Genomic DNA, 288,358 nt, shown 5'->3' with positions numbered 1-288,358 from the left:
GTGGTAGTCTCAAGATAAGACCTGATTTTTTTTGTTGTTGTTGTTGTTGTTTTTTGTACATCCCACGTTTGATTACTTTTGAAATTGAATCTTTCAATATTTCATCCCAAGGTAGAAACATAAAGCAAATGGATAATAATTAGTGTATCCGCTGTTCATAATTTTTCAAGCAAGAGATAATATGATTTGATCTGATATAAGACCAAGTTTGTACATTTTTGGTCCAATAAGTAATTCCTCAACCTTATCCAAATTTAATAGAAGAAAATGACTAGTCATCCAATATTTTATATCTTTTACAAACTCTGTCAACTTGGAAATTTACTGATTTCATCTGGACGTGTATGTATATTGATAATAGCAAAGGGCCTAAAACAGACCCTTGCGGAACTCCATAATTTACTGACGTTAACTTGGATAATTCACCTTTTAAATAAACAACATGGTAACCATCAGATGATCTAAACCATCTTAATGTGAATAAAATCAGATAAATGTAATCGATCTAAGAGTATATTATGATCTGTAGTATTGAAAACAGCACTAAGATCAAGTAAAATTAGTATTGAGATGCAGCTTTGGTCAGAAGCTAGAAGTCATTTGTATTTTTAATGAGCATAGTTTCTGTGGTATGATGGGGCCTTAATTCTGACTGAAATTTTTTTATAAATATCTTAATAATTGAGAAGAAGCTTTTCTGCTACAGGTAACAACTCTTTCAGTAAATTAGTGGGTATTGGATCTAATAAACATGTTGTTGGTTTAGATGCAATGATACGTTTATTTAGCTCTTCCTGTCCTTTATAGTTGTAAAGCACTGCAATTGTTCTTGAGGGGCGATAATTGAAGCTGAATCATAAAACGTGCCAAAGGATGTACGTTTACAATTGTATTTCTGATGCTTTCGATTTTCTCAGTCATTACTACTAAACTGTGTTGCAATATTCAGTTCAGGTGACGTCTGTTTATTTGTTAATTTAGCCACTGTACTAAATAAAACCCTTGGATTGTTTTGATTATTTTCTATGAGTTTGCAGAGATCCTCGGCCCTGGCAGCTTTTAGAGCCTTTTTATAGTGGGACATACTGTCTTTTTTACACAATTCTAAAGACCTTGAAATGAGTTTGTTTCCATTTGGGCTCTAGGTTACCAGCTTCTCTATTGAGAGCGTGAGTAATACTGTTGTAGCATGGTGCTTTTCTCTCTATCCCTTTTTAATCTGATAGGTGCAACAGTTTCTAATGTACTAGAGAAGATAGTGCCCATTCTGCCAGTCATTTCATTAAGTTAATTTGTGTGTTTTCACTGAGCAGCTGAGACAGATCAGGCAGGTTTTTGTGAATCTATCTTTAGTGGTTGGGATAATTATTCTACCTGCAGTAATATGGAGCAATATGACAAATGTCAGAAGTATGCACGTTACATGGTAGTGATCAGTGACATCATCACTTTGCAGTACAAACCCGATTCCAAAAAAGTTGGGACACTGTACAAATTGTGAATAAAAAAAGGAATGCAATAATTTACAAATCTCATAAACTTATATTTTATTCACAATAGAATATAGATAACATATCAATGTTGAAAGTGAGACATTTTGAAATGTCATGCCAAATATTGGCTCATTTTGGATTTCATGAGAGCTACACATTCCAAAAAAGTTGGGACAGGTAGAGGACCAATTTGCAACTTATTAGGTCAATTGGCAACATGATTGGGTATAAAAAGAGCCTCTCAGAGTGAAACTTCCACATCACATGCTGTGGCGAAAAATAGTGGAGCAATATCAGAAAGGAGTTTCTCAGAGAAAAATTGCAAAGAGTTTGAAGTTATCATCATTTACAGTGCATAATATCATCCAAAGATTCAGAGAATCTGGAACAATCTCTGTGCGTAAAGGGTCAAGGCCGGAAAACCATACTGGATGCCCGTGATCTTCGGGCCCTTAGACGGCACTGCATCACATACAGGAATGCTACTGTAATGGAAATCACAACATGGACTCAGGAATACTTCCAGAAAACATTGTCGGTGAACACAATCCACCGTTCCATTCGCCGTTGCCGGCTAAAACTCTATCGGTCAAAAAAGAAGCCATCTCTAAACATGATCCAGAAGCGCAGGCATTTTCTCTGGGCCAAGGCTCATTTAAAATGGACTGTGGCAAAGTGGAAAACTGTTCTGTGGTCAGACAAATCAAAATTTGAAGTTCTTTTTGGAAAACTGGGACGCCATGTCATCCGGACTAAAGAGGACAAGGACAACCCAAGTTGTTATCAGCGTTCAGTTCAGAAGCCTGCATCTCTGATGGTATGGGGTTGCATGAGTGCGTGTGGCATGGGCAGCTTACACATCTGGAAAGGCACCATCAATGCTGAAAGGTATATACAAGCTCTAGAACAACATATGCTCCCATCCAGAAGTCATCTCTTTCAGGGAAGACCTTGCATTTTCCAACATGACAATGCCAGACCACATACTGCATCAATTACAACATCATGGCTGCGTAGAAGAAGGATCCGGGTACTGAAATGGCCAGCCTGCAGTCCAGATCTTTCACCCACAGAAAACATTTGGCGCATCAGAAAGAGGAAGATGCAAGAAGAAGACCTAAGACAGTTGAGCAACTAGAAGCCTGTATAAGACAAGAATGGGACAACATTCCTATTCCTAAACATGAACAACTTGTCTCCTCAGTCCCCAGACCTTTTGCAGACTGTTATAAAAAGAAGAGGGGATGCCACACAGTGGTAAACATGGCCTTGTCCCAACTTTTTTGAGATGTGTGTTATGACAGAGACACCGGAGGCAGAAATGAAAGCAATGTAACAGTTTATTGTAATGATCAGCAGTGAGACAGGTGGGTAGAATGATGAAGGTGAAGATCTTGAAGGTGAATGAGAGGTAATACTGTCCTTTTCTTTATGATGCAGATGGAACTGGAGGGAGACGCTGGAGCTGGCAGACGAACACACTCACACACAGGCAGGTAAGCACACGAGGAGATCCGAAGACGATGGAGACGAAGGAGACAATGGAGACAGGTAAGTATCACTTTGGAGTCCTTGAAGGTAAGCGTACAACTGGTTGTAACACAAACAAACCGGACGATGAGTGTGTGTGAGTGTGTGGTATTTAACTGTGTGCTGATGACTGCGGTGATGATGTGCAGGTGGCGGTGATTAGTAGACTGGTGATTGAGTGCGTGGATACGGGAGTGAGGTGGAACCTGACGTGTCTGTGACAGTACCCCCCCTCCCACGGCCCGCTCCAGAGGGCCGTGGACCCCGACGTCGTGGTGGTCGTCCTCGAGGTCGTGGGGCAGGTCTGTCTGGGTGGTTGGTGTGGAAGGTCTGTAACAGAGCTGGATCAAGGATATCATTCTTGGGAACCCATGAGCGTTCTTCGGGACCGTAGCCCTCCCAGTCCACCAGATACTCTAAAAGACCACCACGGCGCCGGGAGTCCAGAATCTCACGTACAACGTAGGCTGTTCCATCATCCAGAATGAGTGGAAGGGGGGGCTCGACGGCTGCCACGTCAGGTTCTGTGGGAGGAAGAACAGAAGGGTGGTGAGGCATTTAATAGTGAAACATGGAAAGTTGGGTGAATTCTCTTATATTGTGCTGGGAGTTGTAACCGGTAAGTGACAGGGTTGATCTGTTGGAGGATGGTGAACGGGCCAATGAAGCGGGGACTCAGCTTCTTGCAGGGCAGGCGCATCTTGATGTCTCTGGTGGACAGCCAGACCTTCTGCCCCGGTTGGTAGTTTGGAGCGTGGGAGCGCCGAAGGTCGGCTGTCGTCTTGCGCCTGCGCAGGGCTCTCTGCAGCTGGTGGTGAGCTGAGTCCCATACCCTCTCGCTCTCCCGGAACCAGTAGTCGACAGCAGGAACGTTGGAGGGTTCCCCGTCCCAGGGGAACAGTGGGGGCTGGAAGCCGAGCACGCATTGGAAAGGTGTTAATCCTGTTGTGGCTTGGCGGAGGGAGTTCTGGGCGTACTTGGCCCAGCCCAGGTACTGGTTCCAGGAGTCCTGGTGGCCGTGACAGAAGGTACGCAGGAAGCGGCCAATCTCCTGGATCTTCCGTTCCGTCTGCCCGTTCGACTGAGGATGGTATCCAGACGACAGACTGACGGTCACACCCAGGAGTGAGAAGAAAGCCTTCCATACCCGTGAGACGAATTGTGGTCCTCTGTCTGAGACTATGTCTTCGGGGATTCCGTAGTGGCGGAAGACATGGTTGAACATTAATTCTGCTGTGGCCATAGCTGTTGGTAGACCCTCCAGGGGAATTAGACGGCAGGCTTTAGAGAAGCGGTCTACGACGACCAGAATGCAGGTGTTACCATCAGACTCGGGGAGATCTGTGACAAAATCTACTCCCAGGTGTGACCAGGGTCTCTCAGGAACGGGCAGAGGATGGAGCTTGCCGGTGGGAAGATGGCGTGGGCTCTTGGAGATGGCGCACTCCCTGCAGCCCTGCACGTACCTCCTGACATCGTTGGCCATGTTTGGCCACCAGAAGCGCTGTTTGAGCAGCGAGAGGGTTTCATTGACCCCCGGGTGACCAGTGCCAAGTGAAGTGTGAACAGAGTGCAGAAGTGGAGTGCGTCGTGTCCTGGTGATGTAGCGCAAGCCCTGGGGACAACCCGGCGGAGTGCGTGGGGAGGCATTGGAGGAGGGTAAGGTCTCTTCTGACCATTCGATGGGGCTGACGAAAATGGATTCAGGTAGGATGGTTTCGGGTTCTTCATTCTTTTCCTCCGGGGCGTGGAGACGAGAGAGAGCATCGGCTTTCAGGTTTTTAGAGCCAGGTCGGTATGAGATGGTGAAATGGAATCTTGAGAAGAATAACGCCCATCGGGCTTGGCGAGGGCTGAGTCGTTTGGCGGCTTACAGATATTCGAGGTTCTTGTGGTCGGTGAGTACTTGGAAAGGGTGATTGGCCCCCTCCAACCAATGCCTCCATTCCTCAAGGGCGAGTTTTACAGCCAAGAGTTCACGGTCCCCGATGTCATAGTTCACCTCCGCCGGGTTGAGCTTGCGGGAGAAGAAGGCGCATGGATGGAGCCTACTTGGATTCCCCTGCTGCTGTGATAGGACCGCTCCCACTCCTGTGGTGGAGGCATCCACCTCCACGACGAATGGTAGGTCCGGGTTGGGGTGGACGAGGAGGGGAGCGGTGGTGAAGGCCTTCTTGAGCGTCTCGAAAGCTTCGGTGGCAGGTTGGGACCAGGACAGAGACTTGGGCTGCTTACGGAGGAGGTTGGTGAGTGGACTGACGATGGTACTGTAGTTCTTTATGAATCGACGGTAGAAATTGGAGAAACCAAGGAATCGTTGGAGTTCTTTTATGGTGCTTGGAGCTGGCCAGTTCTGGATGGCAGATACCTTCCCCTCGTCCATCCGGATGCCACTGTGATCAATCACATATCCCAGGAAGTGGACAGAGGGCTGGTGGAATGAGCACTTCTCTGCTTTCAGGAACAGATGGTATTGCCGTAAGCGTTGGAGGACCTCCGCAACGTGGTGGCGATGTTCGGCCAAGCTCCGGGAGTAAATCAGGATGTCATCGATATAGACCAACACAAACTTGTGGAGGAACTCCCGGAGCACCTCATGGATGAAATCCTGGAATACGGAGGGGGCGTTGACCAGGCCATACGGCATCACGAGGTATTCGTAGTGACCGGTGGGCGTGACGAAGGCGGTCTTCCACTCGTCCCCCTCGCGTATCCGGATGAGGTTGTACGCACTGCGGAGGTCCAACTTTGTGAACACAGTGGCACCGCGGAGATGCTCCAGGGCCGCTGGGACGAGGGGAAGTGGGTACCGGAATTTGACGGTGATTTTGTTCAGTGACCGGTAATCGATGCAGGGCCTCAAGCCTCCGTCCTTCTTGGTCACGAAGAAGAAGCTTGAAGCAGCAAGGGAAGTAGACGGGCGGATGTATCCTTGGTTAAGGGCCTCTTTGATGTATTCCTCCATGGCCTTCTCCTCCGGCACTGATAGGAGGTAGATGCGTCCCCTAGGCACTGGCTCACCCGGTAACAGATCAATTGCACAGTCCCATGGCCGGTGTGGAGGAAGCTTGGAGGCGCGTTGCGGGCAGAAGACGTCGCTGAAGGGGGCGTAATCGGGAGGTACGTCGATGGAGCGTTTTTCCACAGGGCTCTCGATGGAGGTAGCATTGATGGAGAGGTTCTTGGATGGAGGAGATCTTGGAACAGGAAGGTCTGGAAAACAGCTGGAGAAACAGTGGTCGCCCCACTTCAGGACTTCGCCCGTGCGCCAGGAGATGGTGGGATGATGGAGTTCCAGCCACGGGCGCCCTAGAACCACGTCAGCGGCGGACTCCTCCAGAACCAGCAGATGGATGAGTTCTTGATGGAAGATACCCACTTGTAATTGAAGGGGTCCAGCGACACGGCGAACCGTCTTACGGCTCAGGGGTTTGCCCGTGATGGAGTTGATTTGATAGTGAGTCGGAGACGGCAAGGTCTTGATCCCGAGGTGTCGACAGAGGGCGCCGGAGATGAAGTTTCCTGCTGACCCTGAATCGAGGAGTGCCACCACTGGAATGGAAACATCAGCAGCAGTAAGGTTTACAATGGTAGTGAGTGGTTTCATGTTCTGGATAGAGGGAATGATAGCACTCACCACGGGTTGAGGAGGACGGGTTGGGCATGCAGAGATGACATGCCCAGGTAATCCACAATACAAGCACAGATTCAGGGTCAGCCTTCTTTGTCTTTCTGTGGGTGACAAACGGGAGTTATCCACTTGCATAGGTTCGGTGGCTGTTTCTGGAGAGCTGACGGGTTCGGACCGACGGAGGAGAGTGCTGGCTAGTGGCTGGCCCTGGTGCTCACGGAGACACGACTGCATACGAGAACCCACTCGGATGGCGAGCTGGATGAAACGTTCGAGTCCTATGGAGTCCTCGTATGCAGCGAGATGCAGCTGCACGTTGGGCTCCAGACCTTGTCGGAAGGTGGTGATGAGGGCTTGTTCGTTCCATCCGCTGGTTGCGGCGAGCGTTCGGAACTGCAGGGCATAATCGTTAACAGTATTGTTACCTTGTTTTAAATTATACAATTTCTCACCAGTGGTAGAATCAGTCAGGGGTTTTCCGAAAACTTCCCTGAAGTGAGAAACGAAAGCAGCATAGGATCTGATAACTGGTCCTTTCTGAGTCCAGAGAGAATCCGCCCATTGGAGGGCCTTACCCTGCAGTTGAGAAATCACGAACGCTATTTTAGCCGTGTCGGTGGGATAGAAGTGCGGCTGCATCTCCAGGACCAACTCACACTGAAGGAGGAATCTGCTGCAGTCCTCCGCCGATCCTGAGAAGGGCGCCGGTTTGGCCATGGGACTGGCGGTGCACATAGGAGAAGCAGCGGTGATGGTGGATGCGGAAGCAGCCGCGGTGGTGGATACAGGTGACGGTGACGTGGTTGTGGAGTGAGTGCTCGTCGCAGTGCGTCCACGAGCTCTTGAAACGGGTCGTGATGGCTCATGCTGGTCGATAGTTGTTATGGTCCGGTCTTCTGTTATGACAGAGACACCGGAGGCAGAAATTAAAGCAATGTAACAGTTTATTGTAATGATCAGCAGTGAGACAGGTGGGTAGAATGATGAAGGTGAAGATCTTGAAGGTGAATGAGAGGTAATACTGTCCTTTTCTTTATGATGCAGATGGAACTGGAGGGAGACGCTGGAGCTGGCAGACGAACACACTCACACACAGGCAGGTAAGCACACGAGGAGATCCGAAGACGATGGAGACGAAGGAGACAATGGAGACAGGTAAGTATCACTTTGGAGTCCTTAAAGGTAAGCGTACAACTGGTTGTAACACAAACGAGACCGGACGATGAGTGTGTGTGAGTGTGTGGTATTTAACTGTGTGCTGATGACTGCGGTGATGATGTGCAGGTGGCGGTGATTAGTAGACTGGTGATTGAGTGCGTGGATACGGGAGTGAGGTGGAACCTGACGTGTCTGTGACAATGTGTTGATGCCATGAAATTTAAAATCAACGTATTTTTCCCTTAAAATGATAAATTTTCTCAGTTTAAACATTTGATATGTCATCTATGTTGTATTCTGAATAAAATATTGAAATTTGAAACTTCCACATCATTGCATTCTGTTTTTATTCACAATTTGTACAGTGTCCCAACTTTTTTGGAATCAGGTTTGTAGAATATCTATATCAGTAAGATCGGTTCCCTGTGATATAACTACATTTAGTGTATGATTAAAACTATGAGTTTACAAACATCAATTACAGAACATGGCCAATTTTTACATTTAATTATAATATACTATAAACTAACTTTAATCATGACATAAATTGTCACATTTAGTGCCTTTTATTTACAAATAGGTAAATGATGTTTCTCTCTCATGACCTCAGATAAGGATCACTGTTTTTGTTTAATGAACTGTGAACATGAACAGGTTTTACATCTCTTTGAATGAGTCAAAAGCAATCACGCATCTCTGAAACAGTCCATTTCTTCTTGTACAACATAGTTAATTTATCCTCCTGGTGTAGTAAAGTTGTTTTGTGTGACAAAGTATGAAGAAAAACAAGCTGTGGTGCAAGTTTCTTGATCCAGCCTCAGATGTAGGATTCACTTGTTGCTGTCAGCCAATACATATCGGTTACATGGGCTACTGTGATGGAACTGCACCATTTGTTTTGGCCATGTGGACTGTATTCTGTAATCTCTCCAAGCTGTCTGGGGTGGGGTTTGTGTGTTTTAGCTGGTGGCTGTTGTGTGTGTGTGTTGTGTGGGTGTGTGAAAAAATCTGCCACGGTCCAGCTGCTCATCGCTCGACCCAACTAGAGCCACCGCACGGCCGTCCTCTTGGCTGACTTGCCGGGAAGTGCTCCACGAATCAGATGTGGCTCTGGCCATGCACCCTGTTGTTTACAGGGCATTGAAATGTTATTTGTTACAATTCCAGGAGTGTTCTGTCCCGAGATAAATGAGCTTCTCAGGAAGCTCGTTAAACAAAGCTTGACCGCATTCAAAACACTGCTTCATCCACAACAGACGTTTGTTTGTCCCATTATTTTTACACAGTTGTGCCAAACTAGCTGGTAAGAATAGGCTTCTTTAAAGAGCAGCTGAGATATTTGTAGGCTGCAACAGTTTGCATGGCTTCATTTGTCTTCAGGTCATCTTCTTAATAATTTCAAATAAATGCCAAGTTTCTTAAAGTCTGCTATCATTATAACAATTGTATCATTGTAACATTATAACAATTACATACGTATATATATATATATATATATATATATATATATATATATATATATATATATATATATATATATATATATATATATAATTTTTTATAATTTTGTAATTTTATATAGTTAATTTTTTTATAAATGTATATACACACACACCGAACAGGCATAACATTATGACCACTGACAGGTGAAGTGAATAACACTGATTATTTCTTCATCACAGCACCTGTTAGTGGTTGGGATATATTAGGCAGCAAGTGAACATTTTGTCCTCAAAGTTGATGTGTTAGAAGGAGGAAAAATGGGCAAGTATAAGGATTTGAGCGAGTTTGACAAAGGCCAAATTGTGATGGCTAGAACATCTCCAAAACTGCAGCTCTTGTGGGGTGTTCCCGGTCTGCAGTGGTCAGTATCTATCAAAAGTGGTCCAAGGAAGGAACAGTGGTGAACCGGCGACAGGGTCATGGGCGGCCAAGGTTCAATGATGCACATGGAGAGTGAAGGCTGGCCTGTGTGGTCTGATCCAACAGACGAGCTACTGTAGCTCAAATTGCTCAAGAAGTTAATGCTGGTTCTGATAGAAAGGTGTCAGAATGCACAGTGCATCACAGTTTGTTGCGTATGGAGCTGCATAGCCGCAGACCAGTCAGCATGCCCATGCTGACCCCTGTACACCGCCGAAAGCACCAACAGTGGGCACGTGAGCATCAGAACTGGAACACGGAGCAATAGAAGAAGGTGGCCTGGTCTGATGAATCACATTTTCTTATACATTACGTGGATGGCCGGGTGCGTATGCGTTGTTTACCTGGGGAACATATGGCACCAGGATGCACTATGGGAAGAAGGCAAGCTGGCGGAGGCAGTGTGATGCTTTGGGCAATGTTCTGCTGGGAAACCTTGGTTCCTGCCATCCATGTGGATGTTAGTTTGACATGGTTTGAGGAGCACAACAACAAGTTTGATGTGTTGACTTGGCCTCCAAATTTTCCCAGATCTCAATCCAATCGAGAATCTGTGGGACATGCTGAACCAACAAGTCCTATCCATGGAGGCCCTACCTCTCAACTTATGAAATGAAATGAAAAAAAAAAAACTTTATTTCGAATATGTAAAAATAATAATGTAAAAAAACCCATGTAAAAATAATACAATAAAAGCTAATAAACAAAACAAAAACAAAACAATATTAACTTATACATGTCTGAAAAGGAGTAGGAAGAAGCATTAGTTTATTTAATCCTACCCCTTCTCCACACCTCATTAATAATCATCATATTATCATCATAATCCTATATTAATACATTATACAGGACTTAAAGGATCTGCTAACATCTTGGTGCCAGCTATCACAGCACACCTTCAGGGGTCTAGTAGAGTCCATGCCTTGACCGGTCAGGGCTGTTTTGGCAGCAAAAGGGGGGACCAATATTAGGGTTAAGGTTAGGGTTAATAACCAATATTAATAAGGTGGTTATAATGTTATGCCTGTGTGTGTGTGTGTGTGTGTGTGTATGTGTATGTGTGTGTGTGTGTGTGTGTGTGTGTATATACAGTGGGTACGGAAAGTATTCAGACCCCCTTAAATTTTTCACTCTTTGTTATATTGCAGCCATTTGCTAAAATCATTTAAGTTCATTTTTTTTTCCTCATTAATGTACACACAGCACCCCATATTGACAGAAAAACACAGAATTATTGACATTTTTGCAGAATTATTAAAAAAGAAAAACTGAAATATCACATGGTCCTAAGTATTCAGACCCTTTGCTGTGACACTCATATATTTAACTCAGGTGCTGTCCATTTCTTCTGATCATCCTTGAGATGGTTCTACACCTTCATTTGAGTCCAGCTGTGTTTGATTATACTGATTATATTGGACTTGATTAGGAAAGCCACACACCTGTCTATATAAGACCTTACAGCTCACAGTGCATGTCAGAGCAAATGAGAATCATGAGGTCAAAGGAACTGCCTGAAGAGCTCAGAGACAGAATTGTGGCAAGGCACAGATCTGGCCAAGGTTACAAAAAAAAATTCTGCTGCACTTAAGGTTCCTAAGAGCGCAGTGGCCTCCATAATAATTAAATGGTAGACGTTTGGGACGACCAGAACCCTTTCTAGAGCTGGCCGTCTGGCCAAACTGAGCTATCGGGGGAGAAGAGCCTTGGTGAGAGAGGTAAAGAAGAACCTGAAGGTTTACCTTCCAACAAAACAATGACCCTAAGCACACAGCTAAAATAATGAAGGAGTGGCTTCACAACAACTCCGTGACTGTTCTTGAATGGACCAGCCAGAGCCCTGACTTAAATCCAATTGAGCATCTCTGGAGAGACCTAAAAATGGCTGTCCACCAACGTTTACCATCCAACCTGACAGAACTGGAGAGGATCTGCAAGGAGGAATGGCAGAGGATCCCCAAATCCAGGAGTGAAAAACTTGTTGCATCTTTCCCAAAAAGACTCATGGCTGTATTAGATCAAAAGGGTGCTTCTACTAAATACTGAGCAAAGGGTCTGAATACTTAGGACCATGTGATATTTCAGTTTTCTTTTTTAATAAATCTGCAAAAATGTCAACAATTCTGTGTTTTTCTGTCAATATGGGGTGCTGTGTGTACATTAATGAGGAAAAAAATGAACTTAAATGATTTTAGCAAATGGCTGCAATATAACAAAGAGTGAAAAATTTAAGGGGGTCTGAATACTTTCTGTACCCACTGTATATATATATATATATATATATATATATATATATATATATATATATATATATATATATATATATATATATATATATATATATATATATATATATATATATATATATATATATATATATATATATATACACACACACACAGTGGGTACAGAAAGTATTCAGACCCCCTTAAATTTTTCACTTATATATATATATATTATTTTTATTATATTTCATTTTATTTTTTTTACTTAAAAAAGAGGGTGTATTGTAATAAATTGTAAAGAAAAAAATATCAAGTTTTATATATATATATATATATATAGAGAGAGAGAGAGAGAGAGAGAGAGAAAAAAATATATAGAAAAACCTTTAATACTACAAATTGTCTAATAATTTTCTTAAATGCCCCAATTTTCCAATGCTAATTACAACCGGAAGCTTCCCCCGACCTGTCTTGAGAGCAGTCCGTTACTGACGTAAATCTCATAAGTGCTCCTATCTTCAAATCAGAAGTTAGAGCAAAAAGAGGCAGGAAATATAGAAAAAGAAAAGCTTATACTGAATATTACTACAGCTGAGGTCATTAATGAGCATTGCTCATGCTGCCATGGCAACCATTAGCACAGTAATGTCACTAATAGCATTGGAGACAGAGCATGGGAGTGATGTGAAAATTATTGTCAGATTCAATTAGGATCCTTCCTAAGTACCCAGCAGGTCCTGTCCGTGGCCATCATTGGTTATACCCTTAATTAAGGGTGAAAAAAAATGTGTGAAAATGCTTCCAGAGTCAAAATACAGAACTCTATAACTTATTAGAAATTATATTCATTCAAGTATATTAACAATAACACAAGAAATGTCTAAAAGTTCCTGCTCAGTAATCTCAGCAACTAAAATATCTTGGGTTTATGTAGCATGTGAATGGTAAACATGTTGATATTATCTGGAACTCTCATACTGCTGTCTGCACAGGTGGCTGCTGTGGCAGCAAGTGAAACTATATATTTTTTTTATTGGATTGGGTGGTGGCATCAGATTGGTGATTCATGTGTGGTTAATGTGTTTGGACACTATGGAATGTGGGCGGCTGCAGGGCTGCCACATAAAAGCAGTCAACTAAAGAGTGGCATAGCTGTGGCCAGACGTTGAAGGTGCTGCCAGCTTGTGCCAGACCCTCACGCCACCCCATCCCACCCCAATCTTTGCAGACCAGTTTTTTTTTTTTTTTTTTAGTTTGTAGTTCCATGGTCTCTACAGTTTGTTGCATTTTTATGTTATATTAACAAAGCACCACTCTATCTCCCCATTCAACAAAGTCCTGCTTGTGGCATCATATCAGATTTTTGGCAAAAATGTACTTTTATGCAGTCTTTTTACAACAGGGTTTCTAACCTTTATGGTTAGAATATGTTCAAGCAAATTATCAAACCACCCTCAACGCTTTGTTAAAAAGGTTTTATGATTCATTTGCGCAGAATTCAAGGAATGTTGACTGTCTAATCTGACGAACAGCGAGCCCTTTGCATGGCTTGGATTCAAAACTGTGATAAGGGCTTGAGTTGAGGTCCTCACCTCGGCACAGTAATTAGCCGTGGCTTATTATGTGTTCTCGCTCCCTGTCCGAGAGGTCGGAAATGACTTATTTTATTCATTTGCAACCAATTTTCTTCTTCAGGCAAATTAATCGCATTGTTTGACCACCCCTGACATTTTGTTGCCTCATTTAATGAACCAAGACCTTAGACCTCAGAGGTTTTACTGAGGCCAGCTTGAAGAAGACTCATTTCTGTATTTGACTTACCATGAAAGTTAGTTCTTATGTAACTAAATAGTATATCAAATATGTCAGGCAATAATTAATTTGAAGACTATTTATTTTCTAAGTCCTGGTTCGGTCTGAACATTTATCACTCTCACAGTGTATCTACAGACATATATGAGTGAGCAAACATAAATAGCATTTAGGGGAACATTCTGTGTCCAGCACAACTTGTGCCAAAGCACGTCTTACGTGCTTCTCTTTGGAATCAGAATCTGGCCGTTTGCCACCATCTTCACAAAGGACATGCAGGAACCCAGAGGCATGAAGACCATGTCTGGGTGGAGTGCCTTTCCCCTAGGTTTCTATGGTCTGGGAACCAGTAAATCGTGGATGTTCCTCTGGGACTTACTGGTTTTCAGACTGGGTGCAGTCCTGTGGTTGTTAAGAAGGTAGTTGTTCTAGTTGTCTACTGTGAGAAGGATCTTAATGTTTTTGCACAAGATAATAAGATTGAGTTTGTGCATTTGTGGTAATTTGAGGACCTTTGTGTCTGCAAGTAGTTTCCTATAATGGTCCCTTTAATCGTGATTGACAAGATCTTTAAAAAAAAGTCTGTTACCCTCTCAGATAAGTATGTGTGTATGAAAACTGTAATTGAATCCTGCAACATATTGGGGATGTTGAAATTTGTTAATCCAAATTTTCAATCGCTTTATATGATGAACATATAACAACAGGTCAGAATTGAACTGATCAGGAAAAAATAAATATCATTTGCAATAATTATATTTTCACTTAAAATACTAAAAAGATTAATTTAATGCGTTATATCTGCTATGCTATGAACGAAGAAAAAATTTAAAAATAAATGGACTCAAACGTGATATTTTGTTATATGACGGGCGCTGTGTATGATGTCACAGAAATGAGACGAAATAATCACACGGAGAGCACGCGCTTCGCAGATCGCGGGTGTTATCAAAACAGATTAAAAGTGTGATGATTGATGATATTGAAGTGGATGATAGCTGATTGTGAGCCCTGTAGAATCCGATGCGGTTGATTAATTGTTGAAATCCCTCCGATTTGGTGAGTTTCAAAATAATATAATTTTCAATTCTCTGAAATGAAGTGTTAATGAGTTATGAGTTATATTCATGTTCAAAAGTGTTTTATGTGAGTTTATATGCATTTATTTGTCTAGTTGGTATGTTTAATGTATTGAAACTGTACGCATTGTGTTTCTGAAGAGATTAAAAATGCTTATTAGCAGAGTATTATCATGTATGTAAATGATTGGTTATGTATTGAGTGATAAGTGCTCAAATTCGAGTTACTGTATGCAAGATATGTTGCGTTTAAAAAACATATTAATTGTCTATGATGTTCATGGTGCTGTTTGTATGAACAGGTCAGGGTTTTTTTTTGTCAAAGTCTGGAATAAACCGTGATCCTCAGATGCAAAGCATCCAGCCTTCCAGTTTGAGAAGCCTAAAAGAGACGATAAGAAGAGAATTCACGATTCATCAAGTGATCTGTGCCTTATCTGCTCTCTCAAGTAGAACTCATTTCAGCCTTATTGGTATTTCTCATCAATTACCTCAACATTGCACAGTACTGATTGTTGCACTACTGAACGTTTACACCACAGACATTTGCACACACTATACTAAGAGACTTTATTGGATTCATCATTTGGATTCAGAGGACTATTTTCTTCGCAGACATACATATACACTTGTTCCATGGACTGAGAACTGTTCATCTACAGTGAATTACTTACAAGTTTTGAATTATTTTCATTTATATTTTTATTTTCCTTGATGTAATCTGTTTATTGAAAATTTAATTTAATCAATTTAATAAGAAACAAAGCTCCTAAAATAAGAGATTATAAAGCAACGTCAAATTTAAATCGATTTAAATGCAAATTGATATACAAAAAGGGACAATTTATAAACTAAAGTAACAAATTTAATACTAATATAAATATATATTATAACTAGATCAAGTAATTACGAAGGAGCTCAAAACCTACATTTCCTAAAGAAAAGAAGGAAAATAACAATTTTATTTGTGTTATACCATTTTATTGTTTCATTGTCATTTCATTTCATTGTTTACATTTCATATTTAGAGTCCAAAAGAACCCAGAGCCAAAGGGCAATTCAAGCAAAATGAAGCACACAAAGATACAATCTGCCAGAGAGAACCCTCTTATAGCTGACCACAAGCTGCATCACAGGCCCAGGCCAGGCTATTGTTTTAAATGTGGTGAGGATGGGCATGTTGCTTCAATTTGCGAAAATGATCCAAATCCATCCCTGGTAGCCGATAAGAGGAAGCAGTTGAAAGAGCGCCAAGCCTTGTGGGACATTCAGCATGGTCCAAGTGCCTCAGGAGCTTTAAACGCCAGCGTACAAGGGCTGTCAATTGTCAAAGTCTCAGGAAGTCAAACAATGTGAGCTATCTCAAGTCCTATAGAAAATGTCGTCCAGTTGGCCTACCCAAAGGATTAATTGGCACGAAGTGCACAGCTCAAGTGAACATTGAAGGAAACTCTTGACACATGGTCCCAAGTACCGACCATTTCCCAGTCTTTTTATGAGCAAAATCTGCCTGGATTAAGCATAACCTCCTTGGATAATCTGTTGGAGGTAGAAGCAGCCAATGGTCAATCAGTACCTTACCTGGGTTATGTTGAGGTGAAGGTCACATTTCCCAGAGATTTCCTTGGGTCTGATGTTGAAGTCTCAACCCTTGCTTTAGTAATTCCAGAAACTGGTGGTACTGCCCAGCCAAAGGAGCTTATAGGCACTAACACCTTGGATCTTGCATACGACAAACACCTTGAAGCCACCGGATCAGTCTGTCAAGCCATCCCATTCGGCTACAGAGTTGTGATTCAGACCATCAAACACAGACGCCAACAGAAAGAAAACATTAGCATAGGAATTGTTAGGCTGCCTGGTGTTGATCCTGCTGCTGTTCCTGCTGGTCAAAATGTTGTTCTTGAAGGAATGGTGAGTGTAAGAGGACAAGTGGCAGAGAAATGGGCTATGATGGAGCCTCCTTCATGTTCCCCTTTTCCTGGAGGGCTGCTAGTTGCCAGCTGTTTACTGAATCTACCTCAGCACCCATCACGGAAGGTTCCAGTGGTGTTAAAGAATGAAACCGAGCATGACATTATCATCCCTGGCAAGAGTTTGATTGCAGACATTCATGCTTTGCAGAAAGTGATGTCACACAACGTTGTGCAGTCTGATTGCTCAGTGTCAAGTGTTCATGCAAAATCTGCTGAAGACTTGTGTGACTGAAGACTGCTTTGACTTTGGTGATTCCTGTCTGCCAGAGGAGTGGAAGAGGAGAATCACTCAGAAAGTGTGCGCTATGCTCGAAGTCTTTGCGTTGCATGACATGGATGTTGGACAAACAGACAAAGTAAAACACAGCATCAAGTTACACGATGAAACCCCCTTCAAGCATAAAGCGAGACCGATCCATCCCAACGATCTTGAAGCTGTCCGCCGACATCTGGAGGAATTGCTTGAAACCGGTATCATTCGTGAGTCAGAATCCGCTTTCTCTTCCCCTATCATTGTAGAAAGGAAGAAGAACGGTGATATAAGGCTTTGCATTGATTACCGCAAGTTGAACATGCAGACCATCAAAGACGCATATGCCTTACCCAACTTGGAGGAAACCTTTTCAGCACTTCGAGGTTCAAAATGTTTCTCAGTGCTCGACCTCAAATCTGGGTATTACCAGATCGAACTAGAAGAGAAAGACAAACCCAAGACTGCCTTCGTATCCCCGGTTGGGCTTTTGGGAGTTTAATAGGATGCCTCAGGGCATCACTAATGCTCCCAGCACATTTCAAAGGCTGATGGAGAAATGCATGGGTGACATCAACTTTTCGGAAGCCCTAGTGTTCTTGGACGATTTAATTGTCCTCTCAGATACTCTAGAAGAGCATGAGAGATGTATTCTTCATGTTCTAGGATGCTTGAAAGACTATGAGCTAAAGCTTTAATTAGAAAAGTGCACGTTTTTCCAGAAGTCAGTGAAATATCTTGGTCACATTGTCTCAGAAAATGGTGTGGAGACGGATCCTCAAAAGATAGAAGCCATTAAGACCTGGCCAAGTCCGAGGAACCTGAAAGAGTTACATTCCTTTCTGGTTTCTCCGGTTATTACCGACGATTTATTAAAGACTATGCGAAACTGGTGAAGCCATTGAATGAGCTGACTGTGGGGTATCCTCTTCAGAGAAGTCGCAAGGTGCAAAGTCCCTACCTTGATCCCAAAGAGCCATTTGGAGGGCAATGGACAGTTGACTGCCAGCGAGCATTCAAAACACTCATCACAAAACTTACTGAAGCACCAGTATTAGGATTTTCAGACCCTGGGTTGCCATATGTGCTGCATACAGACGCGAGCACTACTGGACTGGGTGCAGCTCTCTATCAGGAGCAGGAGGGAGTGCTACGAGTAATCGCATATGCCAGTTGAGGGTTTTCAAAGAGCGAGGCCCGGTATGCTGCCCATAAGCTGGAATTCCTATCCCTGAAGTGGGCAGTTTCCGAAAAGTTTTGTGACTACCTTTATGGGAGTAAAACTCAGGAGAAAACTGGAAAAACTTTGTAAAACCCCTTGTGCATGCTTAGAACTGCACGAAGCACGAGACAACCGGTTTCACACCATATGAACTTATGTTTGGATGCTAACCAAGACTGCCGGTAGACTTAATTTTCAACACCACAGTGAACCGTGACAGTCCCAAGTTCCATTCACAATATGTGCAGTCATTAAAAACTTACCTTCAGGAGAGCTACAAGCTAGCCCAGAAGAATGCGGCCAAAACCGCAGAAAGAAACAAAGTCCATTTTGACCGCAGAGTGACCGAGTCGTCTCTTGAGAAAGGTGACCATGTGCTGGTCAGAAATTGAGGTTACATGGAAAACATAAACTGGCTGACAGGTGGGATCCTGTGGTGCACATTGTAGTGGGTCGTGCTGACGTATTACCTGTATATACAGTGAGACCTGAGAAACAAGAAAGTACCTTACGAACATTGCATGGAGATTTATTGCTACCTTGTGGGTTTTTGTCTTCACTTCCCGATGATGAGGTCGATATGATGAAACCTCAGAAAAAACGTGTAACCAGACAAAGCAGAGATGAGGACACTGATGAATGTCTAGACAACTACCAAAGTTCTGATGAGGATGATTATGCACCTCAAATCTCTGAAGTTCGAGCCATTACCTCAGAAAATTTCATCCGGGAGTACAGTGTCATAAGGAAGCCTACAGAGATTCCTCTTAACTCTGATCCTGCAAACCAAATCTCACCTAACTTAGCACCTGTCCCAAGTGATGATTCAGAGAATGCAGGAGATGTGTCAAGAGAGGATCCATCTGAACCTGAATACTGAATACCCGGTACTGAATACCCACCTGAAACGCAGTATTTACCTGAAGTTGAATCCTCATCCAGTCCTGCAGAGCCTGTAAAGGAAAACCTGAAAGAAAGAAAGAAAGCACTTACCTCAAGTAGAACAGCAGACACTTGATGTACCTGGTGAAAACCAAAGAAAACAGGACAATGAAATGCATATGATGCAAACTGATGAAACTATACCTGATGTTCAAGTGCTGAGAAGCAGACTGGAGTCAACTGAACCTGAGGATGAAACAGATCAAGATGAGAGTGAGGATGAAAGTCATCTAAGAAGGTCTAAAAGAGTGAAGCAGAAGTCAAAAAGACTAACTTATCCAGAATTGGGAAACCCAATGATATCCATCATTCAATCCTTGCTCCAGGGGTTGAACATCGCTTTTGTAGAGTCACTTGCAGAACAACCCAGATCAATTAGACACTCCAAACCCTAAAGTCTTAAGGCCTGTACACACAGGGAAGAATATTGCGCGATTATCACCGACGTTTAACGCCTCATGACTAAACAAAGGGCGCCAATGTGAGTGTGCACACCGAAGTGAAAAACGCCAGGCATAAAAGCATAATTTAAAAAAAAACAAAAAAAAGCCTCGGGTTCGTTTTTTTTGGTTTGACGCGCTGCGTTAAAAACTGGCAGACCAATGAGATTGGCGCTTTTGTTCACATGCATGGGGCAGCTGAAGTTACAGTAAAGCACAACTTGTGGCGCTCAAGCACAAAACGGTCTTGCTGAGCACACATTGATACCAAGATGACGAAGAGGAAGTAGACGAGGAAGACCCCTACAAACTATTCCTGCATCTCAAAACAGCTCCATAGCTTCCTAGGTCGTGTATCAGTATACCGTGTAAATGAATGTGGTTGACACCCTGATCAGTGCCCTGACTACTGAACTAGGGAGCTGATTGAGATGCCCGCTATGAGTGCTCTGCCAGTTCTTGGCATTATTGGTATTTTACATTCAAGAAATATAATTGAGAATGTCTATTTCATAAATATGTTTATCTGCACTAAGGTTCACTTGCACTACTGTCATTATGTGACTTATTTGCACAACCGTTTCTGACAACCATCTCTCATATGTCACATATATGCCATATATGATAGTTATCCGATCAGAGAAAACGCATGAAGTGACCAGGTGTAAACACAATGAAAGTCAGTGCAGCCGGTACGCACCGGGTCACAGTTTTGTTTTGTTTTTTTAACTTTTAGTGTACCGCCAGTTTTCCTTGTGTACCAGCACTTCCGACATGTTGTATGTACAGAAGCCCACCGTGCCCTCCCTTCTTCAGGAACGCGTTTTGAACCGAGCATCAGGAGTACCGCCACTTTTATTTTTCCACTTCAAGCACTGGTCAAATTGGTAGTTGCATCTGTCAATGGAGGGACAGAAATAGCTCAGATTTTATTAAAAATGGTGGCTTAAAAGTCTTCATTTGTGTTCTGAAGGTGAATGAAAGCCTTACGGGTTTGGGAAAACATGAGGGTGAGTAATTAATGACAGAATTTTCATTTTTATGGTTAATTAAACCTTTATCTTGTACTGAACCTGAAATATTCCTTTACAAGTTGGGTTAGGGGTTCAAGTTTTAAAAAAAATCTATATAGCAGTAAAATGTAACTTTATATGTTTAAAACAAAGAATTTTTTGGTTATATAAAGTATTTTTTTTAATACATTTTAGATGCTGTCAGTATATTTTATATGTTTGAGTAAATTTCCAAATGTACATGTAAATGTTACTTATGAGTACTAATGAGATCAGGCTGACTTGAGATGATATTCAGACACTGATTCTAGTGTACAGTATATTTAAGAGCATTGAAGGTGGTATGGCAAGGGTTCATTCGACTCATGTCAAAACAGCACATTATATGTAAGGGCTGGACCCCCAAATGGTGCATATCAAATGACCTCAATTACTCCAGACTGCCGTCCACAGCACACAACATGCTGCACTTTGCACGAAAGCATCTCATTTGAAGTGCACGCTTGCAAATTATTCCAGAGCCAAAACCAAAATTATATGAACTGCAACAAATCTACGGGTTTTGTGTGGATGGTAAATTCCTTCAATTCTTGTGGCCACTTCTGAAGGTTTAGTTTTTATAAAAAGCACTTGTGGCAGCTGAGCAGGACTGGTGCATTGTAATTGGCTGCATATAAAGAGAATGAAGTGATCTTCATCTTGTTGGTCACAAGAAATGTCCTGCAGACATCGAAGAGACTTTGTGTCATTGTTTAAACACTAAAGCAAGTAATTTCTTCCTTTGAACTTCTAAAACTTGTGGCCTATTTTACTGATGTATTGCAAAGAGCAGCCGTTCAGTTCCTCGTGTTCCTTATAAAAAACAATAGACATAAATCAAATACACATGGCAGCTACCGTACCAATGTTATAGACATATTACAGCTGTCTCTGTTGTCACTCATTTAGATGGACAGCAGGAGCTCATTAGACTTTAGCCGGGCTAATATTATTATGGATAAATCAAGAGGTCTACCTATACCTGTTATTATCCCATTATGCAACCTGACCCTGGCCTGCAGTCTTCAGAAACTTTTAGACCTCAACTGTTTGTTCTGGGACATATTTATAACTTCCCCCCTTGTGACTAATAGTATGTCCTATGCAGACAGCATATGTCAGTGAGAAGCTGAGAGATGCCAGGCCAAAAATGGCCGCTATCCTCCCCTTTCACTTTAACACTATTTACAGAGACAGTACACACGAGCCCCAAGCTTTAGCTGCTATATGGAAAGTGTTTCCAGAAGCCGGCTGCAATTTGCTCTGTTGCTGCCCAGTGGATCCGGCTCAGACCGCTCTCACCCAAATATGTCACACATACACACACACGCACACCTCTCACCCATCTCATACAAATGCTCATCTTTAAGGCTCAGTTCAAGACCTCCACTGAAACCGAGTGACATTCTGTCCAATAGCAGACACATTTTGCCTTCTTCAAAGGCAAATTAAGTTGAATCTCATTTTTGAGGTCCTAAACATGAAAACATTAAACTTTGCACACACATCAGAAGTGGTGAAAATTTAGCTACATCTGACGTGGGTTTCAGAATTAGGTGTGGCAAAATGCACCTACAAAATTTCTATTAAGCGCCCTTATGCGCTGTTTTACGGTACACACATGTAACAGCCCAATACCTACAAAAAAGTCCTGGTTGCAAAATCTGAAAACAAGCAGAAAGTGAGGTATATTAAATTTTCTCAGCAAAATGTTTGCAGTTTTTGCCATTTCCAGAATGTAACAAACTCCTCCTAGAGATTTTATCAGATACACATCATATTTGTTCAGTCTAATCTAAAGACCTTTGTGAAATTAAATTAGTTAAACTAATTGCGAAGATCTTGAGTTTTTGCTGACGGGCGTGTCCATGGCGGCCTGACAAAGTTTGATGTTTCACCATGAAAGAGGAAGCTGTTGTAACTCAGGCATACAGTGTCCAATCTGTCCAAAACTTCATATGTTTGATAAAAGTCCTGGTCTGAAGACATCTACTTGCCGATATTCAACTACTCATAGCGCCACCTGCTGATAATAGGAAATGGCATGCTTTACACTGTAATTCACTCCCAGAAACACATTTAAATATGCCATTAAGTACCAAACATGCGAGAAACACTTTAAATTATGCAACACTTGGCTGAGTGCTAATGTATGCGATTAACGCCACAAAACAGAAAGTTGTTGTAACTGCCCCAAACTTCACATTTTTGATAAAAGTCCTGGCCTGAAGACATCTTCATGGCAATATTCAGTTATAGTCAAAGCGCCACCTGCTGGCAGCAGGAAGTGTGGCACATTAAAATGACTTTGACATGTTAACCATTAAAAAAAAATACCTCGGGTCTTTAGTGACCCGGGACATCATTCACTACCCTCCTCCTCGTTCATTTTTTAAAGTTAGACATCAACCTTCTTGGTATTCCTCAAATTCATTATAAAGAATATAACAAGAAAAAAAATCACAAAATTATAAAAGAATGCATTTTTTTATTCATTTTTTGTAAAAAATTATATAGGGTCACTAACGACCCGAGGTGTGTATGAGTGTACGTATATTTTTTCTGCACAACAATAATTGAATCTTAGATGATGGAATAAGTGAAATTCACCTTTATTCCACAAGGTGGCAATGTCTGATACACAATGCTGAAGTGACGACTCATTTAGACAGAAAACGAAATAATAAGAAAAACATGAAATGGCTCAGCGATTTACTGCAGAGCAAGCACTGAACGCAATCAAATATGACTGTAACTGTTACTGGATGGATCTGGTGAAGCTGTTAGTGATCGGAATATTGGTTTTGAATATGTTGAAAATTATATAGTTTTGAGAATACGTTTGAGATCATGAATGGGCTCATATTTGTGACCTCAAACATAAAACTAGCCTATTATTTACTGAATTTACTAGGAAATGAGCTCTGACGAGGACAGTGGTGATGACATAAAACATCTGCTCAAACTGAGCCCTTTCAAGCTCCAAAAGGTAACAAAATATGATTTATTTTATTCTTCTGTAATTGTTACTCTAATATCAGAGGAGTTTTATATTATCGTGACAGGTAGAGATCCTTCTGTGTTAGATATAGATCCGGGTCGATAAAGACCCAAATATGTAAGAATGATTGGCGAAACAGCCATGCATTTAAGGGTTATATGTGTCACCCACTGTTCATTGTCTTCCTAAGGGCATTGGGTGGTGGTGGCCCCAGGTGCGAGGGCCCTTTCAATGCTTGCAGCTTTAATTTTAGTTTTATTTATAAACTTTTATAGGTTTTATTAACATTTAGGGCCCGAGCACTGGTGGCGCGAGGATCCTATTGTAATTGCTCAGTCAATATTCTTCTTCTCTGAAATGAATCACATTTTTGAGGGCCTAAACATGCTCAAACTCATGAAACTTTACACATGCGTCAGAAGTGGTGAAAATTTACATCAGATATGGGTTTCTGAATTAGGTGTGGCAAAATGGCTCGATAGCGCCACCTACAATATTTCAATTAAGTGCCTTTCACGCTACGTTTCACGTACAGGTATGAAATTCGGTAGACACATGTAACAGACAAATACCTACAAAATCTGTAAACCCAACAGAAAGTGAGATGTTTTGAATTTTCTCTGCAAAATGTTTGCAGTTTTTGCCATTTCCAGACTTTGTACTTTAACAAACTCCTCCTAGAGCTTTAATCAGAAAAACGTCATATTTGGTCAGTCTAATCTAAAGGCCTCGTCGACGTTAAATTGCAAAGATCTTGAGTTTTCGCTTAAGGGCATGTCCGTGGCGGCCTGAAAAATTCTGATGTTTCTCCATGAATGATGAAGCTGTTGTAACTCAGGCATAAAGCGTCCAATCTGCCCCAAACTTCACATGTGTGATAAGAGTCCTGGTTTGAAGACATCTATATGCCAATATTTAATTAGTCATAGTGGCACTGTAATTCACTCCCAGAAACACATTTGTATATGCCATGAAGTACCAAACATGCTAGAAACGCATTAAATCATGCAACACTTGGCTAAGTGCTAATGCCACGAAACAGGAAGTTGTTGTAACTCAGGCATACAATGTTCGATCTGCTCCAAACTTCACATGATTGATAATAGTCCTGACCTGAAGACATCTACTTGGCAATATTCAGTAATAGTCAAAGCGCCACCTGCTGACAGCAGGAACTGTGGTGCATCAAAACTACTTTGCCATATTTCTCCTCTATTTATCCGCTTAAATGAATATCGCCCACTGTTTTCCTAAGGCCACCAGGTGACGGCGAGCCCGGGTGCGAGTGCCTTTTCATTGCTGCTTGCAGCTTTAATTTGAATTGAATTTTAATTTTATATTTTTGGTTTTCAAACTGAATTTCGAATATTTTTTTTTTTTTTGTAGTTTTGTTAGTTATTATTTTTTATATTGTTATTGTTAGTTATTTTTATTTATTATTTATTTCCAGTTAGTCATTTTTGTTCTTCAGCTTTAACTTATTTCGGTTAGTTTCCAAAGCAACTTTTCTAATTTTCGTTTAGTTTAAGATTTTCATAAAATATCAACATTTTATTTAATTTCAGCTTTATTTTCTATTAATAACAGTAGTTTTGGTTTTAGTTAACGTTAAAGAATTAGTTTACTTTAAAATGAAAATTACCCCAAGATTTACTCACCCTCAAGGTATCCTAGGTGTATATGACTTTCGTCTTTCTGATGAACACAATCTGAGTTATGTAAATAAATATCCTGATGTGTCCAAGTTTTATAATGGCAGTGAACGAGACCAATGAGTATGAAGCTGAAGAAAGTGCATCAGCTGCATCCATCCATCATAAACATATTACACACGGCTCCGGGAGGTTAATAAAGGCCTTCTGAAGCGAAGTGATGTGTTTGTGTAATTAAAATATCCATATTTAACAAGTTATTCAAACTGCGAAGAAATTGTAATGCCTCTTGCAGTTCAAAATGCCTACGCCTATGCCTTCTGTATTCAACTTACGTGACGTTGGAAGTTGAATACAGAAGGTGGTCTGATGGAAGCTAGATATTTTACTTTATAACTTGTTAAATATGGATATTTTTCCTACACAAATGCATCGCTTCGCTTCAGAATGCCTTTGTTAACCCCCTGGAGCCATGTGGAGAACGTTTATGATGGATGGATTTACTTTCTTGAGCTTCTTATTCGTTGACCCCATTATAAAGCTTGGACGCATCAGGATATTTATTAACTTTATTAACTCAAATTGTGAAAGTCAAATACACCTAGGATGGCTTGAGGGTGAGTAAATCTTGGGGTAATTTTCATTTCATTTAATAACCCTGTGTGGTTGTCGTTAAAACAGAGACACAATGTAGCACCCTCTACAGTACAGTACAGAGCTTGACTGATGAATGATGAAGAATGTGTTGAAAAAGTGCAGTTGTGCTGAAGCCACAGGCTTGGTAACCTTGGTTTCACATGCTACTCACTGAAAATATTGTGCTATTTGGATCATTGCAGAGCATTACAGAGTGCTTAGGGTGTAATAATTTTAAATGTCCAAATCTTGGGATTTTATCTACATAACAAAGGAAACTGGTTACCACATTTGCTTCCATGGAAATGAGTGGATAAACACACTTTTAGAGGATGAAGAGATTGTCATCTCTTAACGCAGGTATACAGTATTTAGCTGTTTCAGAATATCAGTTCTGTATAGGTAAATGTATCTTTTCAGACCACGTGTAAAATAAAGTAGTTCTGCCAGATAACTGTTAGTCATTCTGCTCTGTGGCCGACAACGGCCCTGTCCTCATCCTGAATGTCAGCCTAACATACGGAATAGTCGTTCATTCCAAGATACTGTCTCGGAACACCAACGCTGGGCTTTCCCTGCAAGCTGTGCTCTTTTTCTCTGCCAGCAGAAGAAGTCAGAGACCTTTTCTCAACCCTGGTGAACCGGACATTGAGCAAAAACGAGCACTCTAGACCCAGACGGCAAAATAAAACTGAAGGACATTAAAAGTCCATTTCCACCACCGCAAATGATCTTAGTCTGAATCAAAAGAAGTAAAAGAGGTTGCCCGTTATCCAACTTTCAAGAGACAAAGAAAAAGACAATTAGAGCTGTCGTTGTGTCTTATGCTTAAGCTATCCTGAAATTGTAAATTGTACAGTAAATGTCCTATTCCATTAGCAGTACTTATAGTCACGAATGTTCATTTTAGAGGATATTTAAGTGTGCTGATTTTTCATTTGCGAGCTCCTTGCACGAAATGAAATTGGTAATTTATAAGAAAGCGAGGGGAAATGAGAATGGCTTTGTGTACACATCCCTCTGGCAAAGCATTCCATAAACTGAGGGGTAATCACAATAATTGTCTGGTGACAGAATATGCTGATTATATGATTATTTATGCATGTAATTGGCATTATTGTTATTTTTAGCTGGAAGTTAATTGCTAATGTAGATCCTGTAATTGGATCAGCATATTGCAACATTGCAATTCTATTAGCTCCTAATAACTGCCACAAAGTGGGAACACTTGGAGTGGGTGGAAGGTGTTTTTTTTTTTTTTTTTTTTTTCAGAGGCTAAGTATCTGCCTCTGTGGTAAAGAAGAAAAATGATAATACTTAAAAGAGTTTAATTAGAAAATATTACAAAAATGTTTTGCCAATGGAACCAGAGACTTTCTGTATGATATTCAAGAAATTATGTTTATTTCTTATGCACAAATATCCACATATTGTGTTGGACTACTTTTAACATGTATTATTACACAGAATTTAATATTAAATGTATTTGAAAGAAGCACTTAATGAGGCATTTTACTGTGCTTTCAATGTCAAGAAAGACAGCCTGCCATAATGTCACCATGAGAGCATGTTACATAAGTTTCTCAATGGTCAACACATTATCTCAAATGTGACAGCCATATTGTCTTGTTAACAGTGGAAGAGACAGAGAAAGTTGGTTGTATTACCTCAATCTTTCACAATCGGATCAGAGTGAGTAAAGGGACGGTGGCGTCTCGGTGAACTATGTCAAAAGATAAGAGCATAGACTGAGCTCTGTAATGTATCATTTGACAGAGGGAACCTTTGTTATCAAATGGAGGCATTGGAGCGCAAGTCTTTCTGTCACGCAGGGGACGGGTCCAGTCTCACCGCTGATATGAAAGGCTCATTACGAGGCTCTTATCGTGCTGGCATGAGGTTAATTGACAGGGTCTGCTAGTCGGCAGTGATTGTCTCCACCTTCTGCTGTGGGATATGTGTCTTTATCAGTCATCTGATCCTTGACTAGCAGACTGCAAGGAGAAAGGGACAGTCGAGAGTGTGTGGTCTTTCCTCAACTTGTATCTGTCTCTCACTATCCATCGCTCTTTCTTGCTATATTACTTCTGACAAGAGCTCTCCTGGGATACTGCCTGTCCAAAAGGCTTCAGAAAATACAAAAGAAGACCTGTGGACAAGAGTCTGTGGCAGATCTGCAGACTGCTGCTGAGCTGTTATATCATAGACAGTGACGTCCAAAAGTCTGAGACCATACTGAAAATCTAGATTTTTTGTAAAACCTGAAAATTAAGAACACTGTAAAAATTGACTGTGATTTTAACTGTAAAATATTGTAAAAACGCTACGGGGGGGAAAAAAATAAATAAATAAATAAAAAACTTGAGAAAAGGTTAACAGTAAGTTCCCGTACAATATACAGGGAAAAACTGTAAAAGATCTAACCGGACATTTACAGTAATTTTACAGTAAAATACTGTTAAATTTATAATTTTTAGAAGTAAAAAAAGCTAATCAAATTATAATTTACAGTGAAAAACTGTAAACTGACATTCCAACACTATCTCATGATATTTTACGAGGTGGCTAATTCGTACAAATTCGTATGACCTCACTCGTACGAATTCATATGATTTGTCTAAACCCCAGTGACGGGTAGGTTTAGGGGTGGGGTTAGGGGTAGGTCATTTGTGCGAATTCATACAAATTTGGCAACTCATAAAATACATACAATTTAGCAAAAAAAATCAATTTGTCATATGAAATTGTATGAATTAGCCACCTAGTAAAATACATAAGAACTACCGTGAGATGGGGTTGGGCATTCCCCGAATTCCCTGTGTGACTCTTCACATTTGAAAGTTTTTTGTTTAAATAATTAGTTTTTGTTATCAGTTACATTATGCACATTTGGATTTTATGTTATATCTTCTGTTGTTTAATGAATGTTTATTGCATTATTTTAGTGTCATGTCATGTTTTGTGTTTGTGTAAATGACTCTTCTGTATACTAGTATAATTCAGCTTGTGGAAAGGCTACTTCTGATGAACTTCTTCATGATTCTTCATGTGGCTTCCTCTTTTACCATCTGCATTATTATGATGGTTGTCAATATATGTTAAAGGCACAAAATCGATTTTAGTAGCAGTGTGCGACTGTGCGTTGTTGGATTTACCATTTTAAAGGTAAATTATATTACAAATGGTATGATATTAAAATTGTATTAAAAGTATTAAATTAGGAAAATCATCAATTATCCAAAACAGAAGTGTTTTCTTTCTTCTTCTTTTTCTTCTTCTTCTTTTTTTTAAAAGTATTTTTTGGTGCTTTTGCCTTTATTTATAGAGGACAGTATAGAGAGCAGACAGGAAGCAAAGCGAGGGTGGGGGGTGGAGGGGTGGTGATGAGATAGGAAAGTACCACAAGCCGGGACCATATTGTATGTTGAAGCCCACGAGGCTGCCGGCTTCGACAGAATAGAAGCATTTCCACTAGTGGTTTCAGACCCCACTGTACATAAAGCATGGAATGATACGTTAAAACATTTTTATATAACATTTTTAAATAATGCATACAAGTTATAGTACAGGTTAAAAAAGTAAGGAGATATCTGTGGTTGGTTGGTTGGTTGTGTGTTTGTTTTCTTTCAAGTGTGATTTTTCTCATGACAGGCATGGTATTGTTTCACTCTCAGTCAGAATCAGGGTGGAAGTCTGAGTAGATTTGTTTGAAAGTAATGCTGAGTGAGTTGGGTTTAAGTCTTCTTGTGTGTAGGTTTCCACTGACAGTGTGAGGACATGAAAAATGCTGTAATAACACCTTGTCATTGTGAACCTAATGATGCATGTCTGTCCCCAGTCTCCAGACTGGCAGGGTGACAGCCTCTCTCTCTTTCCTTCTCTCTCTCTTCTGTCTTACTTCCCCCACCCACCCCCATGTGTGCGCACACACATACACAATCAGACTCCATTTTGTGATCAAGAGAAATGACACAGCCATGACACGTTCTCTCATGATGACAAGTACCCCATTACAACACGGACACAGTTTCTCTGTTTCAAAACCTAGTGCTGCCTCTGTAGACAGCATTTAAAAACATCATAGTTGCTTTTGACATGAGGGTTGTTCCAACAGGTAGTCAATTAAATTTATTTTGCCTTCTACTGCCACCTTTTCAATGTCTTCGCCAAACAACAGACCAGAAGTCATTTATTTCCAGTGTATTAGAGCTGCATGTTGGTCTGATCATTTGCGTATGCGGAATTTTCAGATCCGATTTGAGTTTTATTTGCAGATTGACATTAGTGAAAAACAAAGTAAAAATCAACAATTGTTTTTTGTTTTTTTTTACTAAAACATTTTATTTAAAGGCTTATTATGAATAATTATGAACTAATGGTTATTTACATCGATTAGCCATAGTAAAAATACTGTTTTACTTTGATATGTTGGCGTCCATTTGTTTTATGTGGATATATTTATACATTTGTTATTCATTAATTTTAGCATGGTGAATAAATAAATAAAAATTTGAATAAATAAATAAATAAATAAATCCAAAATGGCAGGTGAGATGAATTGATGATTATAAGTAAATTAATATTTAATTTAATGCTGGAAAGTTTTGATACATTAGCCTCTTCCATCTAATTAAAAATGGGTTATATAGCTTAGCAACATAGTAATGTACAACTCAATTTTTTTAAACTCCTCTTCTACAAAGTTATAAATAAAGAATGCCCATCAAGTGGTTTTTTGCTTTATTATTCATTTTATGAAGTTGCTGTAAACTGGATCATTATATATTAGAATTGTACAATAGCATCAAATTTTTGTACATGCAACTTAGCTAGTTTCGTTTCGAAGTGGAACTTCAACACTGCATCTTGTTGTTGATGCTATAGGGAATGCCATCAGCATGACTGGTGTCTTAGTATATGTAAACAAAAGGTCTATGACGTCACACAAAAAGGGCCCAAGAATATAAAAGGGCACATAAGTTACGTATATGACATCAGCTTTTTTTGTCTTCAGGAGCTGTTTGTTTGCAAGAGCATGGTAAACAATGGAGAGCAGCGGCAAGAGTTTCAAACAGTGTGTTCCTCTGTGTAAAGCCCAAAGTATACATCGGCTGCACACCCAGCAACAGCGCATGCACAAGCAGGACAGAAGAGTCCACTAGGTGGCAATACGCACAGTACTGAGCACAATGTGCAGTCGTCGAAGAAGAGTGATTCAAAAACAAGACGAGTAAACTTAGAAGCATAACCTTCTCCATCGTTTTTGATTGCTGTTCTCTTGGTGTATCTTCTGAAGTATGTTGCAGTGGTGGATTCACTATTTTTCTTCTCTGATCCTGCCCAGCAAATGTCCCGTTGATGACATGATGCCTGGTAAGAGTATAGAAAAAATTGTACTGCGCATGTGTCGAACTCGGTGATTCGTGCGCATCCGTGGTCAAGTATACTTTGAAAGATGTGCAGACACGACTGCGCGCGAGATGCGTCTGGGCGCGGAAAGTTAAGTATGGCCAGGCCTTAAGGCATTATCTTACATCTGAGGACTGACATGAGCTCTGTGTTATCTGCCTCATAGCACACACGTTCAGCTCTTGAGCCTTCCATTTCTTCCTTATCTTCACACTGAGGTGGGAAAATCATGGAAGGACCCATACTCAGCCCACATTTTTCCCTTTCCAACATTTGAATCATTCGAATGTGGAGGGATTATGTGAGCAGGGCTATGTGAAGATGCTCCCTGTTGAAGAGATGCAAGCTAAGTAAACTTTACTTGTTAGGTATCCTAACTGGCTTGCCATCAAAGCTGTGCAAAGCTGTTGCTTTTGTGGGCTTCTTAGCAAGATCCAAGTAAAGGTAGAGGTAAAAGCCTCTTTTATTGGTGGATCGGCCGCGGAGGTATCGCGGCTTCTGGAACGTATCCGCGAACGGACCCGTATCGCCGTCCACTTTCGCTTAGTGACGGATCCGCAATGAAGGCGGGTCGCGGACCCGCTGTGGTTCCGCGCTTCATCCGCTCCGCATCCGCGATTAAAAACTTACCTCCGCGGCGGGTCCGTTTGGGACCCGCAAAATGATACAACCATTACAGTAAAGGCGCGTGCGCGTCCGCGGATCCGACATGGCTCCGCTCAGGATCCGCTAATTGACAGTAGAATTTACGGCGCGGCCCGGAGGTGGAGCTAATCCTCTGTGCAGCACTAAAACGAATGTGACAGTCACGCGGGTTTGGCGACTTGAATGCGGATCCGCCTAGGAGTCCCCTGCTGTGTGGGTAGAGAGTGCCCTTTACTTTGGTCAGGGTATGATATTGGGAATAAGGATTGTGTGTGTATCATAATGTATCTGTAATGCCACTCTTCCCAGTTATCATTGGAGATTTAAGTAGGGCTTAATCTCCCCTGTGATTCCATTAGGGTACAGAGTCTGTTTTGCGAGAGTCTCTTTGGGTACCGCAGTGTGTCCCATGGTCTCGTTACTTCACTCCCTTATGATTTTGTTGTGGTCGGGATATCTTCCCCTTTGGATGGTGGCGATACTAAGGTTGTAGCTATGGGCTTTTGGGCAGAGCAGTTGCTGTCCACTCCTCACCTGTCGCCTTTCTCAGTAACCTCAGCTTGGAGATACTGTGCTCCCTTTGGTAGACTACTCCCTGTGAGCCTCTCAGGCTTGGAGCCACTTAAGGTTATGCCCACTCTGTTTGTGCGCATTCACAGCCTAGTGAGGCAGGCATTTCTTCAGCATGATGCTAGGGTATTGTGTTCCCAATAGCGTCAACACCAAAGACACAGTTATGAAATTTCACTTAGAAAGGAATCGTCTTAGGTTGCGAATGCGAATGTTTGGGCGCTCCACGTGGGACTTCATAGGCTGCCACCTGCTATTGATTTTTGCCGTTTGTTAACATGTGCTCAGACACCGGCCACACTGATGGTGTTCCCTATAGCATCAGCACCAAGATGCACCGTCTTGTCCCCCTTCCCTAGGGAACCGAGTTGTATTCGCAACCTGAGACATTTTATTGTAACTGAAAAAAATAAAGAAATTCAGCAAATTTGCCATCAAATACAAGCGCTGCATCCATTATGTTCACTATGTTTTCTCTCTAACACGCCTCCAACTCAGGAAAGAGTTTGCCACTCATAATTACAACATTGTGGTGGTGTTCATGTGCATTCATCTCATAAAATAAAAATCTTGACTTGACTTGATTTGAACACACCATATGTAGAATGTTCCAAAACTGTCTTAGAAGGCAGCTGCCTATGTAAACAGTGGGCAGCGAGGTAGCTCAGTAGATTTTTTAGGGGGGGGGGGGGACCTACTGTAAGGATTGAGGTTGGTGAAGCTCCACTCAGACCCTGAGGGCTTGTTTAAACAGCAGGGGATGATAAAGCTCAAATGTGAGTCTGCATCAGAGCTTAGAGTTGCCCAGCCAAGGTACAAATTCCATTGAACATGTGATTTCTATTAATTAAATCATAATTGGGTTTTATATATTTATTTGCTTCAGACGTTTGGCAGAAGCGAGGAGCGAGATTAGACAGAGATTTACATGTAAAATGTAGGAGATTCATTAGGGTACCTTGGCAAAGATGAAATAATTTGACTGCCTGCAGGGCACACAGATGGCTCTGTATGTTTGCTAATTTGCTCCTCTTTCAAGGTCATTAGTTCTATTTGGTGAACTATCAAAAAGTTTATTTGAGGATGATAAGATTTATGTACGGCGTAAACAAGAACAGTGCCCTTGTTGTGACCGCAGTGCTGAATTCTATTGTTATATTCCTGGAACGTACAAGTTCAACGGCAGTGATGCTTGTTCTCATTATGTTAGGGATAAATTAAGAGCCAGAGATTTCGATTTATCTTGCCATACATATATATTCAGGTATTTGTGTGTGAGTACCTTTCTTTCATACTGTAAGTGGATAATAACCTCTAAGAGGTAATAAGAATACAATAAGAGATGTGTACCTGCTGAGGATAATTCAAACATTTCAAATAATCAATAATATAATCTACTTCCTCTTCCAAACCCACCCTCTCTCTCAATATTGCACTTCTCCCAGGTGGTCTTGCTATGAGTCTGAGGGTTTTTTTTTTTTTTTTTTTTTTTTGCTAAAATGAGGAAAGAAAGAAATTTGCCATTTTCCCCTCCCTCTTTAGAAAAGGGCTATTTGTTTTGCTAGGCAGGAAATGAGTTTTGACATAATGGATTTTCGCCATGCATTACATATACTGGGAAAGGGCCACTCTAAAATAAGGGCTCTGCGCTCTTTGTTTGCTTTAAGGCTCAACATTGAAGAACTCCTGAATGGGTTTGAAAATTTTGAATAGTGTTACATATGAAATTGTTCTTAATTATGTTGTAAAAACCTATAAATAATCTCATCGCTTTGATATAATGCATTATACTTTGTTGTGCAGCATGCAAGAAATATTTAATAACATCATTTTGGTTAGCTAATTTGTTCTTTAACCAGATTTTGGTATTGTGAGGCTTCTTCTTCCTCTTTTTTAAGTATAGTGTTATGGTTTTTTTTTTTGTGCTCTTTGAAGTTGAAAAGAGGCCATACAATTAATCAATTTCTCTGCCTCAAATCTGTTCTCTTAAAATAATGAGGAAAAAGGTTTTATCAATTTAAGTTGATTTTTACTTTGGCCGGTGTTCTCAGTGGAGGACAGGGTGTGAAGCAGTTTCCCCTTTACAGTAATTTATTCTCAATTTTTCCAACCCTTTATCTTCCTTCATTTGTTATGCTTTTGGAGTCATTTCATAGTGCCTGGATATGAGTTTCCTTTGGGAGAGATGATATGGTCAGGGAGATACCATCTGCCCATGGGGGAGGGGTGGACTAGTCATTTTACATTCTGTCTTCATGGTTTAGCTTTAATGACAGATTAAAATGATGGGCTATGCAGAATATGTAACAAAGCAGGATGGTGAGGAAAAGATGGCTTGTGCTAGTAAAGCACATTTAGGGTAACACTTTCTTTTATTCTTTTGAAAGTTCGTAGCCTGCAATATGACCCTCAAATAGTGTTAGAGCGTGAACAGAAAAACAAAATCTAGACATAAAAAATGCTCTTTTATCAAGAAGAGGCACTGAATCATCATTTCAAGCATAAAGGCTGGACTTAATTTAATCAACTTTATGTCCATGACATAGTTAAAGTTTTTAAAATCAGGGCATGATCAGAGAGTTCAATTGCTACGGCGGCATAAACAGTCTAGGACAATGCATTCTGCTTCAGATTTACTCAGCAATTGATTTTAAGAAGCTTTATATAGAGAATGTGCAAGTTTGGGGTTGAGAAACCTAGTTTGAATTTTCTTGTATTGAAAAATCTTCTCAACATCTAAATATGCCAATATTTGGACTGTTTGACAGTGAGACTTTTTTATATTATTCATTTATTGCAATTGTTAAAAATGAATGTTGTATTTTATTATCTTATTTTATTTTATTTTTCAATTCATTTCATTTTTAAATAAGTGGAACCACTAAACTGGCAATGACCTTCTGCTTCAATTGGATATACATTTTATTTATTTATTTTATTTGTATTTTTGTTATGTATTTATTTTTAATATTGCTATGACTAAGGCATCTTATTAGCATATGCCAAAACAATCTTTAATGGAGGAATCTGAAGGTTTGTATTGTCCAGGGATTAGATTTTCTTTTCCTTAAGAGCATTTTTTCAGCATCATTTAATAATTATATAGCTTTATTTTGATCTTGCCTCGTGTTAATTGGACATACTCTAAAATAGGTCAGTCTTATGTTTCACTGAAGGACTTTTTCTATGAATTTCCCGAGCGACATTCCATAGGTACGGTTACGTGACTGAGCGCCTCATTCCTCCCTCATTCACTCAGTGTTCGTTCCAGAATGCTTTCTCTGCATTTCTTCATGCTGTCCTCATTCGATCTTACCAGCATATAATAACTCTGCCAACGCTGAGGAAAGAAACATAATGCCATTCTTACAGTCATATTAAATCTGCCAGTACAGTAAGAAGGGAAAACAGAATAAAATGTCAGGGTTTATACCCTGATTGAGGATGTCGTACATGCAGCACCTTACACACAATTAGAAGACGTAAGCCAAAAGTAAAGACCATAACGACTTAAATACTCATCCTTTTTTGTCACAGTTATTGTCACACGTGCATTTTTTAGCTGAAAGAATGGTATGCGGTGTGGATACGACTGATTTTCCTCATAGACCACCCTAGTGCGATCACATCTTTGACAGCTGGCTCTATTAGAGGATTATGAACACGGCTGTGGGCGGCAGAAGACCATGCTGACAGACCTGTTAGTAACAAATGACTCCACAGACTATGAAAACACTTAAACAACCCATCTGAGTTCATATGGTCACTCAACCTGGAATGATGTACCGTACCGTAACAAAAAGCTAAAAATATGGTATTTCCATATACTTTTTATATGGTTAACCAATAAGAGCAAAGAATGGGTAGCAGGTGACTACTGACTATCAATCACGTTATAAAAGAGCCATGAGGAAGTTCAGTGTGAGAAGTGAGGTTATGTGGTCTATAGCCTGACCATAACAGTTTGGTTGCACAACGCCAATTTAAAGGTGTTTCGGGAACTGTACAGAACTTGTGACAGTATTGAGGTTTACGCTGCATGGTTGTGCTTGCGCAGCAGTTAGAGTGGTTTGTTCAGCATATTTTAATTTTGGACTTGAAATCAAGAAACCAATTTCAGAAGTCATCATTGTGGCATCAAGCAGGCAGGGTGAATACCAATCCAGTTTCAAAGCAGAACAAAAAACAGCTGTAGAAAAACAATATATATATATTTAAACTGCTTTCATAAAGCAAAACACTTTTTTTAACACTTAATCCTCTTTAAAATAACTGAACTTAGACATCTTTAAGATGACCAAAAATTAAACAGAGTGGTAAAGCAACCAGTTCTCTTTGCATTCACACTGTCCTCACTCAGATCTCATTTGGTCCACTTTAACTGTGACAAGATTTCAGTCCAGTCCAAATTTAATATTTTATTAAATATAATTTAATGTAACAATGTTGCAGTGTCCCTTAAAGGTCCTATGACATGCTACTTTTTGGATGCTTTTATACAGGCCTAAGTGGTCCCTAGTAATGTATCTGAAGTCTCTTTCCCTAAATTCAGCCTTGGTGCAGAATTTCAGCCACTACAAGCCAGTCCCACAATGAGCTTTTCTCAGGACGTGCCATTTTCTGGGTCTGTAGCTTTAAATGCTAATAAGGAGGAGAGAGGCGGGGCAAGGTGGAGGGTGGGTGTGGCCTTAACCAGCTTGCGGCTACGGTACCATGAGCTAATGTTGACAATGGATGTATCGCAATGGCTCGTAGACACGCAGTCATTCAAGCGTTTCAGTTTGACCCAGAATCTGATCCGGATGAAGAAGTTGCAACTTGCAACTCAGCGGCTACAGCAGGACATCTCCGAATGGTTAGTTTAAAACATTGTGTCAGGATACGGTACTTTAGTTGGTTTATGTATGCTGTTACAGTTATTATCATGTAGCTAATGTGCTAGCCTACATGGTTGGCTCTTCATGTTGCTCTGATTTGCTATCGTATATATATATATATATATTATATATATAATTATCAGCTATAGACACTAACCAGCGCAACTAAATTAGTCATCTGCCATTATTACAAATACCTTTTCGGATAGGTGCCGTTGTGGAAAATGTGCTACCATGCCAACATCATTTATCTGTTTACATATTTTATATTTCATAAATCTTAAAAGTTTTTACAATCTTTTTACAATTACATCAAGCTCTGGAATCTTGAAATGTGGATATCGCGTGCGCCAACAGCAGAATGGTTATCCGAACAACACAGAAATGTACAACACTCACGTTACAGTGTGTGTATTCACCACAGTATATGGTATTCACACACATACTTGATGCTGTTTACCTTTACATTAGCGACAGAAACTGGGCTGTATTGGCCCACGTTGAGGAAACAGTCGTCGGTGAAATGTGTGGCGCAGACATACAAAACTATGGGAAGTTGTATCGGCGTATTAACGTTACCAGAGAAAATAAAATTAGCCCACTGTTTCTTCATAGGCTCGGATGAAGGAAATAAAAAAAAAAAAATACTAAGGTGTTCATTTGTACATCCAAACACTGAGCAACTGCCATGCTTCGCTCGTTTACAAGCCACGATGTCTCTCGAGGAAAAAAAAAAATATTGTGCTCGAATCTCACTGTAGTAGCTCATTTTCTCATGGGCGGGCAAAGCAGAGAAAGGGGAGGTAACCTTTCCCCGTATGACGACATATGGGGAAGATTCCAGATTGGGTCGTCTGAGCTTTCATTTTCTCAAACGCGAAGCAAAACACCCAGTGCTCGGTTTACACCCATCGCCTTTTCTAGCCACTGGGGGACCATATGCAGGCTAGGGGAACTCATATTAATGTTAAAAAACCTCATAAAGTGAAATTTTCATGCCATGGGATCTTTAAAGGGATAGTTCACCCAAAAATGAAAATTAGCCCATTTACTCACCCTCAAGCCATCCTAGGTATACATGACTAGGTATATATCTTCTTCTATCTATCTCTGACGGACACAATCAGAGATATTTAAAAATATCCTTAGTCCTCCAAGGTTTAAAATGGTTGTGAATGGGGGGGCCGCGTTTTGAAATAAAAATAATGCATCCATCCATAAAAAACTAATCCATACGTAATCCATAATAAAGGCCTTCTAAAGCGAAGCGATGCGTTTTTGTAAAAAAAAAATCCATATTTAAAACTTCATGAATTCAAATAACTAGCTTCTGACCGACGACCGTACGCAGAATGCGCAAGTCCTCTTGCGGCAAATGAGTAATCTTCTGACGCGATGTATGACGCAGGATGTAGGAGTATTGTAAGCTTTGACTTATCTCGCGGTTCAAACAAATAGGGCTGTGCAACAAATTTAAGCTCCTCTTCTCTTATATCGAAATCCTCCGAATTTTCTCTTTAAAGGTGCCCTTGATTCAAAAATTGAATTTACCTTGGCATAGTTGAATAACAAGTGTTCAGTACATGGAAAAGACATACAGTGAGTCTCAAACTCCATTGTTTCCTCCTTCTTATATAAATCTCATTTGTTTAAAAGACCTCAGAAGAACAGGCGAATCTCAACATAACACAGACTGTAACAGTCAGGATGTACGCCCCAATATTTGCATATGCCAGCCCATGTTCCCAACATTATTAAAGGCATTAGACAAGGGCAGCCAGTATTAACGTCTGGATGTGCACAACCAAATCATCAGACTAGGTAAGCAAGCAATAACAACAGCGAAAAATGGCAGATGGAGCAATAATAACTGACATGATTCATGATAACATGATATTTTTAGTGATATTTGTAAACTGTCTTTCTACATGTTTCATTAGCATGTTGCTAATGTACTGTTAAATGTGGTTAAAGTTACCATCGTTTCTCACTGTATTCATGGAGACAAGAGCCGTCGCTATTTTCATTTTTAAACACTTGCAGTCTGTATAATTCATAAACACAACTTCATTCTCTATAAATCTCTCCAACAGTGTGTAATGTTAGCCGTTAGCCACAGAGCACTATCAAACTCGTTCATAACCAAATGTAAACATTCAAATAAACACTGTACTTACGCGATTAGACATGCTGCATGACGAACACTTTATAAAGATCCATTTTGAGGGTTATATTAGCTGTTTGAACTTTTTTTATGTTGTTTAAGGCAAGCGCGAGCTCCGTGGGCGGAGAGCACGAGCAATTAAAGGGCCAGCAGCCCTGAATCGGCTCATTTATAATGATGCCCCAAAATAGGCAGTTAAAAAAATTAATAAAAAAAAATCTATGGGGTATTTTGAGCTGAAACTTCACAGACACATTCAGGGGACACCTTATACTTATATTACATCTTTAAAAAATAATTTCTAGGGCACCTTTAAAAAATGATCATTGTAGACTTATAATCCGTGACCGGTGATTTGTTTTGCTCTATCCTCTGCGCCTCCGCTTTCGTTATTACGTTGTGCATCAGGTCAAAGGATACTCTTCCGTTGCAAATCAACTTGTGCATTCTGCACATTCGTCCACTGGAAGCTAGTTATTTGAATTTATAAAGTTTTAAATAGGGATATGTTTCTTACAAAAATACGTTGCTTCCCTTTAGAAGGCCTTTATTAAGCCACTGGAGTCGTATGGATTACTTTTTTTATGAATGGATGCATTATTTTTGACTTAAAAACGCTTTATCAGACTTATCAGTTTAAGTTGTTGTGGTTCATAAAATTGTAAGTGAACCACGTAAGTGAAAGGGGGCATTAAAGGCATCTGACTTCCTTCAAAAAGTGTGGAAACATCCTAAGACACACAGAGGAAAAACTCTATGTGCATGTGCATTTGTGTATGGAGGCTGTGCATCTGTGCATTTTTGTCTATATGTATGTGTGTGTGTAGTGACTCAGGAGTAGATAGATATCCAGGATGGCTTGTAATGGTTCAGATAGGCCACTCTCACCCACGGTGACAGGGAGATTGGACAGTTAGAAGACAGAGTGCAGGCAGAAAGACCCTTACACAGCCTTATTAGCCATGTAGAGTTATCTCCCAAGTGTCAATACAGAGAGCGCAGCAGAGAGATAGCAGGACAACAGGGAGGGGGCCGGGGGATCTTGACTAAGAGAAACAGGATGACCGAAAACTTAAAGGAAGAAAGCAGGTGATAGAAAAGAAGGAGCTTGCGACAGAAAGCATAGAGAAATGTTGGTATGGATGGAGAAAGGGGTTTGTAGACAATCTCTCTCTCTCTCTCTCTCTCTCTCTCTCTCTCTCTCTCTTTCTCACTCACACACACACACACACACACGTTTGTTTTTGTGAATTGTGGGGACATTCCATAGATGTAATGGTTTTTATACTGTACAAACCGTATTTTCTATCCCCCTACACTACCCCTACCCCTAAACCTACCTATCACAGGAAACTACACATTTTTACTTTCTCAAAAAAACAAAAAAAAAAAAAAAACTCATTCTGTATGATTTATAAGCCTTTTGAGGACATAGGGTAATGTCCTCATAAGTCACTCTCTCATTGTAATACCTATGTCATACCCATGTCATTATATACATTTGTGAACTGATATGTTACAAAAACGTGCACACACACACACACACAAATATGAAAGGAGCTGGAAGACAGTGGAAGAGAGAGGGATAAAGCCTCATACACTCACAAAAAGTGGTTTGCTGACAGAAAAAGGGACAAATTCTCTCTCTCTCTCTCAAACACACACACACACACACACAGGAGCTGACAGAGAGAGGTTGTGCTCCCCCACCATCCCAGCACCTGTCACACTTTGAGATAATCATCCATCATGGCCGGCCGTTGGCCTGTGTGGTCCTTTTTAATAGACACTATTGACACTAGTCGTCTCCTCTCCCACCCACAAGCTGTCACCAGACAGAAGTGATGTGTGTGCCTGAGAGAGAGGAAGGGAAGAACTCTGGATTTTGTTCCAGACATCACAAGCACTGGCAAAGGAACACATCTATCTATCTATCTATCTATCTATCTATCTATCTATCTATCTATCTATCTATCTATCTATCTATCTATCTATCTATCTATCTATCTATCTATCTATCTATCTATCTATCTATCTATCTATCTATCTATCTATCTATCTATCATTTTATATCAATCGTTCTATCGTTCTTTCATTTTTTCTGTCTATCATTCTATCGTTCTTTCTATCTATCGTTTTTACCGTAAATTGAACAGGGTATTTTTTTCTATCTATCTATCTATCTATCTATCTATCTATCTATCTATCTATCTATCTATCTATCTATCTATCTATCTATCTATCTATCTATCTATCTATCTATCGTTCTTTCATTTTTTCTGTCTATCATTCTATCGTTCTTTCTATCTATCGTTTTTACCGTAAATTGAACAGGGTATTTTTTTCTATCTATCATCTATCTATCTATCTATCTATCTATCTATCTATCTATCTATCTATCTATCTATCTATCTATCTATCTATCTATCTATCTATCTATCTATCTATCTATCTATCTATCTATCTATCTATCTATCTATCTATCTATCTATCTATCTATCTATCTATCTATCTATCTATCTATCTATCTATCTATCTATCTATCTATCTATCTATCTGTTTTTGATTTTAATAATAATAAATGGTTTACCAAATCATCATATTAGAATGATTTCTAAAGGATAATGTGACACTGAAGACTGGAGTAATTGCTGCTGAAAATTCAGTTTTGCCATCACAGGAATAAATTACATTTTACAATATATTAAAATATAAAATTTAATTTGTAATAATATTTCACAATGTTACTATATTTTTGATTAAATAAATGCAGTCTTGATGAGCATAGGAGACTTCTTTCAAAACCTTTTAAAAAATCTTACCAACCCCAAACTTTTGATCAGTACTGTATGCAGAATTTTGAAGTATTGTTAATTCATTCCTAATGCATTCACTAAAGTTAACAAATTGAACCCTATTGTAAAGTATTACAATTGGGCTACAGTTTTTTAATGGATAATGCACCAGTTTATTTGTGTGGCACATGTTATGAGGGCATTGACCCTGACATTGAGATGGCCCAGAAGGTGCAGACAGTGGGGAACACATGAAGCTATTTGAGAGGACTCTAAGTGCTCCATAAAGGACATTTGGCACACAAATAACTGGGTTTTTACATCCGGCCAAAGCTTGGTTATACTTATACTTTGAGCAAACTTTGGGTGATTCAGACTCACAGGTCTAAGAGCTTATGTAGCGTTAATGTGTTTGGCAAGCACTCTTCATTGACCTTCTCATTGGAGATGGGGAAGCCACTGAAACTGTAGCTTGACAAACCTCTTGAACTTCTTGAAGTGAAATTTCTAAAATGGTGTGTGGTATGAAGAGAAGAATTATTTTATCATTTTTGTTCTAAAGTTATAATTTTCAAGCATAAGTATTTATATTAAATACACTTCAATTTATTAGACATTTGGTTGTTTGATATTTAACATTTTATTAATGTAAAATTATTAATGATTTATTAATGATCAATCATTCAAACTATTTTTAATTTCAAGTTTAAATTAAACAGAAATCACAAAACCCTATTATAATCAGTCGCATTTGGCTTCATCAGCATTTCCCAGAGTAAATGTGATATATATTTCTCTAGCTTATTATATACACGTTCATTTTCACATTAAATAAAAATAAATTGACTAGTCATTTACTCATCGTCTTGTTGTTCCAAATCCTTATGACTTTATTCTGCCATAGATAGTTTTTGACAAAAAAAAGAGAAATCAGTGAGGTCCATTGTTGTTTGGACTTCTTTTATGTTCCACAGAAGAAAAAGTCATACAGATTTAGAATGACATGACATTACTTCTAGCTAGTTACTTACCTACACTGATGAAGACCATCAGACAGAGGCTTGAGGAAGGTTTACAGACTTGTTAACACTCATCCAGCTCTAACCTCAATTGTCCATCTCCACCGTGAGTAGGCCAGACACGCGAGCAGAAGCATTGGAGGCTAATGGAGGCTCACAGTGGCGCGGAAGGGAAATGAGGGTCTGGGGCTGGGCAAAGGGGCTGGTCCCAGGAGGCTCTGAAAGACTTTAATAGCGGAGCCAGGGAGATGCCTGCCTGCTGTGGTTTCTCGGTTGCCGATGATTTTAGTTTCAGGTGACGTGCATCATGCTCTATTAGCGGCCTCTTCCGACCACAGTTTTCTTTGGCATGTGAAAGGCGCGCTGGAGCTCCGCTCTGGACGCGTAGCTTTTCAACACACGTACACACACATACACACCCGAACACTTTACATAGATGCAGGTCTGCATCTCTGCAACCAAACACAGGAACGATAGACACACACGTACCTATGTGCACAAGCTCTCAGCTCCTCATATTTCCAGCTTCCCCTAAAACACACATATACACCGGACACATATATGCGCTTTTAGGAATGATTCTATCACTTCAAGTCAATCAAAGAATAAATTAGCTTTAAAGAGTTAGTTCACCCAAAAAAGAAAGTTATGTCATTTATTACTGACCCTCATGTCGTTCTACACCCATAAGACCTTCGTTTATTTTCGGAATACAAATTAAAGGTGCCCTAGAACCCTTTTTCACAAGAGGTAATATAAGTCTAAGGTGTCCCCTGAACGTGTCTGTGAAGTTTCAGCTCAAAATACTCCATAGATTTTGTATTATTCAATTTTTTAACTGCCTATTTTGGGGCATAATTAAAAATGCGCCGATTCAGCACGTGTCCCCTTTAAATGTTCAACTCTATAATACATCAAATAAACAAAGTTCACACAGCTAATATAACCCTCAAAATGGATCTTTACAAAGTGTTCGTCATGCAGCATAAAGTCTGTTGATTCGGCTGTGATGCTTCAGACGTTATTATTGGCTTGTCTAATGCATTGAACATGGGCTGGCATATGCAAAATTTTGGGGCGTACATATTAATGATCCCAACTGATCATGTGACTACAGTGGTTCAACCTTAATATTATAAAGTGATGAGAATGCTTTTTGTGTGCCAAAAATAACAAAATTATGACTTTATTCAACAATATCTAGTGATGGGCAATTTCAAAACACTGATTCATGAAGCTTCAAAGCTTTACGAATCTTTTGTTTTGAATCAGTGGTTCAGAGCGCATATCAAACCGCCAAAGTCACATGAACTTTTGAATTTTCAAAACACTTATGATGTATCGAAGCCTCGTTTACTGAAATCATGTGATTTTGGTGCTCTGAACCACTGATTTGAAACAAAAGATTTGTAAAGCTTCGAAGCTTCATGAAGCAGTGTTTTGAAATTGCCCATCACTAGATATTGTTAAATAAAGTTGCTATTTTGTTATCTTTGGCACACACAAATTATTCTCGTCGCTTTATATTATTAAGGTTGAACCACTGTAGTCACATGAACTGTTTTAAATATGTTTTTAGTAGCTTTCTGGGCATTGAAAAAGGGAGTGTTCTTGCTGACGATGGAGGCCTCATTGAGCTATCGGATTTTATCAAGAAATATCTTAATTTGTGTTCCGAAGATGAACGAAGGTCTTATGGGTGTAGAACGACATGAAGGTCAGTAATAAATGACATCATTTTCATTTTGGGGTGAACTAACCCTTTAAGTCTTCTTAAAGGATTAGTTCACTAAAAAATGAAAATTCTGTTATTATGTACTCACCCTCATGTCATTTCATACATGTGCTTTTTTATGTGCAACATAAAAGTTTAATTCTTTTAACAATAGTTTACACATCTCTTATCATACAAGGACAGTTTATAGCGACCAGAAAAAGGACAAAAAATCACTAGAAAATATGACCATGGAATATATTCCTTGCTCAAGGGCACCTCAGTTGTGGGTAATGAGAGTGGAAGGGGGGCGCTATTCACTCCCCCACCTACATTTCCTGCCAGTACTGACACTCGAACCCATGGCCTTCGGGTTGCAAGTCTGACTCTCTAACCATTAGGCCACAACTGCCCCCAACTAACAATAACCAATTGAACCCTATTGTCTTTATCTAAAGCACTGCATTCAAACTATACTTTTTATCCATTCATGCATTCCTTGGGAATCAAAACCATGACCTTGACATTGCTGATTGAACTACTCAAACGCACTCTATATGCAAAGTTTCGAGGAGGACAGGATCAGTGATCAATGACCTTAATTACAGCGGTACACAAGTTGCATGGACTATTATAGTGCTTTTTTGGAGCTTAACAGCTGTGGTCACCAGAAAGTGGTCATTTTATAACAAGAGTTTGTATTCCAGTAGCAGCATGGTTTTGGAACGACATGGGTGAGTAAAGAAGAAATCATTCTTTGAAATAAGCTATTTTGATTGTGATCAACATTAGATACCATCTCACTCTAAATCCATTTGAAATTGAAGAAATCGAAATGGAATTTCAAAGAACTTTAATCAAAGGCCGTATATGAGTTCTCTATATTCTTACTATTAAAACTTAAATAATATATCAATGTCTAATCTAATGAAAGTTATATCAAAGATCTTGAGATAAAAGCCAATCGCACATGCACAGGAATGACTTAAACTCTTGTCTTTGGCAGTGGTGCCAGATGAGGAATCAGGCACGAGTGTATTTACACCACACAGAGGTGTGTCCACACGTCCCGTAGCGCCTGTGTGAAGTGGTCGGATGTTGGTCCCTCATGCGGTCCTTGCAAGTCTTCCAAAATCCTGGGTGGCTATGAATTTCACTGTAGCTCTTTTTCCTCCCCTTCTTTCCTTCTTGAACCTAACTCTTTTTTTTTTTTCTTTTAGTCAAAATGAAGGAAATTTCCTGTCTGAGGCAATTCTTTGTTTGTTTCCTCGGATGAGGTGGGGAAAAAATAGTCTGAACGAGGAGGCAGAGCTCGCATGACACTGCCCAGCTAAACATTAGAGCCTAATGTGTCATCTGAACAGGCCCTGAATGGAAATTTACAGTGGAACATGTCAAAGTGGGCTTCCCTCATGTTTTATTAAGGTACAACTGTAGAATTAAATCCTGATTTTTCACCCCTCATTAACAGATTACAAAAGTGTGTTTGAATCCACCTTCTTACCCAGCTGTTATTTTAATGCTGTACAACACTGTCCTGATTATGCACCCATAAGGCCATTCCGTGCAGTATGTAAACACCCATAAGGATTCACACACACACACACACACACACCAAAGAACTGAATCCAGACACAAAACAGAGCTGTTTCTCTTATGAAACTGCTTTCATATTCTAATAAGAGCAGTCAGAACATCAAAGAGCCTTATGCAGATTAAGTCATTAATGTAGAGAACCTGTTAGTTGAGCTTGCGTGTGCGCAGTTACGCAGATCATCCGTGCGTCACGCTCCGTGAAGCAAAATGAGAGAAACTGCAGACAAATGAGCCCAGTGGAAAGTCTTTTTTTGCCTTTAAAGTGACTGGAATGGGTCGCACGAAGGGTGTCTGTTTACACTTGTCAAGTTTTGAACTTGAATATATTCTTACAGAGCGTGTCAGGGGCAATGAATGACACAGTTGTGACAATTCAAACCCACGGTCCGTAACTGAATGGCAGCGAGTGAATGAGTTGTTTGGTCAATACACCAACTCCTTAGCAACCATTTCTGTGGCTAAATGGAGGGAATTTTATGCTCTGGCCCCCACCCAATGCACACAAAGCCGACTACGACTTCATTGCGGCGAGTATAAAAATAATTTATTCTGGCTAAACCCTTTCGCCAAATCTTTTAATCACCGTAAAGGCCTTTCAGTATGTGTTATGTTGCAGATTCCTTCAGATGCCTATATGTGAAGTATTTATGATGTGTTCCTATGTGGTACATATAAGGCATTGATTTATTTTGCCAGGAAGAGGAGGATGCTGTAACACTGGTTTATGTCGTAGATGACCTGAAATTGTATTTGACACTCTCTGGTGATGCTTCAAGAGCTTATGAATCATTTGATGTAAATGTCTTTGGAAGTTATTTGCCGTGTAACTTGCGTGGAATTGAAATTTTGTGTCCTGTGATTCTCCGTCCAAACCTGTGTAATTTAGTTCATAAACAGTAGCTTCAGTCAAGTTTGAAACTTGAATCAGTTTGTATCCTTATGTCCAAGAGAGTCACTGCATTGAAAGGCAGCCCACCCTGTTGGTTTTGGCAGAACGGCATTTTTTTCTCTCTTCGAAATGCAGCGGTTCAAACCCCACTCTGAGCTTTGATGTGCAAGTGTTATAAGTCTGTTCAATTGTAATATATATCTCTGTCACAGCGTCTCATAAATTTCCAACTAAACGCCAGTTCTGTAAAATCAGAGAAATGTCACGCGTTCGCTATACACCCGGTTCACACATACGTATTTTTGACATTATCTTGTCTGTATGTGCAGAAAACACATTTTTCCGTCTTTATGAATAATGCAAAGGAATCGCATGCCGTCTCCGATATTTAAAGAAACGGTCAAAAACATCTCATCTCATTAAGTAACCCTGTTAACCTCCGGTTAGAGAGTCACGTGACTCACGCGGAATATGTTATTTACATTCACGGAGCGGGAAGATGTTTGCAGAGAAGGATAATTTGACAGTCCGATAAACCAGCAGACAGACAGATAAACAGTCTGCCTCGTCGCCACAGAGATCTCATTGTCAGTCTTACTGAAACCCTTGTTTCACACTCCATCCCGACAGCCACGGGGCAATATTTAAGCAGACAGTCAGAAGACGTCCAAATATTGAACAACATTTTCTCTTTATTTCTAACCCTCTGCTTTTTTTCTATTACTTCTGTAGCTGATTTTTTTTTTTTGGCTGAGACCACAAATCCCAAACAAACAGGACGGCCGAGGAGCGGGAGAATGGGCTGACTCATCAGAGAGAGTGAGAGTGAGAGAGATGGTGAAGAGCTCTCCATTCTCGCTGAACCAGAGCAAAGAGGGCCGACCGGTGCTCTGCATACAAGCTCATGGACCACCCAGGTTTCTCTACTATAAAGTAATATTGCTTTAGCCACCTCTACTGCTGCATTGGTTAGGCTAAAGGTATGAAGTTATTACAGGCGTCTAGAAAATATTATGCGATCTGAATACTCCTGACCACCACAACAGAGGGACGGCGGTTTGACAAGTATTAAAAACTGCTTAAACATATACAGTAAGACTAAAATAAATACATTATTTTTTAATATTATAGACCATTCACAGGTAGGTCAGGTTTCTACATTGTCCTTACATCTTATATAAAGACTTTTATTTTATATGTATTTGTATATTTTATTAAAGGCTAAAAATAAATTAAAAAGGGACAAGAAAGAACATTTGTGGTTAGGGTCTTGTTTTTGAAGTTTCCCTTTAATTTCATATCTGAAAGCTGTTGCCAATAATTTGATGATTATACATTTCCAGTGTTTGGTGTACAGTCTCCTCTCTGCAGTAATTGTCTGTCTGTTTTGGTAAGCACGAATGTCATTGCTATTCCTTTTTCTTTTCTTCTGGTGGCCTTTAGGGGAAAGGCTAATATCTTGTGTGTCAATTCACAGCATGAAAACTTTTAGATCTATATAAGGTTACTCATTTCAGAACTTATTTTCTAAGAGAAAGGGAGGGAAAAAATAAATACATTATTTATGAACATATTCCCAGTCCAATGGTTAATTGTTTATCTTTTCACAATTGCTTTGATGTAACCAGAAACGTAATCCATAAAAGAAAGAAGAAAGTTTCCCTGTTTTTTTTTTTTTTCTTGGTGTAATTGTTGCTGCATTTTCCACTCGTTTCCTTTTAATGATTTGTGACAAGAGGACATATAGGTTATTGTAAAAATGATTCCACTTTCTCTCTCTCTATTATGAAGGCGTGCATACGCCCCAAAGCCTCATCAGCTTTGATTAAGAACATCTCTTCAGCTGCCTACTCTCATTAAAGCTGCCATCCGCTACCACTGTTGTAAACTTATTATATCTCTAGCTCAACTGACCATGTCCAAAGAGTTTTATAATGAAAGAAATTAAACATTCCTGGGTTTGTTTTTGGACTTAAAACACTGCACACTCAGCCTTTTCATGCATAGCGGTGAAGACAAATTCACAGCAGAAGTCAAACATGGATAAAAAGGCTGAAACAACAAAATTATCTGGCAGTATTAACCTGAAAAGAAAAAAAAGAGAGAGAAAATTGTCACTTTGCAACCTACAAAATAAAACTATTTTTTGCTTGCCAGGTGCACAATATTAGGCATTCTGTACCAACTCTAGTAGTCTCTTAAGGAATATGGTGAGGTCTGTCTCGCCAGCGGAGCTGGCAGAGTGTGTCCAGTATATGGCCGCATATACACTGCTGTCTGTTTATGTCAGAATGAAAGATGGAGGATTTTTCTCAATGAGTCTTTTGTTCATGCTATGGCAGTAGTTACAGCAGACCTTACAGTATATGAGCCTCATTCGAATAATTCAAAATGCACTGCAAGAATATGCTAGCGGCATGAATTTTTGCGACAAATGCGACTGGAAATAGTAAGATTGATGTTTGGCAAGTCACATTGTAGTATGTCAGTTATCTGAAAATTATTTAATTATTTTAATAATGATGATTTTTTTTAAGGGGGGGGGGCATCTGTAGTGAAGTTTAACACTTTATACAAACTGTAAAACTAACAACAAATTGTATATCTTCACTGTACTGCACAATTAATTGTTAATGTATATTTTTGTATGTTACTGCTTGTTAAATTGCATTGTGTACTCTGTAGAGCTAATATCAGTAAAATATTTACAGTATCCACCACAATCTGTTACAGGTTTAAAACAATATAATATTTTTGCTGTTATTTTTACTTTTTAATATCTACGAAATGATAAAAAATTTAATTTAATGTCTTGTTAAATGTTTTACCTTTCATTCTAACATTTGCAGACAGTGAAAATTGATTGATTGGAAATGATCGGTTACATTAAATGATGTCTAATAAGCTGAATCTAATGCAGTGAACAAACACATTAAAAATAATGTCTGTGACATTGGTAACACTTTATTTTAGGGTCTTTTAACTAGTTGCTTATTAGCATGCATGTTACTAGAATACTGGCTGTTTATTAGTAATTATTAAGCACATATTAATGCCTTATTCTGCATGACCATATTCTACATTCTTAATCATACCCAATACCTAAACTTAACAACTAACTTACTAACTAACTATTAATAGCAGCAGTAAATTAGGAGTTTATTGAGAGAAAAGTCATAGTTAACAGTGAATGCATGTTCCCTATACAAAAGTGTTTGCGTGATATTTTACCTCCTTCAATTTAACTGTGAAATAATGATTACTAATCCTTTTTCCGCTGTAATATTTTTTCAAGGAATAGCTACTGCAATTGTGAATGCAAATTGACATCAGCATGCAGTTTCTACAGTAGAACATCATTGAAAAACACTGCTATATATACTATATCTATACCTATGCTCTTTAGTGCCTAAAAATTCATGTGACCTAGTTTGGTCTCCAGACAATTGAGAAATTGTTCAAAGGATAGAGAAATTACTATAAACTTTAGCAAAGCGTATGACAAAATTCCACTAGTTATGATTTCTTGCTTGGGCTGTATAAGCATGTCCTTTACCATCAAATCTCCCCAAACAGAGCTATTTTCTGGTCTATGGCACAATAAAAGCACAGCCCCAAAGAGTGAAGCATTGGCCCGATGGTACAAGCAGAGAAGGATGTGCTCCAATGTGCCAAACACTCAGTTTATCAAGCATAACCCTGTAGAAACACCTCAACATCTGTGCTCGTTTCTCTGCTCACTGCTCGCTCAGGTAGTTCCCGCTGGCCCCCCTCAGAGATGTGTGGAATATACTCTCTCTCTCTCTTCTGCTCTTCTTCCTGCTCACTGTTTGAGTCATCTTCTGTCTCTCTTTCTCCATGCTTTCATTGTGCGTCTGTGTTTTTTCTCCCTCTGATCTCGTCTCTCCTCTAGACATCAGTGTGGTAGACTACGGAGGGCTCTACGAGTGAGCTCTCTTTCTAAACCGTTGGCTCATTAAGCAGCATGTTTGTATAGGCAAACTTAGTATTTTTAGTGTGTTGTTTGTTTTACGTGCCCTCTGTTCTCACAGTGGAAGAGAGGATGCGGCTTTCCGCTACGTTACGCTAAAGCCGAGTTCTCTGCGCTTTTGCCACACTGCAGGGAGGAGAATTGCAAAACTTTTTCGCCTCTCATTACAGCTGTGTTTCAGAGCGTCTGGGAACGCTGCGCTGATGGCACGCCTTTGGTCGCTTCCAAAATTACCCCACAGCAGGTTCTGTGATGTGGTGTTTTCTTGTAAACAGGTTTGAGGATGGCTGTTCCATAGGCTTGGAAAAGTAGGTTTAGTGTAAAACTTTCACCGACGTCTGAGTTCTCAGCACACTCACCTCCAGGCGCTGCCTTCGAGCCAGCCGTGTTTGTGAAGGCCAAGGCGGGAGTCCTGGTGATCCGGAAGGTTCTCAGACTCAGCGAGCACTCTCAATACTGTAGTGGAACTTTGTGATTTAAAATTGTTATTAAAAACACAAATGCTTCAGAAACCTCATTCGTTCTGCGGTATCTTTGCAGATGTGTCACTTTGCAAAAGTAATGAAGGAATCTTTTGGTTGACAGCAATTCGATATATGATTACATATGATTTCAGTTTGATTTTTGCCAATTCAGTAATTTAATTCAATACACAATTAGATTTGATTAACAGCGATTTGGATTTTTAATCCATTTAAAATGCATTTATCCCATCATGGGATCTCTTTATGGATTTAATTTATTTTGTTTGTAATTAATTGTCCAGTTTAGTTAAGTTTTATTAATTAAACAGCTTGTAAGCCTGTAAAAAGTAATACACTCTATCTACTCAATAAAATTGTAGCAACCGATTACAAGCAATATTATTAATTAAATTCAACATAAAAGAATTGAGTTAGAATTGCTCAAATTAATTCCTTAAAAGTCAATCATTTAAAATGTGTAAAATTAGCAAACACTGTTACAAAAACCACAAACTGACATAAAAAGCAAAGTCAAACTGGCCAACTAAATGAAACACCGATCACCACTATGGTGACCAAACATTTTCAATAAAGTCAACAACAACATCTAAACCTCTGTTAATTCTTGTGTTTCTCTTTCCTTCAGTGATTCTGCTTGTTATCAGGTGTCTTCAATGTTGGCAATAAAAAATAAAGAGTCCTTATTCATCTTTGACGTCTGTTATTCAAATAATTTAGTTTAAATTTAACTTATATTTTATTCATTTTAAATGGTTGACATTTAAGGAATTAATTTGATTAAGTCTAACTCAATTCTATTTGTTGAATTTAATTAATAATATTGCTTGCAATCTGTTGCCAAAATGTAATGTAATATATATACCGTGTTACTTTTTTTACAGTGTACTTTATCAATAAACAATGATATAACCCATTAAACATGGAAAAATTATGCAATTATTTAAGACATTTCTTCTTATATATAAACTTTATATATATATATAATATATAGTCTTTTAAAAAGGCATCTGAAATAATAAACTAAGTGCAATGCAGTATTGCCAAAAATATAAATTTTTCAATACATATCGATACTGAAATGCTTCCAATACTCATTTTCCATAGAATAGATACACAATTTCATCTCCCCGACAGCGCGTTGACACACAAACCCGCCTCCCCTCACTCACTTGTTTCATTTGCTCCAGATGAATATTGTCGGTGTTACAGGGCTTGAATTTCGGCGTGGGATTGCGCATAACAGTCAACAGTCAAATACACACAAAATAATGTCAAAATGCTAGTCTTGGTGAGTATTCACAAAAACACAGTCTGTAATGTTTTAAGTGGATGTAAAAATGGCCAGTGAATGGCCAGTGAAAATGCTGAGTGGCTAGTAACTTTGGAAAACCACTAGCCACAGTGGCTGGTGAGCAAAAAAGTTAATGTCAAGCCCTGTATATATATTGTGTGTATTTCAGCTAGCACAGCATCATTTTATTTAGTTAATGGTTGATTAAGTAGAAAACCCATTTCTCTGAGAGAATCCTTTTCCTTTAGTCACAAAAGGCATGGAAAGAAATATTTAACAAGAAGCTCATTCTTGTATGTTGTCATAAGACCACATCCTCCCTCTTAGAGGACAACAGACTAAATAATGGCCCTAACCATTTACGGCAGTTTCCTTCACTTTGTGGCTCCGGCAAGTGGCCCGCTTGCTTAGTCCAAACAAGCTGAGGATGACGTCTACCCAACTAACAACATCCTCACCCTTTCATATGGTCACCTGACAAGCCAACCCAATGAACAGGCCCCCTGCTCTGGTCTGGTTTGTCCTTAGCCATCCATGGCATAAATATTTCACTTCAGACCCATTTTTTTTTTTTTGTAGCAGTGAGAGATTCCTCCCTGAAGAACATGATGGTGTCCTTTATCCAACAAACATCACAAATTATTGCAGTAATGACTGAAATGATCTTTGTGGCTATAAATGACTCAGCCTGGTTTACTTGGTTTCAAGTTATGTTGTTTATATGCAGCTTTTTTCCTTAAGTCTATTGTTCCAGAGCAAACATTTATACAAACCTTGCAATACAACTTGAATTTTGTAAACAGAAGTATCTCCTGAATGGAGAGACCCCTGCAAAAAAGTTTGCTGCAACCAATCGATACTCCATGGCTTCTCCTGTTGCCTGAAGAAACCACAAGTGCTCTTAGATATCCCAACCTCCCTCTCCAGTGAGCAGTTTTCTGTTTTCTTACAGTACTTTAGTTTACTTTAGTTGTGTGCTCCTGTTAAAGAAATCCCATCTAGGTTACCAGGTTGTTTTCGTGTTTTTTTTTTTTATATTGAGACCTTGAGGCTAAAATTTGGGTAGAGAATTCCTTACACTTCGATAGTTTTTCCTCGTAATTGTGACAGAAAGTAGGGGAGTGAATCTGTGTTGACATTGAATTTACTTTTTCTTTTTTTTTTTTTTTTTAACTTTTTATTCGATATTTAAAAATGACATGATTTGATTAAAGCAATCATGTTTCTATTTTGTCTTCATTGGCAGATTTTTTTTAATTGTTTTTTATCTTACTTAACAAGTAATAAAAACTGCTATGAAATAAGACAAAATGCACTTTTTTGTGGGTTTTTTTTTTTTTTTTTTTTAATCCATTGAGAAAGTTCTTGCAATATCAAGTACTTTGTTGAACTCTCTTTATGTCCAGTAAAACTATGGCACTTACTTGACTTTCTTCATATGGTTTAGTGGCATTGTTGCATTGATTAGTGGCATTGTTGCTTGAATTGTTCCACAGGGAGAGCTATTATTTGTTGCATTTACAGGTCTGATTTTTTGAATGTGAAGTTTTGACATCACCAGGTAGACTTGTGTGGGAGGACACCTGTAATTTGTATCAAGGTGGAGGCGATGGAGGAGAATGCAAGCGTTGTTGAGATACATAAGGAATATTAAATAGAGTAACACTGCCAGACTAGCACAGCGGGTTCTCAGGCCACAGTACTTTAACTTTCATTAGAGAGCAATTGGTCATGCTCACAGCGGGGATCGTCGCCCAACTACACGGTTGAGCATTGTCGGCAGTTCTAGAGCAAGTCAAGTTTTTGTTGATTTCTATTTTTCTTCCTTTCATATTCTTCATGTGCTCAGAATGGGATAAAAAAAAAAAAATAAAAAATAGATGGAGACCGTACACGGTTCTGGGAGATTTAAATGCTGCTTGGGCGCACTGCTGTGTCCTTGAATATGGCCAGTCACTGAGAGCCGTAGGCGGCTAGTAAAGAGAGGGGGTTGTGTGGAGAGTCCCAGCAGGCCGTTTGTCTGGACGGTGCTGTCTAACCCTCCCCTCCAGCTGGGCAGGGCTGAGAGAAGTAGAGCCCTCACTGACTGATTAGGTCTCATGTAAAGTACCACCTAGGGAGCCTATTAGAAACACCAAAGTCAATGACAACGCAGACAGATGACGCACCTGCACGGCCACTGAGCCTCTACTTTCCCTCTATCACTTTGCTATCCGCTGGTGTTCAGTATGGCAACCAATGTTCAATGCAACCAATGTAGTTGGCACATTGTGTTGTTGTCTTATGCAACGTTATGACAGGGTTGTGCACCATTCAGAATTGAATTTGGAATGCCATGTTATTTTCCAGTTTAGTTTCTCAATTTGATTCGAATTGAGGTAGCAAACAGAAATGCAATTTGAATTTGAACACAGTGCAGATTTAGGTTGGATGGATGGATGGATGGATGGATGGATGGATGGGGCAAGGCCAATTCAATTCAAATTCACACTGATGAAATGAAATGGAACCAATTCTTCAGTTCTGAATGTTGCATAAACCTGCATTACGAGGCCTCCTTATTCATCTCTTCTCTCTTCCTGTGCCGTCTACTGTATAGAACACTGTGACTCTGTTAATCAGGAAGCCGCTGAACAATGAACTTCTGCCCAGCCAGATCTGTAAGCAGTAAAAGACAACCCTTTGTTTCTAAAATAAGAACTGTTTGACATTTGAGAGGAGACACAGCCCGTTCCTATGAAGTTCGCCGGCATCGGAGCACAGACCGGAACCCTTTAAGCTATTTCCAGCCTCGGTGAATACCAGTTATTGTGAACGTGTAATTACAGGCCTAGACGCTGCACTTAATTCCCAAACAATATGGTGTACTTATACACAAGGACGTCAAATTATACTCAACCCACCATCTAAAAAATGCTGTCAGAGCGTGGATGCCAAAGCTACCATACAGTGGCCGCCAAACCCTTTGCCACCACCCTCTTCTGCTTTCTCATTATCCAAAGGCCCTGCTCCACGGCCCTAATGATGATGATGGAGAGGAGGCTGCCTCCAACTGACCACAATGCCTTTCACAGCTCAAACAATATCATGCCCATAAAATGGTGACTGAAATAGACAACACAACTTGTTTGTTTTAGGGAGAACATTCATTTCAGCAAAGTGTGGTTTTAGAAAATTGATTTTGAACCTATTGTAACAACCTTGTTTTTATCAGTCACAAAGTAATCAGAGCATTTTGAATGGTCATCCAGTTTTAGAAGCTCTCCAAAAGCAGCAACAACATGAGAGAATGTGATCCTGCTCGAGCTGCCCTTAAAAATAGGAGGACCATCGTAACACAGCAGAAAATTGTGCTATTTAAAAACAGAAGCTATGTTTTTGTAGCGAAAATGAATTGTCCCCTCATATAGCTAATGCCCTTTACTTACAAGGGGCTCTGGGGGCTCATTTTGAATATAGTAATGGAGGACAATGACAGTTTGTTCTGGATCCCTCCTCCTCTGAAATGTGAGTTAATGTGTTTGCTTTGCCTCCCTGATCATTTTAGCTCTTGCTCTGCTGTCAGAAGGACTGAATTGAGACTCCCTCAATTATTAGAGGAAATGACAAATAAGTACTTCCAGTAGACTAGAAGAAGTGAAATGCGAAGGGACACGCGTCAGAGGTTTCAGGAGAGGAAATAGGAGGGACATATTATGGTGTTGTACAAAGGATGGAGTGTTTCAAGCGTAGTGCGTAGCGCCCGGCTTTTTGCAAGGGAATTGAGAGGACTCTGGGTCTGTATTTTTTTCTTTTTTCTTTTTCCCTTGAGTTTTGTCTCTCTTTCTTGGACAAGCTGATGAAGTTCCTGAATTGCCAAATAGCCCAACAACAAACCCCTATAATTTCCCCTATGCCTCAAAAGAATCTCGTGTCCTTCAAAGGACGTCTGAAAGAGAGCCCTATTTGAAAGGCCTAGTGTTTATCCTCAAAGCCCATTTTGGTAAGAAAAGCCGGCCCTCTGCCCTTAATCGGTGGAAATGTTAGCAAGCGTTTGGGTTCAATGTACATTGTAGAGGGTAGCAGGCAGATGACAGTCGCCGTATTGCCAGCCCATTGGCTCGGGTCTCGTCTGTGCCACCAAGCTGGAGAGGCTGCCAGTCAGCATTAGGCCAAGGATTCCCTGAAGAGACAGCCATTTCACGCAACCAAGAAATTATGCCGTTTGAGAGCAGAATTTGATAATATGCTTATTTTCTCCGTACAGCCGCAGGGAGAGGGAGAGAGAAAAAGGGGAGTGGTGGAATTATATGCTACGTTAACTTTGGAGACATCTCTAAGGCGGCGAAAAACGTCGGAGAGCATTTTTCTTTTCTCAGACTGGCTGCTGTGATTTGAGAGAGAGTCACTGTGACTTAAACGTCTCTGGAGACTCATACACCCTAGTTCTTTCTGTCCTCTAGAAAATGTGCATGTGGTTTATCTTCTTTGAAGTGACAACTCAGCTCATTGATTGAAAGAATATGCTCATTTTACATCCTTGGAATTGTTGTATTCCAGCACAGGTTTGCTTTGAAGAGTAACAAAATTAGTTATATAATCAGAGAAAAAAAAAAACAGGTTTTCAGTTCATTTTGATTGAATAACAAAAAGAGTTATAAAGTAAAGAAAATGAAAGCACGCTAAAAATGAAACTTTTCCACTTTTTGTCAAAATTTGACCCCTTCGGGTAAATATTTACCATTTACTTCATGGCACTCACAATTACTTTTAGGATCAAGATCTAATTACGATTTCAATACATCCTTATTATTTTATCAGATTGAACAAAACAGTAAATTGTCACATGCTAAACTGGATGCCGGGGGAAAACAGATTTCTGATTGGTTCAGGGTTCAGCTAAGTGCACTAATAACATGCTGGTGGTCATACTGAAATGCTAAATGTAGAATCCAGCCTCTCTAGAAGTCAACACAAGATAGTAGCTGTCTCGCGCAGCTCTGGCATGCATACGACTAGCCGTAGCGGTACCATGTGACGTGTTCTTGCTTGAATACAGGTATTGAGTGCTGAATTCCAGTGGGTACTGAATTATACTGCACATTCAAGAGCAACAGGGGCTCTTCAAGGTAAACATTAGTGCCTGCCAAAAGAAGTCAAGCATTTTAATTTCATTTCTCTTCTGTAATTTTGCACTTTGTGCTTCGACATTGATGTCTTGATTGTAAAAGATATGCATTTTGTTGACATTACACTCACACCAGGTTAACTAGGTCAAACATGAGCTGTCAGAAAGTCTTTCTCAGAAAGTTCCCAGCTTGAAATAAAAACAGATTTCTCCCAAAAAAAAAAGTTAGCCCCCAAAACACTTGAAAGTACACAGAATTAGTCATCAGCAAGCAATCAAGCTTCATTTTCAAGCCATCAATCAGGATTAGATAGAAACGCCAAAGCTAATAATTACACTTTTCATTTTACCGTGGATGTATTAATTCATTACAACTGTGAAACGGTGAAATAAGCACAACTGAAATGTGCACTTCATCTTAACACTGAGGAAAACTAGCTTCAACACAGTCATCTGAGACACATTTGGACATAAACAAAAGATCAACACAAGGCTGTGGAGAAGACAAACACATGCTGGAAAAACAAACAAAACCACAGTGTGCTGTTGCCGGGCGGCTTTATCTCCATGTGTTCCTGTTTGTTTGTTCTGCTGAGCAGAGGGCTGTGGATAAAATGTCACGAAATGATAAGTGAAGAGCTCTTGATTGCACAATTCTGTCACTCTACGCATCACAATTCTCAGATGGCTGATGAAAATCATAATATGAGACATATGAGATTTTTGTTTAGGCTTTACCTGATCTGTTCATGTGCAAACAAGAACAGAAGCTAAAATGCTACTGGCCCTCCATCCATTTATTTTGATTAGATCTTACTGATGTCAAATATCCATGGCGGTGACAGTTTTACAATATCAGTGTCCCACAGGACATAATCAAAAAAACCATGAGGGACAGGATGGCTATTCTCTTGTCAGGCCATAATGGGGTCACCTGGGAAAACCTGTTGAGTTTGACGTGGTGAATAAATCCCAAAATGGCCAATGGCATGTTGAAAAAAACAAGATGGCCAAATACCCTATTATTTCATACACAATGGGCCAGATTTACTAAATGGGGCAAATTAGCGTGAGAGTGCAATTCCACAAATGCGCTGATGGGAGTGGCAAGTTTTGCACGTGATCTGCTGACGCACAAATTAAAGAACACAGACACAGTCAAATCATTTACATAATGACCAACACAATCTACCAAGAGTAGTGGAAATTAGCATTGGGTCGCAAATAAGCAGAGCTGATGCTCATCAGGTGCAGGTCGACACAGGCACAACTTGGATAACGTCTTCCTCTGGCATTCCAAAGAAATGAATATGAGTGGAAAATATGTTCTCCCTTCTACCACGCTTTCTGTTCTCTGCGGTGTCTCATCCTAGCAGCAACAATTGCAGCCATGCCGCAAAATGGGTTAAGACATGCTTTTTTGGGGTGTTAAATGATGGCGCAAATACCAGTAAATTGACTAGCGCAAACATTAGTAAATCGCATTGTGTGATTCATTTAAATACTCTCCTCCTATAAATGTTGTGTCTGAAAAGGAAACTCCTACAAATGCATATGCAATAAGGTCAGCCGCAAAAAAAAAAAAAAAACTCAGTCCATGCCTTTTAAGCACTAATTTTGCACTGTGTGTCTTTAGTAAATCCCCACAGTAGGTTTTTTTTTTTTTGTTTGTTTTTTTTTTAAACACCAAAAGAGTGTTTGTGCAAGCTGATAGTAAATCTAGCCCAATGTGTTTTTGGTTGTTTCAGTATATTAAAGCAATAATCCATGAGAGGTTGTTCATTACAGTCTTCAAAATTTCTCAGTTTTTGAAAAGTCAAGCAGTTTTGGAGCAAAATGAGGGTGAGTAAATGGTAAATATTTCATCTGTGGGTGAACTAACATGAAAAGTTTTGATTTCATTGACCTACATTTTAAAAAGGTGTAACAAACAAATTCTAATGGGAACTTTAATATAAGAACATTAGGTATATTTACTAATCACCTAATGTCATGATTGTTCAGCGATACAGGGAAATGGAAAAAGGATTAAAGTCTATCTCCCTCAGCGTGGGCTACAGACTTCATCAGGTGCAACAACTGATCAAGAAAACTCACGTATCAGCCAGCCACGGAGCACAGTCCAAATGCTTCAACATTAATCAAACATAATTGGTGCTTAAAGACTTAAATTATTTATTATTGTGAGATCTGACAGTGCTGCTCAGAAGCAAATTGGGATCATCTTCCATGACCACTAAGGATTTGGAGATTAAGCCAGAACTAAGTTTATTTCCTCCATACGGCTTTTATCCCTGCAAACGAACCGTTTAAACGGATCACCCGCGACAGATAACCACGTTACTGTAAACGAGAAATGAGGCTGTTCCTCTTAAGATCCTCTTCTCTTTCCCCCCCTTCACCCTGGTCTAATTGTGCCGTGGATCCCCGTGGGTTTAGATGTTTGACACTGCGAAATGCTCTTAAATCCTCCTCGCTTCTCTCTTCCTTGCGCTGCGCTCCCTATCTAGAGCCAAAAGGATGTATGTCGAATTCGTAAATTTATCACTTTGCAAAACGGTGCATTAAATGAGTACGGACACGCTCTGATTTGAAATGCTGACTTAAGAAAAGAAGTTCTGATGTTTCAAAATGAGTTTGGATCATGGCGCCAACCCTCCCCCCCTCGGGCCTCCCCTCACACATCTCCTCTGCCTCTCCTCGTCCTCTCTTTTGGTCTTCCGGCAGCAAATATCTGTAGTCTTTCTCTCTGGCTATATAGTCAATCTAAAAAGTCCACTGCTTTCACGGTCTCCGCCAGTCCTATACATGCAAACGACATCCTGTCTAATGATTAGTGTTTATATGCAGCTGGATAAACTGAAAATTAAGTAGATGAATTAATTAATCTGATGCTTTGATGTTATTCTGATGTAAAGAATCCATTATATTATGGCAGACTCAAATATGGCATTACAAGACACCAATGTTCACAGTTTTACTTTGTATTTAGATCACTAACGGAAGACATAATCCGTCTTAATCCATCAAAAACTGCTATGTTAACTAGTACAAAACATGGGGTGTTAGCTTTATTTTCAAAGTGTAATCCTCTTGGTCTTATTCCGTTGAGACAACATGAGCCCAGTGGCTTTTTGTAGAGTTCTTCTTCTGACCCTGCTGACACAAAGAAAAACCATGTAATTCCAATATTTTTTTTTTTATTCTACTTCAGTTTAAATTGTACATGGTTTTAAAGGCAGGGTAGGTAAGAAATTTTGTTCCAAATTTGTTTAAACTTTCTATATATATACATGCATAATTAAAATGTAAGAACTCTGGTAAAAAGAGTATAAAAATCGAGTGACTCTAGACCGTTTAATCTGTATTAAACACAGCTCATTATTTCCATCCGGGACGAAACATAGGATTGGCTTAGGCGGCTGTCACTCTCTCGCAACCATGGCAACCACCCTTTTGCCACACATGACCTGCCCACTTGCGCGCGCACGTTTGATTTGGGGAATCCAAGAGGCACGGATCCTAGGAATACCAAAACAATGGCAGAGAAACAGCAAGCTAAATTCACAGTATCGGCCTATGCAGTTAGTGAAGGCAAACCAGGCAAAAAAAGGAAGACAGTAACAGTACAAGAAAAGGCAATGAACAAAAAGTCTTTGGATAAACAAAGAAATAAAACGCGAGTTAATATCGGCGTGGCTTTCCAGCGATGGCGAGAACTGAGGGAACTCAAGGGGCTGAAAAGTGACTCCTTGATGGCTTTATTTCTGCTGGACAGGTAAATCTTTCTTTTTGTATTTTGATCATACATATTTTTTTGTTTATTTTTTCATGAAGCATGTGTCATTAGCACACGTAGCTGCGTAATATAGCTAACATAACATTACTTAGCGAGCCGTAGTAGAGACGATAAATAATGATAGCTATAGTGTTGAATTGTGCATAATTTTACCCTCTGTCTAAGTCTTTTACCATGTTCACCTGCAAGTTTACCTGCACGTTTTTTTCGCCTTTGTTTTGTTTTTATATTCTCTACCTATGTTTACTGATGTCTTTATCTTGTATCTGTGTGTGTCGTACACACTTTGTTGTATGTGTGTGTTATTATTTTGTGTCTGCAATGCAGTTGTGAGTTGATATTTGAGTGTATGTTACTCTGTTGATCTGTAGAACAACGTATATGTTATGAATCTTACACGAAATTCATCTTCATCACAGTGTAAATGATGGTAATGGAAAAACGTGTATCATGCAACCTGTTTTTAGCTTTGCCTTATAGATAACTAGCTCGTTAGCGAATCAAAAAATATATATTTTAAACTTTACCAATATCAATATGCTAGCTTGATAGTGAGTACTAAAATACATCTTGTTTGTTTATCTTCATAATTTTAAAGTTATTTTTATTACATGTGATTCTGACATGATGTCACTACATGCACTGTGCTCCTTCCTCTCCGCTCGTCTCAGGTAAATAATGCGTCTTCCAGCTCAGTGGTCGGAGTCACACGTTCATGCGTTTTGGGGGCGTGGCTTTGGAAGGAGCCCAGAAGGGAGGGGGTGGAGTGAATGGAAATAATGAGCTGTCTTTAAAACAGTCGTGAGAGGTCTACAGACACTCGATTTTTATACTTTCTTTTTCAGAGTACTTACATTTTAATTATGTATTGATATATAAATAAAGTTTAAACAAATTTTGAAAAAAAGTTTTTTATACATTTTTTTGCCTACCCTGCCTTTAAATTTACATGGTTTATGTGAACAGACCAACTTGCAAGATTGCAAAAACCTTTTTAAAATCCCGAATTCATCACTTTGGATTGAGTCTTGTAAAATTTGTACAGTTCTGTAACTTTTATTTATTTTTGGTCTCAAAAATGGATGTAGCAGTGGCGGTAACGTCACAGTTAACACACTGAGCCAGTTCTGCAAAACTCACATAAGGAAACCTATTTGCTTTCTTTGGCGATATGCGTACTTTCCCTCTGATCTGTTCTTTCTTGGATTGCAGATAAAGTTGCAGTATAAATCATGCTTTCTGAACCTCTCAAGTTCCAACCGAGTGAAAAGAAATCTGTATAAAGTGTGAGTGAACTTCTGCCATAGATTCAGCATCCTCAAGAGACATTCAGACAAGACTGTGAAAGGCTTTGATGACAACTAAGACCAAAAGCCCCTTTTTCCTGGGCAGATTTACACTGAGAACTTTCTCTTTCTCTAAATCTTCGGTCACCGCTGCATTCTTTTATCTCTCTGTTCCCTCCATTTGTTTGGACAGTATGTGAGACCTGCTACGGGGCCTAGTCTAGACCCCTAGCCTTGATTGCTTTGTGTGCAAGGTCATGTTGGACACATAATATAGCTTGTCTAGCAAGGTCAGAACCAATGGTCTGTATAATAATATAGTGTCTAATACACATCACAGTCCCATTAAATTCATACCCTAAACTAAAACACCACTGCATGGGACGTGTTGAAATGATGTTCTGAGATTCTGTGGCGGAGCCTCTCCTCTTTCCACAAGTAAACAAGCCATAATTAATTGTACAGTGTGTAAATTTAGCCCAGAGGCACGGAGGCCATCTAGACCCTCACCGCAAGGAAAGGTCTTGGCAAAAAGCCACACAATATTTTTAATTTGACCTTTTCCTGTAGGACCCAACAACTGGGTTCTCTGTGTAATGTCTATAAACCCAGACTTTTTTCTGTCATTTAACCTTATAATGATGTTGCAGTGTCACCAATGTGTTGATGATTCAATATAAAGCATGAGTAACACAACAAGACTTTGAATCATGTGATGGCCACGACAGTGACAAAAATGAGAATGATGTCATAGATAGCTCTCGCAATGTTTACAGTATGCGCTCTCAATATAGATGGTGTTAAAGGGTATTATGGGAGAGCTTTTCAATCTTCATGCCGAGACATGCATTCACCCACTTTCCCTTTGCATGTCTGATTTAGTAGCCATCAGTGTTGGGGTAACGCATTACAAGTAACGTAACGAGAGTTATGTAATCAGATTACTTTTTCAAGTAATGAGTAAAGCACATTACTTTTACATTTACAGCAAAATAAGTAACTTGTCCCCCCCATGTTAAGAGAAATCAGGAGTAAGGTGCAGAGGCATTGTTTGCGCTGTGTAAGCTTGATGGTTATTTTTGTAAAACGTCTTTGTGCACTGTGTAGGCATGATGTTCAGTTATTTCTAGATTAAATGTGATCATGCATTTACTCATCTCACTTGCACTAAAACAAATTCTATTAATTAACTATGTGTATTTACTGTACAGTTAGGTTAGGGTTAGGTTTAGGGTTAGTTACTTGTAATTATACATAATTTACTGATATTACTATTGTAAGTACATGAAGTAACATGTAACTACGTCACCTTAAAATAAAGTAAAAATAAAGTGTTACCAAAATGACTTTAGCATTTATTTATTTATTTATTAAAATTATTTTCTTTGTTGGCAATCCAGAAAAAGTAACACATCACTTTCCATAAAAAGTAACTAAGTCACACAATTAGTTACTATTTTGGGAGTATCGCAATATTGTAATACATTACTTTTAAAAGTAACTTTGCCCAACACTGATAGCTATGCATCAGTTAGAAAATATTTCTTGCAAAATTAACCAAATCATTCATGTTATAAGCAGTGGTGTTGAATGAATGCACATAGGAAAATAATATTTGTCATGTATACAAACATAAAAAGTTTTTTTTGATAACATGGATAATAAACATTATTTTTTGACAGAGAGATTAACTTATTATCTGTATTGTTATCAAAAATAACAACACAGATAATAGTCAAAATTCAAACATATAATTGCTGTTCTTCACAAATGGCTCATTGTGACTTTAAACACAATATGATGAAGTGTGTTGCATATATACAGTATATTATGCATTGCATACATGCAGTTTAAATAAACTCTTTGCTATGAACTTTCTTTTAGTTACATGTCCTATATATTTCAAATTTAGTGAAAAGTAGTGCACCCAGAGTTAAAGCAAGTGAGACCATGTCCTCAAAAACTTGATCAGGTCATCCGGCCTCAGTTCGGCCCTAAATCAGTACAAATGAACTGATTATTTAAGCGTAAAATGCAGTCTGTGCCAGGTGCGTGCTCTCAAAGGTGCTTTAGATGGAGCAAGTCAAGCCGTTAACATAAGGCCGAAGCGTGGATGTAGCAGCGGGGTCTTTGAACCCTCCAGGTGCAGCTGTATGTTGACTGATGGAAACAGGCTTCGGCCTGCGATCGCAACGCCTCGGATGCACCAAACAGGCTCCGGGAGGAAGAATCGTTACACTTTGACTTGTTTATCAAAGAATAAGTTACTGAACAATGCATTTTTTTCCAGGAGATAGCTGAGGTCGAGAGTTTGTGTTTCTGTGTGTCTGAGACACTCCAGTGGGGTCTTATTTGGCAGTGGGAGAACACAACTGCATCTTTTGTGAACATCCGCAGGCAAGATCGCACTGTGTTTTCCTCTGTGTGTAGCTGCAAAAACCCTCTTTCTTTGAGCAAAGAGTGTGTGTCAGTAGGTTTACACACATGTGCGAATCCCACTGGGCCTATAGTCTACGTCAAGCTCCATTTTATCCCCTGTTGTTTTGCTATTCAAAAGCTGCTGTCCTTGTCTCCATCTATGTGCCCACATACTCATTAAAAACAAATATGTCCTCATTAGTGGCAAGGCATAAGATTACACGTGTACACATCAGTCTGCCGAGCGCATTCGCGCAAACATAACAGCCCTCCTGTCACGGATCTCAAAGATGTTTTTCATTTTACCCGTTTTATGTCTCACACGGCAGCTTGATGAACACATTAGCACGTAGTTATAGAAACGCTATACCTCTCATCATTTTCACCTTATTTCCTTTAATATAAGTCACAGGAAATATAATCGGTGCAGGTTGTAGAACTCAAGTGGAACCGTGGAAATGGCAGCATAGCTAGAGGGTTCTGTCGGGTCAGCAGGGATGGGGAAGAGTGTAAGGCAAAGGAGGTGAATGAAAAACAGAAGTAAAGCGAGTCTCCTCAGCTTTTGCCCTCTCTTTACACTTTCCCTCCTCCAGATCTATCCGTACCCCGCAGCACACGCTACTCTTTCTGGGGGGGAATTGAAGAGAGCAAGGAGCAAGCGTTTCGTGCGCTCTGCACTTATTGCCTTGGGCCGTGATGTGATTTCCTCCTCAACCTCTGTGAAGCTTCCAGTGTCTCCTCCTGCAGATGTCCAGGAACATCTAAGCTAGAAGAAAAATAAGGTTTCCGAGGTCTTGTGTAGCATGGGATACGTTAGCGTCACATGAAGGTAAGCTCAACGCATAGATAAAAAGGAAGTGGTGGAAGAATCAGCAGTTGATTGGAGGGTCACCATGCTGTGCAAAGGACACAGGTTGAGATCAAGGCATGGGCTGTAATTAGTGAGGCGAAGCTCTGAATACGAGCCCCACTGTGCAGTGTGGGGAAGCAACATGTTAATTGCTACCTTTATCAATGCACAAAAATACAGCAGGAAGTGTTCACTCAAACCTTATGAACGCGCCGAGAAGGAAAAACTTTGACATGAAGACAATAATGGACAAACTGTGTTTTGGTGATACTGTTGTCAAGCTTTGAATGGATGGCAAGGGGGGATTAAACAATTGTCACAGGTCCAGATAAAATACTGTATCATGCATGTTGAGATGATTAATTAGCTCGTTTGATCTGAACTCTTAATGAACTCAGAAAAGGAACCCATGTTAACATTATGTGAATACTAAATTTGGGATCTGTTCAATCTGTAAATATTTCAGCAGTCTTATTGGGTTGGGTTAACATGAATGGTTTAAGCAAAACACACTCAGCATATGTAGATATTTGGGGTCATACAGATTATTAGAATGATTTCTGAAGGAAATTCATTGAAAGTCTTTGGGATGCGCTGGAGTAGACTTTACAGAGTGTTTGACTATTGCATTGTCAGTACAAGATCTTGACCAAAAATTGATGCACCTCTTAATGGAATTAACATCACAAAATTTATTTCCATAAAGAGGTGCATCAATTTTTGGTCAAGATCTTGTATTGACAAAGCAAGAGGTGAACACTCTGTAAAGTCTACTCCAGCACATCCCAAAGACTTTAAAGGGATAGTTCACCCAAAAATGAAAATTTGATGTTTATCTGCTTACCCCCAGGGCATCCAAGATGTAGGTGACTTTGTTTCTTCTGTAGAACACAAATTATGATTTTTAACTCCAACCGTTGCCATCTGTCAGTCAAATAATGCATTGAAATGGTAACACCATCTATAAGAGTCAAAAAAACATGCACAGACAAATCCAAATTAAACCCTTGCGGCTCGTGACGACACATTGATGTCCTAAGACACAAAACGATCGGTTTGCGCGAGAAACCGAACAGTATTTATGTAATTTTTTTACCTCTAAAACACCACTATGTCCAACTGCGTTCAGCATCCGGTTAGTGAGGTCAAAAAACGCGTTCTGATGACGGAAGTAATCTCGCGCTTTGCTTCAATGAGTGCGAGACATCACTTCTGTTGTCAGAGCGCGGTCAGACCTCACTAACCGGATGTGGAGGGCAGTTGGACATAGTGGTGTTTTAGAGGTAAAAAATTATATAAATACTGTTCGGTTTCTCTCACAAACTGATCGTTTCATGTCTTAGGACATCAATGTGTCGTCACAAGCCGCAGGGTTTAATTTGGATTTGTCTGTGCATGTTTTTTGACTCTTATATATTGTGTTGCCATTGACATGCATTATACGACTGACAGACGGCAACAGTTGGAGTTAAAAATCATCATTTGTGTTCTACTGAAGTCACCTACGTCTTGAATGCCCTGGGGGTAAGCAGATAAACATCAAATTTTCATTTCTGGGTGAACTATCCCTTTAAATGAAATTAAGGTTTGGACTCAGAGGTGCCAATTCATGTGTGAAAATTATTCTTCTTTCTCCCTCCCAACCATTCTTTAGCTACATATTCTATCAATTAGGGTTAAAAGAACTGTTCACAAACATATAACATGCTAGAAACATAATAATCACAGCGATAATGATCCAATCATAAGACTCTTAAGTATTTGCCTTTTTACATCCAAACAGCGACTTTTTTTTTTTTTTTTTTTCCAGCTGGCGAGTATAATAGGATTTTGTTGTTTACATTCCCTGAAAAGTATTATCAAATATCAGCTGACTCCCTTTTTTCATATATTATTAACTTCAGGCTTTAAGATATCCACTTGCTAGTGTTATCTGAAGACATCTGACTGTGTGACAAGCGTGACTGTGTCATCCTGATGTACTCATTTTGTCAGCTTTTCATTGCCATTTTAACAAAGGTCTCTCGTGGGCCTTTCTGACTTGAAATACTTGGCCATGGCCAATGGCATGCCTTCGAGCGACATACTACACTCACTCAACCTCAAGGCTGGTGAAACCCTCTGCAGAGATGTCAGTCATTGATCCCTCTAGCGTGGACATGGTCAGGGGACAGGAATATCATGTCTGGGCTGATTCTGACTTGTCCCTGGAGACTCTAGGCTGGTTGTTTTGTCTTGGGAAGTGGTGCTCACTGCTATGATGGAAGCCAGTTGGTTTGTTGACATGGTGGTATGGAATGTTACACCTTGTCACGTTGCTCCAGTAGAAGAAATGTCTTTCAGTGACTGTGTAAAGAGATGCCTCAGGATTTTCTTTGTCAAAGATACATCAGAGAAGGCTGTACAAAAGATGTTTTTAGAGCTCTCTAGAGAAAGAATTCCTAGGGTCTGTTCTGGTCGTTTCGCGCTATATAAAGACAGAGTAGAGCGAGCATGTAGCACTTGTCTAAACTGTTGCGATTTTCAATTCAGCAAACTTTCCAAACATGATAACAAGCTGGCAAAAACTGCAAACAGCCCACTTACCATTAGGTAATTGGAAAAAGAAAAAAAAAAGACTCGGTTTCCCTCTGTGCCACCCTTTCTCCCTTTTTTTGACATTTATCTTTAGTTAGAAAAGGCGAGCATGTAAATTGCCAGAGACAAGTGTTTGCAGGATTATCTTTACATACTCTGAGATTAGTGGAGGATGTTACGCCATGGTTGTCAGGAGAAATTAAAATTAATAAAACAAAGGGCTAATGAGAGTATGGTGGATATCTTACATACCTTCTGCACCTAGGTTATCTGGGTTTGAAGTCCTTTTAAATTTTGTTTTGCTCTATTTAAGAATTCAGCTGGCTTTGAACTGGCTTAGAGGGACAACATTTGAACAACTTCAAATAATAATATAATATAATATAATATAATATAATATAATATAATATAATATAATAAACCAGAATATGTAATCAAGCAGGCAATTTTTAATCACCATTTTGAACATATTGTAGATAAAACTGCTTAATTTCTCCTCCAAAAAAAAAACACACACAAAATTACTGATACTTATTGCAATTGATTGACTCAAATTAAAAAGAAAGAAAACTAAATTCCATTTAGTTTATCGAGTGCTAATACAATGTATGTTTTTAATAATAATAATACTTGTTTTTAAACAGTTCCTCAATTTAATTGCATGTATCATTAAAAGCAACACATTTACAGTTTAATTTTGGTCCTCTGTTTAATTTACAGTGGAGTCTTTTTATAAGTAGAGTAATTAATTTGAATCAATAACTGGCAAAGGAGTGCCTATTTGTACTAATGTCAGTTGTTTTATTATAATTGCAGTTTATCATGTGTAATGGTATTTAAATGATTAATGGACCTTTAACGGTTAGACAATATTTCAGTTATTTGCTATGTGCACTATTTTTTATAAGAACTATTATCTAATGCGCATTTTAAATACAATTCAGATAAATGTAAATTAAAAACAGTGAATTTCAGCTGCACAAGAGCATATACTAGATCGATTTGGAAACTCTTAAAATAACTCTTGTGACCAGAATATCTCTCTCTGAGTCTTGCAGGCACAGTGAGGAATCTGATGAGGAAGTGTTGCATTTTTGTTTGTGGGTCTGTTGCAAGTGCTGTTCTGGAAATCTCTGCGGCACCGAAATATATAAATATGTCATAATACAATAAAGGATTGTCTTTTTTTTTAGTCTAAAATAAATTATTATTAATATTATATATATTTTTTACATACAAAAATAACCTGTCAGCGCAAATTATTTTGTTTGTACGCACATGGCCTTCTCCTCATAACAACAGTAAATTGACTGATTTGATGAAAGGTGTCCATGAGCACGACAGACTCTGCCGTGCTTGATAGTGCTGCTGTTTATTATCAAGTGAGAAACACTTCATTATTGCGTCGTGCTGCTATGTGAGCCAACCATAATAAACAAGACAGGTTCTTCTGAATGATGCCATTAAATAATACTTTTTAACATGCATGCAGAGTTTTGAATGTGCATTTTTAATAAGAGCCTCAAGTTGTTTGTCATTTGCAAATTTGTCTGACAACCTGCCATTGTTTAATGAATCTCAAGAGCAGATTCCAAACAGGTGGTGTAAAACATACTACGCCACTAATATTTTAAACCCAAAAAGCCAGGGACTGAGATGAACATCAGTACGGATCTCGGCACTATTTATTACCCCATTATAAGTGTGCCCTGGAAGAGTGACGTTAAGTATAACACAAAGTGTTGGCTTAAAGGATGTCTAACAGATGGCTTACAAAACCCAGGATGTTTTTGAAGGGAAAGACCTCAGCTTACATTATTTAGCTGTCACATCTGCACATAGCAAATATCCTGGCAGGGATAAAATCAAATGAACAGAGTATAGTAGCAGGAAGGGAGAGGTATGGCATAAGGAAAAAAGACCCGGACAAATCTCTCTCTTGCTAAGTTAATACGGTGGTCAGCATTGCGCTTGCCAGAGTCAGACGATATGAACTTTGCATGCGTCGAGTTCATCCCTCGTTCCTTACCCATCAATGTAGCAGCTCATTTAAGCCTTCGTTAGACCCGCGGAGAAGCGACCTCAGCCGATGTCATCAGACTCGGGTTCATCTCGCATGGCCTGGCAGCCTATCGTGCGCAGAGCTGATGGCTTGGAACAGGTATTTGGGACGAAACCGAAAGCAGATGTTTCGCTTTAAGACCTCTCTTAGATGTCTAATGAATCCGAAAGTTAAGGCCCGTTGATCCAGAGCTGTTTGATTTGCCAGTGGAAATGGGGCATCACATTCATAACGAGCAGCATTACCTAATCACAGTAAGGCAGCGTGGGCTGTGGGGGAGTGTTGTGGACTGGGGGGAGTTGGGCTAGGAAATGAGTGCTTCTAATGCCTCCTGAATGTTGCAAATGAATCATAGGTACTGAGTACACGCTGCAGAGTCCAATTGATGTCTCATTTCCTTTATCCTACCGGGATGCGGAGAGCACTTCAACCTTGCAATCAGGGAGACCTCCGAGAAAATCACTGAGACCTACTCAGACCTTTGAACGGTCATGTAACTGCGTTATGCAAGATTTGTGATACTGTGATGGTAAATATGTTTGTTTGTTTGTATGTACTGGGAGTAGGATACATTTTGACTTGAAATACTAAATGTTTTCAAATGTACATCTACCTGTTCATGGTGTAACAGTTATGCTCAATTTTGGTTTGATTCAGTTCCAGTTTTGCCTGCTTTAGTTATCTATAGTTATCTTTCGTTAAATCAACTAAACTATTATTTTGGCCTTCATTTTCAACCTTCTTCATCTTCTGACCCATAAACATGATACATGGATGGAATCATATTTCAGTTTGCATTATTTATATGCCACAATTCATAATTTGTCTGGGAACCGGTGTCCTGGAGTCCAGTGTTGTTAACTAAAACTAAAGCTATTAATAATCGATTTCTGTTCATTTAAATGAAGCTGACTTAAAATATAACTATTAGATGAAGAATAAAAAATTAGAAATGTTGCCTTGCCAGTTGAGATACTAAAATTACTAAAGTTAAAACAAATAAATTCATTAAATTAACTAATTATCAAATAATTAAAGCTAAATAGAAATAAAATACTAATAAAATGACAAAGGCATGTAATAAAATTACAAAAACTATTAAAAAAAATGAAACTATAAAAATAAAATCAAATTAATAATAAATACTATAATAGTGTATAAATAATAATAAAATAATACTGCATCCGGAACAATAAGGCCATTTGTGCATTTATTGTTATTGCACACTTAATTGTACAGCCTTACATTGGGCTGTCTAAATGAGCAAATATAGCCTCATAAAATATGAGAAAAGAATATTTCCTAAAGTAATGCATTACAATATTGCGTTACTCCCTAAAAAAGTAACTAATTAACTTTTTATGGAAAGTAATGCATTACGTTACTTTTGTGTTACTTTTTCTCACCTGGGTTGGCCTTGCTTGTTGTACATGTTGAACAAAAAAGTTATATTTTTTGGAAAAGGTAAAGGCTCTTTCACACCAAAAATGGAATTAATAAGCCTCAGGTTGAAGGAAATGCAAATTCACACCTGTACAGTAGAGGGCCCTGCTCAGCTGTTCTGCCATTCTGGATTGCAGAAGAAGAAAATTCACCACTTTTACATGCTAAAGTCATTATTGCTTATTAATATGGTTGAATTGGAATATCAAAGGTCAGCAACAAAGACATTGGTTAAAAAAAGTGAGATTAAATGCATGAAGTTTATATGTATTATTTAACATTTCATTATTGCTGATTTGCATAATATTCTGAGATCTCATTTGACTGTTTTTATTTATTTTGAGGAATACTGAATCTGTTTTGTTTGTTTGTTTGTTTGTTTTTGTTTTTGTTTTGTTTTTTGCGCCAAGTGAGAAGTAAATGCATGCTCACATTTAGTCTAGAACTACAATAACCATCATGTTTACACAGCTCACACAATGCCTCTGCACCTTAATCCTGATTTCTCTCAACGTGGTGACAAGAGTCAATAAGTCAATGAATGAGAAAACAAAGTAACATATGTTAATTGATTGAAAATGTAACTCAAATATTTTGTTGTAAATTTAAAAGCAATGCATTACATCTTACTTGAATAAAGTAAGCTGATTACGATACTCAAGTTACTTGTAATGAGTTACCCCAACGCTGTTCCTAATATTCATAAATTTGAGAATAGGCACACCCTATTTCAACTTGATCTCCTCACTTTCTGGAAATTTCTATACTTGTCAATGTTTGCGCACAGTTTTAAGTATATAGCCTACTAGATGTTCACTCAGTCGCTGTTTGTAACTTTGTAAAGTTTATAAGAGTCAATAAACATGCACAGACGAATCCAAATTAAACCCTGCGGCTCGTGACGGCACATTGATGTCCTAAGACACGAAACGATCGGTTTGTGCGAGAAACCGAACAGTATTTATATCATTTTTTACCTCTAAAACACCACTATGTCCAACTGCATTCATCACTCGATTCGTGAGGTCTGATCGCGCTCTGACAACGACAGTGATGTCTAGCACTCAGTTGGACATAGTCCAGACCTTAAATTCATTGAAAGTCTTTGGGATGTGCTGGAGGAGACTTTACAGAGTGCTCACCTCTTGCATTGTCAATACAAGATCTTTACCAAAAATTGACGCACCTCTTGATGGAAATAACATCGCAGCATTTATTTCCATTGAGAGGTGCAGCATTTTTTGGTCAAGATCTTGTATTGACAATGCAAGAGTTGAGCACTCTGTAAAGTCTCCTCGAGCACATCCCAAAAACTTACACTGAGGTTAAGGTCAGAGCCAATTCATGTGTGAAAATGATTCTTCATGCTCCCTCCCAACAATTCTTTCACAATTTGAGCCTGATTAATGACATTGTCATACTGGAATATGGCCATGATTCCTACATGGTTGTTTAATAAATGAAAAGCTACACAGTCCGTCTTTTAGGGTGCGTTCACACTTGTAGTTCGGTTCGTTTGGTTCATTTGGTCCGGACCAAAGAAGAAAAAAAAAACATTTAGTCCTCAGATTGGTGTTCAGATTGGCAATTTTATCACTGAACCAGAAGATACTTATATAATCTATCACTCTTTGTTGTTCAAAGTGTGTCATGAACTTCACTCGAACCTGTTTGCCAAGCCTTTCAGGTCATTGTTCCATCATATTCTCAGAACAGTAGCCAACCCTCAAAACATGAGTTTGTAGCTATTTGTGCTCTTTTTAGTACTGAAGTGGTGGACACTTTAACCTAATAGACCTTAATGCTTATGGCTCTCAGAGGCAGTAATTGCACCCCATATCTGTCTGCCCTGACCTCTTTCACCACTGCTGTGCTTTGACAAGAGCGGCTCTTTCAGCTAAGCAAGTGGACTTATTGGCACCAGAATGGAGATGAAATGATGTCTTTTGCAGTGTTTTAATATTTTCCTTTCTTTTTAAAAAAATGTTCTATCTTGTGTAAACGATGTCTGGGAGAGGATTTTTAAAGTTAAAAAGATGATCAAACATGTCTTTAGAACATTTATTTTCAAACTTGAATTTAACAAATTGTGACAGTTTAGCTTTTTAATTTATTTTCTTGAGTCCAATGTCATTTTCGATTTGTCATTTTCTTAATCTAAAGAAAACACACTGTTTTGTTCCTCTATAGCCATGGCAACATGAGTGCACAACATACTATTTGAAAAAAAAAAAGAACTCTGTAATTTTAACACTCAAAGTTATAATAAACAGACACATAATCATTGTTATCATTCATCAGTTTAGGCAAGTTAAAGGGACGTGCCACATAGCCATGACCTTTGACATGTCTTACACCTCTGAGCTTTCATCCTGATGGCTTCATTTGTCACTCTGCACTACCACTAAAACAGCGTCACGCCAGCTATGGTGAGATTAGAAAATTACACAAATGGAAGGGTGGAAAGGTATAATTGAAAATGGCAAATGGTTGAATGGGGAAGACATTTAAAATGAGTGCTCTGTGCTGTTAGGCTGGCAGGATGTTGGGAAGCCTTGGAGGGGCATGCTAAAGAATCATTACACTTTGTGACAGGGCTCCAGGACAGCGCCCGTCGGAGAAAGCTGGCACGTCGCGCCCAGACAAACAAGAGTAGAGTTTAATCACGGAGATTACTGCAGTGCCGCTGCTGCCATGACAGGGACTAATTGAGGAAATACAAGACACCTTCTAATGAACATCTAATTAAAGCCACACAATGTTCCAAGAAGCATCTTGAGGAATGTACTAGGGAAAATAAGACATGACATGGTGCCTTCCAGAGCATAAGTGGTACTTAAGCTGCATTGTCTTTGTGGCTTGTTTCCCGAAAGCTTTCTTGTGTGGTACTTAAATACATTTGGAGGTTTGAGAAAGAGTGATGACTGTCAGCCAGCAGCACCTCCCATTTAAGTGCACACATTATTATAATGAGCATAGTAGCATTATAATAGCATTAGTGATCCAAAAAGTTTAGCCCAATTGTGTGTTTTTAGCTTTCTGGTAAAAAAAAAAAAAAAAAAAAGAAAAAGCCCATCTAATTTCACTATTCCATAATGAAATAACATACAGTATAATTTACTTGTTGATGAGTGTAATTTATAAGGGCAAAACTTATTATATATACATATATATACAGTTGCAAGAAAAAAAAAAGTGGAAAATGTGCAAAATTTTAACAAAATAAGAGAGATCATACAAAATGCATGCTATTTTTTTTTATTTAGTACTGTCCTGAGTAAGATATTTTACATAAAAGATGTTTAAATATTATCCATAAGACAAAAAAAATAGCTGAATTTATTAAAATGACCCAGTTCAAAAGTTTGTGAACCATTGATTCTTAATACTATGTGTCATTAACTGGATGATCTACAACTATTTTTTTGTTTTGTGATGGTTGTTCATGAGTCCCTTGTTTATTTAAAGTTAAACTGAGCTCTGTTCTTCAGAAAAAAAATCTCCAGGTCCCAAAAATTCTTCAGTTTTCCACCATCTTTTGCATATTTGAACCCTTTACAGCAGTGACTGAATGATTTTGAGATCCATCTTTTCACATGGAGGACAACTGAGGGACTCAAACACAACTATTAAAAAAGGTTCAAACATTCACCGATGCTTCAGAAGGAAACACGATGCATTAAGAGTCAGGGGGTGAAAACTTTTGAACAGGATGAAGAGGTCCAAATTTTTCTTATTTCGTTTGAATATATATATATTTTTTCATTTAGTACTGCCCTTCGGAAGCAACAGAAGATACTTGCATGTTTCCCGGAAGACAAATTAAATACAATTTACCTCGATCTTCAAATTCCAAATGTTTTCACCCCCCAATTATTAATGCATCATGTTTTTTTCTGGAGCATCAGTGAATGTTTTTAAAAGTTGTGTTTGAGTCCCTCAGTTGTCCTCAGTGTGAAAAGACGGATCTCAAAATCATTAAGTCACTGCTGTAAAGGGTTTAAATATGCAAAAAAAAAAATGCTGGAAAACTGATGAATCTGCAGGAGCTGGAGGATTTTTCTGAAGAACAGAGCTCAGTTTAACTGCTCAGGACAAACAAGGGACTCATGAACAACCATCACAAAACAAAAAAACAGTCGATGATCATCCAGGTAACCACACACAGTATTAAGAATCAATCATCACAAATGAGGTTATTTTAATAAATTCAACTTTTTTTTCTTTTTTTTTTTTTTTTTGTATTGTGGATTATATGTAAACATCCTTTATGTAAAATATCTTACTCAGGACAGTACTAAATAAAAAATAACATGCATTTTGTATTATCTCCCTTATTTTGTTAAAATTATTAACATTTTCACAGATTCTGCAAGTGGTTCACATACTTTTTCTTGCAACTGTATATATACATAATGACCTGACAGAGAACCACATGTTTTTTGCAAAAGAATGACCTGTGTTCGATGCTTAAATCCCCTGATTACTAAGCCGTCTCCTGAAGGACCTCCTGAGGATAGTGTCCTCGTGTTGGCCTCTTCTTTAACATTATTGTCTGACATGCATTCAATTTAACCAGGGTGCCAAGTTGGATGCCAAGAATGTGACCTTAAATGGTACCATAATTTGGACCACTGCTGGTCCCATTATATTTAGATTCGCAGAAGTCTTGGAGTTGCATCAGAAAATGACCCTTAGCAACCAAGGCATGTAACAACATTATTATCTGCATTCTAACAAGCCAGAGACTTTTTGGAGTGCCTTGTGACATTGCCATTCAATTCTGTCTTGTATAGGCGACATAACGAAGCCCACTCTGAGGACGTATGCCAAGGATGAGACACATTTTCGAGCTGTCACTTTGCTGGTCATTTCACCCTAATTGGGACATCACCGACCTGCTTTCCCTGAAAATATGTCATGGTTTGCCCTTGTAATTATGCTGTACCTGTCAAAGGCTGTAATATCACACCAAACAACTCAACTTTTGCTTATTTTACCAGCGTAAAGCACAATTTCTATGATATGTGACTTTAGAAATAGTGCTCGTAATATAACACAATTTTTCAACACCATTTAAATCCATGTCTTTGTTTTTTGTTTCTTTGCACCCGTTTAGTCCTTGGAATATCAATCTCAAAATTTAAGCAATGAAACACTTTCAGCAAATCTATTGGCAAGTTTAATCTGACTTTTCCATTTTAAAGCAAAAGTTGTTGCTCAAAATTGTGTAAGTTCCATTCATGGCCACACAAATGGACTCAAGTTGCTGAATACCACTAAATGTTGGCCTTTCCCTTTTTATTTTCCTGAAATGCTATCCAAGAAAGTTGGGGTTATTGGAATGTCTTTCATTTAGAAATATCACCAGAGAAGGCAAAAATCAATAATCTAATTCTATTTGATGGTAACGATACACTATATGTCATTTCCTTGCAATTTTTGTGTTTATGGATATTCTTTATTTTGCCTTTTTGATGTCTGGGATAACATTATAGCATGACAATCTTGTTTTTTGTTGTTGTATCATGTGTTAGATTCTAATTAGACTCATTCACTCACTTTTTCTTCCAAACATTTCTGATCCAAGTACATCTTTAATATGAAGAACGTTAACACCATTTAGGTTGTCTGAGAGTATTCATACATTTGGAGCCAACAACAGGGACCAAATTGGCAAATTACTTACCCAAACTTTAAAGAGATAGTTCACCCAAAAATGAAAATTTGATGTTTATCTGCTTAAGCACATACACACCTCACACACCGGTTGGACATAGTGGTGTATTAGAGGTAAAAAAAATGATAGAAATACTGTTTGGTTTCTCGCACAAACCGATCTTTTTGTGTCTTAGGACACCAGTGTGTCGTCACGAGCCACAGGGTTTAATTTAGAATTTTCTGTGCATGTTCTTTTACTCTCATAGATTTTGTTCCCATTGACATGCATTATTTGACTGACAGACGGCAACGGTTGGAGTTAAAAATCATCATTTGTGTTCTATTGAAGAAATAAAGTCACCTACATCTTGGATGCCCTGGGGGAAAGCAGATAAAAATCAAATTTTCATTTTTGGGTGAACTATCTCTTTAAATTATGCTAAGTATACTTACCATCACAAATTGCACCCAACATCGTATCCATTGGGGCTATTGTTTCGTCTACATGATTACAAGAACTAAATTTGTGCCAAAGAAGAGATCTGGACTTCATCTTTGTATAGGTTTTCCTTGGCTTTCACCCCAAACAATCTTCCACCAAGACTTAGTCAGAGACAGAGACATGGTAATAGAAACATCCCTCAGGTTAAAACCCATTTTTTACGGATGTTTTAAGTGGCAATCGTTAAAATTCAAAGCATGGACATTAATTGAAGAACTCTTAAAAAATCCAGCCCAATTTACCCACAGGAGCTTTAGCGAACAGCATTCACGTTATCAAACTGTTTGCCAATTTTACTCTTTACTTAGCTGCTAATATGTTTGACAAGTCCTTTAAATCAGTGATACTGAGAACGGCTGTTTGATTGGACTAGTTGCCACTTTAAAAAGGATGCCTGAGGCTGGTGATTGACTCACTCTAGATGGAATGAGAGAGCTTTGTGAGGGATGCTGCTCTGGAAGTGTCCGTTGGATTAAGAGCTATTATGGGAACATCTATTATGACACCTAAATCATCAGCTGCAAGGCGCAGCCAAATGCACCATGAAACGGACCCGAGAAGACCTCGCTCCTCACACTCCATCTGTGCTGCTTGTCACACGCTTTTCGGCAAGTGGAGACAGAGCTGCTAAGAAAGAGAAGGCTGGAGAGAAACAGAGGGATGTACATATGTAAGCGCTCAATCTGTATATATGGCGCCCAACGTGGGGCGCATGAAAGGGTCTCATTGATCTTCTCGCCTTGGGTGAGATGTGTTTGCTTCCACCAAACACACTTGGGGTCTTTCCATCACCCTTCTAAAAAAGTTGTTTACTCTTTGTTCTGTTTTGTCACGTTTAATTTTTTGTTATGAAAACTGACATGTTCTCCATTTGATATGAACAGTCTATGTCAAATCAAGTCATTATGGGAGCTGTCTTATTGAATTTAGTCATTAGAATAAATCCTGGCTTATGAAACAGATATACAGTACAGAGATAACTTGGAATAAAGGGCCGTGCAGGGTCTTGTCCCACTTGCTCTTACCTTGAGGTGAGTTCCTTCTATCTAATTAGAAGATAAAAGCTGCCACTTTCACAGCGCTCAGGGCATGCTCTGAGAAACTCGGAGAGTGAGTGAAGGAGACAGAGAATGAGTGGGGTTGAGTGCGCTCTCAGGTTGCCATGGACACCTTCCAGAGCGTTCAGGTTCGAGGTCTGTAAGCACTGAGGAGATTGAGATTGGCATTTTCAAATGAAGTGAAATGAAACCAACTAAATTTTCATGTGCTTTTTTTTAAATTAGATACTGAAAGTGTGTAGATTTTCTTTTTTTATTATGAGAAATAAATCAATCGATAAAACATACATTTTGGAGTAAAGTAAATAAAGAGATAAGCAATATATACAGCAATATATACAACAGAGTATACTTAAAACCAATCTAACTGATAATAAAGAACATTTTACATAATTGTTTCCCATGCATTTGTGATCATTTAAAAGATTTTTAATGTGCAGCTGGTAGAGAATTATAATTATCCAATTCTAATTATTAAGAGCAACACATCTGAGCACCATTTCGTTTCATGAACATTCAGAAGGATGCAGTTTGGTATGTTGTAGAATGGCATATTCTTCAAGTGAGCCAATATCCAACGGTTCTTTATATAAATGTAAGCCAGTGAGGTAAAATAGTTCTTGAATACTTTTCCATGCATCCAAAGCATTCTATTTTAAAACATACTCAGATAACCCATTGTTTCCCCTTAGTAGATTGGAGAGCTGTTCATGCAGCAGCAGGGTGGTTGTCATCATAGAGGGTCTCCATGCAAGCTAGTGGCTGTGTCTGTGGCAACCAGAGTGGTAATAGGGGAAAAAATAAGTTGAGGCACCAGCCATAATCCTGCGTTCAGAAGATCCAGATGGCTAACCTTTCAGTCAAAATATTGTTTTTGGAAAGAGGTGTGCAGACTCCTACCTCTCTCTCCCTCTCTCTGTCTAAAGCTCTCGCCTTCTCCAACCCCCCCAATCCCTCCTCCTTTCTTTCTCTGTACTTCATCAGATCTATTCAGGCTCAGAGTTCATCCGAACGTTCTAGAATGGAACATGAAATCATGTGATGTTCTTAGCGTGCTCACCTTGCACATGTGTTTGCATGCGTGTAAATGAATGGATGGATATGCGTGTTGAACGTGGGCTCCCCTCAGTCTCCTGGGCAGGACACACACAGAGCGACCTTGTGTTAAGGAGAGGGCTGACTCGAACCTGCCCACGCCACTCAGTACCGTTGATATAGAGACCACCGGTGGAATTTCCAACACAAAAACACAGTTGCTGAGAGTTAGCTGAGAAGTATGCAACATATGTTATGGCATATTTTGATTGGGATATTCAAAATAATGAAATGACCTAAAGATTTTAAATAATTAGTCTGGAGAGCACAGAGAAAATCCAGCTGGAAACAGTTAAATAAATTATAAATTAACATCATACTTATCTATTGCTTCAAAGAAAAATATACAAATTAAATATAAAATTAATTTAAATTTAAATAATAAAATTAATTAAAATTGTGTCATCACAATTTTTCTTTTTTGTTCAGAACACAAAAAAGAAGACTTTTTTGAATATTGTTGGTAAAAAAAAAAAAACCTGCTCTTTACAGAAAGAAAAGAAGAAAATAGAAAAAAAAAAAAAAAGTTCAAAATTTCTTCTTTTATCTTCCAGGGAAGATGAAGGGTCGTACAGTTTTGGACCATCATGAGGGTGAGTAAAAGATGACAGAAATTTCATTTTGGAGTAAACTATCCATTTATGTAAAGTAAGTATTTTATATTTTTATATAATTATTATTGTATTATAATTTTTAAATAAATACTTTTGTAATTTTATAATTTAAATAATTTTCTAAATTGATATTTAAATTTATTGAAATATTATTTTTTGTCATTTTTATTATAGTTTTTTTTAATATGCTGGTGCTGTTTTGTTGTTCTGAGGTACTTTCATTAGCTGTGCTGCTATAAAAACAAATCACAGGAACATAAATCTGTCAGTAGATTCATCAAGATAATTACTGTTAATGTGCTGTCAATGACTAAACTAAAATTATAATTGCTCTGAAGGCTTAAAGAAAACACTGCACACTGCCTCAGGAAAGATGCCGTTTTGGGCTTCCTGTTAGTCCTCTGTCACCTTTAAGATAACAGAACGCACGGTATAAAGTACAGACATACTTCCCACACTAAAATATACACATAAAAAAAAGTTGAACAAATCCTACTCTTATTCTCTGTCTGTTTCTCCCTCACACACACACTTGGGTCCAGTCAGCGTGCCTCATGGGGGGAGCCGGGCTGGCTCCTGTGGTTGATGGTTGGGGCGTCTCTGCTGCTGTGCATTGCCACACTGGTCCTCTTTCCTCTAGAGCCGCACAGACAGCCAGACTCCTGCATGCTGCTGCTGCTGTTGCTGCCGCTGGAACACACAGCTTGTGTCCAGCATTGAGCGCTCTAACAGCGCGTTCGTGCATGGCCAGAAAAGACAGAGACATTCCAGCTCGTTATACATTCCAATTAGTTTATTAAATAAAGGGAATAACTGGCTGTGAGTAATTTAGTGGAGAGAAGAGAGATAGCAAAGAAGGAGAAAGCAAGAAAGGTGTGCTGACTCTGAAATGCAGTTTTCCAGGTTGTGGATGCTGAATGAGGCTTGGTATTCTAACTAAGTTAAGATAAGTGGGGAGGGCCAATAATAAATGCAATTATATACAAATTATGTTTTTGAGTGCTCTGTACAGTAAGGGATAATTATTTTTCCCCCCTTAACAGTTTCCTTCTCCCTTGTGACTGACCTCGGCTACATCCTGTTGCCGTGTTTTTACAGTAAGCTAATTTTTTTGTGCCCCATTCCAATGAAATCCACATTATGCTATTGTAACATAAGATATGTATGATGAACTCATTCCTTCTTACCAAAAACCATTCCCATTAAAGGTCAGATATCCCCAGGATATTGTAAATAGGGTCAATACAAATGCGATGTCACCGAGAGAATGGAATTCCGTGAGCCCGAGGGAATACACTTTTGAAGCGGTAAATGCTTGTCTTCCCTGTACTTGCGCTATTCCAGGTTAAAATATCATTCATAATTGGATTGGTATAAATATGTCTTGAAAATCCACATTGTGTCACTGTCAGTATAATGTGTTATCGTGTGAATTTAAATCGTGCAGAAATAATGGCAATCCATGACAGGAATCACTGCTTTTATTCCACACTCTCAATGCTTTTAAAAGATAGGTTAGGACAGGATAGGAAAGGGTTAGGGTTATTAAACCCTAACGCTCAAAATGCTTAATTGGTTTGAGTAGGAAAAACATAAATTAAGCAATTTCAGTTCAATTCAATTAACTGTTATGAATTTTTAGAACTTTCTTTTTCTTTTGAGTTTGCAGCACTGACATATTTCAAGTAAACTGAACTGTTTCATTGTTTTGAGTTGTATGAACTCATTTCTTTTAATTTAGGCTAACTTAAGTTTAACTGAAACTGGGCTGGGAATTTTTTATTTATTTTTTATTATTATTTCCTAGCATGATTTGCCCAAGTAAATGCTAAAATTAAGTGTTATATAAAGTTTAATGATAAAGATTAATGGTAAGTGAGATTTAGTGATTAATGTTTTGTTATGCTAATTTAGAAGAGTTTCTGTTAATGTGGGTTTTTGGAGAGTTACCATCATGGTGACAAGTATCACATGCTGCTTGGTTTGAGAGCAAGTAAGTTACATGTTTTAAGTTGCTGTACTCATTCAGTAAGTGCTGTACCATGCTATTGTTAACATGTTAGAAAATTAGGAAGTTGGCATTTTCTGAATTAGTTTGTTATAGGTAGCAAAATATTTACGCTGAGATAACCTAATAATTTTAAAGGGTAAAAAATGAAAACAATGTCATTTATTACTCACCCTCATGTCATTCTACACCCGTCAGACCTTCGTTCATCTTTGGAACACAAATTAAGATATTGTTGATGAAATCCGATGGCTCAGTGAGGCCTCCATTGCTAGCAATGTTACTGCACCTCTCAAGATCCATACTAAAAACATATTTGAACCAGTTCATGTGAGTTCAGTGGTTCTGTCTTAATATTATAAAGTGACAAGAATACTTTTTGTGCACCAAAACAAAATAACGATTTTTCAACAATATCTATATGGGCCAAGTTCAAAACACTGCTTCAGATCTTTACGAATCGAATCAGTGGATCGGAGCGCCAAAGTCACGTGATTTCAGCAGTTTAGCCATTTGATAGGAGATCCGAATCACTAATTCGAAACAAAAGATTCATAAAGCTCAGAAGCTTCATGCAACAGTGTTTTGAAATCGGCCCATATAGATATTATTGAAAATTAGTTTAGTTAGGAAGAATTAGGAAGAATTAATTTTTTTGGCGCACAAAAAATATTTTATCACTTTATAATATTAAGTTAGAACCACTGTACTCACATGAACTGTTTTACATATGTGTTTAGAACCTTTATGGATCTTGAGAGGTGCAGTAACATTGCTGGCAATGGAGGCCTCTCTGAGCCATTGGATTTCATCAACAATATCTTAATTTGTGTTCCGAAGATGAACGATGGTCATGAGGGTGGGTAATTAATGACATTGTTTTAATTTTTGGGTGAACTAACCCTTTAAGTTAAATGTATAAATTAGTGTACTCAAATATTTCAAGTTAAGAACAATAAAAATGTATGAGTACAAAATAAAAATCTTACTTAAACTTTGAGTTTCTTAACTTAAAAAAATCTCATTCAACTTTTTTTGAGTTCTGACAACTTATTAGGGTTTACAGTGAAGTAAATAACTTGTTTGATTTGCAAGAACTCAAAATAAAAAAGTTAATTGGGGGGAGGGGGGGTGCTAATGTTATTTCATGCATTCTGACTTATTTACACTATAAAGTGTTGCATTCTCATGCTAAACATGGCCACATTTTCAAAACACGAGCTGGACGTTTGGCAGAGTATTTCTGTGCCAAAAACACTACTTCCAGCTTGGGATATGTTTCAGAGAGTTTTTTTCGAGTATGGCCCTTTATCGTGTAATGAAGGGCGGAATTCCTTGTATGGGCACTTCTTCCTGATAAGCATGCACACACATCACCCAGAGCAAGAGCAAGAACATGCCCGTCAATGCGCTTCGTTCGGCGTTACGGAAGCCGAGAGAGTTTTCAACAATGGCTGTGTCCTAATTCAGGGGCTGCACCCTTTGAAGGCTGCATACATCATCGAGGCAGTCTCATTTAAGAAAAATAACCGTTAGATTGCAAAGTAAGAAATTACAGTATTTTACACCTCACAATGAAAATCAGTCAATTTTATTACAGTTAATTTTCTTAAATAAGACCTACTTGATGATGTGCAGCCTTCAAATGCGATTTCCAGAGGACGCAGCCTCCGAAATGAGACGCATCTCCTGTCACCAAAGGAGTGTGTTTTTGGTTGTAAGGGAAAGATTACCTTTTTCAGCTTCCCAAAGAAGGGTAGGGTAGGGTAGGGTAGGGTAGGGTAGGGATGGGATGGGATGGGATGGGATGGGATGGGATGGGATAGATAGATAGATAGATAGATAGATAGATAGATAGATAGATAGATAGATAGATAGATAGATAGATAGATAGATAGATAGATAGATAGATAGATAGATAGATAGATAGATAGATAGATGTTCTTATGCAAGGCATGTCCCATGTTGTTTGATGTTCTTGATGACAGTTGTGACAGCAATTCCAGCAATGACAAAGGTCTGAATGTCACTGATATATCTCAAGCCTAAATTTACCCCTGAGCCTGGAGAGACAGGAACAGGTGGAGATCAGGCACTGCCAAATACTTGTGCCACAAATCTTATGGGCCACTTTTTCATGGGGGTGTGTGTTTAGGGAGCAAGTGTCTCATTTCTGTGTGTATGCATAACACCCTTTTCAGATCCAAGAGAGTTTGCGGGGCAACACAACCCACATTGGGGTTTATGTTTAAAGCCAGCTGGTCTGGCTTTATTAATGCAGGGCATTTCTTTTGTGTTCATTCTTTTTTTTTTTTTTTTAATTTAATTTAATTATTATTATTTTTTTTTTTGTAACTGTTTGATTAACCTAGCCCACAGCTGGAGCTGCAGGGTGTGACTTCCTGGGGAAGCACAAGATCGGCACCGGTGAGTTTTTCCTCTCCAAGCTCTTCCCTTCCTCCTTCCCCTCTTGTGATGAGCCGAAAAATTGTGTCTGTGGAAAAACCGAGAACTGCACAGTGGCCGGGCATAGTATGTTGTAGGGAGAGATTTTTCCATTTGTCCTTCTGTGAGGGGATTTCAGTTCAAACAGTGTGAGCTGTGAAGTTTGGGGGGTCTAAAACATCTAAGGTGAAACAAGTTGCTAATAATCCATTTAATAATTTGTTCTAATTTCCATAATTAATCTACAACTGAAATGATCACAGACACAAGGACTGTCTAATCCGAGATTATTTGGTGCTTTTATGTTGTTGTAATTCCTCAACGTCAGGCTAAATTATTACTCCTGTTCAGAGTAATTGAATCCAGCAACTATTTGCTTGGTTTGAAATGAAGCATGGGGGAAACCTCGTAGTCTCAGCACAGTGTTGATTCTTCTCACTTGTGAGTTAGCTGCCACAACAGAATCAATATCAATTTGTATCACTCTGGCCTTAGTACAAGTTTGACATTGCTAGTTTAAGTTTGAAATGACTAGGGAATTGGTGAGCTTACACTAGCAGAAGCAGTTTGAACAGTTTGACAAGTTTGCACCTGAGAACTCAGGGAATCTGTGGGTAGTGTTTAAAATTAAAGAAAACAGATAAATATTTCAGAATTCTGAGACATACAGAAAATGTGAAGAGAAATGTTATCACATACTGCACTGTATAATAAAGATGAATGCCTGTATTATTCTGAAAACAGTATGTTACAAAGACGAGAAGATGTGATGGAAGAATTTTTCTCTCAAAAATAATATTTTAAACTTATATACTTTATATTATATAAGAACTAAATTTACAGTTGAAGACAACAATATAAGCTTAGTTTTATCAAATCAACTTAATCCTTAGAATATATATATATATATATATATATATATATATATATATATATATATATATATATATATATATATATATATACATGTTCTTATATATATATGTGTGTGTGTGTGTGTGTGTGTGTGTGTGTGTGTGTAAATATACAAATAAATGTATATTGTAATTACAAATATTGTATTTTTTTCAACAATATATCCAGCAATATATAGTTTGTTTTGACATCAGCTTAGTCCTTTGAGGAAAAAAATATCCATGTGAAATTTAATATTTGTTTAATTTCTTTTTTTTTTCTTTATTTATATTAATTCTATATCTATATTTACTTAAAATATTTACAATATTTTTTAAGACTCAACAATATACGCTTAGTTTTGACATCAGCTTAGTCCTTTGAGAATAAAATCGGGATTCAATCTGCTTTCTCCTCTAGCGCAGTTTATTTGCATTCTGAGAACAATATTTCTGAGGCAGCATATTTTTAAGAAAGCATCCCTTACAAGCTTTCTGCCATCTAATCCCTCTCTTCCTGGGTGTTCAGGGTGTGACATTCCGCACCCCCCACCAACCCACCCCATGGAGACACAGGCAAGGCAGCTCTGACCCAGTTTACCAAAGCTCCCATGTTTGTCATTTGAAAAACTTTCTCGCTACCAAAATAAATAAATAAATAAAAATCTTTGATCTGAATTGTGGTTGGAAAAGAGCGTTGTTTTCTCGCAGCAAAGGTGGTGCACTTTGTAGAGGAGGCACCCTTTTCTTTTTGAACCCTTCTCTGTCTATTCGCCAGTGGCTATGTCAGGATTCGGTTTGTCTGCCTGTTTGTGTGTGTTTTCGCACACTAGTCCTCTTCTCTCAGCTCCCGCAGGCTCCCGTGTTATTTGCAAAATCTATAATAGCCTCAAATTAACCGGAAATTACGCAAATATGACAGTCAGCCTTGTTTGCTTTTGCTCGTATTTATCAGAACATCTAAAAGCATAAGTGATCCGAACTGGAGCCAGTCGCCGTTAAGGGTGCGACAAAGACGAACCTGTTTGTGCACCAACGCAGTCTACATTAACTACGAAACATATACGGTGTTGAGAAATGAACCCCCCACATTTATTTATATTAATCACAGTTGGCACGCAGGCGTCGGAGTATTACCATCCTTATGTTGCATATTGCAGATCCAGATGCCATGTTCTTAGGTTACATGCTTCCATACTACTGTCTGTTGGAGGAGTATTTCATATTTAAAACAAACGGTGACATATTAAACACATGGAAACAGTTTCATGGAGAATTATCTTTGTCCTACTATAATTGCTCGCAGTGACGGCTTACTTTTTATTTCTTCTCTTTCTTCTCTCTCTTTTTTATAATCTAATTCCAATATTTCACACTGGAGCTGTAGTCTAGGCCGTCTGACGTTGCTCCTTTCTTTATTCTCTTTCTCTCTTTTTGCTCATCTCACTCCTCTGCCCCTTGGAGAGGGTGGCATCGGCGCAGCGCTCCGCTCAGCTCCTCCGTGGGTCTTACATGTTGGATGGGGCCCGTCTGAATCTACAAAACACGAGTGCTTCACCGCCTTTTGATCTTAGGCTAATCTCTGTTGCCTGCCTCCAGTCTCATCTTGTTTGAATAAGAATGAGTCTGGGGTGCTATTGCAGGCACAAAGAGGTTTAGGCGGCATCCGTTCAGCAGAGCAATGCTGCGCGGGTACGTGTACACCCAGAATCACTCCTCAAGACTCAGCGCTCATATGCTTCTATATTCTCTAGTGTGAAGCTTCTGCGAGCGTGTGTGCGTGACTTGTTAAAAACCTCTGACGTATCATTTTGTCTGAGTAGTAAATTAGTGAATTTGCCTGCAAATACAATGAGAGTTTGAGATCCAACCATGATGTGACTTTTCTAATGTGTCTCACATTGATGAAATTTCTGTCATTATTGATTCACACTGATGTTCTTTAAAACCAGTGTGACTTTCTTTCTTCTGTGGAAGGAGAAACTTAACAGAATGCACAAGCTGTTCTTTTCCATACTATGAAAGTTAATGGTGAATATGACATTCCACCTCCACAAATTGACCTCCACAACTGCAACATTTTCAAAGCACGATATTCTGTGAATAATGACTCACATTCAGAAGTGTGGGGAAGTACATTTTTTTTTTTTTTTTTTTTAAACTTTATTTTGCAGTGTCCTTGTTGTATATGTTACATGTTGTTACTATGGTAATAACAGTAAATTATGAATAATTACATGCAACTAACCCTAAACCTAACCCTATAGTAAGTACATGTAGTTAATTCATAAATAAGTGTAATCAATTTCTTAGAGAAAGTAAACAGTACTTTTATATTGTAATAATATTTCACAATATTATTTATTTTCATCAAATAAATGGACCCTCGGTGAGCCCAAAAGACTTCTTTCAAAAACATTAAAAATTCTTATACCAACCCCAACATTTTAGAGTACATTTCTGTGTTCTGACGTGAAATAATGACAGAGATTTTATTTTTGGGTGAACTTGTCCTTGTAAACTTATGCCTTGTAAAATCTTGGTTTTGGTCATTTACATGTAAGGCTAATATAACAGCACAACTATTCCATTGTGGCGTAGACCTGAGATCCTGTCTATTCTGTAGTTTATGTGGCATAGAGAAGGGCTTCTGAGTTCATTTCTTAGGTCAAGAGGACAGTGGTCCTGTTTTTGCTTTTTCTACTACAGCCTGAGAAGAGAAAGCAAGAGAGTAAAAAAAAGAGAGAGGGTTTGATTTCTTTACCACCTGAAGTGTGCACGAGTGTAACTGGCCTGCAGTTTCAAAACTGCTGGAAAGAAAGAGAATAAATGAGAGAACAGCACACAGACAAAAACTGAAGGGATGAAAGAGTAAAAAGAACTGCATTTGATGTCTAATAAGAGTTTGGGACGAAAAATCACACACATCAGACACATTAGACATACTTATATATGTACGTAACCACCCCCTGCACGGATAATCACACTGTCTGGTACAGTATAGCAACAATTATATGACCAGTTTGGAATATACATAAGAAAATACAGGTAGAATTTCCATTGCCTGTCCATAATGCCCACCATCTGTTAGGACCCGACTTCTGCACAAGCTCAGGAAACACCGGTTGGCACTCTAAGTCTGGAGACAGAAAAATGTGATGTTGGCATCTTTTTTAGTGTCGCCGTTGTGGGGAAAAAAAGCATGCTGAAACAATGAAATAACTGTGCAAGTTTTGCAGAGGTTATGAGTGAATTAGTTTCCACCGTTCAAAGGAGGAAAAATCATTAGAGTATATGATTGTTATATAATATATAACATATAATAATAATTTATTTATTTTTCATTTTTAACTTCAGACAGACAAATGGAACTTTGAGCTAAAGGATGAAATATACAAAGATGTATATTAAATGTATATAAAAGTGTATACAAAGATGTAAGTGATACAGTCAACTGCATAATTTAGGAAGCAGCAGACTTCAAAAATGTAATTTCTAAAATAAATTGACTGACAATTTAAGGTGGTCTATATGGGACAGAGAGTAGGTGCCAGTGCTTTTACTGAGAGATTTGCATCCTCATATTTATTTATTTACTAAATGCTTACTAAATGTTACTGTGAGCCATGCTGCTTAACATATGCTTGTTTCTGCTTCCATTTAACTTACAGTTAAACAATTGTATTATGTAGTTGTGATGGAGAGGGTTTACTCTTTTGTGAGAAAGCCTTAGTGCGCCCCTGCTGGCCGAGGTATGTATTGCAGTTACACATTTCACTCACAAGGCAGAGAACTGTTTCAAGAAACTGCCCTTTAAGCTGTGCTTTTACATGTTTGGAGCTAAAGTAAACATAGTTTTCAACTTTTACTGTCATTTGACACTAACTCCTATTTAGGCCTCCATTAGCAAGTGGGACAGAGTACAGGTGTATTGACAGGGGAGATAAAGACTTCAGTAGAGTGCAGGGTAACTGGAACTGGGGTGGCTTTTTCCAGCACACAGCTTTAATACTGAAACCAGAGCAGCAGCATCCTGCACAAAGGCTTAACCGTGTTGTGCTGCTTGTGGTTCATTTATAATGAATCAAAGGTGTAGCGTTCACGCGCTGTTTGCCCAACAGAAGATGCAAATTACCAAATTTGTCCCCACACGAGTCAACACTTCACTACCGGTTTTCTTCCAACCACAATATGTGTTAGTGTGCTCTCAGGTGCTATTTAAATGCAATGAAGAGAGGGCTCAACCTGTGATGATTTCATCAGATATGCGCTTTCAGAAGTTAAATGTATACTTGGAAAGTTGAAGTTACACTTTTTTATATTACTTTGAGATTAATAGAAAGTTGCAGCGATATGTAAAATGGCTCGCCGTAGATAAAGGCTTTGAAGGGTCAGAAGAGCTAATGGAAGATGAGATCTCATCTTCCCTTGAGAACTATTGCTAAACTGTTTTTCTGTGATCAATCAGGCATTCGTTTGCTTAATATCCATTTAAAAAAAAAAAAAAAATGAAATTTCTATCATTAATTACTCACCCTCTTGTTGTCCCAAACATGTAAGACTGTCGTTTGTCTTCAGAACATAAATTAAGATATTTTTGATGAAATCCAAGGGTATCTGATCACATAGGCAGCAATGTCATTGCACCCTTTGAGGTCCAGAAAGGTATTAAAGACATCGTTAAAATAGCTCATGTGACTACAGTGGTTCAACCTTAAAGGTGCACTAGAATTAAATATTGAATTTACCTCGGCATAGTTGAATAACAAGAGTTCAGTACATGGAAAAGACATACACTGAGTTTCAAAATCCATTGTTTCCTCTTTCTTATATAAATCTCATTTGTTTAAAAGACCCCTGAAGAACAGGTGAATCTCAACATAACACCGACTGTTACATAACAGTCGGGATTATTAATATGTACGCCCCCAATATTTGCATATGCCAGCTCATGTTCAAGCATTAGACAAGGGCAGAACGTCTGGATCTGTGCACAGCTGAATCATCAGACTAGGTAAGCAAGCAAGAACAATAGCGAAAAATGGCAGATGGAACAATAATAACTGACATGATCCATGATAACATGATATTTTTAGTGATATTTGTAAATTGTCTTTCTAAATGTTTCGTTAGCATGTTGCTAATGTACTGTTAAATGTGGTTAAAGTTACCATCGTTTATTACTGTATTCACGGAGAAAAGAGCCGTCGCTATTTTCATTATTAAACATTGCAGTCTGTATAATTCATAAACACAACTTCATTCTTTATAAATCTCTCCAACAGTGTGTAACGTTAGCTTTAGCCACGGCGCACCATCAAACTCATTCAGAATCAAATATAAACATCCAAATAAATACAATACTTACGCGATTAGACATGCTGCATGACGAACACTTTGTAAAGATCCATTTTGAGGGTTATATTAGCTGTGTGAACTGTGTTTATGCTGTTCGAGGCAAGCGCGAGCTCCGGGGGCGGGGAAGCACGAGAATTAAAGAGGCCGCAGCCTATATATCAGTGCATAGTTAATGATGCCCCAAAACAGGCAGTTAAAAAAAAAAATATATGGGGTATTTTGAGCTGAAACTTCACAGACACATTCAGGGGACACTTGAGACTTATATTACATCTTTTAAAAAAACGTTCACGGTCACCTTTAATGTTATGAAGCGACGAGAATCCTTTTTGTGAAAAAAAGTATTCAAAAGAAAACAAAAATAACGCAGGCTCAGTATTGGTCGGCATTACTGACGTAGAACCTGGAAGCACTGTAACGTAAATAGTGTAGCAGAATAACGGGACAAGGTTAAGGTTGAACCACTGTAGTAACATGAACTATTTTAACAATGTCTTTAGTACCTTTCTGGACCTCAAAAGGTGCAATGACATTGCTGTCTATGTGTGGATCAGAGACCCTTGGATTTCATCAAAAATATCTTAATTTGTGTTCCGAAGATGAACAGAGGTCTTACGGGTTTGGAATGACATGAGGGTGAGTACTTAATGACAGAAATTTTCATTTTTGGGTGAACTAACCATTTAGGCTCTTTGGGATCCCAAACGTAAAATCATATCATGAGGGTTAAAAACAGAATACATTTAGACATAAATCCATACTGAACTGAGGCTGAAACAAAAGTGCCATTTCGTAGCCCTCTAAAACCAACTCTTTTCAAGACTCTTACATAATTTTGTGCTGCATAAATACCCCAGATAGTGAGTGTGTGTTTTCCTCTCCCTATCTGTCAGTGTGTCTATCTTTCTATCTAAAACTTCAAAGTTTAGGAGAGAAAACAGTGCAAGAGACAGGAAATGGGTGAAATTAAAGGTGGCAGAGAGAGAGAGAGGCAGAGGGAAGGAGTAAGATAAACTGAGGAAGGAGAAAAGAAGAATCCATGATCTGGCCAGACCAGGGAGACAGGCTCATCCCCGGTGCTCTCCTGTACTGTGAAAGCTCAGCTCTGGTGTTTGAGCACTTGACAGTGTTATCAGCACTGACAGCCAGATTGTGTTTTCACATGAGTGTGATCAGCAACAGATTACACACGGATACTCACGCACACACTCGTACACTAACAGCCTTGCTTGTTCCTGTTTGCCAAAGAAAATGTGTTGATGTTTATCGTGCTCTTAAAATAAAACGAAATAGAGGCCTTGTCCCTCTATCCTCCCCGAACGCTACTTATGTCTGACTGAAGATAATAAGACACACGTGGGTAACTACCGGGCTCCCGAAAAGAAAACAATGTAGGCGGGATTGTTGTCAGCCACTAACATTGTGTATTTATCTTCCATCTCCTTACATCTGCTCGTTACAAACATGAACAGATGAGGCCGAAACCTCAAAATTACCTTTCTCTGAAAAGCCTCTTGTATGTGTATACGAAATGACATAACAGCTACTGGACACTTTCCTTGTGGCTTTGAACTTACTGGAAATCGGATTGTTGATCCTGAGTGATGGCAAGCAGGTTCAGTTTGGACCGACAGTCTGGGATAGACAGCCAAGGAAAACAAGAGGGAGAATAATTCATGTGTGTATACACATGTATACAGTATGTGTCTGTCTGTTTGTAAATTAGGTCAGGAAATGTAACTTTGCAATGTTTTACGTTTCCATTGACATAAACCTCCCATTTGAGATATTACAGTAAAGTGCCTTTGGGGAATGTCTAACAGACAAATTTAGACATTTTAACAAACTCATTAGTCAGCTCTACTGCACAATGTTTAGTAGACTGAACTAATATAGTGAAAATCACCAATCCAAATAAAACCAAATATTAAAAATATCTAATGTTTATATATATATATATATATATATATATATATATATATATATATATATATATATATATTTCAATTCACATTTTTTTGTGTTGTTGTTGTTGTTGTTGTTGTTGTTTTTGTTTTAAAGGTTTAGTTCACATAAAATGAAAATTCTGTCATTAATTACTCACTATGTCGTTCCTCACCTGTAAGACGTTCATCTTCGGAACACAAATTAAGATATTTTTGATCAAATCCAATGGCTCAGTGAGGCCTGCACTGACCGCAAGACAATTAACACTTTCAGTGCCTAGAAAGCTACTAAAGACATATTTAAAACAGATCATGTGACTACAGTGGTTCAAGCTTAATGTTATGAAGCGACGAGAATACTTTTTTGTGCTCCAAAAAAACTAAATAACAACTTTATTCAACAATATCTAGTGAAGGGCAATTTCAAAACACTGCTTTATGAAGCTTTGAAGTTTTACGAATCTTTTTTTTTCGAATCAGTGGTTCGGAGCGTGTATCAAACTGCCAAAGTCACGCCCCCCAGTGGTGAACCATTGAAACACTTATGACGAAACAAATCCTCGTTTACTGAAATCACGTGATTTTGGCAGTTTGATACACGTTCCGAACCACTGATTCGAAGCTTCATGAAGCAGTGTTTTGAAATCGCCCATCACTAGATATTGTTGAATAAAGTTATTTTGTTTTTTTGTGCAAAAAAAGTATTCTCATCGCTTCATAACATTAAGGTTGAACCACTGTAGTCACATTAACTGTTTTAAATACGTCTTTAGTAGCTTTTTGGGCATTGAAAGTGTTAATTATCTTGCTGGCAATGCAGGCCTCACTGAATCAGATTTTATCAAAAATATCTTAATTTGTGTTCTGAAGATGAACGAAGGTCTGACGGGTGTAGAACAACATGAGGGTGAGTAATTAATGACAGAATTTAAAAATTATTTAAAATTATATATATATATATATATATATATATATATATATATATATATATATATATATATATATATATATATAATTTTAAATAATTATTAAATATTTAAATATAAATAGTTATTATTATTAATTAATTTGATATTTGATGTCATTTTCTAGTGAGACATTTTTAAAAGTAAAAAAAATCATCCATTAAACAACTTTCTGTATAAAGCTCCTCTTTGTAGAAGTTAAACTGTGCGAATAATAGCCCGAACTGGTCAGAGAGAGAGAAAAAAAAGAGAGAGCGAGAAAAAGAATGGCAGGAAATGACAGGAACAAAATGTAAATATTTACTTGCAAATGTGTAATAATAGCTATTCACTACATAACAGAAAAGTGATCTCTAAGGCAAATGAATATTTGTGGTGTTATTCCTTTGCAGATCTAAGTCAGCCAGGTCAACATCAATGATAAACGTTATAGTTGCTGTAGTTACTGTTGTTTCTGTTCCTCTTCCTGTTCTTTATCTAGTTTACCTACCACATGAATATGCAAGAGGCAACTCAATAACTGTGTTTATATATTTATTTATTCCTTTTGTAGTTCCCCCAGCCATGCAGTGTATCTTGAACACTGTGCCTAGATATAGCTATTAACACAGAAAGAATTTCTCTCTCCCTTTTTGTCTCTTCACCAGGTGCCAACTAAACAAACAAAACCGCACACTGAAACCTAAGAGGGTCTTCCTGCTAAAACTGTCTGCTGGAGCTGGAAGAACTGAAGAAATTGTGATCACGGTGGGTATAACATATACATTATTTTCAAATGGACATAACAGTTAATAAAAATGATATTGTGGCCTGATCTTGAGGCTAAAGATATTTTCATTGACTGATATATGTAGTATGAGGAACTATCCGTGTAAATATATGGTGAATCAGAGAATCTGATGAAACTTATCATGTGGTATCATATAGCTAGTGGAACCGAAGCCGTATTGATCCAGATATTGAAATTACCAATAAAAATGCAATTCAAGATTACAGTGTCTTGTGACCCAGAAGTGGGATCCCACGGAAGCTGATCCCACTGGGTCCAGTTACAGTCTGTCAGGCAGATTAGCAGGTGTTATTAATTCATTAACTGATTTCATGTTTTACCTCTACCTCTGGTTTGTCTGTCACTGACTCAAGTAGTGTTTAAAGTTAATTCTAAGGCAATCGTTTCATGGAAAAATGAAATATCAGCATGACGCAATTCAGATGACTGCTTTAAGATGGGGAACTGAAAAAAAACAGCAATATGATAGTTTCTTTTCTTTTGTCAATCGCTTAAACGTAAATTCGACCATTATTTGAACATCTGAACATTATTTGAACATATTTATTATCTGAACATTCACAGGATGGTCTTTGGCATGCATGGAGAGCTTTGGTGATAGTAACCAAGGTTTTGCCTCTCATCTTAAAGGGTTTGTTCACCCAAAAATGAAATTCTGTCATTAATTACTCACCCTTATGTTGTTCCAAACACATAAAATCTTTGTTCATCTTCGAAACACAAATTAAGCATTCTGACGTAGAACCTGTAAGCGTAGACCTAAACAGCGTAGGAGACTGACAGGGGAGAGGCGAATTTGTTGAATAAAGTTGTTATTTTTTGTTTTGTTTTTGCACACAAAAAATATTCTTGTCGCTTTTTAACATTAAGGTTGAACGACTAGTCACATGGACTATTTTAACAATGACTTTACTACTTTTCTTTACCTTGAATGATGGTAATTACGTCGCTTTCTATGGGGGATAAAAAAAAAAAACCTCTTGGATTTCATCAAAAATATCTTAATTTGTGATCTGAAGATGAACGATTGTCTCACGGGTTTGCAACGACATAAGTGTGAGTACTTACAGTAATGACAGAAATTTCATTTTTGGGTGAACTAGCCCTCTAATTCTCATCTTTTGATTCCTCTGTAGATGTGTTTAAATCCTTTCATGGTGGGACAGATCTGTCTGTGATTTGTTCATGTTTAGCATGTGTTAAAGTACTTATCTCCAGTGATAAGGAATTTCATTTAAATATATGGTGAGAAGATTGTCTTGCTGGGCTGTGAGAGGGCACTAATCTATGCAGGCTTAAGTCCTTTATGTTATTTTATAAATTCTTCAGATTGGGGTTCATTACAGCACTGCTTCATAGATGGTTTTCTAAAGATCTTGAGAATATAATGTTCTGACTGAGTTCTCCTACACAGGTTGCCACTTTTTTATTATATATATATATATATATATATATATATATATATATATATATATATATAGTTATATATATATGTATATATATATATATAGTTATATATATATATATATATATATATATATATGTATATATATATATATATAGTTATATATATATAAACTTTTCCATTTTAGTGGACTATAGAACTAGTTTCGGATCTAATTAAAACACTAACTGACACATGTTGGGTTTTCATGTTTGATGGGGACATTCTATAGATATAGGCCCTAATGATTTTTAAACTGTATATTCTATCTTTTAATATATATATATATATATATATATATATATATATATATATATATATATATATATATATATATATATAAGTATTTAAATACTTACACACAGTAACATAGGCTATAGTAAAATATTCAGTTCAGTAAAATTAATTAAACATCCTCTACTATCTGCTAAAATCTCACTGTATGTGTATAAGTGACATTAAAAGTCACAAAGCTAAAAGTACTATTGTGTCTGTGCACACTTTGATTATACACGGTGTGATTTCCCTTGATCAGGTAGGAGATAAAAACGCATTAGTGTTGCGCTTCTTTCATTAAAACACTGGAGTGATCTAAGCCCGTCCCCCTTCAAGAGTAAACCCGATTATTTGCCCTGCGTAGAGAGAGAGAGAGAGAGAGAGAGCGAGAGCGAGAGAGAAAGAGAGAGAGAGGCTGAGGCGCGGAGCTCAACATCATCAGTCGCAATAACGGCTTAATCATTCCTCACCGTGGACGACCGACACCAACTTCAGCATCTGAAACGCTTTATTAGACAGGAGAAAAGAAACACGCATTTAGAAAACGACACTTTTTCCCGGTGGTGCTGGTGATTTTTGCTGGATTTTAAGTGTGAAGCGGTAAAGTCCACCCGGCGGTTCAACACCTTCAGTCACACCGCAGGACAAACTTCACCGGACACACTTCAGACGCGCCATGAAGTAAGTGACACTGATACCCGACACCGGTGTGTGTTTGTTCGTTGATACATTGTGTGCCGTTGCTGTTTAGTAAACAACAATGCGACGAGTTAATATCTCCGTTATTTCGCTAGAACACAAGGGAGAGAGTTAAAGTAGCTTCGTTAAGAAAGTTGACATGACAACATGTTATTTCTCTGACTACTGACAGGAGAATCACTACTAGTGTTTCTTTATGTAGACTTTTTTATTATTATTTTAAACAGGCGCGTGCTTTTGTTTGGGTCTTCAACTCGCAGAATAAACCAGCACACTTTACAGAGGTCATGTATGTATTTACTGTTACTGCCGTTGTGAATATAGTCAAAGAGCTGTGCGGTGTTGTGTGAAGGTCCGAGGGTCATCAGACGATACACGCGGTGTTGAATTAACAGGCGTTCAAATATGATCAACTTTCATTCGTGTGACTCTCTTCATTCAGCTGTCTATTATTATATGCAGGTAGATAAAGCGCTACAGCCTAAACGTTGAATTAGACCAACTTGTACCAGCAAATCCACACACAAAAAAACTAAAATCTCACCAGAAGAAAAAAAGAAAAAAATCACAGCTTCTTGATTCTGAATAGCAACATTTGTAAGTCACTAAATACTACACCTAACTCAAGCTGAGAGACCATCCGTTTATTATATATCCAGAAGTCCATAATAAGTTTTTAGTTTAATGATCGAGGGTAAATTATTTGTTGTTGTCCTCAGTAGCCTAAGCTTAAACTTAAGAATATATTAGCTTAAAACAATTTATATACATAAAAAAAAATGTACATATATATACAGTTCTTTTTTATTTCAGTTTATTTCTGAGAGCAGTTAAGTTGAGGGTCAAGTGTCATTTCAAGCTACCATAATAAATTAGTGTGTGTGTGTGTCAAGGCAAAGAAGTGCGAATGTGTCTGCTGAGTTTTATATATTTGTGTATGTGTGTGAGCAACGTTTTTTTATATCAGTTTTTCAAGGGTTATTGTAAGAAGCTGTTATAATCTAATTACATTTTGAAGTAACAAATTAAACTGGTAGCTGCTAAAATATGGCAATCTGCATACTTTTACAAGTAAAGGTGAAGACAGTTACAGATGTAAATGAATGAATGTGATTGTTTAATTAACAGGAGAATTACTTTTTGTCACTTTTTTTTATTCTAACAGATTTTTTTTGTAGCCTTGCTGTGCTTAACCGTGAAATAATATAATGGGTTATGTCATAGTTTACAAAAAAAAAAAAAACAGTTTAATCAAAATTTTAGGTACTATTTCTCCATGCAAAAGGGCATGATGTATTGTATTTCTGTCACTTCTACCACAAGACTGTACTCTCGGACAGGCGAACACAATCAGTGAAGCTCCTGTATGTGTGTGTATGTACGTGTGTGTGTGTGAGTGTCTCACCTGTTGCTCTCCTGGGATTTAGTGTTTGCTTAATCTGCCCAAGAGGAAAATGAACACACTCGCATGTGGACTCATATGATTACACTCAGAGGGTCCTCTCATAGCCGTGCACATATACGCACAGACACGCACACGCAAACACGAGCGGTCCTCCTCAGACCTGTCGTCTCTAGGAAATCACCGGGGATTAGGCTTCTGTCGATTCACAAAACCAACAGTGACAACATGGCCTTACACTCTCAAAGAGGGATCAGCTCTCCACGTGTCACTCTGATTGGCTGAGGTACTTGAGCCGATTGTCAGGGGCATTTACAGGCACAGTTTGTGTGCCCCTCCGAAGCACAAATGTATTGTCTTTAGGTTTGTCCTGATAAACACAAGGAGAATGTGTTTATTTGCTGTCGTTCGGTAAATGACACTTTGAAGTAATATTTGAAGTAATAGTAATTCATCTAAATGTGTTTCAGTTTTCCCCCCAAAAATAAGTCATTATACATGTTTAAACTAAACATTTGCCACCATCTCCCAATAAGTTTCATGAGCTTAAAAAGAAAGACAGAGTCTTTATTTTCGTCGTAACTCTTCAGCAATAATAATAAAAAAGTAATATCAGCCCATTTTATTACACAGCAGTGTGTTAATTTTGAGTCAGTGAAGTCAAACATTTTCTCATTTCGTTTTTTCCATACTCTCTCAGCTTCATTTACTAGGCTAAAAATTAGTTTAATAAAGCAAATAAACCAGCTTCAGATAAGTCATTTTAACCCTCAAAGAAGTTATGATATTCGGCATTAGAAAGAAAGTACCGAGCACGTATGAGTCTGTCCTGGTTTTTGCATAATGAATTTAACTTTGCTTCTGTCTCTATTTTGTAATTAGCAGTGACGCTTGGCAACTTTCTTTCTCGCAGTAAAGTGGAAGGTGGTGTATGGAGTTGATTCACCAGAGTGCTGCTCAATCACAGAGGAATAGTCCTGCCTTTGATGTTTAATTATATTGTGAAAAGAATATTTCTGCATAAAATTGAATTTTTCAGCTGAACGTTCACTGTTCTAAAGATCTGCTGTGGGCTTACGTGGTATGTACCGAACACACGGTAATTATTATGTATGCTGAAGAAGTCTGCGTGTATGCGGCTGGAAATAGTTCTGAGCGTTGTGTATGTGTATGTGCATTTGCATGATTTGAGACAAACTATATTTTACTGTGTATTTGTACACGAGCAGATGATAGAAAGCTGTGAAGGATGGTAGAGGCTGCGATGACAGACAAGTCAGTATGCGTGCGTTCGCCGAATGAATGTGCGCAGCATATCTCGCTGTGAACATGAAAGAGGTGCTGTTTTTAAAAAAAAAAAAAAAAAAAAAAAAATCAGATGGGTAAAGGTGACTCCTGTTTCATATAAACTCCTTTTCAGATTTGGGTGGTCTAGCAAGGAACCTCTTCTGGCCTTCCTCCCCTTAAGCAGCGAAACGCTTCCACTTTTGGTCAGTATCTTAGGAAAATACAGCACATTTTATGCTAGATAAGAGTTCGCAGAACAGTAGAAACAGTTTAGGAAAGGGTTCATCCTTCATTTTATCTAGTCGTGCATATTTGATGCAATCCAGCATTTTATATACAGAGTGTTTTTGGCTGTTCCACTTCTATTAGAGTTGGCGATTTAAAATATGTAGTTTATCAGAGATTTCACACATTCTGATATAAAGTGGAAAACAAAAAATAAACAAACAAAAAAACAAACACATCCAATCAAGTTTTACTTGCAATTCAATTTATTTGCAATCCAGTAAAACTTTTCTTTAACCATCCCAATCTTTGTTTGCCGACTCCTTGCTTAAACGCTGGAGACGGAGAGTGCGTTACATGATAAAGCACAGTGGCACGGTGTGCGCGCCTCGCTTCACGGCAGAGGGACCCATGGCACACTGGTGGACGAGGGCCAAAAAAATGACGAAAATCTTCAAAAAAAATAAATAAATATATATATATATAAAAAATGGGAGACGAGTCGAGAGGTTAGGGGAGGGGAAAAAATGCTGAAATATTTTCCAGCAAATGTAATTTATCTTTGTCAGTGGGGCAGCATAGCCCAGTCATTCTGTAAGGCTCTCCGGTGAGAGGGGGGACAGAGGGGCCTCTATGCCCCAGCTTCACATAGCATTCATAACCCCGACGTCTCTGTCGCCGAAGCTGCCCGTAGCACAGCGCCGTGTGGCAAGGCGTATATTTTTAGCAATTTACTCGAAGGTCTTCTTGACACTTTCAAAGTGTCACGATCCTGTGATTTTCCTCATCATATACTGTTTGGTGTGTTATTTTTTTAGCTCGTTCAGTAGTAAACACGCATCTGACAACTGACAGACGTGATTCAGATACATAAAACGTTGGGAGGAAATAAGAGTTTCTTTTCATTAGTGTGAGGTTGAGGTGTTTCATTCAGCCGAGCTTGCAAAGACAGCCTCTCAGGCGCTCGCGAGAGCAGCTCTCACGAGCGGTGTCCTGCCAAGCTGCACACGTGTGTCTTTCTGCAGTCATCTGCGGCGTTCTCAACAGCGGCCTGTCAGCATCGGAGGCTGAAACTTCGGAAAAAGCGTGCCGTGCTGGACACTCGAGATTCGAGGGAGAGAAAGAAAAAGAAAAGTCGTGAAAACGGAAGGGGAGATGTGTCTGTGAGCCTGGCATTGTGACACTTAATGCCTTTATGTTTGTGGTGCCGTTTACACAGGGTCCTTCAGCAGGCTGTCATCTACCTCCAAAATAACCAATCAGACGAGCCAGTTTCAGCCATGGGCTGTCTGCTCTGTCTTAAGTCGGTTTTATTCCAAAATAAATGCTGGGTGCAATTAATTGACTGCGAAGAATAATATATTTGAATTATATATGTGTGTATATATATATATATATATATATATATATATATATATATATATATATATATATATATATATATATATATATATATATATATATATATATATATATATATATATATATATATATTAGTGCCATCTGAAATTTTCTTCTAAAATTAGCGTTTTTATTAGGCTCCTATGTTTAGGTTCAGTAATTTCACTTTAATGCCAATCAATATGTTTTTTTTCATTGCCATTAAAGTGAAATAACTGAACATAAACATACAAGCTTGATAAAAACGATCATTTTAGAATAAAATTTCAGATGTCACTTAAGGTTTTTGCAATGGACCTCTTCATATATATATATATATATATATATATATATATATATATATATATATATATACACACATATATAATACTAGGCAGACAAATTTTATATATTTTCATCATCTTTCTTTGTTTTATATCTAACAGTCTAGGAACTATCTCAGTTTTTTTCTTCATACTTATTTTTTTCCCCCTTTCTCTACAGTACACTGTTTACTTTGATGTATGACTTTTCTTCCAGTAGTTACTCCAAAGTACAGCCAATGATGTCATTAATTTTATTACAGATGCTCCATCTGGAAAAGAAGAGAATGAAAGAGAGAGATGGAGAGAAAAAGAGTGAGAGAGAAAGAAGGAAAGGAAATGTGCGGCACCGACTTGTATGCATAATTAATAAGTCCAGCACTTCATTTGAAACTTCAGGGTTTGCTGGCCAGTGCAGGACGGGACGTGGAGTGCTCAGTTTTGTATAGTGAAGTGTGGAGGTGGCTCCTTTCACCTGCAGCTGCTCTGTTACAGCCCCTCTGGAAAAACAAATAACCTTGTGCGTGCGTGCGTGTGTGTGTATGTGTGTGTGTGTGCCCGCGCTCAACCCTGACAATGGCGGGAGCTCCTGTGACATGAGACCATGTGATGCAGGCGTGTCATTAAACTGCTTGCTGGCCCGTAGCCCACACTTCCTAAATGCTGCTGTCCCGCCAGAAATAGCTCAGCCATGAGATTGACTTTTTTTTTTTTTTTTTTTTTTTTTGCCTGTGTTTGTCTGCCTGTGTGTGCATATGTGCGCCAGGGACTACGATTGTGAGCCTGCAGTATTGTTCAGGTTAAAATTGGTCACTGTCTTATTTTTGGATCAGAGCGGCTCATGGGTTATAAATAGACAAGGAAAGGAAGGGAGATACCTGCCGAGACTCTGGCGAGCTCTGTTGTCCCCCCACCGCCCAATGTTCACGTTGTATCCTCTCTATATCACGCTGTCCTTAAACAGACCCTGATATGTGGTGTTTTAACAGGGAACGTATTAGATGGAAAATAGTCATATGACTATACTTTGTGACAGAGCTTTTAGACTGGTTTTCATGGTTGGCAAAGAGAAGGTAGTGTGCAAAGAGAATAGAGGAAAGAAATTGTGCGTAGGCACGGAGTGTAATCCAATAGGGCGATGTCCACATCATGGAATATTTTTAGAAGTGAAGTGCTAATTTTATTCTTTCATTACAAACTTGAGCTGTTTGTGAACATTAAAGTATTTTCCCACCTCCAGTAGAAGTACCACATACAATGCAATGAAAATAGTTTCACTAAATAAATAGTTGGAAAAATAAAGGTTTGTAAAAATGTTTCATATGACTGTGCATCTAAATTGACTGTTTTTATAAGTGATTAATTCTTAAAAATATTATTTAATATGACTCAATCTGAGTACATTAGATTACACAAACAAATGTACTTTAAGGGTTAGATCAAGTATAAATAGTTCCTCAAGATAACATCCATTAAAGTAAATTATGCTTAAGATAAATTGCTTTTTACCAGTGTAATGTTTTACTTTCTGTCTGTGAAAAATTCAGTGAATGAAAATTTCAAGGAAAGTAGATCTAAGCTTAGTTTACATAATATTTCCTTTGCTTTCCTTTGAAATATCTAGAAAGTTCAAAAGTTTGTGTAAGAAATTTTTACTTATATTCAGCAATAATGCATTAAATTCATCAAAAGTGACATTTATAATGTTGCGTAAGATTTCTGGAGTAATGGCTGCTGAAAATTCAGCTCTGCCATCACCGGAACACATTACATTTTAAAATTTATTCAAATTGAAAATTAAATTGTAATTAAAATTGTAATTGTCACAATATTACTGTTTTTACTGTATTTTTGACTAAATAAACGCAGCACTGCTGAGTGTAAGAGAATCCTTTTAAAAACATTTAAAAATCTTATAGAGCCCAAACTTTTGAATTCTAGTATATTTGATTAAAACAAACCTAAGTGTGAACAGCTCTGCACTTAGCACATTACGACGTCCCCAGCCCTGTTGCTAACTGTTAAGATTGTGAATTAATGATGTGGCATGATTGAATTTGACTCGGCAAACATTCCTGCTAGCTCGCCCCAGTTTCCCGCTGGTGTCTCTCTAGAGGGGTTGTGTATTGGACCTCTGGACTCTACGTTAGCACCTGTAGACCGCAGAGAGGCCTGAACATAGGCCTGACACCTTGGATAGATTAGAACAACTTAGAGTTTGACAAGAGAGGCGTATTACTTGCGTCTGAATTATAAATGACAAAACTGATATACTCTAAAATATATACTCAACCAATTACACTCATTTTTTTACTGCAATTTTCTCTTTCAACAACATTGGATTGGTCCCACCAGAGTAGAGGACACACAATGGACATAATTTCATTATATTGACATGGTTGCTTTTATCCTCAGGTTATTGTTTCCCAGGTCAGATTAAAAGCGCTGTGCTCTGCAGGCCTGTTAACGTAGGAGGTGTAATCTTATTAGATTCATCATCATCTTTCGCGAGAAAGAGGAACTGCTCTCGTCAAGCTTCAGTGCGCAGGTGAAGAAACCTCATGTTAATAAAGCGGCAGTTAGCCTCTTTCCCTCTCTCCCCGAACGGGCATGTGCCGTTATATTAATGTGTTTATGACAATTTAATTGGATAAGCAGGCCGCTCGTAAAAAGTCTACAACAGTTTTCGCCAAGGAAAGCGCAGACCCTTTTTTTCCACGTTCTTCAAAATGCTGCTAGGCAGCCTGTCGATGACCCACTTCTAAGATGGTCGAGAAAACAAGGAAGAGCCGAGCACAATTTGTGGAGAATGACGGAGAGAGGGCAAAAAAAAAAAAAGGTTAATTTTGTTGGGAAGTCGATTTGAAATCCTTTTGCACTTTCCTTCCCTCTCTTCCTTATCCTGAACGCAGCCCACTTTTTTCTACAAGCTTCCCTCCAGCAGAATCGGAAAAGAGAGGGACTGGGAATGCTGGTGTGGATTAGCTTCCGATGCTTGGCTAGCCCCCTCGGTTAATTACATGTGTAATGAGTTGTTTATTTGGGATAATGCGCAGCAGGAACGTCTGCCTAACGCCGGAGCTGGGAGCAGACCCAGGGAGAGTCAAGGATAGGATAGGAGGATGGAGGAAAGAGGAGACAGGAGAAAGACAGTCCCCACTGTCGGCGCCAGAACGAGGAAAGGGAGGCTCGGTGGAGGAGGGGTGGGCATTCACATCCCATCTCAGGGTCAAACGGCCATAGGATTTTTCTCAGGGGTGGGGGGAAAAGAAACCTGCGAAAAAACATACAATGCTGAAAAAGAAAAACAACGTACGTGGAGTGGGGGGGGCGATGTGTGCCCAGCAGTGCAGAAGGGAGTGGAAAAGTCCATGGGTGCAAACGCAAAAGAGGGAGGGAGAGACAAGTTGTGCTATCATAAGCCGAGGGGGACAGCTGGGGTTATGTGAACGCTGCAGCTGGATCGGGAGCCGAGGGAGATCGCTTGGCCGATCCCTGTGCTGCCGAGTGGCTGGAGCCTTGAGAAAAAGCTTCCCTCCCTTCGCAACCTTCTGCAGACTGCACTTTCCCAAACCCCCCCTAAAAACAAGATGGTGTAGATAAGCCTCTGGAAAACACACACACACACACACACAGACCTGATTTATACAACACCGGCTGTAAGCACTTGCTTTCACTTGTTTTCTTTTCCGCTCTTATCGAGCCGAATCAAGAAGCGGTCATTATTTAGCTAGAGTGAGCGATTACCATCAGAATAACAGCAATTAGAAGAGTGATTATTTTTTATATAAATGCCTGAAAAAACAACACACGATATGCATCTCACCATTTTTTATTCTTCCTCTGAGCAGAGATTTTTCTTCTTCTTTTTTTATTTTTTTTATTTTATTTATTTGACTAGCATTTTTTTGCTCCTTCATCGAGGTGACTGAAAAGTGTGAAGCAGAAAAGTGAAGCTGTTTAATCCGGCGTGCAGCATCGGAAAACTTTCGCTGTCACTGTTTTCTGATCACATATAAAAAAACAGGCCCGTCACAGCTGCACGACACAAGAAACACACGGTAAAGGAAGCTATGCAAATGCGTGCAACACTGACACGCTACTGAACAACAAGGTAAAGCCTGAGAAAATAAATAAATAAATAGTGAAATACACGTGCACACATCACACGCTACACATGGATAGTCCTGTATGGAAGATTTGAAAGGAGAATAATAAAAAAAAAGGTACAAGTTGTGGAACAGTTTTTTCGTGCACACAGGGGAGAGACTGAGATTAATTGCAGTGATGCATGGCAGGACGTCTTGAATGTCACTATGAGGCGGAAACATGGAAAAAAATGAAATAATTACCCTTAAAAGGAAACTTTGCACTATATATATGTGTGTGTGTGAGTATATACATATATATCCTATACATAGAGACATATCTTATTGTCAACTAAAAATAGCTGACACAACAAAGTAGGAGGAGCTTGGCATGAAGGGTCACCTCTGAGTAATCCAGAAGCTTGCTACTAAGTCAGTCCATTCAGCATGTGTGTGCGTACCACCAGTAAAAGTCATGGAAATCTAATATTTACTCTCTTTTCCGCCGTTCTTTCTTCCTCCTCAAGGGTTAACCAGCAGCGCTTTATCTGATCGCACTAGTTCCACGCTCTAAACCTCCCGTCCATAATTGAGGTTTTTCTTTGAAAGTCTGGACCGTTTTGATTCACCGCAGCTGCGCTGACTCTTTAATCAAATGCTATCTTTTTCACTGCTTTGCCCCGTCTACCCTTCCCTCTCTCCCTCCCCTCCCCTCCCTCATCCCTTAACGCATCTTAATTGGTTGCTTTCTGTGACAAATTACGAGCGCGTGCTTTGATGAGGTCAGGCCGAGCCGGTACTGGAGTAACTTGTGCCAGCCCCTGGTGGTTCCCCTCACCACTACAAACGGGGGTTGGGGGGTATGCGTCGGCATGCTGAAACCGTAATGAGAGACTGGGCCCGGGGCTGCCTGGTTGCCCACTACAAGCTGTGAAGACACCAAAGGGGGGTGGGGGGGGTGGGGGGGTTGCAGGTATCTTAGCCGAAGATATGAGAAATTTCAGACATAAGTGTTTTTTTATTATATATTATATATTTAATTATATATAATAAAATATATCAATATGCTAAATATTTAAATGCATTTTTAGTTACAATGACACCATCATTTTTAAGTTATTGAATTATTTATGTACATATTTTTTTTTTATTTTTTTTTTATCAGCATAGATATTTAAATTTAAATATTTTTTATTTATTTATTTTTACATTTCTAGAGGTTATGCTTTTATTAGCATGCTTACAGTGTGCTATACTTTCATGGTTACACAATTTGCACAGTAAAACCTTCTTGGAAAAGTAATCTAAAATGAATTTCCTTTAAAACATCGTTGCTACAGATGGGCAACCTATGACGTTGAATCACATCTCGAGTGTTTTTTTTAACTTCCCATCATTAGTATTGTTTTTTTTGTTTTTTTTTAGATGACATGTCAAGTTAAAATTAACTCTACTTTTAAAAACATGTCTCAAAACCCTAGTGTGCATCAAGCTGTTTTTGAACACATCTTATGTAAAGCCCACTATGAAATATGTCTGGTTTGGTGCACCTGAAAACAACCTAATTAAACAAGCTTCCTTAAACGGACTAGTCGTTCATGCAGTCGTCCAACTAGTCAATTTAGTCCACATCCCTAGTCCGACATAAAAAGAAGTGAGGCCAAGAAATGGAGTGAGTCAAGAAGGAACCGTTAGAGAGGAGGAAAGAGAGATAGGCGTCACCCAGTCATATTGGCACTCATGTTTAGACAAACGCTAACTGCAACAATCACAGTTTAATGATCCACAATGTCAACAGCGCAGCAATTCTTCCAACAATCAAGCGGATCGGCTTGCGCTTAAACCAAACTGTGACATCACTTTGGAAAACCAAGGAGGGGGAGGGCAGAATAATGGCATAACATTTTGCAGCAGGAGATTTGAGATAGTGTCTGGGCTCACGTAATCTTCATCTCCTCTTCCGTGCTCTTTTCCTCCCGATCTGGGTTACTCGGTTTCCTCGCAGAGCTTTGGGACCGGTGAGAGAGAAAAATGGGGGGGGGGTAAAAAAAGAGTCAGGTCAACATTTTGAAGGACATCCTTGCTGAATGGGTTTCAGCTTCAAATGGTGTTCTCCCTGAAAGATGTGTTTTGTGATCAGTTTAGATGTCTTCAGGTCACCTCAAGGGGTGTCAGAAATGCCACATGTGATGTTATGGTAGGACGTGATTCATTTCTCTGGTCAGTGTAGGTATGGCGAGCAGTCATTTGGACATTTTGCTTTGTCAGTTTGAAACCGTGGCCCTGTGGTTCTCAGAGTTATATCATTTGCTTACGAGAGCAGGTCACAGATCAGTCAGAAGTATGTATTTGAATTGCTGAGTATCCAACCATAAAAGCCAATTCACACTGCACCGACAGACACCAAAAATCACTAGATTACAATATGTCACTTCTCAGTCAGTCTTTCCATAAAGACCTGACAAACATGTTCAATCAGCAAAAACAGGCGCTGACCAACTCTGACAAAACCTGTTGTCATTGGACAGCGTCTGTTGGTGCAGTCTGAATTGGCCTTAAATTTATGCTATAAAATGACATTTGAGATGATGCACTTGATGATTTTGCCATATCAAGTCTTAGCTTTTTTTTTTTGCTCGTTTTTGAGTACAGTGAAAATGAAAGTAGCATCTGGTCGCCTACTGTTTCACCATCATTACTGAAACATCACTCATAAAAAGAACTTTCGTGCAATCACTGGCGATTGATCGGAGAAGAGAGGTTGCTCAACTTCCCTTTTCCACCTTACCCCTTACTCCCCCTTCAACCAGCATCTTGTAAGGCCACTTCAAGAAGGAACCAAAAAATCCCATAAACAATCTTTAAATCAGTGCAGTGAGATTTTGTACATGAATTAAAAAAAAAAAAATCCAAAGAAAAGAAAGAGAGAGAGAGAGCGATGATAAAGTGGCAAAGGAAGTATCTTGGCCCTCGCTCTTGCTTGGTGAGCCACGTTAGCCTCTGGGCTTAATTGAAGCCAGGAGGGAGCGTTTAATAATTGCTGTCAGAAGATCAAATTTAATTCTCTTTTCACAGGACCGCTGTAGGGTAGAGTGAAACAAATTGTCATCGGAGATTTCCAAATGAACAAAGCTTTTAATTAGTCTGATTAGAATGCCGTGGTACAGAGGGAGAATAGGGGATGAAAAAAAGTGCAATGAAATAATCAGAGGATCATCCGAGCATGCTGTCTGGTGTTGCGGGGAGGTCACATGACTTTGTCTTCACTCCTAACTATCGCCCCCAACAAGATGGCTAACATTAAAAGACATTGCTGTTCTGTGCTCATAATATGTTTCGGTGAAGATGTCAGGCCCTGTCTGTTTGTAGTGACAAATTTAATTTTATTTAGTTTTCTGTGAAGTGTGGAGAATGAATAGTTTTGACTCCAGAAGAGTAGAGAGTAGTGGTTGCTGTGTCTGGGCTAGTTTCATAATGCGATAAACTATGTAACTCTTCACGGCTTCAGTATGCCTGTTCACACACAATTCAGTTTTGAACGAGAGTGACGCTGCTTTCTATAAATGATCTGACTCTTACATGACAGACTACAGCTAGTTAATACAATGTGAGACCCACTGTGCATTTGCGTTTTTTAAAAAATGTCATATCATTTGTAACTTTATGGTGTTGACAAGTCACCATGTTTGGAATTTACTTTAGTCACTGTTAGTATGGTTAAAGATATATTCATGATTAAAAGGGGCTTTACTTCAGTTGTTCATTCGTACAGACATTAATTATTCCACTTCTGTAAGATGTGAACAGAACAATTTGAGTCACAGCTGTTAGTAAATATGGTTGTTCATCTCGAACATTGTGTAAATGTAGTCTTAGAGTTTTACTGACACAGATTCATTTTTTTCCCCTTTGACATGCTAGCGTAGTTGGACATTATTTCAGTTCTCCTTTCTTTCTTTAACTCTGTTCCACTGTACTAAGAACTCACCCAGAAGTCTGAGAGATTCTTTGAGCTAATGTCTTCAGCATATTGACCGATGAAACCACCCAAAGCAACCCACGCAATCTCCGTTTTGTGCCCAGCGCAGGGCCATCGCCCTGTTCATGAAAAAAACCAAGCCACTGTCAGGGCTGTAATTTTTTGCCTATTTCTTTACTACAGCTGGCCACCCAGAACAGGACAGTGATCAGACACCATTCACTCAGTATGTGTCTGTCATCTGAGCAGCTGGTTTCAGCGTACCTCTTTCAGTTAGAGTTGACACAGTATGTTGTGCCATGCTTTCCTTGGGCCAGTAACCAATCGCTAATTGAAAGACAGCTCTCACCTTCCCCTGTTCTGGCTTTAGTGGGCCACACTTCCCTGTTTACTGACTTCATGAAGGATGCAACTGCTGTTAACACCCTTTCATTTTATTTTCCACTGTTGTGCTTGGTCACGTGCCGCCATATGAAAGACTACAACACTACCCCGCTTCTCATCAGACCTTGCACAGAATATCCATACTTTCCTGTTATAAAGAATTAAAAAAGCGATACGTCGAATTAGTACAAGACACATGCTGATAATGTACCAAAAAAGTTCTTCCACTTGGTTATTTTGGACATGTTTAAAAAAAACCTGAGTAAATTATTACTGCAATTTCTGTTAGTACGTCATACTGTAGGTCAAAGGTCATTGTCAACATAGTAGATGCATGACATACATCCATATGTACAGAATGTATTTCAATGGTAAAAGTGTTTCAATAAATACAGTATGTACTAATATATTACATATTCATATATGAATGTGGATGTTCGCTGTGTCCGAAATTGCTTACTAAGTAGGTACTACATTTGAATTTGAACTTACTTCGCAAACATTAAAAAAGTATGTTCTATATAGTATAAATGTGGGTAGTATGAATAAAATTTGGATGTACTACATTTACCATGTTGTTACTGTCACATGACCTACCAGCGTCAGTTGCGTCGCTTCACTGCCATTCGTGAATCCTCTCCTGTGGCCTCATGGGATAGTAAGGTATCCAGCGAATGTGCACTTCAGAATCTCGCCAGAAGTACTAGGTCATCCGGGGATTTTTTGCCTACTGTTTTTTCGAATACTATATCCACCTTTTTCCTGAGCAAATGATGAGTGCTGCCATGATGGATTCCAACTTCCGTTTGAATGCTGTTCCCGTTCCGGTTTCCATAAGGACCCATTGTTAAAATAAATTAAAGGTAAAAAGAGTGAATGAATTGAATTAAACGGAAACTTTTTTGAACATTACTAAAAAATAAAATGAGTGCAGGGTTAAGCTGTGCTGTGGTTGGCTACCACAACAACAGAAATAAACCGAAGAAATTCCTGGAAGCCCCAACAAATCTGAAAAGAATGTCCGTATACGGCTCCATATGCCTTGCATTTTATGCGAAAGACAAGCTTGGCTTGCAGCACTTAAGTTAAAATACTCTCCAAAAAAATGGTATATGTGCGTTTTTATCATTTTGAGAGCAAAACTTCACCCGATCAGGAGCTGTATGTAGGATATGAGCACTCATCTGTTTTCAATGTAGCTAACTTCGGGCAGCTTCATGTCATCTACGCACTTTTTAAACTTTGACGGGTCAGGAACTGACAAAAGATGGTCAAGTGATGGTACTATTGAGCCATGTGCTTTTTTTTAAACCATTTTTACAGGTTTAATGTTACATTTTCAGCTTGGAAAATATGCTAATTTGACTAGAAATACCAGAGGTGTTTGTTTTTGAGATTGAACATATTTACATGTTACTGGAAATTGATAAACTGTAGAGAGCTCAACAAATGACTTTAAGTAGAAAATGGTGATGGCGATTTAAGTCTGGTTTCAAACCAAATAATGCTGCATGCAGTGTAAACCCACAAACCTGACAAGAGCATGTCGTGTTTATGTCTTACATGATTCTATGCCAATATTTTTAGTTGTTTTGACAAAGAGAGGTGAACTTTGGGGAAGTCAGAGGGGCCAGCGTGTTATTTTAAGGTACATGTAGAACTATTTAAGTAATTAGCTGTTGATTCCTGTAGAGACAGAAGGAAGGTATTGCAGCAGAGTCCTGAAAGAGCGCCCTGTATCACATAAATAAATCCCTCCACCCAATGCCCTAATCTAGCAAAGCACCTGAAAAGACCTATTCACTAATCACTGCAAAAACAGAAAAGCAGTTCATCTATAATTTTACACTTTTACTAATAAAATCTAACATTTAAAAATCTCTCTCTTCATCTCTGCTCTTTTTCCTTTGGGTTGAAATGAGTTTATGAAGATTACTTGCAAAATTTTTATGAAGACTTGCTTAATTTCCTTGGTTTGGAAATTAAGAATGGCTGTGAAATCAGTTTAACCATCACAGAATGAGGTTGTTTTGTGTGATGAAATCTAATAATGTGGATGCAGTGATTTTTTGACCATATCCGCTGTGAGTATGTTTGTTAAGCCTTGTCATTAATGTTTTGGCCATCACTAAGTGCTTAAAAAGTACAAACCACAAGCCTTTTCTGTCTGGGGTTGCATCAGTGGAGGCCGTTTGTTTACAGTCAGCTGTGGCTCAAGCCCTCAACTCTTTTTCTCTCTATTCTTCTCTTCTTTTTTCTTCTTTTCTGGCCTGGAGAAGGAAGCGCAGGAGTTTTGGTTCCCATTTTGTGTACGCTGGAACAGTTTAGGAAAGGAAGCACCTTTACACCTTTGATTGTCTGTGGCTGCTGATGTCACATCCTTCCACCATTCTTTGTGTGTGTGTGCATGTATGTTTCCTGTCTCTATCCAATCATACAGTGGGGAGACTTGGGGGTGTATATGACCATGGAGGAACCCAGATAGACACTGATGCTCCCTTACAGTAATGAAACTGTGTGTCTTACAGTAGCTTTTAATGTGTTTTGATTGCATTCAAAATACAGTCGGTGGAAATTAGGGGGGATCCAAATCAGATGTGTTGCGTAACTGTAACTATTTTCTGCTCTAAATGTCCAAATATCAGTATCGATATGCTATTTGAACTGTCATAGTAAATGAAAGTGCAACATTTGATTTTTTTTTTCCTGATGATCCACAGAATAATTGATTGTTAAATTTTTATTTTGTATTTTTACATATTCAAACATGTATATTGGAATAACTGCCATACAGTTTTACAGTTACTTTAAATGATTGGTTTACTTTTTCATCACAAAAATATATATTTTTTTATTACATAAAGATTTATTTGTTTCTAAACAAAAAATTGCAACAAACTAGAAATTATGTAGCTGCATTTGAACTCATTTGGTCAGAAAACAATGTGCGGTGCAATAAGTGTAAAATTTTTAGCTCAGAAAAGTTTGTCCCTATTATCCCTGTCCACTTTAATTCAAATTTTAAAAATCCACATACACCGTTAAAATGTAGTACACATTTTTTTTTTTTTTTTTTTTTTACTGTGTATGTGGATTTTTAAACTGTATGCCAACCATTTTTTACCAGCACTCATTAAGATCTGTACTGCCAGGGTCCCTCCCACACTCATCCTGATCTCAGGTTCAGGTCACCCATCCTGTGTCTTTTCCACTGCCAAGATTTATGGGCACTCATCAGCTTTGTCCCTCAGGCAGACTCTGCCACACTTAAGAAGCACTGGCCATAATGACTTTATACAGACAATAGGCCGTTAACTCTCTCGCTATGGGCTCCCTGCCCCGTTTTAAGTGCAAACCAAACAGCCGCACCTAAATATGTACACGTAAATATGTGTGTAAAAGAAAAAAAACCTTGGGTGTATATAACAGTATTTATTTAGTTTCAATGATTGCAGCATGAAAAGTTCTTAAGATTAAGATGTGGTAAAAAGCGTCAAATCCAAGAAGGGTCAAAAGCATGTCTTTTGTAATCAAATTGTTCATAAGACATATTAAAAATTGTTGACCTCTTCAAGGAAACGGCAGTTTATTTTAAAAGAGTGAGGGTTTATTTAATGTATCATGCACCTCCTAAAAGGTTTACTTTCTGCCCATAATATGTTATTTCAAATCTTCACGACCACATTTCCCCACGAGGATAGAGGATACTGCCCTTTTTTCAAACACACACTAGTACCAAATGTCTTGCAGATGTGCTGCAAAGAAAAGAAAAGAAAAGAAAAGAAAAGAAAAGAAAAGAAAAGAAAAGAAAAGAAAAGAGGGAAAGTGGAAGCGAGACAGTTTACGAAGGGTGGCAACATAGTGCTGAGGTCGATTTCTCAAAAGAACAGCTCCTGTCTGATTGTAATAATAACATACAGATGACTTTAATGTGGTGGGAGTCAAGCAGCGTTGCTCTATAACCCCCCTGTACCTCGCAGATCTCAATAAAAACGAAACCTGCCAGAGTTGTATATCTCATCAAAACAAGTGTTTCATTATCACATACAATCTCTGTACTTTTTACACAAATATAATTCATGGTATTTGCATCTTAATCATTTTTCATTCTCAACACGAGACCCCTTAGAGAAATAAAAAATTGCTTTGTTTCTTTTTCCCCCTAACAAAATTATATCGCTGAGCACGGAGAAGTAGTCATATTCACTTTATTAGGACTCTGACAATACAATCGCGTGCAAAATATATATATTTTTTCTTTTCCAGTGGAACACTAGGGACCGAGCCGACCCAGAATTGTGCCTGTTTATGAACGTACTCATTGCCCTCATAGTTCCATTTCTTAAAAGGAGAGAGAGAGAGAGAGACTGAGAGAAAGAGAGAAAAACACACAGCACCTCATTACATCCCAGTGTCGGCACCCCCACCTCTCTCGCCTTTTCCCCCATGCTTTCTCCTCGTTCCCCCGCCACCCTTGTGCTCTGTGGCAGAGAAAGAGAGGCATGGTTAACAGATGGGAGGGTGGACGGCAGCCTCTCCTCCCTTTCCTCAAGAGAGACCTGCTCACATCTCTCTGGTTTTCCTTTGGTTTTCACCGTTCGCTCATATTTTCTCTTTGTGCTCTTGCTTTGAGCCCAATATATCAAATGCGAAAGGTTGTGGGTTAACTTGTCTTATCTTTCCCTCTCTGTCCTGTAGCATCCCTCTGTGACCCTTCAGCCCTTGGTGATGACCCCTTTTCCAGGCTTTCTTCTGCCTGTCACACTATGCCAAACCTGTCCTGAGGTTCTCTTTGGGGCGGGGGGGGGGATTGGGGATCTTTCTGGCCCTCTCTCTCTCTCACACCCTCCCCATATGCTTTGGCTGTGGATTAGTGAATTGGCTTAGCATGGCAGAGAAAGCCTGTTAGTAGTCCCTCTCCGCCTCACTCTTTCATGGCATAATTGCACATACTAAACTTTAAAACCCTTTCACATACATATTTGATCTTAAACACAAATAGTAATTTGTTCCTGTGCTTTCGGCAGGGGTCAGCCACACTTGTGCATCAAGAACGGATATATTTGATAAGATATTACGAGTGCTTGTGTGGCGGCGAAGGGACCTTATTTACATCTAAAGCGCCTCTGGCTACTGATCAACCACAGCTTGTCTGCACTGTAGTTCGGCTTTACTGGTGTAAATTGGATTGTGCTCATCTGTGGTAATCTGAAAGCAGACGAGTGTGAGCATGTGCACATGTGAAGGAGGGAATGACGGAGAGAGAGAAAGATGGGGAAGGTGGGGTGGCCAAGGTGTGCAGGGTGAATGAGAGATTGTGCTTAGGTCGACTCAGGTTGCCCCAGTGCTTACAGGGGAAGGGAAGGTGAGATAAAAAACGTTACCTAGTGCTTCAAATCACCGCATATATAGTGGCACCAAAAACTATTTGGACACTAAATTTACACTTGAAGGGTTAGTTCACCCAAAAATGAAAATAATGTCATTTCTTACTCACCCTCATGCCGTTCCACACCCGTAAGACCTTCGTTCATCTTCGGAACACAAATTAAGATATTTTTGTTGAAATCCGATGGCTCAGTGAGGCCTGCATAGCTAGCAATGACATTTCCTCTCTCAAGATCCATTAATGTACTAAAAACATATTTAAATCAGTTCATGTGAGTACAGTGGTTCAATATTAATATTATAAAGTGATGAGAATATTTTTTGTGCGGCAAAAAAACAAAATAGCAACTTATATAGTGATGACCGATTTCAAAACACTGCTTCAGAAAGCTTCGGAAGCATTATGAATCAGCGTATCGAATCATGATTCGGATCGCTTGTCAAACCGCCAAACTGCTGAAATCACGTGACTTTGGCGCTCTGAAACGCTGATTCGACACGCTGATTCATTATGCTCTGAAGCTTCCTGAAGCAGTGTTTTGAAATCGGCCATCGCTTTATAAGTCGTTATTTTGTTTTTTTGGCACACCAAAAATATTCTCATCGCTTTATAATATTAATATTGAACCACTGTACTCACATGAACTGATTTAAATAAGTTTTTAGTACATTAATGGATCTTGAGAGAGGAAATGTAATTGCTCCCTATGGAGGCCTCATGGAGCCTGCATAGGATTTCAACAAAAATATCTTAATTTGCATTCTGAAGATTAACAAAAGTCTTACGGGTGTGGAACGGCATGAGGGTGACTAATAAATAACAGAATTTTCATTTTTGGGTGAACTAACCCTTTAAAATTGAATGAAAATCTTTATATGATTTAGATAAAATATCAAACAAAATATAAAGTATGGGGGTCCCCCAGTAAAAATCATGTTCTGGGGGGTAAAATCCACATTTTTGGCAGGGTTCCTTTGGTAAAATTTGGATTCCAGGGGCTAAATATCATGTTATTTGGGGTCGCTTCAACCCGTGGACATGAAAAACAACCCGCTTGCCAAGTAAAAAAAAAAGTAGCCCAATTTGGCAACATTGGTCCAAAGCTATAAGTGAGGTCACTGCAAAAAAAATAAAATAAATAAATAATAAAAAAAAACTTCACAAAAACCTTTAAAAATATAAATAAATGAAAGAATGGATGTTTTAAAAAGTGAAGTTCTATCAAGGGTTATCATCATTTGTTTGATATTTTGTCAAATCTAATGCAATAAAATTCATTCTTTAATAATTTTTGGTCCCACTGTAAACAGGAATCAGTGCCCAGATGAAACTCATTAAAAGACGTTTAAAATTACGTAAGGCACGGCAGTTGAGGCTGTGGCGTGGATGAATCAGGGATTACGGACCTGTCGTTGTCAATGAGGAAGCTCCTCTTGGAGTCGCAGCCAAAGACCCTGTTTTGATTGAGTTAACTACTTAATCAGCTTTCAAATGCGAGCAGCGAAACTGCACTCGGTGACGCCAGGTTCTGCTGGCTGCACGGTGGGTAAATATTTACACAGGCGTCCAGTCATTATCACCAGCTTGTAGTCGAGTTGTTTTGCTCCTTGTTTTATGTCTTTTACAGTGGTCCTCTAAACAATCATCGGATTTCGCCACTTACACGTTAAGACGTGCTCGCTAACAGTCCGGCTAACAGCTCTTGGTGAAGTACAGAGCGCTGTTGTTTGTATGCTAATAGAGTGTAATCTTATTCACAGCTATTATTAGAGACAATGGAAAATACATTATATCAATACGAGCACAAGGTTGTATTAGTAGCAACGAAACTATGTATTTAACAACTCTATTTCAACAACACCGAAGGAATCCAACAATTCAACGTGGAATTTGGTAGATTAGCAGCATCCTATGAAATGAAGATGGATCTCAGCCAATGAAATTAGAGTTTGCTTGCGGTTTAACTTATATGACATGGAAAAGTCTCTCGAACACTTTCAAACCCCTACTCCACCCATAAACATTTGATTATTAATAAATGAGAGAAGCATGGCAACGCGCATAGAAGCGCAGCATATCCTTTAGGTGCATCTACATCAATGTTCCTTGCTCGCTCTGGCAGGTGAAATCTGGTTCAGAAAGAAGAAAAAGAGCCGGAGAATAAAGAGAAAGCAATGGAGGGCTTTTAACGTGACACCACTGACAGCTTTACTGCATTACAGCGAGCTTAAATAATGGGACGCTCATTTGCATAACGAGGGACGTTATCACCTCTACTGTCAGAATAAAACACAACAACACTTCTGCCGCTCCTCCCAGAGATGAATCGGGTTGGCCTACTTTACGGCACCAAAGAGGTGCGCACATGCACACAAACACCGGTGCGCGCACATGTGTGTTCTGTGATCGCGAGCTCTCTCACTGTGTGAATCTGAGCTGTGAGCACTTTATAGAAAGCCTGGGTTAGCTTCTCGGGTGAGGGCAGCCTTTCAAAAGGCTCAGCAGGAGGGCCCGATAAAGGCCCCGCACACCTCTTTCCCTGAGAGACGGAGAGCGGAGCAAAGCCGCGACGTGACAACAGGATCATATTCCAGAGCGGGTTTGATGAGGGTAAATCAGGATGGCCCAGGTTTCCATTCAGGTTCTTCTTCAGATCAGATCTTATGATATGTGGATAGTAAAGCCTCGCAGTTTGGGGCAACGTAGCTCAGCTACAGTTTTGTTGCGTTCACAAGAAATTTCAGCTAAAAGGGAAATACCAGTGTGTTCGTTCTGAATGTAGTGACAATTCTCTGCGATGTTACACCGGCGTTGTTTAGGAAAGTGCCGCTGTTTGTCGTTCAGGCGACAGTAAACGTTACACTGCAAATGATTAGAGCTGTTAAGTTAGTGGCACTTCCAAAACACTGTCAAATTCTCTGTGACTGTAGAGAGAGCATGACAGTGCTGTCTACCCTCATAGTCGCAGCCGAAGCGCGAGAATCTGATTTGCATGATATTGATGGCAGAAAACAGCGCTGCCTCGAAACGTCGACGGATTCTTTTGTCTTTATTTGCTGTCCCATGTGGCTCAGACTCTGCCTTTCCCTGTTTTTTAACGTTGCGGTTTTGCCATTTTTCATCTGACTTAATGCCTTTCTCTCTCTGCCTTTCGCAGGTACAGCTACTGGAATCTTTGAATTGAGCGGAGGAAGTCGAGAGAAGAAAGCCTGGTTTGAAGAAAACGCAAGCAAAAACAGAGGGACAAAAGAATAAAGTTCAGTGGTGAAAGAGAGAGACGAAAAGACGGGGACAATGGGGAGGAAAAAGATTCAGATCACACGGATTATGGATGAACGCAACAGACAGGTGAGTCACGCTGACCAGAAGGAGCCAAAAACTGCCTCTAGACAGCTTCCTTCACAGAAGTTTGACGGGTTATTTCAAACTAAAATAGACCAAGTAGGTGGTGTGCGCACGCTAATTGTCGGCATCCTCGCACGCTGCCACCTCTTGCGCATGGCAGTGGAATATTACTTTAGCAGGGGCAGGGTGGGTGGAGAACACAAACATGCAGAGATGGCAATGGTGGAATGATGCCACATGCTTCAGGGCTTTAGGTGGAGTCAACACAGAGGTAGAAGAAGGCCCTCGAGGGGCCTTCCTGCCTTTGCTAGTAGTTTTCCTCTTCAACTCGGCTCTCAGATCACTGAGATCTTGCTCCTCATGTGTAGCAATTGTAGTAATTGTAATTGTAATCCCTGTTGAAAAAAAAAAGAATCTTAAATTAGGTCTTAGCTGTTTTAAGCTGGACTAGTAAATCTCCCATTTTAGCCAAGCTAGTTTAGCTGATTTCCTAACCAGAAGACAAGTGGCTAAAACCCCTCTAAAACCAGCAAACCTGACTAAACCATCTTTGACTTTGACTTTTCCTCTGCATAGATGGCACTGAAATCATGAAATAACTGTATAAATTTGCCTTTTTTTTTGTTTCTCAGACAATTTCTAACTGAACATATTCTGTTAATGAAAAACGTTCTGTTTTGTATCTCCGTTTCTCTGGCCGTGAAACAGAATCAAGTCAGGAACACACAAAAACAGGCAGATATTATGCATAGCAGTTACTGTAGTTGTATTGATCGTATTGGTGCCAGTTACATAGATGCTTGTTTTACTGCAAGATCAATAAATGTTCTTTAGGCTTGACATTTACATTTGTCCCCTTATAGAAAAAAAAAAAAAAGCAGAAAAACCTGGAAAGCAGTTTGCAGTTTGACAGAAAGTAACCTTGACTAGTTTGAGGTTGTTGTCTTTGTCTTTTGTGTTGTAACTTGACTCTCTGAACAGTCAACCAGAGTCCTCACATCCTTTCACAGGATGACACTTTGTCACAGAAACAGACATTTGTAGTTCCTCAGTCTGGTCTGGAAAAAAAAAAAATGTGATTTTGGAAAAAGAACTTGGCTAACAGTTGATATGACAGAGTGAGACCATACTGCTGCAGTTAATGGCTGCTGTCTGGACCTTGGGTGGGTTGATCAATTATTGAAGATAGTGTGAGGGCCTGAGGAGAAGTGGAGGAGAAAGAGAGAGAAAAGCGGGTGAGGAAAGTAATGGGCGTGTCAGCCGGAGCAGACGGAGGGGGCACAGTGACATTAGTCATTCAGTACTTGTGGGTTGAGTAAGTTCTCCCCCTTGAGGAAACCAGAGGCTCACATTCATGTGGGCTTTCATGCCATACGCTGAAAGAATGAGTCAAGGTACTTCTCAAACCAGAAACTTCTCTGTTCTCTGTTTCTGTTTATTTTGAAAAACCAACAAGTTTAGATGTTAGCAAGGCATCATATTGAATTTGCTTCTGAGTTTAAAATAACAGAAATATGTATAGTTTGAATTTTAAAGGTTTGTGTTTATGAAAAATAAGTCTTATTGGGGAGTGTATGTGTGCTTTAAGAAGAGGTTCACCCAGAAATTCAATTATTTATTCACTTCTACTAATTTCAGTAGAACTTAACACACATTTCAGCCTCTTTCCCACACAAATCTATTGTATTAATTAAAAAAGGAAAAAAAAAAAAAAAAACCTTTACACAACCTTTCTGCTCTATTTTACTTTCAATGACACAGAGTTTCTAATCATAAGTTAAGATGAAAAGGAAAGGAGGAAAGAAACGGAGAGAAGAAGGAGGGGGGGCTGAGGTCAGGATGTTTTTGGCGAGGCTATCGGATTGCACAGAGAGCATCCTGTCTTGGTGTTATCGCTGTTCTCCTCTCCTTCTCTCTCTCTCTGGTTCTCTCACTCCCCCTTAACCAGACTTCAAGATCAGAGATTGATACAGGAAGGACACCTGATGAGAGTCAATGCCACAGATTTCCAGGCCTTGGGATAGAAAAGAAGAAAGGGATGACAAAGAAAAAAAACAATGACATTTATTTCCTTTTGACCAGTTTCCTTCAATATGGTTGAAATGAAGCTTTTTATACTAATTAAGTACTTTTGTTCTGTGAATGTTCAGATGCGTCACACTGTGTGGGATTGACCTCTTGCACACTACAAAAATAAACTTCTAAGTTGCATGATTGCAGTGTTGATGGATAATGAAGCAGAAAACATTTTAAATTTGTATAATTATTTGTAATGTATTACTTATTAAACACAGAAGCCCTAGAACATGACATTTATCCTTTTGCCAAAATCCGGCATACTTTTCTATGCTTAATGTCTAGTATGACCACATCGTTAGCCATATGTCAACAACTTTAATAAAAAGCAACGCCAAAAAATATACTGTGGCCTTCCAAAGTGATAAAAATAAGCTCATAAATTCTCTAGAGAGGTTTTGGTCAGAAGATGCTTTGCTGAAAACACGCATCATAAATTGTCGTGTATTTATAGAGTATAGGCCATGTTCGACAGCTGGCACAAGGGTTATCATTGACTCTCGTCCTCTTGCTGCCATTCATCTGGGGTTGTGGCAAACAACCAGCTTCATTGTATTACAAGAGAACCATGAAGACAGACATCACAAGACAAAAAGAATGGGGGACCTTTGACTTACAAAGGGTTTTTTGGTTTCTATTTTGCTTTTTCTCTACCCTCTAGCTCTTTATGTGTTGAAGACGTGGCTGGGGCTGAGCATATTTTCACTTCCTCTTTAGGAAATCTTTCCATACCAAAGCCAAATAAACAACAGACTGCTTCAATGGTGTTACCTTAAGCACGGCATTCTTGAGATGCTTGCTCTTTTTTTCATGCAAATGCTTCAAAATTCTGTAGTAGAGTTTCATCTTTATGTATATATATATATACATTTGTTCCTCTGGTGACAAAGCTGGATTTTCAGTGATCATTACTCCAGTTTTTAGTGTCACATGATTTTCTTCAGAAATCATTTTAATATGCTTTTTTTGTGAAAACAGTTGTGCAGCTTAAAGGAATAGTTCACCCAGAAATTAAATTTTTGTCATTAAATATTCCTTCTATACTAGTAGAACTGAACACACAGCCTTTATGCAGCTCTTTTGCATATAATGACAATTTATATCTGTCAAGCTCCAAAAAAAGACAAAAAGCACTAGAAAAGTACCATAAAAGAATTCTTTCATCTGAGAACCAGTGATATTTTATGTTGTTGGTCCCTAAAATTTGTGATTTGTATGGATAATTGTTTCCCCCAGATATAAAGTCGCAACTGTGAGTTATTATGTGAGAATTGTGAGTTTACAAAAAGTTTTTTTTTTTTCTTCTTCTCAGAATTGGACTATTTCTCACAATTCTGAGAAAAGAAATCAGAATTGGGAGATATAAATTCGCAATTGCGAGAAAAAAGGTTGTGACAATTTTTTTATATCTCACAATTTATATGCAATATTATTGCATATATTTTAATTGCATACACTTTAATAAAAAAAAAAAAGTTTAAATAAGGCAGTAAGAGCTAAATGAAAAAGGCAAAAGTATATGATATAACCGCTTGAATAGTGGATATACAATAAAAACCTAAACCTGCTCGTCCCATACGAATCATCTTTTTCAAGCATTTAATGTCTGAATGCTCAAAAATATATTTGGCCCAGCTGTCGTCTCCCATCATTTCCTTGCTGATATCACCTCTTCCAGATTGGCAGCTTCCCTACGGCCCACCCTGTCTCTGGCGCCATGCTTATGGGCACAAGGCCTCAGTCGCCTTGGGCGGCCACTTTGGCTCCCTAGCCCACCTCCTGAAAACACTTGCGAAGAGCAAGGCACCTCCAGCAGGCCTCCCTGGCGTTGACTGGCTGCCCAGAAGCTTAGACAGAGGGCATCAGTGTGAGGAGCCTGGCTTTCTTCCCCTCAGCCACTCAAACACTTTCCTGGGCACGTCACATGAAAGGACCCCCTGTGTCATTAAAGTGTTAGCCACATCGCTAACAAGAGCATGCTTACTGACTAATTTTCACACTGCTGAATACACAGCATATACTTACAGGCACGTTTGAGAGAGATGAATATGTGTGATAATTATTTAAAATGAAATTATATTTAGTCAATTACACTTGGGAACCAATGTCAGTGCTGATTCATCTGCCATACAGATGATTCTGTTGTAGGCTCATTGAGTTCAGGAAATGCTATGGAGTCGATCCTTCAACATCTTGTTATTGTGCAGCATTCAAAAAATATTTTTATATAATATAACTAACTATAGGGTTAGTTTACCCAAAAATGAAATTTCTGTCATGAAGTCCGTCACCCGTAAGACCTTCTTTCATCTTCGGAACACAAATTAAGATATTTTGATGAAATCCGAGAGGTTTTTTATCCCCATTTAAGATCCAGAAAGGTATTAGTCATCGTTAAAATAGTCCATGTGACTACAGTGGTTCAATCTTAATGTTACGAAGCGACAAGAATACTTTTTGTGTGCAAAAACAAAAATAACGACTTTATTCAACAATTTCTTCTCTACCCTGTAAGTCTCGTACGCAGATGACGTAGCAAACGCAGTTTAGCGCTTCTGCTTTTACGTCCGAACGCCGGCTCACTATTGGCCGACACTGTTCACGTGAGCACCATGACGCATGCGCGTGATGCTGATGCAGGAGCTGGCCAATACAGTCGCCGTTCTGACGTAGAATAGGAAACGCAGCACTGCGTCAACTGCGTACGAGACTGACAGGGTAGAGAAGAAATTGTTGATTAAAGCCGTTATTTTTGTTTTGTTTTTTTGCACACAAAAATTATTCTCGTCACTTCAAACATTAAGGTTGAACCACTGTAGTCACATGGATCATTTTGACAATGTCTTTACTACTTTTTTGGACCTTGAATGACAGTATATGCAAAAAAAATAATTAAAAAAAATAAAGAAATTGGATTTCATCAAAAGTATCTTAATTTGTGTTTTGAATATGAATGAAGGTCTTACAGGTTTGAAACAACATGAGTGTGTGTACTTAATGACATAAATTTCATTTTTGGGTGAACTAACCCTTTAAATGAATATAAAGTGACATTTATAGTTTTACAAAAGTTTTCTATTTCAAATAAATGCTCTTCTTTTGAACTTTTAATTCATGAAAGAATCCTGAAAAAAAATTATCATGGTCTCCACAAAAAAATGTTAAGCAACACAACAGATTTCATCATTGATAATGATATGAAATTTTTCTTGAGCAGCAAATCAACATATTAGAATGATTTCTGAAGGATCATGTGACACTGAAGACTGTAGTAATGATGCTGAAAATTCAGCTTTGCCATCACAGGAATAAATTATATTTCAAATCATATTAAAATAAAACCTTTTACTATATTTTTGATCAAATAAATGCAACTTTACTGAGTATATCTTACTGACCAAATGTTAATAGTAGTGTATATTCCATTTCATTTTTATTTCCTTGAATTGGACAAGAAGGGAATTATCACAGTCACTTTGCTATGAGCTGGGGTTTTAACCTTGGAGGAGCAAAAAGAACAATGACAAATATGACGTTTTGGGATTTTCTTCAGTAGAACGGCTCAATAAAAAGGGTCAGTAGTTACTTCTGTGTTAGAAATTCAGTTCCTGGAAGCATCCGTGTGATGGAAGTTCATTCAGAAGTACGCCCTTTAATTGGCACTCAACATGCATGTGGTTTTCACCCCTCTAACTGACTTGGCAAACGCAGGCGCCACACGTTCCGTAGGCTTCTGTTACCTTTCTTTTCATCTCTGCCTCATGATGGTGTGATGGCATGGAGACGGTGCTTGATTCAGCCACCCATGACAACAGAGGCGTCTCTCCAATCAACAACGGAAAGGTGTAAAACAGTTTGAGTAAAATTAACAGCAAGAAAATAATGAGGCCCTCTGGGTATCCCATCACCCCTTGCTCCCCTCTCCACGATTCCCACCTTTCTCTTGTGATCGTTACCTCTGCGCCTGTCTCCTCACGAAACACGCTGTGCGTGTTTTTTTTCCACTTTTTCATCTGTCTCTCCCTCTGCCTCTCCTCTTCTTTTTCTGCTTCTTCACCAACATCATCTCAAAAATTCCTTTGCTTCCGCGAAGTGTAACTTCTCCAAATTTCTCCTCTTAGAATTGATCTTCTTAAAATTCTTTTGTTCCTCTTACGCTAATTGTTATTCCACTTTTCTTCTCATTATTCAGTGCTTTTCACGCAGGTTTTGTTTCTTATTATGTTTCTGCTGATGACCTTCAAATCATGCTCTTCGTTACAGCAAGCAATGTGCTGAAATATCGCATGACTTTTAACCATATTTAGTTACTGTCAGTGTAGTTTAGCAGAAATGGTGAGTTTGTTAACACAAAAGCAACCTCTAACATGCTTTAACATTTAAATATACAATGTTTAGAAAGGGAACAGAGCAGAATTAGTCGTGTCCCGCGTCTGAGCATGATGTCTAATGTCAATACAACCCCTACTGTGAGACTTTACCATAATAATGATTCATACAGTAAAACATGGAGCGTGAGCGGGGAGATTTTGGGGTGCGTGGGTCGCACGGACCACGGTTCATGGGCAGATGGTGACAAATGGACATTCATCCTCCCTGTCTCTGTCCTCTAGAGGAACTCCCCAGGGGAAAAAATGCACTGGAGGCGGGAAGCAGAAGCGAAGCCATTGTGAAGGGGAAGCTGTCAGGCACTTCCTGTTATGAGAGGAAATGCATACAAATGTGCTTCCTGACCTCCCCCCTCGACTCCCCCTCACACACACGTGCATACACACACACCAAACTCAGGCTGGGAATCAGACCTTTTTTCTCCTTTCTCCTTTTCATTCTTTCTGTTTGGCAGTAGAAAGTGATTCTCAGTCCTTTGAACAGCAGTTCAAACTCACCTTATGCGCACAGTGACGCATTTACATCTACATGCTTGGCAGTTTGTTTGTCACGCTTGATAAGAATGTGCTCACACGATAAGGGCTTCGCACTCCTGCGGTCTACAGGTTCAGGGTTCGAAGAAACAAAATCACGATCGTTATGAACCGTGGTCCTTCCTTCATTCTTTGCAGCTCTCACCACATCGAGGAGGTGTTGCAACTGGCATTTTCTGCAATTAACACGCTGGATCGCTGAAGGCTCATGAGCTTCACAGATTGCGGAGGCAGGTAGTAAGCAGGAGAAGAAGAAGAAGAAGAAGAAGAACATCACGCTCAAAGCCCTTGTGATCACATTACACCAGCATGTTACATACTGTATATGGTGAACCTAAAATCAGTTTTGGAGACAAAAAGTGACAGAAGGCTATTATAATGTTCTTCTTCTTCATCAGATGAGATAAAATAAGTAGTATTTGGCTAGTATTCAGTCATGTGATCCCAAAATGGTGCAGCTTTAATTAGGCTGCTAATTTCATGTTGAGTGGACGTGTTTAAACAGATTTCACACTAAAAAATTTCAGGAGTAAAAAAAACTTTGTCTCATTTACTCACCCTCATGTTCTTCAAAACCTGTATGGCTTTCTTTCTTCTGTGGAACATAAAAGAAGATATTTTCAACAATGTTGGTAGCCATACAGTTTTGATGTCCGTTGACAAAGACAAAGTCTTGGAATGACACGAGGGTGAGCAAATGATGACATGATTTTCATCTTTAGGTGAACTATCCCTTTAATAATAAAATTTTGAGTGCACCGTTCACTTAAACAGGAATGTGACCGTGCAGTTTTAGAAAAACAAGACTGATGAAGGATTAGTGAAGTATCTTTAGTATGTTGTTTTGTGACTGTGGGTGTTGATGTCACTAGCCACAGTTATGAGCTTGACCACAGTGATTATTTAAAGTCCTTATATCTCCATATCTGAGAATGTGTGATACTACTTCCTCTTTCAGAGAACTGCCCAGTGAAAATTGCTACATTTATTTTGGATGTGTGAATTAATGACTGTTATTTGTTATTCAAATAATTCAAAATTCAAAGTCTGTTCATCAAACACATTGTTCAGCTTTTTCTTTTCTCAACCTGCTGTCATTACTGGAGGATTTTTGGCTTATTCTTTTTGCATCTTGTCACACTTGCCAAATCTCCAGAAGAAGAAGAAACCTCTCAGAACTGCTAAGCCACAGTATGGAAGCTCAAAACTCTCACTTTGGCTTTATCTTGCAGAAAAAGGAGCTGTCAAAACATCAGTTGTGTTGTTTAAGTGGCTGTTCGACTTGTCAAAATGAACTTGTCAAAATGATACATAATCAATACATCATCTTTGCTCATAAATTATTAGAAATATGATGATAGAAGATGACCAGCAGCAGGATGATTTTAACTTTTGTAGCTGTAATCGCCGAAGGATGAGAGATCACTGTCAAATGAAATTGTGTACTTGAACTCCAGTTCAAGTACACAGACACTGTAAAAAGTGGCTGTTATTTTCTTAAGGGGATAGTTCACCCAAAAATGAAAATTTCATCATTTATTCACCATTATATTTGCACCAAACCTGCATGACTTTCTTTATTTTGTGGGGTACGAACAAATTTTCTAAAATGTCTGTTTTTTTTTTATTTTTCATAAAATGAAGGTCAATAGGGTCCAGTGTTATTTTGGTCCCAAAACTTTCATGAAATGGACTAAACTTTAAAAATACCTTTTTTAGTGCTCTGCAGAAGATAGAAAGTCATACAGATCAGATACAGAAATTTGTCTTAAATAAAACCAGTTAATTTAGATGTTACAACACCAAGTACGTGTGTAGGTTCGACAACACTTGAAACACTTTTTTTTTTTTTTTTTTTTACTGTAAGCCCAAATAAGTTGGCAAAACTCAATCAGTTGCCTCAATTTTTAAGTTAAGAAATTCAAAGTTTAAGTAAGCAGAACCGGCAGATTTTTATTTTGTACTCATAAATTTTAATTGTTCTTAACTTGAAATGTTTGAGTACACTAATTCATACATTTAACTTAAAGGTGGTACAGGGGATGTTTTCGTCAACTGAGTTTTTGAAATGAGCACATGCGGAAGAACAACCCCCCTCCTTCACAGCTCATTTCAAGTGAACGCCTCCCAAAACTCGTGCACGAGTGTTTGTTTACCACCGGCATTCGCTGTGTTATTAAGCCGGGCACACATTTTACGACTAGCTAAAACATTCTGACTATGCTCAACATACAGCGATAGTTTCCTGCTCCTGAAGCAGATTTATATACTTTCACATGGAATTTGAACACCGACTGTAATCGCAGACTAAACGCAACTTGCTCTGACTGGACGCGTTTGAGCGCGATCAGTCATAAGTATCAATTTACATTAATAATCGGCCTTACAATCGTTAACCGGCGCACACACTTAGTGGATTCATTATGTCGGACTCACCGCAGGTGACTCATAATCTGCAGTTGTTACTCCTGTCTCCCGACAAAAACATTGCATGCAGCGCCTGTAGAGTGTGGAAAGTTACTAGAGCGTGCAGCCGCGCGTCTCTCACAAGGAACGTCATGGCAGTAATTGACAAGCCAGAGGGCCAATCCGCGCACGTCTCTCACAATGGCAGTGATTGACAAGCCAGAGGGCCAATCGTTTACGCGATGATCGCATAAACGATTGACTGATGTTTTTAAGGCCTTACCTCGTGCACAGATGATGTATATTAATATTATTCCTTTCAGTGCACCTAATAAATAGTCTTTTGTCACTTAGTAAAGACAGTTTCAAGTAATATTGCAAAAATGTATAAAACAAAACATCCTCTTTACCACCTTTAAAGTTTTCCTGTATTTTCATGCATTTGTCACCATGATGGTAAATCTCCAAAAAACCAACATTAACAGAAACTCTTATAAATTAGCATAACAAAACATTAATCACTACTAAATAGTGCACAAAAACATTATATAACACTTTTTTTTTTTTTTAAACAATTTTAGCATTTACTCTTGCTTTCAAGTGTCATGGGCAAAGCATGCGGGGAAATAGAAATCCCAGCCCAGTTTCAGTTAATCTTAAGTTCTTCTAAATTAAAAGAAATAAGTTCATAAAACTCAAAACAATGAAACAGTTAATTTTACTTAAAATATATCAGTTCTGTGAACTTGAAAGAAAAAGAAAGTGCTAAATACTCATAAAAGTTAATTTGACTGAATGTATTTAATTTAAGTTTGTCCTACTCAAACCAATTAATTATTTTGAGCGTTAGGGTTTACAGTGACTGTTTCCTTTGCCATTTTCATAAAGCTACACCGTTTGTTTAGACCATACCCATATTTTTAAATGAAAATGTACCAACTTAAATTAAAAAAACTTTCTGAAACAAAAAACAACAACAAAAAATCATCTACTCATATAACTAGGGCTTAATCTTTATTTATGTATTTTTTCATTTAACACACAACAAAATCTAAATAGTTTCACCATGACAACGTCAGAAACAAATTAGCATCATCAAAGAAATGTAATACCTTATGCTAATACATGCTAATTTTCTTACTTATCAAAATCCTTTGGTGATTATCACATGCACAATATATTTTATAATAGTATGCACTTTCCTTCTGCAGTAAATAATGTATAGATTTGCCGTGAACATGTGTCACATTAACAGATGCGTGAGGGCATTTTGGTTATACTTAAGAGGTGAAAAGTTTAGTGGTTTAGTGGTCAAGGTTCCTCCTCTGTGTTGTTCTTCTCGTGAGCTGGTGTGTGCATGTGTGGTTTCTCCAGCGCTGCATTTAAGTGCTCAAGAGACATGAAACCTATGAGGTCAGAAAGAGATGCTTCTTATTTTTAATGCTGCTAATTTAGATGAGAACATGCACTGAGAAGTCATTAACAGCCTCTCAAACACTCCGTGGCAGCGATGATCTTGGTGCGTGAGTGTGTGTGTGTGTTTGTATGTCTGCTCATCTGCTGAAAAGTACATTTGCACACAGATGCACACGAGGAGAAACTGCCTTCCATGCAACACAGGCAATCTTATACTTTTTTCCTCTCAATTTGCTTGAGGTGAATTTGGTTAACCTTAGTCGTGAAATAAAATCCTAATTATGCAGTTGAACTATTGTATTAGAGGGGCCAGATATAGTTAGTGTTACTGTATTAATCTTAAATGAAAGGTTATTGCAAGGTTTCAGAGCACAAAGGTAATATTTCAATTAGTAAGCTCTTTTCTCCTTATGCCTGTAAGAATAAAAGCAGAAGTGAAATAAGTATTTTACTTTAAGTTAAAGAATGGAATTTTTCAAAGATCTTCAGTTGATTTATGAGAGGAAGGAGCTATTACGCTATTGTCTATTTTTCCAGATAATTTGGAAGAGCACAAAGGAAAATAAAGAAAAGTAGACAGAAGGAAAGAAAAGTAACATTGATTTTCCGAAGAAACGCTGTATTTAGGACAACTCAGGAGTCAGGAATATTTAAGAGCATCAACACGCTGAGCAAACACACATAGAGTCATCCATCTCAGTTTTTATACGCCGTCAGTGCAGCCTGTGACTTGTCTAACCTTGTTTCCCCTCTTCTGTCTCTCTCTAGGTGACGTTTACAAAGAGAAAGTTTGGACTGATGAAGAAAGCCTACGAGCTGAGCGTGTTGTGTGACTGTGAGATTGCCCTCATCATCTTCAACAGCACCAACAAGCTGTTCCAGTATGCCAGCACAGATATGGACAAAGTGTTGCTGAAATACACTGAGTACAATGAGCCACATGAGAGCAGGACCAACTCTGACATTGTGGAGGTGAGTTTCTCTAAACACACTTACCTGACATTCTCACGCTGTCAGCAGATTATTTTCATGGTTATTATAATGTTTTTTTTTTTTTTTTTTTTTAATTAATACTAATAATAAAAACACTACTGTTCAAAGTTTGGGGTCAGTAACTGTTTTTGTTTGTTTGTTTTTAAAAGAAGTCTCTTATGCTTACCAAGGCTACAATTATTTGATCAAAGATACAGTAAAACAGTAATATTTTGAAATATTATTACAATAATTGTTTTTAATATATTTTAAAATATAATTTATTCCTGTGATGGTAAAGCTGAATTTTAAGCATCCATTACTTAGTCTTCAGTGTCAGATGATCCTTCAGAAATCATTCTAATATGCTGATTTGCTGATCAAGAAACATTTCTTATTAGTATCAATGTAGAAAACAGTAGTACTGCTTAGTATTTTTGTGGAAACTTTTTTAATAATAATAATAAAAAAAATCTTGATTATGATCATGATGATTTTTTTTGATGAATAGAAAGTTCATCGAAATTTGTGGCATTATAAACACCTTTACTGTCACTTTTGATCAATTTAACGTGATGAATAAAAGTACTAATTTACTTTAAAAAAAAAAATCTTACTGACACCAAACGTTTGAACGGTAGTGTAACTTTTTCACTTTTTTTGTGACATTTCTGAAAAAGTAAATTAACATTGACTAATGATCTGATAAATGTTATATAGATTAGTGGCTGTTTAAAATGATGCTTATGACAAAATGTGAAACGTAGAGTTTTATATTGGGGGTCCCTTAGGTTGGATGAAAATCTGGGTGTGGGTCTGTAAAGGTAAAAACCTCTGCCATAGATACATCAGTGAGTGTGTATACAGAAACATGTTCATAAATGAGATTTTTTATGTGTGATATTTCAGTAGACTAAATGTATCGTTAACACGTGACTATGACTAGGATTCCTTGTGCATAGTACCAGTGCACCCTTATTTTCAGCTCAACCCTTGGCGAGACACTATAGACACAAGTTTTTTGCAGTCTAATGGACTAAAATAGACTATATAATAAAGTACATTATATACATCCAGTGTAATGCTCTTTTTGAATGCATGCTGCTTTGATGTCTGCATTTTCTCAATCAGCTTAATGCTCCTAAAGGCTCTCAGGTCTTAGAGACACGTTGCCTTTAGCCTAACCTGAGGTCAGGCCATGTTAAGCGATTGGTGGCAAACATCCAAAAGCATGTTGCAGCGTGAGCTGGTTATGTAATCTTCTTTTCTTAGATGTCACAACACATTTTGACAAGCAAAGGTGACATATGTGGGTTGACAAGGTGGTCCTCTGAAGGACTAAAGGGCTTTAAGAAGTCCTCTTGTCATGCCAACAGCACAACAACACACTAACAGGTTCACATCTGCACACAGTTCTTAATATCCCTAGATCTATGGGTGAGTTTATGAAGTGGCTTGTTCTCAATCTAAGTGCAATCCAATTGCTTTGCTCTTAGAGTCAGACAGAAAAAAAACATGTTTTTCTGTCTACTTCCTTTTTTATCCGCTCACTCTGTGCCCCATCTTCATTTCAGCTGTGTGTACACTCGCTCAATAATTCTGCAGCTTAATCATTTATTTTATTTTATTTAACTTATTATTTTTTTTTATTATTTACATATTCAGCGAGTATATTTCCATATGCATATATCTTATAAAGCAAGTGTGGCATCCCTTTTCTAATATATATTTAGGTTTTTGGAAGTTTGGTGATCATCTGTCATAAAGTCTGAAACATGCCCTGTGTTTTTGTCTCTTATACAATCTCAGACCTTGAGGCAGATTTAAAGAGCAGATAGAAAGTGCTTGTTATTCCTACAGTGCATCAAGGCACAATTATTAAAATGCACTCCAAGCATGAGCAGCTGTGCATTGCACTTGAGAAATACTCAAGTAAATGTATAATACTAGATTTATTGTGATTAATTCTTAGAATATTTATCATTCCGAATGATATTGGAATTCTCGGAAACTCTTATTAGCGATTGAACAGTCATATGCTTTTTAATTTGGATTATAGTCCACACTCCATAGCCAGTAGTTTAGAGATATAAGGAAGAAATTAATAAAGAAGATCCAATTTACACTGAAGTGGTGGTATAATAATGTGCCATTCAAGTTCAATTTTTCCATTGCAATGTTTTTATTATTATCAGGGGAGAGTAAAATGGAATGTAAAGTCAGATTCATGGCCTAGCAATAAGGAATAAAGATGTATACTTTATCTGACAGTATTTTAAGTGGACTTTTTATATTACATGTTCTTAAATGTACTTTATAGTATAAACAGTAATAACAATAAATGTATTTGGTTTTAATCATTTGTTTTTTATTTAATTTATTTATTAAGAATAAATATGGAAAATACACTGCTATTTAACTCTATGACGGTTATACAATTCTAAAGGCAGTTAAAATGTTTGTAAAATATTACAGTACATTACATTTCAAACATTAATTCATGCTTTCAAGACTATTATAAGTTGTTCTCACAATTTTAACAAAACCTTAAGGGGATAGTTCACTCAAAAATGAACATTTTGTCATCGTTTACTCACCCTCATGTTGTTTCAAACCTGACTGAGTTTCTTTCTTCTGTTGAACACAATAAAAGGTATTTTTAAAAATGTTGGTAACCAGACAGTTGACAGTAGCCATTGACTTCCATTTCTTTTTCCTACTATGGATGTCAACGACTACCGTCAACGGTTTGATTACCAACATTCTGTAAAATATCTTTCTTTTTGTTCACCAGAAGAAAGAAACTCATACAGGTTTGGAACAACTTGAGTAAGTGATGACACAATTTTAAATTTGACGTGAACTATCCCTTTAAAAATCAGGTCCTAAACATCATGCTTTGCTTTGCCACATGAAGACAGAAATTCTAAGAAGAATCAGCACACACGCAAACATCGAAGTGGAAAGAAAAAGAGCATAGCAAGTCAAACTGCTCCCATCGCCAAGCAACAGCTTTAGTGGAGTTTCTTTCCAATTTGCCAGATTTCGTGTTAGAGAAATCGATTTGAAGGTGGCTAAAATGCCGCCCTAACTGGATTTGTCGACGCTGAAGTGTTGAGCTCCTGCAGGGCCCGGTTTTTCTGCTGCTAGGTTACATCACGGCCAGGGGATGTGGGCGGTAGGAGGTAAAGAGGAACAAAGCAGACTTCCTGTTGTGATGGCAGGATGGGGACGAGGCCTTGGGGTGGGCCGGAGGGGGAACTCGGCATAGGGGTATCAGTGCCATAGTTCAGCTTTGAGCTGTGGAGCGTGTGAGGGTTTGTGTGTGCGAGACACGTATCTGCTTTGGACGGTCTCAAACGTGCACTGTACATACAGAGATTTAGCATTGTTTAAACGGGCAAAATACACATACTCATAGAAAACACACAAATCCGAGCAATCTTTCCTGTCTTTGCCTGGAGTGCCTGTGGGGTGCAGTGGGAGGATAAGGAGAGGCAGGGGAGCCGGGCGCAGCGTGTGGGCGTCTTGAAGAGCAGCCCGCTACATTAGCAATAAAGCTCCATGTAATTAGCATGTCTTTGGTTGATAATTAGCGTTGTTGGGAGAGAGGCAGTGAGAGGCTTGCCCAGCCTCTTTAGCTCTATTTATGAGAGGCTAGAGGCTCTTCTACCCTACTCTACTCTCCCCGGCTCATTCTTTCCGCTTATGTCTTCCGTTTTCGCCCCATTTTTATCTCAATTTAGTTGGTCAGGCCATTATTTCATTCAGCCGAAATGTATGCGGACGTGCCTTTCTCAATCTGGCATTGACGTAAGGCAAACATGACAATAGAGACATGAAAATATATGTATTTATATATGATTTGCAAGAAAGGAAAATGTTCTCAGATAGATTTTTAAAATGTTTGTCAATCTGATTTTATTTATTATATCACAAGACAAACTTGTTAATTGAAACAAATTAACAACTGTTTATTGTTATGCAAGCTAAGTAATGTATATAGAAGATATCTTTCAATTCATACCTCAGTCTAAGCACCTTTCCTTGTTTAGCTTTCTCACAGAAACTCATTAAAAGTCTCCTACGTCTTAACATCTGAGGCTAGACGAAAGGTGGGAAGGTCCAGATAATTACACCTTAAGTCGTGAAGAAAGAACAAATTACGAGTGCTTGTGTAAGGTAAAATTATCTAGTTTTAGATTAGCAGGGGGGGAAAACAACAAAAACACAACAACATGTTTGCTTGTCAAAATGCTCTCTTCTGTTGGCAATGTAGTGTTTATTTGGCAGTGATTAAAAACTTAAACAGGTATAGATTTCCCATAATGCATTGCGCCAGACAAGTTTTCCCAGCATACGCTGGAGCGTTATGCCTCTTTCACATGCTGTCCTATCGGAAATTTCCTACTTCCCACTTCTGAAGTCGTGAATATGAGCTTGTCGCATTCAAGTGCTTTGTTGTGGGAAAGAACAGGATTCATGGAGGACACCAGGTTTATTCTTGCCTATTTAATGGGATAATCCTATTAAAGCCAAAATGATATTCATTGACAACCATATAAACATTCACCATGCTATCTAGATAGTCAGCTTGCTGACGGTTCTGGAATTCCGGTGAAATACAGGCTATTTTCGTTGTGTATAAATCATACAATATGCTTCAAATGATTATTCATATATGTAAATATGCATTACTTTAATGACAAGACAAGGCGATGTTGCTCTTGTGGAAGAATAAAGAATACCAGTCACAGCAGCAATCGTGTTTGAAGTTTATAGCCCAACCAACTCGGGTGCTTGGGTATCAAAATTATCCCCACGCTTCCCAGTGGTATGACTTGAGAGGGCGTTCATGTCCAATTTTTAACTAGGAAACTCATATTTAAGATAATTCTAATAGCATGTGAAGGCGGCACTAGAGCTGGTTTTGATTTTTGTTCAACAGATGACAGATCAGACAGATTATTTTGTTGGCTATTACATGAGATCAGTAAATTAATGAATAATGTAAAATATATCAATATGATAAAAATAAAACATTTTATGAATAATATAATAATGAATGCATTTAAATAACATTTATATGACAAATTATTATTTGATAAATAATGTTATATTATATAAATCATTTTAAACAACATTTTATCATAAGAAATATATAAAATTAGTAAATTAATGAATTAATATAATGATATATATATATATATATATATATATATATATATATATATATATATATATATATATAAAACAGATAACACAAGCTCATCCGGGTAACTGAAGTCTGCAGCGCTATATGCTTTTTAGGAAAGTTTTTTCCTCTTGGAAGTTTTGCATTTGGTGAGCTTATAAAATATTTAAAAGCATTCAAGTCAATATTTTGTATACAGTTATTTAATTGTCATCTGGTATCGCAGACTCGCTCTCTTGTTTCATACAAACGCAGCTGCTGCCATTTTGCGACTATTGTTTTGTTCACTATAATGGATTATAAGACAACAAACAGGTACGATTTTAAATCTGTTTAATCTCAAATCAATATCTCTTATGCCCATAATTATTTATGTGGCGAAATGTCGTGTAATACGTGGTATGACTGTACCGTATCTCTTAAATGTCCATCTAGTTTGAACTTGCCGCTTGCTAGCAAACTTTGCGTTTAAAGAGCTAATAAAATATTTTGCCTCAGATCAATATTTCATGTCTAATTATTTACTTATGTGGCAAGTAGCTGTGTAATAAGCAAGATAATGTACATCCAGCCGGTTGCTATCGCAGAATAAATGCAAGATCACCTTGTCGGGGTTTATTCTGTGATAACAACCGGCTGGATGTACATTATCCCTTACATGTATAATGTTATTTAATATTTTTATTATTTAAATATATAGATATAGGCAAATGAATGATTAATGTATGTCGCTTTATGGTAAAAGCACCAGCTAAATGACTAATTAGTAAGCACTATTCTATTCTTTTTTTTTGTTAATGCAAGGCAAAAACGAGAGAAATTAGCATGACTATGAAAGAAAGGAAGCACGTTGCGGCTGCATGACTTACTCATGTCAACGCTCACGTCATCACATGGAGTGGTCGTGTGAACAGGACACAAACACTTGAGACAGAGTTTGCCAAGCCCATCCCATCACAGATTAGCTTTATCTGAACATCAATCTTTTAATCTTCTCTCTTCTCTCACCTCCACAACTTCTAAATGAATCGGCAATAGAAAGGAGCGCGTTTAGCCATAAGCGGCGGGAGACAAACTGAGAGAGAGAACGACAAGGAGGGAGGCTGGTGATTATTTCCAAAGGTCACACTGTTAATGACTACCTGCTTGGTTAATGAGATTCCACAAAGCTCCCTCACGATGTTTCACCCTCATATGTGTTGCCGTGTGCCGAGATGTGTAAGAAGGGTTGCAGGCGTCGGGCTTCTCTCAACTTACATCTGTTTAAATTAGAAGGAGAAGAGGGGAAAAAATAAATGAAGATAAACACAGGTTCATTAAACGTCTTGGAGAATGCTTAATGTGGACAAGGTACACTAATTAACTGAATTTCATTTTCATTTCTTTTCAAAGTGGCAGTAAAGAGTTAATTAAAAGATATTTTCCTCGTAAGGACTTTGCACATTAGCAGGCTCCTCCGGTAGAACATTCCCTCAGTTGTCTTTTGAAAAGACTTTCTTTCTTACTAGTTTGAGTAATCAGAGATCAGAGAGAACATTAGCCTACAGCGGTTTTCTCTCAGCGCCGAGTCTCAATGACCATCTATTTAACTTACAAAGGCCCGCTATGACATAACATACTCACATAACTGTGTCCTCTTACAGACAAACATACATCTGATAGAGGGAAATATTTGTGTACCACCATAATCTACCACCACGCACACACATACTATTAATAGTTCACGCAAAGAGTCAATAAGTTTATGGTAATTTAACCGAGTCATGTTCAAACTCAATGTTTTTGCCAGAATTTTTGATTAAACTCAGAAGAGGCTTTGTCTAGTTAGGCAAATAAACTTTTGACATAGACAAGTCAACAGAGGAGGAGTGTCGATGAACAATGAGCGTCACAAACAGATGTACACTGTAAAAAAAAAATCCCAGTCAAATTTACGGTAAAAAAACGGCAGCTGTGGTTGCCAGAACTTTACCGCAAAAAATAAAGTAGCAACGTAAAAAAAATATGTTAAATTTACGGTAAAATAATGTATTTCATTAAATGATATAATGTTAATTTACCAACCTAATGAAGTACTAATATCTGTTTTGTACCTTTATAATACACTGACAGTCACCAAACACAGTGGTGGTGAGAGTCACATGATGAATCAAAGTTCATCACAAGCTGAGAAGGACAACAGTAACATATAGAAGGTGCACACAGTGTCATTTACACACACACTAAACACCATCATGGTAACATGCATGAAATTTTAAAAATGCAATAAACATTAATTTAACAACATTAGATGTAACATAAAACCCTAATGTACATAACTGATTAGAAAAAAATGAGAAAAACTAAGAAGAAACAGAGTTATTTCAACGAAAATATATCAAATGTGAAGTGTCATGCAGGGAATTGTGGGAATGTCAATTTACGGTTTTTCACTGTAAATTTTACAATGAATTGTTATTTTTCACTTCCAAAAACTGTGAATTTAACGGTATTTTACCGTAAAATTACATTAAATGTACCGTTAGATCTATTACAGTTATTCACCGTATATAGTGCGGAAACTTTCTGTAAACCAATTGACAGTTTTTCACCGCAGCATTTTTACAGTCTTTTACTGTTAAAATCACGGTCATTTTTTACAGTGTATAGTATAAAGGGAGGCTTTATTATTCTTACAATATGTGATACACTTGATTGCTTAAACATTTATAATACACCTTACAATTGGTTGTACGTAAGGTGCAATCTATGATGAGCCTAATTTGCATAGAAAGGCGTGGTTTTCCAATGTCGTCATTTAAATATTAAGTCAAACACCAGTTGTATGCATTTAGTGCATTAAATTAGATTGTGTTTGGTTAAAAAAAAAAAAATAAGACACAGGACTGAGATATTGCAAAAGTGGTGCAACTTTTATCAGTTTTATCAGTTATATAGTATAATGCATTATACTACTTGATGTAAATATTGTAATGCATTTATAATGTTACAAAAGATTTTTTTTTTTTTTTTTCAAATAAATGCTGTTCTTTTGAACTTTTTTTTCCAAATAATCTTGAAAAAAAAGTATCACCATTTCCACAACAATATTAAAGGGTTAGTTCACCCAAAAATGAAAATAATGCCATTAATTACTAGGGGTGTGACGAGATCTCGTGTCACGAGATCTCGCAAGACTAAAGTGTGACAAGATTTCTCGTCGATGCGAAAAGTAGTCTCGTGATGTTGCCATGACAGAGTGTTAGGATGATTAGGAAAGAATATGCCACCGCTACGTTTACATTACGCCTCCACTGTCCTTTTGCTTTGTGTTTAAATAAAAAAACATTTAATTAAGTTGGATAACGGTTGCCGGCTCTCCATATTTAAAGAGTTATGCGCGATCGCTTAAAGTGAAAGTAAACTCGCGCGCATTCAAATGCGATTTCAATACCCCGCATTTTGAAAGCGGCTCCTTGATGAATGCAAATATCTCTCAATATGAAAGCTATTTTAGGCTGGGCAGCGTAGTTGTAACCATCTCTTAGCTCTGTATCGAAGAAAAATTTGGTCTTATTTGCACTTTGAATATTGAGAGAGTGCGATTATGGTTTCAACTTGTAAAGTGTTACCATAAAAATGAATAACAGTTTTCTCTTAATCTTATTAAGCACAAACAATAAGGTTTCATTTGTTAACATTAGTTAATGCACTGTGAACTATCATGAACTAACAATGAATGACTATTTTTATTAACTAACATAAACAAAGATTAATAAATACTGTAGCAAATATATTGCTCATTGTTAGTTGATGTTGGTTAATATGTTAATGTTAATAAATGAGACCTTATTGTAAAGTGTTACCATTTTTATTTATACTGTTTTTATTTCTATGATCAGTTTGTGGAAAGGAGTTCAGTTAGGAGGTCAAAAGTTGTAGAAGCTCATAAATCATGTACAGTAAGGTCTGAAGAGACTGAAATCATACAGAAGAGAAGTCAGTCAGTTGAGTTTGTGGCAAATCCTTTTACAGTGTTTGAGTATTGTTGTCTTTTACTGCATATGATAATTCATACTCAGAAAGTAGAATCTTGTCTCGTCTCGTCTCGTGAACTCAATCTCGAATCTCGTCTCGTCTCGTGAGATACCCGTCTCGTCACACCCCTATTAATTACTCACCCTCATGTCATTCTACACCCTTAAGACCTCATCTTTGGAAAACAAATTAAGAGATTTTTTTATGAAATCCGATGGCTCAGTGATGCTGAAAATTCTGCTTTATCAGGAATAAAATACATCTTTAATAAAATTGTAATACTATTTCAGAATATTACTGTTTTTACTGCAGCCTTGGTGAGAATAAGAGACAGCTTTTTACCGACCCAAACTTTTAAACGTTGGCATATTTATTCAGACACTTTTGATATATTTTTACTAGTGGGTGCAGGACACTATAGTTCATTTATGTAAGTGAGGATAGCAAAATAAAGTAAACTGTGACATATTATAACTAAAAACTCTTCATACAGTGGACTACCAGTAAAACTGATAAAAATTTGGAACCAAAAATTATTCAGACAATTTGACCTGACCATGTTTTGCTTAAGTGTTATCTGACACAATTAAGATCATTTTTTTCTGACAGTTTAACTCTGAGATCTTGTCATATTTTCTTAGTAACTGTTTTAATGAATGAAATGTTCAAGGTGTCTGAATATATTTTGGTTTGACTATTTGCAGACTGTGAAATCTGTGAGATTCAGAAGTCTTTGTATAATAACCAAGCCAGAATACATTTTCTACAGATCCTTGACAAGATGAAAAATAAGTGTAAAATGTGACATGCGTGTGAGACATCTGCCCAGCCTTCAAAGCAGATCTCATCACTCATTCAGTGAGGAACAGCACCAGTCCAGAGCATGTTGACCCCACAGCCTTAGAACAACTTGTTGAACTTCTGCCACATGGCAGCTGGATGTCGACGAGGAGAACCGAGGAGAGCATTTGTTCTGCCTCGTTTTCTCTCTTTTACTCAGTCTAAATCTCTCATGTTTTCTCTACACTTCCCTCTGATTGGAAACAGCTGCAAAGCATCTACGGCAACACTTTTAAAATGAGTGCATTTCAGATGTGTCCAAATTAGGAGCCCCCTCCCTCTCCCCCTTCCTCCCTCTGTTTGTGTGTGTGTGTGATGTGGGTCTGTGTGTGTGTGCGCATGAGTTTTTTTTAGTATCCTTCCCCTAATAAATGTCTCAAAAAAAATGGTAGTGGTCTAAAAATAGTGTACTGTGTTGCTAAATTTAGCACTTGGCTTATTGCGCTGGCGAAGCAAATGGAGAAGAATAGGCGTGGAGAGGCAGGGTGAGTAAGCAAGACTCTATTCATTCAACAGCTTGTGTGGAGGCCTCTAGTGAACCGCTACCCTTGGACTGCATTCCCCCCTTCACCGCTAGACCTGGGGGTGCCACTAAACATTTGATCCCGGGGATAAAAGCTGTTATTATTTATTTATTTATTTATTTATAAAAAGACTCTAAAGGGTTTTTATGGCTAGTTTAACTGATCTGAATGGCTTTACAGACACGGAATAGTTCATGCACGCAATATATTCATATTTACAGAAAAGGGTGTGATTGTAGATTACATTTTTTATGAATTTATATGAACAATTTTAGGTTTGAATTAATATGAATGTATAAGATTATAACTAAAAGAGAATAAGAATATATAATTTATAAGTATAATAGCCCGTGCACACCAAGGACGGTAACAATAACAATAGCAATATCTACAAAGTTTAAAAAAATCATTCTAATTCTATAAGAATAGTTAAGTCCATACCACAGCTATAACAATAACGACACAACGGATCGATATTATTGGAATCACATTCAGAATGATTTTTTTTTCAGCTGATAAGCAATAAAAACATTGACCTGCTATAAAGATCTTGAGCATTTAAAGTGGCAGATGATAGAATTGCCTTGTGCGCTTATAATAAACAGATTATAAGTGGTTTATTATCGGTTACACTTTATTTTTTTACGGTACCATTTAGAAATTCTGTTGACTATAAGTAACGTTGCAGCTACATGTCAACTAACTCTCATTAGTTGACTATTAGCAGATTGTTAGGGATAGGATTAGGGTTAGTAGAGTAAGGGGTTAGGGTTAGCAGAATAAGTTGTCATGCAATTGCAACATTACTTATAGTCAGTAGAATGTATGTATCAACATAAGATGAAAGATTGGCTCTATTTCATCAGCATGGAACTCGTAGACTGATCTTAAATCAGCACAGCACATGACATCAGCATTTAAGCTACAAGAAACAAGGCTGTCCTGTCTGGCTGTCCGTCATACTGCCAGTGGAAAATGAGCAATCTATTTCTGTATGTGGGTGTAGATGGCAGTGTCCCCTCACACAGGGCTCGAAGGGTGTGGAAACACAAGGTCATGCCAAAGAGGTCAGGTGCCTGTGCATTGTTCCTCAAAAACCCTCTGCCCCTTCCTGTAATGCAGCTGCATGATAAGAACCCCTACAGACAAAGGCTGATAACTGATGTCTATGTGTGTGTGTGTGTGTGTGTGTGTGTGTGTGTGTGTATTCAAGTGTGATCGTAGCTCATTGCATCCAAAAAAAGAATCAGAGCCCTTTCAATATGTGTGTGTGTGTGTGCGTGTGATAGGTGTCCTTCTGTCTCTCTAGAAATAAAATAAGACATAAAGACATAACCAGCGTGTTTCAAATGGAAAGATGGCCATGGTATAAGCACCCCTTTATTTAGCTTGACTGAGTGTCATTGTGTGCATGTATGGGATGCTCCATTAGGTCATATGAATGACTTGTTTGTCTGTAACAGCCATGGAGAGAGAATATGAGATGACACGCTTTACAGTCATATACCAGAATCTGAAAAACATGGCACAAATGTTCAACAAAGTATCACATTATTTAAAAGGTAAACAAGGTTTTATCATTGCTAAGAATAATGTTTCTTTGAGTAACAGTTTTACTTTTTAAAATAGCTAGATAGCTATTTTATTTCTCTCTGTGTACTACTTCACTTTATGCCTGTGCATTGGGAATAGCTTTAATTTTAGAAATGTCTAAATATAGAAAATTTTAAGTGGATTTGGATTTTCCCTATGTTCATCCATTCCAGGATGTAATTAGATGCTCAAGGTATAATATTACTTATCCATTACCTACTGTAATCATGAGAAATCAAATTTTCTTTGATTGGTTTGAGATAAAAGAGTTCATTGTGTCAAGAAAATATATTGTAACTCTTAGAACTGAAAACTTCTCAATGAAAAAAAGACATTTATTGAAGCTAAGCTGCAGAAACGGCTTGTTCGTTCTGCAAATATCTGATGTCAATCCAATGAATATATCTGAACTCATCTTTATGCGCTGCCGTATAATATAGTAACAACAGAAATATTGTGAAATATTATTTCCATTTGAAATAACTGCTCTCTATAGTAATATATTTGTACAATGTAATTTATTCCTGTGATGACAAAGCTGAATTTTTAAGCATCAGTACTTCAGTGTCACATGATCCTTCAGAAATCATTCTAAAATGCTGATTTGCTGCTCAAGGAACATTTCTCATTATCACCATGTTGAAACTTTTGAATGGTATAGTTGATTGTATTTTGATGTGCACAAATTTTTGGTAGACTCATGAGGGCAAAAATAATGTCTGATATGACCATAGAATGTGGGGCCATAGTAACCATAGTAACATAGTAACTATAGAATGTCGGGCCTATAGTTTTTCTCTTTGATTCGGGGAAGGGCTCAAACCAAGAAAATTACAGTAAAGTAGCTTGTTTTTAGGAGTTAAGAGGTGCCCACTTCCAAAGGCTGAAGAGCTTGATGGGTTAGTTCAAAGAAGGATAGTCTTCTGTGATGCACCATCTGACACTACCATTATACTGTACACAGACACAGACACAGGCACATATGGCAGCCACATCCTTTGTCATCTGCATTCGTGTCTCGCTACACTGTTGTAGCATGTTCAAACCACACTTAATTAAATGGTGGCTTCCCTGCTTTCTCTCCAGCCATATGCTTCCAATAAGGTCAAGACAGACTGGCTCTCTTCCTAAAGTTCTGCACTCTCGTGTTCAACGGGAGCAGGAGACTCTGCGGTCCCCCCAAAAGCACCATATCAAAGCACAGAGTTTTTAGTGAGGCCATCTGCAGAGGGCTTTTGGATCAAGTGTGTGTCTGTCACCGAGCTTTCTCTGACCTTCATCCACTCTGTCGAAGCAAGAAGCGTGCATGACTGTACGCAATGATTAACTCCAACTTACTCGCAGCACACACATGGTGGAGGCGTGACTGTTGGGGTGCATGATGTCATCTCTGTTGGCCTAATAGGACCACCTTGGAGTTAGTGGCTTTATAGTGGATTTGTATAAGCGAGAAAGAAGTGGAAAAAAACACTAGTACATGTGCTGAGCAAGGAGAGTCGGTGAGCTGCCAAAATAGAGCTCTGTGTGAAATTATGTCTTTTTTGTAAACCGCTAACATGAGCTAATGAAAACGAATGTAACTGTTCTGCTAGGACCTCCAAGTACAGGTTAGCAAAGTTTGATTATTAGTGCAAGTTCTTAGAAACTGTCTGACAGGGACACAGAAATGTGATTTAAAAGTGGAGAGAAAGCATCCATGATAATGGTTAAAGGTGCCCTAGAATTAAAAATTGAATTTATCTTGGCATAGTTGAATAACAAGAGTTCAGTACATGGAAATGACATACAGTGAGTCTCAAACTCCATTGTTTCCTCCTTCTTATGTAAATCTCATTTGTTTAAAAGACCTCCGAAGAACAGGCGAATCTCAACATAACACCGACTGTTATGTAACATTCGGGATCATTAATATGTACGCCCCCAATATTTGCATATGCCAGCTCATGTTCAAGGCATTACACAAGGGCAGCCAGTATTAACGTCTGGATCTATGCACAGCTGAATCACCAGACTAGGTAAGCAAGCAAGAACAATAGCGAAAAATGGCAGATGGAGCAATAATAACTGACATGATCCATGATATCATGATATTTTTTGTGATATTTGTAAACTGTCTTTCTAAATGTTTCATTAGCATGTTGCTAATGTACTGTTAAATGTGGTTAAAGTTACCATCGTTTCTTACTGTATTCACGGAGACAAGAGCCGTCGCTATTTTCATTATTAAACACTTGCAGTCTGTATAATTCATAAACACAACTTCATTCTTTATAAATCTCTCCAACAGTGTAGCATTAGCCGTTAGCCACGGAGCATATCCTCAAACTCATTCAGAATCAAATGTAAACATCCAAATTATATTATTATATATATATATAATAATATATATATATATTATTATATTAGCTGTGTGAACTTTGTTTATGCTGTTAAAGGCAAGCGCGAGCTCCTTGGGCGGAGGAGCGCCAGATTTAAAGGGGCCGCAGCATGAATTGGCTCATATTTAATGATTCCCCAAAATAGGCAGTTAAAACAATTTATTAAAAAAAAATCTATGGGGTATTTTGAGCTGAAAATTCACAGACACATTCAGGGGACACCTTAGACTTATATTACATCTTGTAAAAAAATGTTCAATGGCACCTTTAAACTAATTATTTTGCTCCACAGTTACAATCATAATTATTAATCAAGATTGTTCTCATTTGAGACATTTCTGTTTACATTTCATCAGAATGTCCACATAATGACAAATCAAGAGGATATCAACTCAAACTCATCTAGTTTCCTGATTTATCAATTATGAAAACTGGTAAAACCTTAAAGTCCCCCTGTGGTGAAAATCGAGTTTTAATGTTGTTTATATGTTTATGTGGTGTTTTTAATATGCTTTAAGACAAACCATGTGCAAATTTATAAGTCATCACCATTGCTGAGTATTTTAAAATAGGATAGTTTAAAAAAATGCGGTTTGAAATCGCTGGTGTTTGTGATGTCACAAACTACCTTGTAACCAGTTACGTCAACGTGCCGGTGGGTCTTAGTATATCATTAACTATTACCTCTCTGAAGAAGGCAGCTATCGAATATGAACATAGTTTGTGTAATACATTATTAGCTGTTTGAAAACTTAGTCAAGCTATACACAAATCATATCAATTACTGTCATGTGTCCGACATTGTAAAAAGCGATACCATTGTGCAGCTTTTACCTCAGTAAGTTGACCGAGTGGATCTCTGAGATCTCTGAGTGGAGGTGGTGCTAATTAGCATATTCATATATCCGCATACAATAAAGCAAAGGGTGTAGAGTTGCATTGAAGGCATTTTTTAAGGCATGAATAATTTTTTTCACAGGAAAAAAATTTTTTTTAAATATGTAATGTTTATTACATATATTAAAATTACATTTAAATATGTAATTTTGAAACTCAAAGTTTTAAGGAATGAAATTATTGACTCCACGGGGACTTTTATCAAAAGCTAAAACAGTGAAATTCCTATTATAATTTTCAATAATTCCAAATTAAGTTGGTTTAAATTATGTTTGTTTTTTTTGTATTGTAACACATGGGTTGCATAAGTGCAACCACAATTGCAAACAATTTAGTCGAGATTCATGTTTGGATTTAATACAGTTTTTCACTGAGAAGATTTGCTCACAGATTTATTCGCAGCAAACAGCACAAGCGGTCTTGTGAAGGAGCACAGACCGGCTGTATTACAATTTCATTTGAGCAGAATATCACAATTGAGTTAGCTGAACTCCAGCAGACATGTTTGACTGTGTTTTCAGATAATTAGCTTTGTTTTTTCTTCTTCTTTTTTTCAGAGAGAGTATATGTGCATGGTTACCATTTTGGAAACATTAGTAAAACACTAGGCAGAAACTCCATAAATCCATTTAAGAGAAAAGATCTGATTGGGGGATTTAAACGCTCGACATCTCACAACCCCAAGCATGAAAGCCATTGCAACACAACGGGACTGTCACCAGTAGGCCAATATCGCAAACCATTATGCTTAACTAATCGAGAGAAACAGAAATCGTGATCATGATTAAAATACGATTAATCATGCAAGAAAAAAAAAAAAAAAAAACTGTTGGATTTTGTATTTTGTTGTCAGATCATATAAATAAAGCTTGTCTGTCCTATCTCCTGGTCTCCAGCAAAATATTGAATTCTTCAGACTTCCCTGCAAACCTGCTAGCTTAATTCAACAATAGAAACCCTCTTGAAAGTAAACCATGAGGTCTGTCTGGGTCAGAAACCCTCATCAATCTGGCCTGGTTTTAACTAGATGTCTAAAAGAGCACTGGACACTGTTCAGATTTTAAAAAGAGGCCAGAGTAAAATGATCAGTTGTGAAGACAGTAGGGAATCATCTTTGGCTACTGGAGCTAGAGTTTCTCTGGCTTGATTACAGCTGGAATTGCAAGACTATAGTTGATATCAGTCCATTATTTAGGCTTCATCCCAGAGAGGAGGTCTGACAGAAGGAGCCAGGAGGGACGAGAAGTATGAAGGAGTTTAATTAGGAGCATACCATTGAAGGAGACATTCCTTCCCACTCTTTTCCCTTCCTTGTCTTCACTGATTCTTGATTCTCAGAAACCTCCAGCCGCTCATCCCTTCGCAGCTCTATATTGACTATCTCTGTGCATTTTAGCTTTTTATCAGCCATCCCCCCCCACCCCCGCCTGGCCATTTTCCACTTTGTTAGATTGATTACTTCTCATCGATGTTTTGGAAGGACAATCATACAGCTTTCATCTTGCAGAGCTATTAAGACGTCAGAATGTTCTCACTGCCTGGTCCAAGTACAGGGTGTTTGTTGTCTACTGTATCTTATTTTTAGACCGGCAAACTAGAAGCATTAATGTTGCCGTTGCTTCTTGGGAAATCAATTGCATTGGCTGTGTGTTTTGCCTTCTTTCAGAAATGAAGAGCATGGCAGTGATTATGAGTGAGTCATTATAAACCCATGGGAAAGAAAAATTACTAATGGGATCTTTTTAAAGTCTCAGTTGTTTCTCCTAGACAGCAATAACATTAAATGGAGTTCAAATAGAGACTTTTGCTTAAGTGAGAAAGAGACCCCAGTAATGTAACGTGTCTAAACATGTCTCAATCTGTGCTCACATTTGCCAAGAAACCAAACGGATCTGTTGTCACTGGTTGTGCCTAAAAAGATTCCAAGTTTATTCAAATGAATTATTTAAAAAGATGGACCTAAAAAAAATTTATTTCATTTAAAATTTAAGTAACACAATCACACTTTAGTTTATGGTCCAATTATCACTAGATTAACTAACTATTAAATATGAATTTCGCCTCTATAAACACCTAATTACTGCTTATTAATAGTTAGTAAGGTAGTTATTAAGTTAAGGTATTGGGTAGGATTAATGTAGAATAAGGTCATGCATAATAAGGCTTTAATATGTGCTTAATTAATAAACAGCCAATATCTTAGTAATATGGATGCTAATAAGCAACTTGTTAAAAGTGAAAATTGGACCCTAAACTAAATGGGGAACAATTCTTACTTTTAACTAGTTGCTACTATCTTATTAGCATATTGGCTGTTTATTAGTACATATGAAGCACATATTAATGCCTTATTCTGCATGACCATGTTCTACATCCCTCAATCCAGACTAATATCTTTTCTTAACAACTACCTTATTAATTATTAATAAGCAGTAAATTAAGAGTTTATTGAGGCAAAAGTTGTAGTTAATAGTGCATTTTTGTTCCCCATACCAAAGTGTTACCAAAATTTAATTATTATTATCACCATCATTATAATTAATAAAATAATAATGTTAATATTAATATTATTATTAATTTATAAAATGTATTTTTAATATGCAATACGTTTTATTATTACAACATTTATTTATTTATTTATTTATTTATTTAGCATGACCTGTTTGTAATATAATTTAAGTATTGTTTATATTTTATAATTTTTTTTAATGAGATCCTTTTAAAATCTCAATTGTTTCTCAGCAATGAGAATGAATGTTCAAATAGAGACATTTGCTTAAATCTCCTGCTTCTACTGAGAAAAAGACCCCTATAAATATGCTCAGATTTACCAAGGTGAAGTCTGCAATCAAAAGTCAATTTTTTTTTCCCATTAAATTCTTCCAAGATCAAACTATCTGAGCTGTGATAATTTTATAGCTCTGTAATCTTACTGTATGTCAAGAGCTGGCTCATTTGTGTCAATTTTTAATTTATTTGAAACTAAGATGCTTTAAAGAAGTATAAAACCTCCACTGAGCCTCCTGAGCAATGAAAGAGCAACATCTGAGCATTTATTTTTCCCAGGGGAATGGGTGTTTGTTTAGCCATTTATGGCCATTTTCAGCATACATGCTGTGATTGGCTAATTCCACCAACCTACAGCAGAACATACTGTATGTGTGTGTGTGAGAGAGCTGGTGACAGGTGTGGACACTCTGACAGGTGCACATATCTGGAATGAGTGGCATAGCGGCGGACCTTCAGGGGGTTCAGAGCGGCTGCATGCTGGGTCTTAAACTGCCGATCCCTGCTTGAGCGCTCACTCAGCCAGCATGCCCTCCCATCAGCACACTATAGTCTACTCTGCCTCTTCGCACTCCGCTACCTCAGATCGACGCCGGCAATCTTCCCCCACCCAGTTGCCAAGGCAATACCTGAGTTTTGCTAGTTAGGGGGCAACCTATCATTTGAGACAAAAAAAAACAAAAACAAAAAAAAATCAAGTTAGACTTTTGAAATAATCTATTTGATTTGGACTACCACTCTAAGAACACAAAACATCTGGAGCAGCACTTTACATATAGCATTATAAAGTTGTTTAGTTTGTCTTTTTAATGACTGAGACTCAAAATCCATCATTTTCTATTTCAGTCGCACAAAACAACAACTGGTACTCATCATCAAAGCATTTAATAAGCTCAATATGTATAAAAGAAAAAAAAAAAGCTCTCATCTCGCAATGCCGCTCTCTACACAATCCCTCAACACCTAACAGAAGCATGTCATAGCAAAGAAAAGAGGATGAGAAACCCGTCTTCATCAAGCCCTCACGTCAGCAGAGTAAATTAATTCTTGTGTGATTGATGCAGACAGGCAGATGAAGGCAGAGAAGGACTATGTGTGAGAGCGCAAGCTCCACATATGTTAGCTGGTGGCTAATATCCCGCCACGCCACACTTAAAGCCAGTTGATCCAGTGGAACGCGTCTCACTTTGATGAGACGTCTGGGACTGCTCGAGAACCTTGTGCAGATAATGTCACGAGACAGTTGAAGGGGGTTGGGTCTGGTGCAGCGTGTGGCTTTGTGCATTTTTTATTTCTTCTTTTCTTCTTTTAAAAAAAAAACAAACATCATGACTCTCTCAGAATTTCTGATATTATCTGATTTTTTTATCACTCAGGATGGCAGAGTCTCTATAAGCACAATGACTAATAGTAAATTAAAATAATTAATATTAGTTTTTGTAGTGTTAATACAAAAGTTTCCCATTTGGCAGATACTCTCTCATAGGTTGACTTTACTGCGAGAGAAGGTGGCCATCAGGTGGCAGAGAGTGAAACTGCTGCTTTAATATATCAGGAGAGCCCACGATTCTTTCTTTTACTGTTACGCTAGCTTGTTTGCTTAAGCATATATAGCACAGCTTTTCTGCTTCATCATGCATTTTTGGTTTATGTTCTTAATGGTTATATCAAAAGAATCCTTGTATCGTTTCATGTTCCTTGGGTGTCTCTCTGTTAATCTATTTGGACCAGGCGTCTCTCTGGTGTGGTCAGCAGTAGGGCTGTTTCTTGCTGCTGAAATTACATTTAGACATTTTTCTCTTTGGTACACAGACCTGGTTAAATATTACCGTTTATATTTTAGGTTGGCCCTTCCTGTGTGTATCCTCTTGTCTCTCGACAACTTCCTTTACACCGAATATGTATGATTATTTTATATTACATAAATATAAATAACATGACCTTATGCAAATAGTCTAAAGCAAATAAGATTCTAGAAAATAAAATGTCAGCTTGAATTTCTTGGTTAATAAACCTTTTAAAGCTTCTACACTAGTGGTTCTCAAACTGTGGTCCTTAAGTGATAAATGACATTAAAATGTGCCTGAAAATATTAAATTAGGTTATTTAATTCAATATATACATTACTGTTAAAAGTTTGGGGTTGGTGAGACTTTTTTTAATATGTTTTTAAAAAGAAGTCTCTTATGCTCACCATTTATTTGATATATATAGAAAAAACAGTAATATTGTGAAGTATTATTACAATTTTAAGTAACTCTTTTAGATTTTAAAATGTAACATTCCTGTGAATGCAAAGCTGAATTTTCAGCATCATTCTAATATTTTGATTTGCTGCTCAAGAAACATTTCTTTCTTGTTGAAAGCAATTGTGCGGCTTAATATTTTTGTGAAACCGTGATAATTGTAACATTATAAATGTCTTCTGCCGCTTTTGCACCTTTGCCAATTTAATGTGCACTAAAAAAATCCATAAAAATAGGCCACAGTGTACAGTATTAATTTGACAGAGTTTTCCGTATTTATTTTTTACAGGTGTTTTACCTGTATTTTGAACTTCATTGCGTTGTGTTTTAGTGTTAACGGAAATGTCCTTAAAATTACTGGACAATGTCATAAGCTGCCAGTACTTTTTCTGTTATTTTACAGATTTATTTTTTACAGTGTGTCTTTGCGTAGATGTATTTATGAAATGTATCAATTTCTTTCTTACTTTCAAAAAAAAAAAAAAATCGTACCGTCCCTAATCTTTAAAACGATACTAACTATACATAACAGTTTTGAGGTAGTTTCCCTCACTGAAGTTGGCTATACAGAACATGGATGCTTTTTGGACTCAGAAAGTATTCAGTTTATGACCCACCTTAGAGTCTACGTGGTGGTTGGTATTTGAACTGTGTGCAAACTTGTATTTACAGACCCTGAGAAAGAAGGGTCTAAATGGCTGTGACAGCCCCGACCCCGACGCAGACGACTCAGTGGGCCACAGCCCAGAGTCGGACGACAAGTTCCATAAGATCAACAACGACATTGATCTGCACATGATCAGCAGACAGAGGATATGTGTAAGTACCTGCATTTCAGACTAGCCCTCTCACACTTCCTTCTTCTTCTCTCTCTCTCTTTTTTTTTTCTACCTCTCCTCCTCTGGCTCACTGTTCGCTCTGTGCGGGCCTTCAGGCATTGAGCAAGAAGGAGAACAAAGGCGGCGAGAGCCTGGAGCTCGAGTCTGCTCTCGCTCTCACTCCGCGCACGGAGGAGAAATACAAACAGATTAACGAAGAGTTTGATCTAATGATCAAGACTCAGAAGATACCTGTAAGTACAGCAAAGAGAGGAGAGGCTAAAAACTAACAGCTTTGTGGAAAAGCTAGTAAAGCTAACAAACATATTTGGATAAACAAAATTGTTCATTCTAAACTTTATATAGAACTCATGTAAAGTATATATCATGTAGATCTAGTATACAGGGTATATACACTGGTGCTGCCTTGGATGCATGGGTGATAATTGCACTTCTGATATATGACTAAAACAAGTCAGAAATAGATACTCTTCATTATATGTCTGAACCTACAGCCTGAGTGATTTAAACAAATAAATTTGCAAATCTTGCATGTGCTGCTTATGTGTGTCAAAGAATTAAGAGAAATAAAACAGCATGCTCTATTAAAGACAATCTGCTGCATGTTTTTTTAAAGCTTGAGTCATGATGATATATTCATATTGACATTCAGCAAAAAAAAAAAAGAAAAAATGTAATCAGAATTTTAAAATTTAATCAAAAATCTATCTATCTATCTATATATCTATCTATTAGAAAAACGTACCTGTGGAAAATTTTGTGCAAAACGAAAATACGTAGCGCCACGTACGTTTTGTGACAGAAAATGTGAAAAAAATGCATGTTCAGTTTTTTTTTTTCCCAAAACAGATGAACGTGAATATGGTACCTTTTTATTACGTTGGTTTTATACGTATCACCACAGTTCTGATTTGAAATGTCCGGTGAGTGTCGCTAATGCTCCATTACATTTTAAAATAACGTACCACCAACACTACACCTAAACCTACCCGATAGTGTTAACAAAAGCAAATGTGACATAAAAAGCATTCATAATCATGCCATTTTAGCTTGTTTTTGATCTCTCGTCTTTATCGTGAGTCGTGTTTCACGGGATTCGTACCCAAGGCTTCTGCATCCTAAGTACATTTCCATACCAGCTGAGCCACCGAGCAAGCTTGTTACGCTAGAAAAGCAAAACATATGGAGCTGGTTAAACGTGAAAACAAGTCTTTATTAATCCATAATCTGACCCTGTAATCATAACTGTGTATGAAAACGATTAAAAGTGCTTTCTGTTGTACTGCCTGTAGTGTTCATTTCTGTTGGAAACTGCAGTGATGCGTATTGGTACGTATTTTGTGTTTTGCAAAAATGTTCACACAGGTACGTTTTTTCATGAGATCAGGTTGCGACTGAATTATATTTTCCCAGTTAGAGAGTGCAGTAGCATAAAGAGGAAGAAAGGCACCATGCTGAAGATGTCCAGCCTCACGTACACAAAAAGATGTGGAAATCTCTTCCATTTAAAAGTAAATGAGAAGGGATGCGGTTCAGGAGACTTAGACAAAGATGCTAAAGATTTCCTCATGTTAAGATTGACTGTTTTTATTGCTTAGCGTGACCAGAACCATGGACATATTCAAATAGAAACAAAATAGTAATTTAGATACATTTGGTTTTATCTAATTAAATTAGGTTGATATTACTGAAGCAGTATCCCTCTGTTTTGTCAGAAAGTAGACATGCACTTTTTAGGAATGTGATTTAGTAACATATTTGACTATTACCCCAGGACAAACACAATGTACAATAACTGATTGGTTTATAAATTAGTTGTCATACAGTTTCAAAAACGTCATGAAGCATCAAACTAATATTTTTCAAGCTATTAAAAGGCCTTAGGGTCTCTGAGACTGCAAACAGAACATGAAGGTAAAGACGGAAAAATGAACACCTAACAAAAGTGAAGCTGTGCCAACCAAGACCTTCACTGCGGAGAGAAAATATTTGGCTGCCTCAAGCCATGATTGCTGTGGCCTTGTGAGTTAATGAAGAATGAAAGAGTGAGAAAGAGCGAGAGGCTCTTCTTCAGTTCCTGTCAGTTGATGCTCTCCCAGATGAGCACTTACAGACCCTCAGGACACATGGATACAATTAGGGGCTATTTTGTCCTTAAAAAACATATTACGAAGGAGGAAGGACTCTCTTCAAGGTTAAGCCTGTGTCTTTTGGAGTGACGTGAACAAGAGGATTTACAGAGATTTAGAGAGTTTAGAGTCATCTCTGCCTGTGCATTTAGGGAAGATAACAGAGAAACTGGACAGAAATACTGCTCAGGAGTTCTAAGAATTGATGACGTTGCATGCAATATATTTGTCACAAAAATACATTTTCGCCTTTGCAAAAGGTTGAGTATTCAAGTTGAAACTTGATCTGTTTTCTGTGTCGTTTTCCTCCCGCTTCACCTTTGTATTCAGTGTGTTTAACTTGCTGTTTTCACTATTATTATTATAGTTTGTTACAGATTATTTTAAAGGTATATATTGCTTCTGTCTCCAACCAGGCGGTGCCCTCTTCTACCTACGAGATGCCCATCCCCGTGAATAACCAGATCTACCCAGGCAATCATAACCTGCTTCCACTGGCCCACCATGGCCTGCAGAGAAACAGCATGTCACCCGGGGTCACACACAGACCACCTAGTGCAGGTAAAAACACACATATATATATATGGATTTAATAGGGGAAACTGTGAAAACGGCTTGACATAGATACCAACCCGATCTCATGGCAGTTCACACATATTTTATGAGGTGGCTAATTTGTATGACCTCACTTGTACTAATTTGTACGTTTTTTGCTAAATCATAGGTATTTTACGAGTTGCCAAATTTGTATGAATTCGTACGAATGACCTACCCTTAACCCCGTCCTTAAACCTACCCATCACTGGGGTTTAGACAAATCGTATCAATTCGTACGAATCATCGTATGAGGTCGTACGAATTAGCCACCTCGTAAAATTGGTCGTGAGATAGCGTTGAAGATCCAATGATCCATGGATATTGACATGCAGCAAGGAATCGTGTTTCCTTACACATGTGCCTGATTTCGACGTCAGGGAAATACATAAAACTAATTTTCCTGTGAACACTTTATATAAATACAATATAGGTAGGTCTAAATCCAGGTGATCAAATTATCAATGTTATATATATCGTTATATTGTCCAGCCATAAAACTTGTATAGTTTTTGTCAGCGTTTATTTATAAACATCCAATAATGCAGAATATAAGAGATTATATTCAGTCTGTAAAAATATACCTCATGATTTATTGTCAAATGTATTTGTACAGTCAATCGCAAAGCTATTTCCCATTTTAGAAGTGTGTTGTGTGTTTTTTCGCGGCATTTACGCTGAAAGCAATGCTACCGCTCAGTCTTTTTGCCAGTGGACGTAACCGCAGTTACTCTGGCCGACAGTGATGTCACATGCATAACCTCTATATATATATATCATAGAGTGCATAGTGTGACTGGAAAAAATATTTAATTAAAATATAACTTTCATTGTATCTGAAACAACTTTTCATTTCTACCGACATGACCAAGTCATGTTAAAAAACACTATTAAATATAATAATAATTAAAGTAGTATTAAAGTTAGACATGTTACATGTTCTATGTCATGCATACAGAATAATATTACCTATAATTAATTTAATACTCAGCATTCCTCTATATTTCTATTCATTTGTCCTTTTGCCTGTATTTCCCTATGACAATGAGGTTCAGTGGGGTTCTATATAGAACACTAGCATTCTTGGCTCAATTTTAAAGAAGCTTTTCATTTTTTTTTTTTCTAGTGATAAAGTTTGTTTACGAGCTGTTTAAATCATAAAATTTAATCAAAATAAAAAATGAATTGAAATGAATTAATTAAAGAGAAATTTATAAAATGATCCCATGATGGGAACCCCTAAAAGGTTCTATATATGAAGTGCCTGACAGAAACTTTTAAGGTACTATATCGAACTTTTTCTTCTTAAGAGTGTACAGAACGATCCTGTTGGCTCTTTTATATTGTTGTGTTGTCTTGCTTCATTAGACAGAGTCTCTCACCCACAGCTCTGTCATTAAAACTGCTTTCTCCTGATGCAATCAGGTCTGTATTCCAGGAGTGCTTAGCTAAATATGAGTTTTGGCCCAGCCTGCACGCCTCTGACCACACTTGCTCCCCTGCATGCTTAAAAATAAAAATGTGTAATTTTTCTTGGACACCACGGACGAGCCCCGTCGGCCACATCGCTTCCTCCTCAGAAAAGTGTGCTGAGGTGGAAAAGGACAGTGTTTTGTTCTTCTCAGACAAACACACACACACGTCTCTGTCACCTTATATTTGTCTTTCGGTCTCCCTCGCTCTTAAACGTGCTGGGAGGGAGGAAGATCTCTGTGGCGTGAGGGACTTGAATAAATGAGCTGACAGTTTTAAGAAGGAAGATTTTGTGGTAGGATGTGGATGTCAGCTGCAATGAAGTGACTGAAATCTCTCTCTCTCTCTCTCTCTTTCTGTCTTTCTCTTCCCATGCTAGGTGGTCTGATGGGCACTGATCTCTCCACTGGCGCGGGCACCAGTGCTGGTAAGGACGGCATCCCCACATACTACAGTATGTTCCCTCTCCATCATGACTTTTACTCAGCCAATAACTGCACGAATTCTCTTCCAGCACTAACCAGCCTCGCAAATTTTCAGCAGAATGTTCTGTTTGTATAAGCTGGGCTTGTATTCATTTCTTTGCAGACTTTAGTCATTAAGTGAACTGGACTGAACTTGATTGGTTCAAACCCAACAGCCACAGTAAATGAAAACATTTGGTTGTGTTTTTTTATTGTTTTTTTTTGTTGTTTTTTTCAATTCTTGCGAAATAATTACTATACAGTGGTTGTTTTGTGTTAACGTGTATGTCAGTAATAACATATATAAAAGTTTAGGAGTCTGTATGATTTTTTAATGTTTTTGAAAGACGTCTCTTATGCTCACTAAGGCTGCATTTATTTGATCAAAAATACAGTAAAAACAGTAATGTTGAGCTGAATTTTCAGCAGCCATTACACCAGTCTTCAGTGTCACATGATCCTTTAGAAATCATTATAATATGCTGATTTGGTTCTTAAGAAACATTTCTTATTATTATCAATGTTGAAGACAGATACTTAATATGTTTGTGGAATAGAAAAAAAAGCATTTATTTGAAATAGGAATCTTTTTAACATCATAAATGTCTTTACTGGCATTTTTGATCAATTTAATACATCTTTCCTGAATACAAGTATTAAAGGTACAGTGTGTACATTTTAGCGGCATCTAGTGGTAAGGTTGCAAATTGCAGTATAGAGAAGCTACGGTGGCCAACACAGGACAAACATGTCATCGTCTGACACAGAAGATAGTAGCCATTCAAGCAAACATGCTCTGTAGAGCAGTTTGTCCGTTTAGGGGTACTGTAGAAACATGTCGGCGCAAAATGACGACTTAACTTGTAAGGGGACTCACGGTTTATGTAGATAGAAATGGCTCATTCTAACAGCGTGTCCTAACCAGACGTGACACCGCATCTTTTCCATGTTAATCAGAGTTTTTGTCCTAACCAGCCGCGACGGCAACGCGCGAATATTCTATTTTAGAAACGGTTTCTATTTCTCTGCGACGTTGCGGCTGAAACAGTAACACAAAGTATGGCAATGATAATATCAGGTGCTGTTTATGTGCTTTATTTAATGTTAAAAGCGTCTAATGTAAGTTTGAATATCATTCTGTGTTCCCAGCTTTTTAGCTGTAATGAAAAAAACACTGGCTAATTCACCTCAGATCTTGAACATAAATAAATGGGCACAAGAATGTTCAAACTGTCAACTCAATGCGAACAAACAAGTGTATTCTGACAAAGATTGGTTCAGTCACTCTGTATGTACTTTATGTTTAAATGGTATAATATTTATGAATTTTAACATGTACTTTTTTTCATTTTGTCTGTTGTGCTCTTGCCGAGAGAGCCCGCCCACGCTCTCTTCTGATTGGCTGTGGTTTTTGATTGATTTTATCGCTTCTCATTTTCGCATCACGTCTAGTGTGGACAGTCAAATTGCTTGTGTAAGGTAATAAAAACATAATGATTAATTATGTAAGGTCTTTATTCACCACTGAAAACATAGTTATGTATATTATATTGCATTTCTGTCAATAGATCCTTCTAAAATTTACACATTGCACCTTTAATTTCTTACAAAAAATAAATAAATAAATAAATAAATAAAATCTTATTGACCCCAAACCTTTTAGTGTATATTAGCATTAAACCATTTCCTTACTGAATTTGTCGGGTTTGGTGAAATCACATGCGCACACTCTTCTTTCGTGCTCTTCAAGCATATAAAGATTGTTCGTCCCTATAAGCTTTGTAAATATCAGCGTTTTTTTAGTAAAGAGGTAAACAAGCATATTGGCATTAGCAATATGCTGCACTGTTTGAGCCATGTCCTTTGTTTGTTTGCTTCAGCTCTTGTCTGAAAATGATAGCGCACACAGCTCCCCTCTCACCCTGTACTTCTGCTTTATGTATTTTGTAGGATAAGGCCTATCGTATGTTTGGAGTAAAACATACTTGGAATATTTTTCCATCTAGTAGCCCACTCCTTTCAGAGAATTTGTATATGAGTTTCTGTATACCAGAACAATCCACTTGAAAGCAATAGTTATACAGTCGGATTGGTGCTTTGACTTGTGGTTGCCTCAGAGTCTCTGGGTATATGTGGACGTCTGCGCGTGTGCGTGTCTGCACGTCTGTTTGTGTCTGTGTGTGTGTATGTGGGTATGCCAGTCTTAACCACTAACCAGTGGTCACAGAAGCATGGCTTGGATATTTAAAGCGGGACAGTAGATGTTTTGAACTTGGCTTCCGGGTTGCTGAGACACAGCTGGGTAACCTTGTCTGGCCCGGGGTCCATTGTATGAGGGTGAGGGTGAGGTCTGTCAACTGACCCCCTCTCTTCACTGTCTCGAATGCACAAAAGTACCACTTGTTGGTGTGGCCCTGCTGTCCACATTCAAGGTCCACAGCCATCAAGTATAGCCATTGTGCCGACGACAGGCTAACACAGGGCACAGTGTGGAGTTGATGTAGGCCACAACTCTGGAAACAAGAGTTGAAGAGAGTCAAATGAAACAAGAGGCCTTTTAATGGTCTATAATATGAATATGATATGAATATTCATGAGTCTTTTTCTCTTTCTCATATGGTAGCCTTCGTTACCTCTTGATTCCAATATGTTTAATATCCTACTTAAAAAAAAAAAAAAAAAAAAAAAAAAAGATTCTGTTTCTTAATTATATATACAGTGCTTAATAAGTTTATTAGACCACCTGTCTCAATAACGAGAAAACACAAATATTTTAGGAATCTGTCAAAAACTTACTTTAAATAAAAAATGTTATTGTCATTTATTAGGCAACTAAATAGTCCTTATTCACTCATAATAACCAAAAAATATATATATATATATTATTTTTTTATTTTGTATGGCCTCGATAACAGCTTGCATTCTTGCCGGCATTGTTTTTATGTACTAGCAACTGTCTTTGAATCCATTAAATGCCTTAGAAATGCATTAGAAACACTACTGTGACTAAAGAGCTTACACATACTGGTGGATTAACCATTACAGAAACATAAAAAATGATTTTAGCAATCAACAATACTGTTAGTATAGGGCAGCTGTGGCACAAACCTTACATTTTTTAATAAAAAAATTTGTTAAGCACTATATACAGTATATATATATTAATAATTAGAAATAATTAATAATAGAAATTAATAATTGTATTCATCTAGGATGCATTAAAGTGATCAAAAGTGACAGTAAAGGCATTGACTGAACATTGATTATGTTTCTTGAGCACCAAATCAGAATGATTTCTGAAGGATCATGTGACACTGAAGACTGGAGTAATGATGCTGAAAATCAGAAATAAATTCCATTTTACAAAATTTCACAATATATTTTTTTTTACTGTATTTTTGATCAAATAAACAGAGCCTTGATGAGCATAAGAGACAAAACCCCACCTTTAGATCAGTACTGTATATATAGTTAATACATTTGAATATATTTTTCAAGTTATGTTATGGAGTAGTGTTTTGCCAGCAAAGTGTGTCATGGTACGATGTTCGTCGCAGACAGCTACTTATTTGGCTGGCACCCTGGCATTCTCAGACAACCGCAAGTCCTCTGCTACGTGTATTTATGCATCTGTGACATATGGGTTGTGCTATGAGATAGAGAAAGGTCAGCCAACACATAGGAGAAAGTGAAGTGGCCAGTCTATTTTTTGTCTCTTAGGTGGAGTCCCATAGCAAGTCCATTGACTTTATCCTTTCTATGGTATTTATTGTTAATTTACTGCGTACACGCATTTGGTCCTACCACACCTCTGCAGTTTACAGGTCATTGCAGTAGCAGTGCGTGTGCAATTCTTTCAGTTGCTAGAACCGAGGCTGGCCTGAAACCTCAACACCGAATCAACAAACACGGACAACAGGATTAAATGCGACCGTTACACCACAATAAGAAATCAGAGACGGTCCAACTTGCAGGGAAAGCGAGCGTGTGCTTAACCACACTGGCCGGTCAGTTTGCTTTGACGCTGAGTGGAAACTTAGGCCAAGCCCATTTACTGTTAAGCCTCCTCTGCGGAGCCCCAGAAATAGAATCGGCTCCTTTATCATGTGTACACATCAGGCGATTTGTGTGTGAGGAGGGGACCACTCGTTTCTGGGCAGCTGTAATTTTAGCACTTCCCCATTGTGAGGGCGATAGCTGGGCCACAAACGCACAGGGAAGAGACTTGTGTGGCTTTTGCAAGGGAAACAGCATGAGTCAGAAGATGGACACTGTTGTGGCCTATAGTGCACTGCTTTTGAATCTGAGATGCCGTTCTCTGTGACTTACAGAACAAGCAACTGTAAAAAATAAGTTGAATAGCATGAGATAAATGAGTTTTGTGCTACTTATTGGCCACCTGAATCCCAGCTGTGCTGCTTATGATCCATAAATCAAGTCGCCGTGGCTCATTCATCACCAGTGTCTAGCGCACGTCCTTAGTTGAACTCATCGTCTCCGTCTGCCTGCTCTCGACGGGTCACTTTAACTCTTGCGTGGTATTGCTAATCACAGACGGCAGCGCCCTGGTTGTTAAATACATCCCGGCCTGTGTGATTTGAGCAGTCTGTGTGTTTTATGATTGGCTCAGGGTGTACTGTACTGTACTGGCCTCTTTAATTAACCTGCACACATCATGAAATCACAGGTTTCTATGGTTACCAGAGCAGAACAGAGGCCAGTCTCTCGGTCCTTTTGTACGATAATAATTACAGAAAGAGTTTGGATTTTCTCATTGTGTATCTGTCATATCACTTCAACCTAAAAGGTTTAAAATGAACAGATATTCATATATTATATATGGCCCTAGATTATTGGTTAAAAGACTTTAATTGAATATTTTGGCTTCAAAACAAGATGCAAGTTAAGCTTAATCAACGTTATCAGCATACATGCTGGAAGTGAATGGGGCCACTGAAAATGGAAGTGAATTGGGCCAAAAAACAGATTTAAAGATTTATAAACAGAAATGTGCAGCTTATAACTTAATAAAAACTGGTACATTCATTCAGATGTTAAATCTTGTGTATTATTTGAGCCATAAAGCTGCTTAAATCATTATTTTTTACAGTAGTTTATGATATTGCATCAAAGTTATAACTTTACATGGAAACTTTAAATACAAATTTTATTTTTATTTATTTTCTTTTAAATCTCAATAATATTGTTAACATGCAAATTGGTTATTTCATCTGGCTATAGTATAGAAACAGTAGCTGCGTTTCCATTACTCTTTACATTGCACATATTGAAATTGCGAATTAAAAATACGCTCAATGGAAACACGTCAATTTCGCAGAAGCTCCCATATATTCCAAAAAAGTTTTTACGCTCGCATGACGTGGTTTTCAGGCAATTCAAAAAAGGAATATTTTGCAAAACTGCAATGGAAACAGTTTTTTTTTTTTTTTTTTTTTTTTTTTTTTCTCCGCATTGATAGGTCACCTGCTGTATGTAAAAGTCCGTCATTCTTTAATTCATAGAGGGTGCTATATATTTGGACAGAAGACGAGAGTTCTTCATTAAACTCATTAAAAACAAAAGTATTACGGGACTACTTGATTCAAAACAACAAATAAATGCCACAATTTGAATTTATCAAGACCTCGAAGCAGATAGGGAGGGAGAAACACCCAGAAACACCTCATACATGGCTGATCCCAAGTATAAGGGGCTTTTTTTGCCATAAATGGATAACATTGGATAATATGCCTATATTCTCTTTTGATAAAAAAATAATGTGCAGTGGCTGGGATATATGTAAACTTACCCACATCCGTTGCCATAATTTTTGGAATGACTTTTTTTGGAAAAAAAATTGTTTTAGTCGCATAGCATCGGTTAATGGAAACGCCATCATTTCTCAATAGTTTTTTAAGTTTTGTGGAAATCTGTAATAGAAACATGGCTAGTGAGTATTTTAATGTCTTTGAATTGTCCCCATTCACTTCCATTGTAGGTTTTTCAGTGTAACCCAGTTAATGTATTTTTGTTGTTTTAGAGAGAGAGAAAAGCGGGGATGAGTTTTCGTGGTAATCAGCACGAGTGCTGTCGATTGAGCTCTACTTGTACCGAGCCTGTTATATTCCTTTAAGTGTGGAAATGTATTTTTAGGGGATCAAATGCAGTTTTATTTCCTCATCTCCACTGCAAACAATGAAGTGTGGCTGTTTAAGTGTTTAGAGAAGAGCTCCAGCCAGCTGTTTTTCGAGCCCTGTACTTCACTATGTATGAGGAGACAGGAAATGCATCAGTGCACATGGCACATACATCTACCCGCTCACACTTGTACAAACACAATCTCTCACAATCACAGTTACTCTTCCTGGTTCCCGGCTCATGTCCTCCTTATTTTCCTTGAATCGTGCAAATTGCGCTTTCAAGACTTCTCATTTGAAAACAACAAAAACCATCGCCTTCAAATTAAAGAAAGATCACCAGGGCGAAATTGCCGAGGACGACATCTGCGTCTAGTTTTCCTCTCGAGTGCATGATTGGGAAATTCATTTATGTCTACCGTATAATTCCTAACCCTCTTTTAAGTGGCAAAAGCCATGCAGCACTCCACATTTTTCCCCTCGAAAGCAAAAAAAAAAATTTGGATTGAAACAAAGACTCTGTACTTCTTTCCTCCGATCCCTCCTATTTTTTTTTCCAGTATAATGTACCCCTCTGGTTCTTTGGAGATGATGAAGTTGGGTTAGCAATTGTGGATGAGGAATAAAGATTGCTTGTCTGATCCACTTCTGGTAGTCATAAGAGAAAGCCACATGTGCACACATGTATTTATCATTGATTGCCAAATGACGACCTTCACTGTCAGTAGTTAAGGGCCATGCATTTTATGTCATTCATAGAGACTGCTGCCTTGGGAAGTGAGATGTGATAGTGGCAACCTTCCCATTGTGCTCCAGATGGGACTTGGAGTGATCCTTTACAGCTGAAATAAAATGTCTTAAAATGACTGGAATATCATTCAAAATCCATTTTCTCCCTCATATTGTACATTCTAATGTTTCATGTGTAATTTGTACATTAAGGCCTGTTTTCACAGACAGGGCCTAGATTAAGCTAGGAATGGGCATAAATTAGGACATTGAAGTAACTTTTATAAATGTGCCTTAGTAAAAAATACAAAAATATTACTGCTGTATATCTTAAGACAAAAAAGTGTAATATAACATTATTATATTATATAAGTATAATATAAACAAAAAAAGTGGTGTTCTGCTAAAAAATAACAATAATACATGTTTTACCTAATGAAGTTTTTACTGTTTTGCTCTCATTTAACATCAGCTCTTAGAGCACCCAGAGTTACCATTGCCACCTGTCTCTATTCATCAAACACCTGCCTCCTTACCGCAAAAACCACAAGAGGAACAAATGAGCCTCATCTCTCTCCTCTCTCTTTCTCTTTATCTACCCACACTCCACATTTTCATTTCTCGACTTCATGATGCTGCAACAGTTTGCTCTCAAACAGAAACATTCAAGCAGTCTGTCATGAATTGACCATAATTTAAAGTCCAAACACCTCACTACCAACATTTTGCTACGTCTTTTAAAAGAGAATGTTTTCCTAAATATCAGATAGTGTTGACTAAAAAAGTAGGTGACACAACTGTGAAGCCTTATGAAAAAGGTTACCTTTCCTCCGGTCGATTATTTTATTTTATTTTATTTTATTTTATTTTATTTTATTTTATTTTATTTTATTTTATTTTATTTATTTTTATTTTTTATTTTTTTTATTTTTTACTTTATATATTATCATTTTTATGTTTCTAACTCTAAAGCTTAATATATATTATATTTTATTTGTATAATTTATTTTTATATTTTATATCTGTATATGAAGGGGTTTAAGAGGTAATGAGTGATAATGTCATTTTGATTAGGAAAATAAATAAAATTGTATTTCATCTCTGCTTAATTTCAAAGTGAAAATCTTACTTTTTTTAAATCAAATATGTTTTGTCTTGTGTCTTAAGAATCAGTGACAAAAATTACATAGCTTATCCATGATAATCAGTTGAACTGAGAGCTTGGATCTTTTTACTCAAACAGAGGCTGACAAAAAAAAAAAAAAAAAAACATATTTTGAATCATAATGACATATAATGATTCATGAGTGAAAATCATTTGAGCGTGACGGGGTGATTTGGGGTAGCTGAATTAGTCTGGCTTGATTTGATGGAGGGTGAATGAGAGGGTGTGTTTACCAAGTGCTTGGTGCAAATGAATGAGTGGTGGTGGAGGTGCAAGTTGTGTGAAATGGTGTGGAAACATTGAATTGAAAGAGCACATTCTTGGTGAAAGATGGTTGCAATACTCCAGAACGGATAAAACAGTGTTTAATGGCTGCATGTGGTGAAGGCTCACTGGAACCGTGTGGAGAGCTGCAGACAGGGTTGAATAGAAGCTTCACAGTAGATGACGGTGTAAATGGTGCATTCTGGTGCAGGCGAGAGAGTGAAATGAAGCTTGCTTAAATTGTGTGGCACGGTGAAAGTTTGATGTACTCAATTTGGCTCTGTTGTGCCTAACGCCCTTTTCCCCTCCCTTTCTGTCTCTCATTAGGAAATGGCTATGGAAACCACCGTAACTCTCCAGGACTTCTGGTGTCCTCCGGAGGAATGAACAAGAGCATGCAGGCCAAGTCCCCTCCACCAGTGAACCTGGGGATGAACAGCCGTAAGCCTGACCTCCGAGTGCTCATCCCACCTGGGGCCAAGAACAACATGCCCTCCATTGTAAGTTTACCAAAGTGTGTTGAATTTTACTAACAGCCACGATGGTACTACATCCATAAAACCACACGCCTCAGTTCCTTCGTAATCCTCCATGGTTCTCCTCTCCTTTCTTCTCACTTCCTCTCCAGTAGTTTTATAATCCAATAAGCACAGGTTAGAGCTCTATTAGAAACAACTTAAGTAGTCACCTCAGCAGCTTTTGTCTTGTTTGGTGAAGTACGCTTCTGTAGGTTCACGTAGTGTCATAGGCGGCCATCAGCTTCACTCACTGCCACTGTCAGCCAATGACACTAATTCTGGATTTATCACCCTCCCTTTACTGCCATCAGTCTGAGGATGTTGACCTTCTATTGGTAAGTGGCACTGTCACTCAAACTGGTGACATAGGCTAATAGTTCTGAAGGCCATTTGTCATCCTCATACACATAAAATGATGAGACCAGTAGTGTTTGGTCAGATATTGTTTAGCTTATTGTTCTAATGCCAATAGGGAGATGCACATGTTGACCTGTAAAAGTGCTTAAATGCAATTTCGTATTAGGAACATCTACACAACCAAGCTCCAGAGTGACATCTAGTGGTTATAAGAGTCGTCTCGTTCTCAGGTTTATTCACCTCTCTGTGTCCATCTCTGCTTTTCTTAATCTCTGTCGCATCATTCAGTCATCATGCCAGCCTGACAAAAGAGGAAAAAAACACCTCCAACCCTTCTTTTGCTAGTTCTGTTGCCTTGGAGACCTTGAGTTTCTATAGCGACCAAGTGCCCTATGAGGGATTGTAAATCATAGGTTGAGCAGATTCAGTGGTGCTTCGTGTAAAACGACTATTTTCCCTTCATTATTTTGGTGGGCGGTGCTCCATCATTTGTTTGATGAAGATACAGATATATTCAAGCCTCGTGAGTGACAAGTGACAAGTCATCTATATGTGTTCTTCTGCTCTCTTCCTCTTCTTATAGAACCAGAGAATAAACAACTCTCAGTCTGCACAGTCACTGGCTACCCCCGTGGTTTCTGTAGCGACGCCCACTCTACCAGGGCAGGGAATGGGCGGTTACCCATCAGCCATTTCCACCTCATATGGTACTGGTAGGTACCTCAATTACACTAATACTGAGTATACTTTGCATTATACACACATTTCACATCTTACAGGGTTAGTTGAATGAAAATTCTGTTATTAATTACTCACCCTCAAAATTAAATTTTTAGGTGAACTAACCCTTTAATCAGAATGTTTAAATGTAGTAACTTTAATGTTTATTAAAAAATAAATGAACAAATGTAGTTTAATATAATATAATATAATATAATATAATATAATATAATATAATATAATATAATATAATATAATATAATTAGTGCATCAATCTAAAATTCTGTTCGGTGATCTATTACTACTGTAATTACTGTAAATTCACATAATCAGATGTAATAATTAACATCATTATTTTTAATTAGAATTTCATATTGCTTTTTTTTTTTTAATTTACCTCTTTTTATATTACTTTCTTAAACCCAGACTAAATGAATGCAGAATCTCTTTGAATTATTGTCTATTCTGTGTGTGTAATAGCTCTGTCTCACCAGCAGGTGGAGATATTGTTCTCCAAATGAGCAGCACCAATTTTTTTTTTTGATGCAAATATTAATCCTCTTCATGTGTTTTCTTCTAGAATATTCTCTGAGCAGTGCAGATCTGTCCTCTATATCTGGCTTCAACAGTGCCAACACTCTGCATCTGGGCTCAATGAGCGGATGGCAGCAACATCAGATCCAGAACATGCAGCACTCTGCCCTCAGTCAGCTGGGGTGAGTCTAAACACACACAATTAATTACCAATACACACATCAAATAGCCTATTTTAATCTTTATGCACTTAAAGGTACACTATTTAACTTTTGGCCCTTTAGTGGTTAAAAAAAAACGGCTCTGTGTGACTGCAGATGAATATGGTTATGCTAGTGCTCATAAAACATTCATTACTAGGCTTAAGAGATATCACCAGTTTAGATGGAAAGGATCTCAAGCTAACTAGCTGAAGATGTTGCTGTAGTTATACACATTAGTAGACATGGTACTTCCTTGAAAATAAATTCAGCGCTACAAAAACTATAATGAAATGACCCTTCATAATAGATAATGCTTTACAATGAAATCTGTTAGAGAGCTACATATGGCAATTTATCTGTTCGATAAAATGCCGTACTCACCTGTTGAGTAATAAAAACACCATCTCTGAGTCGTTTTTACAACATTTCATGTTCCTCAGTTCTCGCCAATCCAAAAAGCCAAGCTAATGTTGATTCTGGTTTTATTACAAGGCTCTGTCGTGTTCTCTTTTTGCCAGGAGACTCTCCTCTGTTTGCCGTTTTTTTAAAACGGGTTATTCTCCAGAGTCTTAGCATGCTCCATGACAACATTTCTCACTCGTTGTGACAACTAACCTATAACACTCCCACACAATACACGCATCTAAGTAGCCAGAGCAACTTTTCTCTATTTACGGATATGACGAGACACGCACGGGCCAGTGATGTTATGTACGCACGAGGTCCTGTCCCGACAGGTCTAAAATATAAACACTTATATTAGACAAAACACGTTTTGGAAGAAGGATTGATGATGAATTGACTCATTATTAGGGATGTAATGATGCACCCGGAAAATCGATTAAAACGTGACGATTCAAGTAGGTTGAGATGCTAAATGAATGGGGGTGGGTTTATATGAATGTATAGCTGACTGTGAGAAAAGTTTAGATGGTATTTTCTTGTCATCTTACGTACTATTTATTTTAAAGGGTTAGTTCACACAAAAATTAAAATAATGTAATTAATTACTCACCTTCATGTCGTTCTACACCCGTAAGACCTTCGTTCGTCTTCGGAACACAAATTAAGATATTTTAATGAAATCCGATGGCTCAGTGAGGCCTCTTTTGCCAGCATTGTCACTGAACCTCTCAAGATCCAGAAAGCTACTAAAGACATATTTAAAACAGTTCATGTGACTACAGTGGTTCAACAAAGTGACAAGAATACTTTTTATGTGCCAAAAAAAAACTAAATAATGATTTTCAAAAATATCTAGTGATGGGCGATTTCAAAACACTGCTTTGAAGCTTTACGAATCTTTTGTTTCGAATCAGTGGTTCGGAGTGCCAAAGTCACGTGATTTCAGTAAACGAGGCTGTCAGGCAGTGAATTTGCATACTCATGCAGCCTTACTGCTGTTATGAAGTTTTATATAGCATAATTTCACAAAGCTAAAGTCAGAACATTCTGTTGCTTCAAATGTTAAAAATTATACAATCTAATTTAAATCAAAAACCGCTCATGCTGCATGTATGCAGCATCTTTGATGGGATTGTGGTTAAAATGCAGTGGTTGCCTCTAATTTTGAATGGCTACAAATAGTTTAAGCTGTAATAGAGCAAATAAACATCTTGTTCATGTACTCATTTCTTTTATTTGTATTATTCATTTGATTTATTTAGGATTTGTTTTAAAATTTCAATTTAGTTTTGTTATAAAGAATTATCTTAAAGGTCCCGTTCTTCGTGATCCCATGTTTCAAACTTTAGTTAGTGTGTAATGTTGTTGTTAGAGTATAAATAAAATCTGTACATTTTTAAAGCTCAAAGTTCAATGCCAAGCGAGATATTTTATTTAACAGAAGTCGCCTACATCGAACGGCCAGTTTGGACTACATCCCTCTACTTCCTTCTTTAATGACGTCACTTTTTGACTAACCTCCGCCCACAGGAATACACAAGAGTTGCGTTTGTAGAGTGTGTTTGTCGCCATGTCGTCGAAACGCTGTTATTTTCATCCCGCAGTCCAATCACCGGGTCTGATTCCGGCTCAAATTGATAGGGTAAAATTAAAGACATGTTTACAATAACACTGAGCACATGCATCTCCACGTTATGGTAAGAGGCGTGACCTTTCCGGGCAAGATGCGCTAAACTGCTGTCGAATCACAACACAGGAACCGCTGGCACAATCAGAACTCGTTACGTATTTCTGAAGGAGGGACTTCACAGAACAAGGAAGTCATCAGCCCGTTTTTATGACAGTGGAAACAGCGGTATACAGATAAGTAAATTATGTGAAAAATACTGTGTTTTTTTACATGCGAAACATGAACACATGTTATATTGCACACTATAAACACAATCAAAGCTTCAAAAAACCACGAAAAACGGGACCTTTAAATCTCATTTTGTAAAAAAAAAAAAAAAAATCATTAGAAAATCATATTGTGAAACCAGTATTATGAATCGTATTGCATCGTGAGTCGAGTGAATCGTTACATCCCTACTCTTTTAAATTTTGTTCATTGTGAACAAAAAAAAGTTACATGGTGTACCTTTAACATGTGCAACTTTCTCTCACTCTTTGTCACTATACAGAAAATAAACTTCTCTTTTATTTTCCAAGCTCATCATTTTCATTCTGCAATAACCACATTTAAGTATAGTTAGACAAATGTCACTGATTTGATTGTATCTTTGCCACCTGTGTACAAGAGTGCACGAGCACTCGTTCCGATCCGTAACCCCCTTCATTTCCTTTCCTTTCTACAGAAATTGCTCTAGCACTCACTTATGTCAGGGTTCAAATCTCTCCCTGCCCTCTACTCAAAGCCTGCACATCAAGTCCGAACCTGTTTCTCCTCCTAGAGATCGATCCAGCAGCACCACGCCCGGCGGCTACGGCCCGCTACCATCCCACCAGCAGCACCAGGGCCCGCCCCCACAGGGGCGACAGGACTCGGGCCGCTCCCCGGCCGACAGCCTCAGCAGCTGCGGCAGCTCGCACGAGGGCAGCGACCGCGACGATCACCGTCCCGACTTCCATTCGCCCTTAGGATTGGGTCGGCCCGGCCTGGACGAGCAAGACAGCCCATCCATCAAGCGCGTCCGCCTCTCGGAGGGGTGGGCCACATGATAAGCGATGCCCCCCTTGGACAGCCCCATCCTCGATCTTGACCTCCCCACGCGAAGCGGCGTGGTTCCACGGCGCCTCACATGTTCTCGCTTTCTCTCTGCCGTTTATGACTAGTCACAATCATTGCTCTCCTTTATTCTCTGATTTGCTGTGGAGAGGGGAGGAAGTGCTCTCTCTTTTTTTTTTTTTTTTTTATTATTATTTTATCAGAGTGTGTCTGATATACATATTGTTGTGATTGACGGGTTTTCAGGGAGGGAAACAGGAAGGAGGACTAGTTCAACCGGGTCGGGGAGGGTTTAGTGGGCGGGCTACTATGCATAACTTGTGCAGTGTGTGGAATACAATGTAAAGAATTACCATATATGCATATATATTTACACGTTGTGTAGGTGTACATGTATGCAGAGTAACAAACCAACAAAAAGTGTCAGGTACTCTTGGATCTTCTTTTTTTTTTTTTTTTTTTGTAAAGTACTTGCCTCGGTGATGTTCAGCCACAAGAGGAGCACAGCAGAGAGGTGACAGCTTAGCACTTGAGTTGTTGTACCAGTACAATATGTACAGATTCCTTTTTTTAGTGCCACTCTCTTCAGAGGGCCCCTTCGCTAAATGTATGTTATGGGTGACAATGTCATGTTGCAGGTTCAACGTATTGTACATAGAGACAAGGCTGGGACACGGGGGAAGGGTCAAGGTTGGTAAAATATTACTGATTTCACACAAACAAAACTGTTATGCAAGAATTTCGAAGGATTGTACAGATTTATGTGCAGGTTCCTTGGTTAAGTTATGGGGGAGTGGGTATTTCAGGAAAAAACTCTCCTGCTGAAGGAAAAAAAAAATAGCAGGACGGAGTCGCAGAGATGAAGGACTTTAAATTAAGAGCCATGTTACTTCAGTCTGATGACATTTAAACCTAGGACTTGCAGTTGTTGTTCAGTATTAAAAGAAGAAAAAGAGAAAAAAAAAAAAGTATGATACACTTGCTTCTATTTTCATATCAAAAAGGAATACAATGCAAAGCATTTTTGTGGCTTTTTGTAGTTTATAAGAGCCAGAATGTGTTTTGATAGCTTTGCTTATATGAGAAATGATAGTAAAAGAACGAGAAACTTTGGGCTTTTCAACCATAAGCCATGAAATCTGAGACAGTGAATTCTTGCTTTGCTCAATGTTTTTTTTTTTTTTTCCTCTCTCTCTCTCTCTCTCTTTGTAGAAGTTTTGTTTTTAAACGTGTATTTCTAAGTATATTGAATAATAATATTAAGAATCTTTTTAAAGAATCTGTGAAATTAACATGCTTGTGTATAGCTTTCTAATATATGAATATATATGATAAAAAAAAAAAATATGGTCATAACTTTTTCCCCATTGCAGGGGAAATGTGCAGTTGCACACGTTAATTTTTTCTTTCCCCTTCCTTTTTTTTCCTTCACCGGACTGAGTCTTTTAGGGGCAAATACATTCAGAATGACATTTTGAAATTTAACTCACACTCATAAATATATGCCCCCTTTTTTTAAAGCACAAGATACTTGCCCAGATCTCCACTTTGGTCTGGAATATTCAAAACCTTTTAAAGTTTCCAGTGTCACATTAATCGACATTGCACTGAAGATTTTATAATATACAGTAAGACAGCACAGTCATAGATACCTCATGACTGCTTGTGTAAGCTTGTATCATCATTTAGTGGATTGTGACTAGTTTTGTTCAGTTGTTATACATATCTATCATTGTGCATTCTGTGATTTTGACAGGACATATGTTAGTCTGTTTTTTCTACCAAAGACAAAAAGTGATGTTATGTTTGCCGATCCATGATCCTTTCTGGGTTTGAGACCATTGTGTTTCTTCACAAGTTGTTCATGCTAGTGGCTGGTACCTCTGACTCACCCTCCCAGTGCCTCAGATTACCTTTCGATGAGTTGGTCTTGTTAAGAATTGGGAACATTCTCCTCTAACTAACGAGTGTACAGTATTGTGAAACAATGCCATTGTTTGTTATATAGATTTCAGCTGTCCATATATGACTCTCCGGTTATTTTTCTTTTTCTTTTCTTTCTTTTTTTTTTTTTATTGATTTTTTGGTTGACCTTTTCTGTTTCTCTCTCTCTTTCTCTCTCTTGAGTGTTGTTTCCATTAAGTATATAAATAACAAAATAAAAAAATGAAAAAAAAAAAATGCTGAAAAATTCTGTAGTAACAAATGTAGCTTGTATAAACCTACAATGGGTAAGGGTGAAAGAAAGTGTCTTTTTGTTTTCTAACCAGGAGAAAGAGGCTTTCAGCGGCACAAGCTGGACTTTGTCGCCACTTGAAGACAAGATGTCATTAAATTAAAACCACATCTCTGTATCTCAAGGGACTTGATTCAGCTGTATGTAGTAAAAATTAATGTATGGAATAAAAATTGTTTCTCCTGCTGGGACTTAAAAAAAAGGTATTTGTATTTTGCAGAGAATTCAGTAAAGTTACTGGCTTTCTTAGTTACACAGACGTCCTGGTGTGATCTTTATTGTGTTCTGTCCCTCGCCTTGATTGCAAGATAGCTTTGTGAAATTGTATGTGTCTCTAAATCAAATTTGATGAATCACAGAAGCATCAATGCAGAATAATAATTTTATGTTATTATGCAGCAAGCTACATAACACACTGTACACTGTAAGTTAAATCAAATTATATTTTTAAAGTAAGTTACCTGGAAATTGAGTTAATACAATGAAGGTGATTGGTTTAATAAACTGAAACACAAAATATGTTATCTGAACCATTTTAATTAGCTAAGTTGATTTGACAAAAGAAAAATGTGATAAATCATGAAAATATTTTTTTACAGTGTAGTCATCATTTGTGGGCCTATTTTCTGTATCTTCAAATAGAGGTGTAGCTACACACAAGGCTTTGGATTTCAACAAACACTTTTTTCTAAATAAAATATTAGATCATAGTCATCATTCACACATTGAACCGCTCAGAACTTTAATTTTATTTATTTATTTATTTATTTTTCAATTACATGTTGCCAAATATCATTGATATGTCACGTGTAGCCTATGAGGAATGTAGGCTAGCCTACTCCATTTGTTACCGTTTATATATATATATATATATATATATATATATATATATATATATATATATATATATATATATATATACAGACAATGACTAAACCTAAAATAAAACATAATTGAATTAACTCTCCATATATATCACGTTAAATAAAAAAGTGGTAGCAGTGAGATTGTTTGTTTAGCCAATCAGAAAGCTTTCGGGAGCTTTTTGTCGCGTGCACAGTGGCCAGTCCATATATGGAAACCGGAAGCTAAGAGCGTGGTAGTTGATGAACTTGGGGCATTTTCATGAGTTTGAAGTCTGCAAACTGTAAACTGTAACAACGGCCTACACAGCCAAACATCCTTAAAGGAATACTGGAAGACAGAGTAACATAAAGAGATCAAAAAGTAACATGGAAGAAAACGGAAGACAGTGAACGTTGGTAGGCTAAATATTTTCAGCTTTGAGGCAGGTGAGAGCTTAAAAACGGTTAAGCAAACCTTTAACAGGGTTAATATAAACGACGTTTTTCGCTTTGCTTCTGCTTTAAAAGGTAAATATTTACTGGTCAGCCCCCCCGCCCACCTCACCTGCAGAGTGTCGTTCATTCCTCCTGAACAGAACAGGGAGGTTCTTATCTGTTAGCCTATGTATTTATCCTGGAAAATATGTTTGTTCTTTAAATCCAACCAAAAACCTAACATGTAGCCTATTTATTAGTAGAATTAGAATAATAGCCTAGTAGGCTAGTAATATTTGTAATAGACATGGGCAATAGATGTGGACTAATGTATTAGCGTCGACTTTTGAATGTTTAAAATGGTTTATTAGGCTTTAAGTATTATATAAAAATAATGAAAAAGATTTTTTTTGTGTTTTTTTTGTTTTTTATAAACATGTCAGATCTGAAGTGAGCCAATGCAGCTGAATTGCATTATTGTGGAAACATCATAGGCTGTTGAAGAGACAATGAATCCTTTTGGCCACAAGATGTCACCATTGTTCAATTCTTAAAAGATTTCTTGAGCGCATTTATTTGATTGCATTCACACGCTTTTATTCGGTGAAAGAGAGATTACCGAACTAGTCGCCAGCTGCTTTAAACGATACATACGTTCATATGCTACTGCCCAAATGCCTAGACATACTCTTCGATTAGGCTATCTTTATTATTGAATTTCAGTTGTATTTGTTTTGATTGCATTTTAAGATATACTTCTAGTTGCTTGATCATAAATTGCTGTTGTCCTGTAGTACTCAAAATAACATTTTCAGTGCATAAACTAGGCCAATTTCACATAGATTCTTATCAGATGTGAGGACAGTTTTGTATGTATTTTATACCTTTGATACTTAGTTTAAATATATTATAGTCGCAGCCAATATAAAACATAAAATGTTAAATCTAAAATGTGTTTTTGTAAGTCTGTAATGATCAAAAAGAAAGTCACAACAAAGAGATTATTTCAAAGTTTAATCAACAGGTTTTCATCAGACATTCTATCTCATTTATGACAGAAGATATTCTCATTTGAATTACACTTTCAGAAATCTTTCAAAAATACATTGTAGCTATATAAACAAACGAAAGAAAGGGAATCAGTCAAAGGCGCACTTTTACACTGAAAGAATTCGCAGTTTACATTTCCTAACAAATTAATCTTCATTTGAAGTTTTCGATTAATAATTGCGTTTTTCCAGCCACATTTAAAATTAGCAAATGAACAGGTGTGGGTAGTTGAGGGGGGGAAAAGGGGGGAAAATGTTTTTTTTTTTTTTCTTTCGTAAAACGTAGCCTATTTCGATAATCCCATCACAAATCAAATTCGATTAAACAAGTCTATTTGAACGCTGTTAAACTCACAACGAAATAAAAAATAAATAAATAATCAAAAGCTTGAGCATAACAGATCCCATCATTGCAGTAAGCTAATTCTGACTCCAGACATAAATGAAGAGAAATTTTGCTTCAAGATTCAAAGGTGACTCTCTGCTGAAAATAAACGAAAACATCCAATAGCAGAGTTAGACGGCCTTTGGTTATTTTTAATCAGCCATATGTTGCGGATGGTTTTGGGGGTAATAGCTCATCGAAAATTACCAGATGAATATTTTTAGATCAAATATAGGCCTATATATATATATATATATATATATATATATATATTGAATGTACATAAATACAATACAAAATTCGGAACATCTCGAAGATATTTTATTCGTGTATACTTAATAGACAGTGGGGCATAAATGCGTTTTTTGAGTATCATCAGGTGAAGTAACTTTAGAGTTGTTTTATGAAGATGAAATCGTTAAACAGTGCCCATTAATAAGCCACATTATAGTGTTATATGTTTGAAAACTGTTATCACAATGTAAAAAAAAAAAAAAAAAAAAAAGCTCATAAATGGATCATCTTGAGAACGCATTTATAATCTGTCGAGAGTAACCCGCTTATTTGGCCATCAGTGGCTGCGACAGTTTTTGTTTTTTGTTTTTTTTTTTTGGGGGGGGGGGGGGAATGAGATTTAGAAAAGTCTCTTTGTTTACCAACACATTTTGTGGCTTTATTAAGGGCTCTGGCTTAAATAAAGAAGGGGTAAAAATTAACGAGGAGGACTTTCCCACATATTTTCCAGAGTTGCAGGTGTCCGACAACTGCGCAGTGGGCTATGGATATCATTTAGAACAAGAGCTATTAGTCATCACTGATGATTGAGGCCGACAAATATATAACCGACTCTAAGAAAGAAATCTATCATGAGGCTATTTGGTTAAATGGTGTGAAAACTGTGCGCACTAGATTTTATTTCCCCAAAATAGAAAATTGTGAAACGTGTCTACGAAAAGAAATGAACGCAAAACAGCTATATAATTAAAAGAGAGAGAGAGAGATATATATTATTTATTTATTTACCTCAATATTTGCTTACAATTTGAAATCGTTGTATCAAAATCAGTTTGCTTTAGAGAGAGAGAATTGGTCTATTTATAGATGGAAGCTTTTAGATAGAAAAAAAAAACCTAATGCATAATCAAATATAATTATAATGATAAATTACTTTTAATTTGTGGATGGTAGCCTATTATCACATGGAATTATCGCTCTTGTCTCTCTTAAGCCGTTACATTTGTTTCTGCACCAGTTCCCGTTAGAGCATTGCACCACTAGATGTCGCCACGTGTTACGGAAATGCAACACGACGACTCAAATATTTCTTTCTTCGAATGAATTTCTAGAGAATCAATGGCTGAGGCAATATTTGGAAACGGCTTGAAATATAGTTTAGAATATAGTTTAATATAGAAATTAAGGTTAAGAGAAATTGGGATATAGCCTTATCAATAACCGCGAGGTTACTCTGTCCTATACGCGGAAAATAAAAATGTAGCCTAACAGTAAAAAAAGGGGAAGTTTTGGGAAACCTAAAGTTTTTTTTGTTGTTGTTGTTGTTGTTGTTGTTGTTTTTTTCAGTTTATAAAATATTTGTAAATACCCACCGTCGTTCTTAATTCATAATTTTGCTAATCGCAAGCTATGCACTGCATTATTCGCAGAGCTAAACAATGGAAAGAAAACATGAATGTCTTTGTATTGAGTTACCTGGAAATCAGCCTCTCCCTCTCCCACACGTTTAATTGACTTAAACAACCTCTATTCATATAGTTTATGTTATATAGCTGTATCAGTAGCGGTGATTATCAATAATTGTAAAAAGAACAACATAAGAGAGAGAGAAACGACGGGAGGATGAGAAATAAGCCACAAGGTTCGTTCAGATTCTATAGACATTTTATATTTTCATGTTCTTATCGTTTACACGCGGAACTGAGGCTGAATCACAGGTGCTAAAAATGACCATTAACATAATTTGATATTTACCGCTTTGATTTATGATTATCTACCTCGATAATAAGAATGATATTAACTTTAGGCTATCTTTTTAATCTAATAGCAGTCTAGTCAGGATTGTAGATTTACAGGGAAACACATTGGAGGAAAAAAACGATAAGCAAAAGCAAGAATCTTAATGTAGTGTAGCTACGAAAATGTGTGAAAGACAAGTGAACACAAAAACTCTACAAATGCTAATTTTCGTTGTGAAACGTATATTTTTTATGGGCCTCGTAAACAGTCTCAAAGTTGTTAAAATACTTTTTATTAGTTATTAGGAATGCCATCATGAATGCCCTGAAATCCCTTTTAATTCGCCGCGAATGACTAAATATAGCTATAGCCTAGTGTACTCTATTCATTTTACTATATTACTATAGCTACAGAAAGACAATGGCTAAAAAAAAAACTTTTAAATGCTTATAATTTAATGCAAAAAAATAACATAATAATAAATTAAGATTATTGATAGATCGGTTTCATTGTCCAATAATAACACAAATTAATTTTGTTATTATTCAGGACGTTGTGGTGAGTCATTGTCGTCCATTATAGTTTATAGGAGCTGTGGGAAAGTTTTGAAATCCTTTTCTCTATAGGTTTTAAATATGCATAAGTATGGTAATCGCGGTCCTGCTGTGTTGCAAACAGGCGCAGCAGATCACACATGTGCTACACAACTTCGGACCGTACGAAGTCGCCAAGATGAGGACATACAGAGTCCAAGTAAGTCCTATTTCTCTCATTGACGTCTGTTCGTATAAAGAGGTAGGCTATAACAGGGCTGTCTTAAGTTAGTTTTAGGCGGAAAACATGCGAGCACGTGTGTTGACCCATTGGGAGTAAATCTTTACGTGTGCCCGTCTGACCACTTCTATTGGGTGCCAGATCAGTTGAGCAAAGGTTTACAAGATGAAGATCAGACGAGTAGGAACTATGAAGGAGAGATGCCTAAGATTGCGCAAAAAAAAAAAGTTACGGAAAAGAGTCATGTCTCGAATTGTATTAATAGGAAATGGATATTAGGCCTAATGATGACTTTAGCGGTAAGTTTTGAGGTCGATGATGTTTGTGTGAATGGCAAGTTCAAAGCAATAGATATCGTTTGTTTCTCAATTAATTTGCTAAGCATTTGCCTCATGATTTCAGGTTTTCTTTTTTAGACTGCTGGCAGACCAATTATCCATGTGGTTTAAGGCAACTATGAACTAAAGATATGATGCTCATTTTTGAATTACGTATTAATTTACAAAATATGCACCAAAGTGTCTTTTATTTTAATGACTGTGTTAATAATGTTATGTGCGCAGAAAGAGAATTTTTACTTTACTAATTTTAGTTCGCACTGACGACTCCAAATTTTATGCGAATAGGCTATTTGTTTTGTCAAATAGTAGTATCTTTTACCCGACTGTTTGTGAATGAGAGATGTTCTAAATTAATGATATGCTATGTCACAATGCTCTTTGTGCCTTTTTGTTTGAGCCGACCAAATGTCTTTGTTCGCTCATAATGCTTTTGAATATGCATTTTATAATATTTGTGTCTATGGACGGATTCTAAAGAATGAATAAGAAAAAAACATTATGAAGTATTGTTAAACCTTCTCTAAATGGGTGAAATTGTACAATAATGGAGACAATGCTTTAGCCTACTATACAATATAAAATCCGCATCGCGAAGAGCCAAATGACTGCCAAATGCGAAGGAAATAAAATGGAATAAAGACAACACACAGCCACCGTGAATGGAAAGGAAATTCAAATATACCTTTTAAATATGCATCAATATTAAAAATTATACACACGCAAGGACCAACTGCGGTGAAGATGTAAGAATGGCGGAGCAGGCGTCTCATTATGCATGATGGGCGACTTCCCTGGCAAAGAGTCTCCGCTTCTTTGCTGCATATCGTCCAGTATTCACGGTCAAGAAAGGTGCTTCCTTTCAGTAAAAAACAGCAACTTACATATTCTTCCGAAAAAAAGAAACGAGCCACCTCGAAGCCGATGAGGGGAAATTACTCCGACCGCTGAAAGAAAGGCTATGTTGGGGGATTTGCATATTTGATGCGCTAATTTCCCTGATGTATTTAAATATGGCTGCACGTAGCCGATAGGCTTGCTACGTCATTGGACGTGACCTCGTTGTAAAATCGAAACGTGAATTCGTTTTAGTCAAACACAAGTGCTAGCAATAATTGAGAACTGTGAAAGAATAAGAATTAAACAATATTATTTGGAAACGTTCAGAATCTCAAATGAAGAAATATTTAAAATCTGAACGGGACTAGCCTAAACAAAACTCTTTGCAATAATGGTAAAAGGTAATATTAATAATAATAATAATAATAATAATAATTTACAGATTCATGGTGGGGGTCTGACCCCCTAATTAAGGTTTGAAGCCCCAACATAGGATGCCAAAACAAAAGGTCTGGCATTAGGGTCTACAAATAGGCTAAATAGGTCTATTTTTAGGTGTATGTTCAAAGTTTAAAAGTAGCCTAAATCAGAGCGCGTATTTAAATAGAACAATCGCGAACAGCAATCTCATTCTAGAGGAGGTAGGCTAACTACTAAGGTAGATCAACATCGGATGAGACATTGACAAAACATAAGCAATATCATTATTTATTTCTTCATTATACATTTGCATATCACAGACAAAAAGAATAATGGGCTGTATTGTTTAAAATGTAGGCTATTTTAGTTGACGTTGCACTAATTGTAACTAGAGGCGCGAAAATGGAATTAACTGTAAAATTCTTTCTCACTGTAAATGTTATTGTGTGCAGCTTAATAGGCCTTAAACATTTGTGGCCTTTTCTGAGCCTGCGTGCGCGCTCCCTCGAGGTTTATGGTAAGTTTAAAGATTTCACTTTATTTTATTGTATTATTTTTCTTCAAAAGCCATTACGTATCGGTGTGCAAGTTTTCTCCAAGCTAATGATGTCCTCTCAGTGTCAGATTGCGCCATTGCGTTCCGTCAGTCAAAACGTGTTGGGCAGAAGCGCTCGGAGCAAATTCATTACCGCAGTCAATCCGTAACCTGGTCTGGGAACTTGGGGCTAGTCCACGCCAATAGAGGAACAATGCCTCCTCAGTTCAAGTCCAACAAAAGACCTGGCGAACTTGTTTGAATTTCAGAGCACGTCCTTTCTTTCACAGAGAGGACTGCCCCCTCCCGAACACCCTTCATGAAAAAAAGAAAAGGAAAGAAAAGGGGGAAAAAACATGCCGACCTTCTCTGCTCAACAGTGCACTTTTCTATTTGGTGCTGCAGACAAATAGGTTATGGGAAACTTCTCAACCCCTCCTCCCTCTCTCCCCCTCTTACTGGCTCTCGCTTATACGGTAGCTGTCGTTCTCGTGCGCCTGGACTGTGCTCTTGTGAGAATCAGAGCCGCTGAGGCACGCGTAATGAACTGAGTATTAGCGGCAATTTTAAACCGAAAGCTCCTCGTGCACGCCGGCTTCTTACCTACAGCAGGAGTTGCATCTGGTCACGTCGACTTCGGCAAAATTAAAAAAAAAAAAAAAAAAAAAAAAAAAAACCTTTGCTCAAGTGAGTACATCTGGAGACACTTCTCTTGCTTCTTTTTTATGGCCATTAAGAATAAAATTGTGCTATTAGTCGCGTTGCAGACTTTGACAAAAGAAATTTCAAATAATGAAAATGTGTACTTTTGAGTTTATTCTCGAGGTAAAATAACCACGTTGTAAAACAATGTCATATGTTAACATACTTTGAACTGATCTAACACAAAGCACTGGTCTCAAGGCCAATGTCTCATGCAGTGATACTGCAAGTAGTGGGTGACAGTCTCATAACTTGTCATTGTGCTCAAGGGAATTAATGTTGCATGTTGGGATATATCGTGTTCATGTTGACAGTGATTTATCAATCGCAGCTTTTATCTTCTCTCACACAAATTTCTATGAGATGTTATGTGAGCTCTTACGATTCTTGGAAGAAAGGCAGGCAACTTTTACATGTGTTCTTATACATAATATGTGTTGATGCTTGAATTAGCTTTTATGTGAGCCATACATTGCAAAGAGTCAAATGTTTTGTTCCTACTGATTTTAGCAGTGCTTTGTGTTTGTTATTTGTGTTTGGCCATGTTTAGATTCTTCTAATAGTGTTCCATTGTGGCAGTAACGCAGCTCTAGAAGGCCCGAATAACGTTATGATGTTAAACTACTTAGTATGTATTTTTGAATGAGGTCTAAGTTTAACAGCTTCAAACTATATTATCTTTCTAAATGAGCTGTTGCTGTGAGTGTGTTCCCCTGGGCCAATGATTCAAAACTGCTGTGTTAATATGGTTAACCAAAATCAATTCAGTCAGAAAAACATTGTATCATATTAAATACAAAAAAAAAAAAAAAAAAAAAAAAAAAAAGATATCTGTCTTTTGACAGATAAGCATGGCCAAAATTAGAGACCTGTAAGGCGAGAGATCCTGTATAGGCCTATAGAACACCTTCATGCTGATGACATCCATATGTTGTGACAAGTGTCTCAAATGCCCTATTCAGTTTGTGACAGTGTGTGAAAATGAACTGAATACACATTTTATAAGTGATATAGATCATTTTATTGTGTATGTTTTGCAGCTTTGCAATGTGCATACACACAAATACAGAGAGAGAGAGAGAGAGAGAGAGAGTTGTACAGTGAGTCCCACATTCTGAAACCCACACAGATGCTGGAAAGTCAGCAACATCACGTTTTGAATGACAGGTTTGTTATCCACTTAATACACTCAATTACAGTTCTTGTGGAACAGAAAGTAGTATATGTAATACATTTATAAATAAAGATACTGATATCAGTGGTCAGAAAATGATGGCTTCAACATAGCGATGGAAATCATCTTACTCTGTCCAGCGAGCGATCTGCTATACTGCTAAACATACCTTGATCGCAAGATTCCTCCTGTCGCTGGCGAGCATTTTCCATGTATTCAGTCGCACAATCTAAAATCCTCGTGACCGAGGGTGATTGGTAATATTTCCATCAAGTAGCCTATGCTCGTCGTTGAAACTACATTATGCGTACAGAAATAGCGCGTGCGGGATCGCAGCTTCAACCTGCACGAGGGAAGCAAACGCACTCTGGAGATTTCTAATGACATCATCATCATCATCATCATCATCATCATCATTATCATCATCATCGCCTTGCACTCCCGTGGTCCGAGACCTTTGACCTTCTCTGGCTGGTCCATATTTTGGTACTGGAAGCCCGTCCCCCGCTAACCCCTCCCCCCCCCCCCCCCCCCCCCACTCCTCGAGATGTGGCCCTGTTCCCTCTCTCAGACCGCTGGCAGCAGCAACACAATCCTCCTCTCGTCTCTCTCATAGCAGCTCTCAGGGATCTGTGGCATTACCGATCTCCTCCGTGCACGGACAACCTGCCACCACTCGGCCAAAAATAAGAGAGAGATCTCTCCATTCAGTGCCGAAACAAACGCGATGTTATTTCCGAGTGCACTTTTTTTCCTCTGGAATCGGATTTTTCCTTTGTATAATCTCGCTGCTGGTTCCGTGGGATATCTATCGCTGCTGCCACGATTTAATAGAGCCAAAGGAGCCTTTTGTGAGATTGGGAGGTAATTTGCAATGCAAATGATGGCCTGTGCGAGGATGACTGCTTCTTATTCGACAGGCTCCCTCACTCCAACTCTCATATTGTTTTAACGTTAACTGCTCCGATGTCAAATGGATTATAGCTTCCGTTTTGATCCTCATTACCCTGTGAAGAAACTGTCATTTATTTTTGTTGCCAGCATACCTACTTTTAAGAACTACAAATGACAATTGTGAAGTCCCGTGCCTATTTTTGTTGTGTTTTAGCAACTTCTCCACTTGGATTTATTCTTACACAAGACACGGAGGTATCCGGGGATTACTGTTGTGGAATTGGAAGCGAGTTGTTATCTTTGGTTATCTAGCTGTATGAGTATGTTGCACTTCATAAAGCTAGATAACCGAAAGTAAAAACTGCCTCCTGGCTCATCGAAAACTCTGGATGCCTAATGACACGAAGATACATTTACAAAAAAAAGAAATTGTATTACATTATATGTGTCAGTACCTTTTGAGAGCTGATAACTGCACACAATGTCAGACAAGAATCTGAGTGTTTTATTTTATTTTTTAAGGCTTCATTTAATATTATGTTGCTTTGAAAAGTAGGCTATTTTCTATTCATCGCTCGCGCGCAAAGATGCAACCCAAAAAAAATCAGCTTCATTCTCCCCTAAGGGAGTATTGTTTTACGAAACTGAATAAATTAATAGACGTTCAGAGATTAAATTAATAATATTCGAATTTATATGATCTCACCAATTTATTGAAAACTGACACGTGAAGAGAGAGGAACCCACGTGCTCACTATTTATTTCAGCTCGGTCGCCTTTGGCCAGGAAACGGCGCTGGCATCCCAAACAGAAATAATTAGGACATATAGAGAGAGCTGACAAAAATGAAAAGGGGTGGGCACATGGGGAGCGAGGGGGTCGGTCCTCCTTAATTGATTCCGTTAAACGGAGCGCAGTAGATGTGAACGACTGGACGCTCCCATTCCCACGCTCGAGGGCAAGTGGCAATGCCACGGCCCTATCCAGAATATGACAGACAGCGCCGGCGGGCTGGGGGGGCTGGGGGCGACATGGGTCATGAAAAGATGTCAAGTGCACCCGACTCATCTGCATCCCTTTAGAAAGTGGCGACCGTTCCCAGCCTCAGCAGACGCGGGCCCCAAAGCAGGAACAGTAGCCTAACGGCTGTGAATATCTCACAGGCAATGATAGCTGTAGCCTACGCTGCTTCTGCTGAGGTGAATAAGTGTGGGAATAAGGCGTGTGTATGTAAAAGAAGTGGCGTATTGAGCTTGAAGTTTTGAAGCATAGCTTTGCTGCAGCTCTGTCTTTTAGACCGCGTTAAAACATGACATCACCACCATTGTCCTCAAAGCGCTTGTATTTGAACTTGGCAAGTGTGAGATTTTTTTTTTTTTTTCTTCGTCTGGCTTAACGCCCTCTCATTATGCTGTATTTATTCTTTGCAGTAGATTTTTAATCTAGGTCTACTCTATTATGAATTTATCCAGGGTATAAAAAACAGCCTATTTTTAGAGGCCTAATGCAAGTTAGTTGAAGATTTAAATTAGATATTTTCATAGGCCTAACACTGACTCAATTAGTGAACCTTAACACATATTCTTTCTTATGATCTTTTCAGTAACATTGTTAAACACTTTACACAGTGGAATTGTAATGTTATTAAAATGGTTGATCTAAGAAATAGTATATAGCTTTAAAGACATTTTAATCAATGTCATTGTTTTAATATTTAGCCAATTATAAAATAAAGATATACGTGTGTTAAAATATATTGCTTTTATTATTATTATAATTATTATATTTGTAGTTTAGTTTTTCAAAAGTATGGTGTTACAGATAAATATATTGGATAAGATATAAATGTGCAAAAAATATATAGGCCTATTGGAAGGGGGAAATATATCTTTGTTTAAATGCCTGACAGTAGTTTTTTTTTTATTTTTATTTTTTATCATAGGCTCTTGTCTGTGAATACTGTACCTGTAATAACAGGGCCTTATGTGTTAGCCAAAAAAAAGAGAACATGATATTGACAGGCAATTACTAGAGTCCACTGTGAATATGCATCGTCACCTTGCCTTTTGAGTTCTCAAATTTCCACAAAAGACAACAATGGTGTGTTAAAAACAAGCCTGCTTTTTTATCCACTTGTCATGCTAAATTAATTTGACATATTCTCCTGTTTATTTTGGGTTTGTTTGAAGTTTAAGTCATTTTAGCATCACACAAATCCATAGACTTTGTTTTTAGCACACCAGTCAAACTCATCATAATCCCTCTTATGATAGTGTTATGTGTCCCCTCGTTTTACATATCCAGCGCTTGCTTTGTATGTGCCAGGACTTGACAGTCAATCTATTCAAAATGTCCGCATTGCAATTTAATGTGTGGTGTTGAAAGGTTGAATGTCGTGCTGAATGTTTGCAAATCATTTTTGAGATCACTTCTTTCATTACAGCTATACATGCTTTGAGTGATAGAAATGGGCCATGCTTTTTTTTTTTTCAATAATATTAGTGATGCTAAAGAGAAGACAGCGCTACGTGCTATAAGGCAGCACTTTAACTTGTAACATATAAAATACATTTATGATTTTTTTTTTTTTATTATTATTTGTTGTGAGGATTTACTCCTGCTAGATATAAAATATAATCTTTTTTTTTTTTTTTTTTTTATGGAAATGAACAAAAACACAAAAGTGTACTCGCTCAGAGCTTCCACTAAATATTCAGCATGTTTACATGATTTAGGACCTAGACTGAGGTGAACTCCAAGGTTCCTTTTGAATATTAATTTTTATGTAGTAGGCTGGCTGCCTGCAGCTCTATGAATGAGCCGTTTGCTATTGTGTATGTGTGTGTGTGTGTGTCTTAGACAGTGGAGGCATATTGCTGTCTTGTAATTGGCTGAATACTATAACCATGGCGACCATGGCAGCTTATCAGTATTCATTGGGCAAGCAATCTTCATATTTTTGGCTACTCCACATCCTCTGCCTGTTCTCAGTCACAAACTGCAGCGCTTCTACACGGTTGTCTTTAATACTGTGCTCACTGAACTGTTAGCATTTGGTGAATTGACATGGTTTGTCATTTCTGTTTATTTCCTTGAGGACATTTTGTTGTCCTCGAATTTAAAATATACTTAATCATTGGATGCTTAGCCTGTTTAGTCTTTGACTTGTGTTCTCAGTTCCATGCTTAGTTGATTGTTATAAGCATCATATAGCCTACGCTCTTTCTTCACTTTGCTGAAAAAGCATTTTGAGGGAAAGTAATTGTAGTTGCAAATGTAAATAGCATCTTTAACTAGACATATTCAACCACAGTGCATGGGGCACAACATTTAAGAAGAAACTGAATTTGATTTATTTTTATAATAGTGTGAGATAGATAGATAGATAGATAGATAGATAGATAGATAGATAGATAGATAGATCTAATTTGATGAGAAAGTTAATTTTTAAGCTCCTGGGTTCAGATGAGACAATTAAGTCACACAATTTTTAAACATCATTCAAGTTTACTCCTCAGTTCCACAAATAATATTCTTGTTTGATACATAAAGTGCCATTTAGTTATGCACATGCAGCATATTGATACTTTTTAGTGTTGTAACGGGACAAGTGAAACCTCTCTATGCTTTCTCACCAACATCCCACTGATTTAGCGATTCTAGATTCACTAAGCTTTCGTGTTCACGTGTAAGTTTACTTCCTACAAACTAAATGAATAATGTTCCTTAAAAATGTGCTGAGATGTTAAACAAGCAAAGACATGTTGGCACAGAGCATCCTGTAGACCCGCCCCTTCTCGACCAGGTCACATGTACAATGTTGTTCCCGCTGGTTGGAGTCGCTGTGGCAACAAGCAGTGATCTCACATGCGTATGATGGCAATGTGCAAAAGCAGGACAGGTTCCATATATGTGTGTGTTTGTGTGTATTAGTAAGTGGAGGATTCTTCCACTTGAATGTACTTGTGTGTGTGTGTGTGTGTGTGTGTGTGTGTGTGTGTGTGTGTGTGTGTGTGTGTGTGTGTGTGTGTGTGTTTGTGGAACTGTGATGGTATTAAGAAGCCACTCGAATGTATGTGTGCATGTTTGTTTGCAATCAGATTTGCTATGGTATTTGTGTGTAATTGTGTATATCACTCTTTCAAGGTTGCAGCAACAATCTGGTATCTCAGGAACAAATCTTGATTTATCAGAGTTAATGCACAGCTCATTGACATCTCAAAGCCAGATCTAGTGCCAAAATGTTAATTAAAATAGAACAACCCGGCAGCATGATTCATGGAGCAAATTTACCTCAATGTCAAGATTTAGAAACAGTACAGTGATTTGGGGGGAAAAAAAATCAAAATGTTTTCTTTTAATATGTTATATAACCCCTAGTAACATGAGTAATTGTATAGGTTAAAGTTTCACTATTCAGCACCACGTTTAGTAGTTTAATCTTGACATCAAATCCAAAACCAGTTCAGTGTAAGTTTTTTTTTTTTTTTTTTTTTTTTTTTAATTGCTGAATTATTGATTTGATCTGATGTTTTTGTCCAAAATCTGTCATTATGTATTATATTTCATGTAGTATATTTTCCCATAATGTGTGTAATTGTAAATATTCCATTGCATGATAATGACAGTTATAAAATGGTACAAGATTGGGTAATATTATTTTTACTCTAAGCCAGAAGCATTCTGTGCAATAACAGCGCTGTGACACTGTACGCGTTTGCGGTTTGACTGAGCATGTCTGTTGTCTGCTGAATTTAGATTATGCAAATTCTTAGAGCTATAAATAAGTCAATAACTGCATCTCAAATAGCCGTCAAAACTATCAGATGAAAGAGCTTAAATGATGCATGGGACAAGTTTGACAATATTATTTACAAAAAAAATAGATATAATTTAAAGCTTACATTGCTCTATAATAATCATTTTTACTATACAGTACATTTTTAAGCTTTAATTTAAAATAATATATTGAAAGGAATGTATTGTGATGTTAGGAATCTTTCAGGAGTGAATAATGCCATTAAAATACAGCTTATAGCTGGTTTGTGTGCAGAAAAACCATTAGCACTTTGACCGTATTAATCAGTTCAGATTAAGTCAGTATAATTAGGGTTGTACCGCCTCAATTCTCAGAAAATCTTAGCAGAGATATTTTGTGTGTGTGGCTAAAAACATAGGTTACAATCCAAAAACAGCATTTGTCATACGTGCCAGTAATGTTGCACAGTGAAGTGCTGCACGTTAGCATACTTACATTTGAATCCCTTGATTCTATGCAAATTTTATGCATGCGGACTCATGCATATATGCGGAATCTCCAGAATCTCTGCTTAATATCCTTATTAGTGACGTGGGAATTAAAAATTTATCATGCAGTTGGGGTAGGCGAAGGGTGCCCCACAATCTTCCCAGAATCGCATTGCAGACTCTGGGTAGGGAGGAGGTGGGCTGGGCTCCGTCAGCGCAGTAGCATTTCCTTCAAGGTGCCACCATCTTAAAGAATTTAGCAGTGGTGAGCATGCGAAAAGGATAGACCTAAAATGTCCGCTGGCACGCGCTTGATTACAAGACCACCTCGCATGTTCCAATAAGGTGTCACCGCGTTCGCATAATCACGCTCGCCAATTATGAAATTAGGTAGCGTCGCTGGCGACACACATCTCAAGAAACCCATTTGCATGCATAAACCCGCCCCATTATTGTCAGCTACATGCGAATTGCTTGTGGCAAGCCTTGTACTTATCCGGCACAACACATGCGCCATATTCCAACACAGCATGGAATCCTTTGCATTTATTCATCTTTAGCCGTGTGCGATTAGAAAATTCTGGATTAATATTTATTTGCTACTCTACGTGGAATTGTGGCCCTTGGCTAAGGTAAAAAAGATGGCCAATTATTGTGCATTTAACACATTTTGACACGTTTCAATATGATTGTGTTGAATGTGATTACATTTAATAACCATCTCAATTATTGTAAAAAGGTCATCATATAAAATTGCATCCCTTTGACATTACATGAGATTACACTTTTTAATCATCAAATTAACATTAAAATGCCCTTTTGGCAATTTTAACAAAGATTTCAATAGAGATGCTGTGGTAACATTTGTGCAGCGGTGTTGTGCCTGGTTGCTTGCTGTCTTTAAAAGGAGTCACTCAGAGGAATAGCTTTTCCTCACTCGGGCTCCACTCCATTCCACTGTCTTAATTATTTCAAAGGTGGCTGTCTGGAATGGAACTCGCTATATGACACTTCCATTTGCATTACCTTTCATCTCCGCGCGTCCTCTTGGCACTGCCGAAGCAGGAGTGCTAGAAATGACTCTTAATGCCTACCTCTTTGTATATCACCCCCATACAGATGCACAAAAACATATAGAACGCGGGCATAGGAGCCTCGCATGATGCCGCGCGCGTGTTACACCTGCAAATATATTCAAACTGAAATTAGATATAGGTTTTCTTAGAGAATCAACCAGCCACCGGGGGTAAAATAAATACTAATAATAAAAGGCCAAGCTAAGAAGTAGTTGTACGCTCATTCTCATGTTGAAATGTGCTACGTGCATCCATCAGCAGGACTGACATCGGTTGTCATAGAGTGATGGGCTTCTTTAGAGTCCTGTGAATTCAGTGTGGAGGAAAGCATCAAAAAGACATGATATTATAGTGCAGAGTGGCAGTGAGGCATTCTCATTGAGAACGGACAGTTACATGAATCACACCACCTTGGTCCTGTGTTATCCTGGTTCGGATGGAGTTACTGCATGACTTCTACAGATGGTGACCAGCAGGGATGTTATAATGAGATGGCGTCGGTGAAGATCCGTTTCATGTGCATTTGTTGCTGTCAGTTAGATATTTGTGCGTGTGTATATATTATACTCCCTCACACACGTTTGTTGCAAGTATCGCGTGCACTTTTATCTGCGCAGTGACGAAAGGTCTGTGCAAATGTCCTCTTGAGCCTGTCATGTAGACTACCGTCACCCGGTATATCTGAGAAGTGTTAATTAGCGTGAAAGTGGGCAACAGAGGTGTCACCAAAACTCCCTCCCTCTCGTACCCACCCACCCACCCACACGCACACTTATACCTGATGTGTGCAACCTACCTCCACCTCAACCCACCCCCCGCTACCAGACCGCCGTTATGAGAGTCGGCCGAATGTAATTAAATTCCTGCATGTTTTAGACTCAGCCTGTCAGTGGTTAATGGGAGGAAACGAGAGTATCTCCTGCACTAAACGTGTTGAGAAATGAGATAAGAAAGCGTAAATGTTGGTGGCGTAGACGGAAAGGACACCAATATAGACAATAGGCTACAATCATTCACATAGTCGCAACCGTTTTGTGCCACATAGCTAAACAAAGCATTATCCACAGCTGGACTGATGGGGTTTTTTTTTGGTTTTGGTTCAGTTGAAATGTCATTTGAGACTCTAAGGCCCTGTTTCCACTTGGTATTAAGATGCGTTTCAAATTCATCTCCTGTGACTACTTCTGTTCGGATTTCCTCGAGACACTCCCCTCTTATTTCGTCACACTCTACATCATTTTTGCAGGAGTGCCGAGTGCGGCACACGAATAGGATTGACTTGTTCTTGTTACACAGATTACGAGTGATGGCGGGGAAATGACTGTAAAGGATAAAGAAAGCAGCTACGATTTCGACCATAACCTGCGTGTTTTGGTACAATGAAGAAAAGTTTGAATGACTTTGGTGTTATTTCTCACAATAAGTCCCACAATGCTCTGTCTTTTTTTTTTTGTTGTTGTTAAGCTGTTCAAACGCATTCGATCACATTAACATCTACACTATGAAAGTGTGCATGATCGTTCCTAAGTGTTTTTGTTTGTAGCTGGTCATGATCCGTAAGGTATACGGCTATGAGTGTGTGCGTGTGTTTTTGAGAAAGCGAGCTCTTGCTTCTCAGCCATCAGATGTGATGCAGACTGTCAGCCGGGGAATCATACCTGGCTCCATGCTAGAGCAGTCGGCCTTCATATATAGTCCAGTAGCCACTGATTGTCAGGACTGAGGTGTTGGCAGAGGGATCCAGTGAGTGCAGACGCTGAGGGTGTGGAGAGAGGGGGTGGGGGATGGGGACGACTCAAACACTGCCAACATCAAGCGCTAAAATGGACCTTGGTTTCGCCGTACTGCAGGCAATACAAGCACATAAAGACTCTTAGCTTTTTAGCATAGCTGCTTCGCATAATTATTGCTATGTGCTTTCTAGAAGCAGAAGGTGTTCGTTTTCAAAATGCTTTGAATAGCATCAGTTTGTGTTACTCATTATATATAATATATATTATAGTAACTTACCTTTGCATAGAATGTGCTATTATGTGATCATTTTGAAGCTTGCATTTTGTTATTGTGTATGGAAACCTTAAATTATAACTTTAATTTGGGGATCTAAAAGATAACATGTAACAAAATGCTGTCATATCTTTTATTGTATTGTCTTTTGCGAAAACCAAGATTGATGTGCTTTTTTTTTTTTAAATAAATTTCTATTTTCTAATTGGATTTTGCTTTTTTTTCTGTCTTTTTTACATTTGCTTTCAGCACAGAAGCTGTCAAGACTGACTCATAGAATATATAATATCCAATCAGTCAGCTATTAATCATGTGATTGAACCATGAGATATTGTATTTGCTCATATTTTTATTTATTTATATTTCTTGTAATTCTATAATTAACATCTTGTAAATCCTCAAATGGTTTATGAAGTGAGAAGGGTGCAAAAAGTCTTTATTACTTATGTGATAATAAACATGTTTTAAGTCTTGTAAAGGCCTATGATGAGAGGGGATTAAAAAGTCTCAAAAACCTCTATGTTACTCATAGGTACCAACAGAAAATGTAATAAAATATTATTAGCCCGTGTGAAAACAAATGCATGGCTGCATTGTGTAGCAGCAGTGACTAAGTCAAAAGCTCAAGCCATACGAACACAGAGGCTTAATAAAAGCTGACAGCTGTCACTCTGCCTCTGACATGTGTCAGGAGAGGACTACCTTTATACGGACATGGCCCTACACCAGTCTTTGAGAGTTTCTGAAGATAACACACTGCACAGGTTTACAAAGAAAAAAAAAAAAAAGCTTTTTTGAAACCTATATGGTTCTGGGGAGTCTTCCTTAATGTGCTGTAGTATAAGCAAAAAACAATCTTTTAACTGAGTTGAACTATAATCTCTCAGGTTAAGGAATCTGTGGAAAAAACATGCACATTTCATAATACAATTTCATTAAATTTACAGCTAATGACATAAAAAATACTCACATTTGGCTTGAAAAGATGCAGCCCTCCAGCAGTATATGTAGCTGAGGTGTTATTTTGCATATTTATGTCTTGCTGCACATATCAAGAAACCATTCAAAAGCTTCATATTAAGCTTTCAACATCTGCAAACTACAGTTGTTTACACACAAATATGTATATATGCTTAAATATGTGCAAAGATAAATATGATTTTATGCTCTGGATCAGTGCGACAGTGGAGCAGAGCTGTGCGTGTGTGTGTGTGTGTGTGTGTGTGTGTGTGTGTGTGTGTGTGTGTGTGTGTGTGTGTGTGTGTGTGACTCTAGGGAATGCATAGCTGCAGAGATCTCGGGCTCTGCTGGCCAGAGACATACTTTGAGGTGACAGTCATGCAGCCTCTGCCAGTATTCTCCTATACACAGGGATGGTTTGAAACAGAAAAGAATCATTTCATCTGAAAAGTCACCAGCGGTGAACCCCCTCTAGGTAGCTGCAATGCTGGTTACACCAGCTGCAGTAACTCATGAGCAGACTGTCTTTCTGGACATCCGGAGATCATATCCTATACAGCTGTGGAGGGCAGTAAACTTGATTTCATCCTGACTTTAACTCTGTCCTCCTTCATCATTTAAACATTTAAATGAACACATATTTGCATATGCCATAGACAGCAACATCACAGTACTGCACTGACACACACACACACACACACACATTGGGTTTCCATGTTTTATGGGGACGTTCCATAGACATAATGTTTTTTTATACTGTACAAACTGTATATGCTATCCCCTAACCCTAAACACAGCCCTCACAGAAAACTTTCTGAATTTTTACAAAAAAATATCACTTAGTATTTTTATAAGCTTTTCCTCATGGGGACAAAATAAAAATGTCCCCACAAGGTCAAAAACTCTCCTTGTGGGGACATTTGGTCTCCTTACGAGGACCACACACACACACACACACACACACACATTTGGCTTACTTAACTATTCTGTAGCAATTCTCTCACACAGACTCCACAATATATTTCCAAGTTGTATAATGCTCTTTTGTGCATCCAATTTGACATTCGTTGTTTGTTTGTTTGTTTTGTCTTGTTTTTTTTTTTCAGTGAACCATTTGGGATAAATAAAAGTTAAAGACAGGCAGTTTGCACATAAAACTATTAAATATTACCAGAGTGTAAAACTAATTGAACATGTTTTGAGTTAGTCAAGATTTCCTTTTTTCCTTTTGTGTTGCAGGGTTGAAGAAAAATGTGACCATTACTTACCCACTGGAAGTGAGCAGGAGGGAACTGGCATCAATGTTATGAAATGTTAAACCAGCATGAGGTGAGTTCTCAGATTAATCAATACAAATTTGGCTGCATCATAGCCCATAAATATATTTGTACAATTCTTAGTGTTATTTTATTTGACAGATTTATGCAGTTGCAACACAGCATGCTGGCTCCCTTGATTCTCATAATTTCTGTCAGAACAAACAGTGCTTAATAAGCACATAAACATTAAGATACACTTTTTTCTTTCCAGTCTTTTTCATTACATTATAATATGTCTCTTATAATAAAATTTCATGTTAGTCCAAGCTGGTTTGTGCTAGTTAGAGGCGGTATAGTGCTGGTCTAGCTGGTGGACGTGCGTAGTCATGCCGTTCTCAAGCAAAACTGAGCTGGTATAGCTTCCCATGCTGGTGATGACTAGCAAACCAGCAACCAGCATCCCATGCTGGTACCAGCATTCGAAACATACCTTATGGTGACCAGCAATGCTGGATTTTTTTAGCAGTGTTCACAGCCAGTCACTATATATTTTAACATTTCACTTTATAAACTCTGAATTTGCATACATGGAAAGCTGACTTGCAAAGTTTGCAGATATAAGAAAAACGCCAGGGAAAAAAAGCAGTCAGTGCTAGCATGCATGCTATCAGTACTCTATACCTGTATATCAGCAGCACACAGGCAATGCCCGGCTGTTTTATGCATACTCTGTGGCGCCTCCTCTCTTGTGCCTTGCTGTGGTGTGATTAGCGTTGGCCCTGAGGAGCTAATGAAGTCTGGCGCCTGCGTTTGCATGATTACAGTTGGCTGCGGCACAAAGCGAAGAGCCCACAAGGACAATAGATGTCAGTTTACAGCATGCCAGCCCATGCTTCAGCTGTGTATCAAACGTCCTGTATCACTGTGTTTTATGTGACATGTTTGAATGCATATGGTGTCGTAAAATTAAATCTGCTTTGGACGCTATTCAAGTGCATTTCACTATAACCGGATATAGTATGTGAACTGAAAATATACATCCATGCATGTCATTGAATGATTTAGGTCTTATTAATAACAAATATTTTACATTTGAAAAGTAATTTAATATTTTATTCAACAGTCCCCACCTTCCACAATTTACAGCTCTCAATTCCTTATATAATTATTTTTTTGATACTTTTTTTTTTTTTTTGTCTCATTTTCAAAAAGCTAGGTAGCCTTTCGTGACAACAGATGATGAAGCATTTTTGCATTCATTAAATATACAAGCATCTTCAAGCGGATCACATAACAGCGACGTGCAATGTGGCTGTGAACCGCATCCTCCTTTCCCTCTCAGAACAAAGAATATGCGCATGGTAATGCCATGCAAATGTATGCAGATTTCAAGCAGCAAGGGGGAGGAGTTGAGAGGGGAGGCAGAGAAAAGCTGTAGTCTAGTTTCACTGCAAATACACTGAATGTTTACATATATATATTCTCAGGGCACGTTGTTTTAAGAATGTCTCCGGAATGCCAGATTTCAGGTTAAAAGACACTAAAAAATCATGCATATTAATTTAAATCCTTTGCATAAACACTCCAACCTCTTTTTATTCAATCTACATTTATTCTACTGCGCCCACACCCACGAGAGGATCAGCTTTATCACCTGAGAGTTGTTCTTAGCTAGAAGTTTTGCTCATTGCTACCTTCTTTATCACCTCCTTCAGCATTTCTGACTGTATTGTCCTTTTTGTTCACCACAGTGCTTTAGAAATGATGATATAATGTATAATTTTTAGACAATTTAAATATAAAATATATCCATGAAATAAGAAGTCAGTGTTATCCATCGAGATGTTAAATGACGTAACCCTCATTATTAGGATGAAAATAGAGGTACAGAGATTTCATTGAAGAAATTATTAATAAATAAATATTTTCTCCCCCTTAAAATCTAGGTAGTGGAATTTCAAAATGCTTTTTTTTTTCAGCATATTAAAATATTGGGTTAAAAAGAAAAATAATGAGGTCTGTGCTTCAGCTTGATCAGAATTTATGATATTTTATAAGTGTCTCAATGGCTTTTCATTATTCCCAAAGAGATATATTGAAAATATAACAGCCCCTCCCCATTAACAGTCTGAAAATGGGACTTGATAGTCACAGCTGATTACATTTTGTATGAAGCTGCATAATAAGTAAACACTCGCGTGACGGTAATAACACTTCAGCTGCTTATCGCCAATAGCAAATATAGCATTCAAAATGAAATAATTCTTTCTTTCTTTCTTTCTTTCTTTCTTTCTTTCTTTCTTTCTTTCTTTCTTTCTTTCTTTCTTTCTTTCTTTCTTTCTTTCTTTCTTTCTTTCTTTCTTTCTTTCTTTCTTTCTTTCTCTCTGTTTTTGGAGGTTATTGCGTACATGCACACTTTTGCGTGTGCTTTTGTTTAGATGTGCGGCAGCCTAAACTGGGCATTATTTGCAAGGCATCTGTGGAGCATTAATACAATTTCTAAACATGTGTGAGTGGGTGTGGCTGTCCGTATGCATGTGTTTGCCACTTCTTCCATTTCCGAAAAAGATCAGTGATTTGTGTGCACCAGCACATGAAAGGCCGTTAAAATAATGCCCATCCCCAGACAGGAGACACAATACTGCGTTAGTCTGTGGCACACACACGTCTGGGCCTCTCCTCAGACACAATATGGCGAATGGAGAGAGAGAAAGAGAGAGAGAATGAGGAGGGGGGGTGTGAAGGCACAGACAGACACTCAGAATAATGCATAATGATGTTAACATTCCTGCATGTCTAATAGAGCAGGACCCAGCCACAGAGAGATGCACCAAGTCAGACAAGCACATGTGTGTGTGTGTGTGTGTGTGAGAGCGTGGATGTGTGTGTCCATGCACTCAGCATCCTGAGATACATTAATTTGGACTCTTTATGCACGGGTGTGTTTGAATCTTTTCTTTGAGGTTATGACAGCGAACGCCGGCCCAGCGGCTTCAAGCCGTTGCACCTCTTAGAAACACACTTTCACATGTACGTCATGTGCGAGGATGCAAATAGACGCAGATTTTTTTTTTTTTTTAACACGCTCAAAATGCTTTCGCAATATTTTGCTATTTTGTACTATAGCTATGCTTTAGTGGAGATTTATTGTGTCTAAGAACATGGAAAAGAAAGTGTGTCTGTGTGTGTGTATGCGTGCAGGAAGGGTCGCAATGACAGTATGGCTCCGTCCAGCATGCACACGCATATATACGAAAAAATAAATCCAAGCGGCCACAAAGCAACTCTCCTTCCCCATTTCAATACGCTCTCTTTCTCTGACATGGGCGGCTGTATCATTTTAATTGGGAGCTTAGACTGAGGTGAGATTGTCCCGTTTCTATTTATTTCATTTTGTTAACCTCACATCAGGCAGAACCGTGCCAATGGGACCATCTGAATTGGATATGAAAATAGACAGGAAGCATTTGTCGAGGGAGAGAAAGAGTGAGAGAGAGAGACAGCCGTCGTCTCCGGAGGAAGGCGGGCGAGGACGGAAAAGCTCATTTTCTGTGGCCACCCCGTGCCGTCTGCATTGCAGATCGGTGAAAATCCTGGCGAATATGATGGCGAGGCTCGGGAGAGGGTTTATGTTATCTGTGCCTTTGGTACGCTTTGTTTTTTTTTTTTTTTTCATTCCTTCCATATTTTTTTTCCTCTGTGGTCGCCATAAAATGTCAAGTTAATTTCCTGGGTGGTGTGAGCGACGCCTCGCCATGCGTCGTGTGTGTGACATGATGTGTGTGTGTGGTAGCTTGTGGGGGAAGAGGTTTGTAAGGAGGAGCTCGTGCAATGTGCCACATTACATGCAGGTGTGTGTGTGTGTTTTGCTCAAATTTTGTTACTATATACAGTATATGTGTGGGGGTGGGGGAGTATCAATTTCTGTTTCAGTGTGTGTGCGCGTGTAAATTAGCCGTCGCTGCTACACTGCGTTAGTGGGAGTTCCAGCACCTCATTTGAATGCGACACAATGTGAAGGATTATAGGTTGATGATTTTCCAAGAGGATTCAGACCTGAACCGTATTACAGGGTTCACAGACGTCTCTCGGCAAAATTAAACTCCCACACCTGAATAAAACCAGTCTGTCTGAGAGTGTGTGTGATTGAGATATATGCGTATATAGTGCAAATTTGTGTAGTCATATGTGGCCATTTCCTAATATATATTTATTTAAGTGCACTGCAGCGAACAGTAATTTCCTGGCAATATTATATTGCTTACTTTAAGAAATAAAATAGTTTTTTTTTATGTATATACATGTTTTCATGTAAAATGCCTGCTTGTAGACTTCAACTGAAGTAGGTGTGTGATGAATAGGTGAGGAAAGCCAGTGATTTGACAACTAAAAGTATAGTGAACACACAATCCATTTTCACTGGATTCCCATGGTTTTAGGTAAAAGGCTCCAAGGATGGTTATTAGTGTGGAATTTGTCTATCATTTTGGTGTGTGGTGTATGAAAATAACTGTATATGCATTGTGTATGTTTTTTTCTCTCTTGAGACTCACTCTGTCACACAAATGGTTTCAAAATTGTGCGATTTCCATACAGAACGGCCTTGGTGTACAGAGCACAAGCACTCTGACATATCTTCACGATCCATTAAGAAGTCTCCTCTTGTTCTTGTTCTAGTGGTGTTGTTCATATCCATGATAACGTATGACCACAGCCAAGACGCGTTGATCTGGGAATTAAAATGCGTGAATGTGCGGTGTAGGAGTGTGTATGTAAGAACGTATTCTGATAGACCTGAAAAATGTTGAAATGTGGAGGAAGGGATTAGGCATTTGTCACTCTCGCTTATGCTGATCTGTGCTTCTGCCCTACAAATGTCACATCCCATATGTCGGAAAAATCTCACCAGTCCTGCCTAATTGCACATATTCATGATGGTGCTTTGCATATCAATTGTAGTGGTTTGGGTAGCGGCGTGAGAGAGATATATGATGGTAAACGAGAGGGTGATTTCGCCAATGCAAATGTGCACAGCGGCGATGTTAAGGTGGGACCTCCATGTCTTTCGTAATGGCATTTAATTGCTCTGAATGCAATTTCAATAGAAACACAATTGCTTTTTAAGAATTATTGTTTTTTTACGACCTTACAAATTGTAAAAATTGTATTTCATAATTAAATTGACATTAATAATAGTTATTATAATTATTATTAGTAGTAGTAGTATTAGTAGTAGTAATGATAATAACAACATTTATTGATTTAATAATTTATTTGCCCCTTTTTGTATCTTTGCCTCTAAAGCCTTTGAATTTTGATGATAGAATGTGCAAATCAAGGGAATGAGTGCTCTTACATAGACAATGAGGCTACAGATATGTGAGGTGTGCGTGTGTGTGTGTGTGTGTGTGTGTGTGTGTGTGTGTGTGTGTGTGTGTGTGTGTGTGTGTGTGATCACGCTACAGATAGGAATAGAAAACCGTGGATGCTGTAAAAACCAAATGAAAGAGGCAGGAAGCGCAACCGAGAGTCCCTCATCTGTAATGGCTGGATGTGAAAGGTAGTTTGAGTTGGGTCTTTAGAGCAGACTTAATCAGGATCCCTCCGATTAATTAACGGACACAGCGAGGACTTTCGCTACTGCTTGGGTAAACAGCAGTTGTTCTTGGCCCGAGGTTCCCAAACACGGGGGGAACAATGACGATATTGTCCCTTTACCCCTCATTAGGGGGAGTGTGAGGGGAAACTTGGAGGTGTGTATGTGTGTGTTTGCAATCACTCTCCCATGATCCCATTACTGCTTCCTGGTCCTGGCTCCTATCACATCTTTCGTGCCAGCTGCAGAGAGAGAAAGAGAGCAAGCCTGTCATAGCATCTTCACATCAAAACCTCCTATTGGAGAGGGAAAGAGAGGAAGGGGGATGCGGAGAGGAAACGAAAGAAAGAGCGTGTTGTGTTTGGACTTCATTAGCATAGAGGAAGAGGAGCACAATGGAGGACTTTGCAGCCTTGTTAGTGAGAAGCAATCAATTAACAGGGCCAGACCGACCCTGGCAGAGCATTGTGGGCTCTTTGAATGAAATTTCTCTCTCCCTGATGAATAAATGTTGTCATTTCCAAAAAAAACTGAATGTGTCACTGCATTCAAATGCTTGATTGGACTCCCAGCAGCAAGTGACAGTGTTTGCCCATTGTGTCTATGTGTGTGAGCGTGTGATAGAGAGCACTAGAAAGTCCATACATGATTGTCACAAAATATACCTTAGGAAAATATAGCTTAGTGTAAAGGATGTGTATAGAAACACAACGACAGATTTGTATGTGTCATCAAACCCCTTCGGAATTTTTTTTTTTTTGTTTATTCTCTCTTTTTCCTCTGTACTCTATTTACTTTATATCAAATATATCTGATACCTGGAATTTCCTCTCCATCTGTGGATTTGTTAAATCATATGTCACATATTAGACGCAGCACACAAGAATGCCCTTGAAATTGTGCAGGCACCCAGTGCTCTGTTTCGGCTCCTGGCAGTGATGGCTTTTACAAAATAAAAGTTGCAGAAAGGGAAAGTCTGCAGCAGACAATGACAATTGCATATAAAATTGAAGATCCCACCACCCCACCCCAACAAACACGACCCCATCTGTGATTCTTATTCAACGTTATCCCAGACTCCTCTGATGCTTTTCTCCACCTGGGAAATTGTCCTGATAATGGCTGCAATCTGTATCCAAAAGGCAGGGGACAGTTCCCTCTCCGGTAACCTGCGACGACTTCCGTCTGGAATCCCTAATTGAGCGGCATCAGTCAATCCATCAATTTGATGTGAGCTTATTTGTAAAAATGATGACTTTACAATTAAATTGTAAAGCTTATATGATATTTGTAAAATACTTGTTAGACAGTGAACTAGCTTCCCTTAAAGATAAGAATTGTGCAGTAAATGCATTTCAGTAAGTGAAAGCAAAAATTGAAATTTACTATTTGTATGGTTGCATTGTAATTTTGACATTATAGTAATACTAAAATGTGTTATTATTGTTAACACTTTACAATAAGGTTCATTAACATTAGTTAACCACATAGTTAACATGAACTGCTTATACAGCATTTATTAATCTGTGTTAATGTTCATTTCAACATTTACTAATACATCATTAAAATCTTGTTAACATTAGTTAATGCACTGTGAACTAACATGAACAAACAATGAACAACTGTATTTTCTAATGTTAACGAAGATTAGTAAATACAGTAACAAATGTGTTGCTCATGGTTAGTTCATGTTAGTTAATACATTAACTAATGTTTAACTAATGAACCTTATTGTAAAGTGTTACCGGTTTCATTATTTAACTTTAGTTAACATGAACTAAGAATGAACAATTCTTCTACACTGTAAGAAAGAATTGTTGGTTTAACTTAAAGTAAGTTACCTGGTTGCCTTAAAATAAAAGTTGATTTAACTAATGAAACAATGTTGTAAAAAAAATGTTTACAGTGTACAGCATTTATTAATCTTAGTTAATGTTAATTTCAACATTTACTAATACAGTAAGGAAATCAAAAGTTGTGTTTGTTAACCTTAATTAATGCACTGAACTAACATGAACAAACAATGAACAGCTGGATTTTTATTAACTAACATTAACAAAGATTATAAAAATACTGTAACAAATGTATTGCTCATTGTTAGTTCATGTCATTGAATACATTAACTAATGTAAACAAATGAGAGCTTATTGTAAAGTGTTACCGTATGATTCTTAATATTGCTCTCATTAATAGTGCAGAGACTGTTTGGATATCAATCAAATATTGCACACATTGAACAAATGAATAACAAAAAAATGAACACATTTGTCAGCGCTTTTTATTATTTTTTTTAAATGTGAATATGGTTTATTTATAATGTAGTGTGTGAGTAATGCAGCCTTGTGATTTCTTGCTGATTTGGTCTGCCATCCCTAAATGCTTCAAGAACATCATTTTTGATTGGCTCAGGGTTTACATGCCAAAACAGCATAATGTTCAGCAGGGCACAAATCTTCATCTTTGCATTTCTCATTTTCCCCTTCTCACAGACTTCTCGTTTTGAGACATCACAGGCAAATATTATTTACTGATTTTTATCTAATGCTTTGCGCAAAACTCGTCAGGACGACAAGGACATATTGTAAATTTAAGGCCTTCATTTCAAACCTCTTTATTTTCTCTACATCGTCACATGCAGGTTATTTTCAAATCGAAGACTTGCGGATTTGCCGCAGAGGCATCTGCTGTTAAGCTGATGGTCCCTGCCAAATCGTCCCTCAAATGTCTGTCAAATACCACACACACACACACCCCTGTATTTTCTAAAATGCCAGGTGATTCTTCCAAACCTGCTCCTTTCTGCACTTGTTCGTAGAACTGTTGTGTTTAAAAAGGAAGCCCAGGTACACTATCGTCCCTTTATTCAATTCTAATACAGTGTGTGTCCATCATAGCGACCTCCGATCTGAAAATCCGCGCCCAGGGTCTTTGTGGCAGCCTCATTTGCATAGACTGTCATTCGCTTGGTTCTCCCTTAATGGCACATTACCGTGGCAACAGCATGTTGTAAGCAAGGGAATAATTAATGACGACCCGGTGACATGGGTACTCGCAACAGAGGCGGGCAGCAGCACTCGGGTGGTATTCTTTAGAAAGCATTAGCCAACATTAGGAAGAAATGCAAGGCACCTTGATGTGTAGAGAGGAACAAAGGGAAATGGAAAGGAAAAAAGCAGATAAATGTGTGGGGATGGATGGATGGGCGTGGGCACAGTCACGTCTGAGGATGTAGGGCTTCCGTATAATCTGAAAGTCAGCGCTGGCAAGAAAAGAAAGATCTGAATACGATTGACACTCTAATAGAGGTGGTTTGTATTGCAGCTAGGGCAATGCACATGCTGTGTGTGTGTGTGTGTGTGTGTGTGTGTGTGTGTGTGTGTGTGTGTGTGTGCACGCTTGTGTCTCTGTGTTTTGATGGGAGGGTGCTTGAACATGCTCCCAGTTGAAAGTTGAAATCTTCAATATTTAATACAGTGGGAGAGAAAGAGGGTGTGCGTGCGTGTGTGTGCGGGCACGGGTGCGGCTGTAATGATTATTTGTGACAGAAGACTGTGTGTGTGGGATCAGTCAGCTGAATGTAGGGCAATGTCAGAAAGCCTTTCTGCTTTCTGTGGGTGCTGCTGAGAAGTGAAAGGGCGGGGGTGCGTGCAGCCCCTCAATGCAACTGAGGAATACCCCGTGTCAGTGCACTTTTCCCTCATTTTACGGTGGTTGTTATTTGAGAAAATGGCATGTGCTACATGTAATAAAATATGAGATCTCTTGCACTGCTTCAGTGCAACAATCAAAAGTGTTTTACGTAAAAATAAGTCAAATGGATTAAAGGGATGGTTCACCCAAAAATAAAAATGTTGTCATCATTTACTCAACCTCATGTTGTTCCTAACCTGTATGACTTTCTTTATTCGGTTGAACACGAAAGAAGATATGTTAAAGAATGTGGGTAACCAGACAGTTGATGGCACCCATTGACTTCCATATTTTTCCTATGGAAGGCATCAACTGGCTGGTTACCCACATTCTTTAACATATCTTCTTTCGTGTTCAACCGAAGATTTGAAACCACTTGAGGGTGAGTAAGTAATTACAAAATTACATTTTTGGTTGAACTATCCTTTTATCAACTGTCTCTCATTCCCATATGTTGCAGTGAATACTTCTAATAGTCTAAATCCATTTGCAGGGTCCAATATTAAGACTCGCCAAATACAAGTAAAAATTGACTTTAGTATATAAATAGAACACTCGCCTATGACTGGTAACTTTATAAAGAACTGCAACATATAATATGGTTTAACTATGTACTATATATGGTTATATACTACTGTTCAAATGTTTGAGGTCAATAAGATTTTGAAAGAAATTAATACTTTTAGTCAGCAAGGATGCATTAAAGGGTTAGTTCACCCAAAAATGAAAATTATGGCATTTATTACTCAGCCTCATGTCATTCCAAACCCATAAGTCATTCATTCATCTCCGGAACACAAATTATTTTTGATGAAATCCGAGAGGTACTGTATATGACTCGTCCGTAGACCGTAATATAATGACCACTTTCAAGGTCCAGAAAGGTACAAAAGCCATTGTTAAAATGTGACTGCAGTGGTTCAACCTTAATATCATGAAGCGACGAGAGTACTTTTTGTGCGCAAAAACAAAACAAAAATAACAACTTTATTCAACAATATCTTCTTGCTGTCTATGGATGAGTCATATACTTCTCTGATTTCATCAAAAATATCTTAATTTGTGTTCTGAAGATGAACGAAGGTCTTACGGGTGTGGAACAGAGAATTCATAGAATACTATACTATTCATTTTTGGGTGAACTAAACCTTTAAATTGATCAAAAGTGACTGGTAAATATTTTAGGCCTATATTGTTACAAAAGATTTTTATATCAAATAAATGCTGTTCTTTATCAAAGAATTTTAAGAAATATATCACTGTTTCTTTCAAAATATTAAGCATCATCTGTGAAATATTAACTGTTTTCAACACTGATGATGATGATAAATTATTTGAGCACTAAGTCGATTGATTTCTAAAGGATCGTGCAGACTAATGGCTGCTGAAAATTCTGCTTTGCATCACAGGAATTAATTACATTTTATTTATTTATTTCTTTTTAATTGCAATAATATATTTGTTGTTGTTCTTGTTTTTACTGTATTTTTTTGATCAAATAAATACAGCCTTGGTGAGCATAAGACTTTGTGAGCAAAAACATTAAAAAAGCTTGCTGACCCCAAACTTTCAACGATAGTGTATGTAATAAATTCATTTATTAGAAATGATGCCAAATGAAGTTCGCATAACCTTACACTTGAACCCTGGTATGTATTGTTTCTGTCTAGCCTAACTCTTTTGTTCTTTGTAGTAACTTATAAGTTCATCAAGATCACTTTTATTATCAAGAAACAAAACATTGAAACATTTCACAAAATGAAGGAAAGTCGTACAGTTTTTGGGTGAACTATCCTTTTAATGAATTACAATACTGACCCACCAAAATGTTAACAGAATAAAGTTTCACTGAACATACAGTGGGGGTCAAAAATCTGGGAATCAAAATCTAATTTAAACCTAGAAATGAACAGAAAGTAAAAACAAACTTTATGAACAGAAATCTTTAATATTCTGCCCTATTTCTAGGTCACTAATCAATTAATTTTTAGAAACTTCTTCACAGATGAACGGTCAAATGTTCTTGCTTCCATTGAAGCTCATGAAGCTCTTTGGATCATTCTCAAATCATGCTGGAAAACATGACCATCAGTAAATGAATCTCAAGAGCTGTTGATGTCATTACAGCAAAAAAAAAAAATACTAAGCAGCTGTTCACACAGAACGTGTTGTTGTATTCCACTGCACTGCTTATGCATTGCTATGCTGTAAACATGCTAGACCGTTGCGCTTTTTTAAACGCAACATTACATCCTGTGTGAATGCCTCTTAGACAGTGGATTCAAAACCAGTTCCTGGAGGGGCCACTGCCCTACAGTTTAGCTCCAACCCTAATTAAATACAGCTAATCAAGGTATTCAGGATTACTTCGAAATTTCCAAGCAGGTGAGTTGGAGCTAAACTCTACAGGGCTCTGAGTTTGAGACCACTGCCCTAAGGCATTCTCAAACTCGCAATATACTGTAAGTTTAACAATATATTTTGTAATGAATGAATGAACAAACAAACAATTACGAAATGGAAGCATTTTCATACAGACGTACAGAGGTAACAACTTTTTTTAAAACACATTTCAATCACACCAGGCCCAGGAAACCCATCCCCCTGGCTCAGTAAACCCCCCTGGTGTCTTGGAGCGAACGGATAACCAGGCATATGAGAAAGTGCTTACATGGGGTCCTGAAATCAGGGGACCATATGTGCAAATGTTCTGTATCATTATGTTGTGCGGCGGTGCACAGGGAGACCACCATAACTTAGTTTGTCGTCCATACAAAGTTTGGGCCAAGCTTGGATGGATTCATTAGACGGCCTTTCTTTGGAGCCAATGAAGCTCAAAAGACCTCCAACAAAGGAGCTAATCACAGACTCTCTCCTCAGCTTTGGCCAGAATCTTTCTTTTCACTAGGTCTTAGATCATTTCTCACAGCTAGCTGGCCAGCTAGCTCCAAGCTTGTCTGGACGGACAAACAAAGCTGTGGGATATTTATCCTCTGTGTATATGTACAGCTGTTGTTTCTATAGGACGAGTGAATGTGCACATGTGAATTCGCCCACACACACACACACACAGGCGGAACTGCTGCTTTTGTTGGTTTTGTGTCACACACAAACAGGCCAGTGCTAGTGGGGGTGCCGATGACTTCTGTTGGTAGCGGTGTGCTAATGTATGTTTGCATATGTGTGTGAGGAATACGTGTGAGGGCAAAATACACAATGCATCTGCAGGCCTCTATTCTAGCATTGACCTTGAACCCCAGTAGCCTTCATTCCCATGGTTGCTGTGCGAGTCCTTGTGCATTGTAGGCCTTTTGGATTTGCCTCGCCTTGTCCCTGCTCTCTTTCAATTTGACAATAAGCCTCCATCCCTGCAAAGCAACACTCTCCTCTCTCTTACAGAGTAAAACAGAGTATGATACATGCCCGCTTTGTTATTCATAACCATGAGAAAAGGCACTCTTTTAAAAGCAAAGATTGCAAAAATATTTTGCAGCCTGATGAAAGTGGAGAACATCTATTGTTCTTTAGAGATCCATCACACTTCAAAGAACCTAAAAGGGCTTCTAACCTCTTCTAACAGATACGCTGATGTGAAGAGTCTAAGTATATATGCAATATCAAGAATATCAGAAATAACCCACTGGTTTTGTCTGTTACACTGGAAGTCAGTGGTCACCAAAACTGTTTGGTTAGCATTCTTCTTTTGTCTTCTGCACAAGAAAGAAAGATATACTGGTTTGGAATGTCATGAGGGTGAGTAAATGATTTCAAAATTCCATTTTTGGGTGAACCCAACCCAGCAAGTGAAATATTCCTTCAATATGTGCACACATGTGTCTTTAGTTCAATCCCCATTCAACTGTAAGAAGAGATACTTGGTTCACTGATAGTTGGCCTGTTCATCAAGATGTCCCCGCTTTAAGGACAAGGGAATCCAAGATTCACTGTGGTTTGAGTCTAATTGTTTCCGTCAGTCTGGGAATGTCCCAGCAATGTTGTCCTTGTCCCACTGCCCAGGGCCTGTAACTGAGCCCGGCCGAAGAGAATGGGTCCACTTTGTAGCCACACAGCAGGCTTGGGCAGTACCTATTCTGCTCCCCGAACTGTCATGCATAACAACTTTATTGTGACCCAAACTGTAGCTGAAAGCAAAGAATAGGGCAAGGGAATGAAAGATGAGGGGGAGTGAGAGAAATCTTCTCTTGAAGAACAACTGGAAAAGGGCAGATCAGGGTATATAAACTGAGCTGATGATTTACAAATCTACATTTCAGTGTGGACAATCAGTGTGGTTGACATGTAATAGTATGGAATATTGCAGCTTTGTTTAATTGGGTTTTGTTTTATGGAAATTGCTTCCCATTTGACATATAGTGGTGACTTGTCAGTGGCCACAGTTATTGTATGTGATATGGGTACTAAGTGTATGTGACATTGCTTAAATAAAGTAGGCAATATGTTGAGTTCAAGTCTACTTTCAAAATTATTATAGATGTTGATCCTCCCTGACAAAAGGGAAAATCACCCAACTCAACCAGCCAACAGAGTCTAGGGAGTTATTCAGATAAACTTCATGTAAATCCCCTCAGTTTGACCTGTCGGGAGCTCTTCCTTGAGAGTTTGTTTTGGATGAACACCTTGGTTACCATTTAGAGGATTTAGAGCCAGAATTAAAAATCCTTACCATGAGGTCATTAACTATGGGTTGAGGAAGAAGATGAAAAGACCAGCTTAGACTAGTATGAATTTCCAACAGGTACTTTAACTAGCTATTTCGGGTTGGTAGTTTAACTAGTTGTTTTTATACCTGCTACACACCAACACAACAGCTTGAGAGCCAGCATACATCATTTCTGATTTCCAACCCTATGAAGTGACATAGAAACACATTTTAGTATGGCTAAGTGTGAAAAAGGTAAAAGTTAATTGTGTGCGAGAGGGGGAATAGGAACCGAGGGGAGTGGTCTGTTCAGGCTACAGACTCGAGAGAAGAAGTAGCCCATAGCTGAGAGACTCAACAAAAGGCAGTCTCTATCCATTGTGTTAGTGCTGGATTTCCCACGAGAGGCCCGTCTGCTTGAAAAGGGGAGTGTATCAGTTTCTCCTGACATGGATGTTTATTCATTCTGTGGCCAACTGCACTGCCAGCTCAAAAGGATTCACCTTACCGTTTTGATGTGTATGACACACACACACACTTTTTGGGGGGAGATAGGTGAAAAGGAAAAACACTGGCACATGGAAAGACTAGTGTGAGCTGTGTGAATAGGCATGTCCGCCCTCACAGTGACAGTGTTTGTGACAGTATCATGGTTGCTTGTCTGGACTTAGCTTTTGGTGTGAAGTGAGCCACCATTTTGTACTGGAGGATTTCAGAATTCTGCTGGAAGTAAACCTTTACTGCTGCTATAAGATTAGTTTTAGAGTTTCTTTCATTGTAGGTGGTCATTTTGGGGAAACATTATTCTAGCAAACAATCTCTCAGAGACATTAAGAAACCATTTTTCCATTGCATCTGTTCATTACTTGTGGTCTAGACATTAACTGGTCTATATGACGGAGACAAGTGGATGAGTTGACTACTAATGTGTAGTGTCCAGTTTTGCAGCAACAGGTTCAAATTTAAGGGGTCATGAACGGCATTTTTTTTAAAGATGCAATGATGTAGAAGTATACTGTGATGTTCTGCAGAGGCGGTCTTTCATCGTACTATGATGTAGCTATGTGACAAAATCCGAAACAAGTCGTTTTATGAGCTTGGTTTCAATAAAAGCTGTTTTTGGACTAACATGGAAGTTTTGAGCTCTGAAATTTTCAGAATATTTTTTATAGTACATTTTTTATAGCTTATAAGCCAAAAGATCAAAGAAAATAATTGATTTCTCAATCCATGACCACTTTAAGATACAATTATGATTAAACACTTACAGTACTTTGTTAATTACAGGGACTGTGCAGGCAGATATTTGCTAGTTATTATTGATAGAAATTACGAATGAGCCATTCTTCTAATCATAATTGTCAGGCTGTTCATATGTTGGCTAATCAATAGGATTTGGGTCACTAGTAGGCAAAGGTTCTCCCCTAAGGGGAGTGCAATGGACTTAGTTGATTTGGGAACAACATCTTCCAGTTGAGTTTTTGTTGGTAGAGGTGAAGGGTGAATGCTATGGAGGCTATAATAAGATCTCATTCTCCCTTCACTTACAGTATGTGTGAATCATTTTACAGTATAATTAGAACTAAAGCCCTGTGTCTAATGTATGTAAGCAAACATCTCAGTTTGCACATTAGGGTGTGGAGTTGAAAGGGTTCAGCTTTTATTCCCCAATTAACATTATTCAGGAACAGTAAAGTATCACTTTATTCACACTCTACACACTCCTGTATCTTGTTAGCTGATCCATTATCCACATGGACATGAGGCATTAAGGTCTGGACAATTCCCTTATTTCTTTAGCCATCCAGGTTTAACAACTTTAGCCTCTGAGGTAGATAAGTCAAAACAAACTTGGCGAACTGAAACCGTCTCATTTCTGGAGCACCATTATCGTCTAAAATATCTCAACACTCAGCTTCTCCTCTCCCTCTTGACCCTTTGTGAGACAATCAAAACCTGTGGACCCGGTTGCCATGTTCAGTCTTGGTTTCAATGGCTCCATTGTTGTGTTGTAACAAGACGCCAGAGCTGGTTGTTTGATCCACTCTTCTGAAAAGTTTTCTTTGGGGTCTTCTTTTCACTTCCTTTTTGTTAACCGATAGATCAGCTGAGAAGGTCAAGGAACATTGTCTTTTGTTGTGCAGTCTCTTCCTGTATCTTCTTCCTGTATAAAAAAAAAAAAAAAAAAAAAGTTGGTATAAACTGCGGTTGGGTTTGGTATAAATTGCATTAAAATGTTAGCTAATTTTTCCACCTGACTAAGTTGTCTTTCCCCTGCAGCACTTAAAGTGCCATCACCATGCTAGTTTGTTGAAGCCTATCCACATATTTGTCTGGGAGTTGCTTGGTTTCGCAGCAGGTGTGTCTGTCAGCCGACTTCTCTGAGGCAAAATCATGGTCTTTAGCGTGAAAGCAGAGAAGCCACTGTCTCTCAGCCTGAGTGCTAGCAAACTGTCAGAAATCACGTTTTAGTGGCTTGTTCAGGTCACGCTGAGAGAGCAGCCTCTTGTTCCTTACTGTCTCTTTCTCTCTGTTTGACTATCCTTTCTCTTTCTTTCTTCTCCTTTTTGCTGCCCTTGTTTGCCAGCTTATTCTAATATAATACATATGGACAATACAGTTTAAAATTGCCGTCCATAAAATGCAACACACAGTACATGCAGTACATATTAATGCTACTTTAAACTATATTAATTACTATATTACTTTTTTTTACTTACACTGATAAATGGTCATTAATATATCTATACCAGGCGATTTGTTTATCACTCCATTGGTGGTAAACGAGCTAGTTTGCATATCCCTTGCTTTCATCAAGAGCACCCACCAGTGTAAGGGAGGACAGACAAGCAGACACCATCATCACATTATACAAGGTCTTATTGTCTGGCCTTTGCCTTGCGTGGCATGATTTGTGGGAAGCCATCTGTGCTCAGCCTCTTTTGAAATGTGAGAAAGAACATATGCATTTGCATAAGAATAATTGACACTTCAAATTAGCCCTCCAATCACAAAGGATTATTTCTAGTGTATGGGTAAGTAAGTTGAGGCTCTTCCATCCTGGGAAGAGAAATTAGCTGTTAGCTAAGATATTAAACCTGCAACGTTATTATTATTATTATTATTATTATTATTATATACTGAATTGTTAGATAATAAATAATTTGTTGGTATTATATAGGACCATATATATAATGTTTATTATTAAATACTAAATTTTTAAATAATACGTACATAAATACATAAAAATAAATGAAAAAATACCAATAAAAATAAAATACATAATAATAATTGTTTAAAAATATTTTAATATAATAACATTCCACTTCTTCAGCTGATAATAATCTTAGCATAGCCAATTCAAGTGCTGTAGTGTAATGATTGAAAACCGATTCCAATGATGTGATGAGCAGACTGACAAATTTAATATCTAAACATCAGATACTGTTTGTAGGTCATGTGTGTGTGTGTGTGTGTGTGTTAGTGTGTGTTTGTGGACTCACATATACCTGCTTGGTAAGTGTATGTGGTAGTGCATATGTAATGTTTTAGTGGAGAGAGAAGAGAACTGAACAAGCACACTGTTACATTATTGATAACAGCTAATGAAAAGAATTGTTTCAAGATGAACAGAGGGATAAACTGTACTTGTCCCTGGATACCCACAAAAGCACACAGAGATCTATATACAAACAAACACACACACACACACACACACACACACGCACACAGTATTTAATGGATGAATATGAACTACCAAATATCTAATTACAGTGTCAAAACTGAAAAGATTTATGAAAATTATAAAAATTGGAAAATATTGCACCCCTTTTGTGAAGGCGTTTTTACACAGTGCTGAATGCATTTATCTCTGATTTCGCAGTTTCTGAAAGGCCCTGTGACGGGGCTGCCCTTGCTCCATTGGGTTAGCCGTTGGAAGACGGGGTTGATCTCGCCCGCTCTTAGATGGCCATGAATTCATTTGCACACATATGAAAGGAGAGGAGCCTCTGGCGAAGACCAAGATATTTGTGCTGTCTGGTTTCAGATACCAAGATGGGGGTGTGTTTGTATGTACATGGATGCTTAGCCTCACCCGTCAAGGGTTTATCCTGGTCTCCATGGCAACACTGCAGCATGCCAGGGCCATACCAAAGCGGGGGTACCCAGGGCAAAGCACTTGATTCAGTGGGACAAGGAAGGAAAGCAATTATGTGCATTAGTTACATAAAACAGAAGTAGGATAATCATTTCACATTTGAATAGAAAATCAGTTGAGTTTGTCCTTAAGATGTCCTGGTCAGGGACGATATTTGTTTAGCGTTTTTATATTCCTCCGACCCACAGTCACACATTCATTCATTCTAACATCGGCACAAGAAAGCACGGACAACATTGGACTTGACTAAACCACAGGCTTCTCCAGGTTATGATTCGCCTTTATACACCGAGCAGATATGGAGCATATATTTTTAACCTGAGCCAAATGTGCTTTTTGCAGAGAGGTTAAAAGGGCGAATGAAAAATTCTGTAAATTATTTATAATAGCTGAAACTCTTTTAGTGTTCCTCTGTTGGGTTGGGAGTGAGACTGTGCACTGGAATGTGCTTTACTTATACATTGTCAGATATGTGGTGAGGAGGTGCTTTTATCTACACCAACAAAAGAGCTGTAGGTGGAGGAAGAAGTAGGTCATGTCATTTTCTTCAGGTCAGAAAGGAGCAGAGAGATTTTGACGGGTTTAACTAGACGTATAGAAGCAGTTCATTCACACATGACACTAATTATTGTTTTTTTTTTTTTTTTCTTTCCTTTTAGTGGTGCTTCTGAGGACGTGCTTTGCTCTTTGCTGTGAGGAAGAAAGGTTAGTAGACTGTACCGTTATGTGTGTCACATAAAATGAGGGGACGTATTTGGGGTTAAGAGGCAATCAATGAGGGACAAAAACAACTCAACAGTTAGTTGTTTGAGGTGAATCAAAAAAATAAAGTAATGAAACTAAGTTGCCTCATAGGAGGCAAAGGCATGCTTTGGTAGGACACTGTACATTTTGAAATCTACCCATTTTTAAGGTCAGAACAGTGTTTGGCAATAGTAACTGAGATGAACATGAAAAACAAAAACAAACAAACAAACAAAAAACATTTAACCAGCCTAAAGGCACATATTTTGTTGATCCTGGAACAACATTCCTATCCGAAAATGTAATCATAACTATATCCCTATACCTATACCCATAATAACTTCTCCCTAAAAGGGAAATAAGTGAATAATATTCATGTAGAAGCACCAATCCTGGTTGTAAGCCTAAACTTGACATAAACTGTAAACTTGTCTATCAAATCTGATTGGTTGATTGGAATGTTGTTCCAAGGTTAACAAAGATGTTGATCCAGTAACATGTTGCACTTGGTGAAATCAGGTTCTGCATCTTGCACGCAGTTGGGTGCGCAAGCCTTTCAAAGTATACTCCTTTGGAAAGACGCGTTCTAGTAGACTTTGTTTTCAAACGCTCAAGTCATTCACACATGTGGTGTGCGTTGATGTTCGCGGACCCTTCTGATGATGAAAATTATACCACACAGACAGTCTGCGGACCATCGCAGTTTATTTCAAAAAGTTCATTTCTCTGAGGTTTACTGTTATGCAAAGTCCTCTGCATGGTGTTTGGACATAAATGTGTGTTGGTAGTGTGTGAACACAACCACCCGCTATACTGAGAAAAATCCACCCACTCTTTTTTTTTTAAATCCCCATTAAACGCAGTCTCATTAGACATGCCGTTTTGATTGACGTCACACTGCACAGGCCCAGCCCACAGCCACTGACTGACAGTCCTGCATTACCATAATTTCCACCCTCAGTCAGTTGTTCACTGTCCACCATTTTCTCTGCACTCGAGCAGCTGTACCAAAGAGTATAGAACCCAAGAGGCGAAACTTTGATGCTTTTTGGGTAACAGTCACTAGGTGGCATTTCGGTAGCACGGCAGCCGTTTTGGGGTGAAAATGTAGTAAATAGTAGTAAATTACTCCACTAGGTCTGAAATATATATGTTTTAATCCCCTCAATCACACTACAAACATAATGATCTTATAGAACATGATGCATTGCTGTGTCTGTTATCTCATAATTCCCACTTTTGGACACAGTGGCTGATTTTTGTTGTTGTTGTTGTTGTTGTTTACATAGTCTTGCTTTAATGGACATTAATATAAGACAACACTGCAAAAACAGTTTACTGTCAAGCAAATATTCTGTTATATATTTATTGTCCAACATTCCCAATTTTTCTGATGTATGTCCTTAATTTAATACCACTGAATTAATGGTATTAATTCAGTGTATATAATGCTAATACTTGAACTTCAAAGAATTTTAACCCAAACTGACTGTGTTTCTAGAAAAAAAAAATGTATTGTGAAAAAAGTGGCAGAGACAAAGTCCGTAAAATAAACTGTTGAAAGGATTTGATGATCACTAGTGATAGTATTTATCACTAGATAGAATGTCCCAACATCTCTTTCTGACATTTGCAGCTGTGTTGTCATCATTCAGATTGGATTTTAGCTTTAATGTACATTTTTTTTTTTTTTTAAACAAAGTAGCTGATATTTACGGTGGCCCAGTAGTGCACAACACAACGAAATTAAAAAAGCAAACATAAGTTCATAACACAACGGAATAAAGCCACAACACAATGAAATCGAGCCACAACACAACGAAATCGAGCCACAACACAACGAAATCGAGCCACAACACAACGGAACAAAGCCACAACACAACGGAACAAAGCCACAACACAACGGAACAAAGCCACAACACAGCGGAAAAAAGCTACAACACAACGAAACAAAGCCACAACACAACGGAATAAAGCCACAACACAACGGAACAAAGCCACAACACAACGAAACAAAGCCATAACACAACGAAACAAAGCCACAACACAACGGAATAAAGCCACAACACAACGGAATAAAGCCACAACACAACGAAATCGAGCCACAACACAACGGAATAAAGCCACAACACAACGAAATAGAGCCACAACACAACGAAATCGAGCCACAACACAACGAAATAAAGCCACAACACAACGAAATAAAGCCACAACACAACGGAATAGAGCCACAACACAACGGAATAAAGCCACAACACAACGAAATCGAGCCACAACACAACGAAATAAAGCCACAACACAACGAAACAAAGCCACAACACAACGAAACAAAGCCACAACACAACGGAATAAAGCCACAACACAACGAAATAAAGCCACAACACAACGGAATAGAGCCACAACACAACGAAATCGAGCCACAACACAACGGAATAAAGCCACAACACAACGAAATAGAGCCACAACACAACGAAATCGAGCCACAACACAACGAAATAAAGCCACAACACAACGGAATAAAGCCACAACACAACGAAACAAAGCCACAACACAACGGAATAAAGCCACAACACAACGAAATCGAGCCACAACACAACGAAATAAAGCCACAACACAACGAAACAAAGCCACAACACAACGAAACAAAGCCACAACACAACGGAATAAAGCCACAACACAACGAAACAAAGCCACAACACAACGGAACAAAGTCACAACACAACGAAACAAAGCCACAACACAACGGAATAAAGCCACAACACAACGGAATAAAGCCACAACACAACGGAATAGAGCCACAACACAACGAAATCGAGCCACAACACAACGGAATAAAGCCACAACACAATGAAATAAAGCCACAACACAAGGAAATAAAGCCACAACACAACGGAATAAAGCCACAACACAACGAAACAAAGTCACAACACAACGGAACAAAGTCACAACACAACGAAATAAAGCCACAACACAATGAAATAAAGCCACAACACAAGGAAATAAAGCCACAACACAACGAAATCGAGCCACAACACAACGGAATAAAGCCACAACACAATGAAATAAAGCCACAACACAAGGAAATAAAGCCACAACACAACGGAATAAAGCCACAACACAACGGAATAAAGCCACAACACAACGAAATCGAGCCACAACACAAGGAAATAAAGCCACAACACAACGGAATAAAGCCACAACACAACGGAATAAAGCCACAACACAACGGAATAAGCCACAACACAACGGAATAAAGCCACAACACAACGGAATAAAGCCACAACACAACGAAATAAAGCCAGAACACAACGGAATAAAGCCACAACACAATGAAATAAAGCCACAACACAACGGAATAAAGCCACAACACAATGAAATAGAGCCACAACACAATGGAATAAAGCCACAACACAACGAAATAAAGCCACAACACAACGGAATAAAGCCACAACACAACAGAAATGCTCCTGACCACTAGGGGGCTCTCAGAGCTCAGTATTTTTAGTATTCCTTGCTAATGTTTTATAGAGTTGGCAGTGATATGAATACCATGATTAGTTTCAACAGCATATAACCACTGTGTATCGACATGATGAATGAATTTAATGAATACAAATTATAAGTTTTAACCACTTGGTGGAATTGTTAGACGTTCCCTTCATCATTCGCCGTGGTAGTGCGTCAAATCATTCACAGGTATAAATATGAAGCTATTGTGCACTCAGGTGATTTTGAATTAATATTTCATGTCGATATACAACGTTTACATACTTAAAACTAATCATGGTATTGATATCTTTGTAAGACTGTCGACTTTATAGAACATTGGCAAGGAATACTAATATTACTGAGCTCTGAGAGCCCACAAGTGGTCGGGAGCATTTCCGTTGTGTTGTGGCTTTATTTCGTTGTGTTGTGGCTTGTTTCCGTTGTGTTGTGGCTTGTTTCCTTTGTGTTGTGGCTTTATTCTGTTGTGTTGTGGCTCGATTTTGTTGTGTTGTGAACTACTGGGCCACCGTAGATATTGCCATAGAAACTAGTGGACTGCCGAGTCACTTTCACCCCAGAATGGCAGAAGCGTAGGGCTGTTGCTGGACGCTGTTGTTGCAATGGAACGTTCTATTGAGTTTCACTTCTTGTCAGTATGTAAGTTCTTTGGCTGTACCGACAACAATGTGTCAAAAGCGATCCCAGTGTTCTGTTGTTGGATGTAAGAGTGAACATAGGAGTTCATTTTCTCCCAACATCTGACATTTGCAGTACTTGAGATGTGCTGTTTGTTTGTTGCATGAGCTCTTGAAGCTCCGCCCTCTTCTTGAAAGCTGGCTGGGAGCAGCAGCTCATTTGCAATTAAAGAGACATACACAAAAACTGGCTATTTCAACATGCTATTATCTGTGGGATATTTTGAGATAAAACTTCACATACACACTCTGGAGACATCAGAAACTTATTTTACATCTTGTAAAAAGGGGTATAATAGGTGCCCTTTAAGCTGGTCTCTCAAACTGGTGTTCATGAGGGAACTGTAGGGGGTTCACAAGTTGATGAAAAAGCTAATAATGAATGAAATGATAAAAATGTCAAATGAAAGTACATAATTAAAACAAAAACATACTAAATATTTTATTTGTTTACCTTCATGTCATGTTCGGACTATTTTAGACTGAGCTGGATGACAACCACTGCAGAGTAGCCCAGTACCTGCGTGATTTTGTCATATACATACACAGAGAGAAGTAGCTGCAAATTTGTTACATTCTTTATGTAACTTTTGCAATGATGATAAATAAAACTGCCTGCGTCTTGCAAAAGAACATTGTAGCCGGAACTACTACTCACTGTGTGTGTACAGTATATATGACGAGTCACACAGGTACTGGGCTACTTCGCAGTGTTTGTCGTCCAACTCGGTCTAAAATAGTCAGAATTTTGTAAATTATGAACAAAAAAAAGCAGTTTAGAATGGTTTTAGACTTAGCCTTTTTTTTTTTTTTAAACCAGCATCCTTGATTGAATAGCAAACATACTTCTTAGTTACACTGTTATTAACAGTATTTAGTGCACGTGGACACTTAATTTGATGTCTAGGCGATAGTTTTTGTGTTCTTAGATGGTGTTGCCCTTTTCATTCAGGGCAGCAGTGTGGTTGGATCAAGCAGGAGTGGTTAGCGTGCGCCTTATTGAGTCGCAGGGTTCAGTTCGGGAAAGAGCGGCTCAAGCACCTCTTTCATTTCTCAGAGAAATAATGTGCGGTTGGAGAGGAATCTGACACAGATAGGATGATGAATTCTGCAGAGTCAGTAAAAGCAAAGTGATGCTGAAAAACACATCTGTGCCGATCTTGGACCACACTTCAAAGGTACATGCTTCTCCCGAGGCAGCATGCTGTATGTAGCAAGCACTTTTAATTTATTCCTCTGGGCTGAAGTACTTTTTGTTGTTGTCTTGATTTTGGTATTTAATTATTTACTTTCCGGGACAAGAGAATGGAGATAGCTGGATGAGACAAATCTAACAAACCACTGAAGAAAATGCTGGAAACATGACCATTAGCGACGTCCACAATATCCTACCTGCAGTAACTTTTTAAAACTTGAACGGAAGGCTGGAAAAAAACGTTAAGATGTGGCTAACAATATATATGTACTGACATAACGGTGCTGTCCTGTATAAAATCTCATGCTTGTTATCGTTTTCTAAAGTCTTCAAGAAATATAATACTATAATACCCAAAGAGAGAGAAAACTATAAGGCGGTAAGCGGAATCGGATAAGTTATTCTCTTGCCCGACAGCAAACAAGAAATAATGAGGGGCAGCAGAAACGTAGACCCTCCCAGACCTGTGTTCTTCACAACAATAAAAAAACAAAACAAAAACACTCTTATCAGGTTATAAGGACAAGTGTAAGCAAAAACCATCTGAGAAGACAAGGAGGAACAAAGGTGAAGACAAGAACGTGTCGGACACTCTATTATTGTTTTCCTCTTTGTTAGCGAACAGAACGTGAAGATTTTTGAGAACTTGGTGATCTTTTTGTCATTCACATACTGTGATAATGGTTTAGACTCGAAGTGATTCATCTGATGTTTCATAACGAGGCGGGGTTTAGTTTCCTTTTGTTCAAGAATCGAAGGCTTGTTGAGAAGTTAAACGTAGAAATGAGAATGTCATAGTGATACCTTCAATTTTTATCGAAGATAATGTTTCAGGATGTGAGTCAGATCTCAAAGCCAGTGAAATTTAAAGCAAAATTTCATCATGTGCGTGCATTGTGTTGTTTTGTTTTCATTGCAAACTTGAAACACAGAAAATAGGAAAACAATGGTTCCAAAATGGCGCGTACGTGAAGTAGTGCCTACGATAAGGTTTTATTTTAGAAAAAAGATCTTGAGAGCAGCAGTCAGAGGGCCATTCCGGGTCTATTAGAGCCAAACCATTTCAGAATTCAGCTTATGAATGTGCACTTAAAGTCTGACAGGGCAATAGAGACAGTTCATTTTGCTACAATCCTCCATTTTTTTTTTTTCCCTCATTGATCTGTTCTCCTCAAACTGTACACTTGGATTAAGTGTGTATCTATATTAAAGAGGTATAACAATACATTGTAAGCCTGCCAACAGACAGCCCAGAATATTGGGAATGTCAGAATCCCTCTTAGTTCTAGACAACTTTTAATAAAACTGGCAAGCTGTGTGGAAAACTTTGTGATGCTTATGAGGACACTTCCCTAGTACTGTAGAGAGAGAGAGAGAGGTTCTTTTCAATTTCTTGATAAATGAAATGATCATGGTACCTTGAGCTGGACTAAATGAGCAGAAGGGATTTGCAAGGGCTTAATGTCAGAATTAGTGCTTTGTGTCGAATCACTTACAAAACAGACTGACGAATAACAAAGCTGTTATGAAAGAAATGCTTTTTTGAGATTCACCTTTTCTCCTTTTTTTTTTTTTTTTTTTTTTACTTTAAAGGTGCCCTAGATTCAAAAATTGAATTTACCTCAGCATAGTTGAATAACAAGAGTTCAGTACATGGAAAAGACATACATTGAGTCTCAAACTCCATTGTTTCCTCCTTCTTATATAAATCTCATTTGTTTAAAAGACCTCCGGAAAACAGGCGAATCTCAACATAACACCGACTGTTACGTAACAGTCGGGGTGAACGCCCCAATATTTGCATAATGCCAGCCCATGTTCCCAACATTATAAAAGACATTACACAAGGGCAGCCAGTTAACGTCTGGATCTGTGCACAGGTGAATCAACAGACTAGGTAAGCAAGCAAGAACAATAGCAAAAAATGGCAGATGGAGCAATAATAACTGACATGATCCATGATAACATGATATTTTTAGTGATATTTGTAAATTGTCTTTCTAAATGTTTCGTTAGCATGTTGCTAATGTACTGTTAAATGAGGTTAAAGTTACCATCGTTTCTTACTGTATTCACGGAGACAAGAGCCGTCGCTAATTTCATTTTTAAACACTTGCAGTCTGTATAATTCATAAACACAACTTCATTCTTTATAAATCTATCCAACAGTGTGTAATGTTAGCTTTAGCCACGGAGGACAGCCTCAAATTCACTCAGAATAAAACGTTAACATCCAAATAAATACTTTACTCACATAATTCGAAGCATGCATACAGCATGCATGACGAACATCTTGTAAAGATCCATTTGAGGGTTATATTAGCTGTGTGAACTTTGTAAATGCACTGTAATATAGTCGACAGCTCATGTGGCAGGGAGCACGCGAATTAAAGGGGCGGCGCTGCCTAAATCAGTGCATTGTTAATGATGCCCCAAAATAGGCAGTTAAAAAAAATTAATTTAAAAAAATCTATGGGGTATTTTGAGCTGAAACTTCACAGACACATTCAGGAGACACCTTAGACTTATATTACATCTTGTGAAAAAGCATTCTTGGGCACCTTTAAAGGGATAGTTCACCCAAAAATTAAAACTGTCATCACTTACTCACCCTCAAGTTGTTCTAAACCTGTATGAGTTTTTTTTCTTCTGTTGAACACAAAAGATATTTTTAAAAAAATGGTAACCAGACAGTTGTCAGTAGCCATTGACTTCTGTAGTATATGGAAGTCAATGGCTACCGTCAACTGTCCAGTCACTAAGTGTGCCATGTTGACATGCTGCCACAAATAACAAATAACACTCAGATAAATAAGGCCTACAATCAATCCGTTCTGAAAAGAAATATAAAACCTGTCCCAACTGAAAGAAAACAAGTTGACACAAATATGGAATCCAATATTTAGTAATAATGTAGCATAATGAGAGATTTATAAGCAATTTTTGTAGGCTGGTCATTTTTGACCGGTAACACCACAAGTGTTACAATGTGAAAAGAAAAAAAAAAAAATTACAAAAAAAAATCAAAAAAAATATTGGGAAGTTGTTAGACTCTGGGTAAGCAAGTCAGTAAATTTTAGTCCAATTCAATAACATTAACTAGCATTTTTGGGTACGGGAAAATCCTCTCCGGGTCAAAATGACCCGAACACAACATGAGAGTTAATGATTTTTGTTTATTCTGAACATTATTAACAATAAATTTAACTCCTTATTGAACATTGGTTTGATTAAAAACACTGGTCTTTCATGGTTTTAATAAAATATTATTGTACAAACTTAAAAATTTATAAAAGTACAAAAATATGGCAAGTGTAGCAACAGTAACATTAGTTCTGGTGGCATGAATGCTGAGAAAAACGCCACATAATTTCTTCTAAAGGCACTAAGACAGCTGATTAAGAACACTGTGATTCAGTGTGTCATTTTTAGGGAATTTAATGCAATTTTAACTTTTAACTCCTCATGTTTAATAATGCTTAATGTCATATTTCTGTGTGTTATGTAGGTCTGCTATAAATGAAAATCCGTTCTAAAGCGTTGTTTTCTCTGCTTCAGGTTGCGAGAGCTCTCCAGCACATGCCATCCTCATTAGTGTCCAGCACCTGAAGACACGGGGTCACAAACCGAATGAACTGCCCATTTCATTCAGCTTTGCAGACATGGAAGGATGACCACTGTGACCTAATGTTGCAGTACAGTCTGACAGCACATTATAAGAAACATACAAAGTAGCTTGAAGAACCTTTGAACCTTGTGTGGAGTGCATTATTTTTATGATGAAATTGCTATAGGCTCCAACTTTTCAACATGCTTGTAGATTTTATCCGTTCAATAAATTGTGCATTTTTATAAAAAAAAAAAAAAGGAACAGGTCTTGTGATTTATTTGCTGAACTGTGGGTGATGAAATATTTAATATCCTGGGTATTAAAATGATCAGTCTCGGATCCATTGAGAGGGTTGACATGGTTGAGTCAGTACCACACTAAAGGACTGCCGCACAGGGAATTATTGCTTCAGTCTGAACATGTCACCTCTACAATATTTCTATGATTATAATGTACAATTATCCTTTCTTTCCGTTCTCGGATCTAAGTTTTCTCCGGCTTGTCATTGTTTGAAAATTTCACGCACACAATATGAAAGAACAATAATGTCTAGTCGCAATGCTATTGCTTAGATTTGATTTATACACAAGTATTTCACATGCATAATGCAAAGTAGCTCTCACACTCTACTTTTTGCTCTTGAAAAAGTCCTACATAATGTGACTGAGCTAAAATGAGCAAGACGAATTTCCTGTTTAATGTCCCAGAAAAGCTGGTTTGCTGTTTTCTCTGAATTGCATCAGGAAGTGGTCAAGATGCACAAATAAAGCTACTTTGGTCTGGAAATGAAAGTTCATATATTCTGCTCTTTCTGCATGTGTCACAAAGAGTTGATCACATGGGAGTCTACCAGAACACCTGAACACAAAGCCAGGCATTGTGTGTCGCTCTGACCTCAGTGTCATGTGACTCTGTTATGGCCAGGTGTTGCCTGTATCTGGAGCAGAAAAGGTGTTTTGCTCTTAAAACCAAACCAAAAACAAACTAAAGCAACAGTGAGGGTAGGAAATATTCTGGAAAAACATACCTACAATGAAATAAAATGCATTGAGAGTGTGAATTACAGGAATACTGCATTCTTAAAGTGCTTATATTATGCCATTTTTAAGTCTCTTACAACAGGTTTACATGCATGCAAGGTCAAAAACACTTTCATTTTCTCATAATATACATTGAATATCATCTAATTTCTCAAAGATTCATAAACGTTTCATTCGAAGCAGTATAAGATTCAGTCTCTCTAAACCACTCTTTTTCATAAGCCTACTCTGCTCTGATTGGTCAGATGTGCTAGTCTTTTGTGATTGGTCTACCACATACAGCGTGTCGAAAACGAAACACTCATTGCCATAACTGAGGTAACAGAGCCGAGCACAAATGTGAATGACTGATAATGCATTACATTTGGTAAACCAAAGTCTTGCTCCGTCCTTTATCATTACTGCAAGTAATAAGACAGACTTAATGTAGACGATCTGCATTAATCAACACGTTTTCAGACAATAGTGGGCCCACAGCTGATTAGCAGAACTATAATGTGAGTTAGCCTGTTAGCCAGAGACATACAGTTGCACTGGGTGTACATAACATAACATACAAAACTACATATTTTGAACAATCGATAGAAAATAAAAACATCAATTATTAATCATAATTACAGGTTGTGATTCAGAGGAGTTTTGCAAATCCTGCCTTGAACTTGATTTGAGAAGCAGTCGTCAGTAAAATGACGGGAACACAACAAAAGATTGGGATGCTGTGATATCATTGAAAAAATGAATTTTAACCACCAATTCTTAAATAAACATTAAGACATAATATTCAGAAATATCTAAGATTATGCACTTTTATTGGTCTCTAATCAAATTGTGACATTGAGCATGATGGGTCAGTTGTTCAAAAGTAATCTGATCGGATTCCGGCTTTCGGATTGGATCAAATCTTGAAAATGGGTTGTTCAAAAGGAAAAAAGGATTCTGAAATCAGATTAGATCACAGAATCCAATCCTAGTTTTAATCTAGATCAAACCTTCAGTTTGTGTTGTTCAAAACTTGTCAGTAGGATTTGGATAACTTTGATCCAAAAAAACAGGATTATCCTGATCCCAACAGGGGGTATGATTTCAAGGTGGATTCCAGGAGGAAAATGTAGTAAAACTTTAAAACTGGTCAAAAAATACAACATTTATATCATGTAATATACATACACATTTTTTATTTTGCTCCTGATTAGTTTAACTGTTAAGTAGACATTAACCTACATATTTAGCCTTTTGGTAACCTACTGTAAAGTAAAAAAGATTTTGGTGCCATAAAACAATCCCCAAACAGCTGTAAATATCCAACAAAAATATTATATTTAATTCAAAACCCATATTCTTTCTATCATCATGTCCCTTTAGAGGCTCCGTAGAGCACTGGTAATCCAGATTTGGTCATCTGGAAAAGTGTGTATCTGGATCATGGTGATCCAATCCAATTTTTCTTTGAAAAACCAGCACAAAAGTAAGATGGATTACCTGATCCTGAATAGCAAAACATGGGATTTCCAAATCCAGATCATTCTGATCCAGATTAAACTTTTTGAACAACTGGCCAGATGTTCTCAAATGTAAGCACTAGGGCCCAGTTGTTCAAAAGTAATCTGATCAGATTTCGGCTATTGGATTGGTTCAAATCTTGAAAATTGGTTGTTCAAAAGGAAAAAAAGGATTCTGAAATCAGATTGGATCACAAAATCCAATCTTGGTTTTGATCTGGATCAAATTATCAGTTTGTGTTGTTCAAAACTTTTTAGTAAGATTGGGATAGCTTTGATCCAAAAAAATCAGGATTATACTGATCCCAGAAGAAAGGTGGATTTCAGGAACAAAAATTCAATAAAACTTTAAAACTGGTAAAAAAAATTGTATCATGTAATATACACACATATATTTTTATTTTGCTCTTAATTAGTTTAACTGTTAAAGTAATAAATTAGAAGTAGACCTATAATAAACCTAGTAAGCTTTTCAGTAGCCTACAGTAAAGTAAAAAAGATTTTGGTGCCATAAAATAATCCCCAAAACAGCTGTAAATGTCAAACAAAAATGTTATATTTAATTTAATTTATTTTTTATCACTGTTTGTAAACTACAGTGTAAACTACATAGGGTTAGGGGATAATATACAGTTTGTACAGTATAAAAACCATTACATCTATGGAGAGTCCCTACAAGGATAGTGAACCTGTGCATGTGTGTGTGTGTGTGTGGTGTCTTTTACATCATGAAACCACAGATAAAGCATTTTTCTGAACATTTTTAACTGAGCGTCTGACTGAAACCATACACAAACCCTCCTGCAGTTGTTCTACTTCCATAGACCAGCATTTAGTTCATCTGACAAACACGTGAATTCACCATCTCAGTTGTTTCAGTCCAAACCTTCAGATTGATGGTCCCAGACTCGTAATCTATAACACAGAGATTGAAAATAATGAAGAATTACAAATGACGGCCAGAGGCAGAATCTGATTAGGCATATTGACTGACTGATGTCCATTGTAAATCTATGATGACTGATGTTCCATCTTCAGTTATGAAACACAGTTTTAGAGTAGATCTTCCCAGAACAATGGCACCGGCCGCCTCAACTCCCCAGCACAATTGAATTGTCTGTAAGCACATAGAACCACAAAAGGCTCCCGTTAGCTTTGCTTTTGAATCACTTACGAATAATCCAAAATCAGACGCAAACAATGAAACTCAATATACTTTTTGTTGACATTTGAAATTTAGAGAAAAGAAAATAAAGTGAGAGTGCTTTTAAGGCCAAAGAAAGTGACCTTGGTGAGGCCAGTGAGAGGTATCTAACTTTAAAAACTCCATTACCTATACTCCAGGACTTGCTCTCTCTCTCTCTCTCTCTCTCTTTTTCTCTCTCTTCTTGCTTTAAGAAAGAGGAAAGTACTGTGCAGTATTTCACCTTTATCTCCCGATAGCAGGTCTTTGTGTTATCTTATTCTTATTGGAAAGAAGGGAGAAACGGGAAGGAGGGGAAAGCCTCCAAGGCGCGATACACCACGCACTCCCCACGGATGGTGAGATACCAAACACTTCCTTTCCAAACTTTCCACACTTTCATGCTAAAGGAGATGAGAGCCAGTTGCATGGTAAAAGGAGCTTCTTTTGGATTTCTCTACAGACAAATAGAGGGATACATCTGAAAAGCCGAGCATATACGCAAACGCACGCGCGCAGGCGTGCATACACCTCGCGCAGCAGCATATGTACTCGCGCAGAGCCGGGCTGAATAGCACAAAGAGAACTTTTAAAGAGAGAACTGTGACATATTCCCAGAGTGTCTGTCTGCCAGTCAGAATTCCCAAGCATGCTAGGTGATGTCCTCCAAAGCACAGATCTACCTGTGCAAGAGGCCCCTGTGACAGAACACATGCCGCACTGATTTTCACAGATGGGTTGCAGTGGCCTGTGAGGTTTTTCTCTCTTACTTCAAACTGAAAACGACAAGTTTTGGGCCACACTAAAACTGTAGCAGGATTTAGTTCTTTTTTTTTTTTTTTTTAGCCTGCCATTTGTGTAGGAAGTCTGAACACAACGGGCCTAGGATTTCTGCATAAACTGCCTGTGAAACGTTGTGACATCAAATCAGCATGATGATTTATGTGAAAATGTTGTGAAAGTGAAAGTGCGTTTACACAGAAATTCATTCTACTTGTGTTTCATGATCGAGGTCCAATGGCAGTAATTGCATTACGAATTTTTGTGTGCTTGTGGTACAGCATCAATGCATGTATTGCATTTTAAGATCTGTGGCTGTATTACAAACTTTCAGAATCAAGAATCCAGAATTGTCATTGTAATTCTTGGAAAATTTCTATTTCCTATAATAGAAATTACCATATGAGAAGATAGGATACTTCAAGGTGCGGTAAGTTTTACTGCTGTTCAGCAATTCCACCATATTTTTAAACGCAAGAGTTAAAGGGTTAGTTCACCCAAAAATGAAAATTCTATCATTAATTTCTCACCCTCATGTCGTTCCAAACCTGTAAGACTTTCGATTATCTACTGAACACAAATTAAGATCTTTTTGATGAAATCTGTAAGCTTCTCCTCCATTGACAGCTATGTGACTACCACTTTGGCGCTACAAAAAGTTCATAAAGAGATTGTAAAACTAATCCATGTGAATTAAATGGTTTAGTCCAAATTGAAGAGACTCGATCGCTTTATAGTTTGAATTTAGGCTTTTGTTCACACACAAACATTCATCAACGCACAAATCAATTGTGGTAAACGGGCACTCAAGTATGTTTGCATGATGCGTGCAAGAACCAATGAGGTTCATTCTTCTGTGTTACACGGCACTTTTGAGCTTCCGGAAGAGGTTTGTTCTCGCACGTCAAGCAGGTTCAGTCGAGCTTCTGTTTATGTTCGCTAATGATCAATGTTTATATGTGAATAAAAGCCTAAATTAAATATATTCATCATATAAAGTGATCAAGTTTCTTCAGAAAATTTCGACTATCATTCAATTCTTATGAATTAGTTTTACAATCTCTTTATGAAATTGTTGAAGCGTCAAAGTGGTAGTCACGTAGCTGACAATGGAGGGACGGAAAGCTCTCAGATTTCATCAGAAAGATATTCATTTGTGTTACGAAAATGAATGAAAGTCTTATGGGTGTGGAACAACATGAGGGTGAGTAACTAAGGACAATTTTTTTGATTTCCTATGAATATGCGATTCATTAACCAGTATAGGTAAATAAGAATAACAAAAGTGCAGTAAATGGTAAAACTATCTGCACTTCAACTCAGTGCGTTTATTATTATTACGGTAATAAATTAAAGTAATAATTTCATAACAAATAGCCTACCTATTCACAACATTAAATGATGTTTTATTAACAAAGTTCGGGAGGAGCATAATCAACATAAGACAAATATGTCTCACCAATGTTCCTCGACGGTTTTTTCTGCATCCCTCCACCACCCCGTCTCCTCACACTCACCTGGTTACTATCCTAACCAAAGATACGGGGGGAGTACGGTTCAGGCCAAATACCGAGCTCTACAGGTGCTGGTCATATAATTAGAATATCGTGAAAAAGTTCATTTTTTTATTGTAAATTATTTTTAAAAATGAAACTTTCATATATTCTAGATTCCCTACATGTAAAGTAAAACATTTCAAAAGTTTTTTTTTTTTTTTTTTTTTTGATGATGAGATTGTACAACTCATGAAAGTCCAAAATCCAGTATCTCAAAATATTAGAATATTTCCTAAGATCAATCAAAAAATGGATTTTCAAAACAGTAAAGTTCAAGTTCTTTAAATGTTCATTTGTGCACTCAATACTTGGTCGGCAGCACATATTACAGCAAATGACTTGCTCCTAGCACGAATTACAGCATCAGTGAAGTGTGGCATGGAAGTGATCAGCCTGTGGCACTGCTGAGGCACTATTGAGCCTTCAGATCATCTGTATATTGTTGGATCGACTGTTTCTCATCTTTCTCTTGAAAATATCCCATAGATTCAGGTCAGGCATGTTGGCTGGCCAATAAAGCACAGTAATATCATGGTCAGCAAACCACTTGGAAGTGGTTTTTGCACTGTGGGCAGGTGCTAAAGTCCTGCTGGAAAAGGAAATCAGCATCTCCATAAAGCTTGTCAGCAGATGGAAGCATAAAGTGCTCCAAAATCTCCTGGAAGATGGCTGCATTGACTCTGCACTTGATAAAACACAATGAACCAACACCAGCAGATGTCACGGCCCCCCAAATCATTACTAACTTCAGAAACTTCCCACTAGACTTCAAGCAGCTTGGATTCTGTGCCTCTCCAGTCTTCCTTCAGACTCTGGGACCATGATTTCAACATGAAATGCAAAATTTACTTTTATCTGACAAGAGGACTTTCGACCACTGTTCACTGTCCAGTTCTTTTTCTCCTTAGCCCAGGTAAGATGCTTCTGACGTTGTTTCTGTTTCAGAAGTGGCTTGGTAGTCCTTTTCCTGAAGATGTCTGAGTGTGGTGACTCTTGATGCGCTGACTCCGGCTTCATTTGACTCATTGTGAAGCTCTCCCAAGTGTTTGAATCGGCTTTACTTGACAGTATTCTCAAGCTTGTGGTCATCCCTGTTGCTTGTGCACCTTTGCCTACCCAATTTCTTCCTTCTAGTCAACTTTGCATTTAATATGCTTTGATACATCACTCTATAAACAGCCACCACATTCAGTAATGACCATCTGTGACTTACTCTCTTTGTGGAGGGTGTCAATGATTGTCTCCTGGACCATTGCCATGTCAGCAGTCTTCCCCATTAGTGTGGTTTCAAAGAACAAGAGATACCCGGAATTTATACTGTAGGGATGGTCATTTAATGAAACTCAAATGTAAATATTCTAATATTTTAAGATACTGGATTTTGGACTTTCATGAGCTGTACGCTCTAATCAACAAATAAATTTTTTTTTTTTTTAAATATATACCGAAATCACACACTATAGAAAGTGAAAAACAGTATGTGACTAAAGAAGAATGTCTGAATTCACAGTACTCATAATACAGTAGGCAAAAAGTACCCAGATGACCTAATACTTCTGGCAAGATTCTGAAGTGTGCATACGATTGACCCTATCAGGCCATGACAGAGGATTGAATGGCAGTGAAGCGACACAACTGACGCTGATAGGTCACATTATAATGACAACATGTAGTACGAATGTCCAGATTACATTCATACTGCACACACTCATACTATATTAAACATAGCCTACATACTTTTTTTAGCGGTTGTGAAGTACTTATTCAAAATAAGTACCTACTCAAGAGACTATGCGATTTAAGACGCAGATTGGATTAGATTGGAACGTCCAACGTGATCTCATGATTTTCGTGTGTATTTTTATGTAAAGTGTGGTTCTATCACAAGTAGACTACAATTAGGCCTACTTACGTATGCATATATAGACACTGAAAAGTACAATATTGACGTACTGACAGCACTAAAATGTAAATTATTTACTTAGGAATGACATTAGCGGCTCACAATATGCTATAGGTCTATATTGTTACTAAAATGACATTTACCTACACATTTCTTTTCATTGCATTTTATATATTCTTTTTATTTTCTCTTAAGGGAAAGGGATCTAAAATGTATCTATAAAATGATAAAAGAGCAATTATATGGTATAAAAGAATGGTAAATATTTTAATTTCTTTAGCTGTAAATATGTAATAATGTTGTTGTCAGTATGTTCAGCACCTATCCAAATGTACAAAAAAATGTATGTTTTGTACCTGTAAATGTTACTTATTAATAGCTATGTATTAACACTGAGACCACACTTTGCATATGGATGAAAGTTGTTTTTTTTTGTTGTTTTTTTGCCCACAAAATGTTGACAAAAATTCACTAACGTGACCGCACCTTCATAATGTTGACTCTGGTGTAGCTGTTGATTGAAGACACAAGGACAGTTTAATCCTTCCCCACTCTGCATGTCTGCATTGTAGTAACATGATTGTTTATTGCGACAAAACCACACTTGGTGAGTGTAAAATGTTTATATTGGTCAATAACAGGCTAGCTGAAGCCTTGCACATCCTGTGATTTATTTCTGGTTTGCCGAGTTCACTGCTGTCATATTTTCACTGTCTTTATGAGGAGTGAGACAAGCCACACAAAATAACAGACAACAGAAAAATACAGCAGACATGTTGAATCTCTGAGAAAACAGCAGCAATCACTGGAGGCAACCAACTATCGATCTCTCAAGGTATCTTGAGAGATCATGTTTCTGAATTTAATTTAACATATTTACATATTCTCACAATGAAAAATAAGAAATAGCCTACTGGTCAGATTTATACAGAAATACTGTGAATGGCTCAGGAATGTGGTTTTTAATAATGAGTTTGGTCTGTATAGCTGACATAAGGATCTGTCTCACTATCCCACTGCTCTGAGAGCCCTTTCTTCTCCCAGCATGCCTTGAGGCAGTGTGGTTTAAACAAGTAGAGTGCTTTTTACTTCTTAACTGATCCACAACCAACAGTCAAAGCTAATATTGTTTAATGAGTCCTAACAAAACTGAGGGATGATGATGAGAGGCAAGGCAGAAACTGTATATATATATATATATATATATATATATATATATATATATATATATATATATATATATACAAGTAGGGAAACCTTTTTCGGACAAGACTAAACACTTAAACTTAATTTTTAAGTCAAATATTTGAGTGTTTTGGATTTGGTAATGACTGATTTCTGAGCCAAGAATATATTAAAAGGAAGTGTTGAGGAAGAGGATTGGTGAAAAAATCAAGATCAAATTTAAAAGATTGATTGGTTCATTAACTGCTCCTTGTCTCATGAACGCATGATGACATTTTTAGTGAATAAAGACTCTTGTTACTCACACAAAGCTATTGTAAGACTTGGAATACACAGTAATGTGGACTTCTTTCATGATACATTTATGGTGATTTTGCATCCTTTTTGAAGCTTAAAAGATTCCATTCTCATTCACTGTAATTGCTTCCAAAAAATTTCTTTTTTTTTTTTGTTCCATGGAAGAAAGAAAATCATATGGGTTTGGAACCACAGGGTGAGTAAATGATGACAGGATTTTCATTGTCGGGTGTAGCCTACTATTCATTTTAGAACATTTAAAAAATACAAAAGAAATCTAATTGGCATGGACAATGACAACAAAAAAAAAGAATAAAATTAAAAATTAAAATACTTTTGTCATTTGCTCCTGTATTTTTTTCCGCACAAGAAAAACAGTCATACATCCATGACACATTTGTTAATTAGCCTTTGTATGATAAAAAAAGGCCCAATGTCCTATCACTGCCCTTAAAAACCATCAGAAAATTTGATAATCATCTAAATTTAATTCATCATTCACTACATGTATAATTGCAGTCCTAAATAATACTTGGGTCTTAAAAGCCTCTCTCACTAAAACCACTCCAAACTTATCCAAGAGTGTCCCTGTCCATTATCCAGTGGGCTTATGACCGTGGATCTGCCAGAATGCAGACTATTGCTGTCTCGCTGAATTTAACAGCTATTTGATTCTATTCATGAGATGCAAACATTAATATGCAAAGAACAAATGACATCTCACATACTCCAGGAACTTCACCATAAATCTGAGACCAATCTTAATTCATCTCTAAAATCTTACACATTAAAAGCAGGGCTGTACAATGCGACATATAGGCTATATCTCACATGCTACGAAAAAACGGTTTGTGCGATGAATAAATTTACCCAGTAGCACACGTGCCATAGAGTTTTGAAAGTGTGAGAGAGAGTGGCTTGTTTGTGTGAAGTGGGAGTTTGTTGTGTGAGGTTAATCTAAGGCTGATTAAACTGAAATTACACTGAAATCGCGATTTGGCTTTATGTGACGTAGTAAACACAGTGCAGTGCTTCCGTGTTCTACGTCAGAACGCCGACTCATTATTGGCCGACTCTTGCGTCAGCATCACACACAGGCGTTGTGGTGCTCACATGTACAGCTTCGGCCAATATTGAGTCGGCGTTCGGACGTAAACACAGAAGCCTGCACAGTCAAGTTGAATATTTTAATGTTTTTACTATACTGTAAACCCAAATACGTTAGCAAAACTCAAAGAAATTGAAGCAATCAGTTGCCTCAAAATTTTTAAGTTTAAGAAATTCAAAGTTTAAGTAAGCAGAACTGGCAGATTTTATTTTGTACTGCTCATACACTTTAATTATTCTTAACTTGAAATGTTTGAGAACACAAAATTATCTTAAAAGTATCATGTAACCCCAATGTAAACATTTTTATTAGTGTAAAATTAGCTATAACAAGCTAATTCAGAAAATGCTAACTTGCTAACATGTTAACATGGTATAACACTTGCTGAATGAGTTCAGAAAAATAAAGCATTTAACTACTTGCCCTCAAACCAAGCCACATGCATCACTTGTCACCATGATGGTAACTCTCCAAAAACCCACATTAACAGAAACTCTTCTAAATTAGCATAACAAAACATTAATCACTACTAAATCTACCACTTAACTCTCCCTTTTGAGTGCCATGGGCAAAGCATGCTGGGAAATTGAAATCGCAGCCCAGTTTCTGTTAAACTTAAGTTCGTCTAAATTAAAAGAAATAAGTTCATAAAACTCAAAACAATGAAACAGTTCAGTTTACTTAAAATATATAATTTCTAAATACTCAAAAGTTAATTTGGCTGAACTAATTTGTTTAATTAATTATTTTGAGTGTTAGGGTTTACAGTGTACCTTTCTGAACCTCAAAAGGTGCAATGATGTTGCTGCCCATGTGTATGGTTCAGAAACCCTCAGATTTCATCAAAAATATCTTAATTTGTGTTCCGAAGATGAACGAAGGTCTTACGGATTTGGGCTGACATGAGGATGAGTACTTAAAGGGTTAGTTCACCCAAAAATGAAAATTCATTTATTACTCACCCTCATGCCATTCCACACCCGTAAGACCTTCATTAATCTTCTGAACACAAATTAAGATATTTTTGTTGAAATCCGATGGCTCAGTGAGGCCTGCATAGCCAGCAATGACATTTCCTCTCTCAAGATCCATTAATGTACTAAAAACATATTTAAATCAGTTCATGTGAGTTCAGTGGTTCAATATTAATGTTATAAAACAACGAGAATATTTTTGGTGCGCCAACTTTTTTAGTGATGGCCGATTTCAAAACAATGCTTCAGGAAGCTTCGGAAGCGTTATGAATCAGCGTATCGAATCATGATTTGGATCGCATGTCAAACCGCCAAACTGCTGAAATAACGTGACTTTGGCGCTCCGAACCGCTGATTCAACACGCTGATACATAATGCTCCGAAGCTTCCTGAAGCATGATTTTTCAACAAAATATCTTAATTTGCGTTCCAGAGATGAATGAAGGTCTTACGGGTGTGGAACGGCATGAGGGTGAGTAATAAATGACAGAATTTTCATTTTTGGGTGAAGTAACTCACTTCATAACATAAGTGCTTGAAATAACTTTTTGTGTCCTTTTGTGGCTTCATATCATAGAATGAGGTAAAAAATTATGCTATTATTTTATTCTATATGGTGATAAAGCATATGTCTGTTAGCATTGCATTATAAATAGGCCTATACTTTATTCTTATGAAAATACCCATAATCCTGCAGTCTGCTATTTTTGGCAAATAAAATAAATGTTTGTCTGAAAACATTTCTTGTTAAGGTTTGTATTTTGTGTGCCCTGTATGGAACATTTATGTCCTTTGTCAGTCACATGCCTGTTTAAGTGATGAACTGCACTACTTGGTTGTTTATAGAGATGGGTTTTGTGTTACAACTGCACGACCTGTCCTACAAAACTTCTACCTCTGTAGCACCAGTACTATGTGCAAAAAAAAAAAAGTTAGCATACAGCCAAATAAATGATTCCGATTCTGTGTCTCCGTCACTAGCCCATGTCCCAGGGTCAAGTTCCTCTATTCAGACAGGACACAGGGATCACAGGGGACTCACAAAAGAGGTTTGGTCTAGACAAAGTCCCCTCACCCATGTGCTCAGACTACGGTGGAGGTCCTTAGAGACCCATCCTTCATTTGTTTCCATAGCCTTTCACTATTTGCCTTGTCAGACACCAAATGTCGCCTTCAACTTGAACTTCAGACGCGTCCGAAGTTCAAAAAAAAAAGAAGTGTAGAATAAACCAAAGACTGCAGTTGGCCATGTGGGACATTTCACAGTTAAATATTACTTCATTCGATTCAAATAATAATAATAATAATAATTATTATTATTATTATTATTATATAGAATAAAAATATATATAATAAATAATAAAAAAATATAATTCTTAATATAATATAATTTTTTCATTTAAAAAATAAAACAAAGTATTATATTTAAAACAAACATGTAAATAATTAGTGAAGTAGCTAAATGTAATAAGAATGACAAATTATTTTAAAGCTGCAGCTATGGAGCTTCAATAATGAATACAGGTCAAAACTTTACATTACACTTTATCTCCTGCAAAATAATTGCATTTAATAAAGAAACAATGGCCTCCTTGATTATGATAACATTCAGTATATGTACAACACCAGATGATGTCTCATGTGATTGTGGATTTGAAGACAGACACCTGCAGATCACACACATTATTGTTTCACCCTTGAGGGAGTGTCTCCACCAGCTCCGTTCCACTATGGCTGTATTCATATGTGGGAGAGAGGCCTTACCATGGCTAACTCTGATGCAAATCAACTTAAAGGCGTGAGAAAATCTGTCTGTTTGTGTGTGAGATATGTATGTATATATAGCATACCCCTCCATCCTCTCCATGCAAGTCTGCTTAACCTGAAGCACTGAGCAAACATCAACCAGCTTCTGCCAAATATCAACAAAATATTTTGTATTTTTTCCATTTTGGACCAGTATGAAGAGATGAAAATCCCTATAAGGAGTTTGTTTTCTGTTTTGGAATATATTTATAATGTACAATGCAAAGAATTTTGAAATTATTATGTTTTCTTTAACAGCAATATTTTGGGCATAAAATGCTATGTCTTGAATGTCTATATGAGCTTGATTCATTATAGGCAGGGTATTTTTAATCATATGATATTGTATATATATTCAAGCTACATATATGTCTTGAATGTCTATATGAGCTTGAATTTCATTATAGGCAGGGTATTTATATATCATATGATATTGTGATTCTGTGATCATATGATATTGTGATTATAAGATGATATATATATATATATATATATATATATATATATATATATATATATATATATATATATATATATATATATATATATATATGTATCATCTTATAATGACATTCAAGTTACATATATGTCTTGAATGTCTGTATTAGTTTGAATTTTATTCAAGCTGGATATACAGTATACAGTCAAACCAAAAATTATTCAGACATTTTTTTATATTTTTGACATATTTTTACTAATGGGCACAGGACACTATAGTTCATTTATGTAAGTGAGGATAGCAAAATAAAGTAAACTATGACATATTATACCCAAAAATTCTTCATACACTGGACTACCAGTAAATTTGATAAAAATTTGGAACCAAAAATTCTTCAGAATAATGAATGAAATGTTCAAGGTGTCTGAATACATTTTGGTTTGGCTTTGACATTTTTGACCATCTTCTTTATAAAAATATGCTGTAATTTTCCCATCTGGGACCAGCATTGTGTTTAAATTATAATTGTATATAATATATTTAAATAAATATTTAATATATACATCAAATATATGTATTTACTTTTTAAAATGTATGTATGTATTTATTTATTTATTGCAGCACACATAGAAAATATCTACTAAATACAATAAATGTTAACATCTTTACGGTTGGATGTGGCTTTAGCATAAAAGCTGAGGCACCGAACCCTAGAGGTCTCCACTTGCACACAGCCTCTCCACAAAGCCCTTATCTGAAAGTGCTGTCCAAAGGACAATCTCACATTCATGTACACGCACACATACACTCACATATACAATTTCACCTGGATTCATTTGGGAGGATTGAGTCACACACCGCTGTATTTATGGGGTCTGAAGACAGAGCCGGACCTTCAGTGTTACTCATATACTGCAGCCTCCGCTCTGAGTCACACATCACCGCTGACATCACTCTGCCATGACAAACACACCTAAACATGACATCACTTGCATTTGAGCTAACATATTAGTAAGGGCCTCAAAATGTGTAAAAGAAATGACAAGAATTTAGATGTTATCAAAACAAGGAGCGATTTAGAGGACGTTCATACAGCTAGCATGATAGAGAGCGGAAATCATTGCCGATGGTTAAAATAGATGTCAGACATGCGCTGAACTGTCATACATTTTCCTTAGAGAGAGAAAGAAGAAAGAGAAAAAAATACATTAACAACAATGCATCATTCAAATGTTTTTTTTTCATAGTAAATAAATAGCATCAAAATAAAGTACATTGCACTTTGATATTCCTGATTAATTTCCCAGTGCTGTAATGGCCGTGAGTGATTGATTGTGATGTTATTATTGTCAGTGATGTACAGAGACACACACACACACTTCCAGCGTTTCATTCGCACAGAAAACCATGAGCAACAGCTGCCTGTCTGAACCGACTAAATAAAAAGAGAGAGCAAGCTTTGTGTGTGTGTGTGTGTGTGTGTGTGTGTGTGTGTGTGTAAAAAGAGGTCCAGAGGCTGTGAATGCCTCTCCTGATGAGAGATGGGGGCATATTGAAAAGTTTATTAAATTACCCTGATTAACAATTTAGCCACGAATAGTAGAGTGGTGGAGGAGCTCTATGAGGAGGCCCTAGCACCATTCAGACATCGAGCTGCAGGGTCGAAAGGTTCCTCAAGTTCACATGCTCCAGGGTCTTTGTTATGCTAACGCTCCTGTCCAGCCCCCGCTCCACGGCCAGACACAAACTATTCCTTGAGAACTTCACCGGCGGGTTGTTGCTCCTGGGTGTGTCACAGCATTGCGTGGTCAGTGCGCCGAGACCTTTTTTTTTTTTTTTTTACTGAGAAGCATTCGAGGGGGCTGCTGGAGTGGTGACAGTGTGTGTGTGTGTGTGTGTGTGTGTGTGTGGACAATGCTGTTAAACTCATGTTCTGTACAGCAAGATATGTGAATTATGGTCATTCTTTCATGAGTGAAGTGATGTAGTGTGATGTGATTATTTTAAATTTTAATTCACTTCCATTTTACGTGTTCTACCTGATGTTCAAATCACAGTATAGGGGAAAAAGCATAGCATAATCCTCACAATGGTAATGGTTTATTTACATTTTATTTGAATTCTTATTGTAGTTTTAACATGAGCGAGTTTGCATTACACCAAATCATTCACGGTAAATTGAAGAGGGACAGACAAAAGGTTTTCGGAAGATTTGAAGATTTGGTTTTTGACATGTAAATGCAGAGAATTTTTATTTTATAAGTTATTTTAAAGGAAACAAAATGTAATTCATTATTATTATTATTATTATTATATTAAACATGCTGTAAAACTGTTCAACACAGAGTAACAAAACTGTTCAACACAGGTTTGCAATTCTTGCAAATTAATAGCCATAATATAATAATAATTACTACATAACAATAGTAATAGCCATTATAAATAATCATATATATATATATATATATATATATATATATATATATATATATATATATATATATATATATATATATATATATATATATATATATATATATATATATATATATATATGTGTGTTATTATAATTGTATATATATTGTATATTATAATTGTATGTACAGTATATACAGCTGCAAAAAAGCAAACATTTACCTAATGCAATATGTAAATAAACAAAATCAGGCCCATGTATTTTTGGAAGATTAAAAAAAAGAATCAGAATGGGAAACACTCATATGCCGTACAAAAAGAGACGCATGACAAAAATGTGTTTAATGATGCACAGTAAATGACAAAGGTTGAGTTTTTCATTATTAACATTTTATTTATTTTCTTTGATGGACAGCCACTGCAGCAAAACTGCATAAAAAGACACACTGCACAAAGCACTTGAAATGTACAAACATTTACAAAGATTTTCAGTTAAGTCAATGAGAATAAAGGCATCTGAAATGAGCGGTCAGTGAGCTCGAGTCTCAAGGGAAGAGTAATCAATATGACTTTAACAAGAAGAGGTCAGCAGATAACATGCCTAGAGGTCAAGGTCAAATGCTGGCCAAACACCCTTAACCTAAAGGTCAAGCTCTTTATCACCAAAAAACATGTTGTTAGTTAGAGACTTTACAGACTTCAGCAGCTCCATATGCTTTAAACGGTTTTACACTGGATTGCAATAAGTGAATAATTAACGTCTTATAATTTCAGCCACCATGCAAGACTTCATTAAATGATCAAAACTGGAAATGTAACATCATGTGAAACATGTAGAAAACATCATTACATTTTTTTAAATTTCAAAAAGTGCATGAAAAGCATTCACCCAGAAAAGCGGCCTGACTGACACTTACATTGGCTTTTAAAGACCTGAGATAAAGAAATAACATGAATAGAACGTGAATAAAAACATTCATTATAAATGTAAGTGCATATTATCCTCTAGTACCATAAATGGTGGCATAAAATAAAATGATGAACCTGACTGCTCTATAGAAGATACACAATGCAACCTTGACAGAAGGGCGGACCCGGTCGGACATGCAAATAACGGCACATCAATATGCTGCGTCCAGACAGCTTTCATCCCGCGATCTTACTGTTTTTCAGACGTGCCACTTCAGGTACGTGTGTCCGTGATTCCCTGTAAGTCCATCATCAACCCAACGCAAAATAATAAGAATACCGAGAGGCGCCGTATGAAAGCCTGGCTAATTACTTGATGAAGAGAATTCTCTCTCTTTCCCTCTCTCTCTCTTTCCTGGAGAGCCCGCCCTCCCCTCTCTTTTAATTATCACATTTCTGGATTGCAGAGCTGTGGCAGAATCTATTCAAACTAATGCCATCAGCATATAACCAAAGTGGGCCATTTGGCCAGGATGTCTTAGACTTGATTTCTAGGAAAGGCCATTTGAAATTGTACTATGTTTGCTTTGTTTGTCATTCTACGTGGCTTATTTAAAGAATACTGCTTAAAAAAAAAAAAAAAAAAAAAAAAGATCCAACTCCATTTTGGGCTTAAGGGGCGCTAGCCATTAGATAGGCACTTCTCTGAGACAACAGAGGGGGGGACCATCAGGGAGAGATGGATTGTAAGGTGTGGGAGTTCACAGCAGGAGATCTGTCTGACCCAATGGACCCACAAAGCAGCCCTCTCAGAGACGGTCCACCCCTCTTTCAGAGCTGCTTGGAGTCTGTTCAAAAGGCCTCACTCAGAGGACACTATTGGTAAAGAAAGCCTATTCTATAGTCATGAATCTAACTGTGAGTTAGCTCGGCTCACATGCAGCATTACAGTTTGTAAGCCCTTGATGAGAGATGGCCATTCATATATTATAATTCAATGTTTGTTCATGAGAACATGAGATAATATTCACTCTTTGCCTGTGGTTTCACTGAAAAATGCATAATGAACACATATTTGTGTGCACGGTATTCCATCTTACCGTGTGCCAGGGATGTTTGGAGCTTGAGACCGGGGTCTAATGTCAACAATGCACGGAGGTGACATTTACATTGAGAGAAGTGTATACATGCAACAAAAGCACCTCCAGTGTAATTCCTTTAAATAACATTATGTCTCTAGAAAAACCGTATGACATTTGATAGAACGAGTATGATGCTTCTAAGTGGACTGGATATCACAATGGCATATAAATGCCACTCTTGCATTTCTTTAAACAATAGAGAAAAAATATGAATGCTATATTTACTGTGAAAGTATAGATAGGAGAAGGTCTATTCCTTGCAGCTTTATAATAATAATATTAATACAATCTAAAATTAAATATAAAAGTATAAATAAAAAATACAAATTATAATGTTGAGGAGAAAGCTATGTCTTTTATTTAAAGAAGAAAAACCAAAACAAAAATGGAAATCGTTCGGATGTGTTTGCATTTGTATTATAATTTAAATGACAGATTATACTGATAAAGTAAACTGTCAAATTCAACTGTGCTACTGCAGCAGAACTCTATGTCTCTCAAGGGCAGAGCAGCTGGGGCTCTGGCACACAATTCAAATCATGTTTAATTAATAGAAGAAAGAAACAGGATGCAATCTTGCTGTCTCTAGTTTTTGTAAAAAAAAAAAAAAAAAATCACCATGAAAAATAACGAGTGGCATTTAGAAACAAGGGTGTTTGACTGGATATACAAAGGCTGGGCTGTAGTATTGTCATTGTGTGAATTTCTGTTGAAGAGCAAGGGAGTTGGAAATAAGGGAACAGATACCAAGGAGAAAGCTTGGATAAAAAGCAGAAATGCCTGTGAAAGTCGACTGTGATCTCCCATGACCCAGATATGGCGTTTCATCCAAAAATAAAACATGCAGCAGGGATAGTAATGAAGGCAATTCACCACCACACTGTACAAATAATAAAAGAGAAGGATTCATTTATTAACATCATCTGTGTATGTAAATTATCATAATGATTTTTTTAGTCAAGTCATCTAATGGGCATTAAGTTTATCCTTGGAATTATCCTATTTAGTCTTAGGCATGTTTATATATATATATATATATATATATATATATATATATATATATATATAGTCAAACCAAAAATTATTCAGACTCTAGATATATTTTTTTATATATTTTTACTAGTGGGTGCAGAATACTATAGTTCATTTATGTAAGTGAGGATAGCAAAATTAAGTTAACTGTGACATATTATACCCAAAATACAGTGGACTACCAGTAAAAATAAAAAATTTGGGACCAAAAATTATTCAGACACTTTGACCTGAACATGTTTTGCTTAAGTGTTATCTGACATAATTAAGATTAATATTTTCTGACACAGTTGTCATATTTTATTACCATTTTTAAAACTATAGGGAATAAACTGTATTAATGAATGAAATATATATATATATATATATATATATATATATATATATATATATATACTTTAAATACACAATTATTAGCACTTGGTAAATTGTGCTAAACTGTATTAACTATAGGGAATAAACTGTATTAATGAATGAAATGTTTATATATATATATATATATATATATATATATATATATATATATATACTTTAAATGCACACTTATTAGCACTTGGTAAATTGTGCTAAACTGTATTAATGAATGAAATGTTCAATGTTCATTTTGGTTATATATATATATATATATATATATATATATATATATATATATATATATATATATATATATTTTATTACGTTTTTTTTTTTTTTTTTTTGCACATTCAGTGTGTAATATAACGAAACAGTAAATAATTTAAAAACTCAGTTTACTCTTAGGAGTTATTAGTTAGTCATTGTTTAGTCTGTTTAAAATTCATGGTGACAAGAGTAGAACTACCTGAAATAAAATGTTTGCTTGCTTTGGTGTACATCATGTTTTCAATTCTGAAAACGTTAAGGTTAAAGTGTGTTTTAAGCCTGGATGGTCTGTTGGTTTTTAATGCTCACCACTAAACCACGGTTTATACCAGTGGAATGTTTTGTTTGTTGTTTACACAGCTTATTTTACTGAACAACTAAAAATATAACATGTTAAATAAATGCACTGAAAAATGATTTGATCATCAGGAACATTATCATGTTTTAAAATAGATAATCTGGGAAGACAAAGCAACAAAAAAGCGCAAGAAAGGCAAACACAAGACCACTCCACAAATTCATTTGTATTTGACAGTTACAGACATCAGTTAGACAAACGGTCTTTTGTAAATAAAGGATGAGGAGATCTTGTTTACTGTACACAATGATAATGACATAGGGGAGGGAGAGTGAATTCATACATGACCCTACTAATACTACTACTCAAATGTGTGGACACACCTTATTACTATTTTCTATACATTAAATGTTAAATGACTTTTTCATAGAGTAGATTTTTCAATGTCACCACCTTCACACAAGGTGCATCTTGGGATGCTTTTTAAAACAGTACTGAAGTTTAAGTGTATGACTGGCATTTCAATTAGCCAAAACTAAATTCATTCATTTAAACAGGAACATGTTTTTATGATCATGAGAATGAAATATATATTTTTTATTGCTATTAATTATCATTGTATAGAAAAAAATTAAAAAAGAAAGACATATATTATTGAAACCCAAGATAATTAAGTATAAAAATATATACTAGAGAAAAAATAAAACAGTGAATAAGAGTAAAGTATATCATCAGGCACACAACAAATAAATAAACGAACTATACATAAACTAACATTCATATATAAATCAGTTGCATATAGTAACTTTATAATACAAGCTATATATAAATAAAAAATACCATATTTTAGCACACACACCATTTTTAGTAGCCTTTTTGTTAGAAGAGAGAATGCAGATCTCAACATCTTTTCGAAAACTAGAAGAATGTTTAAATAAATGCAAAAATCGGTTGCATAAAATGCTCTTCTTCATATTGTCTTTCAAAAGAGACTCAGTCCTATGCTTTTTTACATATTCAGAGAACAACATTATACAATGCAATCAGAAACAAGGAAAAGGGGGGGGGGGAATAAAAAATATATATAAATACTAATTTATAATAAATAATTCATATAAATGTTTTTGAAAAGCATTTCATTCAAATAATCTCTGATTAATGTCATTGCACCACCTGATTTCGCTTATTAACACCACAAAACTGGGGTTTATATTAGTAATTTAGCACTGATATTCCTCAGTCCTGTGCAGGGTTAACAACACCGGTAGGAAAACGTCACATGTGCTCCTTTCACTACTTCCGGTAAAGGGGTCCTGCAGGAGCCTTAAGTCTCCCAAATCAGTGCCTGTTTCAAAAATGAGAATACCACAACGTTCTCCTTCGGATATACTTAATAATGTGGACATATATACAAAAATAAATGTTATTAATCACTCCCGAACATTACTGTGATACAAATATTCATTATTAGGAAGCTCTTGCAGTCATTAAACCGTACAGGCTGTCAGTGGCAGCCCAGAACCGAGAATCTGAGCGTGACCTCTACTGCAGTTGAAAACACAGTGGAGCCGCGGCTCGATCAGTGGGATGTTTGTTTAGGTATTCATTTTACCTGTCAACACAGTACTCTCAAATTCCAGCACCGCAAGACAGGCTTATGTGCTCCGTGCCGCTGGATCTCCGCTTAGGGGTGCTCAGAGTGTCAGTCGGCTTTGAGATTTATCACTGCACTGCAGCATCAATATGGTAAGTGAGCACATCATCTGAATGCATTATTACTGTAATGTGTCCTTTAATTCAGACTAAGTATAAAAAGAGAGGATCTTTTATGTATCTGTTCATTCTGCTGACAGAGACATTTCTTTACCTATTAGGATTGAGGCCATTGTATCATATGGGTGTAAATGTATGCGTGGTTTTGATACAGAAATGCAGAATGATATAATTTAGTGTCATTTTAGGGGTAGTTGTAAATGCTGGAAACGATGGACATGACGCTTTTGCTAGTAGGGGGATGTGCCTCACCTGGTGCAGGTGCTTTTGACCTCAGAATGCCCTCCACTGGATGACGTCATGGAAGGGCACCAGAGGAGGTCTCCTCAGAACCATAAAACATGACTTGCATCTTAAAGGGAAAGTTCACCCTAAAATGAAAATTGTCATCATGTACTCAGCCTCAAGTACTTTCAAACCTGTGTAAAAATGTATTTCTGTATAAAAAGAGATGTTATGCTTTAGTCACCATTACCTTTCATTGTATGGAAAAGGTGATATGAAATTGAACGGTTGCAAACAGTCTGCATAACATGTAATTTATGTTCCACTGAAGAAATAAAGTCATACAGGTTTGGAATGACATGAGGGTGAGTGAATGATGACAGAATGGTCATTTTTAGGTGAACTGTCTCTTTAACTATTAACCATTCTGATTTAATTCCTTACCTGTCTTTGCTCAATTAAAGACATGTATTATGGGCCTGTTTCAATACCTACATTTGCAGTCTTTGCACATGATCTCTTGTCTACTAATATGATGTATTTCCTGTATTTGGTTCCCTGCTGAAAAATCCAGCTAAAACCAGCCTAAGCTGGAAGTAGCTGGTCTTAGCTGGTGTTTAGCTGGTTTAAGCGAGTCTCCCAGCCTCCCAGTCTCCTAGCTAACCAAAACCCCTCTAAAACCAGCTATGACCAGCCTGACCAGCTTAGGCTGGTTTTAGCTGGATTTTTCAGCAGGGAAGTGTTTGAGTTAGCATGAAGACCGCAAGTGTGTGTAAAATTGTTGACTACCTGATAGGACACACTTAAAGTGTTGTGCTGTAAAATTGCAAGCACTTTTTACAGAGCTATATTTACATGTTTAGATTTTCAATACTTTGTACTTTAACTGTTTACTTAGTCCTTATGTAACAGGTGGCAGTTTTGTGGTGCTTCTAATGTAATAAAAAAAAGTTGCAAACATTTTATGAAATACACATACTTTGCAAAAATACATTGTGCAACACTTTTTTTTTTTTTCTAATTAAGTTAAGTACCTTAACACAATGAATGATGGGATACGCTTACCCTCAAATACTGCTCAGACTTGGGTTTGTTTTGCACACATACTTCCTGTCATGTGTACATGCTCTCGAGTGGGCAAGACTGCAGATGTGGTTGTTGGGACATTCTGTAAATTCATTAATGTTTAACTCTCAGCAGAACTTCTAGTTCTGGACCGCTGGAGGCAGTACATTATAGATTGCTTTATATGATGGTTTTAAGCTGATGTGATTAATATGTCATCTAATAATAATGCTATTATATCAGTTTTATGTTGATGTCAGTTTCTTTCCACACTGGCATTAATCTTTGTGACTGGTTAAATTATAATCTACAACATATCAGTGAGAACTTTTGGTAATGGAAGGAAATTAATTGCAATTTTAAAATTCGACGTGTCGCCACAGGCTGTTTTTGAAGAGCTCAAAATCCATACTTTACCAGAGCTACTCTCCTCCTGACCATTATCTCATATGGTGACTGAGCTTCTAGACCTGCTGTTTATCTTCAGTGGCCCCCTTCAGAGCTCATTTGGCCCCTGTGCTGTCCAGGTCACTGCCAGTGTGGCAGATAAGTGTCCCATGCTGCTTCAATTACCTCTTCTGCCCCAACCTCTCATGGTGACTTACACTGATGGATCAAACTTATCCAGCTAGGGAGGCATCCCATTTTTTATGTCACGCTTTTAAGGAGAGTGTCCAGGATGTTAGGTTGGTAACCTTAGGTGTGACACTTTTTGGATGGTTTGAGTCGACTGAAGGGAAGTTGCTTGGAAACTGACCCATCTCAACACTGATAGTTGAATGGACGTTAAGTTTTGCAACTGTGTCTTCAGGAAATATCCCCAAACAATCCCTCATACTTAAAAATCCTCATTCCTCAAAGTCTTACTATACAAGTGAGCAGTGACATGCTTAAAGGGATAGTTAACCCCAAAATGAAAATTTTATGTTTATCTGCTTATCCCCAGTGCATCCAAGATGTAGGTGACCTTATTTCTTCAGTAGAACACAAATGATGATTTTTTTTTTAACTCCGCTGCCGTCTGTCAGTCAAATAATGGGAGTGAATGGGAACTCGAACAATAAGAGTCGAAAAAACTTGCATAGACAAATCCAAATTAAACCTTGCGGCTCGTGACGACACATTGATGTCCTAAGACACGAAACGATCGGTTTGTGCGAGAAACCGTACAGTATATAATTTTTTACCTCTAATACACCACTATGTCCAACTGCGTTCAGCACTCGCTTAGTGAGGTCTGATCGCGCTCTGACAACAGAAGTGATGTCTATCACTCATTGAAGTATATGCACGAGACATCACTGCCGTTGTCAGAGCGCGATCAGACCTCACTAAGCGAGTGCTGAACGCAGTTGGACATAGTGGTGTATTAGAGGTAAAAAATGATATAAATACTGTTCGGTTTCTCACAAAAACCAATCGTTTCGTGTCTTAGTACATCAATGTGTCGTCACGAGCCGCAGGGTTTAATTTGGATTTGTCTATGCAAGTTTTTTCAACTCTTATTGTTCGAGTTCCCATTCATTCCCATTATTTTACTGACAGACGGCAACGGTTGGAGTTAAAAATCATCATTTGTGTTCTACTGAAGAAACAAAGTCACCTACACCTTGGATGCGCTGGGGGTAAGCAGATAAACATCAAAATTTCATTTATGGGTGAACTATCCCTTTAATGGTGCTACTACTTTAGCTTAAAGGGTTAGTTCACCAAAAAATTAAATTTGTCATTAATTACTCACCCTCATGTCGTTCCACACCCTTAAGACCTTCAAGAAAAGTAGTAAAGACATTGTTAAAATAGTCCATGTGACTACAGTGGTTCAACCTTAATGTTATAAAGCAATGAGAATACTTTTTGCTTTCTATGGGGGATAAATAACCTCTTGGATTTCAACAAAAATATCTTAATTTGTGTTCCAAAGATGAACGAAGGTCTTACGGGTTTGGAACGACATGAGGGTGAGTACTTAATGATATAAATTTCATTTTTGGGCGAACTAACCCTTTAAATACTAGTTAAAGAAAATAAATAAAACTTATTGTTGAATTTCCTGAGCACTTTTATTATGTCAGTGTGTCTTTTTAAATAAAACGACATATTAAAACGTACACTTGATTTCAGCCCACGCATGAATAACATCCCTTGATTCAACTTAAAGGCACTTTTCCTGGCAGTCTCCCATTCATTCTTTATGGGCTGTATAGTTCCCATGGCAATTGGGATACCAGTCTGTTTCAGGTAAAGTGAGGGTGTTTGTGACCAACAGTGAAAAGAAGCATGTGGCTGCTTTCATGTGTTTCAGACCAGCACGTTATAGCTATTGTGCCATTGTGTGGCTCTACCTCTGTGCAGATATTGGCGTTTGTCAAAAGGGTGAAAAGCGGAATAAAATAAAAATATAACATTTCAGTTGTTATGGAAAGCTTTGCATTTGTGCTGCACACAGAGTCACACACTTTCATAGTGAAAGGTATGCTGAGAAACCATTTTTCACTGTTTTACTGTGAATTAAATGGCAGCAGTGCTTAAATATCACAGCTGTTGATCGCCTAACTGGAATAAGTGATGCTGTGGTTTTTAAAACGAGCACAGATTATGTAGTTGACTAAGGAAGTCAAGACAAATAGAGCAAAGGTTATTAACTTTGAAGAACTGAATTCACTTTTTGTACAGTTATACTGTCTTGGGTACAGTGAGCATATATATATATATATATATATATATATATATATATATATATATATATATATATATATATATATATATATATATATATATATATATATATATATATATATATATATATATATATATATATATATATATATATATATAATATAGTAGCATGGAAATGTATTAAACATAACATTAAACATAAAGGATTTGTGTGGAGTGAGGGATGTTATGGTACCTAAAATGCATGTTTAAACATGTTTGTAAATGTTTTGTTTTATTTACTGGTATTTTACATTATTTCTTAATGTATTAAATGTATGTAAATGTGTGTAATTAAAACTTACATACCGATGCTACTTAATAATGCAGTTTTGACCCTGTATGACTTGTAGTCACTTAAAAATACTGTAAATGCTAAAAAACATTAAACATCAAAATTACATATTTTATAGTTTTTCATTTTTTTTTTTAAACAGAAAAACTAGAGGTACGTAACAGCTTAGATAGAAAGGTCTTTGAATATTATCTTGGATGAAGGGGGGCACTGGTTTAATTTAGAGCTGTTAGTGGTGCTTATTTTACGACACTGTCAAGATTTGTTAGACTTTTTCAGAGGTGCTTGGAAATAAACTGCTAGATTTTCAAGAACATGGGACCATTGCACACCACAACTCTTGACAATTACGCTCCAAAGTCATGGAAAACAATTCAACAAGTCAACCTTTCAAAATTATATCACATCACAGAATATTTCAGATAATTTTCTAGCTTTTCTGTCATTTGATTGAATTGCTCTACAATATGATTCATGATTTCTTCGTTCCTGAGTGACACACCAGCCATGTTGCCATGCAAATTTCTTTTGTGTGAGTTTTGAAATGGCTAGCTAGGCACATAGCAATTTGTGCGGATCAGCGATCATTTGAATGCACATCACCGTCTCCTCAACATAGGGGCAGGACACTGTGCCTTACACGCGTGGATGGTGAGATTGCCCATTGATGCAAGCGGTCCTCCCACGCTGTAGCTGGGATAGTTTGATGCTGGGCTGTTTAAGGCAATTACAGAGTAGGTGCTTGACTGGGGAAGTCAGCATCATTTGCAAAGGTTATTACCTTTGAGGCAACAAATTCATTACTTTTCCCTGGCTCTGTGGACTTTTTAGTCATCTTTGTTTTTCCCTTAAATGTGATGTGACGTGTGGCCAAGTATGGTGTCCCATACTTGGATTTTGTGCTCTGCATTTCACCGTCCAAGTGATTACACACAGTAGTGAACACACACCTGGAGCAGTGGGCAGACATTTTTGCTGTGGCACCCTGGGAGCGATTGGGAGTTAGGTGCCTTGCTCAAGGGTACCTCAGTTGTGGGTAATGAGAGTGGAAGAGGCCGCTGTGTTCATTCACTCCCCCCACCTACAGTACTGAGACTCAAACCTGTGACCTTCAAGTTACAAGTCCGACTCTCTAACCATTAGGCCACAATTCCCCCCCAAAGGCTGGCCCACCCTAATTTTTTTTAAATCTTATCAGATTTCAAAATGTGAGAGACCACAAACAATTAGTCAGAATTGCGAGATAAACATTGATCAGGCATAACATTATAACCACCTTCCTAATGTTGTGTTGGTCCCACTTTTGCTGCCAAAACCGCCCTGACCTGTCGAGGCATGGACTCCACTAGACCCCTGAAGGTGTGCTGTGGTATCTGGCAAAATATGTTAGCAGCAGATCCTGTAAGTTGCGAGGTGGGGCCTCCATGGATCGGACTTGTTTGTTCAGCACATCCCACAGATGCTCGATTGGATTGAGATCTGGGGAATTTATGGGCACCTCAAACTTGTTGTTGTGCTCCTCAAACCATTCCTGAACCATTTTTGCTTTGTGACGAGGCGCATTATCCTGCTGAATACGTTTCCATGAAAGGGTGTACAATGCTTAGGTAGGTGGTACGTGTCAAAGTAACATCCACATGGATGGCAGGACCCAAGGTTTCCCAGCAGGACACTGCCCAAATCATCACACTGCCTCCGCTGGCTTGCCTTCTTCCCATAGTGCTTCCTGGTGCCATGTGTTCCCCAGGTAAGTGGCCATCCACGTGATGTAAAAGAAAACATGATACATCAGACCAGGCCACCTTCTTCCATTGCTCTGTGGTCCAGTTCTGATACTCACTTTCCCACTGTTGGCACTTTCGGCGGTGGACAGGGGTCAGCATGGGCACCCTGACTGGTTTGCAGCCCCATACGCAATAAACTGCGATGCAGTGTGTATTCTGACACCTTTCTATCAGAACCAGCATTAACTTCTTGAGCAATTTGAGCTACAGTAGCTCATCTGTTGGCTCGGACTACATGGGCCAGCCTTAGCTCTCCACGTGCATCATTGAACCTTGGCTGTCCATGACCCTGTCGCTGGTTCACCACTGTTCCTTCCTTAGACTACTTTTGATAGACACTGACCACTGCAGACCGGGAACACCTCACAAGAGCTGCAGTTTTGGAGATGCTCTGACCCAGTCATCTAGCCATCACAATTTGGCCTTTGTCAAACTCGCTCAAATCCTTACGCTTGCCCATATTTACTGCTTCTAACACATCAACTTTGAGGACAAAATGTTCACTTGCTGCCTAATATATCCCACCCACTAACGGGTGCTGCGATGAAGAGATAATCAGTGTTATTCACTTCACCTGTCAGTGGTCATAATGTTATGCCAGATTGGTGTAAACTCACAATTGTGAGTTACAAAGTCGCAATTGCGTGTTATAAAGTCAGAATTGAGAGATGTAAACTCGTAAACAGTCTTTTTTTTCCCCCTCAGAATTGGACATCCTCACAACAGGATTTCTGATCCTAAATATTCAATATATTCAACGTTGTTCCAAGCAGATTCAGTCACTCTTAGCACAACTCACACCACAGGAAAATCTGATAAGATAATCTGTAGAACCATCAAGATAATTGTTACTTTACCTAGGAATGTCAGAAGGGGAGAGTTGGGCCCAAAATCATCCCGATTATCTTGTAGTGTGTGGGTGCCTTGAGGCATTCAATTTTTTTTCTTAAATCCATATGTGCAAGAAAATTTCAAGTATTTTGAGTCATTTTATGCTCATTTTATAAGACCGCAAATTTGACCTCAAATTTTGCTAGTTTGGTTTCAAAATCATATGTTCTTGCCAACCAAATTGACAACAACTAGAGTTTTACTAGTCTGAATGCTGTTCTGTGTTCTTGCTGGTGTGATCAGAAAGTGTTCTAATATTTCACTCTTTCCCTTCAGGGTGTGATCAGTGTGCAGCTGGTGGTTACCATGGTAATGGCCAGCATGATTCAGAAGATCATACCCCACTATTCCTTTGCACGATGGCTCCTCTGCAGTGGCAGGTAATGAGGAAGTACAGCCCACTGTGCCACTCTGGCATTCCTCTCGATGGTCAACCTAAAATGGCATCTTAATCCACAAGGCAGCCTTAACAACACAAACCACAGATCCTGCTCCACTTTGCGAGCACATCCCGTGTTTTATTGTTCATATTAAGGGCCCATCAAAAATGCATCATTATGGGGTTTCAGTAAGACCAAAGGGTATCATCAAAAAGCGCTGCAACCCAAGAGAACCGCTAACGAAAGTACAAGCCATGCTAGTTTCCCCCCCTTAATTAGCGCCATATGTGTTTAGAGTAAACAGCTCTTCCAAATGTGCTCAATAATTCATCTGTGCTTGTTTTTGGCTGTAAAAATAGTTTGGGAAAACTCTGGCTTGAGTGCAGGGCTTGAAGTGTTGCCCAGGAGACTTTCATAATTAAGTTTTCATTAGGAAGTAAACATGCAAAAACAACTGAAAGCAGTACAGCCCTCTCAGGGCTCGTGACAGGCCAGTTTCTAAACAAAGTTGAAGGGGTTGTGGTAAATGTTTGCCACCAAAGATGTGCTCATTTTATTAGCATCAAACAACCTTTAAAATTTGGAGAAATAATGTACACGAAAATTAAAATTCTGTGATCATTAACCTTCACATCTTTCTACTCTCATATGCCTTCGGTCTACCGTGGAACATAAAAGGAGAAATTCAGAAGGCTGCGCTTGTCGCTCTTTTCCATTCAGTTCCAGCGAATGTGGACTTCAAACGTCAATCTTCAAAAAAGGTCACAAAAGGCACCATAAAAGAATGAAAGTGGCCCATGCAGTGAAAGTCAATAGGTTGAATCGCATGTAGTTTTAGACCCCATTGACTTTCATTGTATGGATACAAACATTCTTCAAAATATATTTTCTATCTGTTCTGAGGAAGAAAGTCATAAAGATTTGAAACTAAATGACATGAGTAAATGATGACCGATTAGATTTTTTTGGGCGTCTCTGAAGTTTCAGCTCAAAATACTCCATAGATCATTTAAAATATCATGTTGTAAATGCCTATTTTGAGTGGAAAGAACATCATGCTGTTTTCGTGCATGCATCTTTAAATGCAAATGAGCTGCTGCTCCCTGCCCCTTTTCCAGAAGAGGACAGAGCCTGTACAACTCGTGCCTCTGATACTCTGACAAACAAAACATCTGTTTGGTTTTGATTATCTCTATTGTAGTCACGCTCACGTGACATTGCAGTTCTTCATCATCATTAAGTTCATTATCTGCATGCGTTTTAAAGCCATAAACTTCTGATATATGTTTTTTTTTTGAGCGCACACATCCGAAGCATGCGAACAGAAAGCTGGTTGTCAGACGGCGCGTATTAAACTAAGTTCACATGTTGCACTTAAACTGTTAAATACACACAAGTTTATCAAAAACACAAAGTTCACATGATTGCATTGTTTATTATTTATTAGTCATGTCTGTGAATGTAAACAGCAAGTAAAGAAATCACATGTATAGATCTGTGTATTAAAATGAAAGCAGCGTAATATACAGTACCTACTGCTATATGCTGTTAATATGAATCAAACAACAAAAGAAAAACAGAAAATCACTCTCTGCTCTTGATTAAATAACTTAGTAGCTTTGATAAGAATACATTTCTTACTTGAATGCTGCTGTTGAATCCTCTGGCGAGGAGATAAGCATGGTGGACTGTGTACAGCTCACTGAGGGCGGGGTCTGTGCTAATAGGGCAGAGTCTGTCAGCAGTCACGAGTGGGAGCCTAAGCAATGTGACGTCACAAAAGCTACAATCTGCAAACGGCTTGTTCTAAGGCACTGCTTATGATTTTTAGGGATTAAAAAAGAGGAGTTATAAAAGAGGAGTGGATGGATTTTTACCATTCTAGAGTGGTTGTGTACACACCATAGACTGTAAAAAAAAATATGGACGTAGTGTCCGTGACGTCACCCATAGAGTTCTGAACAGCAGTTTTGACACGAAAATGAGGCCGCTGCCATCTTAGCTGCGCATCACCGCACCGTCACTCCCGGATAACTGAAAATGGGTAAAGAGGCGGGAGGTGGTTTGAGCTGATGTGACTGGTTGCTGAAACCACGCCTGCCTAGCTCGACGTGATCATGTTAGCAAGCAAAGGAGCTATCTATCTATCTTAGATACTCTCTAAAATATTAATGAAGATAAGTTTTATCATCAGAAAGTTCTAAAGGTTTACTGTCAATCTACAGTGTTTTCTTTAAGATATAGATGCTCCAACACCAGTAATTTGTGTTGGGTGTGCAAATAACAACATGGAAAATCAAAATGGGACTTCATACCTTTATAATGAAATAGAGATTGCGAGATGAATCCAATCTGTGGCACTTGGGTAAAATATGAATGTCCATTGCAAAACAAAAAAACTGTACTTTTTGTCCATGAAATATTGATATATTATCCATTGTTTGCATCACATTTCTTCTGAATGATCTGCTCTCTGTCATCGTTCTTCAAGAAAGGATGCAATCTGAGCAGCGTTTATGTTGTAAAACTGTATACGATCGTATCTAACAAACAAATGAGCCGTGTCCAAAGTATAATTTTTCAAAATAGTGCAGCAGTTTTAGTTATAATATCCAAGCAGTGCTGTCGGATTTTGATATCCTCCCGCCATTGTCATTGTAGTAAATCTCACAACCAAAACTTTCAGCCAATGCCACGATCCAACAACGTGTGTTCTGTTTCTTCTGCATGCGAGCACATCTACACAGACACACATCAGTCTCGAATATTAAGCAGCAAGCCATATTTTATAATTGTATAAAATAATCGAGCACAAATACGGCAGAGACGCCAAATTCAGCGGCTGGAATTAGCTGAGGTAACATGTCGCCTCACAGACAGCAGCGGCATCTACCTGTCACTCAAGTGACCACGCCCTTAATTATGCAGAACTTTAAGGCTTAATATAATTTAAACCAATGAGTTCACCCCCCTCAGTTGTCATGAAGGGCAAAATTAGCAGTATAGACCAAAACCACAATTTGAACCAACTTGTAAAAATGTTTTTTTCTGCTATAAACTTGTCCAATTTAACATGGGACTCAATGAGATTCTGCTCTCTTTTGGAGCCGGTCCCTAGCGGCCAGTCGATGAATCGCAGTTTAAGTCACTTCCGTATTGGCTTCACGAGAGACTGGGGGAGGTTGCTGCTTGGTACACACACTGCCAACACACATTTATGTTTAAACACCATGTAAAAGTGAATTTTGCATAATAGGTCCCCTTTAATACAGCAATGATGCATTAGAGTGACCAAAAGTGACTATAAAGACTTTCTGTCTCTCTCTCTCTATATATATATATATATATATATATATATATATATATATATATATATATATATATATATATATATATATATATATATATATATATATATATATATATATATATATATATATATATATATATATATAGCAACTTAGATTCGTTTTTTTTTTTTTTTTTTTTTTTTCAAATGTTGTTCTTTGGAACTTTCTATTCATCAAATAGTCCTGAAAAAAATGTATCATGGTGTCATAATCCACAAAAATATTAGCAGCTTAATTGTTTTCAACATTGAAAATAATAAGAAATGTTTCTTGGGCACCAATTCAGCATATTGCAATGATTCCTGAAGGATCATGTGACACTAATGATGAGTAATGATGCTGAAAATTCAGCTTTGCCATCACAGGAATAAATCATATTTTAAAATATATTAAAATAGAAAACGGTTATTTTAAATTGTAATATTGTTATTGTTATTATTATTTTACTTTGTTTTTGGTCAAGTAAATGCAGTCTTGCATTAAGAGACTTCTTTCAGAAACATAAAATCTTACCGACCCCAAATGCTAGTGTATATGTTGAATGGGTATATGCGTATATATATTTTTTTCTAGAGCTCTTTGCATTTCAGAGATGGTGATATACTTCTCTTTGTCTTGTTAGTCTGCGTTGGTACCAGCACCCCACAGAAGATGAGCTGAGGACTTTGGCTGGAAAGCAGCAGAAAGGAGGAAAGAGCAAAAAGGACAGGTACAACACAGCCAACTAGATTTGACTTTTGTTTGACTGCTTGTGAAGATCAAGCAGCCTTGTTGCCTATATTCCACTGCGGATGAAAGCTGTGCATACAATGCTAATTCCCTGAAAAGGTAGACTAGCCTATGTCTAGCAGCTTAGTTTTGATAGTCAGCTCTATTATACCTACCTCCTGTTCTCAGACAAAAGCCCATTTTTGCTCTGCAGGGAGCTCTTGGGCCATTTTGTCAGGCAGGTATGCAGCAATCCAGTGTAGAGAGACTACCATGCCCACAGTGCTTTTGTGCTGAACACCATTGTGCACACTGACCTATGTAAACAACAGAGACCCAAAGGAGAAGTCCAAGAATCTCAGGTTCAGCTGGCTTGGAGCCACAGGGCAGAAAGCTTGCATACTAGACTCGTTCACGCTAAGGCCTGTGCCCCTTTCCAATATCCCACCGCTCCCAGCAGAGCCCGACATTCATTTCTCTGTTCTTTGTCATGCAGACAGCATTAGAGATGGGTGGAAATATGTTTGATTTGAACGTTGTATGGATTTAGCTCTTTTTCAAAAGCGAGGAGGGCTCCTCTAATCCCCAGTAAAATGTGCAAACTCTAGTGTTTGGTTTCCAATAGAGACGGAGCCCTCAGTTAGTCTGTGAAAAATCTGCTGTCCTTTGAACTAAGTTGCTGATCCCACACGTTGATACCTGCTATTATTTTGCTTGCTCATCATTGTGAATAATTAAAATCATATATTAAATTTAGCGTTGTTTATAATAATTAGGTGCCCTGAAGTGATCGAAAGTGACAGTAAAGACATTTACGTTGCTGATTTTATTTAAAATAAATGCTTTTCTTTTCAACTTTCTATTCATAAAAGAATCTTGAAAACAAATGGATCACGGTTGCCACAAAAATTTGCAGCACAACCGTTTTCAACACTGATTATAATAAGAAATGTTTCTTGAGCAGCAAATCAGGTTATTAGAATAATTTCTGAAGGATCATGTGACACTGAAGACTGCAGTAATGATGCTGAAAATTCAGCTTTACAATCACAGTAATAAATTACATTTTAAATTGTATAAAAATAGAAATCAGTCATTTTAAATTGTAATAATATTTTACTACAGTATTTTTTTTTTGATCAAATACATGCAACCTTGGTGAGCATAAGAGACTTTCAAAAACATTTAAAAATCTTACCGACCCAAAACTTTTCATTATTATTATTATTATTATTATTATTATTATGTGTTTTAGTATAGAAGTGGCTGTTTATAATAAACCCACATAAGTGAGCAGAGAAATCTAAACAAGTATATTACCTGACACTGATATTAAAATGGGCAGTCTTAGCAGTTTCGTGATTTGGCTCTGTTTATTACTTTTATAATTTTATTTTTTCTTCGGATACCATCCATATTGAAATTAAATGAAAACATTCGAAAGATTGGTACACAAACGCTAGCTCTGGTATGTCAAATATCAATCCAATCCAATATCTGCAATCACAGACTATCTAATTGGACGGGTTTCTCTGAGGACTGTTGAGTTTGCCGAAAAACAGTAGCTAATTTACCCTGGTATTTTTACTGAGGTTGTGTGACAAAAACACACGGCAGATCCGGATGGGATTAAAATCACAAAGTACCCCCATGAAACAGAAATTTCTCTAACGTCCTCCAGAAAAACTAGTCCCATCTGAATAGGGCTCAAGATAGTCACCACTGACTCAATATTGCTAATTCGTTGTAAGCTATATTGTAGATTCAAGTTTTTTTTTTTTTTTTCCTCTTGGTTACAATGAAGAGCAGGTCAGTATTCAACATGACAGATTTATAAAATCATTTCATTAGTTGAATCAGCTTAAACTCTGACATCCCATAAATGTTAGCTGAGTACAAAATAAATGAAACAAAAGTGTCTTTTGAAATTGGGAGCTTCTGAACTTCTCACCCTGATGATAAAATCCCACTTCACATTAGCTACCAGGATTCACACCGTCAGGAAGGAGATATGAGTCACCTGACGCATTGCATTGTGTGATGAGGTTAAATGCCAGAGAAGCCCCATCATCCTACAACTGAAGCCACTTATAAGAGTGCTGAAACATCATAAATGAATAGGTAAAATAGCCCAGATGCTCTTAAATAAATTCTGTCTTATCTGGGCAGCAGAGGATGATAACGGCGGCTACTTGGAAGAACATACTGTTATCATTTTGAACATCATTTTTTTTTTTTTTTTTTATAAAGTATGCTAATTATTCTTATTTATGTTTGGCCTAGATATTTTGAGTAATGTGCTTTGACAAATAAATAATAAACTGTTGTGTTTTATATTCAGTTTTATTCAAAAGCATAAATAAAAAGCAACTTTAATACAATTTATGCAATATTTCTGGCAAGTGAATGGTGGAAAATAACACTCTAGTATTCACTTTTGGTTTTTGGCCCAAAATGTCCTTGGTAATATTTGTGTGTGTGTGTGTGTGTGTGTGTGTGTGTGTGTGCGCGTTTCATCTTAGCCTACTTTCAGTGCATAACTATTATATGTGCTATGTTCACGTTTTGCTTCTCAGGAAGTACAATGGGCACTTAGAGAATAAGCCGATGACTATTCCAAAAGACATCGACCTTCAGCTGGAGACTAAATGCATTGCAGAAGTGGACACACTTGGTAACTCACTTTTTGTCATTATATACCCAATGAACCCTTGAGCTTGAAGGATCATCTTAGAAAGTCTGGTTCCTAAAGCTTGTTTTTTTTGTCTGGCTATCTTATTTTTGTCTAGCTCTGCATTATTTTCCTGAATTCCAGTGGTTGGTGGATTTTACGGTGGCCGCCACAGTGGTGTATCTTATCACTGAACTGTACTTCTGTGTGGCGGAGCCCAGTGGGGAGATGAACATCAGTGTGGTGTGGAGCCTGCTGGTCTTGGCCTTTGTCATGTATCCCTTTTGAGCTAGAACTACTGAAGAAGTTTTTCATCTTTTGCATTGGTTTCCCTCTTTCATATTTTATTGCAAATAATTCTTGTAATTATTTAATTATTAGTGTAGTTGACAAATAATAACATGGTGTTTTTTTTCCTTTATAAAGATTTAAAATTAAATCTTTATAAAGGAAAAAAAAACACCATGTTATTATCTGTCAACTATACTAATAATTAAATAATTGATATACAATAGAGCTAAAAAATGGGGTCAGTAAGATTATTAATATTTTTTTGAAAGACATTAATACTTTTATAGTGTGCTGCGGTGATGATGTTTTTGTAGGCCGACCTGGAAATTAGCATCATCCTGGTCTCCTCTACAAAAACCCAATAAGATTTTTCCATTGGCTTTTGGATTATTGCAAAAAATAAGCTCTGTGGTCAACAAAAGTTTATGATACTTACAAGTTTTGTCCATCAAGATAATAAAAAAAAAAAACTTTTATACATTTTGAAGCATAAATACATTCGCCAGAAATAAAAAGCTAACCTAAGACTATAAACAAACTACACCACAATCGCTCAACATCACCACCACCAAGTTTCCGACAACTTTCAGTCTTTATTAAAAAAAAAAAAATACTAATTTGAACATTTGATAGTTTGCAAGAGAGTGATTATAAACACAACATGGCTGAGAAAGTGGACTAGAGAGTAGATGAGTATTCTTGTTGGGTGAAAATCAAACGTGAAACATGAAAATATCTTGAGCTTGTGCTCAACACAGACCTTATTTCAGGCTTGTAACCAAAATCCCATTGACTTCGGGACGATGGAACCGGATGGAACCATTTGTGGGTTATAGTCTGCAAAAATATGTCATCTCTGCAGCACTCGATTCAGCAAGGATGCATTCAATTGGTCAAAAGTGACAGTTACACAAAAATTCTATTTAAAGGTGCCCTAGAACTTTTTTTTAAAAGATGTAATATAAGTCTAAGGTGTCCCCTGAATGTGTCTGTGAAGTTTCAGCTCAAAATACCCCATAGATTTTTTTTAATTCATTTTTTTAACTGCCTATTTTGGGGCATAATTATAAATGAGCCGATTCAGGGTGTGTGGCCCTTTAATTCTCGTGCTCCACGCCCACGGAGCTCGCGTTTGCCTTAAACAACATAAAAAAGTTCAAACAGCTAATATAACCCTCAAAATGGATCTTTACAAAGTGTTTGTCATGCAGCATGTCTAATCGCATAAGTACAGTGTTTATATTGATGTTTACATTGATTCTGAATGAGTTTGAGGCTGTGCTCCGTGGCTAACGGCTAATGCTACACTGTTGGAGAGATTTATAAAGAATGAAGTTGTGTTTATGAATTATACAGACTGAAAGTGTTTAAAAATGAAAATAGCAACGACTCTTGTCTCTGTGAATACAGTAAGAAACGATGGTAGCTTTAACCACATTTAACAGTACATTAGCAACATGCTAACGAAACTTCAATTCAGTTTTTGAATCTAGGGCACCTTTAAGCTTAATGCTGTTCTTTTAAACATTTTATTCTTCAAATAATACTGAAAAAGAATATCACAATTTATGCAAAAATACTAAGTAGAAAGAGCATTGATAATAAGATTTTTTTTTTCTTGTGGATCAGTATATTAGGATGATTTCTGAAGGATCATGTGACACTGAAGGAGTAATGATGCTGAAAATTCAGCTTTGTCATCACAGGAATAAATTACATTTTAAAATATATGAAAATAGAAAAAGTTATTTTAAATTGTAATAATATTTCACAATATTACAGTTTGTACTGTATTTTTGATCAAACAAATGCCTTGATGAGGGTAAACATTTTCTTTCAAAAACTTTAAAAAAATCTTCCCGACCAGTAGTGCAAATGTAGATAGAGTTTTTTCCCCATTTATTGATAATTTTTTAATCGCCTTTTAGCCTTAAAAATGACAAAAATGATTTTAATAGTTTAATAGAAAAGCCAAATTTTCCATTTAGTCTCCATTTTTATGTTTTCTGAAAGAAATGTGACTGGTATTGCCTGTGCAAATATCAACGCAACAATACTAGGGCGTTTTAGATGGTTGCCAGGGTTTTGCTATACGATGTGCCAAGTGTTTTTATAGCATAGTTTTTAGTGATTTGAAGTGAATCGTCGTACTGTACACTTCGGTTTGGGGTTTGTTAAAATCCATAATCGCAAAAATGAGTAGAAGTAATGGAGATGCTTAACAAACGCCACTAGTAATAATATAATCATTTGAAAATATTGTTTAAATTACTTCTAGATGACATCTAACACGTACCACAGCACTTGCATGAAGCTCATAATGTCGTTTCTCAGCACGTGATTCGACTTGCATAGGGATCCTTTGTTATTTTAACAACTACAGAAGGAACCTTTAAAGTTCTTTATTCAATAACATGTCCATAGTCCTTAAATGTTAAAACATCCTTTGTAAAACACAACCCTTGTGGAGAAGCTCAATTTTCAGTCTCGATGCAGGGACAGTCTAGCCGTGAGTGATGAAAGCTGCACCTGTTGCCTTTTACCTGCTACTTTCCCCTTCTAGTGCCTCACCAAATCACACACATTAACCCCGGCACAGTCCACAAAGATCAATCTCCCTCCGCTCGGCACTGCCCTTTACCTAGCTCAGCCTGCCACAGAAGATTGGAGGCCCAATTTTCATGGCCCACCGGACTGATTTGCCTGGGAAAAGGAGAGGAACGAAGGAAGGTGCCTGGTAGGGTGATGAAGATGATGATGACGATGATGATAGGTCTATATGTGTGCAAATGGCTGAATGTGGACAGGAAGGAGCCATTTTTCCTGATCTCAGTGGAGAGTGTGTGGTGGGGAAAATGGCCTTGTCAAAGAGATGGTCACTGAAATATTTTCTCAGATGGCCGCCCGCTTGCCTTGCAGATTTGCACGACGTAGCCACAAGTTGAATGATTGACCCTAGACCAGTATAATCAAAATGGGCACATATAGGCAAGCTGTCGTAACAAAGAGGCGCAGCTGGACGTTTTCTGTCTGCTGTTGACGTTTTTCAAATTTCTCATTTCTCACCTCGGGGATATTAGCTTTGACACTGTTTGATGAGGCATGTTTTAAATGCATTTCTCTACTGCTGTGACACTAAATGTGAGACTTATACCATGACTTTTGCACAGATTTTGCCCTGGTTTTCAGTCTGACAAGTCGATGCTAGTCGGCAGATTTTGAACAGTCAATGTTGACAGATTTCATACAAAAATTGTGTAGTGTAGACAGTAAACAGATTTGTTTTTTTAAGCTTCAGACTTTGATTCCATGCAATCAGAGGATATTAAACGTTTAATATTTTGAGCTGAATTTAAAACGCATATTGTTCTAATTTTTCAAATGTTTCTGTGTGAGTTTGGTTTGAAAATGACTTAAAGTCTGTTAGTGTATGAGCTTCACGCGTTCAGTTTACAATGCCCAGGTTTTCTATCTAAACATTTACAGAATCTTCAAGTGTATGTTGCCTAGTGTTTTAAAATCTGATTTTAAAAGCCATACAGTGTATTACAGCCTTTAGGATGTGCTTTGTAGAACAGAGCTGGTTAGAATCCGACCATCTTCAGTAATACAGAGCGTTTGTATTTAGATTCCAAGAGAGTAAAAAGTCCAACTAAATCCAACTTGGGCTCTATCAACCGCATAGCAGTAGCAGTTTGTAAAAATGAAGGGAAAATGTGTTTCGTTATACTCTTACAATGGACATCTATGGAGCAAGTGTACAGCAATTATTATCACCCACTATTATTAATTATAACCCAGAATATTTCTTTAATTAGGCAAAGAATTCAAAGCCTTTATCTGATGTTTTTGGAGAGCAATTTTTGGTATAGTGTACCAAAGTGCGCTTTGTGACCATGTTCCTTAGCTTCAGTTTTTCTCAGGAAGATCCTTTTCTCCCTGACGGCTCACTACTTCAGACTAGAGGAGGGCGGTGAGCGTTCCCTCTGCATCACCTTTGCCTTTTTCTTCTTTGTGAAAGCCATGGCTATCCTTATTGTCACAGAGAACTACCTGGAATTTGGCCTCGAGACAGGTATAGTAGTGTCAAGTTGATTTTTTTCTATCTATATTTTTTTTTTTTTTTTTGTATCTGTTTCTTTTTTTACAGTATGTAGTAACATAAGAATGTGAGACCATTTTCTTCTAAAATTAACACATGCCATTGGAAATATTTAAAACTGGTGATGAAACTGTACTTATTTCATTAAAAAAAATCATTTGCTATTTTCCCTTGCGTATTTGCATTTCATCACTCATAGCATCATACACTAATTAGTCCTGGAATGAAAGCAACTTTCACAAAAATGTAGGCTGCTATTGGGTTTTCTTTTTCTTCATATTTTTATTCGAGATGTCGCTTAACACCAGGAATGTGTGGCCACATGTAGACAATAAAAGAAAACCTTTTGGCTTTAAATTTCTGACAATATTGTCCACCACGCTTTTGTTTTAGATCATTTTCATCTCTTTGATTTGAATCACTCACATCACTTCATGTCATTCTTGTATTATGATTTAAACTATGCAGTAAACTATGTTGCAATTTAAATAAACTGTAATGCAACACCATAGTCATTTTCACCATAGATCTTGGACTATGACTTAACAGGTGTGCAATACTGACAACAAATTATATCTCAATATTATTTTTTTTTGATAATGACGATTAGACAATATTTTGCAGAGTGTGTTTTTGTGCTGGTACTTCTGCTGATTTAGGTCTGTCATGAACAGCTTACTTCCGAAGTTTTTCGTATTCCTTATATTCTGTACTGTGGTTAGTTCACAGCAGTGGCAGAATTGAACTTTTCCACTATGAGGCAACATTTCCCCCCTTATATAGTTTTTACCTATATAATGGCAATTTCTTTCTATCCTTATTAGCTGTATGCTTCATTAAATCTGTCAAATTCGCTAAAAAAATAACGAGGGATATTATCATATACAATACATATCGCACACCCCTACTATGACTTTTTTTTTTGACATTTATATTTAAGAATTTCTGTCTATATACACTGTTTCTATCCTCCCTTTTCTCCTTTCATAGGCTTTGCAAATTTTTCCGAAAGTGCCGTGCAGTTTCTGGAGAACCAAGGCCTTGAGTCCCAGTGAGTATTATAGCCCCACCCCCTTTGTCAGTACAGTGGGAGTGTATGTATACAGTATACCATGTCTCTGTGGGTTGGGATTAAACCATATATGTGATGGTTTGTGCTTCCCTGTGGTGAACAGGCCTTGCTCTCTTCCTCTGCCTCTACAGGGGCCCCATATCCAAGCTGACCTTTAAGCTGATCCTGGCACTGCTCTGCGCCCTCATTGGAGCCTTCCTCACCTTCCCTGGCCTGCGATTGGCCCAGATGCATCTTGATGCCCTCACTCTAAACAACTGCAGAGTCACACAGTAAATGTTTCAAAATAATACACAATTTATTACACATCATCCTCATAATTATTATTCGGGGTGTAACGGTGCATGTATTCTTCCCAAACCGTACGGTACGGACGTGACGGTTCGATTCATGCAGTTAAACGACAAATGCAGTCAGTCACAGGCGAGTCACACTCCAATCCAGAAGGGCGCGCTTGCATGCGGTAATGCAATGCTACAACAGGAGAAAGGGCAAAAGAAGAAAGGCAGACGATTTAGATATGTGTGTAATCTCTCAACCATCAACCGTGGAAAGACATCAATAAAAACAGCTTAAGAATAATTATCCCACGTAGCATTACATTTACCTCAGGCAAGTCATTTACTGTCTACAGTATGTTAGTTCACTAGAGAAATGAACACGAGAGAGAGGAGCATTTCACTAAATGTATGCACTATATTAGCTTATATATTCATTATAATTTAATGTATTTTTTATATATAGTGATTATATGTACATTACCTGTCAATAATGTCTTAATTTTTTATTATGTTTAAATAAATTTATGTAAACAAGTTGTTAATTGTTGTTAATTGTAACCTTTAATATTATATTATTGTGCAAGAAAGGGCTCCCTGTATATAGTTTATTATATTAGCTGAGATTTTTTTATCCTTAAGAAAATGTTAATTATAATTTAATTTATTTAAAGATCGATAGGCAATTTGTTCAAAAAACCACTGTTTTATAAAAAAAAAAGAAGCAATTTTATGTTTAGTCCCCCCCCCCCCACACACACTGTACCGAACCGTCATTTTGTGTACCGTTACACCCCTAATTACTACTATGTTGAAACAAGTCACTTTAGTAATTTGAATTATTAGTATTTCTGTCCTTGCATTTAACATGATATATTCAGATCTAGATGATTTGTCAGCCTGAATTGAAACAGTTTGTATTGAAATTTTGTAGCCCCTAGCAATATTTCCATTTTAATTCATATGGAGCATTAATTTCTCATTATATCCTCAGCAAGTTAGCAGACAAGCATTACTGCAGTTGGACCTGTTCTCCATTTTCAGCTAGCATTGGGCTTTAGGGTAACTGTGTTACAAAAGAGGAGTTAAGCATTACACATCTCACATAGCTAATCCTCTTCTGCTCTCATGACACTATGGGGCTTACAGTTAGACCTCTTTAAGGCCTGGATTACATCCATGCTTCTTGTGCTAGCGAAATGCTACATTTAAAGCAGTGGTACTTCATGGTGATTGATATTTACTGCTCCACTGATATTGATACTCTTGTGTGTTGCCATGTCTAATTGGTTGTTTTTATGTGTCCATCCTTCAGGACTTTGCTGCATATCAACTTCTTGGCCCCCTTGATTATGGTACTGCTATGGGTGAAGCCCATAACTAAGGATTACTTAATGAATCCCACATTTGGGAAAGATAGTGTGCCTTTGTGAGTACCTCATTTTACAATGTGTTTTTTCAACATTACATTTTGCATTACTAGTTATTAGATGAATTGTTCTTGATTAATTAAAAACTTGTTTTAAAGTTCATCAAGACCCTTTGTTTACTCAAGGAGATTTACTTTAAAGTAGGGCTGTTAATGCGTTAACGCGTATGATTAATTCAAAATAATTAAGTCCAAATAACGCAAATGAATGAAGAATGCGAAATTAAGACATTAACATAATTTTACGTCACACATTTACATGATCTTAGAAGTCGGGAGTTTATCACATTGAGCATCTACAATGTTGCAAGCACCTGTAACCCTAGTAGGTGGAAATTTCTATTCTGAACCCTTAACCTAATTTCTCTGAAATTATTTTAAGCCGCTAAACTCCGGGAAAGTTTTCAGTCCAGTGATCCAGCAAGTGAATGCATTCCAACAATCAGTCCAAAACAGAGCTAATGCAAAGAAAACCAGGCTTATTACGTCAGAGATGGCAGTGACTCGTGGCCAGTTTTCAGTGAAATATTCATTCCAGCGTGTGTTTAGCTTTAAAACAAGAGCTCTGTCATATTCTGTGATTGTTTCTGAAGAGCGGGAGCCCTCACGCATTGCGCTGTGAGAAATACAGACTGGATGGAACATCAAAACATCCCACCGCTGGCCAGATGATACGGAAACTGCGTTTATCGGCTGGATAAAGCAAACCAGCTTCTCGCTAGTAAAGTTTTGATGGATGCGAATTGTAAAGATGATTACGGTGACATACAGGAGTCGTACAGTAAGCAGGCCTGAGTCTATTATTGATGTGCAAACAAACCGTGCATGTACGCTGCTACAGTATCACAACTTGACTTGTCTAAAATGTAAACAAGCTCGTTGCTGTTGCACTGTACACATACTATACACTGAATTCTGAAGTTTTGTTCTGTAAAGTTTTTTTTTTTTTCTTTTTTCTCCATGTGTGCTTTGGTATGCATTCATTCATGAAGTATATGGACTTCTTATATCATTTAGTTATTAGATGTCCTTTTGGTGTTTCCATTCCAAGTCTCCTTTTTTTGGAAAGACACCTACTTTTACCTTGAAAAAAGCTAGGAGAAAATACAGTTTTGTGAGAATCATCCTTCAATCTGATAGTTTACTTTGTTGGATATAGCAAATCGTGACAAAATAAGCACGTTAAACAAGATATTTCACAATAAGTCTGAGATTTAATCGTGATTAATTGCACAAAAGGGTGTGATTTCTAATCACGATTAAAAAATGTAATCTATTGACAACCCTAAACTTAAACTCTAATAATAATAATAAAAATAATAATAATGTATTTTATAATTAAAGTATTATTATAATTTGTTCTGCCTCTGAAATAGCTTTTTTATGCCATGAAGGGCAGAAATAATGTTGACAAATAGCCCAAAGCACTCTCATAACATTTAATAACTATTTTATGTCTTGCTGAATTTATATGGTCTCATTTGTGCCTTTTTGTATTATCTGCATACGCCCCACTGATGTAAGGTGGTGGAACTTCATGCTTTTTTTGAAGGAAAAAATAAACTTACTTTTTCGTGCAAATAAAATTGGACAAATTCAAACATAATTGCCACTGTGTAAAATAGTCACATTTTCTTGTGAGATCAAATAGCCATAAGCTTTACCATTGTGATAAGTCAATCTCTTTAGGGTGAACTTGTCCTTCAGCCTCCAAGTCCCAGTCATAAATTTTCCTCAAAAGTTGGTGCTGATGGTATTTCAGTAATCCTTAGGCAATCCACTAAAACCCTCACTCGGTTCCATTCTCATGCCCACTTTTCACAATCCAGTCGATCAAGTCCTGCCCTATATTTGTTTTACTTCTAAATCATCACATTGCAGCAGTAAAATGGGTTGTGAATGCCATTTCTTGTTGACTTTTTCAGTCAGATCTTTGTTAATTCTTCTCTGCTCAATTCACATCCTAAGGTTTGGGCACATTTTACTTGCCCTGATTCGGTGTGTCACTCCTCTTCATCTGCTTTCAGAATGTCTGAGAAGACATACGACACGTTGCGTCTGTGGGTGATCCTGCTTCTGTGCGTGCTGAGACTAGCCATGATGCGGCATCATCTCCAGGCCTACCTCAACCTGGCCCAGAAGGGCGTCTTGCAGATGAAGAAGGAAGCGGGGCGCATTAGTACCGTGGACCTCCAAAAGATGGTACTTATCACTTTTTGTTCTTATGTCTTTATCTTACTGACATAATAAGTAGTCACATAATAATTCTAATAATATGCAATAAAGCTACTGTGATGCAAAGCCTTCCTTTTATTTTGCCCAATATCCTTTCCATCTCAAGTATCCTATCTTCACTAGGTTGTTCTTGTGATGTTTGATCTGATACTGGTTAATAAATGCACTTAGGGACCTTCTTGTGGCGTCCACTCTAGGGGCCTACATTATAGTGTCGACATTCCTCAAAGGTGGAAATATGTCAGTATGAAAAAGGACTGCGTGGCATTGTTGCCCTCAAAGCTCCAAAATGAGGAGGCTATTTGAGTTTAGTGGAGCGCAAGGATCAAAACCCACAGCACTCCACAGCTGGAGCTGAGGAAAAGAGCCCGTTTGATGTTCCAAGCCATAAGTGAGACTCGCAAATGGCTGTAGAGTCGCAGGGGTGTCTGGTCTTACATCTGCTCCAGAATCATATACGCACACTGCCTCCCTCTGTACTTAAGCTCCCAGTGAGTTTTCAGCTAGTCTGTTTGATGAGCTCCTCTCCTGCCAAGCTGCTTGTTTTGAAGGAAATTTGCCTAAATGTTTTAACTGCAAATTTGTTTTTCCTCACGCAGGTCGCCCGAGTCTTTTACTACTTGTGTGTGATAGCACTACAGTACGTTGCACCTCTGGTGATGCTGTTACACACTACTTTGCTGCTAAAGACATTAGGTGAGGAGTGTATTGAAATTCTTCTCGACATATTCTCATTTGCCCCGGTAGGGTTTCTTGAATTTTTCATACTCTTGTTTAAACCCCAGGTGGATACTCGTGGGTGATTTACCCCGAAGAGAGTTTGCCATGTCTATCAAATGAGGACTCAAGCCCCACTGAGGTGGGGCAAGGCGAGATGCAGGCCTCTCAAACTGTGGCCCAGCTATCGGTCGCTCTCGGTGGGCTGAGGACTGTTTTCTCCCCCTTGCTTTTTCGAGGGCTCTTGTCCTTCTTCACATGGTGGATTGCCGCCTGCCTGTTCTCCACTTCTCTCTTCGGCCTCTTCTACCACCAGTATCTGATGGCCGCATAGCATCGGGAAGGGCTTGTTCGACTGAACTGTGCTGCACGACGAGGCCCTGGAACTTTCCCCTTTCCTGCAACCATATCAGCCGGGTTCTTCTCTGATATGCTTCCTCCGTTGACACATTGTTTTAACCTAACAAATACAAAAATGACAATAGTAATAATGCAGTCACTGGTATATTCGTCGGACTGGTTTGAAGCATCAATGAATGGAGGATGGCATCTAAAGGTGACCTCAAAATAACGCTGATTTTAAAGGGGGTGGTGTTTTTGAGCCACCACATGGTTGAAAGCAAGGGATCACTCATGGTCTTTGACATTTTGTTTTTTAGTTCAAAATTATGACTGTTTTTAATAGTTTTTTTTTAAATGTTATACTTCTCCAAAGTAGAAACTGCGTTCTGCTGTAGGGAAGGTTTTCATTGCTGATACATGAAGAAACATGAAGAGGACAGTGTTTTAGTTGAGCTGAGAGAGTATAGTGAGGGGATTGATCAAGAAGAAAAGTATGTATTAAAGGTGTATTTATTTCAGAGGGACTGAAGCCAGCTTTCTCACGAGGAGAGTTTTGTTTGACTGTAGAAGACTGAGAGATAATTTAAGTGTGTATGCGTGTGTGAGAGTGACGGTTCGTGTGTTAACATCAGTGCCTGCAGGCTCCCAGTGACCCCTGCTGCTGGTGGGTAAATCTAAAAAGGGCATTTTGATCAAGTATAAAAGCTAACTCAAAAAAACTGTCGAAAGCAGTGGCCTCCGCTCTTCTGATACCCTTCCCCGTCATTTAACCGGTCAGATATTTCACTTTGAATTTCGGGTCCAGTGACATCAAGCACATCCTGGAAGCGTGCTCCATGTTTTCTGTATGGAGCCTATTGATTTTCTGTAATGCATCAAATAACAGGATTGGATTTCTTTCATGTGAAGGTGCCAAGTACGCTTGTATTCCCCCGTGAGTGTGTACAGTACTTCCTGCTGGAAATCAGAAAGCACACACGCAGAGGCACGAGCCAAAGCAGAACATGTGGCTTGATCACAAAGAAACATGGTGTTTAATGATGTCCATTTTAATGTTGTAACATTTTGGCACTACAGTTACAAATCCGCACAAACACATATCTATAGTATTTTTTTTTTTTTTTTTTTTTTTAGTGTTAACCTGCTGTAAAAGTCTTATTCTTATCCTCCATTTTGAGATTTTGGAGGGTACGCAGACAATGAATGTATTGATCCTGCCTGATTTTTGATTGTTGCTATGATGAATTTTATTTGAACTAATCTACTACCCTTGGTGCCCCTAATACACAGTCAAATATGACATAATGTTGGCTTTCAACAAATATATCAGTTAAAATAGGAATATAAATTTTGTATGTTGTGGACTTCCAGGGGCATTTATATTGCAAAGGTGCGTCCGTTATCATCAACAGCACACTTGGTAATATAACGTGGCAGCAAAATGCTGAACTCAAATTTTGAGAGCTGTTTTTTTTTTTTTTTCTTTTCTTTCTCTGTTGTTGATTATCAAGCTGTGAAGATTGATGGATGCAATGGGGAGTTTATTTTAACTGTAAACATTCACAACCTTTGGTAATCATCAGCGGGGCCATTTTAGTCTTAGATTCATGTATAGGGTTTTGTTTTTTTGCCTTATTTTGATTTTCTACCACTTCCCCCACCACCATTAAAAGTCAAAACAATTAAGTGACCAAAATTTATTAAAAAATGTGTTACTAAAAGATGTTTTCAATAAGCATGTCTTTAAACATTTCTAACCCTAATGCCAAATAACAGTGAGGTTTAGAACTGATCCATATTAAAATGAGAAGACAAATCACTTTTTCTTGAATTTCAGTAGCTGGGAACTGTTTTTTGAGCTTAAATGGCTCTGTTGGTCTTTAATGCATTTTAAGTACTTATCTTTATTTATTAATTTTCAGTTTGTTTAATAAATGATTGTCAAGAAAAACTCGTGACTTGCCTTCTTTTTTCTTGATTTTTAGAATTGGCATTGTACTTGTTCCGTCAGGATTTTCACTCAATCATTTTCCTCAGTATATTAAAAAAAAAAAAAAAAAAAAAAAAACCTCTGAAATACACAATTCGGTCTAGTTAATCTTCTAAAGCCCAAGGTATCGTGAATCTGCACAGTGAATACTCCTCCATGTGACGCTGGAGTAATGTTGTCCTGAGTGCTATTGTCGATACTGGCCTCCTCTTTTAGTTGCCGCTCTTGGATCAATGAGACAAATTCCAAAACAAACAGCCGAAGAGGCTCTTTTCTTTTCCTAAGAAGACTCCATTCACACAAACCATTTTATCTGAGGCCCACCAAACAGTCCTTTTGAGGGTCGTCGTTCCCAGTGCCCGAACGAGCGAATCTTCTCGAAAGGTATCTTTTTAATGACCGATCCACTGTCTGTGATAAATAATGAGAGTTTCATTATTGTGTTAGCTCAGTTGAGTGCAGCAAAATAAATAATGAGAACTTGTAATAATGGGTGACCTAACCTTGTCCTTTTTGTCCAGAAATGAATAGACTGAATGGACGCTTAAGAAAGATAACGAACCTGGGCACTTTAGTTTTGCACAGAGAGTTGTTTTCAAAGACTACTTGATTTCCCATAATGCAAATACACTCTGGAACAGTACGTTCACATACATGAGCACGTTAGTTGCAAAACAGACATATTTGTGTTATTTAAATGGATGCATTGTTTTACATGTTTTAAGAAGTGAGGGAATTGGAGCTACGGCTACCACATAATCTGTCTTATTTGTTGTTATACATATATATTATGGAGAATTTGAGGTTAGACGGTATTTGTAGTGCCAGTTGTAATGCAATTAAGTACACTGCATAATGATTTGAACTCAGAACCGCTCACAACAGGGCATTTGAACAGAAGTGACTGCCCCCTTGTGAAAGCATCATGTACTGACAGGCTTAACATGAATTAGATCTCTAGAGAGGCTTTATTTTAATTGTATGCTTTGTCATTTTTTTTGTTTTAATTTGTTATATCTCATTAAAAATTGTTAATTCTCTCTGGAAGGTATTGTGGGGATCAAAACTGTCAGCGAATGAAAATGGGAGTACAAAGAAAGAGCTGCTGGACCAGGACAAAACAATCGAAGAGATATCTAAGGTATTTTTAAACCTTTAAAGATAGTTCATTTTTAATTAAAATCTTGAGAGTTTGCAATATTGATTTGACTTACATATTCATAAAAGTCGAAGAATAATTAAATTGTATTTTGTTGTAATATACAATAATAAATTATGAAAACATCATTCACTTTAATATTGCATTCAGAAAAAAAAAATAAAAACATAAAAATTCTGTTTTATGTACTAAAATAGAATTATAAGAGTGTCATGCAGGCACATACGCATATTATTTGCTATGTCAGTTGATTTATTTGAAGAAAATAGATTACCAAAAAATCCCACACGACCATTACTTGCAAATACAAACAGTATTATTTTTACAAAGTTTCGGTCAAGCGGTCTTCGTCAGGCATGTGTCCGCTGATCTATAATCCTCTTTAGCTCTCAGTTGCCCTTGATGTGTCCCTTGTGCCTCTTGTTTGAACTGTGGCTAGTGGTCCGAGGGCAGCAAAGGTCAACAGCCAGTCAACCGAAGCCCCCGAGGGACACCGCCATTTAGATTCCAGCATACCAGCACAATCGCTGAAGATACTCTATTTGTTTTTCTTCTGCTGGAATAGTAGCCTAGTATTAAGAAGGGAAAAGGTAATTAGTTAAGGATAAGCAAGCATTATTTCTGTTACACCAGTGCAATAAGTGACTGTTAATTAAGCAGGGTAATGAGAGAGAAATAATGCATGAAGAACTGTTACAAACACAGGATATGCTTAGTTGCATGTGTTATCAATACAATATAATATGTCTGTATGCAAAAAAGAAAAACTTTACTGTTTGCTGCTCTGGCAAGTTGCTTCAGACATGAGATTTGTTTCCACAGTCAAAGACATGTAACTTTCTTGCCTGCTCATGTGCCCAGCTGGTCTTGGTATGTGTGTGGCCATAGTGATGATCCTATACAGAAGTATTTGTCATTGGGGAATTGTTGCCGGGCAGTGGCTGGAGGCATGTTCCGCATATAGTATCCCAGAAGGCCATAGAAGCTGACTCCCCATAAGTCACCACTGGAGGTGAGAAACTCATATTGTGTCCTCTGTTTGCTGGCCTGAAAGACAGGGGAAATAAGGGTTAGTCTGCAAGTTTGCAATGGACGTATTTCAAGTGTGGCAAAGAGGCGATGTGTCGCCATTGTGTAAACGGCCTCTGCTCACTTTGCGAAACCCTGCCCATTTACCAACAGATCGCCTCTGTTACCTAGCAACAATTTAATTAAGATGGTACATGCAAGGTGGGGCTTTCTCTCTAAATGCAGGGTTTTTTGTGTGTCCCAATAAGAATATTAAATAAGGCATGAATAGGGTACAATAGTGATCTATGGACACCGCTAAAGCTTGAAAAACGAAGGACAGGCCAGGAGGAAAATGATCAAATATTATTAATTATATAAACTATAAAATTATAATTATATGAACTACAAAATAAAGTAATATAAATATTAATGAATGGTAGTTAATGCATTGACTAACATTAACTAACAATGAGTTGGACATTTCTTATTTATTATGTACAGTCAAATACTCTGTGACTTTAAAACGTATCTGTACATCCAAATTATTCAACAAAGCTTTGTCATAGAGGGGGATAAGGGGGTGCCGCTGGAAACGATTTCGATATGAAAAATAAATTGATTTCATAATTGTAATGTCTTTATGTTCAAAATTACTCACAGAGTGTCAGTTTCAACAAATCAAACAAGAATATGTTCAGCCATCGGCACCTTCCTGTCCTAAAATGTTGATGAATGAGAATTTTAGATCAAGCTCCAGGAATGGCAGAAACTCGTTTTAACCAAATGCTTTAGATACCTCATCATCTGCCGGTGGTGTGCGATTCATTTATTTTTCTGTCAGGCTACAGTTATAGGAAAACACAAAGAGTAGTTTTAGGTGGTTTATAGGACGGCACAAGCAGATGGTACAAGAACTGTGGATAATATCAGTACCACTAAACAAAATTGTCATTATTCAGCAACTATATTGATGAAATAGATTGACGGATGTTTAGCCTAAACAGTCTGTGGACAGCAAACCCTTTAACCTACTCTGGTGTAATATGTTTGGCCATTTCTGATACAATTCAGTTGACAGAGACGTTTAACAGACCATTCAAAGCATGCAAATCAAAGTACTTGTCAGGGTCTCTGTTAACACAATGACTTTAGGAGCTCTGCCCCAAAATTTGGGCCTTGACATTAACAATGACCAGGCAAGGAAGCATTTGTGAAGCCAATGTTTGATATGTGATTTTGGATTGGTGGGAAAGGGCACAAAAAGTTGTTGGGATCAGTTCACACTGCCGTGTGTCTGCTTCTCTAGACAAATTGCCAATCTTACAATGGTGACAATAATGGCGGCCCATCCTGCCCCGCCACTCCAGACAATAGGCACGGCCCAGGGCCATATGCTGAGCCTCTTGACATGGGTTCGTTTGCAGGATTGTCTGTGGGAAAGCAGGGGATGAGGACTACGCCAGACATCGAAGGTCAAGGGGTCGAGCTCCTAACAAAACTGTTGAAAAGGGCCGAGGTAATTTCTGGGTGTATGAGTACTGATGTATTTTTAAGTCCTTTTTTCTATAATTGAGATATTGGTGAACTGTACCATTATTTAAATCATAAAAAAGCATGTTTTGTCCCTGAATAAGACAATGTGATATCACTATTGCAGCATAGCTGCTGCTAATTACCGCCATTACCTGCCATGCTATTTTAAGAAAAATAAATAACCTTCCCCATCATCTTTCAAACAAAAATATGCCATGGCCCAAAATGACTTTCATTACCATATGCGGTGATTAGCCTGCACGCAATGTAGATTGGATGTACGGCTTTGTTCGCACATATACAATTGCACAAAAGATGGACGGCCTTAGGCTGCTCCTCTTCACCCTTCCCCCACACTTCAGCGTTCCCGCCTCCCTTCTTCTCAATGCTACGCAAATAAGCATCTCGCTCCCGGTAGCACGTTAATTAGAGTGTAGATAACTAGCTGCACCCTCCATTCACACTTTTATTCTCTTTTATTAGCATGACACTGGTTAGCGGCCTGCTCTGCAACAATCTCTTTGGGCCCCTGATTAAAAAGTGGACCCCTCAGAACACAAATCTCCTGTCCCCTTTCATCCCTGGCCTCATATAACATGGCTCTCTGATCCATGCTGGCACTGCTAACTGTCAAGAGTACCTGTTCGCTTCCTTCTCATCACCTCAATCCAACCCCGTTCCAGTTTGTGCCTCTCCAAGTGAGAGTAATTGTTGCTTTCACCTGAAAGCCAAGCCTTACAGATTTAACTTTGACGTACAGGTGTCGCCCAGGACAAAAGCAACAAAAGAAAGTGGGTCAACGTTAGCGTGAAACAAGCCAGCGTCTTTTGTGAGGTCACTTTGTCGCTTGAAAATGTCCTCCTGTCATAATCCACTCTGGTTTGAGAGCATTATTCCTGTCTGGAATGGATCACACCCTCTTTCTCTCTCTCTCTCTCTCTCTCTCTCTCACTGAAGGATCCAGACCCAATTGTGATCCCCCTATGCAAGCTCAGCTCAACAGGGTCTCCTCCTGTCTTGCTCTGATTTCAAGGTAAAACGTCTCATTAGCTCCGGCCCTTGAAAGACGCCTGCTCCATCTCATATTCAGTTATACATTCCCTTTGAATAGCTTGTGAGAGGCAAGAAGAGAGAGAGAAAGGAAGGCAGGGGTGAGAGCTGATCCAGCTACCTGAGAGAGAGGGAGGGGGAGGCCTGCTGAGGCCTCTGTAATTTCATGCAATCATTACTGCCTTGTGCCACAGACACATTGGACTGTCATTTATGCCTTACTTGAGGACAAAAGCTCTCTAGAAAAAGGAAAGTAGAAAGTGTTTCTGCGTTTGTATGTTCGTGGTATGCTAGCCAAATGAAAAAGGGCTGTGCTTTTAATGGTTAAATTGTTTAAAATACTGCTAAAAGGGATTAAGGAGCACGCTAGAGTGCTTTTACAATATTATAGGTTGATTATTTCGTTTATTTTGGGGACATTTAGGACAATATTTAAGTGAAGATCTTATATTATTATCATTAGCAGTAGTAATAGCAAGAGTGTATATTTATTTTATGACGTTCGTTTCTGTAAAGCCTTTTCAGATTTTTGAAGTTGACATTTACGTCCAAAAAAAAAAAAAAAAAGGATTAAAAAGGAAAAAGATTACATGATTGTACAAGGTAGGTTAAAAAACATATTTCTGTAACATATTTTGGCAGAAATCATGCATTCGCATCTAAATCTGTTCAGTCCAGATGAGCTGCATAAAATTGTCAACATATATCCATCCTCAAAACTCGCTCAAAACTCAACTTACTTATTTTCCCTGAAAGACTGGAAGTTATTTAAATGCCAGGGCTTCTCTTTTCCATACAATGAAAGAGCATATATATATAAGACAAGATTTTTACACACTATTTTTAAGAAATCCTCAATGGCGAAATACACGATTAGAAAAAATATTCCGCAGGTGTATTTGAAATGTTTTAACTAATCATCTTATAATGAATGTCATTCTTTCTGAGTAGCCTATGAATTTTCATATGCAGTAAAAGACAACAATACTCAACACTGTAAAAATTTGCCACAAACTCAACTGACTGACTTCTCTTCTGTATGATTTCAGTCTCTTCAGACCTTACTGTACATGATTTATGAGCTTCTATAACTTTTGACCTCCTAACTGAACTCCTTTCCACAAACTGATCATAGAAATAAAAACAGTATAAATAAAAATGGTAACACTTTACAATAAGGTCTCATTTATTAACATTAATGTATTAACCAGCATCAACTAACAATGAGCAATATATTTGCTACAGTATTTATTAATCTTTGTTTATGTTAATAAAAATAGTCATTCATTGTTAGTTCATGATAGTTCACAGTGCATTAACTAATGTTAGCAAATGAAACCTTACTGTTTGTGCTTAATAAGATTAAGAGAAAACTTATTTATTTTTATGGTAACACTTTACAAGTTGAAACCATAATCGCACCCTCTCAATATTCAAAGTGCAAATAAGACCAAATTTTTCTTTGATACAGAGCTAAGAGATGGTTACAACTACACTGCCCAGCCTAAAATAGCTTTCATATTGAGAGATATTTGCATTCATCAGGGAGCCGCTTTCAAAATGCGGGGTATTGAAATCGCGTTTGAATGCGCGCGCGCGTTTACTTTCACTTTCAGCGATAAATAAATTTATAAATTTATTTTATTTAATAGGGACAGTGTGTGTTAATGAACAAACATTGATAATACATGGATGTAAACACACCGGATTGTAGCCAAAGGCTAATTTCCATCCGTTGTCCCCAGGACTGTAATCACAAGAGCCAATACATAAACAACCAAGTTTCATATACAAAACAAAACAAAAAACAAAAAAAAAAAATTACACAATCACATTATTGCACAAGCTCATGTTGCACGATCCACAATTATTGTACACACTTCACATTGCACATTACTCACTTTACACGATTCACATGATTACACAATCCACTCATTACACACTCCACTAAGTTTCTACACATATACGCACAATCACCACATAATGGTGCGTATCTCTGTAAATATGGAGCGGCGGCGACCGTTATACAACTGAATTAAATGTTTTTTTTATTTAAATACAAAGCAAAACGACAGTGGAGGCGTAATGTAAACGTAGCGGTGGCATATTCTTTCCTAATCATCCTAACACTCTGTCATGGCAACATCACGAGACTACTTTTCGCATCGACGAGAAATCTCGTCACACTTTAGTCTCGCGAGATCTCGTGACACGAGATCTCGTCACACCCCTATATATATATATATATATATATATATATATATATATATATATATATATATATATATATATATATATATATATTAGTTGGTCATAGTTTTCATCAAATTCCTCAATAACGCTTTTGTAATAGGCAGGTAGATTGAGATCCTTTCCAAGTTCAGGCCTTAAGGCACCAGGGCATGACTGGAAGCTACTTTGATATGGCCCTTTACCGCAGTGACTAATGATCAAGCCAGCCCTCACATCTCTGAATATGCTGGGAGAGTGGTGCCATCTCTAATAGGGACTCTCACCATAGAAAGCTGACAAGGGCTATCAGAGCCAGAGTAAGAATTCAGCAAAATCTACAGAGAACTCTAGAAAACAGAATAGCTCCTTTATCCTCCAAACTCAGATTAGAGCATGCTCAACAGCAATGCCATAAAAACCATGGCTTTCAAAAGAACCTTAGTTATTGAATCCTCTGCTCAGATCCAGAATGGAACTGTAAATGACAGGAAAATATCTTAACTAGCTCTCCTCCTTTTGACTCGTTGATTTGACACATCCCACTCTAAGATCTTCAGATATGAAGGATCTAAGGCTCTGAATTTCTTAAGTGCAGTGTGTGTGTGTGTGTGTGTGTGTGTGTGTGTGTGTGTGTGTGTGTGTGTGTGTGTTTGTACCTGGTATTCCCTATGTTATGTTGACCAAATGTCTCCACAAGGATAGTAAAACCAGTAAATTTTACCTAGTGGGGACATTTTTGGTCCCAGTGAGGAAATCAGCATATAAATCATACTAAATAAAGTGTTTTGAAAATCAAAAAATGAAGAAAGTATTCTGTGATGGGATTAGTGTAGGGGGATAGAATATACAGTTTGTGCAAAAATCATTGCTATTGTGGAATACCCCCATAAAACATGGAAGTGTGTGTACACTGCCTTTCAGACATTTGTTTATGTTTTTAGAAACATAAACATGATCACCGATGCTGCGTTTATTTTTTATTCTATTTTAATATATTTTAAAATTTAACTCATTCCTGTGATGGTAAAGCAGAATTTTCAGCATCATACTCTCTACAGTCTTCAGTGTCACATTAACTCCAGAAATCATTCTAATATGCTGATTTGCTGCTCAAGAAACATTCCCTATTATTATCAAACAGTTGAAAACAGTTGCTTAATATTTTTGTGGAAACCACAATACTTTTTTTAAGGATTCTTTGATGAACAGCTTTTATTTGAAAAAAAGTAATTTTTTTAAACATAAATCTTAAAAATGCTATATATTTTAATTAAATATTACTTTTCCACTTACATTGTTTTGGTATGTTTTACTATAGTTGTATAATCGTGTCTAAACGATAATGTTTAGCCTTAATTTGTGAACTCTTTAAGTGCCAGAATAACTATTGCTATCTTCACAAGTTAGAGATGACAAATTGTCTCCAGTTAAAGTCTTCAAGGTCGTAAGACACCGTTAAGAACATTTGTTGAATTTGTTTCTGGCCAGACAAACTCAGACTAAGCTTTGACAAAGACACAAATATATATTCTATAAACTCTGCTTGTTACTTATCATCACTTCGTCTCCTGCCTTCTGCTCTTCCCCCGCATTTGCCTCTTGGCTGGTAGAAGAGTTAACATGACAACCAAGTAGACTAATCAACACAAAATCTGATATTTCCTGATGGAGAGAAAGATTTAGTACCAAAATAAACTGGATCTACACTGGATATAATCTAGACTGAACCTAATCTTACACACCAGACCCGTTCAGTGCACTTTGACACAGATGTTACCTGCAAGTCAAAGGTAAATCTAAATGAGGCCTTCAGTGCCCTGTCACTGATTTAGGAATGAGCAAAATGAAAGCAGAAGAAAAGAACCAGAGACCAGAAGCAAACTCTTTTCTCTGCAGGTATCACTTCTTGCCTTGCGGCACACTGCGGGGGCTAAAATGTTCTGCCCAACTGTAAACGGCATCTGTACTGCGGATTAGCTGCCCGCGCTGTAGCCGTGGGCAACCTCAGAGATTCACGTGTGGCCGCGTTCACACGCGTGTTTTCCCCCCACACATAGCCCAGAAGGGAGTCGCAGTGGATGATCGACTCAGACACACTCTTGGGGAGAGGAGATGTCCTTCAAATGTGGATGCGGTCAGCAGAATCCAGTCCCACTGAATGATTTTTCATAGCTTTGTTCCTATGGAAACTTACAGTCATGCTCTCCAAAAAGGCATGTGAACAACTGAACCGACTTTCTTTTTATTAAAGTACAAATACACTGAAAGAGTTTTCACTTTTCTCCTAACTGATACCGATATATTGAATTACCAGTGTTACAATCCCAGATGTGAGGTCTGAGATACAGAAATTCAATATTTTTGCCACCCTTAATTAGCTTCAAATGACAGACACTGCATCCTCACTGCTCTCTCTCTCTCTCTCTCTCTCTCTCTCTCACACACACACACACACACACACACACACACACACACACACACACACACACACACACACACACACACACACACACACACACGTATACGCTCATAAATACTGTGATTCCCCACCGAGTGCCTGAGGAGATGAAAGCCATTGCAGCTGCACCCACCTCAGTGTTCTGCAGTGCCTCTCAGGAGGGGCTCCCAGCGTGACACAAAGCAATAGCACAACCCACACACACACAATTACACACAGATTCACCTCACAAACATCATGTAGATAACCCCTCAGGACATCTAAACAAATAAATATCTCACAGGTCACCAATTAAATGTATAGCTATCTTTAGAACTAAATGAATTCAACACACAAAGTAACACAAAAGTTTTAGATCTTTTAGGGCACCCAAGACACCATCATTTATTTTTATGCTTGTAAACAGGGACTGTTAAATTTGCAATGACATAGCGACAGATCTTTTTTTCAATGTACACCTGTGTTTATCAGTTGAACAGATGATAAAAAAATATAGGGCGGAGATTTGGTTCTATGCATCGGTTGTTAATTGACTTGTGAATGTTGCACTCAAAAGTGGAGGCAGATAAACACAAGCTTGCAGGGGCTGCGTTTTAATGGACTAAATGATTGGAAAAGTCCTGCATAAGTCGTTAGAACGATGTCTAATTTCTACCGGAAGATCCAATGATATTTTGATTAAAAATATGAGGTAAATTTTTAAAAAAAAAATAAAAAAATGAAACATATATATGGATGAATAGTTCACAATACGATTTATGACATGTATTTAGAACATAGATCGGGTGGATCTTAAATGTTAAAATATATCACCACTGAATGGCCACTTGAGGGTTTTTAAAATATTATCGGTGATGTGCCATCACAGAGACCATATATATGTAAACAGCAACGTTAAGCCTTGCAGCTCTAGATTGTGTTGCTCTTTAAATCACTGTTACTAAATTATGTTTTATTAACAAAGTTCGAGAGGAGCATGTGCAAATGATCTATCCAATCAACTTGTCATCAGCAATTACCGCATCTATCCTATCAGCATGAGAGGAAGCCTATATTCCTCGACTCTCGACTGTATCCCTCCACCACCCCGACTCCTCACTCTTGGCTTGTTCCTACCACAGCCAGGAGTACTCTGGGTTCGGGTCAAGTACCGAGCTTGGATCCCTCTCCTCGGACAGCACGCCAAAAATGCATACCATTTATTGTTTTTGCTGATGTTTCTTTTTTTCCCCCTCTATTTATCCCATTGGACAGACTTTGAATCTGGGAATAACATTAAAACTTTTGTCTGGACAACTCTGTGCCCTTCAATACTTTGGCTCCGTTAATTCTTCTGAACAATCCCTTTAAGGATTGTACCAGCGGGGCCAACAGTGAACGCCCCGGTAATGGTGTGGGAACCTTGGCCGTCTGGATGAATATTTACTCTGTCATCATGGCAGGGTGATGCAGATAAATCTGCCTCCTTTAGCTGCCCATGCTAAAGATGGAATGGAAAATGGGAAGGGGAGAAGTACGTGAGTGAGAAAATGGCTGACAGTGAAGGAATCAATTACTGGACAGAGACAGCTGTGATGCAACTGTGAACTCAGGCAGATGAGCAAAACAAATGCAGAACAGTATGAATTTATACAGGGCAGGCACACATATACATGCTTATTTTTCAAATAAGAATTCTTGTTTACCTAAAATGTGACACAAACAACCAACATATTGAGTGCTGAACTGTTTAATTAAGAGAAAAACAAATACATAACCACTAATCATTATTTAGCTGTTTTGTTTTGCCTTGGATTGATGGAAGTTTAATATTCACTTTGAGTATGTATGTTGTAAATTGCGTTGCTATTGAAGGCGAAGATATCTTTGATAGACAATCTTTGATATCTTTGATATCTTTTAATCATATATATTTATTCTTTTATTTATCCGACCAGACAGGTTCACATTTTCTTCTATTGTTCCAGATGTTTCCTGTAGTTTAATGTGTGTGCCACTGTCCCCTCATTATTGGTTGTTCAGAACACACATGGTTCAATACTAGCCAACCATGCAGCAATGACATCACCACTACAGTGATCTCATCTTGCTTCTCCAGCAGTTTTACCCTACTTTCCCATCAGGCCATGCTTTTTCTTCCTTCCTGCTTTTTTTCTCTCCATCTTTCATACACATACACAGTCAAAAAGACACCCATCCTCAATGCACTGATTACAGACCCTGTGCACTGAAGGCCTTTTAAGGGGCAGCAAGCTGGAAAATAACCACATGCTGTCCTGGGCAACTCCACCACTCCCAGTTACGCAGTTTCCCAGGGAGCCATTCAAGAACTTAAGCAGCAAGACAGGCTCACACCCCATGCCTGTCATCCACCCAGCACTAACCCTCACTGGGTCAAACACTAGAAGAGCCTCTCTTTGAGGGACAATAGGGAACATGGGAAAAATTACTGATGACTATCTGGCATGAAGCAGAGCAGTGACCTAGCGAATCAGAGAAGCGTCCCAGGAGACCTCCCTCTGAGGTGGTCAGCTGAGACTGGCTAAACCAAGGTTAAATATTTATTAAAACATATTCATATTCTTAATGAGGGGCTACTATTCCAGAATCAATCGGGCTTATTAGATTAAGTGTTGATTACAAACAAACTGTGCTTTGTACACTTATTTCACAAAGTTCATTAAACACATTTCCTGTGTTGAGGCCAATCACCATCTTATATATCCAAGCCAGCTTTTACGATGATCATGAATTGAACTGTTTTCCCCTGTAAACTGTCCTTGTCATTTAACCTTTGACCCATAGGATGTCAACCATTCTACTTGCCCTGCCCTCCAAAGGAACCTGAGTCAATAGATACGCTGGTAAAATGGCTGATTTTGGGTGGAAAGGGAGGGGCATTGAGAATGAGGGGCTTGACCAGTTCATCATCAACCACTTCAGTGGTCACTACCAATATGACCTTTAGCCAGAGGTCTTGTCAATGTCACAGACTCCCTTTGGGAAGGACATGACCCACCATATGGGTGAACTTGGACAGAAGTAGAGAATGTCACAGAGGAAAACCAATGATCAACTCTGATAATTGATATTGATACTCTAACGATACCAATCATTATTCTATAGTTCCTAAAGAATGTTAAAACTAAATACAAAAACACACCAACCCACCCACCCCAATGTACTCCCAGACTGATATTGTACACCACAGTTCCAGGTTTACGATATCCTAACTCTTGAATTTTTTTAATTTTTGGAAAAATAAAAAATTTCAACAGCAAAGCCGATGAAAGAGATTTTCAATCTCTAGTGTCCTCACTCTCCCAAGTGGTGTGATTCAGTGACCATCTCATTAGTCAGACATCCCTAGCATGTGGCCACCAGGGTCATGTTGTAAGAACATACACAATTTGTTTGTGGTCAGCTCTCAGAGCAGACAATAGGCCATGTGTTTCTTCAAACCCCATGAGGGCCTTCTATCTAAGAGCTTGTTTGAGCTTGAACACAGGCCTGGTCAAAAATGGGAAGGGTCACAGCCCTTAACATCCAAACCTATGACCTTTTCCCAAAGGACCTGCCCCAGTGTCCAAAGAACAAGGTCATTTGAAGTTGATTGAAACATAGGATATAAACAACAAGCATAGAATGATGGCATTTCGTTATCATATAAGGTATTCAAATATGGATTCTTTTTTTTTTTTTTCTTCAATTTACACCAGTTTGGCAATGGCATAAAATTATGCAAAGCTTTTTGAGATAGTTTAGATCATTCTCAGGAAGGGCAAGCAATCCTCAAGGTGAGGTACACAATGCATGCAGAGGATAAAGCAGGTTAATTAGACATTTGACTTTATTAGAATGCATCTTATTAATGATGACCTAATAAACAAAGTCGGTATACCCCAAAACTCATAAAAGATATTCTGCCCGGCCCAAGGATAACGGTAAGACCTGTGTGTTGTTAGTCTTGTGAAGGTGGGTCACATTCATTTCTGGGCTAATGGCTGATGCGGAACTTATGATGTGTGATATTAAAATGAATTGTGGACTATTAAATTATGGTGTGGAACGGTCACAAACATTGTAGAGAGAGACCTGAATTGTAGCTGTGTGTTGGGGAAAGGACCATCTCAAAGTATAACATGTTAAAATAGCCTTTGTTCCAGACATGGCACACTCGATCGGCCCTCCAGGTCTACTCCAATATAACAATATTCTCAGTAAGACTGATGGACTTTTGCCCCGACCCAAGATTTTGGGCCTCTCTGAATAAGTAGAGCTGCAGGAGCAGTTGACGCTGGCGCCTGGGCCTCTGAATAATCCCGTGCATATCCCCACAGTTTCTTTTCACACTATACCCCAGCTCTTCCCCCTTCCCTGGATTCCTCCCACTGTCCTCCCAACCCTGACTGTGCACCGGCAGGTAAGGACTCCGATCAGCCCGCCACTCACACTCCAGGGTGACGGATTAGAACACGTCCACCCGCCGCCCGCTTTCATCCTTTGCCAGTGCTCGGGTAGGGGGCTCGTCCGGAATAGGAGCGCTTTCTCCTCTGGCCCCTCCCCCCTTCTCGCCTTACCTCGAGGAGGTGGCTTGGGGTGTGGGGCAGGAGACGAACCAAGTGGCATGAAAAGGAGGGTAATGGGGGAGGGGCACCGAGAAAAGCTGGGGAGAAAAAGAACGAACATTGTCCTTTTCAAATGGATGGGAAACGATTCAGTGGGATTTGCTGGCAATTATACGGTGCAGGGCTAATCAATTCAGACTATTCTGGCCGTGGAGTGGACTGATCCGATAGAACAAAAGGTCGGTCAGCAGGAGAGGTACCTGAGAAATGGGTCCGCTCGGTGTAAGTAGCATGGGGCAACACCTCCCCCTCCTGAACAGCACCAGAGCATATGGACTGGCTATGAACTTATTAGCTAGCGGATTAAGGGGTAAAAGCAAGGGCTCAGGGGGGACACCACAAGTCCCTTTCACTTCGGCACTCAGGGGTCTTACTACTAATAAGAAGATGATGATACCATTAAAAAGACCTAAAAAATATTCTTGGTGAAAGCACACACATACTTCAAGAGGTGTGGTACTTTATCATGTGCCATCCGTGCTCAACACGCAACCCACAAAAACCTTATCTCACTAATAAGAGGGATCAGATTGCCCAGTATATTCATGAGCAGATTCCTCACACAAGGAGCTTCTACTTGGGACTTTGATGTGATGAGGCGGGTGACAGGTGATCCTTGGCCCTTTCATGCTTGTCAGCAAGGCTCCATGCCCTCAACAACCTCTCATCACCTACAGACAGTCAGCAACCTGCTTCAATGGGCTTGAGGGACCTGAAGAGGCTCAATCTGGTGCCTACACAAGATGAGGCTCTACCTGGTTACTCTTGGTTCCAGCACAGGGTCAGTATTGTCATCATCTCAGCATGAAGGGGATAAACTATCAGTCCTTTGATAATTCTTACCAGAAACTAAGGACTTTGTAGTGTATATGGAACTGGAACCACCTGGTGCTGAAGACCAAGCCATGGAGAATGGACATAAAAGACCAAAAAGACACCAACATAGAGGGCATCTGGAGGTGGACAAAGCTATGACACTCCACTTTATTGTCTTTTTTCATCTTTTTATGTTCTGTGTGACTCTGTCTACAGTGTGTTTTGTCTTCACTCTAATGTCACTTTCTCTCCACCCATCTTTAAATGAATATAGCAAGCAAGAGGATCTTGAGCCTTATAGTGGGGATCCATACATTGTGTTGATGTTTGTTTTTCACTTCACTTGTACCCCCACCTTTTTTTTTTTTTTTTACCATAGAGGTCAACTTCCCTAAAGAGGAGCTGAGAGGTTGCTCTTTAATGAGGAGGGATCTCAATTGGGCTCTGAATGCCTCAGACATTCTGATCTCCTTGTCACATGATTCTAGGGTTATCAACTTCAGAGGCCCGCATCTTCACTGGCAGCTCTCTAAACTTCAAGGGGAATCATAGAGTATACCTCTCTCACTCGTAAACATAAAGACAATGAGGTTTCTCCACTTCCCTTCCCACATAAATGCAGGATGAAAACAGATGATGGTCTTGCTGTCTCAAATTGAAATAAAAGACCTCTGTATGTTCAGTGATGTCATTTCAGTGCAATTGCTCATGAGTTCCTGCACATGTTTTACCTTTGCAGTCTTTCTATGGAATGACTTCAAAGGACTTTCTTTGATAAAAGAGCCATTGGCAGCACAGAGACTCTATTGACTGGTGAACTCATGAACTAACTGTTAATAGCAAAGCCCACTACAGCATGTTATTATAAAGAAGACAGGCTCTGGTTCAGCTTTTGTGACTAAACCTTTGACATACAGTCAATGCATCTATAATGCTTAATGACTGAAAAAGATGCTCATATGGCACAGAGCCACATCCTTTCTAGTCTGGCTCTGTTAACTTAACTAAATCAAGTTAGATTCTATCCTCTGTCTACAAGTCTTTCAGCTCAACCCATCAGTAATGACACAGACATACTCTATTTAGCCTATCAAAACCACTGCAGCCATCTCGAGTGCTAATGTACAGTGACCCGTGTCCGGTAAGGTCACGGATGTTTGGGTAAGTGAACGTGTTCTGATGCGGAGGGTTTGGGGGCTACTGTAAGAAAAACGTTGTTGACTCCCCAACACGCTCACACCGTGACGGACAAACGGAGAACCTCTGCCTTCCCCCACTTCTTCTTCCTGGTGCTGTCAGCCTGGGTCAGTCGGCTGTCAATGTGGCTATGTTTGTGTGAAGTGCCGTGGCATCACGCCTGCCTGTCAGTGTGTGATATCATGCCTGGAGGTGACCACAGGGTTGTGGGTGTGCCAACCTCACCCCTCACCCCTCTGGTAGCAACTGACATTGCCCATCCATTCTTCTCCATGGGTTTGTCAATCAGATCATCAGTATAAAAAAAGGTAAATTACACAGAGCTGCTGTCTATAACTAAATTATTATGCTGTAAAATCTCAGAGAAGTGCACATGATGGTGTGAATAATACTGCATTGTATCGTTTTCTTTACTACAGGTTATTAAAAGGATGGTTAACACAAATATTGACAATTCTATCATGTACTCACCCTCATGTTGTTCCAAACCTGTATTTTTTGCTTGTAAAGCATGAGGAGCAGTTAAAGATGAAATACTGCTCTTTGCAATACTATGAAAGTGGAGGGGACCAGGGGCTGTCTGCACCATATTTGAATATAAATGAAATATTTAAATATGCAAATGAGATTTGAGAGCTAGAGAGGGAAAGAAGAATTTAATAGAATAATGACTAAAATTTTGGTCTCCAACACA

General features: G+C 37.9%; 2 protein-coding genes and 2 long non-coding RNA genes across 14 annotated transcripts; all 4 read left to right on the top strand.

Annotated features, from left to right (window-relative positions):
- Window positions 1-37,314: 37,314 nt before the first annotated feature.
- LOC125267475 lies at window positions 37,315-48,955 on the top strand. The gene is made up of 4 exons (XR_007184679.1): window positions 37,315-37,501; window positions 46,222-46,355; window positions 46,436-46,640; window positions 48,433-48,955. It is a non-coding gene; the product is annotated as an uncharacterized LOC125267475 (long non-coding RNA).
- A 37,211-nt stretch (window positions 48,956-86,166) lies between these two features.
- On the top strand, window positions 86,167-174,578 carry mef2cb (myocyte enhancer factor 2cb). 9 transcript variants are annotated; one of them, XM_048189147.1, is made up of 11 exons: window positions 86,167-86,374; window positions 96,202-96,301; window positions 120,378-120,568; window positions 132,154-132,357; window positions 153,506-153,652; window positions 156,218-156,362; window positions 158,248-158,322; window positions 166,955-167,127; window positions 168,086-168,215; window positions 168,803-168,938; window positions 171,719-174,578. In XM_048189147.1, the coding sequence occupies exons 3-11, from the start codon at window positions 120,515-120,517 to the stop codon at window positions 172,080-172,082; spliced, it is 1,428 nt and encodes a 475-aa protein (XP_048045104.1). In that variant the 5' UTR covers window positions 86,167-86,374; window positions 96,202-96,301; window positions 120,378-120,514; the 3' UTR covers window positions 172,083-174,578. The 9 variants fall into 9 exon arrangements, with proteins under 9 accessions (XP_048045104.1, XP_048045112.1, XP_048045108.1 ...); XM_048189154.1 differs by lacking the exons at window positions 86,167-86,374; window positions 96,202-96,301 and adding exons at window positions 98,405-98,745; window positions 153,768-153,905 and having other exon boundaries at window positions 158,248-158,295; XM_048189155.1 differs by lacking the exons at window positions 86,167-86,374; window positions 96,202-96,301; window positions 153,506-153,652 and adding exons at window positions 98,383-98,745; window positions 153,768-153,905 and having other exon boundaries at window positions 158,248-158,295; window positions 171,815-174,578.
- A 777-nt stretch (window positions 174,579-175,355) lies between these two features.
- Window positions 175,356-223,334, top strand: LOC125267472. Of its 3 annotated transcripts, none has more exons than XR_007184678.1 (5): window positions 175,356-175,587; window positions 179,692-179,766; window positions 195,220-195,309; window positions 214,004-214,049; window positions 223,026-223,334. It is a non-coding gene; the product is annotated as an uncharacterized LOC125267472 (long non-coding RNA). The 3 variants fall into 3 exon arrangements; XR_007184676.1 differs by having other exon boundaries at window positions 175,359-175,617; XR_007184677.1 differs by lacking the exon at window positions 175,356-175,587 and adding an exon at window positions 175,756-178,915.
- A 21,297-nt stretch (window positions 223,335-244,631) lies between these two features.
- tmem161b (transmembrane protein 161B) lies at window positions 244,632-271,541 on the top strand. Its single transcript, XM_048189143.1, has 12 exons — window positions 244,632-245,010; window positions 252,292-252,395; window positions 256,368-256,454; window positions 259,030-259,127; window positions 259,243-259,399; window positions 263,339-263,490; window positions 264,508-264,568; window positions 264,721-264,861; window positions 266,183-266,296; window positions 268,324-268,498; window positions 269,131-269,227; window positions 269,317-271,541. The coding sequence occupies exons 1-12, from the start codon at window positions 245,008-245,010 to the stop codon at window positions 269,580-269,582; spliced, it is 1,455 nt and encodes a 484-aa protein (XP_048045100.1). The 5' UTR covers window positions 244,632-245,007; the 3' UTR covers window positions 269,583-271,541.
- The last annotated feature ends 16,817 nt before the right edge of the window (window positions 271,542-288,358 follow it).

This window comes from Megalobrama amblycephala, linkage group LG4, assembly GCF_018812025.1.
Source record: "Megalobrama amblycephala isolate DHTTF-2021 linkage group LG4, ASM1881202v1, whole genome shotgun sequence".
Lineage (NCBI taxonomy): Eukaryota > Metazoa > Chordata > Actinopteri > Cypriniformes > Xenocyprididae > Megalobrama > Megalobrama amblycephala.
This window is presented reverse-complemented; position numbering and strand designations above follow the sequence as displayed.

What these genes read in the sequence shown, in the direction of transcription:
- tmem161b (XM_048189143.1), top strand. An exon ending in GGAAAGAGCAAAAAGGACAG is followed by an intron (nt 256,455 to 259,029) that starts GTACAACACAGC and finishes TTTGCTTCTCAG; the next exon opens with GAAGTACAATGGGCACTTAG. An exon ending in CTGGTCTTGGCCTTTGTCAT is followed by an intron (nt 259,400 to 263,338) that starts GTATCCCTTTTG and finishes AGTTTTTCTCAG; the next exon opens with GAAGATCCTTTTCTCCCTGA.
- mef2cb (XM_048189154.1), top strand. Translation starts at nt 120,515, where the DNA reads ATGGGGAGGAAAAAGATTCAGATCACACGGATTATGGATGAACGCAAC. An exon ending in ACACAGACCACCTAGTGCAG is followed by an intron (nt 156,363 to 158,247) that starts GTAAAAACACAC and finishes TTCCCATGCTAG; the next exon opens with GTGGTCTGATGGGCACTGAT. An exon ending in TGGCGCGGGCACCAGTGCTG is followed by an intron (nt 158,296 to 166,954) that starts GTAAGGACGGCA and finishes GTCTCTCATTAG; the next exon opens with GAAATGGCTATGGAAACCAC.